Source organism: Chiloscyllium punctatum, chromosome 4 (assembly GCF_047496795.1).
Source record: "Chiloscyllium punctatum isolate Juve2018m chromosome 4, sChiPun1.3, whole genome shotgun sequence".
Classification (NCBI taxonomy): domain Eukaryota; kingdom Metazoa; phylum Chordata; class Chondrichthyes; order Orectolobiformes; family Hemiscylliidae; genus Chiloscyllium; species Chiloscyllium punctatum.
In genome coordinates, this window is record NC_092742.1 from 69,667,783 (window position 1) to 69,912,479 (window position 244,697).

The 244,697-nt window shown below is 40.1% G+C and overlaps 2 protein-coding genes across 8 annotated transcripts; one reads left to right on the forward strand and one right to left on the reverse strand.

Annotated features, from left to right (window-relative positions):
- Window positions 1-6,135: 6,135 nt before the first annotated feature.
- ap4s1 (adaptor related protein complex 4 subunit sigma 1) lies at window positions 6,136-30,411 on the reverse strand. 5 transcript variants are annotated; one of them, XM_072568996.1, is made up of 7 exons: window positions 30,357-30,411; window positions 24,496-24,546; window positions 22,306-22,454; window positions 21,016-21,102; window positions 15,577-15,645; window positions 12,349-12,360; window positions 6,136-10,238 (listed from the first exon to the last, which is right to left on the reverse strand). In XM_072568996.1, the coding sequence occupies exons 2-7, from the start codon at window positions 24,521-24,523 to the stop codon at window positions 10,110-10,112; spliced, it is 474 nt and encodes a 157-aa protein (XP_072425097.1). In that variant the 5' UTR covers window positions 24,524-24,546; window positions 30,357-30,411; the 3' UTR covers window positions 6,136-10,109. The 5 variants fall into 5 exon arrangements, with proteins under 5 accessions (XP_072425097.1, XP_072425101.1, XP_072425100.1 ...); XM_072569000.1 differs by having other exon boundaries at window positions 24,484-24,546; window positions 30,357-30,393; XM_072568999.1 differs by having other exon boundaries at window positions 22,306-22,451; window positions 30,357-30,381.
- Window positions 29,812-214,872, forward strand: strn3 (striatin, calmodulin binding protein 3). 3 transcript variants are annotated; one of them, XM_072568993.1, is made up of 18 exons: window positions 29,812-30,199; window positions 70,858-70,961; window positions 95,468-95,541; window positions 96,939-97,020; window positions 98,799-98,975; window positions 104,352-104,517; window positions 105,357-105,492; window positions 114,462-114,572; window positions 121,116-121,256; window positions 132,724-132,857; window positions 166,200-166,375; window positions 201,361-201,408; window positions 201,703-201,824; window positions 205,797-205,964; window positions 206,951-207,091; window positions 210,873-210,980; window positions 211,073-211,159; window positions 211,475-214,871. In XM_072568993.1, the coding sequence occupies exons 1-18, from the start codon at window positions 29,957-29,959 to the stop codon at window positions 211,642-211,644; spliced, it is 2,388 nt and encodes a 795-aa protein (XP_072425094.1). In that variant the 5' UTR covers window positions 29,812-29,956; the 3' UTR covers window positions 211,645-214,871. The 3 variants fall into 3 exon arrangements, with proteins under 3 accessions (XP_072425094.1, XP_072425095.1, XP_072425096.1); XM_072568994.1 differs by lacking the exon at window positions 114,462-114,572; XM_072568995.1 differs by lacking the exons at window positions 114,462-114,572; window positions 121,116-121,256 and having other exon boundaries at window positions 211,475-214,872.
- The last annotated feature ends 29,825 nt before the right edge of the window (window positions 214,873-244,697 follow it).

The following is a 244,697-nucleotide window of genomic DNA, read 5'->3' on the forward strand; positions in this document are numbered from 1 at the left end:
AAATAGCAAAACAAACTTTCAAGCTGTTTCTCACACTACCTTTTATAGATATTTTATTCCAGAGAAATACACTCTTAACTCTTCAAATTCATTCTTAACTGATTCTTCCCAGTTTATTTTCCTTGGACTAGTGAGACAGTTTTACAATTCCTTTTCAGTCTGCTGACCTTAACCTTTCACAATTCTGATGTCCTAAACCATTCTGATTCTAACATGAAGGCTTCTACAAAAGTTGTTCCAGCCTTAAAGCTCCACAATCTAAAAACACTTTGACTAGGGTGACTGACACTCTTAAACTGAACTGAATGTTTTACTCTCCTGCTAGGTGAAAACTCTTCTCCCTTTTGAACTTGAGTCAGAAGCTAAACTAATTGTGTTTGGTCTATTGGTAAAACTCAATAGTATAAATATTTCATCCATTATCATCACGTGTCCTGCCAGGTATTTATTTACGTTATTGGAAATTCTGTATTTAGGTCACTTGCAAATTACTTTTGATCTTTAGCAAAAACGCCTTCACAAAGCAAACTAAAATCCACCTCCTTCCATTTGGCTTTGGATTTTAAAATAATGATAGTATATATTATGCACTATAACACAAATTAAAGTAAAATTTGTTATAAGGTAACAAAGTTCGACACCAAAATTTCAAGCTAGAAGCTTATTGGCCTGATACTGAAATTAGTTCATTTATTTCAACTTTCTCACCGCTCTGGTCTTTATGTATTTCATTACCAAATGTGCAAATGCCCAAGAATAGGCCTTTCCACCAGCTTCTGCAGGTGACCTTCCAGTGTAGAGAAAGGAAACTTTGAGGTGGGAGGCCCCCATGTTCATTTGCAGTTTCACTTTGGTGGTTACCATCATCAGGCTTCTGTAAGTATAGGTCCAGGCCTGCCTTCCTGCCAATCTTAGAAATCACAGGGCTGAGTAAATACAAGAGTGGCCCAATATAGTAGAATCTTTTATTTATTTTTCTTTGTTCAGAAGCTTAGAACCAAGTATTTCCTGTGTATGAAGTTACTTTTGTTTAGGATCTGCTATCACTCAAATGTAATAAGCTTTTCCACTGAGAAATGTGTGAACATTAAACTTTGTTTCAACCTCCTCTCTAAATCAAGTTCTGGCTCAAACTGCTGGCGCTACCTAGACTTTAGCTTGAGACATTTCTGATCTCTAGATCCTTAGGCAAAGAGGTATCATTTTGCTCTGCAGCCTTTGGATAGCTTTTCTGACCTGTTCATGTCTCTTCAAGGATAGAAAGAGGAAAATTAACTATAGTAAAAACTTGTCTTGAACTATAGTTAAAAATACATCTGTTTATTTGTGTTAGCTTTGAAGCATATTTATTAATTTCAAACAGCCTTCATTGTTTTCATGGGTGCATTTAATCCTTGGATGAGAGGGGGAGAAAAAGGACCCTATTCACACCACACTATACCTGTTGAATTCTAGTTTTATCAGACTGTGATTTTATAGACTAAATAGTCCCACGTCTTTTTTTTTCCATACGGAACTAGTGGAAGAATGTTATGAAATTTGAAAGCGTTAGAAAAGATTTACAAGGATGTTGCTAGGGTCAAAGGGTTTGACCCTAGGTATAGGGAGAGGCTGAATAGGCTGGGCTGTTTTCCCTGGAACATTGGAGGCTAAGGGGTGACCTTGGAGGTTTATAAAATCGTGCGGGGCATGGATTAGGTAAATAAACAATGTTGTTTCACTGGGATGGGAGAGTCCAGAACTATGGGACATAGGTTAAGAGTGAGAGGGAAAGAATTTGAGAGACCTAAGGGGCAACTTTTTCATGCAGAGGATGGTGTGTGAATGGAATGAGCTGCCAGAGGAAATGGTGGAGGCTGATACAATTACAGCATTTAAAGGCCATCTGGATGGGTATATGAGTAGGAAAGATTTAAGAGGGATATAGGCCAAGTGCTGGCAAACAGAACGAGATTAGGTTAGGATATCAGGTCAGCATGGGTGAGTTGGACTGAAGGGGTTGTTTCTGTGCTGCACATCTCTACGGCTTTATGACTGAATCACTGTAGAGATAATCAGGTAATGCTTCTGGATACAAGCTCATTAAAAATGTTTAGTGTGTGAGGGTATTGCATTTATGAATTAGTTATACTAGTACGTAAAAAGTTTCCCCAGTGTTAAGTTGAAAAGCCTAATTCTTCCTTGGCCAGAATGTGTGGACAAAGAATAAAAATTTCAAGACTTTATCAATTTTATACTAGAGGTGATTGTTTACAACATTACTGCAAAGTACTTCAAAAGTATGCTCAAATTCTGTTCCTTTTGAATTTTTTTTAATGAAAGTACACTTGGTCAAATTGAATTTGTGTTATGAAAGAAGATCAATGTGTGCCTGGCAATTGACAGATAGCAATCCAGCCTAATCCTATTTATGTACTCATGGTCTATAACTTTGTAGATAAAAGCACACTAAGTATATCTCACAAGAATTTTTGAAAGTTATAGGGATTTCAGCCTCTGTCTTTTTTAGGCAATTAGTATCAGATCCCACCACCCTCTGCATGAAACTCAACTTATCAAAATGTTACAACTTTCAGCTTAAATTCTTCTAAAGCCCTCATAATTTTCTACACTTTATTTACATCTCTCGTCAGCCTCCTCTACCCAAAGAAACATGCCAGCCGAAACAACCTTTCCTTTTTAATGCAAATCATCCAATTCGAGTAACATCTGACCCTGTTCTCTTCTAGTGCAATCACATTTTGTCACCAAGAAAATCAAACATAACTGTTAAATGGAGAAGATTGTGTGCTGTAACTACATTAGGGACTCCTAGATCACAGTACATATGACCAGAGGCTGTGATTGACTTGATTATGGTCTTGATTATTGACTTGAAATGATAACTCAGTTGTCAGTGCTGGTTTTTTGTTTTGTTAGACGCACAGCCTGCTTTTTTCCCCACTTGGTAATGACTATCAGTGAGTTACTAGTGCATGGAATGGGGGTACATCCGACACCTTGTGGTGATGAAAGCAGTAAAAGGGTTGGTGATTAAGAGGTAGGTCATGCTCAGCACACCTCTTCAATAAGTGGAGGAGAGAGTTGCTGTCTCTGTTCTACCTCTGCCCAGTGCCCTCAGTTTAACCCCAAGGATCTCACCATGGGTTGTCTCAACCACCTGTCCCTGAGAAACATCTCTATCACCCTCTCACTACTCCACATTTCATGATAAAATTATTGTTCCCCTCTTTCCATCAGACATCCTATCTTCCTTCATCTGACAAACATGTCTGGCTCTCTGTTCATGCCTCTTTGGACTCCTTTCACCCAATCTCAAAGCAATGCATTTTGGAAGAATGTTCAGCAAAGTGGTATTACTCACTCCAAGTACACCAGCTGCTCTACTGCATACCTGTAATATGTAGTTGACAATTTGAAGGCACGTGTTGTCTCCTCAGAGAACTTAATTGAAAAGGGTAATGATTCTGGTGAGTTAATCTTTTAATGATAAAGTATAGTATGCAACTTCACATAAAAGGACTCTATGCCTTTAATGTTCAAAAACTTAATTCCAACTTTCATGCCAATGTTAAGCTCATTTTTAGACTTGTACACAATTAAGGCTCCCCTGCCCATCTTGCTTTTTGTTCCTGAGATCACAATTCTGGCCAAAGCTTCAGAAAAGTGGTTAGTGTTAGAATGTCACCACTAGGATGTGAGAGAACAACAAGTTAACTATCAGATTTCCAACATCTGCAGTATTCTGCTTTTGTATAGTCTGATATTCTGACCTTTGCAGCATGGAAAGAGGCCCTTTGGCCCATCATGTTCATGCCAATTCTCAATCACTCTGGTTCCATCATTCAGCACTTGGCTTGTAACCTTGGGTGCAATCGTGTTTTAAGTGATCATTTAAGTACTTTGTAAATGTTAATTTGGTTCCTGTCTCTATCCTTTTCAGATATTCTCTGGATGAAATAAATTATTTCTTGAATCTCTCTAAATTTCCTGTCCTTTTCTTTACATCTATGACCCTGGTTATTGACCCTTTTACTAATTCTTCCTATCTACGCCCCTAGTGATCTTTTTCATTCTCTCCATATCTTGCGACTTTTTACCCATGCCACAACAGGAGAAAATTCTGCACTTTGTTTCTGTGAAACCTTAGTTAATAAGATCACTTTTTGATAAAGTTATGCCCTGCTGTTAAGATGATATCATTACAATTCCATGTTTTAGGGAATTCTGCTGCTATGTTCCTTTTGAACATTCCTGACTGGAATTTGTCATTCAATGCTGAGTGTTAGCTATCAATTCGCTAGTTTACTGATAGCCTTGTTGGAAGAGACCAGGGAATAAGCAGTTTCTGTAGCTTTTAAAGGACAAAGTTCTTGCATGTCCATCAATGGATGATTGGAATTATGTCATTGTGAAGCTACATATTTCAATGTAAATAAGCGAGCTGGGCAGATTTCCAGGGAACTGTTAGAGTTCCAGCCAAGTATATTTATAGGAGTTCACTAAATGTAATATCTGAATAGATAGGATGTAGTCTCCTGTTTGCTTCTTATCAGTCTTTATCTCGGATTTCTAAGCTGAGGCAGATACCTTTAGGGTGTGATGAAAGATGTATAATATGTACTTTTATATCTCTATTTCAAGACAGGGGAATTGGTATGGTTCAGTTCTGTGAAAATTCTATTTGAAAGTTGGATAGTTAATGTGAACCAGTGACCCAAACACAGCAGCTCCAAAAAAGCACATGGCTGCAGTAGAATGCCTGGGAGAATCTAGTGTTAATGGTCAAAACGTATATATTGTTGGGTTTATGACAAGCAGAATAACCTCTTAGGTTTAGTTTTGGTCTCCAAACAGAAGGCTTAACTATTTAGTTCAGAAAAACCCATTGTTCAGAAGGTGGAACAGTTTGTCCTAATTGCAGAATCAGCTCTGTTTACAGGACTAGTCACCCCAGAAGAATTGATTTCTCGTCCATGGAGCTTCCAAGCTAGACAGCTTGGATAAAAATCTTCAAACAAAAAACTTCAGACAATCAGAATTGTGAAAGGTTGATGTCATCAGAGTCAAAACAAAAAGTGTAAAAAAATGGATTGAGTCCATGGGAAAGAAACTGCACAGTGACAATTAAATACAGATTTAAAAAAAAAGCTGAGACAGGAATGAGCTTTCTCCTGGAATAAGGTAAAAACAATGACTGCAGATGCTGAAAATCAAATACTGCATTAGTGGTGCTGGAAGAGCACAGCAGTTCAGGCAGCATCCAACGAGCAGCGAAATCAACGTTTCGGGCAAAAGCCCTTCATCAGGGCTTTTGCCCGAAACGTTGATTTCGCTGCTCGTTGGATGCTGCCTGAACTGCTGTGCTCTTCCAGCACCACTAATCCAGTATTTCTCCTGGAATAGTCTCTCATGGGTCGTCTTGGAAAACAGGTTGAAATTTTGTTTTTGTTTGTCGGACCTTTGGCTTCTCCCTATAGTTTTGCTTACTTCTGCAATCTGACTTGTCCAACAGTACTATCAGCTGTGACCATAACAAGATATAATAAACATAACTTTGAAAATTCCATGAATTGTTAACAGTGTAGGTGAAAGATATCTGGGTTAATTGTACAGTCGGCATTCAAAATATACAAAGAACTAATTAAGTAAAAAGAATGCTTAACAACTGATACAATAAAGTTTTAGTCAGAGGAAGTGGAGCACTTGTCTGCTTTTTGTCATATGAGCCGGAGGCAATGTGGAAGGGTACCAGTCCTGATCCCTAGAGCTAGAATAAAGTCATGATATTAAAATACTTCAGAAACTTGCAGAAAATAGGTTATGAGATTTCCTTACTGTCGTCTTAAAAAAACATAACTTCTCAGTAAAGCAACTAGGATACTGGACTAATTTATACTTGGAGATTAAAAACTGACATCAATTCTATGCCATATGCAATTGTATGAAGTCAAAAAGCCTAAAATCATTTAAGTGGCTAAATGGGTTTAACATTCTGATCTTGCAATATGTCCCCAGCTGATGGTGCTACTGGACAAATCAGATCACAGAATGAAATCTGGCTTGATAGAAATATGTTTTTTGTTAGTTAGTCAATGTGGTGCTTAGTCACTGAAATAAATTCACATAAGGCTGTTTTCTTTAATAACAGAAGTTTATTACATAACATAAAACAAGCTATACAAATACAGGAGACAGGGTTAGGGATCTTAAAACATGAAGCAAGGCAAAGTTGCGAACCTTTTTTCTGACACTATCATTAAAGGGACTCTTGATCTAAAGAAATTATGTACATATCTTTAAGTTTCCACCTAACTGATTCTGTACAGTACCAACTTGATGAGTCACTTCCAAATTTTGCTTACATGATCATTTCAAGAATTTGAGAGCCTAAACTTTTTCAGTTTTAATAACCCACAGATTTCCAACCAAACTCATTTGGTTTGGAAGAGTAACAAGCTAAGCCCTGAACCAATCTACGTGAGCAACAAAACTTGCTTCTGAATTCATCATCTTGTTTTCTGAACTGAATTTTAAAAATTGCTCAATCTTCAATTCTTCATTACTGAAATTAAAATGGACGATCTAAACTATTTCCCTTAGGTACCTGTTGTAATTCCTGCACCCTAAGCATATTTCATCAACACCACAGGGGGACAAATGTTGGATTTCGGTCAGTGTTCTGGAAGGACTCTCCACTCTTGTTTTCTTAAACATAAACTCGTCACAGAAGTAGGCATTATCCATTTCTTGATTTTGAAATCAAAATGCCATAAATGATATTAGACTACTTACAGTGTGGAAACGGGCCCTTCAGCCCAACAAGCCCACACCGACCCACAACCCATTCCCCTAACACTACGGGCAATTTAGCATAGCCAATTCACCTAACCTGCACATTTTTGGATTGTGGGAGAAAACCAGAGCATCTGGAGGAAACCCACGCAGACACAGGGAGAATGTACAAACTCCACACAGAGTCACCTGAGGCAGGAATTGAACCCAGGTCTCTGGCACTGTGAGGCAGCAGTGCTAACCACTGTTTCACCATGCTACCCACTTCTAAGCCTACTAGACCTGGTAGTCCCAGGCAGTCTCCCATCCAAGTACTAACCAGGCCTGAGTCTCCTTAGCTTCTGAGATCGGGCGTGTTCAGACTAGCTAATAAGGGCTTGTCTGTGATTTGAACCTTGGGTTTCTCACAAATCCACCAAAACCAAACACCCAAAGTGAGAATCATACCCATGGACCAACAAGCCACAGACATATACATATAAATTATACACTTTTCTCACAATTGATGAACTTGCAGTCGAAGAGATTGTTGAACAGTATTTGCTGAGCAGTAATCTATAAATTGGAGGCCAATTCTGGTTTTATTTTATGTCTAAACATCCGCCCTTCTCATATGAAGAGTGCAGTGGTAACATTAGTTACTTCCTCACATTCCTGACGCAGGTCAATTATACCAGTTGTCATGCCCTGTCTGGCAGCCAAGCTAAATTAAATCATGCAGTATGCTTCAGGAATCAAAACTGGACACTCTAGTCTGAAAGACTTAATTTATATAGTGTTTTCACAACATCAGGACGTCTGGTAGTACTTTGCAGACAATGAAATACTGTTGTAATTTCTGTTAGCAATGCAGCAAACACAGCAGCCAATTTATGCACAGCAAGGTCCAACAGCAGCAATTAGATAACTTAGCACATAATATATTTTAGTGATGCTGGTTAACATATGGACTGGTTATGCCACCAGTTGAATTGTCCTGCTCATCTCTGAGTAGTGCTGTGAGACCTTTTATGTTCCCTGGACAGGATCTTGTTTTAATATTTTATCCAAAAAATGGCACCTTTCTGCAATAGTGCATTGAAGTGTCACCCTACATTTCGTACTGAAATCTCAAGTGTACTGCAATGCACGATGTTCAGACACATGAATGTTACCACAAAGATAAGGTAGAAATTATTTTTGTTTATTTTTGGAAACTAAAAGCAAAAGATTGCAGATTTTGGAGGATTGAAATAAAGACAAACTATGTAGTAGGTCAGGCAGCTTATGCCAAGAGAACACAGTTAATGGTTAAAACTGGCGTGTGATTAGATTACTTACAGTGTGGAAACAGGCCCTTCGGCCCAACAAGTCCACACCGACCTGCCGAAGCGCAACCCACCCATACCCCTACATCTAACCCTTACCTAACACTACGGGCAATTTAGCATAGCCAATTCACCTAACCTGCACATCTTTGGAGTGTGAGAGGAAACCAGAGCACCCGAAGGAAACCCACACAGACACGGGGAGAATGTGCAAACTCCACACAGAGTCGCCTGAGGCGGGAATTGAACCCGGGTCTCTAGCGCTGTGAGGCAGTAGTGCTAACCACTGTGCCACCGTGCCGCCCATATCTGGTATCCCTCCTATCAGAAGGATGTTATAAAACTTGAAATGGTACAGAAAAGACTTACAAGGATGTTGCCAGGGTTGAAAAGTTTGAGCTAGAGAGAGGGGCTGAGGCTATTTCCCCTGGAGCGTTGGAGGCTGAGGGGTGACCTTATAGAGGTTTACAAAATTATGAGGGGCATGGATCGGATAAATAGGCAAAGTCTTTTCCCTGAGATGGAGGAGTCCAGAACTCAAGGGTGAGATGGGAAAGATTTAAAAGGGACCTAAGAGGCAACTTTTTCACGCAAAGGCTGGTGCATGTACGGAATGAGCTGCCAGAGGAAGTGATGGAGATTCTTACCCATCCAGATACCTTTGAACTGTTGTAATTGTATGTGAATAGGAAGAGTTTAGAAGGATATGGACCAAGTGCTGGCAAATGGGATTAGATTAATTTAAGACTAAGATTAAGATTAAGAATGCACTGTGGGCAACACGGTGGCTCAGTGGTTAGCACTGCTGCCTCACAGCATCAGGTTCCCAGGTATGATTCCAGCCTGGGTGACTGTCTGTCAGGAGTTTGCACATTCTCCCCATGTCTGCATGGGTTTCCTCCCACAGTCCAAAGATGTGCAGGTCAGGTGAATTGTCCATAGTGTTAGGTGCATCAGTTAGAGGAAAATGCTGTAGAGAATCTCATAATATCTGGTCGGCAAGGACGAATTGGACCTTTATGCTGTACATCTCTATACCTCTATTTGGTGCGACTTTGGATGAGTCAATTTTATCTGCAGCAGGGGATTGGAAGGTGGGTACAGGATAGAATTACTCCCATGTCTTCCAGAAGCATATTGAAGGTGGTCACAAAGGCAAGCAGTTTAGAAAGCTAGCCTTATTTGCATTTCCCAGCATTGTGTCCCCATTTGTTTGTATTTTAGACCCTCTATCTCTTACCTGTGACACCCACAGACTCCCACGCTGCCTCCATGTCAATCTGGGCCCCTCACCTACTTCCAATGGCAACTCATACCCTCTATGCCTTTCAGTTTCATGTGCATTCATCCAATATACACTTTGTACAGAATGAACTCCATCATAACAATGGCATGTGTGGAATTTATTTAAAAAGTTAATAATTTTCAAAATAAGTTGCTCCTGCTACACTCCATAAAAGTGTAAATCAACTAGATTTTTTAATGTATCAATACCAAGTTATAAGTATTTGACATTTCTTTATCTAACCCTGAGGCACCTGCAATCCTGATCTGCAACCTTATCCCCAACCCCACAACGATCTGGCATTCTACCCCTTACCCAGTTGACACACTACCATCCTATCCCTTACCCCCTTGTCACCCTTCCATCCTATCCCACCCACCTGCCACCCTCTCCTCACACAGGGCTGTTAAAGTGGCTGGCTGTGCTGCTGGACATGGATTGTGACTGCTGCAACAGGGAGCTTGATTTTGATAATGATTCCCTCTCCTGTTTGTATGATGATTCTTGAATAGGTCTTCCCTGGTTCTTATTCCTGTCCAGGAATTTCCGGAGTAGAAGTAATCTAAATGTACTTAGCTATTCCTTTGAGCTGGTCATGAAGCTGGTTTTCTATAGTAAGTCAAAAGAAAGACAAAACTCAGGACATACATAAAGCAGCATTTAAAGATTAGGAAAAAGCCTTGTGAATGGATGATGTAGCTTTTGAACAAGCTTCCTTTGTTTTAGCTTTCAGTCATTTTGTCAAGTGCAAGCAGAGGAGCAAGGATTCTGCTTTTGTTTGTCTCCACAATACGACCATTCAAAATCATTTCGTCCAAAATTATGTGAACTTTGTCTAAATTAAACATGATCTGGATAATTCGAATATTAAGGAAATGAAAACTTATCTGGAAAAAATGTCACAGATCAGAAGCATGTGATCTTGAAGCATTGTTGACTTGGTATGTCTTTCAAATAGTGAATCCACTGGCCACCATACAGTCAAGTGGCTGCACAGGAAACATTTACACTCTAGTTTCCCATTTAATATTAGTTATTTAACAAAAATAAAGTTAATTAAATTATATGTTCATATAAATAAAGGATAAAGTAAAAATTAATATCTATGCAAATAGTAAAGTGGTATGGGCAGTTGGACATGGAATAGGCAGGTTCCCATTTGGTCACCGTTGATTTGTTTTGCTGCTCTAAAGAAAAACCAATCAGAATGATTTGGAGGTGCCAGTGTTGATCTGGGGTGTACACAGTTAAAAGTCACACAACACCGGTTGTAATCCAACTGGTTTATTTGGAAGCACTAGCTTTCAGAGTGCTGCCCCTTCGTCAGGTGGTTATGGACTGATGGTTGACATTTCCTTCTGCTGTTCAGTTGGCAATGACAGTCTAATGTTCTGAAAGATAGCTGAGGAGATTGCAGAGGTACTAGTGATGGTCTTTCAGGAACCACTAAATCAAGGTGGGTCCCACAGAACTGGAAAATGACTAATGTGACACACCTGTATAAGAAAGAAGGGAGGCAAAGACAGGATTTTTATGGACTTGTTAGCCTGATCTTGACCTTGATCATTGATAAGATTTTAGAGTAAATTATTAAGGATGAGATTGCAGAGAACTTGAACGTGCATAGTAAAATGGGGCTAAGTCACCACAGCTTTGTCAAGGGAGGTCATGCCTGAAAAATCTGTTAGAATTCTCTGAAGAGGGAGCAAGAGAGTTAGACAAAGGAGAGCTAGTGGATGTGATCTATTTGGATTTCCAGAAGGCCTCTGAAATGGTGCTGCACAAGAGGCTGTGAAATAAGATAAAAGCCAATGTTATTAGGGGCAAGGTGCTGATATGGAAGAGGATTGGCTAACTGGCAGAAGGTACAGAGTGAATATAAAGAGGTCTTTTCAGGATTGCAGCTGGTAACTAATGGAGTTCCACAGGGGTCAGTGTTAGGATCACAACTTTTGACATTCTTTATTAACGATCTGGATGAAGATACTGAGGCTATTGTTGCTATGTTTGCAGATTACAACATGATAGGTGGAAGGACAAGTAGCGTTGAAGAGGCAGAGAGGCTACAGAATGACTTGGATATGAGAGTGGGCAAAGAAGTGGCAGATGAAATACAATTGGGGTAATTGTAAAGTTATGAACTTTGGTAGGAAAAATAAAGGCTTAGACTATTTTTCTAAAAGGGGAAAGGCGTTGGAAATCTGAATCACAAAGGGACTTGTTCAGGATTCTTATAAGATTAACATGAAAGTTCAGCTTGCAGCTAAGAAGGCAAATTCTATGTTAGCATTCATTTCACAGGGGCTAGAATAGAAGAGCAGTGATTCACTGCTGACGCTGGCAGGAGTGCATTTGTAATTTTGGGAGCAGTTTTGGGCTTCAAATCTAAGTAAGGATAGGCTGGCCAGAGGAGGTTTACAAGAATGATTGCAGGAATAAGGGCTTGTATATGAGAGCAACTGAGGACTCTGGGTTTGTACTTGAAGGAGTTTAGAAGGATGGGGCTATCAATGAAACTTACAGAATACAATGAAACTTACAGTTGGATAGAGTGAACATGGAGATGTTATCTCCACTAGTAGGAGCGACTAGGACAGAGGACACTGCCTCAGAGTGAAGGCATGACGCTTTACAATTGAGATGAGGAGGAATTTCTTCAGCCACTGTCTCACAGAACTAACTGTCACAGAAGGCTGTGAAGGCCAAGTCAGTGAGTGTATTGAAGAAAGAGATAGATAAATAAATTCTTAATTAGAAAGAGGATCAAGGGTTAATAAAGGAATGCATGAGAACGAGGTTGTAAAGCATCGAATAGTGGAGCAGACTCGATGGGATGTATGGTTTAATTCTGCTCCTACGTTTGATGGTTTTATCTCTGCTGGAACCACTATATGGCTATATCTATGAGTTTCATAATTCCCAGATACAGTCAACAAAAAATTACTTTTCACAAAAGGATACATCCAACTCACACTGAAAAAGAAAATGCAAAGGTATGGTTAGATAACAAAATCAAACTTTTCTTCTGTATTTCAATAAGATTACTGTGATTAGAATTAAGAATGTTGTGTAGTGCTTGGCCTTATAATATAAAACAAACCGATTACCTTAAAAAGTTTTAATTATGAACAGCATCTACTACTAATTACATTGTACCTTAATTGTAATAAAGGACCATGGCATGTTGTATTAGGTCAATGAAAAGTGTATCCGGAAAGATCACGTGAGGTTGCCAGTCAGAGAAAGGGAATTCCAAAGAGAAGGTATCCTGGCATTCATCGCAATATAAAGGAATTGGGTACACAGCAGTCAGAAGGAGAGGGTTTGGGAAAATCACATTTATTGGGGTGTTAGGTTGGAATGACACCATGGAGTGACTTCAGGGTGATGACAAGGATTTTAAACTTGAAACATTAGTGACAGTCAAAGTGAGAATGGAGGTCATGGAGGAAGCATGAAGCAGGGTATAACAGTAGATGTTTGGAACAATTTTGACAAGTTGATGTTCAAGCAGTTAATAAGTACACATGTAGCATTCTGTGGTTTCTAAACATTCCTTTAATAATAACTAAAATATTCTTCACTAACTCAAATGATAATCATGCTGGATGAACTGACAGATGGGTAACAATTTTGACTTGAGCACACCAGGCATGAACTGACAGAATGAGAGTTTCTTATAGGTTTTTATTCAACTGGGATGCCAATACCTTCTTTTCTTTGGGACCAACAAGAGCATTCTATACATATTGATGTCAAGACAGTGTTTACTTTAGAAACAAAATAAGACTTAACCTTTCTCAAATGTTTTAGTTCTAATTATGTACAGATAAAGCCATGATGAGGACTTTCACGAGATTCTAATCAACTTATTTATTACAATTAAAATTGCCACTAAAAACTCAAGCTCCTTACCAAAATAGCATGAATTTTGATACAGAACATGAAGCATATATAAGAGTAGAAAATTATGTTCATCTATTGATTTGGCAACAGAAGTTATAAGCAGAATATTTCTCTTTTTATAACAGAAGGATAGGAATAGCTTCCCTTTCTAAACTTATGCAGATTATTGTCTTGCTGGTAAGTTGATTCCAAACACCATATTGTACATTAAGTTGTTATATTTGATGTTTACATTCATCTCCGTTATTTTGAGCTTCCTTTCTTATTTTCTCCTTATTATTTGAACAATAGGAAACTTTTCTTTATAGGTTAGGGATATTTTTCATTATCTTGAATATCTTATTAAAATCCCTTTTTAGTCTCTTCTTCTGTAAACAAACAGATCTGTTCCTTCTGCTATCACATGCATTTGATACCAGATAGCAAAAGTGCAGTTTTGTGCTACATTTGTTCGTGTGTTTTGAAAGCATTAGTGTAACATGACAATCTAAAGTATGTACCTTAGGGTATCTGGCTCAATATTGCACCACAGATTTGGGTACAATGGTTGCAGAAATCCTATTTGCTACAATTAGCGCTGCTGCACGGTGATTTCAATGCTCCACTGATGTCCCAAAACCTTTTACTGTACTATACACTGACACTGAGTTTCAACCTCTCTTCAAAGTGATAGTTTCATCACATTGTGCTCATCAACATTCAAATTAATTTACCATTTTTTCACAACTTTCAAATTTAGTCAAATCCCTCTGCGGATCATCCTGCTCTTAAATCTTTGCAACATTTGTGTCCAGATAACACTTGCTATCACCTGTTATTGCTAACCCATTTATCTCAGTCCCAGTATGAAATTTTGGAAAACTGCAGTAGTCAGTTCCCACTACTACAATGCAGTTCCAAACATTATTACCCTCGCCTCCTTTGAAACAGTTATTTGTCAATCAATTTTAATAATTGTTCCTATTCTGTGCTTTTTGATAACCTGTTACTGGGTTACTATTATCAAAAATATTATTGAATTTTAGATTAACATTTTTCAGAGAATTCTTGCTATCTTTATGCACTGATTCCTCCTCAAAGAATTATAACAGAATCTAATGATCGCTGCTATGTTTCTGCTTATCTATGAATGCCATTTTATGCAGGTTGTCCACCTGTGTCTATTGCCATTTTCAACATTCCTAAAATGTCATTTCCAAGGAAACTAAACCTTAATTTCAAATAGAGTCATTGTATTTTTCCATCAATACAGATACAATACACTGGATGGAATCTTCTGCTCTTGTTGGTTCTTGGATTCCCACTATCATTGTAACACCACCACAATTACGTTTCTGGGTGGGAAGGCCCATGCTCAATCCCAGAGTACTCCTCTGCACAACCCCAAACCCACAACAGCACCCATCTATATTACGTACCTGTGGCCTGGGTCTCTCCACATACTGGGAGTCAGTGCTTATCCTTTTAGCAACAGCAATGGCTTCCACAGTGATGCTGCTAACATCAAGATCTGCAGGCTTTTGATTAGCTGGTAGCTGTTAGTAGGTGAGATTTATACCTCAGGGTCTTGAGGCACAAGGTAAGGCCCAACACTGGCCTTACCACTACCTAACTGGCTTGTGGTTCAGTAGGCCTTTCTGAAAGATGTCTCTTCTCAGTTCTTCAGCCAATATGTGAGACACCCAATACCTCAATAAGATTCCACCCAGTAGTTGGGATATCTGTCCTTTTTCAGCAGTGATTTCTATTCCCTGCAATTCTAACCCCATTGTCTCTTTCTACCTGTCAGACTAGGAACTTGTCAGTCTTCACCTGATCCCTGTACTCTTGTGTGTACAATACTGGTGTCAAGATCTATATTCAAGGAATAACCTCTTTTTTTGTCCTCATTTATTCAATTCCCAAAGGTTTACTCTCATGTTTGTTGAATTTCTTGTCCAGTGATTTGACATTCAATGTCACTTTTGTCAAAGCATTGTCCAAACAGATTTTCTCAAACAGCTTCATTAATGGCTTCATTCTCGTATAGTCTGTCTTCCTAAAACTGAGTTAGAATCGAACATGTTGCCAAAATGCTCTCAATATTTCCAATTATAAAACATATTTTTCTCACTATCTATCTTATGAGACTTTGAGTTAGATATTTGATCTAGTTTAGTGCTGTAGTCTGATCAATGCCATTTCCAAAATAATTTATGACCCAGTGATTTGTACCATTACAACATCGTGGAACAACTTTAACGATGTAAATCATAGGTAAATTAATATTCTTTGTTAACTCACCACTCTACTGAAATATTTGTCCAAAACCTCGACAAAATTATGTATAAGTTCATACACAGCCAGTTCATTCTGAAAATCAAAAATAAGATAGTTATTTGTCTGCAAAACTTCTATTTCTATGTTATCAATAATCTAGGTGAACTGCTAGCAGTGTGGGAATGGGCATAGTTGGAGCACTAAAGGAATAGGAGGAACGAAGGAATAGGAGGAACTAGGTTGGAACCTCATGGCTTTATGGATAAAGGACTGACTGTAAGGTAAAGGAAACAGCAGGATCAAATGGGCGATTCTTGTATTGATGATCTGGAGTTAGTGATAGCCACAGGGGATGATTTTTGTTTTTCGCTAAATTTTGATTTATTCTTATTATGCTCATCAAAAGCTCGCACTTATTACTCATCACTCATTTCCTTCAGAAAGTGTAGGCAAGCTTTTTTGAACACAGCAGTTTATTTGAAAAAGGTGCTCCCCATTTCAATTCTTATATTTTGTAACAGTTTTGATATACCGGAGTGCTTGTTTGACCACGTAAAAGAACAGTTAATGGTTAACTAAATTTTCGTGAGATTGGACTTACATATTAGCTAGCTCCAGTATGGACAGCAGGTTTCCCTCCCGAAAAATATTTATAAACCAGCTGGATTCTTACAACAATCTGGTGAATTCAGGGTCACTTTCATTGATATCAGTTTTTTTTTATTTTCAGAATTTTTAAAAATTCAATTTCAATTCTTAATCAGCTAAGGTAAGTTCTGAAGTTGTTCTCACTGGATGAATCATTTAGATTTGGGAACAGTAACACCATAATTTACTGATGACACAAATTTAAAGAAACATGATAAATCTGAAGGAAGTCTGCAATAGGACACAAGGCAGACTCATAGATTGGGCAAATTTTATGGCAAATTAATTTCAACATTGACAAATGTGAAGCAACAGCTTTTGCGTTAAAATGGAAATCCAACCTAAATGATATAATTGTCAATGGAATCTTTAAAACAAGAGAAATACAGGGTATACACTTAAACACTTACACAGGTCTTCAAAATCAGAACTCAAACTGGAAAGAAAAACATAAAAATGGCAAATATGATCTGGATTTTGGCATGGCGCACTGAACAGAAATTGAGGAGATAATGTAAAAAACAACAGTTACACTTCAGCTGCAGCATCTGTTAAGTTTGATCAACTTATCATATAAAGTATATTGTAGGCCTGGAAAAATTAATTTAATAGATTAATAGCAGGAATGAGCAGGTATTAATACAAAATACCTGGAAACACTAGAAATGAATTCATTAGAGCAGAGAAGTCTAACTGAAACATGAACATTGTTGACAGAATTTAGGATGGTAAATAGTAGTCAGTGAATCAATGACAAAGGGAAATAAATGAAGGATTAATAGTGGAAGAATAAAGGAAGATGGAAGTTCATTGCTACAAATATACATCACAATTGAGTCAATAACACCAAAAAAAATTAATAAGCACTTGAAAAGGAAAATTGTGAATAAAATAAACAACTCAAATTAGATTAGATTCCCTCCAGTGTGGAAACAGGCCCTTCAGCCCAACCAGTCCACACCGACCCTCCGAAGAGTAACCCACCCAGGCCCATTTCCCTCTGACTAATGCATCTAACAGTATGGGCAATTTACTATTGCCAATCTTTGGACTGTGGGAGGAAACTGGAGCACCCAGAGGAAACCCATGCAGATACAGGGAGAATGTGCAAACTCCACACAGACAGTCACCCAAGGCTGGAATCGAGCCTGGGACCCTGGTGCTGTGAAGCAGCAGTGCTAACCACTGAGCCACCGTGCCACCCTCGTCTGACCTGCACATCTTTGGACCGTGGGAGGAAACTGGAGCACGGTTGAGGAGCGAACACTGCGGAGACCTTACAGGCTGACTGTCCTCCTGTTCAGCTGAAGTTGTTATTATTCCATGAAACGACTGCTTTATACAATATAATTTTGACTCCTGATTTGATGTAAGACTACTCAATCACAGAAAAGAATTAATTACTCTTTAAATTGTATATTCTGCATTGTTGTTTATTTTTTGTTTTATAAATTACGACGAAGGTCTGAAAGGTATATTGAGTAACTAAAGTGAGTCTGAAACCTTTAGAGGATGCAACTGGAAAACTGATAATAGGGAACAGGGAAAAGGTAGATCATTTAAATCAATTTTTGCATTGGTTTTCACAGCAGAGAACACTATAAACATCCCACATAAGCAAGTGCTAATGAAAGAAAAATAATTGTTCCAGTTTTGACCATGAGGGACAAAATATTTGACAAACTAATGGGACAAAAGGCAGACAGGTCGTTAGGACAGACTGGCTTGCTACCAAAAATTTTAAAGAAACTGGTTGCAGAGATAGTGGAAGCATTGGTTGAAATATTCCAGAACTCATTGGATTCTGGTAAGGCTCCAGACGATTGGAAAACTACTAATGGGATTCTCCTGTTCAAAAACAATGGAGGCATAAAGCAGGAAACTATAGGCCAATTAGCCTAAAATCCGTCGATGAGAAAATGCTCAAGTCCATTATTAGGTTTAAAGTAACAAAATATTCCGAAAAACTAAACACAATCAAACAGACCCAACGTAGTTTTGTGAAAGGGAAATTGTTACAACACAGGGTAAACCCCTCTACCCCAACACACAGAGAAGCTCACCTTGTACCGTAATCTATTAAATTTCAAGAGGCAAGGAACTATCCAGAGGTGAGTATTTGAAGTGAAAATTAACAATTTTATTCTTTGAGTCCAATAGATAACATTAAAACAACAGCTATTTACAACTCCTATCTCGTAAACCTGTCTTTTACCTCTCACTCTACAATACTGGTTTGATAAAAAAAAGCGATTAAGATTTACAAAAAAAGAATCATGTTTGAAAACCAGTCAGCTTTGTTGATTTTCCTTTGTAGATTTTCCTCTGGGTTTTCCTGGGTCATCTCTTCTTCTACTGCACAACTTTTCTAACAGACAGGTACCTTTCAGAGAGCTCTTCAGCTAGCAGGTTATATTTGTTGGTGTCCTTGGCAGTTCTCCCTCTAACTGTTCAAAATGTTTTTATACCCCAAAACATTGGATCATTTAATTGGTTTTGATGTTGTCAAAATACTAAATTCAAATTTGATTGAATTTTGGTACCTTGTGGCATAATTTAAACTGATTGGCTGAATTTGAATTTGTTTATGTATCATGGCAGCTCATCTGCACTATTGGTTTCACAGTCAAGTGTTACATTTTAACTTCTTTCAGTATGCTCTAAGTCCATGCCAGCTTCCAGTCTGTCTTAAAGGTACAGTACATGTCTACACCTTCATAACAAAGTCATGTTTGACAAATGTGCTAGAGTTCTTTTGAGGACATAAGTAGAGTTGCTAAAGAGGAACTAGTAGGTATTGTGTATTTAAATTTCTAGAAGGAATTAAAGGTGTCACATAATTGGTTATTGAATAAGATAGCAACTCAGTATCTTATGATGTATTACCAATGATTGAGGACTGAATGTATACAGAAGACAGAGAGAGTTGGGATTAATATGACTTTTTCAGGTGAAAAAGATGTAATTAGTAGAGTGCCTCAAGGAACAATCCTATGACCCTCAATTATTTACAATCTATAATGATTTGACATGTAATGTTTCCAAATTTGCTGACAATACATAAATAGGAAGGGGGCATTTTCTGATGAGGACTTAAGAAATCTGCAAGGGAATACTGATAGATTGGGTGAATTGGCAAAAACATGGTCGATGTAGTTCAATGTAGGTATGTGTGAGGTCATGCACATTGGTAGGAAGCATCAACATAAAAGGTCAGCATGCAGATGCAGAAAATAATTAAGAATGCAAATGAAATTTCAGCCTTTATTGCTAAGGGGTTTTAGTTTAAAGATAACAAAATCTTGTTACACATGTACAGGGTGTTAGTGATGCCACACCTGGAATACTGTATATAGTTTTGGTCTTGTAATTAAGAAAGGATATACTAGCATTGAAGGAAATTCAAAAGAGGCTGATGCCTGGCATGACTGATCAAGAACAGCTAAACAAGATATGCTTTTATTCATTAGAGTTTAGAAGAACAAGGGGTGAACTCATTGAAACACAAGGTTCTGAGGGGGAAAAGCAAACACTGAGATGACATAAACTTGAGAGAAACACTGAAAATGTTGGAGAAACTAAGCAGGTCTGGCAGCATCGATGGAGACAGAAGCAGAGTTAATGTTTCACTTTTGGGAATTTTCAAATTTCAGAGAGTTAGACAATGTCAAGGCCCAGTGCAAAAGACAAAGCGGTTGTTAATGGTGAAGAAAAAAGGAGATGTAAAATGCATGTAAATTAAGGAGTGAATGGGAGCAAATGGGTTTTCCCTTCTAAGAGGAGTAAATAAGACACAAACAAGGTAATTGTGTGTGTGTGTGTGTGTGTGTGTGTGTGTGTGTGTGTGTGTGCGCCTGTGTGTCTACGAATGTATGTGTAGGGGAGGCAGAATGTGAGAAAAATAGAAGAAAGATATAATGTGGTCAGTTTCTGATGATATGGAACTCAATATTGAGACTTTGAGACTGTAAAGTGCATAAGCAGAAAATGGGGTGTAGTTCCTCAAACTTGCATTTCAAGTTTACATTGGAATGCAAGTTGGAATCTGTCTTAGCATTATTCTAAATGTCTCCAAATCCCAGATATCACAGACAGGAACTCTTATGTTGCTGGTGACACTTCAGAGTTTGTTTCCACCCAGTGAATATATGGTCAGTGCTCAGTTGCTTGGTAATGAGTTACTTTAATGCTCCAGTTATGCACATAACTGCTTGTTGCTCTAATTAAAGTAGCATTGTTCACAATAGCAGCAATTTAGATATCTAAAATCCATGACCATCAAAATTAATTGTAAAATATGAATGATGGATATATCTATCTGTAATATCAGCAGATCTGCAAGATTATAAAACTAGAACAAAAAGCAGCTGTCATTCCACTGAGGTGTACTCTAATATTGGTACAGTAATCAGATACTGTTATTTGTATAGAATTCATATTTGTGCCATAAAGATAATTTACACATCAGGAAGGTACAAGATAAATACAAGATTACATGTGACACTGTATTCAACAGTACACACTTATGTAAATTAAGCCCATTAACTGTTTCATGTATGGCCATATTCTATTTTAATTATAAGCATTCCATCTTGTTTTTTACTTAAGTAGTCAAAGGTCACTGATAAAATAAATAATACTTTAAATATAAGGATTAATGCTAGCTTTTTTACAAGGCATTACGTTCCAAATGTTGTCCAAGATGAAATACTGATGTGTATATTAACAATGTGTATTAAATGAAAGATACAGACCATGCCCCTGCCAGGGAGTTCAGCACTCATTAGTTTACTGAGAATGGTACACACTGCTTACCTCTGCATCATCAATCCCGATCACAACAAAGAGTGCAGCGTACTGACGGTACACTAGCTTAAAATCCTTGTATTCAACAAATGAACACTGGGGGTGAGACAAGAAGCATTGTCAGAGTTTCATAATATGTCAATGTTTTGTAAATTGGATTCTATTACATTTCCAAATTTAAAAAGTTTTAAAATTATTTTATTCCATCTTTAGATACCTCTGTGTCATATTTCATTTCCTAACCAAAATAGTTGTCTGGCAGTGTGTTACCAGGCCTCTGAAATACTGTGCCAAAATAGGCTATAACATACTAACAGGCTGATCAAGCCCAACAGTTTTCTTTTCTTCCTCTGGGAAACATCATGTGGCTCTTACTCTGTTGAAGGAGATCTGATGATGCAATTAGAGACATAGTGTCATAGAGACGTACAGCACAGAAACAGACCCTTTGGTCCAACTCGTCCACGTGGGATAGATATCCCAACCCAATCTAGTTCCATCTGCTAGCACCAGGCCCATATCCCTCCAAACCCTTACTATTCATATACCCATCCAATGTAGTGTTTGTTACAGTTCTTGCATGGCATTTTGATATATTGGACAAACAGGCAGAAAACTAGCTAGCAGGATTCGTGAACATCAACGAGCCACAAAACGACAAAATGACCCTCTCTCACTAGTGTCCTTATATACAGATAAGGAAGGACACCACTTCGACTGGGACAACACATCCATCCTAGGACAAGCCAAACAGTGACACACATGAGAATTCCTAGAAGCATGGCATTCCAACTGGAACTCTATCAACATACACATCGAGTTAGACCCCATTTACCACCCCTTAGAAAAAGAACAGGAAATGGCATCACCACAGGAAATGACATCACCAACCGAAAGAAATCCAAACATATAAATAGAAAGCAGGATGTATCAGCAGTGCTTCGCCTGGAGGCCCATTGATGATGTTACCGAGTAGAGTGACGAAACGTCCGGAAATGAACCTTCCAGCTCAGCGAGCAAACCTACATCCAGAACCTCAACCTGAGCTACAAATCTTCTTAAAACTTGCTATCATCTACACTGCCTACAATGCCCCATACTTAGTGTCATCAGTAAATTTGGATGTATGACTTTCTATGCTATTATCCAAGTTCACAGATTCTTTGTGTCCTCTTCACAACTTACTGTCCTATCTGTCTTGTACTGGAGGCAAAGTAAACAAAATACATTTTTTAAGAAGATTCACTCATGATTCCAAACCAGATTTGCTCATTTTTAATGAAGTGTTGTGACATTTACCTGGTCTTTTGTTCGTGGAAGGCAATTCTTAATAACATCAGTTTCTAACAATGTTCTTTTGTGGATTTCCAAAGGTTCATAATACTTGGACAGCCTTATTTGTCCTTGCTTGTTCACCAAGAGGAGGAACTTAATCATTTTCGTAACTTCTGAAGCAAGATAAATAGTATTATTTTTCATACTTCTTTCACATTATTTCTTAAGAAAAAAAAAGTATTACAGCTCATTAAATTTATCCTCAGAATTAGAAACATGCCTCAACATTAGAAATAAAGGGCCGGGTTTTATAGTTTCCAGTGGGGTAAGAGATGTGGACTAAGAAGTGCATGGTCTACTCAATCCTGCACCAGCCATTTCAACACTACACAATAGCCAAGGCAAGTGTCAGTTGGTCAGTTAGAGTCTCATTGAGGGGAGTGAAGGGCAATTAGCATTGTTAAGGTGGATTGTGTGCCTAATTCAACATCTAGGGCAGGATTCTGGATTAGTGGTGCTGGAAGAGCACAGCAGTTCAGGCAGCAGGATGTCCAAACACGCACAGTATATAGAGTCATAGAGATGTACAGCATAGAGACAGACCCTTCGGTCCAACCCGTCCATGCTGACCAGATATCCCAACCCAATCTAGTCCCGCCTGCCAGCACCCGGCCCATTTCCCTCCAAACCCTTCCTATTCATATACCCATCCAAATGCCTCTTAAATGTTGCAATTGTACCAGCCTCCACCACATCCTCTGAAAGCTCATTCCATACATGTACCACCCTCTGCATCAAAACGTTGCCCCTTGGGTCTCTTTTATATCTTTCCCCTCTCACCCTAAACCTATGCCCTCTAGTTCTGGATTCCCTGACCCCAGGGAAAAGACTTCATCTATTTATCCTATCCATGCCCTTCATGATTTTATAAACCTCTATAAGGTCGCCCCTCAGCCTCCAACGCTCCAGGGAAATCAGCCCTCACCTATTCAACCTCTCCTGATAGCTCAAATCCTCCAACCCTGGCAACATCCTTGTAAATCTTTTCTGAACCTTTCCAAGTTTCACAACATCCTTCTGATAGGAAGGAGACCAGAATTGCACACAATAATACACCAAAAGTTGCCTAATCAATGTCTCATACAGCCGAAACATGACCTCCCAACTCCTGTACTCAATACTCTGACCAATAATGGAAAGCATACCATACGCCTTCTTCACTATCCTATCTACCTGTGACTCTACTTTCAAGGAGCTATGAACCTGCACTCCAAGGTCTCTTTGTTTAGCAACACTCCCGAGGACCTTACCATTAAGTGTATAAGTCCTGCTAAGATTTGCTTTCCCAAAATGCAGCACCTCACATTTATCTGAATTAAACTCCATCTGCCACTTCTCAACCCATTGGCCCATCTGGTCCAAATCCTCTTGTAATCTGAGGTAACCCTCTTTGCTGTCCACTACACCTCCAATTTTGGTGTCATCTGCAAACTTACTAACTGTACCTCTTATGCTCACATCCAAATCATTTATGTAAATGACAAAAAGTAGAGGGCCCAGCACCGATCCTTGTGGCACTCCACTGGTCACAGGCCTCCAGTCTGAAAAACAACCCTCCACCACCTTCTGTCTTCTACCTTTGAGCCAGTTCTGTATCCAAATGGCTAGTTCTCCCTGTATTCCATGAGATCTAACCTTGATAATCAGTCAAGTGTAGATGTACAAGGGGACCCACATGTCCTTCTCAAAAAGTAAAGGAAGGTTAACTTACAGGTGTAGCAAGCTTTTCGTAAGGCTAATGAAATGCAAGCCTTTATTGCAAGAGGATATGAATGCAGGAGTAGGTAGTAAAGACAATGCTTCAATTCGTTAGGAGTTTGATTAGACCACACCTGTAGTATCGTGTGTACAACTTAAGTCTCTTATCTCAGGAAAGACATTATTACCATAGAGGGAATGCAATGACAGTTTACCAGACTGGTTTCTGGGACTGTCCTATGAAGAGAGATTAGGCAAATTGGACTTGTGCACTATAGGGTTTGGGAAAATGAGAGGTGATCTCATTGAAATCTACAAAATAATTCAAGGGATAGATAGGGCAAATACAGATAACATGTTTCCCCTGTATAGAACCAGGAGACACAATTTTAAAATAAGGGGATGCCACTTCAGTGTGAGATGAGAAGAAATTATTTTACTCACAAGGTTACGAACCTTCAGAATTATCTTTTGCAGAGGCCATGAAAGCTCAGTCTTTGAACATTTCTAAGGAAAGATTGAGACATTTCTGATTACTAACAGTGTATAGGGTACGGGGATAGGGTTGATAAAAAGCATCAAAGTTGTTAATTAGTCACAATCACATTGAATAGCAGGACAGGCTTGATGGGATGAATGCCTTATTCCTACCTATTTTTTTTTGAGACAGAAATTGAACAGCTGGAAAAACTCAGAAAATTTGTTAGAAGAAATTGAGTGCACGATCTTTGCAAAATCGAAACCTTACCTGACAAACAGCAGCTAATATTTTTCTATTATGTTTTACCATAATCTCTGGTACAAAACAAATTGTTTCTGATTACTTTATTGACAGTTAAATTCTACAAAACAATAACTTTCTACAATAGTTTCACCAGTATATCAAGTCAACATTATAGAGATTAACTGTACGCAGGTACTGTACTGTGTCAGTATCTCAGACAATCTTAACAGTTACTTTAAATAGACAAGATGTTAAAATCATGAGCATCAGCTAAATAATTATCTCAAATCAGATAGAAGTTCAAAAGTGACAATAGAACAGATATTGTCAAACCAGCCTTACGCCTTTCCTGACTATTATATGAAAGTAGGACTTCAGTCACCTTGATATCAAACATGTCAAGGACTAAAGAGATGAGGAACTGTCTGAACCAGACTGAAATGCAATACCAGTGTGACCTCAATGTACTTTGGTTAAGTTTGAATCTTCCTGGAACAAACTTTCACACTTGGAAGACATGAAGCAAATTAAATGTTATTAGAAGATGGAAAATAACTAAAATTACACAAATGGAAAATATTTTGAATTATAATATTTATTTTTAAAGCAATGATTGATATGTAGAAGGAAAATTAGACAGAAAATAGATGTTATTCATTAAATAGAATGTATCCTGAAGATAATTCTAGCTGGTTACAATATGGGATAACTATTTTTGGACTCTTCTATCCTCTGACTAACTGCACACCACAAACCAGCGACTGAAAGACTAATATTAAAGACACTAACAGCTGCTTCATGCAGGCATAAATGTGGCTCATGGTTACAGTTACTTCCACTCCAGTATTTCTGTAGCTAAATTCCAACTAACTTATGAAGCTACTATAAATACCTTATCTTCATTGGTTCACATGATGGGAAACCCCATTCATAATTCAAACTAAAAATCTCCATTGTTGACCAATCACTCAGAACTAATAGCAATTCAGTGTGATTGAAGAATTGTACTTAGGAACTGTCTATAGCATAATCAATAAAAATAGATACAGCTGTTCACTCCCCTCCCACCAAATCATTCAGATGGAAATTGTGCCATGTTCTACTAAGCTATACTTGAAAGTGCAAGGTCTGCTCACTGGTCCATGCTAAGTTCGGTCATGTCAGTCAAAGCAGTACTGGGGATTTGTAGTTGGCCTTTGCATCCATGGATTAACAGCCAAGGTTTTATCTTTTCATTATTTACTGACTACTGCTGGAGAATATCACACTATGTTAGCACAACACCAGAGCATTGCTATATAGGTCCATAAAACCAAAACACTTCATGCATTTTATTAATACCTAACAGATACTGAGGTTCTCTGAAGTGTTTCACAAAATAAAATTTTTAAAGTGTAGTTATGGTTCTTTATCAAACAAACAAGGCAACTGGTGCACAGCAAGATGTCACAAATGGAATTAAGACTGGAAATTAACCAGTTTTTGGTGATGTTAATTGAGGGGTTATAAATGTGCCAAGCACTCGTCCTTCCTCTTTAATCACCACATCATGGTGATTTGAACAAAGAAGCATCAGCTCAATACTGCTCTGATATACATACTCAAGCTTGAAATTATATCTTTCTGACTAAAATTTGACAATGTTACCACTGGGCCATTATGACTGCTTACTAACAACTACTATTCTGACTCAAATGTAAGCAATAAGCACTTGAATGAACTTCTGATAGTCACTGGTACAGGATTAGAGTTCCATTGGTGCAGAGACTATCTCCAGCACTTCAAGGAACAAAAAATTTGTGGTTATAGAATGCCTTTAAAGCAAACCAGGTTCAAGGGGCCAATTGGCCGATTCCCCTCCTAACTTGCATGTCAGTACAGTCGTAGAGTCAGAGACAGAGTTATACAGCATGAAAACAGATCCTTCGGTCCAACTCATTCATGCCAACCAAATATCCTAAACTGATCTAGTCCCATTTCCCAGCACTATATCCATCCTGTTCATTTTGTCCTCAAAGAGTTCTAATAAATTCGTCAAACTCAATTTCTCAGAGTGGATCACCAAAGAGGTGGTAGAATAAACCAAAGACTAGGGTTATCTTTATCGTCCAGGATTATCTAAGAGGAGTAGGTGACTTTAGCAGCAGAATGACGTGCTTACGCCAAATCTAAAGATGAATGGCTCAGTTTGATTGGGGCTTATTCTCCTAGTTGAGTTGGGATTCCATCCCTTCTCATGCTAATTGTTATTTGCAACATTTAAACACAAGCTGTTACATGCTAGCTCTATAATAAAAGTTAAATAGAATAAAAATAATAGATATATTCATATAACTGCTTTATTGACCAAATTAATGATTTTTTTATACAATGTCTCAATCTATGAAGCAAAGATGGCCTTCAGAATACCATTTCAGTCACGGTGTCTAATTAGTAAAATCTGATTAATCTTTGTTGCCATTATCTGTAAACAACTTTGTTTTTGTTTGTGAAAATTACTAATTATATTCTTAATCCAGGATTTATAATAATTTTGATTTACCCAGTTTTCTCCCAATCCCACCCATTCTGAGTAAATTAGATCTATATTCTCTGGAATTTAGAGAAATGAAAGATGGTTTTATTGAAACATGCAAGATGCTGAAGTGGTTTAGCAGATTAAACAATCCAAAAATGTGCAGATTAGGTGAATTGGCCATGCTAAATTGCCCGTAGTGTTAGGTGAAAGGATAAATATAGGGGAATGGATCTGGGTGGATTGCACTTCGGCGGGTTGGTGTGGACTTGTTGAGCCAAAGGGACTGTTTCCACAAAAGTAATCTAATCTAATCTAATCTAAACACAGAAGTTGTTTCTCCTGGATAGGGAATCTTGGACACTGGTGCATTGTTTCAGTTTAAGGATCATTTAGGGCTGATGTGAGGAGAAATTTCTTCATGCAGAGGTTTGTGAACCTTTGCAATTTTCTAGAGTATTGTAAACTCTCCAGACAAATAATAAATGCGAAGTGCTGCATTTTGGGAAAGCAAATCTTAGCAGGACTTCTACGCTTAAGAGTAAAGTCCTAGGGAGTGTTGCTGAACAAAGAGACCTTGGAGTGCAGGTTCATAGCTTCTTGAATGTGGAGTCGCATGTAGATAGGACAGTGAAGAAGGCATTTAGTATGCTTTCTTTTATTGGTCAGAGAACTGAGTATGGAGTTGGGAGGTCATTAGTTAGGCCACTGTTGGAATATTGCATGCAATTCTGGTCTCTTTCCTATCGCAAAGACGTTGTGAAACTTGAAAGGGTTAGAAAAGATTTACAAGGATGTTGCCAGGGTTGGAGGATTTGAGTTATAGGGAGAAGCTGAACATGCTGGGGCTGTTCTCTCTGGAACATCAGAGGCTGAGGGGTGACCTTGTAGAGATTTATAAAATCATGAAGGGCGTGGATAGGGTAAATAGACAAAGTCTCTTCCCTGGGGTGGGAGAGTCCAAAACTAGAGGGCATAGGTTCAGGGTGAGAAGGGAAAGATATAAAAGAGACCTAAGGGGCAACCTTTTCACTCAGAGGGTGGTACGTGTATGGAATGAGCTGCCAGGGAGTGGTGGAGGCTAGTACAATTGCAACATTTAAAAGGCATTTGGATGGGTATATGAATAGGAAGGGTTTGGAGGGATATGGGCCAGGTGCTGGCAGGTGGGACTAGATTGGGTTGCGATATCTTGTCAGCATGGGTGGGGTTGGACTGAAGGGTCTGTTTCCATGCTGTACATCTCTATGACTCTAAATATGATTTTTGATCTCATATAATCAAGATTAATGGGAGAAGGTAAGAAAGAATAGCTAATGCAAAAAATGTTTTGTAACCATATTTAGGGGCAGCACGGTAGCTCAGTCATTAACACTGCTGTCTCACAGCATCAGGGCTGAAATCCAGCATGTGCAGTTCTCACTTTCTCCTCACAGCATCAGGGACCAGGGTTCAATTCTACCCTTGGGTGACTGTGGAGTTTACACATTCTCCCACTGTGTGGGCTTATTCCAGTTTCCTCCCACAGTCTAAAGACAATATGTTTAGGTAGACTGGCCATGCTAAATGCCCATAATGTTCAGAAATGTGTAGGCTAGGAGGGTTAGCCATGGGAAGTTGCAGGGATGCTTTTTAGAGGGTCTGTGTGGACTTTTGATGGGTTGAATGACCTGCTTCTGCACTGTAGCGATTCTATATTTAGTACAGAAGTATAGTCAGCCTTCTGGTATCTTTGAGGAGAAAGTGAGGACTGCAGATGCTGGAGATCAGAGCTGAAAATGTGTTGCTGGAAAAGCGCAGCAGGTCAGGCAGCATCCAAGGAACAGGAGAATCGACGTTTCGGGCATCAGGAAGGGCTTTTCCAGCAAAACATTTTCAGCTTCTGGTATCTTTCACAAATGAATATTCATTCTGTGTAAACTGAGACAATGAGTACTAGATGGATAATTATCACGTAGCCCATAATAGTAAAGAGAACTGGACAGCAATCAACAACCACTGCACTGTGGCTGTTCCCCCTCTTCAGCACAGGAACCCAGTTAAAACCAACAAAAAAAAAAATCAGTCAACCAACTCCTTTTGGCCAGAATGGTGCAGTGCTGGAAATTTTAGCTTCAAGTTTAAAGATTATTGTAGAAAGTTACAGCATTAGTAGGTCCTGTTAAATAAGACTCAATCATCTGAGTAAACAGGGTCTTAAATAACATCTGCAAAACAGTGATGCAAACACTGATTTGAATTAAAGAAAAATTTCAAACATTTCAAATTAGACGGGAGTCCCAGCGCGTTTCTTAGGGGAAGTAATATCTGAACAGAAACTGGTCTTTGATCGTGAAAGGAGAATCTCATCTCTTTTGTTTTGCATGCTGCTTTCATCCTCTGCATCCTTGCATGTGGAAACTTCAGGTAAGGTCCTAGTGAGTAGCCTGCAGCCACTGAGCAGGTGTGTGGGCCGGTGAGGCGCGCCTGCGCACTTGCGCTGCTGCTGTATTTGGCTAAAGGGCCGCGGTTGCCCCTCCCCCACCCACAGCGCAGCGCGGCCGCCATATTCTGCAGACAGAAGGGCAATGGCGGCTCGCTTGCGTCGCTGAAACTCATCCGGTTACTTTCCTTCGCGGACCCTTCCCACTAATATATCCAAAACAACAATACAAATCGTAGTAATAACAATAATAAACATGGATGAACATCCGATAGGGATGTCCTCACATAACAATTCCGGAGGTCCTTTGCTGGGCCCGGGAAGCAACGGCAGCAACAACAACGGCGTCCGGCAGCAGCAACAGCAGCAGGGTCAGCTAGAGGAACTACAGCAGCGGCCCCAGTACACTATCCCCGGCATCTTACACTATATCCAGCACGAGTGGGCCCGCTTCGAGATGGAGCGAGCGCACTGGGAGGTGGAGAGGGCCGAGCTTCAGGTAGAGTGACAGGCAATGCTCGCACAGCGGGTCTGGGGAGTCCAGGGGAGGGCAGAGGCACAGCTGGGGACGTCGAACTGGGAATGAGCGACACGGTTGTGTGCTCAGCGGTCACCCGGGGCTCGGAGGGAGGATTGATACAGCGGATGGTATTTACCCAAGTGTGGGGGCTATCCTCGCCGCCGCCATTTTTGTTTCCAATATGGCGCCGGACAGCTGAGTGTAAATAACTGGGAGCATGTTTGTATGTCGGTGCCCAAGGACCTTAAATTCGTCTAATGGCCCCGATTATCAACTTAATTAGCTTCTCCCAATTTGCATCCAATTGATGCTGCTGTCAGACAGTGCGCGCATTTTGCATCTGTGATCAAAAGGGGAATCTGAGAGCTGGGTGTCTGGCTGTGCAGAATGGATTGTTTGAGCGTTGCTTGGGTAGCATTGCAGAAGCACTTGATGCATAAGATGACTCAGTTTCCATAATTTGTCTGAAACTGTTAATCTGGACAAACATGTTAGGTTTGAAACAATTCAGTCGCGAGCCGGCAAATTGGCGCTGACCACATCATTGGACATGGAGTAACATCTAGTTGACTGATGCGATATCATTTTAATAACAGCTTAGTTTAGCATATTGACTTAGAATTTCATTGTGATGGTATTATTTCAACAAATGCCTGTTCTCACATTATGGAAACTCAAATTTATAGTTGTAATGATGAGACAAAATGCAGAATCTGAATTCTTCGTTCTCCATAGTAGTATCTATTTTTGAAGTTAATTCTAGCAACAGCTTTGTTATGTTGCATAACTTGTACAAAGCATTCTCTGACTTGAAATACCCTTTATGTGGCTTTAAAATGTTACTTTACGGCAATCATTTGTACAAGTTGTGCAACACAAGGCAGTCTTGGCATTGTAGTGTTGAGGAAGTGCTGCATTTTTAGAGGTTCCACCTTTTGGATGAAATAGTAAACAGGCCATGTACATCTTTTGATTTCAAGAATAATTTTGGTATGATTTAAAATTTAGGAGTTCTCTCAAATCATTTATTTCTCAAACAACACTAAATAGATTAACTAGTCAGATTGGAGCTTTTATAGAAATTGGATACAGTTTGTTCATATTAAAGTAACTGCACTTCAAAACTCGCTTGTGAAGTGTTTTGAAGAAATGTGACAATGTAAAGTTTTTAAAGAAATTTTACAGTTACTTTCTAATTGGTGTTGTTGCCTACCTGACAATAATGTAATAAATAAATGTTTTATTTTCTGTTACACTTTAATACTGGCAACCTTTTTTAAAATATGAGGTAATGGCTTAATTTGCTCTCAGTACATAATTGTGAATATTTAATTAGACTATCTTTAATCTCACAGCCAGCCATTTAATTTAGCTTGATCTTTGAGTAATTGTGTGCTGTTTATTGCTAGATTTTCTTAAATTAAATTTTCTGATGTAGTTTATGTTTTATATTTTTAGGAGCAAAATATTCATTCCTCCTCAGTTGAAATGATATACTACATAGGAGTCTATGTAGAAACTAGGAGTAGGGCATTCAGGCCTTTGAAGTTTCAGTATGATCATGGCTGATTATATATCTACATTTTTCCATCTCCCTTGATATCTTTAAAATCTAAGAAGCAGTTCCTTTGTTGAATATATTCAGTGATTTGGCCAGCATACCTTCTGTGGTGGAGAATTCCACAGACTCAATACCATTTGAATGAAGAATTACAATACCCAGTGCAGAAGCAGACCATTAGGCTCATTGAGTCCACACCTACTCTCCAAAGAGCCTCCCATTCAGACCCACCCCCTACCTATCCTCGTAACCCTGCATTTCCCATGGCTAACCTCTCCTCACATCTCTGAACTGATGCACCTACCCAGATGAATGACACTGTGATGATCAGAACCAGAAAGTTCATGACAAATTGCTTGCTTTAATGCAAGCAATTGGTTATCGATATTCTCCATCCTGGCAAACTCCAGTTCATAAGACAGAAATTAGGAAAAAACTAGCAAAAATGTACAAAATAACATCTAACCTGCACATCTTTAGACTGTGGGCAGAAACCAGAGCACCTGGAAGAAACCCACACAGAAAAGGGGAGGATGTGCAGGCAAATGATTTACCCCTTATCTTGAGACCATTTCCTGATTCTAGACTCTCAGTCAGAAAAAAAATCCAGCATTGAGTCTGTCCAGCTGTGCTAGAATTTTATACATTTCAGTCAGATTCCCTTTCATCCTTCTATACACTCTGAAATACTCAATTCAAAATACTCTGTCCTCAAGACAGTCCTGCTATCTTCAGTAGCAGCCCATTGAACCTCTGTTTTGCACACTCAATAGAAGGTATATCCTTTCTTAGATAGGGGAACCAAATCTGTACGCAGTACTCCAGGTGTGGTCTGAACAAGACAGTGTTTGACAACACTAAGTCATCTGTACTTCTTTGCAATCCTTTTGCAATGAAGGCCAATATACTGTTTTCCTTCCTAATTGCTAGTGCACCTGCCTATCTGCTTCCATTGATTGGTTTGCAAAGGTATCCAGATCCCTTTGCATCTCCGCCCTTGCCAAAACATCAAACTTTCTATTAAACTACGTCTAAGGGACCAGGACCAGTTGACCAAACATTCCAGGTCATCAAGAGATATACATAACCATGGTAAATTCTGACTGAGTGAAGCTTCTCAAAATCAAAATCCTGCAAAACATCAACACACCATCTAAACTTAATGTAAAAACGCATAGTAAGTCAGTGCTTACTGGGGGTGTATTGCATATCGCTGTTATATTTTATTCATAGCATAAATACTCAGACATTACAGTAGATTGTGGTTTTTGATGTATATAATTTTGCTATTTTATCAAGAGTGCTGGTTGATAAGGTGCTGGTTAAAACAGTTTACTGTATATTACTGTTTGAATATGATTCTTCCTTTCTGTTTTCATATCACAGTGTATAAGTTTGCAATTAGCCATGTTGTACTGCATCTGCCATGTGTTTGCCCACTCAGAAATATGATTTTATTGCTGAGGGCTGTTCACATAATATTCATTATTCAAGTAGGAACAGTAGTAGATAACTCCTCCATCTTCTGCCATTCAGTGAGATCATGGCTGATGTTAACTAGCCATTTGCCTTGGTGTCATTTTTACTTACAGCATTCTTGAGCAAAAATCCATTGATTTCAGATTTGAAATTAACAATTGAACTAGCACCTGTTACTTTGTATCAGACTGTATGCTTGGACCTTGTATTAATAAAATTGTTTGATCGCATGGAGGCTTCAGCCAACATTTGGCAGGCATTGCTGCATCAGGAGTCAGAGACATGTCAATTTTTTGTTTGTCTGAACAGCCTATCCCTAACATTAGATAACCCTTGAGCGCAGATGACAATAATTAAACCTGAAGATGCCCTGATTTGTATGACCCTGAAACATGGGCTTACTGAGGCATCACTGGGAACGAAATAAATGGGTAGTACAGGTTTCACCTCTGAAATCTTATGCACTCTTGTTTCAATGTTTTATTAACAGTTATGGGAGTTTTTGATTGGTATGAAGGGTATTTATTCATGTATTATGAATGTCCTATTTTGTTTTTGTATCCAAAATGAGGAAAATATTAAGCAACTTCAGAAATGCTGGCATTTTAAAGTATTTGTTATTTCAGAGAGACCACTGAATTATGGATACCAATTGTGACTTAAACCTGAAGATCGTTTGCATGTGACTTTCTAGTAAGACTGTTTTTATTGTGAACACCAGCAGCAGGTGGAGCACTGAGTGCTCAGGAATAGAGCGCTGCAGTGTGACAGCACTATCCAGTGAAATGGGTGGCAGTGATATAATCACATTGATTATATAGATTGCTTCTGACTATACGTGCATCAGGGATTTTGGCGAATTGAGGTTTTCTCCCCCTTCCTGGATAAATTGGCATGAGAACCAACCATGGCAGCACGGGATTGCTTCTAAACATAAATTAATGTGAAGTAAAGATGGGGCAGTCTGCACATGTACTAGTGTTGACGGCATTGCACATGGTGACATCAGCAGTACATGCATAGGCAATTCCTGAAGCCTGACATGGACAGTTGATGTCACCGGCCCCATCTGCACGTTGCCGGTGGCCATTTTGGCACAAAATAATTACTCCGTTCTAAGAAATACAGTCTTTTTGTCTGTTTTGAAAAGAAAGCAAATGGTTTTTTTCTTAAAAATTGAATCTGATCCTTTCAGTATGGATTGCATATGACCAAGGATTGTCTACTCCTTATATTTATGGGAAAGTAAAAGTCATTACCGACATTTTACTGTTTGTTGTTAATTCAGTTATTCAATTTATTATTTATCTTTATTTTATAAAAAAGGACTTCTTTTTCTCAATGATTTGCAGGCATTGCCAAACCAGAGTAGATTGCTTCAAAATCTATTGTTACACAAGTTCCTTAAATATGTTAACTATTTTCAAAATTACATTAAATTAGTTAAATTTGGTAATTTCTATGCACAGTTATTGAAATATATCTGACTCAAAGCTAGACAGAATAAAACAATAATTAGCTTTTGATCAGTTATAAAATAAATGGTCAGGAGAACATTTTTGTGTTTTTTTTTCTGTTGAAGGTAGGATGAAGAGAAAGTGTCATGGAAATAGATGTTTCCCATGTGTTTATAACTGTCACTCTGAGATATGCTATTTTCAGTTTTTGTTCGAAGTGTTAAGAAATTTATGTGCATCTATTTGCTGCGCAAATTTTTGGTGGGGCTGACAGATGAAAATGGCACTGTCAGAAATAAAAGGAATGCCTTCAAGCTGACTAACTGTAGAGATGAGTAATAGTGAGCTAATGATGACTGGTATTTGTTTGAAGTATTCCAATTTAGTAATAGTAAAGAAGAAAGAATATCTTATGGTGTTGATTGCGTTTCTTGTGTTTGTTTTAAAATTATTAAATGCAAGAGTAATTTCACCATCTTCTCTGGAAATTGTTGCCAGTTAACTGTCTCAGATTTCTTTTAGACTTTCTCACTGCCTCCCCTTTTGATTTGCTTTTCCTTTTTGTCTTCCTTTTATCCTCTCCAGAAATTCCTTGGTGCCTCGGCATGTCAAGTTGGGAGGCTATGCTTGTCTTTACTTGTGTGTAAACAAAGAACTGCAGATGCTGGAAATCTGAAACAGAATCCGAAATTGCTGGAGAACTTCTACTCTCAGCACCTCAAAAATGTATTCTGTGGAAGGGTCACTAGACCTGAAAATGTTAACTCTGCTTTCTCTCTATAGATGCCACCAGTCCTGCTGAGATTCTCCAGCAATTTCTGTTTTTGTTTCATTTATGATTCATTCATCCTGAATCAGCTACTGAGCATTCATGATTGTACTTGTATCTGACTGAGGTAGCTCTTTTCTTGTACCTGGAGCTGAAGTGGAGAACCTTATTTCTGTCTGATCTTGCTGTTGAGAATTAACAAACTTTCTACCAGTGGTAGCTTGTACTCTTTTGAGTAACAAAGAGCCATGGGATTCAAGTCGAGAACCATCTGGCTTAAAGGTAGCCATCTGCTTGAACTGAACAATTGATTTGTTTTTGTTTTAATAAGAGAATTGATGTTTAATCTGAGAAATTATTTAATTCAGGATTTGAATTTTGGAAGTTTGTGGAGTAGTTGGTATACATTTCACTTGTAATTCAAATGCTTCAAATCATTTTTTTTCACTATTTTCCCATTTTGCTTTGTTTTCTTAATTCCTTAAGTCTGCTCCTATCCAATAATTGGCATTAAGAAAAGCAGTTGCGGTGTCTGTCATGAGTTGGTAGTATCTTTACCATATTTTAAGCTTGATTATGATAGACTGTGATCATTCTTTAGGTATTGGATTTGATGATAATTTGCACTTGAAATTTTATATCAGAAGGGTGAATATTTAAAACTTATAATTTAAGACTAATTTGCTGCTTTAATTTTTAATCAGAAATCATGTTATCAAATCTTGTTCATGCCACTCACCAATTTTACCATTATGTTTAGCTGAAGTAATCAATATCACATTTTATTGTATGGTGATTTGCTGTGGCAAATATTTGATGTGTACATCTTGAAAAATGTACTAAGTTTAACTTATTTCTGAGCCTTGTTGGAATACTTGATATGCACTTTATTGTGTGATGTAATTCAATTAAACTGCATTTTTAACATTCTTGGAGTCATAAAAAAGGTTACAGTACAGAAGAAGGTCATTTAGCTTGGGTATATATCAATGTTTTGTAAGAGCAGCTCTGTTATTCCTATTCATCCAACCTTATCCTGTTGCCCAACAATTTTTGTTCTGTTCATGTGCTTCTCTAATTCCCTTTTAAGGTCCATGTTAGAATCTTATTAATTTGCTGACAGTTGTGTATGTATTCATCAAATGAGTTTTTATCATTCCTGAATTCCTTTCTACCTTATGTTGAATTGTAGCCTTTAATTCAGTTTAGCTATTTGGCTCCAAATGTATGGTGGAAGGGATGGCACTGTACTTCAGTGGTTAGCACTGCTGCCTCGCAGCAACAGGCACTCTGGTTCGATTCCAGCCTCGAATGACTGTCTGTGTGGAATTTGCATGTTCTCCCAGTGTCTGCGTGGGTTTCCTCCGGGTACTCTGATTTCCTCCCACAATCCAAAGATGTGTAGATTAGGTAAATTGCCCATAGTGTTAGGTGCATTAGTCAGAGGTAAATGGGTCTAGGTGGGTTACTCTTCGGAGGGTCGGTGTGGACTTGTTGGGCCAAAGGGCCTGTTTCCACACTGTAGGAATCTAATCTAATCTAACAGATTAAATGGTTTAAAGTTGTTTATGCATGTGAAGCATTGTATCAATTTGGAAGATGATAGTGCTGATTTTAAGTATTCCTAGCAGGTAAACCATTGGTGCACAGTCTGTTCTATTGAAATTAATTCCAAGATGAGGGGGGGGTGGGGTTCTGTCATGAACCAATAGTTTGCTAAAAGTTGTAGAATTTATCCGTGATGGACCAGAATTTGCTATCAAAATATTTGCAGAGCCACTGAGGCTTTCTGTTCATTATATATAAATGGAACAGGTGAGAAGCAAATTTTCAGTTAATTGCTCACATGCATAAGCTTTGCAAGATGTACTGCTCTGCTGTTATCCCTGTGAAAACATCACTTCACTTTTTAGATCAGGATTGACATGAATACCATGAAATTGTGGTACTAGTGTGGTAGATGTGAAGTAAACTTACTTAGGCCTAGTAATTCATAAAGTGAACTTCTAACAATGTAATTGTTATTATTGCTCACAAATAATCCTAGCACTGGAAATTAACTCTTAAAAATATGAAACCTCTGTCAGGATTGCTATTTTGGGGGTAGATTCTAAAAATATAAAACTTGAAATTTACATATTTTATTCCTTCTTACCTGTTATCATTCTCAGTCTTTTTTTTAATCCTCGACATTTCCTTTAATATCTTTACTTCTCTTTCTGTGTCTGATTTGTATTGATTCTACTTTCTTTAAGACACCTTCCTTGGATTTTGCTGTGTTACTTTCCCAATTCTTAAAGTCTTTTCAGTTAACAAGATGCACTATTAGTCCTTAAGTAAGGTGTACGAGTAAACCGACAGCCTGTGAATCTCCTCCTGCCATTCATTGCAATCATTGTTATTCATGGACTTCAATTCAACTTTCTTAATATCTCAAGACCAAAAATCTGTCTGTCTCACCTTTTAAATTTATTGAACTTGCAGCATCTGCAGTCCTCTTGGACCGAGAGTTCCAAATTTTTGCAAACCTTTGTGTGAAGTAATTTCTCATCTCAGTCCTAAATGATAGGCCCTTAATCATGAGATTGCACCCCTATGTTTTAGATTTTCTGACATGTGTCTGCCTTATTAAAACCCTTGAGAACCTCAATAAGATTGTCTCATAAAACTGCAGTATTTGAGTTTAGTTTATGGTCAGTGATAATGCCCAGGATATTGATGGTGGGGTATGCAGAGATGGTAATGTCCATGTCAAGTGATAGTTAGATTCTTTTGTTGGAGGTGGTCGTTGCCTTGTACTTGTGTGGTGTGAATGTCGCTTGTTAGCCCAAGCCTGAGTATTATCCAGGTCTTACTGCATATCTCATGAACTGTTTCAACACCTGAGGAGCAATAAGTGATACTGAATATAGTGTAATGAGATGACTGACCTCCAACAACCCCCACAGATGTTTTTCTTTGTGCTAGGTATGAATCAAACCAGCAGAGACTTTTCCCTTGATTCCCATTGACACTAGCTTTGCTGCGACTAGTGAGACTCCTTGATGCCTTACTCTGTCAAATGTGACTTTGATGTCAAGGGCAGTTACTCTCACCTCTCCTCTAGAGTTCAACTTCTTTGCCAGTAATTGAGCTGTATAAGGAGGCAATGAACTGAATGCCCCTGGGGAAACCCAAACCCAGTGTCAGTGAATAGGTTTTATGAAGCATTTGCTGTTTGATATCATTGCAGATGACTACTTCCATCACAACTGATAATTAAGAGTAGAATTAAGGGGCAGTAATTCACTGGGCTGGATTTTGTGTAAAGGCATGCCGAGGCAATTTGCCACATTGCCCAGTAAATGCCACTGTTGAAGCTGTACGCTGCTCGTTGGATGCTGCCTGAACTGCTGTGCTCTTCCAGCACCACTAATCCAGTATTTGATTTTCAGCATCTGCAGTCATTGTTTTTACCCTGTACAGGAGCAGTTTGACCAAAGCATGGCCACTAGCCAAACTGAATTGAAATGGGTGCAATGCATGGGCATATTCTTATCTGCAAAGAACAGAGCCCTTTGTATTAATATATGTATCTTCCAGTGCATGCAAGTGACATTACACATCTGACGGATATAATCCTAAATTGGCTGTTAGTGTAATTTTTTTGTGCACTTGGGATTGTGCAGCCAATATTGTTCTAATTGTAGAATCACATCTAATGTTTGATGATGAGTTTAACAAGTGCAGATTGGTTGGGTATGGTTAGTCACTTGCTTGTTGTGAGCATCCAAATAGATAAGCAGTAAGAACTGATCATCAGTCCTTTATGCTGTATAGCCTGTATACCTGGCATCACACAGGCGCTAACATTCATATACTAATACTGATTTCCTTCAGTGCCTTCCTCTCACTAGACCCTATGTTCTCCAACATTTTTAGGATGTTGTTTGTGTCCTCCTTAATGAAGACAGAACCAAAAAGCATGTATTTAATTGGTCTGCTGTCTTTGTTCCCCATTCTAACTACTTCTATTACTGATTGTACTATTACTGACTGTTTTCACTAAACCTTTTCTCTTCATGTATCTATGCAAGCTTTCATAGTCAGTTTATATGCTCACTGTATGCTTGTATTGTGCTCTATCTTCCCCTTGTTAATCAATCTATTTACTGGCATTTACTGAAATCTGAACTCAATACCTGAAGAGTGTGTATGTGACACCCACAGCAAGGAATGTGGCAAGCAATAATTAAAATTCAGTTGGTCACTTCTGGATGTCAGAGAGGTATAACAGTACAATAGAGGAAACCAACACAAAATTAAAAGGAGAGCGCAGGAAAGAAAGAGGCATTTCAGCTGCCATTGCCCACAAAACAAATCCACTAATAATGGAAAATGTCTTGTCTTTATTGGAACCTGCATGGAGGGTCCTGACCAGGCCTTGCATTTGGTAAACCGGTACTGATTATTTAGCAGATACTACAGTATACAGAGGAACCTCAATTATCCAAATGCCAGTTATCTGAAAATCGGATTATCTGAAGGAGATCTCGAGGTCCTGATAGAAACAGTGCATCATAGATGTGTGTCCAACACTGATCGTGTCTTTTGTTTACAGTGATTAAAAGTGCTGCCGAGAACAGTCCTGGATCGATGGGAGCACAGGCCCCATCTCTAAATGACAGACATCCCACCCCTCCCCACACTTCCCCTGGAGTTATACACAAGGGTGTACCCTAAACCCCCCTTCCCCAGATAATCTCTCCAACATTGTCCTGTACAGGGCATAAATGGAACCTGTCAGAAGGTTGCAGTAAAAAGTTGTGTGTGTGCGCTATTTGGACACTTGCCCCCCTCACCCCCAAAAGGCAGTAGCAGCAGCAGTCTTGTTGTTGGTGTCCAGTCTGGCTGACCAGGAGAGTGAGTGGAAGGGGGTGGGGGGAGGCAGATGGGGGTGCGTGCAGGGAATGGGAGTGGGCGGAAGGGGTGGGTGGGGGGGTAGTGTTGGACCGGGATGGGGGGTGCGGGTTCTTGCATGCGCTGCGCTGCTGCCTTGTCTGAACGGGAGCAGACTTAATAGAAAACTCCGAGCCCCAGAGGAAAGGCACTGAATATCACCGAATAATCAGTTATCTGAATGAAATAGTGCCTGCCCATCTCATTCGGATAACCAAAGTTCCCCTTGGTTCAGGCCTTGATGTAAACAGTTTGATTGTTGTATGCATTCAGCAGCAGTGTTGTTCTTGGCAGACAAGGCATGGCAAAAGAAATTGGAACCTACAATTATTGGAATGAAAACATTCGACTCCTATTTCAGCTGAAGACGAAACCCCATTATTGACTGGGCAAAGTTTAATAAGGAAAACAAGGAGTTGGAGAAACCATTAGTTGTTTTGTAAGTGATTTGTACAACCTCATACATAATAGTCAGCATAGAACTTCGATACAGGCTCGTACAGAGCTGCATTGTGTTGGGGATTTAGGATGAAGCCCTATCACTATTTTGCAGCATAAAGAAGGCCTGTAGCACCTCAAGTAGAGCAGTTCAGCAGACAGACTGAACCTTACAAGTATGACAAATTCTTATTGGAGGGGTCAGTGATTTTCATTTGGGTTAATCCACTCTGGGTGTTTGGGAAGAATAAGGATGTGGAAGTGAAGGGTAAAGTTATTATTGTTAAAAGATCATCTTGAAGAGGGTAATGTACAGTAACTGGCAGTGGGACTGGCTGTTGACGGATTAAGGAGAAAGTGAGGACTGCAGATGCTGGAGATCAGAGCTGAAAATGTGTTGCTGGAAAAGCGCAGCAGGTCAGGCAGCATCCAAGGAGCAGGAGAATCGACATTTCTGGCATGAGCCCTTCTTCAGGAATGAGGAAAGTGTTGACAGATTAACTATACCTTTTCCTCTGTGTGGCTTTTGAGCATGTGTGTGAGAAGCTATGTCATTGTGAAGTCAGAACACATGGAATTGCAGCCTGAATCTGTAGGATCCTAGGCGATTTTCTGCTTTACTGTCCCTTGTACGTGGTTATATTCTGTTAATATTGATGTTAATTACAAGAATCAAGACCTGTATTTTTCACTGCAGGATCTAAAGAGAGTAAAGGATCAGAAATCAGATTCAAGTGGAAAGAGAATTCTGAAGTTGGGAGAAAATCTTTGGTGGGGAAAATTCTTGGTTAAAAATCAGGATGTGGAAATGAAGGCGACAGAAGAAATTCCAAGTGTTGTTCAGAGCTAAGCATTTTGAGGGACTTCATAGAATGTCCCCAGAAAGCCATTCTTTATGTGAGTTGAATGATTGGCAGAGTGTTTAAAAATATATGAATCTACATCATTTCAGATCCTGATACTGTCCTCAGATTAAAAAAAACACACTCCATATTCCAGCAGCAGTGATTGGGTATAGATTGTGATTGAAAGTTCTGCCTGTTTTTTTTCCACCTATTCTTTCTCCAGCTCAATTCAAGTTGAGGGACACATAGCGAATGGTACCAGCTACACTAGCACAAACTAGGCAATAATACTTGAGTGTGTTTTGGCTTTTAGAGGTCAGAAACACTCCACAATGCTTAGCAAATTGATCCACTGAATAACTGTACAGAAAAGAAGGACCATGCTAATTCCATTGATAGCTTTAGTATCTGCCTCAGAGGATTGGAGAGTCAGTCTGATATTATTTACCCACGAAACCATTGAGCTAGTTTCAAAGTGATGCTTCTCTCCCTCGCTTTACTATTTTCCATTCCATTGTATGACAACATGTAGTTTAGCTTTCTAACATTCAACAATATTCTTTTGAAACTTATTTTTCTTGTCATTTAAAAGACTCCTTTTTTAGGGCAAGTAAGCCATATCTTGGTGATGTCCATAGAGAACAAGACTGTCTGCCAGTTACTCATTTGTGACTTCCAGACCCTAATAGCAATCAGGCAATTTATCATGCAAAACAGATTTGGGTATATCATTACATCATGTAGTCACTTTCAGGTATGTCCTGAGTATCATGGTCTAGAGGTTACAATGCTGTATCAGTTACTCTAAGGTGATAGCTGAGAGATCAAGTACAGTAAATCTTTACTTGTCAGCTTGTAACAAAAAGATGACCATGAAAGCAGCCAATTGCATCAGAACTCTAGGAAGGAAGTTTGTCATTACAAACATACAAGTCTGATCTGACTTGTATGTTATTGCTGTCCCACACAATGTGTAGCAAAATGTCTGCAGAACACCCCATGTCCATTGACTTCTGAGGCAGAATATTGTAAAGTCGAACAACTTTGTGAAAGGAAAAGATATATTCTCGTGTCTTAAAAGGCTGACTCCTAAATGTAAAGCACTGTCTTCTAGTTCTGGACTGACCTACAAGAGCAAACATAGTTTCCACATCCACCACTCAATTCTGGAGTTCAGTGGAAATAAGCCCAGACATAATCTACTCATCCTGGTTTCACTTGTATTTATAAGGAAAGTTTATTTACTGTTTTGATGTATATAACAATTTGTTTCATTTGACAATGTATAACATAGGACAGATTTCTTTTTTTTATTGCTTTCAGTCAGAATGCAAATCTTTTTTGGGAAATATTTAGAAAATCAATCAATTAAATATGAATGTAGAATTGAGAATGTGTATAGAGTATAAGCAGGCAGAGGAACTGTTAAGTTCTGAGTTTTGTAGTTCAACTGAGCATGACTCAGATCAGATAGAACTTACAGTTAACAATGGGGTGCTGGAAGCAAGGGTAATGGGTTAACAAGGTGGAAAAGCATTCATTATGTAGAGCCATTTAACAAGATGAGGTAGAGTGCAGTATGTAATGTCAGTTAACAAGGTGATATGTATTTATTATGTGAAGTCAATTATTCATTGTGTAACAGCAGATGGCTTAAACTTTACTATTGATACTCGTTGATTGTAACGGTCACCCAATTAATATGTATATTGCCTTATCTGGATGCTTCTCCATGTAAAATGATGATATAGTTCATTGAGAAACTGCTGTTCCAGAGAAGACCGTGAACTCATGTCTCTGTGCACATGGGTGATCGTTCTCTCTCCCTCCAGGACCCGGAATAAAGATGAAGGAGGTAAAACTATGCTGTGTCTCTGCGTGTTTTGCTTCAACTGAGGGGGAAAACGGGATGACACAATATTGGCATAGTTGGCAGCATCAAAACGAATATTATGATTGGACGGTGTCAGCAGCTGTCCAGAACATCGCCGTCTCAACAGGACGGGCCCACAAGGTAAGGTTTTAAACCTTGGTCCCTCTCGATATTCCTGTGTGCCGGTGACACAGGTACCTCATCTCGCTCAATCACTGTCTATTTTACAGATTCTTCAAATGGTAATTAGTTCAGTTGAGAGACACAGTTTCGCAAGTGTGCTGGGAGGCAGAGGTTTGAGGCCTCTGTGCTGTATTTGGCAGGTGGGGAGCGGTGATTGAAGTTTGAGTCCTCTATGCGGTACTGGGGTTCAAGTCCCTTGGTGTGGGTTTGGGTTGAGGTTCGAGTCCCCTGAGGTGGGTTTGGGTTGAGGTTCAAGTCCCCTGGGCTGGGTTTGGTTGAGGTTCAAGTCCTCTGCGCGGTACTGGGGTTTGAGTCTACTGGGTGGGCTGATTTGAGATTCAAGTCCTCCACACTGTGCTGAGGTTTGAGTTTTCTGTGTTTAAATGAGCTTCGAGCTCTGTGTTTAAGCAAGATTCGAGTTTCCTGCATTTAAGTGGGATTTGGATTCTCTGCATTTAAATAGGGTTCAAACAAAGTGAGAAAGGGGTTCAAGTCCCCTAGTGGTGAAATTTGAGGCTCTGTGAGTCTTTGTTCTGGGGGAAGAGAGTGGCTTGGATTGCAGCACCATGTGGTCCGCTGCGAAGGCTTTCTCTTTTTATAAGTGTAATTCCAGTGAGAGGATGCGAAAAAAGAAATGAAGACGAGAAACTCTGAAATTAAGGTCGTACTAATACTGGATTGAAAAAGGAAAGTTGCAATTTAGATTGTGCCATGCTGAGAGAATTGTTTAAAAATTTTGGTTTGTTAAAATACTGGTTCAGAAAATCCTTTTGAAGTAACTGTTTTACCTTATTTGAATCAGGATGTCAGTGTGTTTTGTGGCCAATGTAATGGGGCAGATTTTGTTTTTACATTTGAAATTGAATATTGTGTCCTTTTTAAAATGATCAAACATGTAACCTTAAAGCAAATTGATTGAGTGTCTTGATCCCCTGATTAGTTGAAATTCTACAATGCTTGTTTAAAACAAAACAGTTGGGTCAGTCGTCATTTTTTAGCCAGATGAGAGTATTGTATTAAAATATCTTTACTGTGTTTTAATGCAGAATTAACACAAAAAGAAGAGTGCATTTTTAATTTGATGTTTTGTTAAGATTTTTTTAGAGAGTATTAGAACTTGAGGCTGAGCTGCTTAAATTCTGTTAATTATTAAGACCTCATTGACCTCCTTTATACTGCAAATTCAAAGAATATTGACTTTTTCCAAAATTGCCACTCTAATTCCGACTGTTTTATTTAGTAAGCTTCATATTGGAGAACACATTTAAAATATCCTGCATTTGTTTTCCATGAATATTTGAGATTTAAATCTGAACTGAAACTGCATCTTTCCTTTATTGGTCAGAGTATTGAGTACAGGAGTTGGGAGGTCATGTTTCGGCTGTATGAGACATTGATTAGGCAACTTTTGGTGTATTGTGTGCAATTCTGGTCTCCTTCCTATCAGAAGGATGTTATGAAACTTGGAAAGGTTCAGAAAAGGTTTACAAGGATGTTGCCAGGGTTGGAGGATTTGAGCTATCAGGAGAGGTTGAATAGGTGAGGGCTGATTTCCCTGGAGTGTTGGAGACTGAGGGGTGACCTTATAGAAGTTTATAAAATCATGAAGGGCATGGATAGGATAAATAGATAAAGTCTTTTCCCTGGGGTCAGGGAATCCAGAACTAGAGGGCATAGGTTTAGGGTGAGAGGGGAAAGATACAAAAGAGACCTAAGGGGCAACTTTTTCACGCAGAGGGTGGTGTGTGAATGGAATGAGCTGCCAGAGGAAGTGGTGGAGGCTCATACAATTGTAACATTTAAAAGGCATCTGGATGGTTTTGGAGGGCTATGGGTCGGGCAGGTGGGACGAGATTGGGTTGGGCTATCTGGTCGGCATGGACAAGTTGGACTGAAGGGTCTGTTTCCATATTCTGGATTAGTGGTGCTGGAAGAGCACAGCAGTTCAGGCAGCATCCAAGTAGCTTCGAAATCGACGTTTCGGGCAAAAGCCCTTCATCAGGAATAAAGGCAGTGAGCCTGAAGCGTGGAGAGATAAGCTAGAGGAGGGTGGGGGTGGGGAGAAAGTAGCATAGAGTACAATGGGTAAGTGGGGGAGGGGATGAAGGTGATAGGTCAGGGAGGAGAGGGTGGAGTGGATAGGTGGAAAAGGAGATAGGCAGGTAGGACAAGTCTGGACAAGTCATGGGGACAGTGCTGAGCTGGAAGTTTAGAACTAGGGTGAGGTGGGGGAAGGGGAAATGAGGAAACTGTTGAAGTCCACATTGATGCCCTGGGGTTGAAGTGTTCCGAGGCAGAAGATGAGGCGTTCTTCCTCCAGGTGTCTGGTGGTGAGGGAGCGGCGGTGAAGGAGGCCCAGGACCTCCATGTCCTCGGCAGAGTGGGAGGGGGAGTTGAAATGTTGGGCCACGGGGCGGTGAGGTTGATTGGTGCGGGTGTCCCGGAGATGTTCCCTAAAGCGCTCTGCTAGGAGGCGCCCAGTCTCCCCAATGTAAAGGAGACTGCATCGGGAGCAACGGATACAATAAATGATATTAGTGGATGTGCAGGTAAAACTTTGATGGATGTGGAAGGCTCCTTTAGGGCCTTGGATAGAGGTGAGGGAGGAGGTGTGGGCACAGGTTTTACAGTTCCTGCGGTGGCAGGGGAAAGTGCCAGGAATGGAGGGTGGGTTGTAGGGGGGCGTGGACCTGACCAGGTAGTCACAGAGGGAACGGTCTTTGCGGAAGGCGGAAAGGGGTGGGGAGGGAAATATATCCCTGGTGGTGGGGTCTGTTTGGAGGTGGTGGAAATGTCTGTTTCCATTCTGTATGTCTCTGTGACTGTAATTGCTAAAGCACAGGAAACATTTTGTTGTTTTCTTGCTGTTCTAGACTTTGAAAATTCTTTTCCTGACAGCTTTCACATTAGCTAAATATCAATTTGTTAAAGAAAAATAATTTTTGAATAACCTGACTGAGGTACCTGAGGATTTGATTTTTAGGACCATTGATTGTTGTTTATAATTGACTGAATTGTTTAAGCCGTACAATTTAGAAGTTTATGGACTGTATAAAACTTGATAATGTCATAAATAGTGAACAAAGTAACAGACTTCAAGATGACTGAGAATGTTGAAATGGGCATACACCGTTTAGTGACTGTGTGACTGTGTTCATACCAATATCCGCCTTGGTAAGGAGGGAATGAGAGAGGAAATGCAAAGATTTTTTCAGCTGCTAACATCTTCTCTAGAGTTTTTCTAGAGTTTCTCCATTCACAGGTAAAGCACACCTTTGGACCACCACCCACCCATCCACAGCCTGATCTAACAGATTCAATCAGTTATAAGCACGAAAAGTGAAGAAGTTAACAACAGTGAACAGTGAAGTGTCAGTGGCCTTCCTACAAACATTAAACCATGTGAGCTTTACCTTCTCTTTCGATCATTTAAGGAATATGAAGGTACGCTGATCAAGCTAACATCAAAACAGCCAGTTGGATTTGTTAGATTTAATGGCAGAACAGGAGCAGAAGTAGCAAAGAATGCTGCATTCACCTGGCCTGCTGCTGCACTGCACACTCTGATGCGCTGGTATCCTCCATTTGAAGCATTTCCGGAAGGATGGAAGTCTAGTCAGTTTTGTTAAGTATTTAACTGCCATTATCCAGAAATCAGATTTCTCCGTGAAGTGATGCAAAAGGACAGACTGAATTTTGTTTTGAGATTGGACTTTACTAAAGGAGACTTTGGAGAATTGGCTCATTTCCACTCTACTTGGAAGGGATGGAGTGGTCAGTAAGGACTGGGGATTTAAGAACTTTACTGTGAATTTTTTCCTACATGGGAGAATTCTTCAAATTCTATTTACTATAATAGACTAGTATTTTTTGTTGTTATAATCATTGTGTGCTGTGTGTCAATAACTTGCTTAAATAATGGCTATCAGTCTTTGAAAGCTGGTAGTGCCATTCGTTATCATGAAATGATAAAAGGAGGGATGAGAATGTGTATAGGGTATAAGTCGGCAGGGAAAGAGTTGAGTTCTGAGTTTTGTGGAACAAAAGGTTCAGCTGAGCATGACTGAGATCGGATAAGAACTTGCAGTTAGCAATTGGGTGCTGGAGGCAAGGGTAATGGGTTAACAAGGTAGAAAAGCATTCATTATGTAGAGCCATTTAACAAGATGAGGTAGCATTCAGTATGTAACATCAGTTAACAAGGTGATATATATTCATTATGTGAAGTCAGTTATTCATTGGGTAACAGCAGATGGCTTAATCTTTACTATTGATACTCATTAATTGTAACGATTACTTAATTAGTATACATGTTGCCTTATATGGGTGCTCTTCCCTGTAAAATGACTGTATCATTCACTGAGAAACTGCTGTTCCAGAGTTGGCGGTGTACTCATGTCTCTGTGGACATGGGTGATCGTTCTCTCTCCCTCCAGTGCCCGGAATAAAGATGGAGGTAAAACTACGCTGTGTCTCTGTGCGTTTTGCTTCGACTGAGGGGGGAATAGGATGACAGAGTCTACTAATTCCTTTAATATTAGTACATTATAAGAGCTCTGTTCATAAATTTCTAAATGTGAGAGTAAGAAACAAGCTTTATATTTATGTATTTGAAGTGAGTTGAGCATTGTAAAACACTGTTTAAAAGTCATGTTGTCCAGTATATAACTTAATTTGTTTGTGCTAATTATTTATACTTGTATACAATTTTGATGTACAGACTTAGAAGATAAGTATACAAATTTATAAGTTTAGAACAGGGGTTGACCACCTAGCCCTGCTCTCAAATTCAATATATTCATGGCTGATCTCAACTTCACATTCCCGATTACCCTCTATGAACTTTCACCTCATTTCTTATCAAGCACCTACCTACTGCTCTCTTAGAAATATTAAAAGCTTCTGCTTCCACTGCCTTTTGAGGAAGAGAATTTTGAAGACTCTCAACTCTCAGAAATAAATGTCTCTTCATCTCTGTCTTAAATGGACCAATGAGCGCCAATGAATGTTATCTATCTGGACTTCAAGAAAGCCTTTGACAAGGTGCTGCATAGGAGGCTGCTGAGTAAGATAATGGCTCATGGTGTTAGAGGCACAGTACTAGCATGGATAGAAGATTGGCTGTCTGGCAGAAAATAGAAAGTGGGGATAAAAGGGTCATTCTCAGAGTGACAGCTGATGACTAGTGGTGTTCCACAAGGGTCACTGAACTCGTTTGTACAGTGATGATCTAGATGAAGAACTGACGTCATTCTGGCTAAGTTTGCAGATGATACAAAGATAAGTAGAGGGGCAGTTTGTATTTAGGTGAGGAGGCTGTGGAAGGATTTAGATAGGTTAGGAGAGTGGGCAAAGAAATGGCAGCTGGAATGCAACGTGGGTAAGTGTTGTTAAGAAGAACAGAGACATGGATTATTTTCTAAATAGGGCGAACATTCAGAAATCTACAAGTGCAAAGGGACTTGAGAGTTCTAGTCCAGGATTCTTTTTCAGGTTGAGTCAGTAGTTACGAAGATAAATACAATGTTGGCATTTATTTTGAGAGGGCTAAAATATAAAAGCAGGGATATATTTCTGAGGCTTTATAAAGCTCTGACCAGACCACATTTAGAGTAGTGTGAACACTTTTGGGCCCCATATGTCAGGGAGGATGTGCTGGCCTTGGACTGGGTTCAGAGAAAGTTCACGAGAATGATCCCAGGAGTGAAAGACTTAACATAGGAAGAACATTTGAGGACTCTGGGTCTATACTCGATAGAGTTTAGATTAGTGAGTGAGGATCTAACAGAAACTTGAAGAATACTGAACAGCTTAGACAGAGTGGATGTTGGGAAGATGTCCCCATTGATAGGAGAGACTAGGACCCAAGGGCGAGCCTTAGAGTAAAGGGAAGGTCCTTTTAGAATAAAGATAAGGAGAAATTTCTTCAGCCAGAGTGGTGAATCTGTAGAATTCATTGCACAGAACACTGTGGAGGCCAGGTCATTGAGTATACTTAAGACAGAGGTAGATAGGTTTTTGATTGTCATGGGGATCAAGGGTTAAAGCAGGACAATAGGGTTCAGAAACTTATCGGCCGTGATTGAATGGCAGAGGAGAATTGATTGGCTGAGTGGCCTAATTTCTGCTCATACACTGGGCACATACCATAAGGTATATCTCCACAGTGCCCAGTATAATTGAAGCATAGCCTTCTATCCTTTTGTTTTTATTGCTGTCACATAAATAATGGCTATTTTAGTCATGACCACACTATGTAACAAAAACTCATAAAAAAGCCAATTTTTTTATTCATTCATGGGACATGAGCTTCACTGCTTGGGCCAGCACTTACTGCCTGTTCTTAATTACCTATTGAGTTGCCTACTTGAAACCTACAATCTTTTAATGTAGATTTACCCAAAATACAATTAAAGAAGGAGTTACAGATTTTGACACAGCAACACTGATAGAATAGCAATATATTTCCAAGTCATGATGGTGAGTGGCTTGGAGGGGAATTTGCAGATAGAGGTGTTCCTATGTACTCCTAGATAGTGATGATGGGTTTCTAAAGTTTGTCTAAGGAACCTTGGTAAATCTCTGTAGTGCATCTTGTAGATCAGATACACTACAGTTACTGTGTGTCAGCGGTGGAGGGAGTGAATGTTTGCCAGTCAGATTTTATCCTGAATGGTGTCAAGCTTGTTGCATGTTGTTGGAACTGCAGTCAACCAGGACAGTGTTTCCTACTACAAGATTTTAAAAGAATTGAAGAAATTGTTAATTATGATCTTCCAAAATTTTTTATTGATGGAAGAATAAAGGCTGCAGATGCCTGGGAGCACCCCCTCCTAGCCACACATCATCCTGATTTAGAATTATATGGCTATTCCTTCATGGTTACTGGCTGAAAATCCAGGAACCCTGTTCCTGAACTATTGGGTACACTTATGCCACAAGGACCGTAACTCACTTTTAAGAAGGCAACTCATTTCTTGAAGAAAATAGGAAATGGGTAATAAATGCTGGCCTAGTCAGAGATGCTCCCATCCCATGAACTAATTTTAAGAAATTGTTTTGTTCCTTTGAATTGAGAAGCAACCAGTGTCACTAGTATTTAAGAAAGGTTGGAGAGAGAAACTAGGAATTTATGATCCTATTAGCCTGAATGCAGCTGTGTCAAGTCAGTACAATATGTTACAGGAAGTCTTCGCTTCATGGTGTGTTTTTTTTAAAGTGCACTTGAAGTGAAACAACATTAAGTGAATTTCTCATTAAAATTATTATCAAAGCTATGATAAGTTCTCTGAAGCCTTTTCTTTCAGAAATGAAATCTTAAAACATTGTAACCTTTAAGTTGAAATACCTATCTTTGTTGACTTTCTGTATTGCTAAATGAAATAACTCAAATTATTTTAATCAACATATGAAAGGTGGTAATTTTCTATCGACTGCCATTCTCTGCTAATTCTGTATCGTGAACCTCTCATTTGCTGCACTGCACTTTTGCTGCCAACCCTCTGGTTTCTCATACTCTCTAAATACGCACTCATTGTCGGTCCTCCTGGGCTTATGGTCTCTGCCATCAGCTGGCTGATCCTCCAGGCTTGCAACCTTTTAGCTCACCCTCTGGTCTTGTGTCCTTTGCCACCCCGATGCCCTCCCTTTCACTGATCCTTGCACTCAAGATTTTGTTCTTAAACTTAAGTGCTCACCAGATGTCACTGCTGATCTCCTATTCCTTGCTCATAGTTGAGAGTTCAGGAGAGGAAAGCAGTAAACAAAAGAATCAGCGAGCAGGACATTGAGCAAAAGGAAGGATCACTGAGAGAAAGGGTTAGTGAAAGAGGCTGCACCAGACTGGTTCAGACTGTCTCTCACACCTAAGTGGTGCAGAATCCCTTGACAATGAAATCCATAATCCTAAGTGAGAATTCAAGCCCCAAATAGTTGACTGACTTTAAACTGGGTACTTACTGTGTTTGGAATAGACTGCCTGACCATCTGAGCCAATATGAATTGATCAGAGAGAAATCGTATGGATTTGTAAGAAGTATGCCATATCAAAATGTGTCAACCCTTTTCAAACGGTCACTAGCATGATAGATAAGGAAGGATCTGTGGATGTTATTCATATGGATTTCTAGAGATACTTGACACTTCCACACAAGGATAACAAAAATAAGAGTTCACGGAATTTGAATCAACTTAACTACTCGAGTAATGAATTGCTTAGGAAGTCAGAAGGTTTGAAGTGGGAATAATGGACTCAATTTAACAGGTTGTGACTAATGATGTTCACCAATGATTAACCTGTGTTTTGCGATCTTGGATTTTCAATTGTAAGAACGTTAACCCTATGTATGGGGTTTACTCATTTCGTCTTTCAAGTCTGCCTTCTTTTCTCATGAGCAGTCACTTAAGCCATGCTTTCCCATATACCCAGATTCTCTGAAACAAAAATGTTAATCTGATATGAGTATTCGAAATGAATGCACATCCACAATTCACTGGGATGGAAAATTTGAAATATTTATTTTCTTTTGAAGAAATTTTACAAGCCTTTGAAGAAATTTCTTTGCATTTCAGACCTTTATGTCCTGAGACTGTGATTCCTTGTTCTGGATTTTGTCAGCCAAGGAAAATATCCTCCTTATCTCTACCTTGTCAATCCTACTTAGACCAAGAATCAGTCAGGTGAACCTTTATGTCCTCCTAGTGCACTGTGTTTCTTTCATCGTGAGATATGGGCATCACTGACAGGGTATTGATTTAATATCCAATCCTATTGTCCTCAAAGGCAGTGCATCTTGAATAACTGTAGTTTCATCTGGTAAAGTTACTAGCCACCCTCAACAACTTGATACTCAGACCACTTTCCATGAGCTAAACAGCTTGCATGTGTTCTAATTTGCTGTTACAGTTTGCATCTTTTAAAGTGTGTGCTGGAGCATCTAAGTGCCTTGGTTTCTTCCTGATCGTAACTTCAGTTTTGCTTTTAAACTGTGACTCGAACTAGTGGAAAATCCCCTTATACCTACTCCATTGATTTTAATTTTATACTGGTAACTTTGTCTTGCACTTGATATCATGGGGCATTCAATCATACCTGTTGAATTCAGGTTTGATTATATTTGCGCCAAGGCTCCAATGCGGTCATGAGTCCAATAGTTTTGGTGAAATCCACACTAAGCTTTGGTGAGAATGTTATTGTCAAGTAGGTTATGTTTGCTAGAGCTTTTGATAACACTTTAATCACTTAACCGATGATTTGAGAAATAGGGCAGTTATTTGCTGGATTTAGCCTATTTGTTTTAGATAGGATACACCTGTGTAATTTTTTATTCGTCTGGCAGAGTTGTAGCTGTATTGGCTCAGAGAACTCCTCTATATTGATAATACTATGCTAACCACTCAAAAAGAAACTTATCCACGTATGGATTATCTTTTCCAAGCCTGTAATGTATTTTCTCTGTTCAAGAAATGTATGGTCATTGAACTGTTGTCACATCTCTGCTTTGATTTTATAAAATAATATCCTGTTGGCAAGAAAATTCTGTTACCATGGGTGATAGATAATTTATCTCTTGCTGCAAGATTTTATATGTATAAAAGAGAAGCAACTATTATGTTTGCTTGAAACATGAAATTTCCATGAAACACTTTCAAACTAACTCTTCAAACCAGTTTGTGGTTTAGGTGACGTGCATTCTAAGCACCTTGCATGAAACATGGGTGACTCGCAGTTATCAAGAAAGGAAGCTTTAAAAGCTTTCAGCTTCACTATTTCTGGAATGTTCTAGACATCTCATGGAAGGAGAAAATCTCAAATGCAGCCTCTGAAAGGTGAAGTTCCCAAGTGTGTCAGCACTCAATAAGCAGTGTTGACTTTGCTAGCTCAATTGTGGTGATATAATGGAGAACAGTTGCATGCCTAAGGATTTTATGTATGGCAAGATAACTGGAATCAGATGACTAATTGGATGCACAAGGCTCTACTTCAAGGATGCTGAAAATGTGTTGCTGGAAAAGCGCAGCAGGTCAGGCAGCATCCAAGGAGCAGGAGAATCGACGTTTCAGGCATGAGCCCTTCTTCAGGAGCCCTTCTCCTACTCCTTGGATGCTGCCTGACCTGCTGCGCTTTTCAGCAATACATTTTCAGTTCTGATCTCCAGCATCTGCAGTCCTCACTTTCTGTACTTCAAGGATGCTTGCAAATATGACATTAGGCCCTAAACATTTATTCTTTAACCAAGGAGACACCAGCTGATGACTGAAAAGTTTGGGCATTCTCTGTTACTATGTGCTACCATGATAACCAACAGCAACACCCAGTAACCACTCTAATTACAGCAGATGTGGCAAAACTTTCATTCTGGATTGGTTGCTTTTAGCTATCAACAAAAATGCATCATATATATGCTTTATATGTATAAAAGAAAATGCTGGATTGGGAGATGAAATAATGCTGACCACCTTGACTGGAACAGTTTAGCAAGGAGTATGGCTAGTTCTGGAATGTGAGACTTGAGTTCTGCATGTGGGATGTTGTTAGGGCGGTGGCTTTTACTGTATCAGTGTACCCAGCCATTTCTTGCTATCATGTAGAGTGAATTGAATTGCTGAAGAAAATTGCACCTGCTTCAGCCTCATATTGTGCACTTGTGTACTGGGCTGCACCATGGGGATATCTGTGGAACTGCCTCCTCTGTTAATTTTAATTATCTACCAGCATTCATGTTTGGATGTAGCAAGGCTGATTTATTCAGTGTTGCAAGTTGCTTCTATTCTTTAGTGTGCACATAATTTGGTATTGTAATCTCACGTCGTTTTTAAATATACCTGGTGCTGCTCCTGCCATACTGTCCTATACTAATTAAACTAAATCTTTTTGGCTCCATGGTATAGGTAGATATCCTATTATCTAAAATCCCAAATCCGAAAAGCTCCGAAATCCAAAGATTTTTTTTCTGAAGGTTTTTCCTCTTTTAACAAGGTTGTTTGGTGTGCAAGCAGTTAACCCACCTCCGCATCCACTTGATGCATGTCACTCAGATGCAACGTGAGTGGGCATGGCCCAGCACTGGCATGCCTCAATTCTGTCTCAGGGCCCGTATTATTCAAAGTGAGTCTGTTGTTCAGTAAGATTATTTAAAATTTCACCATCAAACCATCATTTATTCCGAAATTCAAACAGTTCCGAAAACCAGCTGGTCCCAAGCGTTTCGGATAAAGGATTGTGTACCTGTACAATAATGATAGTCAGGAAAGTACTTTACCATAAAATGGTAAAATACACTTCTGGTGCTGACGTTAGCTGACGATGCCTGATTTGGAGCTCCTATATTTTTCTAAAAATATCCTATTTAGCATACCCATTATATTTTTCTGGAAAATGAATTCAGGCTAACTGGCCTATAAGTTATTTCCTTTCTCCCTCTGACCTTTATCTATAAATGATTTGGATAAAGGTATACAAAGTCAAATATCCAAGTTTCAGGTTGCCTGTAATTTAGGTGATACAGAAAGCAGTACATATGGGAGCAGAAATTTGGAAAGGGATTTTGATGTAATGAGTGTACAGAACTGGGACAATTGGAGTTAAATGTGGGAAATAGGGTCATTTATTTAAGACCTTAAGGCAAATTGGAGTATTCACTAAATGGAAAGAAACTAGGAACTGTGGATGGAGAGACATTTATGGGTCATAATGCTAAAATTTACAAAAGCTGTAGGACAGGCACAAGAAATAATTTAAAAAGCAAATGGAGTGTTAGATTTATTTTCAAGGGTTGGAGCACAAGAGGGTGAAAGTTAGATTAAAGCTGTACAAAGCTCTCATGAGAACCCATTTCTCCTTGGTCAGTCCATTGAGACCGAGAATGACTGACTTCTAATGTGGACCTTTGGGTCCTATGGTGACTCAACAGTTCGGTCTTGGATTTGCACATCCTGCTGGAAATGGGTAAGGTAATGGTTAACGAAGCTGGTGGGTTGGATGCTCGCTGTTTGTGCTTGGCCACTAACAGGCCAGCGACATTCTACTTCAGTGGTGGAACAGGCTCTAGGGACTGAATCTCATACTCCAGTTTCTGTGCATGGATCATTGAGACTTTGGATGTGGCACTACTTATGCTTATTTTAAGTTTTATATTGTTTGTAACATGATTTGTTTGGAGACTGGCCATACAAAACTATCCTCACATGACATGTGCTGGCAATGAAAATATGTAATGAATCATTACTTCACATTTCATTCCGTAAGTTGATAGTGACATTTAAGGAAAGCATTAGAAAAACTTCAGTAATGCAGTACATGTTTACATGTTAGTTTTGTAGACATTTGTACCCTGACTAATGGAAATGTCTGTCTTTTGTCAATTTTTGCAAGGGCAGTAATCTTTAGAAAGTTTGATGTTTTGGTTTGATCATGTTTTGCTGTATTACATACTTGTAATTTAATTCAATCTTTACACCATCAATAAGTTATAAATAAGTAATACATATCAATATGTCTGGAAGAAAAATGATGAGTAAATAAGCTACGAACTGATAAAGTTTCCCGAATGCAAATTTTCCTGGGAATGTATGAGGCATTAGTACATCTCTATCTTTGCAACTTTACGATATATCATCATAAAAATAATTATAATTTGAATTAAAACACTAGCCTAAAGATGTGTTTAAAAAGTGTTGAAGCGAAGAAAGTCCTAGCTTTTCAAAGTACTTCCTTTATCAGCTCTTGTTTTAAAGTGTTCAAAGAGCCAAGTTTTGAAATCAGCCCTCCTGCATTGTTTATAAATGCAGAGTATGTTTTCATTTAGCTGATGGTGTAAATGTAGAGAATGATTTCAGGCTGTAGAACAGATGTAGAGTTTGGAACGCTGTTGCATTAAATCAGCTGTTGCATTAAATCAGCTGTTGCATTTCATCTTTCCCTACTGACAGTTTAGTTTTCCATTGGAATGACTTGTAAGTATTATCTTTCTTTGCCTGATAATTATAGGTCCAAGTAGTAAACGAGCAACAAATATAATTTCAGGGAAAAGAACAAGAGTTAGAATATACTAATGCTTCACAGCAAGGCAGAAATTCAGAGCTGGTATGCAATTAAAGTCAATAGATTAATTTCTTAATCTGTTAATATTTTAATTGTATGTTTAATGTAATTACTATATCAATTTCAAGTTGTTTTGATACTGGAGCTATTATCTCTCAATCATTGTTGATTCTTCAAGAGATTACTGTTTATTTATGAGAATTGTACAGCAAAACTCGTGCTGTATTGTTCATTATTAAAAAAAACATTAAAGCTTCAGTCAACCTGTGAGAGAGTGCACATTAGCATACAAAACAAGTGCATCACAGTCTACAAGTCTGAAAAAAACCCCAGTCCTGTGTTTACTGTTGCAATTTAGCTGGCTGGTTTTCAACTAGGTTTCTAGTACTGTACCTTTTTTAGGTGCTAACCTGCTTGCACATTTGTAATCTGATTCAACATGGGGAAACCAGTTTTGCACTTTTTGCTAGAATTGCTGAATAATTACGTACCTTTCTAAATGTAAGCTTTACTAAACTTTCATGGGCATTCCAGAGGACAGATTTCTGTATTGTTAACCAATCCAAAATAATGTTGATTTACATTTTTCCTTCATATTGATTTTATCAGTCAGATACTAGGAGCCCCAAATTACTAGCATCTGATTTATGAGCGTTTGTACTCACTGCATTTTCATAGAGGGGTGTAATTTTAAATATCTAACATGTAAACATTACCTCTACTTATAATGGCTGTCTTATACTATCCTGCATTGTGTTTCGACTTGCATTCAAATTGACTTGTGAATAGAACCTATGGACTGCCTGCACTGCAAAAGCCTTAGTCCAGTTTCTGTAGTTTTTATACTAGGTTATTGGCTTTGTGTAACACCTGGCAAAAGTAAGTTAAGAACTAACTTCCACGGCTTGGATTTTTGCAGGTACTTTGAAGGTTTAAATGTTGGTCCAAAATTTGTAACCTTGTGAAATTGGAGTTCTTGAATGTAGGAGTACTTAAACCTAAGAACATATGTTCAATCATCTGAGAATTTCATTTTTTTTTGTTGCAAGTAAAATGAGCAGGAAAGGTTCAACTTTTCCCTTCCAAATGTTGTCACATACCTATTGGACTTCCAGCTTTTGGAAGTTGTTCTGTTCAGTAGTTTGTGCTTGTGGAGAGCTAATGTGGTCATGATAGCAGATATATTTGAGATATTGCTAAACCATCTGTAATGTGGAACTCGAGCGTATTGTGCAAGAGGTGTTTGTATATCTTCTTTTGCAGCTTATTTGCTTCCTGCACTGTTAGCTGAGCAGTTTTTGAATTAACCCAACTTTTTTGACATCTGTAACTTTTAAATGGTGGTATGATTAGAATGCGTAGATTAACGGATGCAATGCTTGCATTCAAAAGAGAAAGAAAATGTGCTGCTATAGGTGTTGTGGCAGAAGAGTGTGTTGTGATATCGTTTTTTTAACTTTGCCTTAGCTGTCCCACTTTGAGCATCCAAGCCCTTGAACCAGCAGAGTGTGTCTCTTCACTGTTGTATTAAGTTAACAATCTCACAACACCAGATTATAGTCCAACAGGTTTATTTAAAAGCTTTCAGAGTGCTGCTCTCTCATCAGGTAACTAGTGCGGCATGAACATAAGACACGCAATTTATAGCAAAAGATTGCAATTAAAACAATATATTGAACAAAACCTAGATTGTTGTTAAGCCTTTCATCTTTTAGAATGGGTTCATCATTATGTAAATCTCAGAACTTTTTAAGTCACACTCTTGAGATAATTTAAAGTGACAACTCAGCACAGACAATGCATTAAAGGTGTGAGGTTAGAATCTGTCGTATCCCAATCTTGACTCGGGCTGGTTCTATTCCCAGTGTAGGAATGTATAAAATGTTACTTGGATTAACTGCCTGCAGGTTGTGTGCTTTTTGAGCAAAAATAGAATGTCTCTGGAAATATAATTCTGCAAATGCAAGTTCACCATAGACTAAAATGTGTGTGTATGTGAGAGAGAGAGTGAGAGTGTGCATGTGCTTGGTAAAGTATGTGCGTGAGTGTGACGAAGTATAAGCCTGAGAGGGTATGTGCATGGGTGAGTGTGTGGGGGGTGATGTATGTATACATGTATCTGAGAGAGCATGTGTGTGTGTGTGTGTGTGTGTGTGTGTGTGTGTGTGTGTGTGTGTCGTGTAGTGGGGTCACCTGCAGTGTGACATGAACCCAAGGTCCTGGTTGAGGCCGTCCTCATGGGTACCGAACATATCCAAGCAGATGCAGCGACAACAGATGAATGGACATTGCACAACATTCGCCAAACAGGGGTGTTCCCTCTCAGTCATGAACACTTCAGCCGTCAGGGACGTTCGGCCTCGGATCTTCGGGTGACCATCCTCCAAGGCAGACTTCTAGATATGCAAAAACGCAGAGTGGCTGAGCAGAGGCTGATAGCCAAGTTTGGTATCCATTAGGATGGCCTAATGGATCTTTTGGTTCATATCACTCTAGAGGTGTATGGGAAAAGGCAGATGATTGGCACTAGATGTTAGAGCTGGACTGGATAATATAGCCAGTGCAAGGACAAATGCCCACCTTCGGCATCATCATAATAAGATTGTGATTTTTTTTCCCTCACTACACTAAACAGTCTCGCGCTCACACTCGCACACAACCACACACTGAATTGACTAGGGCTGTTTTCCTTGGGGATGACCTTATAGAGGTTTATAAAATCATGAGGGGCAAGCATAGGATAAATAGACAGTCTTTTCCCTGGGGTAGGGCAGTCCTGAACTAGAGGGCATAGGTTTAGGGTGAGAGGGGAAAGATATAAAAGAGATCTAAGGGGCAACGTTTTCATGCAGAGGGTGGTATGTTTATGAAATAAGCTGCTCTAGGAAGTTTGGAGCTGGTACAATTGCAACATTTAAAAGGCATCTGGATGGGTATATGAATTGGAAGGGTTTGGAGGGATATGGGTCGGGTGCTGGCAAGTGGGACTAGATTGGGTTGGGATATCAGGTCAGCATGGACGAGTTGGACTGAGGGGTCTGTTTCCATGCCGTACATCTTTATAAATCTCACGCTTTTGTGACACTCTGATCTTGTGCTATAAATTCTCTGTCTTATGATCCTGTCCCACTAGTTACTTGATGAAGGAGCAGCGCTCTGAAAGCTAGTGCTTCCAAATAATGGTACATAACCTGGTGTTGTGTGATTTTTAACTTTGTCCACCCCAATCCATATCAGTGTTGTACTGTTCATGAAAAATTCTGTAACTTTCCCAGTTTCATCAATCAGGTGTACAGTAATTGCAAGATAGCTGGATCACAGTTTCTACAATCTGCAAAATGCTAGAAATAGTCAAAAAGTCTGATATTTAAGACCTCTAGACACACCAAATTGTCTTTGCACAGATGCTGTCAGCCTATGTGTTTACAACACTTTGTATTTTAGATTTATAGCATCTGCAATATTTAGTATTTATTTTCGAGATTGTTTGCCACCATAGCAATGCCTTTCAAGTATTGTGTTGCAAAAGTCTGTTTTGTGTTTTAGAATATAACATCAAGGAATCAAAATTTTACCTGGAGATAAATGAGAACACCTGGTTAAGAAACTGATAAAATCAATGTTGATGTAAATATAAATATAATTCAAGCAAGCCTGGATTTGTTACACAATCACAGAATCATATTATTATGATGCAGAAGAAGGCTAGTTGGCCCATTTATCTTGCACTGGCTGTATTACCCAGTCCAGCTCTAACATCTATTGCCAATCATCTGTCTTTTCTCATTGCACAATGTTATCATCCAAAAAACAATCTGAAGTTATCTTGAATTCCTCAATGAAAGCTATGACTACCACATTTTCAGGCAGTACATTCAAGATCCGAACAACTGAGTAAACCTTTTTCTCGGTTCACCTTTGTTTAGTTCCTATATTACTTTCATTCTAAGCCCTCTCGTTGTTTCCTTTACGAGCATAAAACAGTTTCATCCCCTCTATTCTGTACAGATTGCCCATGATTTTGGTTGGATCTTCTCCTCAACCTTCTCTCCAGGGAGAACAGCCCCATCTCCTTCAATCTATCCTCATAGCTGAAGTTTCTCAGGTCTGGAACCATTCAAATAAATCACTTCTGCACTCGCTCCAATGCATTTTAATTTTTCCTGTAATGTGGCACCCAGAACTGTCGACATTACTTCACCTGAGGGTTAACAAATGTCTGATTCAAAATCACTCCTTGTTCTGGTACTGTATACTCCTATCAATAAAACTGAGAACTGTATTATTTTAACTGTATTTACTGCTCTGTCCACTTTCCCTTCCATCAGCAATGATCTATGCACATGTACACTCAGGTCCCTCTGATCCTGCACTCCCTTTAGAATTGTATCCCTATTTTACATTATTTTTCAGTGTTCTTCCAACCAAAGTGCATCGCCTCACACTTTTCTCTGCATTGAACCTCGTTTGCCACTTACTTGCCCACTCCACCAACTTGTCAATGTGCTTTGCAAGTTCAACGCAATGCGTCTTGCAGGATTACAATTCTTTAGTATCATGTGCAAACTTGGAAATTGTATCTTGCATATCAAGGTCCAGATCATTACTATATATCAGGAAAAGCAAGGGTCCCAATATTCACCATTGAGGAAACTCCACTACAAACATCCTCAAGAATATCCATTGACCATTGCTCTCCTTTCTATAACTTAGCTAATTTTCTATCCATGTTGCAAATGCTCCTTTTTTTTGCCATTGCCTACAGTTTTCCCTGTTATGCGGCATTGTATCAAATGTCTTCTGGAAATTCATGTAGGCAACAAAAGTGTTACCTTTTCAAACAAAACTTTTAGCAATTTAGTTCAACATGATTTTGCCTTCAAAATCCATGCTGATACTTCCTGTTTCTACATGACTACCAGTTCTGTCCCAAATAATCGTTTCCACCTTTCAAAAGCTCTCCACTATGGATGTTAAAATAGCTGGTTGTAATTGCTGGGATTAGTCGCCTTTGAATAAAAGCTGTCATGTTAGTCATTCTCCATTTTTTTTTGGCACCTCCCCAGAGTCCAAGGAAGACTGAAATCTTATGGCCAGTACCACCTCAATTTCTATCCTCACTTTGCTCAAAGCTTAAAAGGCAATCTGCATTTGTCTGGTAAGATCAGAGTTGATGTAGAAAATACTTGAATGATGAATAATCTATCCCTAAGGTTATAATGGAATGTGGACTGAGGGCAATCATATACATTAGCAATACAAATTACTTAGGTTGCAGAATCGAAACGTTGCATTGAAAGTAAAATATTTTGTTTGCATATCTGTTTGAACCATTGCAAAGCATGCCAAATTGCAATAGAGGAAATGATTTGGGGTGGAACTTGAGAAATGTATTCTTCTAGTTTAATCTACATTTGTGTTTTCTGACAGAAGCAACTAATTCAGTTTGTGTTTGGTGAGGAAAAAGCAGCTGGATGTTTTTACTTTAACTCTTGGTTAATTGAAAAAATGTATTTTCATGGTGTTTTGGCAAGAAATTCTTAAAATGTAGGTGGTCTGGCAGTAACTATGGAGAGAAATAAAGTTAACATTTCAGGTTAATGACCCTTCAGGGGACAATTTTACAAAATGTGTTGACTCTGTTTCTGTCTCCACAGATGCTGCCTGACCTGAGTGATTTCATCATTTTCTGTTGTTTTTATGATGTTTAGCTAATGTATTTTGCAATTGTGTATCTCAGGTCCTGTGGCATCCATCTGGTATGCAAAACTGTGGTTCATGTTATATTCACGGTGTTTTTGTGCTTGGCAAAACAACTATTGAAGTACCCTTTTCAAATCTTCTGATGTGAGCAGTTTATTAACATATCAAGGCCTTAAATCCTTTTAGCTTATTAACAATTTCCATTTCTTTGTTCTGTTTTCAGTAAATATCAGTTTATCAGAAACTTAATTTCAATCCTATGCACTGATCCCTCAATGCACCAGCTCATTTACATTGGTTCCTGGTCCTTCTACATCTCAAATTTTACAATTTGTCTTCTTATTTAAATTCACAATCTGGCCTCACCCTTTTTGATTTGTAACCTCTTAATGATTACTGACCCTACTGAAAACTGTTTACTCCTCAGACCTTTCATTCCAACATTAGCACATGCAACCTCAGCTACCAAGGCTTTATTCTTTGGAATTGATCATGAATTTCTTCCTGTTTCTCCTCCTCCCTCTGTCCCTATTAAGTCTTCATACAAAACATCCCTTTGATTTTTTTTAAGAGGGTTTTCTCCACTTTATTGTACATTTGAATTTTTTTTGTTTTAATTCTTGCTAGTATCAACATCCTTTTTACCTTGTGCCATTTGATACAGAGTAAACTCATGGGAAATACAGAACAGACATTTGCCAAATCAATTCATGCCTGAGTGTTCTTGAGCATCCTCTTATCCTTGCCCATTTAAGCTTTGTATAAAGATTTGTAGCTTGTGTGCAATTGTTGTGGTTGTGGGTATGTTCACAGAACTCTTGAGTTGATTTGGAGATGCTTCGTCCCCTGAGTAGGTGACATCTTCAGTGCTTTGGAGCCTCCTGTGAAATGTTGCTGTACTGTGTCTTGTTGAATTTATTTGGTTTTGTTCCTTCTGCTTCCGGTTGCCAGTTCCGATTGATCATTGTAGTTGCCGGTATATTGGGTCTAGGTCAATGTGCTTGTTGATGGTCTCCGTACCATGCTTCTTGCAACTCTCTGGCTGTCGTCTGTTGAGCTTACCCTATTATCGTTGTGTTATCCCAGTCGAATTTGTGGTCCTTGTCATCTGTGTGTATGGTTACTAGGGCCAGCTGGTCGTCATAATGTTTCTGTTTCTGGGCTAGTTGGTGTTCATGGATGTGGATTGTTAGTTGTCTGCCTGTTTGCCCTATGTAGTGTTTCGTGCAGTCTTTGCATGGTATCCGGTATCTTACGTTAGTCTTGCACACGATGGGTACAGAGTCTTTTGTCCTGGTGAGTTGTTGTCTGAGCGTAGCTGTCTTTTTATGGGCTGTCATGAACCTGAGTGGACAGAGAAGTCTGGCTGTCAGTTCTGAGATGTTTTTTATGTAAGGGAATGTGGCTAAGTGAGTTAGGTCATGGCATGTCCTCATCGTATTGTCTGTCTGTTAGGCATCTGTAGATGTAGTTGCGGGGCTATCTGTTCTTGGCGAATAATCTGTAGATATGTTCTTCTCTTCACAGGTTGGGAGTGCTGCAGTGTGTTGAGGCTTTTTTGAGTAGGGTCCTAATGCAGTTTCTGTTGTAATTCAGGATCTGATCGGTGTGTGTGGCTTTCCTGTACACTTTTTTTTTGTGGTGCGTTCACCGTTCTGTGCTCTTTGTACCATCGCATCCAGGAATGGGAGTTGATTTTTGGCTTCCTTCTCTCTCGTAAATCTGCTCCCTGTGAGTATGGTGTTGGTAATCCGATGTGTGTTCTCTACTTCTGTTCTCTTAATGATAATAAAAGTGTTGTATACGTATCTGATCCAGATTTTGACTGGAATTTGTTGGAGGGCTGTTTGTTCCAATCTTTTCATCACTGCTTCTGCAATGAGTCCTGAGATGGGTGAGGCCATAGATATTCCATTGATCTGTTCATATATTTGGTTGTTGAATGTGAAGTGTGTTGTCAAGCACAGGTCCAGTAGTTCTAGCATGTAGTCTTTGTTGATAGGTTCCCTGTCGTGTTATCTGTTCTGCCTGATAGTAGGTTGACTATTTTCTCTCTGGCTAGAATTTCATCAATTGAAGTGAACAGTGCCATTACTTCAAATGAGAATATTGCTTCATCGCTGTCTATGTTTATGTTCTTGATGTTGTCTTGGAATTCTTGTGATGATTGTATGGAGTGTTTGTATCTGCTCATAAGATGTTTTAGTTTTTGTTGGAATCCTTTTGCCAGTTTATGCAACCTTCCCAAGAGTGCCAGAATGGCTCTGAGTGGTATGTCTGGTTTGTGTACTTTGGGTAATCTGTAAAATCTTAGAATGGTGTTGCTTTTTGATTTTACCCTTTGTAGGTTAATCCTGGTTATTAGTCCTTATTTTTGTAGGTTCGGTAGTATGTTTGTTTATTCTATTGGTTAGTGGTGGCATGGGGTCACACTCCCTCTGTAGGTGGGTGTCGGTATCTGCAAGTAGTTTCTCTGCATTCTGAATATATTCGGTCTTGTCCATGATAACTGTCATTCTGCCCTTGTCCACTGGTACTACGTTTATGTTCTTGTCATTTTTGAGTGTTTTTAGGGCTTCTCTCTCTTTAGTGTTGAGTTTATTCCTTTTGTCTTTTTTTTGTTAGTAAGGGTACAATAGTTTGCTGTGTCTCTTCAGTTAGTCCGTTAGTTCTGAGCATAAATTCTCGTGCAGCTAGGAAGTCTGTTGCTTTTGTGTCCCTGTGGTTGCAGTTGAGTCCCTTGGCTAGTACGGCCTTTTCTGTGCCTGTAAGCTGTCTATTGGAGAGGTTCCTAACCCAGATGTCTATCGCGTTGTCTTCTCTGCTATTGGTTAGCTTAGTCATTTTGTCTTGCAGTGCCGTTCTCTTTCTGTACATGGTTCTGTTCTGTCCTATGGTGATGGCCTGTTTGATTGTCGCAGTCCACTCCAGATTAGTTGTTTTTGAAATTAACAATTTTTGCTGCACAATTTCTTGTCTGTACCTGAGGTAATCATAACTTGGGTCATCCGGAGACGGTTTTGAGTGACTGTGTTTCCCTGGCTTGTGGGTTGTTGATTAGTGGTCTGTATCTGACACACAATGGTAGTATTTGATTCCTTTGGCATCCGTGTCGGAATCTGAGTTGTTCAGAGGTAGTGTTTAGGCAGTTGGCACAGAATTCCCATTTCCTTGCTTGTCTCTCGCCCGTAGGTGTCCAAGATTTTTGTAAAGATTTGTAGCTTGGCTGCTGGTTGTTGTAGTTTTGGGTGTGTTCAGCGACCTGAGAAGTTGATTTGGAGATGTTTCTTCCCTGTCTACGTGACATCTTCAGTGCTTTGGAGCATCCTGTGAAGCGTTCCTGTATTGTCTTATGGAATTTATTTGGTTCCATTTCTGTTGCTTCCGGTTGCTGGTTCCAGTTAATCATTGTAGTGGCTGGTATATTGATCAATGTACTTGTTGATGGAGTCTATGGCTGAGTGCCATACTTCTAGAAATTCTCTGGTTGTCCTCTGTTTAGCTTGTCCTATGATTGTTGTGTTGTCTTTTTCAAATTTGTGGTCCTTGTTATCTGTGGATATGGCTACTAGGACCAGCTGGTTGTGGCATTTAGTGGCTAATTGGTGTTCGTGGATGCAGATTGCTAGTTATCTACCTGTTGGCTCTATATGTTGTTTTGTGCAGTCTTTGCATGGAATCCTGTAAATTATGTGAGTCTTATACATGATGAGTATTAGGGTCTTTTGTTCTGTGAATTGTTGTCTGTACTGCCATGAGCCCGAGTGGTCAGAGAAGTCTGGCTGCCAGATGTTTTTTACATAATAGGTAGTGTGGCTAGTGAATTAGGTCGTGGCATGTCCTCATCACGTTGCTAGTCTGTTGGGCATCTGGGTGAAGTTGTGCGGATATCTGTTCTTGACAAATACTCTGTCGAGGGCTATGAGCCCAGAGATGGCTGAGCCCATTGGCGTTCCATAGGTATTTGCTCATTTAAATACTTTGGAATGGCCTACTTCTGTTCCTAGGTTCATAAATTCCATAGTGGGCTTTTTGATGACTATCTTGTCTTGATGCCATCCAGTTATGCTCTTGCCCACAAACAGTCTTAGTTCAGGATATTATATTCAGGATATCATATATTGGGATTGTTCATAAACATTAGTGGGAGAAGAAATCTTGCACTTTTGCAGGTCTGCTTTTAATAGTTCACCCCTGTAAAAGGATATAATGGACCACAATGTGATCAATGAAGCTCTGCCTACACAGGTTTTCCATTGAGACCTCATTGATGTGTCCAACTTGTTTACATCCTGCTTTCATTTCAGTAAAGCAGATCCCTTGTCAGCCTTTGATTAATGGCTCTTTCTATTCATCAAGCTTTGTCTTCTCATTTCTGGGAGTGGGTCTTTGGATTTGCTGCTCTCCAATAAATTCTTACAATCCACTCTGATTTAAACTATTATGCAGAATAGGGATTCCTCCAATTTGAGGCAAATTTCTTTGGTGGAAAATTCTGGAGTACATTGGTGAATGCATCCAAATGGCCCATTGAGGGAAAACATTTGTTTGTTTAGTAGCCCAGCAACTCCCTTTTTCTTAACTTTCACCATCTTGTGAAAGTAAGCGGTTTGGTAATTCCAGGCTGGAGGTTTGCACCTGATTCCTTAAGTGTGTAAGGAAAATCCCAGTAATGATAAGCTCCATTAGTGTGAAGTTGTCCAGCTTCACAAAACAATCAGCAGACAACCACAGATTTGCAATCTGATCTTGGGAGGAGAGACATCTGAATGGTTATGATACCAACATGTTGCACCTTATGCCATGACATTTCATGGAGTTCGAAGTCAATGTGGAATGCTCATAACTCGTTCTGCCAGTATACCAGAATGTAACCACCTCTGCCCCAGGACAGCATATGCCTAAGGATGATGATAGTCGTGTCTGGGATATCATTATACTCTCAAAATCTTACCTTACAGATGTTGATCCAATTTTGATACTAACCCCGAGTTGGTCATATTCTGCTTCTCTGAGAAGGTCCACTTGCAAGGAGTCCAATTCCTCTGTCCACTGCTCTCAGGATTTAAATATCTTGGCAGAACATTGAGACACCTTCCTGTGGGATCACAGCCTAGAAACAGTAATAATGTTCCTTTGTAGTTCTCGATTTTCTAAAAACAAAAATACGGAATAATAAGTAATCCTAGAATGTCTTTTCCCCCTTGGAATCCTTCTAAGTAAATGTGCAGTCAATAAAGTTTTATTGTTACTTGTGTCAGAACTGTCACCGTGACATAGACCACCTCAACCTGTACTCCCCCCCCCCCCCCCCCAATACTCCTACATACAGCCCTCCACTCCCTCTGCTCCAACCCACAACATCACCATCAAATCTAGCAGACAAGGGAGTGCTATGGTAGTTTGGCACACCGACCTCTACACCGCTGAAGCTAGGTGCCAACTAGCAAACACCACCTCCTTCAGCCCCCCTCAACCTTGACCTTACCTCCCATCACCAAACCATCATCTCCCAGACCATCCACAACCTCATCACTCTTTGGGATCTGCCACACACAGCTCCAACCTCATAGTCCAAGAACCTTGCACCACCCGATTCTGCCTCCTACCCAAGATTCACAAACCTGACTGCCACAGTCAACCCATTGTCTCAGCCTCCTCCAGGGCTTTCGTGTCCCCGGCCCCCAGTGCCTTATCTTCACCATGGGCATTGAGTCCCTGTGCACATCTTTCTGCCACGATGAAGGCCTCCAAGACCTCTTTCTTCCTCTCATGCCATCCCACCCAGTACCCTTCCAGACACACTCATTCGCCTGGCAGAACTGGTCCTCACCGTCAACCCTCCTTCCAATCCTCCCACTTCCTCCAAACCAGAGGGGTAGCCATGGGCACCCTGCCTGTCATTTTGAGTATATGGAACAGACTTATCTTCTACAGCTACACCAGCACCATTCCCCACCTTTTCATCCGCTACATCAAGGACTATATCAGCACTACCTTGTGCCCATGAGGAGGTTGAATAGTTCATCAAAATCACCAATACCTTCCACCTGACCGCAAATTCATTTGGACCATCTTTGACACCTCCCACCCCTTTCTGGACCTCTCCATCTCCAGTGACCAACTAACTACGGACATCTACTGCAAACCCACCAACTCCCACAGCCACCTGGACTACACCTGCTTCCCACCCTGTCTCCTGTAAAAAATGTCATCCCTTATTCCCAATTCCTATGCCGCATCTGCTCCCAGGAGTACCAATTCCACCATAGAACATCCCAGATGGTTTCTTTCTTCAAAGACACAATTTCCCCTCCTATGTGGTTGACGATGCCCTCCAGTGCATCTTCTCCACTTCCACTCTTGAATCCCATCCCTCCAGCCTCAACAAGGACAGGACTCTCCTGGTCCTCACCCTCCACCCTACCAACCTCCGGATGCATTGCATCATCCTCCGCCACTTCTGCCACCTACAAACAGACCCTATGGCTAGGGATATATTGCCCTCCCCACCCTATCTGCGTTTTGGGGAGACCATTCTCTCCGCAACCCCCTTGTCAGATCCATGTCCCCACCAGCCCACAGCCCACTTCCGGCACCTTACCCTGCCAATGCAAGAAGCACAAAACCTGTGCCCACACCTCTCATCTCCGTCCAAGGCCCCAAAGGGTCCTTCTACATCTGACAGAAATTTATTTGTACTTCCACGCAAGTCATCTTCTGTATCCATTGAATTCTATGTGGTCTCCTCTACATTGTGGAGACGGACGCCAACTTGAGGATTGCATCAGGGAACATCTCTGGGACATCAGCACCAACCAACCCCACCGCCACATGGCCGAACACTTTAACTCCCCCCTCCTCTCCACCAAGGGCAGGCAGGTCCTGGGCCGCCTCCACCGCCAAATCCTAACCATGCAACATCTGGAGGAAGAATGCCTCATCTTCCGCCTTGGCCCCCTGCAACCACACAAGATTAATGTGGATTTCACCAATTTCCTCATTTCCCCCACCTTATCTCCTTTATCAGCACCACCTCTTGACATTTTCTCAGGAATGGAACAGAGAATTTGGCCTTGAAGGCTTGAATTAGCATCTTTCAGATTTTGTCTGTTTTTATTTGCCATATTGTTATTTTATGTTGTACAGTTGAAGTGACTTCATCACATTTTTAATAAACTATTTCTATTGTCGTTCTTTGAAATGTCAAATTAGTTGTGTGGACTTGATGTCAGAAGATTGATTGAAAAATCTTTAAAAAGAGCAAAAAGGTTGGCCTGGATTTAGCTTGGGTCATCTATCAACAAAGTTTCACTGGACTCAGGTTTGCTCCTTTTGCATTTGTTTGTTGCTCAACCATCTTAGGATGCATGTGTTTGCGTTTCCTGTCATTTGTGTGTCAGCTGTGAGGGGATCAGTTTTTAAAAAGCTTCCAACACCAAAGAGAGAATTGCCCTTTGAATAATCAGAAATGACCACTTGTTAGTGATTTTGAGAGAAATGGTAAGAGAGGAAAGATTTAAAAGGGACCTGAGGGGAAACATTTTCACGCAGAGGGTGTTGCTGGAAAGAACAGCCACAGGAAGTGGTGGCGGTTGGTACAACTACAACATTTAAAAGGCATCTGGATGGGTATATTAATAGGAAAGGTTTAGAGAGATATAGGGCAAATGCTGGCAAATGGGACTGGATTAATTTAGGATATCTGGTTGGCATGGACAAGCCGGACCAAACAGTCTGTTTCTGTGCTGTATAACTCTGACTCTATAACATATTAAATTTGTGGTAATAATGCTGAAGCTGTCGGTGTTTGCCATTATTAGTACATTTAACTGTCAGAAACCTCTGGTATCTGCATGCACTGTTTTATTGTATAATTGCTGTTGTGTTCTTCACAGAATAATTAAAAATCAATGATTTTTTTTCGTGAACTTCAATTTACGTTTATTCCTGTTATGAAGATAATGGAAGTGCTCTTGCTCTACCAAGAGTTACTGAGTTTCAACAAAATGCTAAGCCATAAGTAGCTGAACAGCCTCTCTGACCATGGAAAACTAACTTTCCAAATGTGGATTCCTATTGGTTAAGCAGGACATGCAAAGTTTGCAGCTTTTTAGTTTAGACTGTTTCCTTTTGTACTGTGTTACCCATATCCTCATTTGGTTTGAAGTTCACTTTCTGTTCAATGAAATAAATTTGCTTACCGTAGCCTTTTTTCCCTCTAGCGCACATGATGTTTCATGAGTACCAGTGTTGTTTAATAATTTTTTCTTTATTTTTGAGGATTTGAAAAAAACTTTGCAGTAATATTGATATTCTGATTTATCTATTTAATTCTTTGTTAAACAGGCTCGGATAGCATTTTTACAAGGAGAAAGGAAAGGTCAGGAAAACTTAAAGAAGGACCTAGTAAGAAGAATAAAAATGTTAGAATATGCTTTAAAACAAGAACGGTGAGTGTTTTGCTTTCTTGTTTGTACTACAGATTTTCTGTTGTTGACTAGAATCCTATTTGATTTAATTTGCATTTAAATACCAACTTAAATTATTACATTCAACATTAATTAAGGCCTATTCATTTTCAGCAAAGTGGGATTAAAATTTATCTTGATTTTGAAGCTTGTATTAGCATAATTGTTCACATGTTAATTTGTGTTTTGTTTGTGTGAATATGATGTCTTTTTGTTTATTGAACTGATCAGATTATTTTATATCATCAATTTCCGTGCTTATTAGCTTATTGTTCACAGTTAATTTTGCTCAGGAAAGTCATGGATAATCAGCATGCAATAAGTAGTTATTGTAAATGCAAGTGAGATATAATTGGTATCTCAACTGATTTTCCTGCTTCAAATAAGTTCAGTAAAACCACAATGTTTTGCTTGACACAGCACTGAATTTCTCAGATCAGGGCAATTCTCACGTAGTCTTTGATTTGGACAGCGTAAGATTGCTCTTGTACTATCAAATTGGCCATTGGTGTATTAAGTTTGGCCTCTGCACTTTTTGCAGTTCTTTGTAGCTATCTGCTGACCCTTTTGTTGGAGTCTTTATTTATTTTTTCATATAATTATGAGGGTATAATTACTTCTAACTTGTCATATGTGGATAGATGAGCAATTGTCCTTTGTTGACTGGTTATATGACCTTTGGTCTTAATTTCCTTTCGTCATGTCCTGTTTTGAGATCAAGAGTCACCAGGTAACGTGGACTGGTATTTTGTTATTAAAAAAAGAATTGCTGCCTTTACATATCAAAGAAACTCTTTGAAGTCCTTCTCAAATATTCTTGAAAACAGTTACAGATTCAACTGACATATAAAGAAATTTCAGCTTTCTGTATGCTACAGATTTCAGATTAAAGTTGTTTGCATATAGGTCATTGTAATTGAGAGTGATGCTAATAAGACATTTTAGCATTGGTTTGTGGCTGTCATCCATCGTTGGTCCCTCGTCTTTGAATTGTTCAAGTGGAAGGCTGAAATAGCAGTCTTTACACCATTTAATCAGAGTCTTGATTTTCTGAAATTGACTTCCAGAGAATATTTTGTTCCATGTCTTGATGTTCAATGATGGGCAGGTGGTCAGCATACACAAGGAACTGTGACTTCATATTATGTATACCTTGAAGAGAGCTGACATGAACACTGACCTCTGTCAGAATCAGCTTGTGTGACTGATTTGATCGGAGTGCACATTGAATTGCTGGTTACTGAACATTGACAAAATCCTTCTCCTTGAATGCTGCCTGAGCTGCTGTGCTTTTCCAGTGTCTCACTTTTTGACATTACCAAAATGTACCAGAGCGACTAAGATTGTCACATATTGTTTAATGTTGTGAACTTTCTTTATTTAAAAAATGAATAGTTTGCCCCATCTCCCAACTTTAGAAGAGAACTCCATGTCGTCCCATTTTCCTATCCCCGTATTAGTTGAAGCAAAACTATCAGAGATACGGTGTAGCTTTACCTTCTTCCTCTTTATTCTGGGCCCTGGAGGGAGAGAGAACGATCACCCGTGTGCACAGAGACATGAGTTCTTGGTCTTCTCTCGAACAGCAGTTTCTTAAGGAACTATATAGTCACTTACAGGGAGGAACATCCAGATAAGGCGACATACATATTGATTGGGTGACCATAACAATCAGTGAGTATCAATAGTAGAGATTAAGCCATCTGCTGTTACACAATGAATGTTCTTAACCTTGTTAACTGGCTTCACATAATGAATACTTTTCACCTTGTTAACTGACTTTACATACTGAATGCCTCTCCATCTTGTTAAATGGCTCTACATAATGAATGCTTTTCCACCTTGTTAACCCACTAACCTTGCCTCCAGTACCTCATTATATACTGCAAGTTCTGATCTGATCTGAGTCATGCTTAGCTGAACCTTTGTTCCTCAAAACTCAAAACTTAACTCTATCCCTACCTGCTCATACCTACATTTTCTCATCCAGGACCCAAATTTTGCATTTTCCCAAAACTAAGCCATTCTTACTTGAGGCCTTATCCTGTTTATGTTCTAAGTTTTGTTGTGGAGGTGCCGGTATTGGACTGGAGTAGACGAGGTCAGAAGTTGAGATCAGTTTATAGTCCAAAAGGTTTATTTGAATTCTCAATTTCAGATAAACCTTTTGGACTATAACCTGGTATCGTGTGACTTCTGACCAAGTTTTGTTGAACTCGGTCCTTTTTTCAATATATGTTGCTTTCAAATAGAGTAACAGACAGGAATGAAAACATTTACCTCTGCCTTTCTTTAGCAGTAGAAGTAACAAGTAAAAATAAAATTACCAAGAAATTGAATCAAGATGGAGGCAGAGATCAATGTTTTGCTTACGGATGGGAACTGATCATCTTTCTGCCATGCATACCTATTCTGAGCACATCTTGTTTCTTAACTTGTCCTATTTCCACCCCTTTCAATGTGCGCAATGAACTCTTAATATTTTGTGTCACGTCTTCCAGTGTATCACAGATCTTTCATTTTGTTATTTATTCATCCCTTGTAACTTTTTAAATCTGCTTAAAACATTACATTTCTAACATGGTTCTGATAAAAGATCATCAGTGTGAAATGTTAACAAACATAAATGCTGTGAATGCTGCAAATGTGAAATAAAAAGAACAGAAAATGCTGAAAATGTGCAACAGGTTTGACAACATCTGTGGAGAGAAGCAGTTGAATTTTCAAGTCAAGGACTTTTCTTCAGAACTGTTCTGAAGAATTGTCCTTGCTTGAAATTTTAACTCTGTTTCTCTCTCCACAGATGTTACTAAATCTAACCTGAGATGTTAGCTTTGTTTCACTCTCCACTAACCTGTGATTTTCCAAGAGTTTGTATTATTAGTTCAGGTTTCTACCATCTGTAGTATGATTCTTGGGTAAATAGTTCCTTATGTTTTCCCACCAAATGCTGGATCTTACAAAGGTGAATTTCTATAATAACTGTAATAATTGCTTAATTAAGTGTCACAGTATTGATCTTTATTTAAAATAATTTGTGTTTATAGTTAACTTTTAATTGGGACATATTTCTTATAAAATATTTTCCTTTTCCAAATTATGATAAAACAATAGAGATTAAATAAAGCTTTTTTTGGTCCTGCACTGAAAAGGTGAAATCTAACCCACAGAGATGATCAAAATTCAATTTTGTTTCCTGGCCTGCACTCCCACCCCACCAAAACCAAGTATGAACATTTTTCCTTTTGTTTGGTAAAATGGTTAGCTAAATGTGCTCAGTGAAAGATCTGTTCAGCCACATTGTCTATATTAATATAGAGGAACCTTGATTATCCGGTATTCAATTAACCAAATTTCGTAAGATCCGAACAAGATCGCAATGTGTGGCCAACTATGTTATCCGGCATCGATTACCTGGCATTCGATTAACTGAACGAAATACTCCTGCCCGTATTCTTTGGATAATCGACCTTCCTTTGTATAAACCAAAGAACTGCGGATCTGGAGATCTGAAACAAAAGCAGAAATTATGGACAAAACTCAGATCTGGCAACATTAACATTAGCATTGATATGTCAGTGGAATCTGTAACTGTTTTTGAGAATATTTGAAAAGGACTTTGAAGAGTTTGATGAAGTGTAAAGGCACCAACTTTTTTTTAAATGTGTTGGCATTTTAAATACCAGTTAATGTTACCTGGTGAACAAGATAACTAATTTGACTCAACATTAATGCTGCTTTCTCCCAGAGACTTAACTGAGGGTCCAGAATTACCTCCATAAATGTTTGCTACTGCTTGCTTTTTGTTATTCCTGCTAATCTATCTGCCTAGTTCACTTTAGCTTACTCTATCCTCATTTCATCGTGGTTCCCTTTATTTCCAACCCAGGTTTATAATTCTCAAACAGAATATTAAATTCTATTGTCTTATAATCACTACTTCTGAGGGGATTTTTTACTCACAGGTCATTTATTAAACCTAGCTCATTAGCAATCACAAGATCCAAGGCAGTTTGCTTCCTGGTTGGCTCCGTATCATGTTGCTCAAGAAACTAACCCTAATGCACTCATTGTTGAAACTATGCTTTTCAATTTGATTTACCCAATCATAGAGTCGTAAAGTGCAGGAACAGGCCCTTCAGCCCAACTCATTCATACTGACCAAGTTTCCTAAACTGATCTCGCTCATTTCCCTGTGTTTGACCCATATCCCTCTAAACCGTTCCTATCCATTGTACTCACCGACATCACTGCCTCTGGCAATTTGTTCCATACATGCACTACCCTCTGTGGAAAAAAATTGACCCTCAGGACCCTTATAAATCTTTCCCCTATCCCCTCTGGTTTTGGATTCCTCTAGCTTGGGTAAAATACCTTGGCTAGGAGAAAGTGAGGATTGCAGATGCTGGAGCTTAAAAATGTGTTGCTGGAAAAGCGCAGCAGGTCAGGCAGCATCAAAGGAACAGGAGAATCGACGTTTCGGGCATATGCCCTCCTTCAGGAATGAGGAGGGTGTGCCAAGCAGGCTAAGATAAAACGTAGGGAGGAGGGACTTGGGGGAGGGGTGTTGGGAATACGATAGGTGGAAGGAGGTTAAGGTGAGGGTGATAGGCCGGAGAGGGGGTGGGTGGGAGAGGTCGGGAAGAAGATTGCAGGTCAAGAAGCCGGTGCTGAGTCTGAAGGTTGGGACTGAGAAAAGGTGAGGGGAGGGGAAATGAGAAAGCTGGAGAAATCTGCATTCATGCCTTGTGGTTGGAGGGTTTCTAGGCAGAAGATGAGGCGCTCTTCCTCTAGACATCGTGTTGCCATGATCTGGTGATGGAGGAGGCCAAGGACCTGCATGTCCTTGGCGGAGTGGGAGGGAGAGTTGAAGTGTTCAGTCACGGGGCAGTTGGGTTGGTTGGTGCGGGTGTTCACCTTATCTCTCCCCTTCATGACTTTATAAACCTCCTCAGCCTCCTACACTCCAGGTAAAAAACTGGTCTTGGTCTATCCAGCCTCTCCTTCTAATGCAGCCCTTCCAGTTTCAGTAAGATCCTTGTACACTTTCTTTTTTGTACACTTTCCAGTTTAATAACATCCTTCCTACAGTCGAGTGGTCAGAATTGTACACAGTACTTCAAATGTGACCTTACACGTATCTTGTACGGCAGTAACATGATGTCCCAACTCCTATACTCATTGCTCTGACTGATGAAGGCAAGCGTACCAAACACTGCCTTCACCATCATGCTTACCCGTGATGCCACTTCAAAGAACGGTGTACCTGCAGCTCTAGCCATGTTCTCTGTTTGACAACACTCTCCGGAGCCCTGCAATTAACTGTCAGTCCTGCCCTGGTTTGTCTCTATCAAAATGCATTTATGTGCATTATACTCTATCTGCCATTCCTTGGCCCACTGGCCCATTTGATCAAGATTCCATTGTACTCTTAGATAACCTCCTTCACTGTCCACTATGCCACCAATTTTGGTGTCATTTGCAAATCATGCCTCATATTCTTATCCAAATTGTTTATAGAAATTATAGCACTGGATCCAGTACTGGTCCTTGCTGCACATCACTGGTCACAAGCCTCTGGTCTGAAGAAAGCTCTTTACCACCACCATCTCTTGCCATCAAGTCTATTTTGTATCCATTGTCCAGCACTCTAGGATCTTTTGTAATCTAACTTTACTAACCAGGCTACTATGTGGAACCTTTTCAAAGGCTTTGCTAAAGGTGCATGTAGACGACATCTGCCTCTGTGCCTTCATCTCCGTTCTTGGGCACCTCTTCAAAAATTTCAAATTTGTGAGACATTGTGGTGAAGTTGCTGTTAGTGCTGAGGATTGTGAAAGGATACAACAAGATATAGATAAATTGGCAACTTGGGCACAGAAATGGCAGGGGGAGTTTAATCCAGACAAATGTGAGGTAATAATGCATTTTGGAGGATCAACTTTAGGTGTGAATTACACTGTAAATGGCAGAATCTTTAGGAACATTAACATACAGATAGGTCTGGGCATGTGGGTCCACAGTTTCCTAAAAGTCACAACACAGGTGGCCAAGGTAATAAAGAAGGCATATGGCATGCTTGCCTTCATTGGCTGGGGCATGGCATACAAGAGTTGGTAAACCATGTTGCAGCTTTATAAAACTCTTGTTAGGCCACATTTGGAGTATTGTGTGCAGTTTTGGTTGTCACACTACCAGAGGACGTGGAAGATTTGGAGAGTGCGCAGAGAAGGTTCACCAGGATATTGCCATGTCTCAAAGGCATTGGCTATGAGGCAATGTTAAAAAGATTAGGATTGTTTTTACTGAAAAAATGGCATCTGGGAGGAGGCCTGAAAGGTCTACAAAAATTATGAGAGGCGTAGATAGGGGGGATAGTAAGAGGCTTTTTCCCAGGTTGAAGTTTCAATATCAAGGGGGCACAGGTTCAGGGCGAGAGGGGGAAAGTTTGAGAGATGTCCGAGGGAAGTTTCCATGCAGAGTTGTAGGAACCTGGAACGCGCTGTTGGAAGAGGTGGTGGAAGCAGGCCAGTTGGCAATATTTAAGAGGCACCTGGATGGCAAGGGAAAAAGGATTCATTTTTAGTTTAGATGGGGCATGATGATCAGCATAGGCTTGAAGGGTCAAAGGGCCTGTTGCTGTGCTGTACTTCTCTTTTGTTCTTTATTTGTTCTTGTTATGCTGACTATCCCTAATCAGATTTTATCTTTCCAAATTCATCCTGTCTCTCAGAATCCCTTCCAATAATTTACGCACCACTGTTGTTAGGCTCACTGGTCTGTAGTTCCCTGCCTTTACCTTGCAGCCTCTCTTAAATAATGGCACAACATTCATCATGCTGCAATCTTCTGGCACCTGTGGTTGTCAGTAATACAACCATCGCCGCTAGGGGCACCACAATTTCTTCCCTACCTTCCCACAATGTGCTGGGATACACTTGATCAGGTCCCGGGGATTTATCTATCTTTATGCTCTTTAAGATCTCCAGCACCATCTCTTGTCTAATGTGACTCTTCAAGACATCGCTGTTTACTTCCTTGAATTCTGTAACTTCCATGTCTTTCTCTGCATTAAATACTGACAAGAAATATTCATTTAGGATTGACCCATCTCCAGTGACTCAACACAGACACCTTCTGATATGTAAGGGGACTTATTCTCTCACTGAATTACTCTTTTGCCCTTCATATACCTGAACAATTTATTTGAATTCTTCTTTACCGTACCTGCCAAAGTTATCCCATATCCTATTTTGGCCCTCCTGCCTTCCCTCTTAAGTATATTCCTACACACCCTATGCTCCTTACTTGATCCCAGCTGTCTATACCTGACTCATGCCTCCTTTTTCTTGACCAGAGCCTCAATATCTCAAGTCATCCAGTGCTCCCAACACATGCAAGTAGTGCCCTTCTCACTAACGGGAGCATGCTGGTCCTGAACTCTTGTTATCCTGCTTTTGAAAGCCTCCTACGTGCCAGATTTCCTTTTAGCTGCAACAGGGTGTTCCTCAATTAAAATTTGAAATTTACTACCATCAAAATTGGCCTTGCCCCAATTTAGAACTTTAACTTGTGGACCACACCTTTTCCATAACTGTTTTAAAACTAATAAAATTACGGTCACTAGTCCCAAAGTGCTCCCCGACTAACACCTCAGTCACTTCCCTGCCCTATCTCGAAAGAGGTGGTCGGGTTTTATCCTTCTTTCATAGGACCATTGACATATTGATTGGAAAGGTTTTCCTGAACACACTTAACAAATTCCTCCCCAACAAAGTCCTTAACGCTAGCCCTTGACTTTCTCCAGCAATATTTGACGTTGTTCATCTTTGTAAAGATAAGAATACAGACAACTATCTGGTGAATAGAAGGATAACTGAAACTGAAATACAACAAAATTAGTCAATTTAATCAGAAACTTCATGATAAATTTCAGAGAAGCTTAGCTTGCAACAAAGAAAATGGGTCAGGTAAGTTTATTTTTAAAAAACTTAACTGGGATTGTGAAGTAGGTCATAATTTCTCTTAAAGTATAAATGGAATGTGATTTTTTGTTTCTCCCCTACCACCCCTCCATGGGTTTTTGCAGAATTGCAGTTAACTAATGTAACAACACTGCAGCACCAATCTCATTTTGGTCATGTAGATAACATATTGTGTTTACTAAATATAGGTTTACTAAATATAAAAAAAATTCCAGCTGTTGTAATGATACTGAAAGAGCATCCAGAATGATGGCAGTATTGGATTTTGCTAAGTGATATGACTACTGTTTTCTGAAAAAGCTAAATAGACCATGATGAGATACTTCGTTTTGTCTAAGATTAAAACACAGGAATATGGCCTGCACTTGAAGGAAGGTAAATTCAAGGCTGTGGGAACATTGGCCCAGATATTCTTATGGCTATACAGTCCTTGTGGAGGAGTATATTACTAGAGTTGCATGTTGCACCAAACAGAATCCCTGGTGCAGCTGACTCCATGGAAATTGCCTGGAAAGGTAGATTTTCCCATTGGCAATTCCCCTTTTTAAAGTCAGGATTTGGAGGGTAATGACTGTGCAACTATACCTACCCTAATCTAGGCTGATTGGCAAACTATCCCTTTATCTACCAAACTATCACCCTGCCCCTTCACCTTACCCACACACCTTTCCTCAGTCGCTGTCAGAGAGACTTTTGCACCTTTTAAATCCGTAAATACAGCAGAAAGTATTACAATATGTGGTGTACCTTAGCCTCCAGTGCCATGTCTGCATTGGATGGATTCTCTCTAGTTATCTTCAGTGGACCACATTTTGGACCATTCAGATTTTAAATCTGAGCTGAAAAAGCTGTTGATAAGTATACTGTCAGTTGAATTTGTCTCAACAGTGATGGAATATCTGGGACATTGTTTCAATGAATAAATGGCCAATCTGTGCAATAGAATTCGTAGGGAAAGAGCATTGATGCATTCAAATGAAAAGTTAATGGATTTCTTCTGAAAACATTTCAAGGTTGCGGTCTAAGTAATTTGAGACCAGTATAGGTAAATGTATACTTAATTAGTACCTCCTAACGTTTTCCATCACTGAGGCTTTTCTCTGTAATGGGATATATTGAGAAGATAAGTAGTGAAAAAATGTAGTGAGTTTTGAGATTTGTAGCTCAGGTTGAGGTTCTTGATGTAAGTTTGCTTATTGAGCTGGAGGGTTCATTTTCAGATATTTCGTCACCATACTAGGTAACATCATCAGTGAGCCGCTGGTGAAGCACTGGTGTTAGTGATCCACTTTCTATTTATATGTTTAGGATTCCTTGTGAAAGAATCTTTCCACTGATTAGTGACAAAGGCCTTAGGTTTAGAATTATCACTTGAGGCAGATAATGTAACATAAAAGAGAATTAGTTGAATTTCTGGGCAAACAGAATTTAAACATTTTAAACCAGAATGAGTTGTGATTGAAGTATGGTAAAATTTTATTTTATCAGGCATGCACCAGAAATTAGTGGTGCCAGTAATTTTAAAAAGCTGGTTCTTTTCTTCTCCCCCCACCCCCCCCCCCCCATTCTCTTCCTCCTTTTCCTTTTTCCCCTCCTCCCTCCTTGTTCTCTTCCTCCTCATCCTCTCTCTTTTTGTTCTCCTCTTCCTCCCCACCTCCTCTTCTCTGCCCCACTTCCTCTCTTCCCCCCCCACCTTTTCCTCTTCTGCCACCCCACCACCACCACTCTCCTGGGGGCATAGATTTAAAGTTATATGCAAATAAACCAGGAGATGTGAGGGAGAAAAGTCTTTTTCGCACAGTAAGTAGTTATGGTACAGAAGGTGCTGCCTGGAAATGTGGTTGAGGCATGTTGAATGGAGGCATTCAAGAGGGACATTGGATGATTATTTGGATAATAATTATGTTGAGGGATATGGGGGAAAGGCAGGAGATAGCATTAGGTAATAGAACGAATGCAGGCACGAAGGGCCAAAAGCACATCTCCTGCATCATAACTATTCTGTGATTCAGGTGAGTTAGTATGGGGTACTGCACAGAATGTATTGTGCAACAGACATTGAAAATCCATGTGGGTTTTCTTTTTCTAAAAATTTAGGTGAATTTCAGCCTTCCATATTCAATGTCAGCTCTACTCAGAGCTTGTGATTGTTCATGCCACAGATGCCATTAACATTGCACCTTAAATTCATGAACAGGACCTGTGCTTAGCCAGTATGCAATATGTCTGTATATGGTTACTTTTATTGTGCAGTGTGACCAGCTTTTCTGATAGTTACAAGCTTGATTAAATTTTTCAGTCAAATTATGTGAATTCCATTAGTATGCTAGTGCATGCCAGTTTGTTTGTTTGAGTGCTATCTATAAAAGTCTTCATAATTATGATAAACCAGGTACAGTCTACGTAGGATTTCAGCAAAGTATAATGGTGTATGAAGTGTTCAAACAGTGTACTGTAATTATTTTATTCCATGATAATTTCAGTAACAAGTAATTATGCACAAATGAAAACTGTGTTGGGGCACATTGATTTTTGTGTAAAAAGGTAAGGAAATGTTTGTTACATTCTTATTTGGTTATACGAACAGAAAAATTAACTATTTGCTTTTGCAAACTCGATAACATTTCTCTATGCCATTTCAAATGTGACAAATACAGAGGTATGTCTACAGAATTTACTGTTCCATAATTTGTTTTTGAGACCTGGGAAAAGTATGCAAACGTCACTTTCATATTGCAGGAGACAAGGAGTGTGCAGTAGTCAGGATCATTGTGAAGCACACCAGCAAGAGTGTGCCGATGATTAGAATCTCTCTGAGGTGGACCCTGAGGAATGTGAAACAAATTAAGGTCATGGCAAAGACCAACAGAACTGTGTGAAGCAGGTTGAAATCAGGATTTGAGAGTGTACCGACAGAAAAATAACAGGAGTAATCATGACTGAATCTGATTGACAAAGGTAGCCTGAAAGATGAGTTCTTGGTGAAATGTCTTTTGAAGGTGAAATGTCTTTTGAACTGCATGTTCTAGAGCCAAACAGAAAGTTGGCAGTTGAAGTGTCATAGAGATGTACAGCATAGTAAAAGGCCCTTCAGCCATCACATCCATGCCAGTCAAAAACAACCAGGGTTTCTGCCTCCACCAACCTTACGGGTAGTGAGTTCCAGATTCCTACCACCTTCTGGATGAAAACATTTTTCCTCATATCTCCTCTAAATCCTCTGCTGGTCATTGGTACTTGGCAGTGATACTTCCATCAATGCATACACACCAAGGTCCCTCTGATCCTCAGTGCTTCCCAGCCTCCTATTCATCATGTATTCCATTGCATTGTTTGTCCTGCCAAGTGCATCACCATACATTTATACATATAATGCGCAATGTGATAGGATTAATTAATTACGTTATGATAAAGAAACCTCCCCGTAAAAGTGATCGTAACATAATTATGAAACATAATAAGTTTGAGAGAGAAAAGTAGATCTGTGATAAGCATTTAAACTTAAAGGCAATTGCAAGAGTGTAAAGATGACAAATCTGGCTAAAGGCACCAAGGAAATAAAGTTAAAGAATAGGACAGTAGAGATACAATGGCAGGCATTGAAGGAGATACTTCATAACGCTCGACAAAGACTGTAGGAGAAGGATACGTGAACTGTGGCTAACTAAGGAAGTTAAAGTATAATGTTTTAAAACCGGCAATATTTGGAGTGAAGCCATGCTGGATTTTGGGCTGGGTAGTTTGGACTAAACAGGGCCAGATGCAGCCACTTGGTGGGAATAGACCCATACAGTGAAGCACATAAGTAGTCTGATGCCACATGTCGTCAATGTAGTGCAGAGCTGAATTGTATCACAAGGTTTTCCTAATTTTAGTTCAGATGGATGTAGGAAACATGGTACAGATGTTCAGTTTTGAAAAATCTCCAGTTTTTGGACAGTGGGTTTAGAACACTGCCTGTAAAGTAAAATTTAATGAAAAGGTCTGCACTTCTGTGAAGATTAATGGAAAATTAGAAGATTGGACAATTGAAAAACAGCATTGGATGGCTTAAAAAAAGATAGAGCATGAGTAAAGGTGCGCTAGAAACCCTAAGACCAATTCTAAGAGTTTATACAAGTATTTTGAAAGGAAAAGAGTAACTAAATTGAGTTTTGGACCTCTAAAGAGAGAGTCTATGGAATGAATAATGGGAATATGAAAATGGAAGCTTTGAACAGAGATTTCATAGCAATCTTCACTAAAAAGGCACAAATAACATTCCAAAAATGTTTTGAAAATCATGAGGTGAAAGGGAGAGTGGGCAACTTAAAATATTTGCAATCAACAGGCAAAGATACCGAGGAAATGGTTTTAATTTTAGTTTTAGAAAGTTTTAATTTTCCAAATATCCATAGAATCTTCCAAAATTCTAATATTAGGAAAATAGCAAATGTAGCTTCTGTATTTAAGAACATAGAACATTACAGCACAGGCCTTTCGGCTATCGATTTTACGCCAGCCTGTGGAACCAATCTGAAGCTCATCTAACCTCCGATATTTTCCATTTTCATGCATATGTTTATCCAAAGACCATTTAAATGCCCTTAGATTGGCAAGTTACTACTGTTGCAGGCAGTGCATTCCACACCCCTGCTACTCTGAGTAAAGAAACTACCTCTGACATCTGTCCTATATCGATCAACCCTCAATTTAAAGCTATGACCCTTCGTGCTAGCCATCACCATCTGAGGAAAAAGGCTCTCACTGTCCACCCTATCTAACCCCCTGATTATCTTATATGTCTCGATTAAGTCACCTCTCAACCTTGTTCTCTCTAACGAAAACAGCCTCGAGTCCCTCAGCCTTTCCTCATCAGACCTTCCCTCCATACCAGGCAACATCCTAGTAAGTCTCCTCTGAACCCTTTCCAAAGCTTTCCCATCCTTCCTATTATGCGGTGACCAGAACTTTACGCAATACTCCAAGTGCAGCCCCACCAGAGGTTTGTACAGCGGCAGCATGACCTTGTAGCTCCTAAACTCAATCCATCCACCATTAAAAGCTAACACACTGTATGCCTTCTTAACAATCTTATCAACCTGAGTGGCAACTTTTAGGGATTTATGTATAAGGACACCAAGTTACCTCTGTTCATCTACACTACCAAAAATCATACCATTAGCCCAGTACTACTAATTCCTGTTGCTCCGTTCAAAGTGATCACTTCACACTTTTTTCCGCTTTATACTCCATTTACCACCTCTCAGCCCAGCTCTGCAGCTTATCTACGACCCTCTGTAACCTGCAACATCCTTCAGCACTATTCACAATTCCACCAACCTTTTGTGTCATCAGAAAATTTACTAACCCATCCTTCTACGCCTTCATCTAGGTCATTTATAAAAATGACAAACAGCAGTGGCCCCAGAACAGATCCTGGCAGTAACCACTAGTAACTGAACTCCAGGATGAACATTTCCCATCAACCACCACCCTCTGTCTTCTTTCAGCTAGCTCATTTCTGATCCAAACCGCGAAATCAATCTCAATCTCATGTCTCTGTACTTTGTGCAATAGCCTACCGTGGGGAACCTTATCAAACACTACTGGAATCCATATACATCATACCAACCACCTTACCCTCATCCAGCTGTTTGGTCACCTTCTCAAAGAACTCAATAAGGTTTGTGAGGTTTGACCTACCCTTCACAAAACCGTGTTGACTATCCCTAATTAATTTCATCCTTTCGAGATGATTATAAATCCTGTCTCTTATAACCTTTTCCAACACTTCACCCACAACTGAAGTAAGGCTCACTGCTCTATAATTACCAGGGTTGACTCTACTCCCTTCTTTGAACAAGGAGACAACATTTGCCATCCTCCAGTCTTCTGGCACTATTTCAGTAGACAATGATGACATAAAGATCAAAGCCAAAGGCTCTGAAATCTCTTCCCTGGCTTCCCAGAGAATCCTAGTGTCATCCCGTTTTCGTATCATTCGAAGCAAACACTCGGACGCAGTATGGCTCTACCTTCTTCACCTTTATTCCAAGTCCTGGAGAGAGCACGATTGCCCATGTACACAAGGACATGAGTTCTTGGTCTTCTTTCAAACAACAGATTCTTAAGGAATTAGATGGTCACTTACAGGGAGCAGCATCCAAATAAGGCAATATCTATATTAATTGGGTGACTGTTACAATCAACAAGCATCAACAGTAAAGATTAAGCCATCTGGCATTATGCACTAGATGTTCTTCGCCTCGTTAAACCACTGCCCTTGCCTCCAGCACCTCGTGGTTTACTGCAAGTTCTTATCTCGTCAAAGTCAAACTAGCTGAACTTAACCTTTTTCCTACCTGCTCATAGTTTATACACATTCTCACGAGGATAAATCCCATCCAACCCAGGGGATTTATCTATTTTCACACTTTGCAGAATTGCTAACACCTCCTCCTTGTGAACCTTAATCCTGTCTAATCTAGTAGTCTGTGTCTCAGTATTTTCCTTGACAACATTGTCTTTTTCTAGTGTTAGTGCTGACAAAAAATATTCATTTAGTGCTTCTCCTATCTCCTCAGACTCCACGCGCACCTTCCCACTACTGTCCTTGATTGGCCCTAATCTTTCTCTAGTCATTCTTTTATTCCTGGTATACCTATAGAAGGCTTTAGGGTTTTCCTTGATCCTATCTGCAAACAACTTCTTATGTCCCCTCTTGGCTCTTCTCAGCTCTCTTTCAGTCCTTCCTAATTAACTTGTAACTCCCAAGCGCCCTAACTGAGCCTTCCTGTCTCATCCTAACATAAGCCACCTTCTTCCTCTTGACAAGAGATTCAACTTTTAGTAAACCACGGCTCCCTTGCTTGACCACTTCCTCCCTGCCTGACCAGTATATTTTTATCAAGGACACACAGTAGCTGTTCCTTGAATAAACTCCACATTTCAATTGTGCCCATCCTGTGCATCCTAAGTCTTGCCTAATCGCATCACAATTGCCTTTTCCCTAGCTATAAACTCTTGCCTTGCAGTACATACCTGTCCCTTTCCATTACTAAAGTAAACATAACTGAATTATGCTGAAAATGTGTTGCTGGACAAGTGCAGCAGGTCAGGCAGCATCCAAAGAGCAGGAGAATCGACGTTTCGGGCATGAGCCCTTCTTCAGGAATGAGGAAAGTGTTTCCAGCAGGCTAAGATAAAAGGTAGGGTGGAGGGACTTGGGGGAGGGGCGTTGGAAATGTGATAGGTGGAAGGAGGTCAAGGGGAGGGTGATAGGCCGGAGTGGGGGTGGGGGTGGGGGCGGGGGCAGGGGCAGAGAGGTCAGGAAGAAGATTGCAGGTTAGGAAGGAATTACTGAGTTCGAGGGGTTTGACTAAGACAAGGTGGGGGAAGGGGAAATGAGGAAACTGGAGAAATCCAAGTTCATCCCTTGTGGTTGGAGGGTTCCTAGGCGGAAGATGAGGCGCTCTTCCTCCAACCGTCATGTTGCTATGGTCTGGCGATGGAGGAGTCCAAGGACCTGCATGTCCTTGGTGGAGTGGGAGGGGGAGTTGAAGTGTTGAGTCACAGGGTGGTTGGATTGGTTGGTCCAGGTGTCCCAGAGGTGTTCTCTGAAACGTTCCGCAAATAGGCGGCCTGTCTCCCCAATATAGAGGAGGCCACACCGGGTGCCGCGGATGCAGTAAATGATGTGTGTGGAGGTGCAGGTGAATTTGTGGCAGATATGGAAGGATCCCTTGGGGCCTTGGAGGGAAGTAAGCGGGGAGGTGTGGGCGCAAGTTTTGCATTTCTTGCGATTGCAGGGGAAGGTGCCGGGAGTGGAGGTTGGGTTGGTGGGGGGTGTGGACCTGACGAGGGAGTTATGGAGGGAGTGGTCTTTTCGGAACGCTGATAGGGGAGGGGAGGCAAATATATCCCTGGTGGTGGGGTCGTTTGGAGGTGGTGGAAATGACGACGGATGATACGATGTATATGGAGGTTGGTGGGGTGGTAGGTGAGGACCAGTGGGGTTCTGTCCTGGTGGTGATTGGAGGGGCGGGGCTCAAGGGCGAAGTGGAGGAGATGTGGTGGAGGGCATCGTCAATCATATTTGGGGGGAAATTGCGGTCCTTGAAGAAGGAGGCCATCTGGGTTGTACGGTATTGGAACTGGTCCTCCTGGGAGCAGATGCGGCGGAGACGAAGGAATTGGGAATATGGGATGGCGTTTTTATGGGGGGCAGGGTGGGAGGAGGTATAGTCGAGGTAGCTGTGGGAGTTGCTCGGTTTATAGTAAATGTCCGTGTTGATTCGGTCGCCCGAGATAGAAATGGAAAGGTCTAGGAAGGGGAGGGATGAGTCTGAGACGGTCCAGGTGAATTTGAGGTCGGGGTGGAAGGTGTTGGTAAAGTGGATGAACTGTTCAACCTCGTGAGAGCACGAGCCAGCGCCGATACAGTCATCTATGTAGCGGAGGAAATGGTGGGGGGTGGTGCCAGTGTAGCTGCGGAAGATGGACTGTTCCACGTATCCTGTGAAGAGGCAGGCATAGCTGGGGCCCATGTGGGTGCCCCTGGCTACACCTTTGGTTTGGAGGATTGGAAAGAGAAGTTGTTTAGGGTGAGGACCAGTTCAGTCAGTCGAAGGAGGGTGTCAGTGAAAGGGTACTGGTTGGTATGGCGGGAAAGGAAGAAGCAGAGGGCTTTGAGTCCTTCGTGATGGGGGATGGAGGTGTACAGGGACTGGATGTCCATGGTAAAGATAAGGCGTTGGGGACCGGGGAAGCGAAAATCATAGAGGAGGTGGCGGGTGTGGGTGGTGTCCCGAACGTAGGTGGGGAGTTCTTGGACTAAGGGGAATAGGATCGTGTCGAGGTATGCAGAGATGAGTTCAGGGGCAGGAGCAGGCTGAGACAATGGGTCAGCCGGGGCAGTCAGGTTTGTGGATTTTGGGCAGGAGGTAGAAACGGGCGGTGCGGGTTTGTGGAGGTGATGAGGTTATGGATGGTCTGTGAGATGATGGTTTGGTGGTGGGAGGTGGGGTCATGGTCAAGGGGGCAGTAGGAGGAGGTGTCCGCGAGCTGGTGTTTAGCCTCAGCGCTGTAAAGTTCAGTGCGCCAAACTACTACCGCATCTCCCTTGTCTGCCGGTTTGATAGTGAGGTTGGGGTTTGAACGGAGGGAGTGGAGGGCTACACGTTCCGAGGGTGAGAGGTTGTGAACTGAATTGTGGTCACTATCACCCAAAGTGCTCACCTACCTCCAAATCTAACACGTGGCAGGGTTCATTACTCAATACCAAATTTATTGTGGCTTTGCCCCTTGTTGGCCTGTCTACTTACTGTGTCAGAAACCATCCTGCACATATTGGACAAAAACTGACCCATCTAATGTACTTGAATTATAGTATTTCCAGTCAATATTCGCAAAGTTATAACTACTACCCTGTTACTCTCACCCCTATCCAGAATTATCTTTACTATCCCTTCCTCTACATCTCTCGAACTATTCGGAAGCCTGTAGAAAACTCCTAACCTCTCCTTTCCTATTTCTAACCTCAGCCCATACTACCTCAGTAGACGAGTCCTCAATTGTCCTTTCTGCCACTGTAATACTGTCCTTGACTAACAATGCCATACCTCTCCCTCTTTTACCATCCTCTCTATTCTTACTGAAACATGTAACTCCCAGAACCTGCAACAGCCATTTTTGTCCCTGCTGTATCCATGTTTCTGAAATGGCCATAACATCAGAGTCTCAGGTACCAACCCATGCTGCAAATTCACCCACTTTATTCCGGATGCTCCTGGCGTTGAAGTAGACACACTTCAAACAACCTTCCTGCTTGTCGGTGCACTCTTGTGACCTTGAAACCTTATTTCGGACCTCACTACTTTCAACCTTCTGGACACTGGAACTGCAGTTTAGGTTCCCATCCCCCCTGCTGAATTAGTTTAAACCCTCCTAAAGAGCATTAGCAAATTTTCCTCCCCCAGGATATTGGTGCCCCTCTGGTTCAGGTGTAGACCATCTTGTTTGTAGAGGTCCTACCTACCCCAGAATGATCCCCAATTATCTAGGTATCCAAAACTCTCCCTCCTGCACCATCCCTGTAACCATGTGTTCAACTCCTCTCTCAGCCTATTCCTCACCTCTTTCTAGCATGTGGCACAGGTTAAAAGAAAAAGAGATAATAACTCTGTTCTAGCTCTAAGCTTCCACCCTAGCTCCCTGAATTCTGCCTTAAATCCCCATCCCTTTTCCGATCTATGTCATTACTGCTTATGTGGACCATGACTTGGGGCTGTTACCCCTCCCCCTCAAGGATCCCAAAAACATGATCCGAGACATCGTGAACCCTGGAGACAACACACCCAACCGTGAGGCTCGCTTGTTCTCACAGAACCTCCTAACTGTCCTGCTAACTATGGAGTCCCCAGCGACTAATGCTCTGCTCCTCTCCCCCTTCCCTTCTGGGCAACAGGGACAGACTTTGCCAGAGATGTGTACCCCATGGCTTACCTCTGGTAAGTCGTCCCCCGCAACGGCATCCAAAACAGTATAGTTGTTATTGAGGGGAATGGCCACAAGGGATCCCTGCACTGTCTGCCAGTTCCCTTTCCGTTCCCTGCTCTAACCCATCTGCCTTTTTCTTGTACCTGAGGTGTGGTTCCTGTCTGTAACTCCTCTGTATAACCCACTCCTCCTCCTGAAAGATCTGAAGTTCATCCAGCTCCAGTTCCGAAACGTGGTTTTTGAGGTGTTGGAGTTTGGTGCACTTCCCGCAGATTAAGTTAGCAGGAACACTAGTGGTGACCCTCACCTCACACATTCTGTAGGAGGAACATTCAACTGCCCATTCCCACAATTCTAAATTCCCAAAGAGACTATTGAAAAATTTTTAAAAATCGAGGTACCTTTCCAATCTGGCGCACAATTTTTTTTTCTGGTTAGAGGAGGAGGATGGGTAGGAGACACTACCTATGTAGTATTTCGGGTAATGCAATCACCCAAATATTACTTCATTTAATCAGCAGACCCATGTCTGCTCCTACTCGGCGTGTGCTCTGCCTATCACAAGGTAATTTTTTTAAAGCACTTCCTGCTGCTAAACAAAAATGGAGGGCCCTGACGCTTGAGGTAATTTTTTAAACATAGTGAGGCAGAAAACTGTAGGTCAGAGTAATCTAATTTGTCACAGGGAACATGCTTAAATTTGTTGTTAAGGACATTATAGCAAGGCACTTTGACAATCTCACCACAAACAGGCAGAGTCAACGTGGTTTTTTTGAAAGGGAAACTATGGTTGACTAAAGAGTTATTTGAGGAAGTAATGAGCAATTTGGATAAAGGTAAACCTTTAGAGTTAGTATACTTGGATTTCCAAAATAAGAGTCCTGTTCGAGGTTACTGCACAAAATAAGAACTCATTATGTATGATGTAACATACAAGTATTGGATTACTGGTTCATTTTCAGGTTGACAAATTGTAACAAATGAAGTTTCACGGGAACGAATGTTGGAACCTCAAATATTCACCGTCTCTATTAAGGAGTTTGATGAATTGACTGAATATATGGTTGCTGAGGACATTGTTATGAAGAAATGTGATGAATGGTTATGAGAATCCGAATAAACATGTCCTTTGTTTAAAAGTTCAGGCACTTGCTAACGAAAAGGAACTGGATTCAACATCTATACTGCTGCATCTTCAAGGATCAGGGAGCTTAGATGGTGTTGTACAGTCTGGAGAACTTCCAAAGGGGTGTCACGTGCCCTGGTTTGTGAATGAGGTCATACTTTTGTATATTTAAAATCTGCAAAAGAAAATTTGAGTCTTGTCTGAAGATCAGCGGCCCTTGTTCCTACTATGTTTCTTTTCAACTTCTCTCAGCAAAGTGTGAGAGCTGAGAACCCACTGAATGTCATCTTTTCAGGAACTTTGCCTGAGTGATAAGAGGATTTTCTTGGAAATCACCATACTGTCTGAAGTAAATGGAAATCAGCCAGTTAGAACTGTCCCAGGAAGATGTACAGTGTCAACAGCTTGTGTGTGCAAAATAACTTCAGTTTTTTTCATGAGTTTAATGATTACTTGCTCCAAAGTATTTTAAATTTAACACTTTAAAAGAGTTTTTGTTTTATTCTTTCTCTTTAAATATGTATGTTAGGTTTTTAAAAGCTATGTATATTTGCAGAATACAAACTGTTTCTCAATGATATTGTGCCATTGTTTGAGTAAATTTTGGTAATAACCAAGTTATTTGTTAATGAAGGAAACTTGGCTGACCAAGTCCTAATCCTGAGCCTGACACAGTTTGAGAAATATAGAATTGGTCATATCACCAACTGGCTACATTTAAACTTTGTTGTGTTGTGTCCTTTGGGAGGAGTGAAGGACTTTGGATTTATAGAAGTGTTCAGTCAGTAAGTTGTCAAGAAGACCCAAGAAGTCTGCAAAGGAATTTTTGTTAGTGAGCGTGCAAAAATTTGGAAGGTGGGGTATACTATCCACTTTGGCAAGCAAAATAGAAAAGCTGTTCATTCTATTTAAAGTGGAGAGAGATTGCAGGACTCTGCAGTATTTTTGAGAGGACTTGACAGGTTGGATGTTGAGAATATTATCCCTTATGGGAAAGACTAGAACTAGGGAGATTAGCTTAAAAATAAGAAGCTTCATTCAAGAGAATGAGATTAACCTTATTTTCAAAGGGTTGCTGATCTGTACAACTGTGATCCCCAAAGAGCAGTGGAATTGGTAGCCTTAAGTATTTTTAAGATCAAGCTGGATATATTATTGATCATATAATTACTTTTTTGTCTCTTGAATAAATTAGCAGTTGTGGAGAGTGACTTAATTGATCGGCAATTGTAACATTTACTCTGCCAAATATTTGAGGTTGAAATCATTTGATTCTGTCTAGAAATAAGGTTGGGCCCCAACAGGAATGTTTTAATAGGTCTCTCAAATCAATTCCAGGGTCAGTGAGCCTCAGTTAGAGTGTTCGTTGGGAGTAGGGGGAAGAGGTTCTGTGCATTTGGCATTCCTAGAAGATCCTAGAGCCATTTGGTGATTTCCTTGTGTGATGCTAGGTAGTTGGCCTCAGGAAATTTTCGGTACAGCTCTGTTGTGTGGAACAGAAGTTGTCTGGTCGAGATTCAGCAGCGGGCATAGAAAAAAACCCTAAAGCGGTGGCTGCCTGCAAGTGAAGCTGATCTTCAGGGCAAGGCTGAGCCTGCAGTTAGTAACATGTTGCTTACACTACCTGGCACTGAGATACAGTCTGTAGTGAAGAGATGGAGCAACTAGGAGGTGAACAGTTGTTGAGGTGATCTGAGTCGGAGTGGTTTTTTTAAAGGGAAATCAGAGGCCAGTTTTCCAAAAGAAAAGGGCTGAAATCCCTTAAGAGGGAGATAGTTTTGAAATATTTTGTGACTTGCTGACATTTGGGTGAGTGTTGAGAAGTTTGGGATCTGTCTTGGTTGTAACCACCATTTAATGTGCCGTTTATGGTGTATTTGACTACAATTTACATGTTACTTTATGCTTGCTTCATGTTAATTCTGGATGTTGGAGGTCAAGACAAATATGCAGTTATTTGTTTGCTTTGCTGACCAGTGTCAGAACTGTTATAAAATCATGCAGTTTTTGCTGTTATTCCTCGTAAGTAGCTGAGGTATCAATTTTGTCATCTTTAAGCTATAGGTTATTAGTCTGTCATCAGAGCACAAGTAAATATAGAGGTATGGTCTAGCATCATAACAATTGACAAGGGGCTCAAAAGACTGTATGATTGATTGTTGCAGACAGAAGTTATATTTCATTTCACAACCTAATCAGGATGTTTTCTATGTAAGGGCTGTGTGTTTTCGTATCTCCTTGGAGTGTTTGTGTGTGTTGCAACCTTTCTTGAGTTTCAAAACAAAAGCTACTCTCACTCATTCACTTTGGAAATAGTGCATTGTCACCTCATGCTATCTCACATACATACACGACAGTTAGTTACAGGTAGTGTACTCCTAAAAATTATGTTTAATGCTTTTGGTCCATGTTACCTGCCTCCTATGAGGCAGCCCTGATTTCTTGAATGAAACTGTGCTTTAAAGTTGAAGTGAGCATTCTCAGCAAGCTTAAAGATTCACTGTGGTAAGATGTCTTAGATGTTGGTTCTCAAGTGAACTTGAAGGTAGAACAGGGTGGGAGAATCCTTCTCTGTGTTGGGATCTTCTACTTTGTGTGCTGCTTTTACAGTATGGGTTATTGATGACTGACTTTGCCGAACCTATTGTGGATTGATGGAACTTCGACACAGGGCTAACATAAAAGCAGTTGAAAAAATTCTATCGTGCTTAATCCACAGTATGGAACTTATTTGACTGTATGTGAAAGCATTTTTTTACATGAGTATAATGCCTTTCCTCATTCTAGAATGCCTCGAATCCAGCTTCTGTTGTAATATAGGAATATTTAAAAAATCAAGTTATGCAGCACAAGAGCCCGCAAACGGCAAAACAAATGACCAGATACATTGATGGTTTTGCTTGTGGAATCAACTTTGGTCAAGACACAAGGCAAACTTCCTATTCTTGACCATCCATTCATGAGGACAGATGGAGCCCTCCATATTACATCTTATTCAAAAGATGGCACTTTCTCATAGTCCTGTGCTGAGATAGTTTTTTTAAAAAATATGACTTTTCAGGCTTGCAACCATTTCTATTGTTGACATTCTTCCATTTGTTGAAAAACTTGGACTTGCAAATTGATCTTCTCAGTCTACCTTAATGTTTCACAGACTTGGGTAAATGATGATGTCTCTGTCTGTTGAGTGCAGCATTTTATGCAGTTTTGAGATTTCTCCATCTGACGCATTGCAATAATTTAAAAAAAAATTATAAATGCTATTAAAATGAAAATACGTAGTTCCCCCTGGTAGCCATGAGAGATATGTTCCGGGGCCTAGTGCGGAAGCCCGAAGCCACGGATAGGAGCGAACCCATTCATTTCAATGGGAAATATATCTTCCTGGCAGCCTCCTGGTCTCTGGTTCCCTAATTGAAACCGCGGAAAACGATTACGGCAGTCGACCTGTAGTGAAAATAAACATTATCTTACTGAATGCTGGTTATTGGACTAATTTGCTTTGATTCTCAAATGTTCTCCTCTTCTAAATATTGAATCCATTTAGAATGCAGTTGATGGCCAACAATTTTCAAATTGTCAGGTTATGCACTTTGGTGCCAAGAATAGAGGCGCAGACTATTTTCTAAATGGGAAAAATATGAAGAACAAAGGTACTTGGGGGTCCTGGTTTCAGATTCTCAAGGTTAACTGGAGGTTTATTTGGGAAGGCAAATGCAATGTTTACGTTCATTTAGAGAGGGCTAGAGTACAAGAGCAGGGGTGTGCTGCTGAGGCAGTTTAAGGCTCTAGTCAAACTGCATTTGGAACATTGTGAACAGTTTTGTGCCCCATATCTAAGGAAGAATATGCTATGTTGGAGGAGGGACAGAGGAGGTTTACAAAAGCAATCTTGGCAATTAGGGCTTGTCATCGAGGAGCGTTTGAGTCTGTGCTCAGTTCAGTTTAGAAGGATCTTATTTGAAAGTTATAGCATTCTATGTGATCTAGATAGTGAACATGGAGAAAATGCTCCCACGAGTAGGCGAGACCAGGACCCAAGGTCACAGCCTCATTGACGAGATTACCTTTTAGAACTGAGATGAGGAATTTCTTCAGTCTCTGTATGGTGAATCTATGGAACTCATTGTCATTGAAGGCTATGGAGGCCAAGTCACTGAATGTATTTAAGACAAAGCTAGATAAGTTCTTGATTACTAACGGGATCAAGAGTTATGGGGAGAAAGCAAGAGAATGGGGTTGAGAAACATGGTCAAATAGTGGAGCAGTCTCAATGAACTGAATGGTTTAATTCTGCTCCGTATATTACGATCTAACAATTAAGCTTGATAGTCCACTGAAAATCACACAACACCAGGTTATAGTCCAACAGCACTGCTCTTCATCAGGTGATTGGCCTGATGCGCTCCAAAGGCTAGTGCTTCCAAATAAACCTTTTGGACTATAACCTGATGTGTGATTTTTAACTTCATATACCCCAGTCCAATACCGGCATCTCCAAATCACCACTGGAGTTGACAGTGTAATCTCAGCTGAAGTCCATATGTCACACTTCAAGCACCCAGGAGTGGGAGCCTAAACCTCCCACCAACTTTTGCCAATTTAAACATTCCATCTGCTGCACTGATGTCTTCAAGGAAGGAAATCTGTCATTCATATCTAATCTAGTAAATGTGAGATATCAGACTGAAAGCCATGGAGTAAAATTTGAAGTATCCCCTGAAGTTGCCATTTAGTTGTATTCAAGCAACTACCACTGTCTTCTGGAGGTTTATTATGGATGGGCAATATCACATGAGTGTGAAGTAAAGATCAATCATTACATTAATATTACCTTAATCAATGAGATTGAGTTTTTAATAGCTACATGTTCGTTAATGTTTCTTATTTATTTTTAGGGCAAAATATCATAAATTAAAATATGGCACAGAGTTGAATCAAGGTGACTTAAAGATGCCAACATTTGAATCAGGTAATAAATGGAGACTCAATATTTTAATGAAGTGTATATATTAATTTTTCCAAGATATCTTATTTCTGACTGTCTTTGACAACATAATTTGAAGCTAGTTTGAATATTTTCATGTTGTATGCCATTTCCTATTTGCGAAGTGCCATATAAAGTTATTTTGGATCTCTTTATCCTGAGAAGGGTAACATAAGTTGGTTTCAAGTTCAAACCATTCGAGAGGCAATAGGAGCGACATAGAGCCAGATTTTGTTCTATGAACATTATAAGCATTATTAATGCATAAATAAGCCCATATTTTGTGGCAAGGAAGAGAAACCTCATTAATTTCGAATTGTCTGATTTCTGGTCGACTTGCACGACTGTTGTTAGGTTCACAAAAATGGTATCTTGCATTTTGATCTCTCCCTGTGTTTTCAAGTTTGCATCTGTACATAACTTGTCTATTAAATGCTCAAAAACTGTTGATAGGTAAACAGTATAATTTTAATCACATGACTTTTCATGACTATCTATCATCCAGTCTTGCCCCCCCAAAAAAGTTGAATCTCAGTATTTCATGTTCTGAATTGTTTTAGGAGATTTAAATATGTTAAATTGAACACCTTTTTAAAAAAAAACTTTTCTCCATGTTAATTCTGTCATTCTGCACCCCCCACCAGATTTGACATTGAGAAAAGAGTAGTTAAATGCTGAAATAATTCCACCGAGGCTGGTATCCCTTCACTTAATCACCCTTTATTTACATATGGAAAGACCTTGACGTTGATGCATTCACCTCTGAGTGTCAGGATGTCTGAAACTCTTGTATTTATCTGTCAGTCAGGGCTCCCTGATTGGGTCAGATTTAACAGTCCCAGTCAGGGAATTCATTCAGTGAGGTCCACCTGGCTGAGCTTGTTACAATCACTACTTCCCTTCCTGGCTGGACATAGGCTATTTCTTGTAGCTTCTCCTGGAATGTCACCTGATACTGAGAGGATCTTTGGGCACTTGATGCTTTCTACACGTTAGGAACAGAATACTTCCTCTATCAGGATTAGTTGGTATTTGTTCACTTTTCTGACTTTTACAATAATGAGCATCAGTTAGGTGGTTGCACTGTTTGGAATGTTGGAAGGAAATTTTTAGTTTGTGATTGCATTTACATTCTTGTGAATGACAGGGTTTGCGGTGTGGTTTGGTGGTGAAGTGATGCTCCTGGTTGAAACACTCACCAACTTAAAGGGCCAGCAGATATAGGGCCAAATCTTCATGAATTCTAAGGCTAACAGTGTAAGCTTAAGAAAAGCTGTGCAGAACCACAGATTTTACAGTTGTGTTTTTTTTTGGTTGCCTGCCATCTTCCTTGTTGGGATCTTGATATTCTAATCTTTTATTACTATATGTTTGTTTTCCAGAAGAAACCAAAGACACAGAGGTGCCACCTGTACCTCAGAACAGCCAGTTGACTTGGAAGCAAGGCAGGCAGTTGCTCAGGCAGTGAGTACTATGAATATTATTTGCTTCTGTTACAGCATCTGACTTAAATAAATTTGCAAAATGTATAAAATATACAAGGGAACCTTGATTATCTGAACGTGATGGGCGGGCACTATTTCGTTCGGATAATCGATTTAATTGATTAAATGCTTTTCCTCTGGTGCTTGGAGTTTTTAAAGTCTGCTCCCGTTCAGGAGTCTGCAGCAGTTTACAGCAGTCAACCCTGCCCACGCCCCCCAACACTGCCCCAAACCCCGTCCAACACCACACCCTCTCCAGGGCAGTTGGACTGCACATCACCAACAAGATTGTCCACCTGCACCCCCCCCCCCCCGTCCAAAACTGCCCTGCCACCAACCCCGCCGCCCAACCCCATTTAACACTGCTCCCAAACACCGTCCAACACCTCACCAATGCTCCTCAACACTGCTCTCCACTCCCAAACCCTGCCCAACACTGCCCACGCCCCCTCAAACCCGTCCAATACTGCCCCCAACCCCATTCAATACCACCCCTGTCCACCTGGCCCCCCCCAACCTTATCCAACTCTGCCCACCACCCGCCCCCCCCCCCCAACCCCATCCAATACCACCCCCCCCGCCCTGCCACCAAACCCATCCAATTCCACCCCCCCGCCCCCAAACCCTGTCCACTCCCGCCCCCTCTCCGGGCAGCTGGACTGCACATCAACAACACATCCACCTGCCCCTCCCCCACCAACCCTGTCCAAAACCGCCCCTGCCCCCAACTCGACCCCACCCTGTCCAACACGTTACCTGCTCCCAAATCCTATCCAACACCACACCACTGCTCCCCAACCCCACCCAACACTGGCCCCCGCTCCCAAACCCCATCCAACACCACCCCCCCGCCCTCCTCCCAAACCCCATCCAATTCCGCTCCCCCGCCCCCAAACCCCATCCACTCACGCCCCCTCTCCAGGGCAGCTGGACTACACATCGGCAACAAGACTGCAGCTGCCTTTATGGGGTAAGTCTCCAAATAGCGTGCACACGCAGCCCCACACACTTTTTACTGCAACTTTTTGAGAGCTTCCACGTTTGCCCTGTACAGGACAATGTTGGAGAGATTATCTGGGGAAGCAAGGTTTAGGGTACACTTTTGTATAGAACTCCAGGTAAAATGTGGGGAGAGAGAGGGCAGGAGGTCAGTCATTTAGTGACAGTGCCTATTTAATCACTGTAAACAAAAGACGTGATCACTGTTGGAAACGTTTCGGCCGAGACCTCGAGATCTCCTTCAGATAATCTGAATTTCGAATAGTTGGTATTTGGATAATTGAGGTTCCCCTGTGTTAAGTATTGCACTTCAATTTTCAAAGAAATTGCTTTATTTACCAACGGATTAACGAAGTGCTTTTTGGTTTATATATTATACTTTTATTATCAGTTACTGTTTTACCACAGTTTATTATTAATAACAATATTGATTTCCTGTGGGAAATATGAAATCTTCTCTTAAACCAGAATTATTGCAATTTCATAACAAGTTGTCACTTGGACTGGTTTTGCTAAATCTTGATAACATCAGCATCAAGACTTGTTAGACTCTGAATTCCAAATATCAGATAACACTCCATCCCTTGTCCAAGAATACTGCAAACATACCTTAGTTTTTTTGTAATATTCTTTGAAAAATGGCTAAATATTGCAGAAAATGGAAAATGCATTGACATGAAATCTAAAAATAGAATGTGGTTAACCAAGTGCATTAGTTAGAGTCAGAAACTCCGATATTTCTGTTTTCAAATTTCACAGGTATTTACAAGAAGTTGGTTACACAGACACCATTCTAGATGTACGATCACAGAGAGTACGATCATTACTGGGCCTTTCTGGGCCTGAGCAGAATGGATCGGTGGAAACAAAAAATTTGGAACAGATTCTTAATGGGGGAGACTCACCAACTAAACAAAAGGGGCAAGAAGTTAAAAGGTGAGGCACTAAATTATGATTTGCTTATCCCTCGAATTTGTGTGCCACTTGAATGAATAACCCTGATGTTTCCCTCGGTGGATTTTGGGATGGAAGCAAAATGCTTCCCTTGGCAGAGGGAGAATATATTTGTATCAAATTTGGAGTGTTTGAATTTAATCTCACGTTTTGCAATTTAGCCTATGTACGGTTGGCGATTTTTGAGTCAGTGTACTGTATGTATTTCCCCTTGACTGCACATTAATATGTGTAACTAAATCTCTGGAAAGTGAGAATTATTAAGAATTTACTTATTAAGAATTAAAGTGAAAATAGTGCTATATTTGTGGAATTAATTTACCAAATAATCAGTTTATCATTAAAGCAAATTTCCAAATATACCCCGCTTTCTAGTGGTACCAGGTTTTAGAATGTCAACATCATGACATTGTGTGAAGACTATTGGAGGAGGTACAGCTTAGGGTTGGGCAGTAGTCATACCCATATTTTGTAAGTTAATTATAAATGAAAAATATTTCAGTGCTGTTAATTTCTAATCTGAGGAATGTCGAGTAATTGTTCCACTATCTTCCCCTGCTCTATAATGGGGAAAAGTGGGTTATACATAAACTATTTCTAGCACCTGGTAGCCTGCCATGTATCTCTGTAGTAAAGACCGAAGATCAACTGGACGAGACAAAACCAGTTTGCATTTATATGGCAACTTTAATGTCGAAGAACACCACACAACAGGTCATAATAACATTAATGCATAAAAAATGGAAGTTATGGGGAAAAGTGAGATATTGGATGGGTTGACAGATCTTTGCTGACAGACATGAGTTTTATGATGCTCTTAAAATGAGGTGAGACTGAAGGGTTTCGGGATGGAATTCAGAGTGCAAAGACTCAGTGTCTGAAGGGTTGGCTACCAATGGTTGGCTGAGGGTGAATTGTTGGGGTTGGTGTAGGTAAGGAAGATAGAGAGAGATATAAAAGAGAAATGGCTAATGAATTTAATCTGGTTTTGATCTGATAGCCAGGTAGAAGTCCTTTGCACTTTTAGGCGACAAAAATGGGAGAGAAGTATTTAAAGAGTTTATAGGCATGTTGGAAAAATGGTTGATGTACACTTGTTTGCTCCTAGCGATAATTATTAGATTCCCTACAGTGTGGAAACAGGCCCTTCGGCCCAACCAGTCCACACCGACCCTCTGAAGAGTAACCCACCCAGACCCATTTCCCTCTGACTAATGCACCTAACGCTATGGGCAATTTAGCATGGTCAATTCACCTGACTTGCACATCTTTGGACTGTGGGAGGAAACCGGAGCATCTGGAGGAAACCCATGCAGATGCAGGGTGAATGTGCAAACTTGCCAGAGACAGTCTAACAAGGCTGGAATCGAACCTGCGACCCTGGTGCTGTGAGGCAGCAGTACTAACCACTGGAGTATTGTGCAGTTCTGGCAGAAAGGAGTAACACCTCATGCCACTTCACAAGCTCCAAACAGTTAAGATGATATCTGAGCTAAAAACACTTATCAAAGCGAGGAGGGTGAATTTACAAAGTGCAAATTATTAATATACAAAATAGGAGCAGAAGTGGGCTGCTCAGCACTTGATTCTGCTCCATCAATCAGTTAATTATCTGATTGTGTTTTGAATTCAAATTTGCTTTTATCCCGATAATCTTGGATTCCTTTGCTCAACAAGAATCTGTCAACATCTGCCTTGAAAATATTAAATGACTCATCTTCATCACCTTCTGAGGCAGAGTTCCACAAACTTCTGAAAGAAAAACAATTCTTATCTCTGTCCGAAGGATGGCCCCTAATTCTAAGTGTCCCTAGTTCTATACTTCAGACAAGAGGAAACGTTCTTTCATTCTCCACCTTGTCAAGACCATTCAGAATCCTGTGTGCCTCAATCAAGTCAGCATCACTCTTGTAAACTCCAGTGGAAATGAAGGAGAAAGTGAAGACTGCAGATGCTGGAGATCAGAGCTGAAAAATGTGTTGCTGGAAAACCGCAGCAGGTCAGGCAGCATCCAAGGAGCAGGAGAATCGACGTTTCAACTTTGCTGAAGAAGGGCTTATGCCCGAAACGTCGATTCTCCTGCTGCGCTTTTCCAGCAACACATTTTTCAGCTTTAGTGGAAATGAGCCCAGCTTTTCCAACCTTTCCTCGTCAGACAACCCACTCCTTCCAGGTATCTCTTTAGTCAATCTTGTGTCCTTCCTTAAATAAGGAGACCAAAACTGTGCAAAGTATTTGAGATGTCACCTTGTCAATGCCCTGTTTAACTAAGCTTAACCTCCTTCCTTTTATAATAAAAGAAAGAACTGTGGTCACTGAAAATCTGAAACAAAAACAGAAATTGTTAGAGGAACTGAGCGGATCTGAACATCTTTGGAGAGAAAGAGTTAATGTTTTAAGTCCAGTTGCCTTTTTATGTTCATTTTCTCTTCTAATAGAGGCTATCAATTCATTCTTAAATGATTGCTGAACCTGCATACGGGTCATTCTGCTTTAACATGACAATTGTGCTCCCCTGCAACCTCACGCTGTAGAAAATTGCACTATGGAGTACAGGTTTAGAAAATTGCACTTTACCTGATCAGTAGAAAGCTTATGTTATCCAAACAAAGTCGACAATTTGCCAATTATGTTATAGCCAATTTGTGCTGATGAAACACACGGTTATAGCAGAACGATGTGTACTAACTTTCTGAGTCGTGGTCTTATCCTCTTCACTTTGGAATTCCATAGTCGTTCTCCATTTAAGTGATATACTCTTGTTCATTTTGGAAGGGAGAATAACACTTGCGCATTTTTTTGCATTATACTCCAAATGTTTGTCCATTCGCTGGACTTATCTCTATTTAATCTTTATAAGTGATTTGAGGAATTTCTTTTTCAGGGGCTTACACTGAATGGAATTAGTTTGGAAAGGCATAGGGAGAGGGATGATGAGGGATGAAAATAATTCGTTGGAAACGAGTTTGTCTGTTTGATAAACTGTGGGAATAAAGAGTATGAATGTATTGGCTTTGGAGGGAGTGCACAGTAAATAAAAAAAAAACTGACCCCTAAGTATTAAATTCCAAAGAGAGATTAAACTAAATAGGGCTGTATTTGTTGGAATTTACAAAATTAATGGATGATCTGATTTGTGTTTTCAGTAGGTGTAGCTAGAAACTCTTTCCAGTAGTTAGGGAGGATTGAACGTGGGGGCATAGTCGTAATGTTGGTCAGATCATTCAGGAGTCAAATTAGGAAGTGCTTCTACCAAAGAATAGTAAATATTTTCTAATTCTCTTCTCAAATAAGGCAATAAGGAAAAGCATAGAATATACAAGAAACATAAATCTTTAAAACTATTGACCAGTGTTTTTGAGGGACTTTGTGCAACCTCTTAAAAGTATAGACTGATTATGGGAGATGACAAGCAACAGTAAAACTTTCTGTTGTAGCGATATTTTATTTATCATTAAATATTTTAGACGGCAGTATAAATAATTAAGTTTCAGCATTGCCTGAGGATCTGCACAATAGAAAGTTTTCGTAGCAAGTTCAAGTCAAAAAGATATTATGCAAAAAAAAACTGTAGATGCTTGAAATCAGAAACTAAAACAAATAACAGTTAAATTAGTGATTAATTATTTTAGATAATTCTAAATAATTATTTTAAAATCTGAAATTTGTAGATTTTTGGAAACTAAAATGTTAAAGGATATGTGCAAAAAATGATAAGTAGGCTCCAGATCAATGATGGTCTAATTAAATGGTGGAACAGATTTGAGGAGCTTAATGGTAAACTGCTATTCTGTATTCAAACAATGTGGCAAGATTGAAAGAATGATTTGATTGTGAGTATTGGCAGGTGAATTTCAATGGGACAGAAGATAATTGAATTCAAAGAAATACTGCATTCACCAACAATGAGGAATCACTACAGTCATAGAAATGTACAGCATGGAAACAGACCCTTCGGTCCAACCAGTCTATGCCGACCAGATATCCCAACCCAATCTAGTCCCACCTGCCAGCACCTGTCCCATATCCCTCCAAACCCTTCCTATTTATGTACCCATCCAGATGCCTTTTAAATGTTGCAATTGTATCAGCCTCCACCACTTCCTCTGGCAGCTTATTCCATACACGTACCACCCTCTGCGTGAAAAAGTTGCCCCTTAGGTCTCTTATATCTTTCCCCTCTCACCCTGAACCTATGCGCTCTAGTTCTGGACTCCCCCACTCGAGGAAAAAGCCTTTGTCTATTTGTCCTTTCCATGCCCCTCATAATTTTGTAAAGCTCTAAAAGATCACCCCTTGGCCTCCGATGCTTCAGGGAAAACAGCCCCAGCCTGTTCAGCCTCTCCCTATAGCTCAAATCCTCCAACCCTGGCAACATCCTTGTAAATCTTTTCTGAACCCTTTCAAGTTGCACAACATATTTCAGATAGGAAGGAGACTAGAATTGCACACAATATTCCAACAGTGAGGCTGAGTAGAAAGGAAGGGAGAATGTTTTGTGTGTAGATTTTGGGATAGAGATTTGAGGGTTTTAAAGTAGTGAGGACTTGAGGGTAGTGCTGCAAGTTTAAAGTTCCTGTCCTGGATTCCTCCATGGCCTCACCCCTCCCTATCTTTGTAGACTCCTCCAGTCCTGCAAGCTTTTGATATCTCTGCTTTCCTCTAATTCTGGTATTTTGTGCATTACTAGTTTTAATCAATTCTCTTGGGCTTACTTAAGCTTGGAGCTCTGGAATTCTCTCTTTGAATATCCTTCATGGATCTCTACCTTGTTTTCTTCAAAAATAACCACCTCAACCAAACTTAGGTCACCTCTTCTAACATTTCCTCTCTGTGACTGTTTGATAATTCCCTTTTGAAGCCCTTTGGGACATTTTATGGTGCTTCGGGCTCTTTACAAAGACGCACAGTTCCTTGTAGATCAACAGCTAATATCATTGGAATGTAGGTTTCAACTTAACTGCAAAATGGATTCAAGGTACTTGGCGTGTTCTCAATCAAAAGGCTTTGTCAGATTCAGATTGTTGTTTTGACTTGTGTTCAAATTTAATTTTTCTTAAGGAAATTTCTGCTATTAAATCCAGAGATCTACAAGTAATATATAATTGTGGAGATGCCTGGCTCCTGCCTTTTGAATGTGAGAGATTTGGAAGAGGAGATTAAAAAGTTGATAAGAGGGTTAAACTACTTCAGAAAAAAACTAGATATCTATCAGCATTTTAGTCAGCAATTTTCACATCAGTCAGTTCCAGGACTGTAATGCAAACTTTCAGGTTGGTGCAAAGAGATTTAAAAATATATAGATGCTGTAACTGGATATTACTAATAAGTTTTTCTCCTACTCTCTTCTGAACATAGGAATGCAGGCGATAAGCCAAGGGGAGGCCTAGCTGAAGCTGTTCTTGAAACATTTAACTTCCTAGAAAATACAGATGATGATAGTGATGATGATGAAGAGGAAGGTGAAATGGTGGAGGACATCACAGACAGCAAAGAAAAGCTTAGAATAAACAAGAAACACAAAGTAAATCTTTAAATCTATTTACCAATGTTTTTGAGAGACTTTGTGCGACCTCTTAAAAATATAGGCACTTTATGGGAGACAGCAAGCAATAGTAAAACTTTCTGTTGTAGCGTTATTTTATTTATCATTAAAGATTTTAGACATAAGTATAAATAATTAAATTTCAACATTTCCGGAGGATCTGCACAATAGAAAGCATTAATAGCAAATTCAAGTCAAAAAGATATTATGCAAAAAAAGAACTGTGGATGCTTGAAATCAGAAACAAAAACAGAAATTGCTGCAAAATCTCAGCTGGTCTGGCAGCATCAGCGAAAGCAGAGTTAATGTTTCAGGTCCAGTGACCCTTCTGAAGTGTTCTGAAGAATCACTGGACCCAAAATGTTAACTCTGCTCTCTCTCCATAGAGGCTGACAGACCTGTTGAATTTTTACAAGAAGGAATTCTGATGTTGTGATTAGTAATCATTTCTCACAGCAGTAGTCTAGTCAGAGACCAATCAAAATAGACAAAAAATGAGCAGTAATCTGATCAATAATATCCCTGTTGTTACTCCAACTTTTTGAGCACTGTCCAAATCATCATTCTACCTGAGTTTTAGTTCTCAAATCTATTTATCTACAGCATGCTTAATTGAATTTATGCAAGGTTTGTTTTCTTGATTGAAATCTTAAAAGATGTTAGAAACCATCTTTCAGATTCACAATGAAACGCACAATACGTGTCAATGATGCCAGTTTAAGTACTTAAACTGTATCAGCTTGCAGTATTTAAAAAACTCAGGTTTTCTGAATTGGCTGCTTTGGTGTTCCTAAAAAATCAATATCTTTTGATTTTAGATCGGTAATGAGGGACTAGCTACTGACTTGCCTGATGATACTGAAGAAGCTTTGAAAGAATTTGATTTTTTAGTGACAGCTGAAGATGGCGAAGGAGCTGGGGAAGCTAGGAGCTCTGGGGACGGAACAGAATGGGGTAAGAAAATAAATAAAGCTGTTGATGAATCATATTTTATACAATTCAATTTTTCACTCATGGTACAGAATTTATTGCTATTTGTCTGAATTCTAATGCTTCCGCTGACAACTGTACAGTACAGGAAAAAAATTATCTTCAGAATTATTTTATTGTAATACCTTGTATATTTGATGTGATCAAGGATTTTGGTTGTGTCAGCTTGAAATGCACAGTTCCAGCTTTACAATTCTTTGTATTTCTTCAAGTAATTTTTTTTTAATCTGTAAGGTGAGATTGTTGACTGAGGGCTCAACATTTATAATATTTATAAACCTTCTATCATAGTCCCAAATATTTTCAGTTTGATTAATGATCTCTCTAGATCAAAAGTCAGCTTTTTCACTGATATCACATTTAGCTCCATTTTCAGTTCCCCATGAAGCACTCTGCTCACATGCAGGAAAATATGGATAACGTTGCAGGTTTGTTTTGCAAGGAAAATTTGTATCACAAGAATACCAATTGGTGAATCTGTAAAACAAGGGAGTCTAAGCACTCACTACTCCAATAATTAGTACACAGGCCTTCACAATCAAAAATCCTGGTTTGAAAATATGGGGTAGTCCCCACTGATCAGAAACCAAAAATCTAAAAAAACTCCAGCACCTGTTTAGCACTATTAAGGAATGTGTTGGAATTCTCTCCATTGACCCAAATACTTGCAGCTAAAACAGTACTCAAGAAGATTGACACCACCAAGGTGGGCAAAACAATCTGCTGGACTGGCAATTCGTTTACTAGTCCAGGCATTCACCTGCTCTATCATTGGCCCACATGACTGCAGTGTGCAGTATCTTCAGGTTGTACTGTAACTATTTGCAAAGGCTTCATTGTCACCTTCCAAGCCTGCAACCTCTACTGAAAGGGCTTGGAAGTAGTGTCAACTCCCAAGTTTCCAAATCACGTGCCTCTGTTGCTGGCCAGGTATAACGGTAGTTGAACTAATCTTCTATGATTTTCAATACTGGTTTGAGATCACCTTTGCCACATAAACCTCGTCTGAAGAATAACTAAAAGTGGGCATTTTGCGGCCAAGCCCATCTCCTAAAAAGTATTTCTCAAAATAATTTCACCTGATTGGATTGGTGTGTAATTGTCTTGGTAGAAAAGAAATAGTGAACACTTGGCAGTTTGTTCTGCAAGTTAATATAAAGCAGCATGTGTTAATGTCAAGCCTTGACCTATGAATGTCATTTTGCATGTCTTCCCTGTGCATTTCTAGCATGGCATTAAAACCCTGTAATGCTTTTTACATTTCCCTACTTAAAATTTGCCTCCAGCACTAAATCTGATGATATAAAAATAATCAGCATAGTTCTAATATATAAGTTATTGAAGCTGCTTTGTCAAAATGTAGATTGGAATATTAACAAACTAAATTATGTTAGGGCAGAATTATATAGCAATGTTATAAAATAGAAGGTAAGCCTAGACTTGTGGTTTTATTCTTTAAAAAAAATTGATCTTCCTTTACAATGAATTGTCTATCTAAAAACGTGTCGTGGTGGTGAATGATCAAGTTAGGGAGGGGAGATGGCCTAGTGGTGGTATTGCTAGACTATTAATCCAGAAACCCAGCGAATGTTCTGGGGGCCCAGGTTCAAATCTCACCAGGGCAAATGGTGGAATTTGAATTCTGTTGAAATCTGGAATTAAGAGTTTAATGATGACCATGAAAACATTGTCAATGTCTACAAAACCCAACTGGTTCACTCATTCGATTCAGGGAAGGAAACTGCCATCCTTCTCTGGTTTGGCCGACATGTGACTCCAGGTCCACAGTCTTGTGAATTGACTTAACTGCCTTCTGGGCAATTAAAGTTAGGCAATAAATGCTGGTGTGGCCAGAAACACGAACATCGTGAATACATTTTTAAAAATTGAAGTGTAATATAATTTTAAAACTAATTTTTAAACCAAGTGATGATTTAGAATATTTTAAATATTTAAAATACTTAGAATATTTAAATATTCAGTTTTATTTTGATTATTTTAACTCACTCAAATATTCAAATGACTGCTGATACAATGAATTGTTGCTATGTGTTCTTATCTTATTAGCTTTTCTACTTATCTGGACCTGCAGTATTGAGAAGGCTGTGATTAGCTTTGTACTTGCAAAACCCTTAATTGCCCATATCCACCAGTATTGTTGGACTGGAAATACGAGGATTATTACCTTTTTTTTATTGTAATAGATATTGAAATTTTAAGTCCCCCATGGGTAGATCTCCGTATTAAAACAAATTTCTTTATAATAAATTACCTTAATTTTTGACATTTATTTCCTGTCTTACACTTATAATTTGGTAGGTTTATTTCCTCCTTTCACACTCCATTGTTAATTTTAGTCTTCCCTTACTACTGCCGAATCAGCTAAGAACATAATTGTTGAAGCACAAAGCAGTTTCAATTAGGGGACTTAACTGAATTGGCAGCTCACCAAGGCAACTTGATATAAGAAATATGAGCAGGAGTATGCCATTCAGACGTTCATGGCTGAACATGTACATCAAATCCGCTTTTCTACCCTATCCATGTATCTCTTGATTCAACATCCAAAAATCCTTCAAGATTCATTCATAAGATCCTAAGATTCCATAATCCCTGATGTGGGAAAAAAAATTGTTACCTCAGTCCAAACTGTTCAATTTCTTGAAACTTTTGACCTCAGGTTTGGAACTATTTAGCAAGGGAAAGCAATTGCAGAGCATCTATTTCACTCCTCCTGTAAGAGTTTTAAATGTAGACTAAACCAAATTAATACTCCATCCTTCTTGGTGTGGTCTGCTGAAGTTGCAAGTAATTTACACTCAAATCTTCATGCTGTTTTGCAGCTCTTGTGCAATAATTGCTGCCTTAATTGTTTGCTGTAACTGCATGCTAACTTTGTGATTGATATACATGGACACTGAAAACCCTCCAGAGAGCAACATATGTTACCTGTTCTTTTTCAAAAAAAATTGCTACCAAACTGGGGAAAAAAAATCACCATTTCCCACATTCTATTCCATCTGCTACCTTGCCAATCCACCTATCTCCCTTTGTAACTTACTTGTATTCTCCTTGCCAATTATTTTCCCACCTAGCTTTGTATTGTCCGAATACTTGGACTATTTCATTTGATCTCAGTCTAATTTATTGATATTAATTATAAATAGGTGAAGCTCAAGCTCTGATCCTTGAATCAGTTGAATCCCTCCATGCCAAAAATGATTGATTTATTCTTGTTCTCTTGCCATTAACCAATCCTCAATACTGAGAGCCCTTTATTTTGTGTAAAAGTCTATTCTATGACACCTTATCAGATCTCTTTAGAAAACCAAAATGTAATCAGTCCATTGGTTCTTCCTTATCTAAATTGCGAGTTACATCCTCAAGAAAACTTGTAATACTATTTTCCTTTCATAGATATTGGAGTCAGTGATGAGAAAGCTGAATGTTTTGCCTTAGGAAGACTAAAGGACAGGAAGAATTAAATCCTTTTGGAAGTGCCCAAAGGTGTTCTTTCATATATCCTCCATCTCTTTCCATTTCTCTAGATCTCTAATGTTCTCTTGTTATCTAACTTAGGATTCACAAAGAAACAATTTAAGGTAGGTTTATCTGAGGTTATGGGGGCTATAAGACATCAAAAAGAAAATACTGAATAGAAGGGAATTTCAGGCCTTACACTAGGAAGCCTGCCAAAAGGAATGATATCTTAGTGGCAGTACAGTCCACCAATCCATTTTATGGTTTCATTTAGTTTGCCCATATTCTCGAACCATTGAATAGCATTGGAGAATTCTTACAGTACAGATAGAGGCCATTTGGTCCATCAGTCTGCACTGTCTCACTCAAGACCATCCCACTCTATCCTGTAATCCTGCATTTACCATGGCCAACCCATCAAATCTGCACAACCCTGAACACTGGGGCTACTTAGTGTGGCTCATCCACCTAATCTGCACATCTTTGAATTGTTGAAGGAAACCAGAGAAAACTCACGCAGGCACGGGGAAACATGCAAATTCCACACAGATAGTTGACCAAGGCTGGAATCAAGTCTGGGTCCCTGGTGTTAGGAGGCAATAGTGCTCACCACTGAACCACCTTGCCACCCTAAGGTGATTCTATGATTAATTCTAATTCTATAAGATCTTATTATAGGAACAAAGGAATTGGGAGCAGGAGAAGGTCATTTAACCTATAGAGCTTGTTCCACCATTCAGACAAATCACAGCTGATCATTTAGCTTCACTCTGTTTTTGTCCACTGTCTCCATATATCTTGATATCGTTAGTGTTCAGAAATCTGTTGATTCTCAGTGATGTACATCCACAGCACTCTGGGTAAAGAATTCTAAAGATTCACCAGCCTCTAAGTGAAAATATTGCTCCTCATCTCAATTTTAAATGGCCTGCCCCCGATTCTGAGGTTTTATCTGCTCATTTTAGATTCACCAACCAGGGGAAATGTTTTAAATGTATCTACCTAGGCATGCCCTATAAGAATTTTGGAGTTTCAGTGCAATCACTTTTCTATTTTGACATTGTGGAGAATATTGGCCGAGTCTCTTTGATCTTTTCCTTACGAGATACCCCTGTCATTCCGGTGATTAGACTGATAAACCTACATTACACTCCTTGTATGGTAAGTCCATTCTTCCTTAGATAAGGAGACTAAAATTGTCCACAATACTCCAGGTGTGGTCACATCAAATCTCTGTACAAATGTAGTAGAACATCTTCACTCCTGTTCTCAAAATTTCCTTGCATTGAAGGTCAGTATACCATTTACCTTCTGTAATGCTGGCTGCATCTGCATGTTCGTTTCTTGTGACTTATGAGCTCAGACCCCCCTTGCCATTTTGGACATCAACAGTTTCCAGCCCCTTTATTTTAAGAAATACTCTACCTTCCTATTTTTACCAAAATGGGTTACCTCATAGTTATACACATTATATTCCATCTGCCATGTTCTTGTCCATTTGTTTAGATATCTAAGTACACTTAAGCCTTTTTATACCCCCTTCATAGCTCACGATCCCACCTAGTTTTGTTTCATCATCAAATTTTGAGGTTATGTTTAGTCCCTAGGTTCAAATCATTTATATTGATTATGAACAACTGTGATCTAAGCACAGATGCATGGATACTCTATTATTGGCCACCTGCCATCTCAAGAATGAACTGTTTATTCCAACTCTGTTTTCTGTCTTAACCAACTCTCAATCTATACCAGTATTTTACCACCAACACCCTACCCGCCCACCATCCCGTGTATTTTAATTTTGCTTTGTGACCTGGGTGTGAGCTTCTCCACCATTTCCCTTTTCTCCAATATACATTCTTCTGTATCTGCTGTAATGAACCCATATTTGTCCTGGCTAATCTTTTTCTTTTCACATATCGATGTGAACTTTTAATTTTTCCTTTGTCAGTCATGAGCTTGAATTCATATTCTCTCTTCCCTTTATCAGACTTGATTATTCTAAATTGCTCAACATCCTCAGGCTTACCACTTCTCTGGCAACCTTATAAGGCACAGCCTTGATCCAATGCAATACTTAACTTTTCTTCTCCACTGTTGACTCACTTGTTTCGTTTTTGTTTGAGTGGAATGCATAATTGTTGCAGACCATATAATTACTTTAAATACTAACCATTGTCTGTCTAACAATAAATATTTTAATATATTTTCCTAAACTACCATAGCCAATTTTCCTGTCATACTTTCATTGTTATCTTTGTTCAGATTTGGACACTAGTATCAGAAGCTTGTATCATATTATGGTCACAACTTCCTAATAGCTCCTTCATAGCAAAATTATTAATTTGTCATTTCTACAGAATGCTGAATCTAAAATAGCTCATTTTTTATTTGGTTCCTCAATACACTGGTCCGGAAACCCATCTTGTACAAACTCCAGAAACACTTCCTTCACAGTATTATGGCTAATTAAGTTTACCAATATTAACTTGAAGTCTCCATTATTACTGTACTACACATACTACAAACAGTTCTAATATCCCAATGTATACCTCTAATATCCTGATTTATTCCATGGTCTAACATGACCACTACAGTTTGGTGGCCTACCCTTGTCTCCCACTAGCCTTTGCTGCCCTTTGCTCTATCCAAAATGATTCTATATCCTTAAATCTAAGATTCTCTAATACTAATGTACTGATTGCACTCCATTGAAGATGCTACTCCACTTTTCTTTCCCCTCGACCTATCCTTCCGATGTGACGGATTCTCTGAATATTCAGTTCTGAGTCCTGGCCACCCTATAGCCACATCTCAATAATGACAATTAAATCTAATCCATTTGCTCCTCTAATCTATACCTTTTAAATTGACTATTTGCTGTAATGAATTGCATTCACAAAAAGTTGATAGCTTTGCCTTTTTTAACATTATACAGAAAGCTTTTTATCATCTGACACCTATGGCATCAGGATTGTGCCAGTTGATCAAATATTCTGGTTAATCAAGAGGTCCATATAATCAGTGTAAAAGCACAGACTTAGTAATAGAAACAAAAGGTAGCGGGTATATGCATCACCTTTATTCTCTGTAACAGCTTAAATCACTTGAATAATAATGCAACTTTGCCTTCAAAAATACTTAACTGTAGAGAGCCTTTTCATCCTCACCCTCAACTGACTACTTAGACATAGAGTCATGGAGATGTACAGCATGGAAACAGACCCTTCAGTCCAACCCATCCATGCTGACCAGATATCCCAACCCAATCTAGTCCCACCTGCCAGCACCTGGGCCCATATCCCTCCAAACCCTTCCAAGTCATATACCCATCCAGATGCCTTTTAAATGTTGCAATTGTACTAGCCTCCACCACCTTCTCTGGCAGCTCATTCCATAGATGTACCACCCTCTGCGTGAAAAAGTTGCCCCTTAGGTCTTTTTTATATCTTTCCCCTCTCACCCTGAACCTATGCCCTCGAGTTCTGGACACCCCGACCCCAGAGAAAAGACTTTGTCTATTTATCCTATCCATGCCCCTCATAATTTTGTAAACCTCTGTAAGATCATCCCTCAGCCTCCGAAGCTCCAGAGAAAACAGTCCCAGCCTGTTCAGCCTCCCCCATAGCTCAAATCCTCCAACACTAGCAACATCCTTGTAAATCTTTTCTGAACCCTTTCAAGTTTCACAACATCTTTCCAATAGGAAGGAGACCAGAATTGCATGCAACAGCGGCCGAACCAATGTCCTGTACAGCCACAACATGACCTCCCAACTCCTGTACTCAATACTCTGACTAATAAAAGAAAGCATACCATACGCCGCCTTCACTATCCTATCTACCTATGACTCCACTTTCAAGCAGCGACGAACCTGCAGTCCAAGGTCTCTTTGTTGAGCAACACTCCCTAGGACCTTACCATGAAGTGTATAAGTTCTGCTAAGGTTTGTTTTACCAAAATGCAGCACCTCGTGTTTATCTGAATTAAACTCCATCTGCCATTTCTCAGCCCATTGGCCCATCTGAACCAGATCCTGTTGTAATCTGAGGTAACCCTCTTCGCTGTCCACTACACTTCCAAGTTTGGTGTAATCTGCAAACTTATAATTGTACCTCTTCTGCTCGCATCCAAATCATTTATGTAAATGACCAAAAGTAAAGGACCCAGCACCGATCCTTGTGGCACTCTACTGGTCACAGGCTTCCAGTCTGAAAAACAACCCTCCAACACCACCCTCTGTCTTCTATCTTTGAGCCAGTTCTGTATCTAGAAGGCTAGTTCTCCCTGTATTCCGTGAAATCTAACCTTGCTAGCCAGTCTCCCATGGGGAACCTTGTCGAACACCTTACTGAAGTCCATATAGATCACATCTACTGCATGACGAAGATTATGACAAAACAGTAAACTTTCAGTACTTCAGACATGTCATTTTTGCATTTTATTAAGTGTGCCAGCTCATAAGGTGCTAGTTAAAACAAAGTTTGCTGTTCCACTTTTGATTTCTAGTTTATGCTGGTCTTCTCATCTCCTGTCTAATTTTGCTCACTGCTTTGCTTTTCTACTTTCTGTTGCCAAGTTTTGCTTCCCTCCAATTGAGCTTCCTTTCAGGCTCTCATTCCACTGCCGATTTACTTCAAACCCTCCCTATCCACACGAGCAAAAATGTAAAATATGAGTCCCTGTCCTACTAAGGTGTAGCCTGTCCACGTTTTGCAGGTTTCACCTGCTCCAAAGCTAGTCTGTGTCTCAAATTCGATTATTTGTCCCTCATACACCAGCCGCAAGTTCAGTTGCCTAATCCTCCTATTTCTCACTCGCACCTAACGCTAGGAGTAATCCTGAAATTGCTGCCTATTGTTATACATTTTGCATAGATTTTTTAGATCATCCTACAGTGAATAGTTCTATAGGAAAATTATAATTAAATACAGTACAGTATTGGAACTGCTACGTATTCTGTTAAGTTATGCAAACATTCCAATAATTAGGTAATTGGACTATTTTCTACTATTGGAACCAATCATTTCTGTGTTTTGTCCCTTTTTTTAAATAAAGGGGCTATTAAGTATGTCTGAAGAGGTTCACATTTTTTCTTTTAAGCTGATTTTGTTCAGGTGAAGGCCAAGCCTTCAATGTAAGTTTTTTGTGTCCAATTTATTGCTTGTAAGGAAAGAGACTCCCAAAAACTGGCTGTCAAGTGCTTTATTGTTTTGGATGCAATGGCATGAAATTGTTGTACTTTTAATCTTGCACTGCCCATTAAACGCAAGTTTAATAACATAACATAACTTGGTTCAAAATGGTTTGTATAACAAATGTCTTAAAATCTTACATCATAATTATTCAGTAATTCTTTAAAGGCTATGATTCAACCACTAACCTTCATGAAATAGCAACAGTGATTGCTTGCATTCCGATTTGCTGATTTTTCAATGATGTGCTGCATGTAGACAAGGATGACTTCTCCCCATCTTCGGAGGTTTGGGCTGTAGACAAGGGACTAATAAGTAAACTGAAGGAACAATACAAGAAGGAGCGGAAGGGCAAGAAAGGGGTGAAGAGTAAGTGCAGATAATTATGAATCATGTAGAGTGACTTTCACATTTTCTTTACCACAATTTTATTTTATTTTCTAAATATCTGTCTTTCATCAGCTTTGTTTCTGTTTATTGAATACTTTTTTCATGTGTGTCTAAATAAAAAAATTAGATTAGGGGTGCAACCAACATTTCTTTCTTTATTGGGGTTAGAGGCTTTGCTGTGTGCTGAATGTATATTGGCAACATGCTTGAAAGTATTAAGATATCTGTAGTTGGGTCATCGAGGGAATGCCACTTCTCAGAATTTTTATACTCCGGTGAGAGACTCAAATCTTTAGTGACAGTGATATATCTTTAAACTAAGCAGAACGAGTTGAAGAGTTATAAACAAAATGTTGAAAATGTCAGCAGGTCTGGCAGTATCTGTGGAGAGAGAAATAGTTAGCATTTCAAGTTGAATACAGCTCCTCTTCAGGTGAGATGGTTGTGTTTTAAAAAAAATTAAAATTGTGTTTTTAAAAAAAAATTTAAAAGATTAATAATCTATCGGCTGAAAACAAAAATTGATTGAAAGATTAGCATTGAAAGTAGATAGTGAAAATTTTGCATATCGAATTATGTAATGATTTGGGTATCAGATTTGGAATCTAATCCACTACTTTTAGAACAAAATTGAAATGCAGCACATAAAAACTAATGTTGCATGGTAATAACTCAAACTGCATGTGTTTCATACTAACCAAGTAGCAAGGTGTGCACAACAATTTGTGTTTTTACTGATATATTTCTCGAGGTGACATGTATATATGACAATTATTGTTTCATTAAAGGATTAAAATGATCAGTTCCATAGAATTTCATCAGAAGGATGAAAGTGGTCAGTTGCTTAGAATTTCACCATTGATTTTAAAATAATTGAACAAGGTCAATCCTTGAGGGGTTGAACCTCAGGTTTATTTTTTTTTAAATGTACTGATTCAGATATTGGAAGCTTTTCATTTGTTGTAAAATCAACAAGATAAGAGTTTTAAATACTGGTTACGTAAAAATATTTGAAATGACTCCCCCTCAACCCACACGTGCACATGTACACACGCCCCCACCCATAACAAAGCAACATTAGCCCAAGAAAACTGATTCAATTAATGCAAGCTTGTCAACCTGAAGTCCTTTTTATAATATAGTTTAGTGTATTAGTGATTAAACGTGATGCCGTTCCATTTAGAAACTTTAGCAGATTAAAACCTTCCTTAAGTAAAAAAAAATTTACTTCCTTATTCTTTTCTGTGACTATTTCCAAAAGAGGTGGACAAATTTTAAAATTCCAGGCAATTTCGATTTTTTTAAATTTTATGATTTCTATCAAATATTTAAATTGAAATTTGGTTTTAAAAATGAGTTTGCTGAGGATATCCAAATCTAATAGAGAGTTTGTGAGAGGGACTTTCATGGTTCTTACGTTGAGGACAGACAGTTTTTACAACCATCCCCCTTGGTAATCATCACAAATATTATGCATGCTAAATCCATGATTCTGCAAACTCTATAGTTTCACTATCAACAATGTGAAAATTTGTCATATATTTCTCTCATACTGGATAATAGAAGAAAATGTACATTATAATTGTAGCATTAGAACTGAGAAGTATCTAATGGACAAGAAGCTGAGCAAAATTTTACACATTACTTACAAAAATCTGAAAATTAAACTAATCTTAATTTCACAATTAGTATGAAGTATGGAAGTAAATGTGTTTCAGTGCTTGTATGAAACATACCAGAGAAGACCTGAGCCAATGCAGTGTGTGGGGTTGTAAAGAGCTAGGTTTACTTTGTATCCATTTACTGTTTGAGATTTGAAAAAGCATACACATTCTTGTTTTTGAAAAAAGATTTACATAAATCTTTTTATTGTGTTTGTATCCTCGAAAGACAGAGTTCAGATTGCACAAATTAGTTTTTACTTGGGGAGATTTTCTGGGGAGATTACTTTCATGTGACCAACACAATATGTTTGCAACAAAAAAAGTCAAAACAGGGATCTACTAAGTTAAAGGAAAGTACTGTTGATGCTGAAAATCCACAATAAAAATAGAAATATTAAGGGTGGCACTGAGGCTCAGTGGTTCGCACTGCAACCTCTCAGCACCAGGGACCTGGGTTCAATTCTAGCCTCTGGCAACTGTCTGTGTGGAATTTGCACATTCTCCCCATGTCTGCGTGGGTTTTCTCCGGGTGCTCCGGTTTCGTCCCACAGTCCAAAGATGTGCAGATCAGGTGAACTGGCAATGCTAAATTGTCCATCGTGTTAGGCGCTTTAGTCAGAGAGAAATGGGTCTGGGAGGGTTACTCTTTGGAGAATCGGTGTGGATTTTTTGGGCCAAATGGCCTGTTTCCGCACTGTAGGGAATCTAATCTAATTTTTAAGAAGCGCTGTTCAGTTCACTAATTCCTATTTTGTAAATATAAGGGAGCTAATTGACAGTCTGAAAGTTCTCAAATGTTAAACTGTTAAACAGCCTTTCTCTTGATCTTTTTAAGCATTTTCCATTTTAAATCCTTAAATCTGGTAGCTGTATATGTCTTTGTGAGGAAGCTACTTTAAAGAATGAGTACAAACAGTTTTGAAAGTTTATCTTCATTATTTCTAGCATAAAGTTGTTTGCCCTTTTTTAATGAAATCCTTAATACACTTATTTTGCCTAAAGTAATTGCTAAAACTGAGCGGTTTTGAATAAATAATCTCCAAAGAAGAGAAAAAATGCATTATGGAAGAGCGACATTGTTAAGAACAGTTCAAAGATTAATTTGATTTAATAATTCAGTGTCAGTATTTATGTATTCCTAATAAATTCAAAATGAATTGTTTTAACTTAACTCCAGTCTCATTTGTCAATATTATTTTGTAAATATTACCTCACAGTACCATGACTAAACTGGGCACTACTAGATGTAAATCATTGAAATTGTAGTTATTTTTAATCTAGCTGAGAATCAGTGAAATGAACCTTATTTGTATCACTGCCAAATAAATGCTTAATGTCCTGGACTGTGTTGAAAAATGTGCACAGTAAGGTGAAAATTTCAAGTTTGTCCCTTGTAACATTTGTGATTTTTAACTAATTAATAGACTTGTTTATGGGCATGTGAGTACATGTATTAGTACACAACTTTTATTTTCCATAATTTGGAGGTTGAAGATTAATGTCTCTCACATGCAGTATCTTAGAAATTACAGCTTTGGCTTTTCATTTTGATGAAACAGTTCCTCCCCTTAAATATGCAGGTTTATTTTGTGCAACATAGAGGAATCTGGTTGAGCTTTTGTACGCTGCTTCTGTAATAGTGCTTCAGTGATGGTTAGTTGTGTATCATCATTAATTATGGTTTTTTCACAGCATTTTTTTTTGTTTGACTTGTTCTGTTGATGTACCACATGACTTTTGAGCAGTATGTATTGACTGGGTTATTGATCTTTTACATAGAAAATAATTAAGTAAAGAATCAGCTAACAGGGCATCACATATTTTAGTTTAATAAAATAAATGTTTCAAGAACAACTGTATTTGACCAACTAGTTAATGATATTTATGTCATCCCTTTAATGTTCTTTTGAAACGAGCTACATGAGATCATGTCCGACAGTGCACGTTGAGATCACAATTGAAGATGTACACATTGGCATCAGTAGCTCTCGTCAAAGCTTATTTGTTTTCAAAGATGATCTGTAATGATTGACCAGTGCTCACTTATAAAAATGTAATGCACCCATACGTCACAAATCAGTGAAACTCTTAACAAAAGTACATCTTGAATTTCGATAAATACTTACCATTCAACAGAATGTGTATTTGTAATTTTTATGCTTTGTGAACATTTATTTACAGTAACTGCTGAATTAAGAAAACTGAAGAACAATATCCACCAGAAAGTAGCTAAGGCTGTTTAACTTCTATGTTTTAGTTTCAGATTCTGTGTAGGCATACAGTATTGAAGCTCTATGATTGATTGAAATTACTGGTGGTTGATTGAATATAAATGTGTCTCCAAGGGTTTTTAAAGTACTGTGATTTAACTGTAACTTGCTGAGTACAGTAAATAATGTTGCAGCAATTTCATTTGTATGGACAAAATATTGTCACAAATGTTAAGCTACTGCCATTCTCAGTCTTGAGTTCAAGACTCCGTGTTGAATCAGACTCCAAAACATTAAATCTGATTAAGGCATAACACATTATTCATTTGAATCAATGCCCTCTTCATGACTGGCATTTTTCAGTGACAGTTAAGTTTCTCTGCCTCTCTTCCAATTTCCTCCTCCTCTGCTGAAGATGTTTATTCTTGGTCCAGTTGTTTCACTGGCATCCAAAGCCATCTGATATTAGCTCAAGGAATTATTTTTCTTGTGTGGCCTGGATTGTTAGCTTCAACAGGGTACTTTGAGTGGGAGGAATGTGTCACGGTTGGCCTTGAATTTGTCCCTGCCTGACATATACCTTTGTATGTTCTTTGAGGAGCCACAGGATAATTATCAAGAGATAAAAACACATCTTTCGACTCACTCATGCCTTGGTAGCCCAGTGACACTGCCATCAATTGTAATATCCTAAATGGATCCAGCTGAGATTTTTTGACTTGTGGAAAACCGTTGAGCAACTCTAGTAATTTCTTAATCTTTCTGGTTCTGTACTGCCTTAGATGCTGCACTTACTGAGCTATTAAGGGTGGTCTGGCGACAGTTAGTTTTATTTTTCTATTGGACTTCCCTTGTGAAATGTTTTATATGCGTTTTTGCCCACTCTTGTGCATTGTTTTCAATGGCAGGTCAAAATAATGCTCGTCAATGGGTGATTGAAAGGTATTTAAAGTACTTTAAAGTGCTGCACACTTAAGAGTGAGAATTTTCTTTCTGCAATACACAGATTGTCAATTTGCCGGTTGCAAATGACACTGGTATGCAACTACTTAAGTACTTTATATGTGATAACAGAGAACCTTACTGTTATGTGCAAGTACAATTTTATACGCATAAGAGTACTTGTCCTGTTCTCTAAGTAAGGATGAGTTGCAGAAAACTCAGAAAAGTGTTTAGTTTATGAATCTTTGTTAGGTACCACATGCTTTTGAGAGGCTGTGTCTGTGAAATGTAAATGATACAGACTCTGTATGCCTTTCATATCTTAACTGAACAGCCGTGAGGTTCCACAAGATGTGTCTGATGCGCGATATAAACTGGACCATTAAACTCAATTCTTCTTTTATTTTTGCCTTGCCTGGAATATTTTTTTCTCTTTAAGTGTTTCATGATCCTTTGGGCAATGCCTAGCTCTTTGTCAATTGCCAGCTTGTTTCACTCCAGAGGTGAGACTAGATGCATAACTTGTACTGAACATTTAAGTACTGTTACTTACCAGGCTCATTTATGCATTTACTCTTTTATCATTGAACTTTACACTGGCCATTTCTGAATAAGAAAATTCTTGGCTCTTAAATCCATTCCTCTGTTTTGATGAATGAACTCCTTCAGTCTATGTTTGGGTCTCGCTCCTCAGTTTCATATTCCTTAACAGACTGTGCTTTCTTGGAGTGTGAGGACTCCATTTGGAAACGCCAGATGGCCCAGGAGCGATGTTAATCAAGAGAATTTCTACGTCCATTATCTACAAGGCCCTTTGCTGCACACATTCTTCTAGCCTGTGAAGATACCTGTGGTGGAAACTAATTCTATGAATGGACAGTAAGGCTTACGCCCAAACTCTGTATCATTAGGTGGTGTGATACATACCAGACAACATGGAAGACCCTCCATGGAGGATTGTAATTATTGTGGTGAGTAATTGCTGTCTGAGAAATTTAAATTAGCATTAGTAATTCCTCATTTTATTAAAAAGTAACTGATACTTTTGTTTTATACAGTGAAATACCTTAATGGGTCCATGAGATATGGTCAGTAAAGAGAAAAATAATAAACATGACTTGTCTCATGTTTTGCCCCCAGTATTTGTACCCCAGTGTGTTTTCATTTTAACTGAAATGGCAAACAATTGTAAGTGAGAACACAAGTGTGGATAATCAAGAAAATAAATTTTTGTCAAATTTTTGACAAAATTATTTAAATTGTTAGTTTGTTGCACCCCTAGTGTACACATTAAAACCTTTTATCTTTGTTTTGTGTTCTATTCATGTTGCTCAAAAGACAGTTCTTTAATTTTTTTCTCCATTGCTAATCTATGAAATGATCTACTGTATAACTGAATCAGAAAGACATTGCCTTTTAATTTTTGATTTCAGTAACTATTTAAATTTAAATGTAGCAGGTGTTCTTAATTTGGCCTGCTTATAATTCCTTAATTGGGAAAAAGTTTTAATGTTAGCATAGAGCATGAATACATCAGAATATGGGTTTGTATATAAAATATCATTCTGGATGTTTTGATTCCATAAAAATTTATGGTAAATATTTCATTTAACGGCCAATGCAAATAAATAATTATTCAACCTATTTCACACCATCAAGAATTCTGGCTACGTGATTGAACAGTTACTGATGACTTTCATTTACAGGGGTAAACAGGTCAAAGCTTCAGGATATGATTGCAGATCTCAGAGATGATGAGCTGCCTCACATGCCATCTGGAACCATGATTCAGTCCAGGCCAACCTCTTCCAGACTGGCTGATCATGACAGCTCAAGAACAGAAGAAGGTATAACTAAAATTATTACTGCATCTTCATGTTGGGTAGTCAGTATTTCAATAAAAACAAAAAGTGCTGAAATTGCTCAGCAGGTGTTCAGCATCTGTGGAGGAAGAAACCAAGTTAATGTTTCAGGTGGATGACTGTTCATTCGAACTGGGAAAAGTGAACTGTGTGACATGATTTAAACAAACATTGTTTGACAGTGAAAAGGGGAAATTTTGTAAAGTACATAAAAATGGGAAGGTCTGCGATATGTGGAGCATCGAAAATAATAACTAGAATGGGGAATGCTAAAGAAATCTGTTCTTATCTGCCAGATTTGTTTAACAGACATTTAAATCGAAACGTTATAATCAGCTGCTGCCTGAAACAATGGAGACAGTGGTTCTGATCAAAAATTGTTGATTACAATTGCTAAGTAGAAAGATGAGGTGCAGTTTCTTAAGCTTGTGTTAAACTTCAGTTGAACTCTGGAGGAGGCAAAGGATTTAAGAGTTTAGAGATTAAGTGAAATGGGGAATAAACAGGCACCTGGAAGCTCAAAAGCATGCTTAACATGCTAAATGATGTGTTTCATAAACACTGATCACCTAATCTGAGTTTGAATCCTCAATGCATTAACTAAACAGGGAAAAAAAATGACAAGTCAGTCTCTTGGACTCATTTGGGAGAAGCTTATTTCTGAAATATTATTCCAGTTCTGTTCAGGTTCCCTCTCCCACTATTTATTTCAGGTACATTGATGACTCTATTGATGGGGATCCCTGCTCTCACCCTGAACAGAAATTTCATCAACTCTGCTTTCAACCTTTCTTTGTCTTCATATCATCTATTTCCCATCTGTTTCCTTCCATGTCTCATCTCTGGTGATACATTTTCAACCAATGTCAACATTCAAGTGTTCCAGAATCAACATTGAGTTCAACAACTGTAGTTCATGGCTACTCCTCCCTTTTTTTTAAGGCGGAAGCTGCTGGCTGTAGTTTTGCTATTAAAATTTACAGCTCCAGACCCATATTTTGTTGCTATTACCTGTCTTGTGGTCTGTTTATCATTCAATCACTTCTATCACATGCCTTATCAATGACTTTTCTTCTTGTTTTCTCTTGCCCCTCAACCAAAAGCTATTATATCACCAACTTCTTTCTGGTTCTGATCAAAGGTCATCCACTTCAAACTTAACTTTATTTCTCTTTCTCCAAAAATGCTGCCTAATCTGTTGGGTATATGCAGCATTTTATGTTTCTGTTTCAGATTTTCAGCACTTGTAGTATTTTGCCTTTGTCAGTCTGACATGTTGATATCTTCCCACCCTAACACATCTCTTAGCAACCATAGCTACTCATGAGAATATGCAAAATGGAAAGGTTGTCACTACTTATGTTTGAACAACCAAAACAATGGCTGTATGGTGACTAAGCAATACATGTTTGAAAAAAAATGATGTTTCTAACTAAATGATCAAAATTACAATGAACACTTGAATTCTTCAAGATGTTGTCATGTAGTGCTAGAAATCCTATCTATCTCTTTCTCATGTAAAGTAGAATCCATGCTTCTCAGTATAATACCGGAGGTCAGAAGCAAGACCCTGAAATAGATTTTTGTGGTTATTTTGGAAAGGAATTTTAGTTATTTAAGTTAAATAATGTTGTATAAATTCTTTAGTGTTTTTAGAAATGTTTATTATGATTTTACATTGCCCACCTTTGTTTTAATAACATGCATTCTGCACCTCTTTTGTTCAGTACAAAATTCCATCGTTTCCAGTAATTCCGACTGGAATGTATTCATGTGAGATTGTTAGGAGATCATGGTGCTATCCCTTGAAATGGATACTTCAACAGTGTGACGGAAGGGCACCCACGCCCTTCCCAATTCTGTCTCGGCACTCTTCTCATGTAAAGTAGAAAATATGAGATTGGTTACATGATGGAATATGCATTTCCAGTTAATAGATCTTCATTATTATTTTCTTCCAGCATCCCTCTTTCATATTCAATCCCTTTTATCCGTTGATGATGTCCTACTGCAAATTTTCCTGCATTCATTACTCTTATTACATTGCCACATGAATTTCTACTGTTAGACCTGTGAGCATGTGAGAAGAAGCTCAGTAGTTTATTATTAAGTGGCTCAGTATTTCAAAATATCAAAACTGATTTAATTATTTTTTATTCTCAGTGTGGGGGTTTGGAAGTCCTAAGTATTGTATTTTGGTAAAATTATGTTAGTATTTATTTTGAAGCAAGCATATTGAGACTTTTGCTATCAAATCTATACAATGTTTCTGCACTTTTTATATGAATCTGTGGATAAGCTAAGCACATAATAAAATGATAGATTTTCAGAATATCTTATTTGCTATCCTCAAAGCTACCTGGTAAAGATATGTCGACCCTTGGAATTTAATTGGTCTTATCACTCATCATTGCTTTGTTCTATATTTGATGATTTTTTTCTATATTTGAATGTCTTCTCCAGGGCTTAAGTCTGGCTAAACTTTATGGAAAACCTAGCTGACTTAAAGATAGAATATGTCTCCAACAGTTTGATATGCTGCATAATGTGAAGAGAGTGAGCATGTGTCCTGCTTCTTGTGTGCTTGTTTGCTTCTCATTTTTGATCTGTACTACTGGCTATCAGTGCAAAAAATAGAAGCATGTGCAAGTCTCTTGTCAGTACACCTTCTCATGGTGACACATGGAAACTGGATCCCTCTCACCCCAAGCTAAAAACCCTGAGGAATTTTGGTTCCCCAGACATCTGGTGTGCAGGCCAAGGGGTGTGTAGACAAGAGCCTTGCTGCACATAAACCATACTCCTAACTATGGATTATAGCCTTGTAAAAACTTTGGGAGATTTGAAGGCTAAAGGAGTAATCCCTGATAAAAATCGTGGACTAATCTCTAACTATATTGTCTTTACAACAGTTCTTGCGACCAAGCTGGGGTCAGATATCGTGCTTTGAATTTCTTTGTCCCAACCAGGTAGGCAGTCCATACACTTTGCTACTGTTTTTGCTCTGGAGAGGTCACTCCAGTTTTGTTGCAGGACATTAACAACAATGGAGACAGCTGATATGAGTGATAATCCCAGAATAGAAGGTGGATGTTCAGGGCTCTCTTTCACTGGCAGTTCACTTTCTTTGCCACAGGTGCACAGTGGTACCAGTGTGTAGCATCTACAAGATGTAATTAATCAATTCACCACAGCTTCTAAGACAGCACTTTCCTAATCCATCTCCTCGATCACCGGGAAGGACAAGTGAGCACTGCCACTTGTGAGATCTCCTCCAAGCCATGCCATCCTGACTTGAAACTGTCATATTAACTTCCTTCACTGTCACTGAGTCAAAATCCTGGAATTTCCTTCCTAACAGCACTGTTTGTATATCATGTCATAATGATCTGCAGTGGTTCAAGGAGGTGTCTTATACTTTCTCCAGGATAATTTGTGATGAGCAATAAATGCTCGTCTAGCCAGTGATGCTGACATCCCCCTGATTAAGTTTTTAAAAATATATTTCAGAGGCTACTTGTAGCAACTCAGCAGTTAATGGTTGGGATCAGTATAGATTAGATCATGAAATCATAAAATCTTGGACTTCTGCCAGCACAAGGATAGCCTTTCATTCAGTCACGTCTATACTGGCTGTATATAAAGCGGTTTACCTGTTGCTACTCCCCTATCTTTTTGCTGCAGGCTTGCAGTTTTTGTTCCTTTTTCAGATAATCCAATTTCATGAATGCTGTGATTGAATCTGTCTTACAGATCCTAACCATTTGATGCATTGAAGAAAAATGTTGCCATTGCATCTTTTGTCAATTATGTTAAACCTGTTCCTCCTGGTTCTTAATCATTCTACTTAAGGAACAGTTGTTTCTGTCTACACTGTTCACAACCCCTCAGGATTTTGAAAATCTCTAGCCGATATCCTCTCAAATGTTCTCTCCTCCGTGGAGAACAGTTGCAGCTTCTATAAATATGTAATTTAAGTACCAGATCCTTGGAATCATTCTTGTAAACCGTTACCCTGTGTTACCTCCAATCCATTCTAAAGTGTGATGCCCAGACCTGGACATAATATTCCAGTTGAGATTGAATCAGTACATTATGCAGGTTGGCCTCAACTTTGCTTTGTCAGCCATAAACTCTATTTTTAATGTCTAGGAGTCAGTATGGGTTTTTAACCACATTCTTGATCAGCTCTGCCACCTCCAGTAATTTGTGCAAATAATTTGTACCCTTTTGCTCCCGACTTCCTGTTTTGAATTTATCCTTCTCTTGTTTCTGTTTTCTTACCAATTGAATAAATTCACATTCCTCTGCATTAAATTGCATCTGCCACTTGTCTACCCATTCCACTAACCTGTCTTTGTTCTTTTAAGGTCTTAGCAGTTCGCAGTGCTTTGAAATTTCGTCTTGTTGTTGAACTTCAAAATTGAGCAATTTACACCACTGTCTAGGTCATTCAGTACATAAGAAGTACAGAGATCCTAGCACTGACCCTTTGAAATTCTATTATAAATCTACCTCTAGATCACTAGGCTCTGTTCGCCACTACTTGGTGAACTTTGGTTGTCACTCAACCAAATTCATCTGTGCTATTTATTCCATGAACTATAACGTGTCCTTGTGTCACACTTATTCAAATGCTTTTGTACGTCCATAAACACTAAACGAACAGTATTAGTTTTATTAACCTATGTTACTCATAAAAAAAAAACTTGCAATGTAGTTAAATACAATTTTCGTGTGATTCCATGCCAGCTTTTCTTAACTAACCTGCATTGTCCAAGTGATTGTTAATTTTATTCCAAGACAATTTTTTTTAAAACAAGTGTTTAGCACTTGCAATTTTCCAGTCCTTCAGCACCACCTATGTATTGAAGGAGGATTGGAAAATTACACCAGTGCTTCTGCAATTTTTACCTTACTTCCCTCAGCATCCTTGAATACATCTCATCAGTTTGTAGGGGCTTACCTTTAGGTATAGCTAGCTATCTGGTGCCAAATGCTTAATCAACTTCTAAGTTATTAAGTGTCTGAGGTATCTAGTGTTTCACCGTGACTTGGGCAACACCTTCTTGGATAAAGACAGATGCAGTATGCCTCTGCCTTGTGTCCCTCTGCACAAGTCTCCTTTTGGGTCCCTGATTGCTACAAAGCTCCATTTACCAAATCTTCTTTATTATTTTTATATGTCTCAAAGATTTTTGAATGCTCTCTCTTTTTTCATATTCTATCTTTCTAAGGAGAGCCTGTGTTTTGGTTGCTGTTTTGTTTGTCAATTTTTGCTTCTGGTTTATCTGGGTCAAATCAAGTCTCACTCCATTGAAGTTGGCTTTCTCGTTATTTTTTCTACTCTGGTTTGCTCATTGTCCTTTTCCATTTCCAAACCTTATGACCCAATGATCACAGTTCCCTAAATGACCCCTGCACTTAGCCCACCTCATTCCCTGAAACCAGGTCCAGCAGTTTTCTCCTTTCTGATTAGACTGGGAACTTACTGATACAGAAAGTTCTATTTAACAGACTCCAGAAGATTTGACCCCCTCTGCTTTTTATTCTACTTACCTTAATCTGTATTCAGAAAATTGAACTCCCCCCATTATATAATGGTATCATTATGCTTGTTATTTCTCCCTGATATTGTTAACTTCATGCCTTTGTCTTTTCCACTTCTTGGTGGCCCATGGGATACAACAAGTAATGTAATTATAGCCTTTTTGTACCTTAGCTGTGAGCAACTAGATTCTGTCCTTGACACCTCTAAGGTATCATCTTTCTCTGACACAACAGTGATTTCCTTCAGCAAGAGTGCCACACTTCCTCCTTTCCTTCCTTTCTGGAATACCTCTTCCCACACCACTGTCACATTCACGCACATACACTCTCTTTTCCCCGCACACACACTCCCTCACATGCACACCTGCACACAAATCTATGGGGTGAATTCGCATTTGCAGAATTGTAATTGCAGATACATTCTATTTGGTCAGAAAGCACACCTTCTGCAGGCAATCAATGCAAGCAGTCAATCCATGTAACATTATATTCCTACTTTGGAAATAGGGCCAGTCTGGCTCAAGATTGGGCTACAGACAGACTCTAATCTCATACCTTTAATGCATTGTATGAATGGAGATCTCGCTTTTTTTATAAAACCCTAAGTTACCTTGCGACTGTGACTGGAAAGGAGTTCTGTGATTTACATATTAACGAACTGAAACCCATTCTAAAAGATGAAAGGCTTAATAGCAATCTAGATTTGTTCAATATATTGTTTTAATTGCATGACACTGTGATCTTTTGCTATAAATTCTGTGTTATGAACCTGCTGAATGATGAAGGAGCAGCACTCCGAAAGCTAGTACTTCCAAATATATCTGTTGCACTCAACCTGGTGTTGTCTACTTGTATTTAGTAAAGGAAGCTTATCTGTATTTAAAATGGACAAAGAATCTTTTTAAAAGTCGCATGACTGCACTTGACGATTCATCTCGTGTTGTGACCATACTGGAATTATCTCAGGAAGTAAGAACATGATGTTTTGAAATACTATGAAATTTCCAAGAAATTTTTAAGTGGTTTCCCTGAAATTGTGAATAGAATTGTGAATTACCAGATCTGACAGAAAGAGCCTTCGAAGCTCATCACTGAGACAGATAGAATGTTAATTATCTACACTAAAAGATAATGGACAGTCCTCTGGGTCTGTGTCCCAGGCCTAACTTAGTACATAAAGTCTGGCTGCAATCAGCTTCTCTGAACAGAGACTGATAAAGACATCTTGATGCAGTCACTGCTTCTCAGCAGCGAGACAGGAAGAAGGACGTAAGTCTATTTGTACTGAACCAGGTACCAAGAGCAACAAGATACAATTTCATAAAATATAAAACAGAGGAACCTTTATTTGCCACATGTACCTGTTTTGTTCACTTGTGGGAGCAACTTCCAACTGCAGAAATTACAATACCTGTTGAATTCTGACTTCATGTCTTTGGAAATGGAGTCTTGAAGCCAGTCACCGGCCTGCAACAATAAGAGGCTAATCTAAATTCCAATTTTTATAAGTACCTTACCTTAATGTATGGATTTTTGACTAGTGACATGGTCACTTTTACTTGAATAATAACAGCCAAAGTTTTGTAATAAACTAGTCTTTAGCTTGTTTAAACATAAAACCATTTTGCTGGTTATTTTTAAATTAAAACTTTCAAACCAAAATGGGGCTACCAGTGAGCTACACAAAATTGGTAACTCATAGACCACTCTCGGGGCATGTGATCAAAACATTAATTAGTCTTTATTACTTTTCCGTCTTATTCTGACCCCACACCAACTGTTTTCTATTTTAGAACAACCTGTCTCTTTCAGTTCTTAGTGTATTTTAGGCAGGGAATATTGGGACCTGTTCCATTTTGATCTGTTGAACTGACAAAATCAAATACCACTGAACCAATTCTGCATATATTTGAAAATATATATTCTGCATATATATTCTGTGTTAAACTCTCTTTTATGCCTTTTGCCTGGGAGATAACAATAACCAATTTAATATCAGCATGGACCTGCTTCCAAGACTTTGGCTTTAGCTTGCTGTTGCAATTCCATTAGCGCACAAACATTTTTGAAGTGGCTATCACTAAATCGAAATCTGGATTAAAATAAATAATTTTGGATATGTGTTATTCAGAGCTGCCTTCTAACCCATGCTCAGAATTTAGTAAGTAAATTTAACCCAATTGACCTTGTAATTACCACTGTTATTGTAGAGTGTGCAAACCAAAATACAACCTAGATTGCTCATCATCCAAATGTTTCTGTACAATTGATGGAAAAATGTCTAATCAAAATGAAACTTTTGTGTATGTGTTTAAATTCTTTGCAATCTTCAGCCATTTTTTGTTCCATGTTATCTGTTCAGTAAAGCAACATTTCTAACCAAGTATTTTCATTTAGCTATAGCACCAAATGTTGCTGAGTGTATCATTGAGATTTTTTTACTCAGTCGCATCAAAGGAATTTGTAAATAATACAGTTAGGTAATCTGAAGTAGGTTTTGAAGTATTATATATTGCTTAGGAAAGTTATGTAGATTTAACGCCTGCTGATGACAACTGGTTCGTTTCTACTGCAAATTACAATTGCAGGTCAAGTAACAGAACTGGGTGACTGCTTTGTGTCCGGATTTTAATATTTCTTCATGCAGCAACTTATTTTAGTTCACATGAATATGTCTAATACTTTAAAACTTAAGGTGGTAACATTGTCTAAAAGCACTTGGTGTAGAAGCACTTTGTAAAATGTGAAAGACCTGGTTCTGCTGGGTGGAACAGGCAAAGTTAATTAATCAGTTTATCAGTGGGAAACTTGATTCTGGAGAAGTGTAATTATTTTGAACCTTTTAATACTATTCTGTTCGGTGATGCTTTCATGTTGAAAAATACTTCCGTATATTGTGTAGATAGAACACCAAGATACGTTTTCACAATCCGATCACAATCCTGAATTGATGGTTCATAACCCCATGCACATCCATGCTCTTTCTTAAACAAAAATCAGTTCTTCTGTTCCCAATTGCAGGAATAATTGCCATGATTTTGTTACTTTACAAAATCAAAGAGACAACTTTTCAAACAGATTTGCAGGATTGAAATAGAAATTAGGCATTGATCTTGTTATAATCCTCCACTAAAATCCTTAAAGTTCAGCTGTATTAGAATAAATTAATTTGCCTTTCTACTTTAACAGTTTGGTATTTAAGTGTGAATTTCTCCAGTTTTATATAGCTAGGCAAATGTATAAAAAAATGTCTAAGAAATAATTTGTTGTAAAGCAGTGAAATGTTTTGCCAGCAACGTTTGGTTGAATGTTAAGTAACTTCATAAATTGCATGAAACTTAACCTGTTAGAGTTTGTATGTCTTGCTTCAAGCATGTGTTCTGTCTCATGCCCTCAAATAATGATCCTTTAAACTTCTGTTCTTCCCTAATTAAGAAGATGACAAGACTGATAACCTGCACCATAAATGTTAGATGGAATGTGCATGAGAATTATCTTGGTTGATGTGACTTATTCTACTTCATTTCCTTCTCTTAGATGGATCATGCAGCTTCTGCTAAGAATCTCCCTCCCTCTATCGCTTTTCCACTTCCACCTATAGTCGAACATTGGTCTACACTGCTGTGTCGCTGGTATTTAATTTAGCAGATTATAGCATAACAGTGAACAAGCTAACAACATCTTGAAAATATAAGAGGAATCCCAATTACTTGACATTTTATTCCTGTTTTGAAAGTGGACTGCTACAGTTCACTTGATTGACTTGTTCCATTGTTTGACTTGTTCCATTGTTTGCAATAATAATAGCAGTTGAATGGATTTTGAAATTGTACGTGGTTTCTACATGTAAGTCTGCTGGAGCAGTACTGTTGCAGTGAAACTTTCTGGCACTCAACTTTTTTCTTAAACTGTTTTTGTTTTGAATCGTTCCTCTGTTTACTTTTTCAATTATCTAGTTCTTTTCTATTTGGCTTTCTTTCTTTAGCTTCTGTTTCACATGGTTATTTCTCCCATATTTTCATTTGTTTTCATTGGCTTGTGATGGAAAGAAATGGAGGTTCAAATTCGAAATTGGTAAAGAATGAGCAAGAAGGAAGAATAATCAACTTGAAGCAGAAGGCACAATATTTCTCATGTCACGGACAAAGGGAAATGGATGAGTTTAAATTGATTACTTTTCTCCTCTTGAGTCCAAGATGAGAAGTTTTGGTTTGGTTTACTCCTTTTTGTTTTCTTATTCCCATCACTTTTTGAGGTAGGTTAAAGGGTGTTCAGATTCCATTATTTTGAAATAGACACATAACAAAATTCTTTAATATAAAATCAAGGGTAGAATTTATTAATAAAGCATTCAGAACATTGGGAATTGCTTTATTTGCCCAAGTATCCAAGGTAGATACTTTAAAACATTAAAAATGTTAATATTTATTTGACTTAAAGTCCAGTGAGTGGATATCCAATTAGGAGTCTGTCTGTTGGCTGATCTTGTAGCATTTCTGGGATGGAAATGGGTCACAGTCAAAGGTGCAGCAGTATTTCTTGTACTTGGATAATTTAATTTAATTTGGTCAGCAAAGTCTAAGGTTCTTTGTGGCGATGACACTTTTGAGAGGGAACAAGAGAGGGCGAACAGGTCTCCTAGTTGCCTGGAACCACTGACATCAAATGACTTAGAATTCCAGAACTGTACATTTAAGCAATTCAAACAGGTTGGATTTCAGTCATGCGATAATTACAAGCGTTTCACTTATTGCGGGCCCATCTTGGTGGGCTAATTGGAAGGCCATTAAGCTAGCGGTATAATTTGTATCTGTCTTTTGAAGTTTCTATAATGTGATAAGGTAAGTAAAGGCATTGGCATAATTGTAGCAAAATGGGTCTTGATGTTTTCCTTTGTCTAAAGCTGGCTGGAAGCTGACAGCTCTCTGGTGCCTCATTTCCAAGTATGTCATGTCAGCTTTAGCTGGGATGTTAATGCGATTCAAGAGATTCTGAAAATGCAATCATGTAATTTTGGCTTTGGTCATTTTTTGAGTTCAGCAATTGTCCACTTGTGGAAGAAACTGAATTTAAATACATAATCATAGAAAATAATGCTTTTTTTGGAGTAGGTTCTCTTCATGCCCTCTAACCATGACACTGGAAAAGCCTTACATTTTTATATGTTGTAATAAAAGTTGTATCAGGAGAGAACCCTTAAATGATGAACAGTAAAATGGACATCAAGAAAAAATGTGTTAACGTGGATTATTTTACAGAATTGTTGAAACCTCTTCGATTTTTTAAAAATCTTGGATAATGTTTCACTACAACTTTGTATTACACTTGTTACACAGATTTGGTTGAACAATACAGCACAAAAGGAGGTCAAATGATTCTTTGTGTCTAGAAGAGTGAGTCAGCTCATCCTGTTCCCCTGTTTTCACCAATGAACACTAAAATTGTTTCATATTATCAATTTCCTTTTTGAAATCTACAGTTGAATCTTCCAGGTTGCTTATGAAAAAATGTCGTTGTTTTTGGATTTGTTACTGATACTTTATTTGTTTAGCGTTTTTCTTGTTTGTACTTTTCACGTGTTCTGGGTTCAATTTAAAAATAAGTAGCTCACCTCCAAGACTTAGAAAGTATTGCTCTAAAATTGGGTTTGATGTTAATTGAAACTTTTGTTTCTGATGAAACACTGAGGCTATCTTTTGGAGTGAAAGCATTAATATTAGTTTGCTAGTATACAGGAAAATAAGTTTTCCTGACATTTGAGAAATTGAAGCATTGGGAAAAAAAAATCAGTGTTTTAATAATGACATATTATTAGGGATACATTAATAAAAACAGGTTCTGCGATTTTATTTCCATTTGATTTATGCACTTAATGTTAAATAATTGTTTTTTTTTCAAATAGCTGAGCCGCTGGCTTTTCCCTCTGGAACTGGCAAATCATTTATTATGGGTCCCGATGATGTGCTAGAAAGTGTCTTGGGCCTTGGTGACCTTGCAGACTTGACAGTAGCAAATGATGCAGACTTCAGTTATGATGTAAGTATCTGAACTAATATTACCTCAGTATATTCTAATTTTGCATTTTTTGTATTTGAACAGCTATAAATGTTTTGCATCATACTTCTCTGATAAAATTATGATATGAGGTAGCTTATTTCCAAGACTGTTAGAAATAACACTAATCAGAATAATCTCTTTTATCTTTACTTTCTATTAGCATATTTATGTGTCACAATATAGAGAAGAATAGGAAGAACTTGCATTATTTAGCCTCTTTTATGACTTTGTGACATGTCATACTTAATTGTTATAATGCGGAAAACTGTGCCAGCTAAGTTTCACACAACAAAGTTCCAGAAACAGCAGTGAAGTATTTTATTTTTTTTGGAGAATTTGGATGTGGGATAAATGTTGACCAGTGCATCTGGAGAACTCATGAAAAAGCAAAATACTGCAGATGCTAGAAATCTGAAACAAACAAAGAATGCTGGAGGTGAGTCATATCAGATTTGAAACATTAACTCTCTTTCACTCTCTCAGACCTGCTGAGTTTCTCCAACATTCTCTGTTTGTTTCACCTAGAAAATTCATTTGTTGTTCTTCAGATAGTGCAATGTGACATTTTGCTGGCAAACAGCTTATCAGTTTTGATGTCTTGTCAAACAGTGCACCAATGTTTCATTATTTGACTGTAATGTCAACCTAGATTATCCTCAGCCCACGGAGAGCTGCTGCCCCATCAGGCCAGCAGCTCATGACCTCAGCAGTCTCAGAACACGACAGGCAATGTCCACTGTGATTTCACAGGATGGGGGTCCAACGAAGAAGGGTATCTAGGAATCAGCAGCATGGGAAGGCTCCAGTATCCCCTCTCCCTTCCGATGACACACCCATCCCCAGAAGATGACAAGCTGGCCACTTAGTTTTGCCTGTTGTGCTTGCTGCATGATGGTAGCCACAGACACAGCTAGATTAACACCTGTAGCAGAAAGATGAAGCCCTGAAGTGGTCATTAATTGAAATCATTCTCATGAATCTCTCCTGCACTCTGTTCACTATGTTTGCATCCTTACTAAAGTACAGCCCCCAGAACAAGACACAGTATTTCAGCTGAGGCTGGACTAATATCTTCTACAAATTAAGCATAACATCCTTGCGTTTGTATGCTATGTCCTTAATAATAAAGTTTAGGATGTTAAACACTATTTTCTATCGATCCTAACTCAATGAAAAGTGCAGGAGGGCATGCCAGAAGCAGCACCAAGTATATCTAAAAATGAAGTGTCAACCTTGTGAAGCTACAAAACCACCTGTGTGTAAACAGCAGCATGTGATATACAGAGCTAAGTGATTTCACAACCATCAGATCAGATCTAATTTCTGCAGTCCTGCCACATCCCCTTCATCAGTGATGGGAGTGGCCAGCACATCCGGCCAAAAGGTAAGGCTGAAGCATCCACAGCAATCTTCCACCAGAAGTGCTGCGATGTGTGATCTGTATCGACCTTGTCAGGAGATCCATAGCATCACAGATGCCAGTCTGAAGCCAATTTGATTCACCTTCATGTGGTAATAAGAAATGGCTAGAGGCACTAGACATTCCAAAGACTATGGAGCCTGCCATCATTTGTTTTAATAGTACAGAAAGCTTGTTCCAGAACTTGCTGCAACCATAGTCCAGCTGTTCCAGTACATCTACAACACTGGCATCTACCAAATGCATTGAAAATTGCCCTGATGCATCCTGTACCCAAAAAGAAAATCCCACCCAGCCAGTTAAAACTCCATCAGTTTAATCTTAATCACCAGTAAAGCAGTGGAACTGTCATGAACAATGCAAATGGGAGATGGTGATCTAGTGACGTTGTCACTGATCTATTATTCAGAGATGTAGGTAATGATTTGGGGGCACTGGTTCTAATCCTGTCATGGCAGGTGATGGAATTTGAATGCAATATAAGTCTGGAAATAAGAATCTAACGATGACTATGAAACCATTGAATGTCTAAAAAAACCCATCTGGTTCACTAATGTCCTTTAGGGGGAAAGAAATCTGTCCTTACCCAGTCTAACCTACATGTATCTGCAGATCCACAACAAATGTGATGGACTCTTATCTGAGCATCAGGAATTGGCAATAAATGCTTGCTCAGCCAGTGACACCCACATCCAATGAATGAATTTTTAAAAAAGTTTCCGTTGCCTCTTAATTTCGTGTGTTACTGCCATGGCTAACAGCTCTTAAAACCAACTTGTCTTCAGAGCAGCCTTGAAATGTTCTTATAAACACGCATTTTATCATAATTTAATCTTTTTTCTGCTGTTTTAATGAATAAGTGAAAATTGTGTTTGTGGTGGTTTTTGTGCCAGCTACTATTAATCAGCCTCAGTCACATGTGAAGAGTACAAAAATTGAGCTACGTTTGGTTTTCACACCCACAGGATTTTTAAATTGTTCCATTAGGCATTGATCTCATGCTCTATTTACGTGCACACATGTATTGTAGCATTGTGTGTTTTTTCTGTTGGTCACATAGTCAGTTCACAGTATCACCAGATTGCCTTTGGCCAATGTCAGATTAAGAATAGGTCCTTCACCATCAGTGTAAAGTCATCTTATTCCAATTGGAAATCTCTCCTAACAGAAATGGGGCATGGATTGCGTGTCTTGTTACCTGTGACATTGAACCAAGTGGGCTTTTAAAAATGAGAAAAAGTTAAAATGAAAACAGTTGCATCACCATAGTAATTATGTGTGTAAATGGTTTTGTTCTAATTGAAAATTGTTTTGCAATGTCACATGGATTTTCATCACATTGTTTCTAAAGATTGGCTTTTAGTGCCATTAACTTCAGATTCTTGGGCCATTGGGACCACTTCTGGGTCTGGGAAAGTTGAGTTGCATTTCATCAAGACTGAGAACAATGTCTTCTTGGGAAACTTCACTAGTCTGATTGGGAGAATTTAAATAAATTAGAAGGCATTGGGTGCCAGTACGTAGAAGTAGGGAAGAAAAATGAAAGAGTTAGTCCATACCAGAGAAGGAACAAAGACCATATTAGTTAGCAGTGAACTAAAGATAGTGAGAAATTCAGAAACTAGGTAGTGATGCATGTATGTAAACGTGCAAAGTATAGTGAATAATAGTTGGTAAGCTAAAATCACCACCAATACAAGAGAATGTAAGAGGAGGCATGACTTAAAAATCTTGAGGACTGAGCATTCAAGGATATAAAGATTTTGGAAAACATAGAAAAGAAGGTAAAATACTATATGATGTGCAAAATAGATGATATTCTTGAAGGAGCAAGAACTGATCAATTTAATTAGTGTTACGACAAAACAATAGGATTACACTAGTGGAGATATTCTGTAGCCTCCAACTGACAAGAGGAGAAGCAAGTATGCATAAAAATCTCAGGAGAACTGTCAAGTGATGATATATGGTACTTTAATTATCGATTTGGAACGTTAGAGGGAGAAGACATTCTGAAATGTGTTTACAAGAATCTCCTTGGCCATTATTTTCTCAGTATAATTAGAAACACTATTTTTGCACCTGATGCTGGAGAAGAAGATGGGCTGATTCAACCTAGTGCCACTGAAGCAATTAGGAAAGATTGATCACCGTATCATAAGCTAACTAGCAGTGCAGAGGAAGAAATAACAGTTCTTCTCAATGGTATCAGGAATGGGCTATTTCAGTTACAAGATGAAATTGGGAAAGTTAGAGTTATTCTCCCTGGACAAAGGAAACTCAGGGGAGATTTGATAAACTGTACAAGATTATGATAAGTTTGGAATAAGATAGACCAGGAAAAACTCATCATATTACCTTGATACAAAGACTGGATGCTTATAAATTTAAAATTATGAGCAGGTGATGCAAATAAGAACCTTTTTACACAGCAAATGCGATGACCTGGAACTCCCCTACACAATTAGTAGAATTAGAGATAATCAATGAATCCAAAATGAAATTAGGTAGTTGCTTGAAGGAAATAAAATTCATAGAGCTATAGCAATAGAGCTTGGGGAATGTATTGCTGTACAAGGAGGTGGCATAGAGTTGATTGATTGAATGGCCGCCTTGTATGCTGCAAATGATTCCATTATAAGCTAAAGAACAAAAACATATTTGTAAAAGGAAACTATACATCTAATAAATATCCAGTATGTGCTTTAAAACACATAGGAATAACAGTTTATTGTACTCTAGCAAAGGGAAAGAATGGCAGAATTTTGTTTCCATCAAAAAATTCACTTATTTCATCTGCACTTTTAAAGAAGAGTCATTATGAGCAAAGCACATTTATAATCCTCATAATCAATTTTTTAATGTTAATTGATGTTTTCCTCTTCTGCCTTACTGCAATTATGCAAAACTATTCCTCACTGATTTCTTTTACATGATAAATTTCACAATGAATTAAATTATTAGTGGGGTACAATCTACTATTTATGATTATGATTTTTGATTTTTTTTTATTAAGTACATTGTCTTCTTACCACAATAGCTCAGTGAATATTCAGCAGATTCAATACACTTTGCTACTACTATCCCCATCATGAAATTAGATGCATCTTTGCAAAGTTTTAGATTTTGCTGCCTTCAGCAAAACTCTTTGTGGCAATCAGCTGCAAGTTCTCCTTACTTCCTTTAATATATCTTATGAATTTTCAGGGTTGTGTGCTTCACTGGCTGGGCCATGATTTATTGGCCACCCCTAGTTGCCTTTGAGATGATGATGGTGAACTATCTTTTTAAACCACTGCTGTCTGTTCAGTGTAAGAGCACCTTCAGTGCTATTGGGAGGCGATTTCCATGATTTTGACCAAGCAACAGTCAGGAAACAGCAAGATATTTCCAAGTTTGTACGGTGTATGGCTTGGAGAGGAATTTTCAGGTGGTGGTGTTCCTGTGTATCTGTTGCCCTTATCATTATAAATGATATTGTATGTAGGTTTGGAAGAAGCTGTCTGAGAGGCCTTTATGAATTTCTGCATCAGTAGAGGAGGAAGGTGAATGTTTGCACATGGTGCAAATTGAGCAGGTACCTTTTTAAATTGTCAGTGGCACTTCTGAATGTTTGCAGACTTACCGTTGATTTGTGCCTGCGTTTTTAATTACTAGTAATGGCATCCTCCAACTCCTATGTTGCTACTAGTTTTCAATCAGGTGAGATTCAGCAAAATCCTTTGGTTAAAAAGATTGATAATTTCTCTTTCTGCAAAGTCCAGCCGTTGGCATTGATGTGTCATTGCTCAAAGTCATGTTCTTGGATGAACGCTTTTGAAACATATCTGTTGCTAACTTTTACTGCTGTTAATTTTGGTTCTCAATGCCAACACCAGTGGATTTTCCACATATCTTAGCTTTTATTTCTTTTATTTGGAAGGGGCCAGGAACTAAAGCTGCAAACCTTGACATTAAAACACTTTGGCATGCAGTAAACTAAAAATAAACTTGGGTTGAGATCCAAAGACAGGTATTAGGGAACTGGTTCTTGCAGAACTATTACAATACTAAGAAATCATTGTTGACTCCTTTCACACGAAGGGCACACAATTTTTCAACATGAGATCTATCCGTTCAGCTTTCATGCAAAATGCCCCTTTAAATATTAGTGACTTTTATAATATACCAGACTCACAAAAGGCCTGTTTTCTGTTGGATTTTGCCATTTGAATGTTGGATACTGAGACAATGTTGTTAGACGAACTACCCTTTAGATCAGAAATTAAAACATCTCAACATTCCAGTCTCAGGAGGGACAGGCACTTTTTGATGTACACCAAGAAACACAAGATCATGATTATCACTCAACCAGCCTACTGTTCATAACTAATCCAACAAGACAATCATATTATTTCTACAGGAAATTACTTTAAAGCTCTTTTAAATGCTGGCTTTGCCTTAACTGGAATGTTGCGTCCAGTTCTGGGCACTGCAGTTTAGGAATGATTTGAAAGCATTTAGAGAGGGTGCAGATAACTCTTCTCAGAATGATTGTAAGTATGACAATCTTCATAAATTGGAAACATTGCAGTTGTTCTCCTTGGGGAAGGGAAGGTGGAAAGGATTTGATGGACATATTCAGAGTCTTAGTGGAACTGGACAAATTGTATAGGAACAAGCTGTTCCCATCAAGACTGAGAGCATAGTTCAAAGGAAATTGACACAAGAAGCAGTAGTGATATGAGGAAAAAAATATTTTCCTGCAAGAGTGCTTATGAACTGGAATGTACTGCCTGAGAGTATGTTGAAGGCAGTGTTGATTCAGGATATCAAAAGGGAATTGGATCGCTAGCTAAAGGAAAGTTTTGCAGGGTTACAAGAGGTATGGTGTCTCTGGAGGAACAGCACCTCACTGATTTTTTTTCTTTTTTTTCCTAATGACTCCTGTGATTGAATCTTCCTGGGTCCTCTTAAGAACTTCGGAGTTGAATTTACCAGCCACACCTGTGTATTTTGAGTATTGAGTAGAAACTGTTGCCCTTGCCAGAAGGATCATGAACCAGGGGATATTGATTCAAGGCGATTGGCAAATGACTCAAAGGGCAACAAACAAAACCATTTTTTAAATGTGATAGGCTCAAGAAGCCATTGTTTTAAGAGTGTGGTGGAGTCTGATTCAGTTAGGGCATTCACATTAGAATTGGATAATATCTGAAGGCAGATAATTTACAAGCCTATGGGAAATAAGCGGGGAAGTGAGACAGGCTGAGAAACTCTTATGGAAAGCTGGTACACAAATGATAGGTCGAATGGCTTCCTGTGCTGCAAAAACTCTGATTCTGTTCACTGGGTAATTATAAATCATAATTTATTGATTACAAGCTGCTTTTGGATATCTCGAGAGCATGAAAGATGGCATTTTTGTGCAATACTTATTAATTTGGTTTGATTTATTAGTTTCACATGTACCGAGATACAGTGAAAAGTATTGTTTTGCTTGTTATCCATAAAATCATACTTACGTACATCAAGGTATAGAACAGTGTGCAGAATATCGTGTTACAGTTGCAGAGAAGGTGCAGAGAAAGATCAATTCTAATATGAGACTTCATTCACTCCATTCATAAGTCTGATAACAGCAGGGAAGAAGCTGATCTTGAATGTTTTGGTATGTGTTTTCAAACTTCTGTATCTTCTGCCTGATAGAGTGGAAGAGAGTATAACTGGGGTGGGAGGAGCCTTTGCTGTTTGCTAAATTGGCTGTTTTCTCAAGTGGCAAGTATACAATCATAGAGATGTACAGCATGGAAAAGACCCTTTGGTCCAACTCATCCATGCCGACCAGATATCCTAAATTGATCTATTCCCATTTGCCAGTACTTGGCCCATATCCCTCTAAACCCTCCCTATTCATGTCCCATCTAGATGCCTTTTAAATGCTGTTAAGACAGAGTCAATGGAAGAAAGGCTGGTTTTCATGATGGACTGGGCTCCGTTTACAACTCTCTGTGATTTCTTGTGCTCTTTGGCAACGCAGTTGCCAGACCAAGCTGTGATGTGTCCATATAGGATGCTTTCTGTGGTGCATCTTTAAAAGTTGGGAGATTCATTGTGAACATGCCAAATTTCTTTCGCCTTCTGAGGTGTTGGTGTTGTACAATGTCCACTTAGAATGAGGAATACTTCTGAACCTATTCATCTCAGTGATAGAGAATATGCATTAATGTTTGCTTCAGCCATTAATGTTGCCTAATTTACAAAGTTAGGCTTGCAAATATGATTGCCAAAATTGTCCCGCAATAGATTTGCACAATGATTTTGTGTAACCATTCTGTTGAGTACGTATGGATTTTGCAATATAGATGAACCCTATCAATGTAAATCCTTGTAGAGGATTAGATTTCAGTATTAAAAACTTATTCTTAACTTCTAGCAATGCTTAATAGAAGATTTCGCTTCCATGATTTTGTTTTTGATTTCAATTTTCTGTAGATCAAAGATTGCTTTCCACCTGTTTTATAATTGTGCATGCTGGGAAATTGATTGCAAAATGAAACATTTTTCTAATTGTTAGTAAGCATGAGTTTGTTAAATGAGGTAGAAATGCATTTATTTGCATGGAGTCATATTGAATTCATTTTGATGTATTGACCGTTTATTCTATCCTTTTTAATGATTCCTAACAGGATACTTTAGAAAGTTTGAAGAGAAACATGAACACTCAGCAATCAAATGACATGGCATTCAGCCACCAGTTTTAAATAAAAACAAGCTATTATATATAAAAATTAAAGCACACTATTAACTCAATACTACAGCTTATAATTACTTATGCTATGAGCTCCATTCTACCTAATTATTACTGCTGAAAATGACATTTTGTTGAAAATTTTTGACTTGCACTCAACTCATCAGAACAATTTACGGGAAATGCCAATACAAGGGGAAAACAATATTAATTCTATATGCAAAAAGAGTGTTGGTTGGTTCACAAGCTTACTGTGGTAGGGACATAGCTTGGAGAATGAAGAAAATAATGATAGCTGATAATTAACTACCAAACTTTGTTTAAATTTTAACTCAGGCCTCTATCAAGTGGAATCTATGTAACAGCCAATCAGCACTCCCGTTTCATTTATAGAATTATTGTTCTCCTTTCCTTTTGATATTTCTTGTGAATTATTGTGATGAGTGCAAAACAAAATGTTTCTCTTCAGAAAATTTAAGTTCCGGACTACTAAATGACTATCTTTACTTGCCTCCTTTATGCATCATAACAATCCTTAAAATTCATTCAATTAGAGTCAGAGATACACAGCAAGTAAAAAGACATTTCGGTCCAACTGGTCCATGGTGACCAGATATCCTAAGTAAATCTAGTCCCATTTGCCAGCATTTGGCCCATATCCCTCGAAACCTTTCCTATTCATATCCCCATCCAAATGCCTTTTAAATGTTGTAATTGTCACTACTTTTGTCTGTCTTCCTCCTTTTTAAAGTTGTCAATGTGATTTTTTCCCCCCACCAAAGTTCCAGAACAGTGCAATAGCTTATAAGACAGTAATTACAGCTCCTAGAATTTTGAGGAAATCAGCTCCAACATGAAAAAAAAAGCATCTTTTACAGTCACAATTTTTTCCCATCCTCCATCTTGGATTACCCAGAATCATTTAGATATGAATTCACAATGAACACACCAGTCCAACAGAATTCACATTAATTTTGCTTGGCTTTCCATACATTACTGAGATCCCTCCATTATCATTTTGGTGGTGACTCTTCAACATGTATTTACTACTGCTCAACTGTGGAAGCCTCAGCTCCTTGTTAAGATTGCTTACAACCTTGATACAAGGCTCTTTAAGGAGCACTAAATTTCTTGTTCTAGCTCCAAGCTATTATAAATCCTCCAGCCACTTTTTCCCTCCTTAAACCTAAACTGAACTCAAGTCCCTTATGGTTTCTGCATGGTGAGTGATAAAGTTATCTTTCTCTTTATTTGAAGCAAAGGCCTGACTAACAATTGTCTCATGTTGGCTCTTTCAATCCAGTGAGCTGCAGTCTACCTCAATCCTTAAATGGAAACCTCTTATTCTGTAATCCGTATGAATAATTTATATTTCTGATAAATATAAATTTCCCCTCTCCAGACTGCCTGTTTCCACTAAAAGCTCGAAAGATGGGTCACGTAATTTTTATTTCTTATCAACATTGAGCTTCTATGATAAACGCAGGTTAATTAAACCGAGGCTTGCTTGAATTTGAATTCACTTTGGTGTTATTTATCAGTTTCTTAACCAGGTTTTTCCATTTACTTATATTTATCCCTGAAATGACTAAATGTTTACATTATAAAAAGTATGAATTCTGAACTAGATATTTGCAACACTCTGAAAAGAGGGTTGAGACTTCAGTGTTCATATAGTTCATTATGAACTATGATCAGTGGTGACACGATGATTTACATTCTCGTACAGTTGCAGTAAATATGAAAGCTGTACATTTTTTTAGTATTGATGACTAGATCATTAAAAAGAAGAGCATCAAATATTGTTCAGAAATTCATCTAAACATTTAATCTGGATTTCTTATTTATGCTATTATTTGTTCCCATAAATCAGAGTACCTATTTGGCAATATATTTTTTGCCATTGGGTTGCGTGATAATTTACATGCTTTCTTAAATCATAGAATATAGAACAGTAGAGTCCATGCTGCTTTGTCAACTGCCCTCTGTACCATATCCAAGTACTTCCATTCAGGTCCTTTGCAATTCTTGTATCTACACAGGGTTAATGCAGCCTTTGTACACACAATGCAGAGTTTTGGGGCAGGAAAATGTCTTATCTAATTGGCCATGCGACCAATTAGAATGTGACCTGGTACTTGAGTGAAATGGTGGGTTGAGGGATGTGTTCAGTCAGTGATGGGACTGTTGGAGTGTTGTCATAGAGATGATTAGACACAGAAACAGACCCTTTGGTCCAATTTGTCTATGTTGACCAGATGCTCTAAATAAATCTTGTCCCATTTGCCAGCATTTGGCACATATTCCTCTAAACCCTTCCCATTCATGTACCCATCCAGATGCCTTTTAAATGTTATAAATATACAAGCCTCCACCACCACATCCGGCAGCTCATTCCATACACGCATCACCCTCTGTGTGGAAAAAGATCCCCCTTGAGTTTCTTTTTAAATCTTAAAACTCTCACCTTAAACCTATGCCCTCTAGTTTTGAATTCCCTCACCTGGGGAGGGGAATCTATTAACTCTCTCCATGCCCACATGATTTTATCAACCTTCAAGGTCACCCCTCTGCTTCCAGTGCTCCAGGATAAATTGCCCCAGCCTATTCAGACTTGCGCAATTTCTCAAACCTTCCAACCCTGGCAACATTCTTGTAAATCTTTTTTGAACCCTTTCATGTTTCACAAGATCCTTCTTATATCAGGGAAACCAGAATTGCATGCAACATTCCAAGAGTGTCCTAACCAATGCATGGAATCCTTGTGGTTTTCACCTGCAGGCACAATATACCCCGTATTTGCAGGTATCCAGAAAGTTATCTCCAAATGAAGGATGCACTGTTTTTTGCCAGAATTAAACTGGGTGGGCTCTGGTTGCTCCTTTAATACAAGTGTTAATGACACTTGAGTGAGGTATGATCATTGTAAGGAGGTGTCAGGATCAGAATGTATGTTGTCTTAGTGTTGAGATTGCTGAAGTGTTTGTGTAGAGAGAATTGTGTATTGGAGAATTTGGAACTGGTGTTAGCACAACCTAAGTAAAGGTCGTGATGTGGGGGTGCCGGTGATGGATTGGGGTGGACAAGGTTAAAAATCACAGCTACCTGATGGAGCAGCACTCCGAAAGCTAGTACTTCCAAATAAACCTGTTGGACTATAACCTGGTGTTGTGTAAGGTCTTTGGATGAAGTTTCAGTCTCCCCCTGCATTCACATTAAATTGAACAGTTCAGATCTAATTTGCATTATAGAAGCATTCTCAAATAGGGCACTTGGAGAATTTCAGCTGATTATCTCTTGTACAAGGGAAGGCAAAGGTTAATTAAAGCAAAGTAATTTTAGTAAGGTCATTTGATTATTTATATCTTCATCTGGAATGATCAGCACAAAACAAAAAACATTGTGGCTTTTATGATTGTATGCTACTGTTTTTTAATTTGAATTTATAATATTAAAACCAAAGGAAATTGTTCTTTTCAGAACTAGTTTCCATCACTAACTTCAAAGAAGTAGCTGCTATAATCATTCAGAATAAAGAATAAATACATCAAGAAATGAAGTTTTGTTCATATGTTTGCAACATACTGTGTTAAATAAAGAACTATTGAAGTAAAAAGCAAAAGAACTGCAGATGCTGTAAATCCAAAACAAAAATAGAAATCACCGGAAAAGCTCAGCAGGTCTGGCAGCATCTATGGAGAGAAATCAGAGTTCCTGTTCTGGGTCAAGTGACCCTTTCTCAAAACTGTTGGTAACTAGGAAAATGTTAGTTTATATGCAGAAGATAGAGTAGGGGTGGGGAGAGGGTAAGGAGTGAATGATAGATGGGGCTTAGAGCTCTGAGAGATAGAGACAGACAAAGGAGTGATAATCTTCCAACTAGGACAGTGAATAGCTATTAATAGAGACTGTTAGTGGTTAACAGTGGAACTAACAGTCTCCATAATAGCTATTCACCCTCCAAGCCAAATCATTATCTATTCCTTCTGTCCAACTGTTTTGCTCTCTCTTTGAGCTCTGTCCCCACCTATCATTTACTCACACTCTCCCCTCCCCTATCTTGTGCAAACAAAATGACATTTTCCTCGCTACCATCAATTCTGAGAAAGGGTCTCTTGACCCAAAACGTTAACTATGATTTCTCTCAACTGTTGAAGTATATTAACTAAATAAATACTTCCTGCAAAATTATTTTTAAAAGATTTGTGTAATTCTGATCTTCTCAAAAGCTTCCCTTTAGATGCATTTCATCACTAAAGGGGGAATATATGAAAGCCAAGCTTTGTAAGTGGAAAGTTATCCTGTCAGAATCTTTTAAAAATTTCCATGCATTCTTAATAGTTTTACATTAGTTTTCTACCAGAATTATGGAGACAAAGAATGGTTCCAACAAGTTTTTTTTCCCCCAGTTCTCTAAGAACTGCTCAGTTAGTTCCAGTGTCCGGCCTTATCCAGTTCCCTTTTGAAGCCATGATTTGAATCTGCCTTGATCACATTGTCAATAACAAATTCCAGATCCTATCTACTAGCTGCATAGAAAGGTTTTCTCACAGGCGAACACTGATTCTATTGGCAATCACCACAAATTGGTGTCTTTACTTCCACCAATTGAATCTTGCTCTCTGTCAACTCTCTGAAGACTCCTTATGATTATCAAATCTCCATTCATGTTTCTCTAGCTGAGCAGCTCTGTAAGAGAGCTGATATATCTCAGTGGTCAGAGTAATGTCCTACAGGTAGTTCTTCTATAATACGGTAGTTGCGTTCCTGTGCGACACTGTCTTATAGAAAATCGTGCAATTTAAATAATAGGGTCTCCAGGAAAAATAGTTAGGAATAAAGCACCAAATATATCAGTAAAAGTCAAAACAAAAATAGTAGTTAGCCTTACACAAACGATAGCACAGTCCAAGTAAATCTTTAAATCATATATTTTAATGAAATAATACAGTAAATTTAACACTAAAATCACTGACTAAAGCACTGTACCTTTCATGAAGCTATTCATCAGAAAGCATCTGAGCCGAACGACCACATGATGGCAACGCAGAAGTCCAGTCCTCCTCAAGATTTTACCCCAGTTTGAAATGAAGTTCCTTCTAAACGTAGACTACAATTTCCAGTTAAGTTTCAAGGCTTGCAGAATGAATTGCGATCCTCTTTTAGCTGAACAGTCTAAATTTGCATTTTGCAGACAGAGGATACTGAGGCTGGATTTTGCTGTTCAGCTAGTGCTTGAGATGGAATTTCATAACAGCGAACGGGAGTTGGCTTATATTTAAAAACAGTCCACAATTCATAAACCATGTTACAACCAAATTGTTTTAATAAACCCATGTTACAGGAGAACTGACTATACTGTGGTTTCCCGTTCTGCCAACTTGTCTATGTCCTTTTGAAGTTCTACTCTAATCTCACCCCTCAATTTTTATAAAGTTTTCAAGTTTCATATCATTTGCGAATGTCAATGTTGTGCACTAAAATCTGACTACAGTCCATCAATTTTATATTCATTTTGCTGCCATGAGCTATGACTTTGCTCACAATTGTTGTGTACGGCATTGTCTCACCAACCTATTAGAACTCTATGGAAATCACATGCACAGCATTGCCATAATCAATCCTCTTCTTTATTTCTTTAAAAAAGTCATTCGTCCATCTGACTTAATATTATTTTAATTGTTTCTATAAGCTTCCACTACTGTAGTTAAACCGACTATCTGTTGAGTTTAGCCTTGCATCCTTTCGTGAACAAGGCTATAATGCTTGTAATTCTGTAGTTATCTGGTACTGTCCTGAGTCTAAAGAAGACTTAAAATGAAATATGGCTATGGTTTCTGCAATTTCTATTCTCATTTCCCTTGGTCTCCTTAGGTACATTTTGTTTGATGTTTATTTTAAGCAGAAACTATCTAATACAACCTCCATGTCAATTGTAAAACTTTCTAGTGTCTGAACTGCCACCTATTTCGCCTTGGCCTGGGTAGCATCACCTTTCTTGTTAAAGACAGATGCAAAGTATTAAATTAATACCTCTGCTGTGCACCATCTCCATACTCAAGCCCTTGTTTGATCTGTTATGGGCCCTGCGCTTGCCTTTTACCATTTTGTTTATCTGCCGATAGAATTCCCTTTTATGTTAACTGTCAGTCTAGCTTCTTTCTTGTGTGCTTGTCTTATTTGGTTTTTTTTTAACTTGACCTCCTCAGCGTTGTACATTCACCCTGGTTCTTGATTCTGTTTGCTACTTGACATCTACCAAAATCTCTCGTTTTCTTCTCTCCCTTTATTTTTATCTCTTTTGTCATCCAGGTAGCTGTGAATTTGTTTGCCTGGCCTGTTGCTATCAACAGAAGTACCTTGTCTGTGCCCAAAGTATCTTCCCTTAGCCCATTGTTCATACATCTTTCATGCTGCTAACTTTTGAATCCACTTTATCCAACCCAGATGCATTCTTATCCCATTGATGTTAGCTTTCCTCCAGTTAGATTTCCGTACTCTGGATTGTTCTTTCGAGTTTTATTTATAGTCAGCGTAAACCTTATGATGCAATGGACACTGTCCCTTGTATATTCTCCTATGCAACTTGATCTATGTGGTCTACCTCCTTCCCAAGAACTAGGTATAGCTGTGCTTCTGTTCTCATTGGTTCCGGGAAAGTACTCCTGGAGAAAATGCTCCAGCGAGGAACCTGTGTGGGAGAGCTCACAGCACAGGAACCAGTAAGTGCATAGGTTTCAAGTGTAAGCTTGCTGTAACTCCACAGTAGTGACTAGAATGGGTTCTTTCTTGGTTATATGTTTCATTGAGAACTGGGTCTTGATTATATTTTAAAAATACAAACCGCAAGTGTGAATTTAGCCTGGAGCACTGCTGGTTAGAGCAAAAAGACAATGCTATTTTCTGGGTCTGTAGATTGTGAAGGAACACAGATGGCCTTTAGTACAGTGATATGCTCTTCCCATCGGATGTGGCAGTTTAGGGAGAGTTTCCATGTTACTGATGATTATGTTCGCAGGAAGTGTCTTTGGTTGCAAATCCAATCAGATCACATGGATTTGTTGAAGCAGCAGTTAGAAGCAATGAGGGATTTAGACGATCGAGGAGGTGTGATGGATGGCAGTTACAGGAAGGGAGAAAAGCCGCAGATACAGTCAGGTAGATAGGTTAACTCGTAGCAGGGGTAGGCAGGTTGTGCAGGAGTGTTATGTGGCTATCCCCATTTCAAACAAGTATGCTGTTTTGGAAATTGTATGGGGTGATGGACTCTGGGGAATGTAGCACAAACAGCAAAGTTTCTGGTGTCGAGACTGGCTCTAAAGTAGTAAAGGATACATCTGGTTCTAAGTAATCGATTGTGATGGGGGACTGTCTAGTCAGAGGCATGGACAGATGTTTCTACGGCCAGCAGTGAAAAATCAGAATGGTGTATGCCAGGATCAAGGATGTCTCCGAGAGGGTGCAGAATGTTCTCAGGAGAGAGGGACCTGCAGGAGGTAATTGTACACATTGGAACTAACGATATAGGAAAGGAAAAGGATGAGATTCTGATGGGAGAATATAGAAAATTAGGCAAGATTTTAAAAATGAGGTCCTCAAAGGTAGTAGTATCTAGATTAACTCACAGTGCTACAAACTTGTGAGAGTAGGAATAAGAGGTTAGAGCAGATGAATGCGTGGCTGAGGAGTTGGTGCAGGGAAGAAGGGTTCACATTTTTGGATCATTGGAATCACTTCTGGGGTAGAAGTGACCTTTACAAGAAGGACAGATTTCACCTGAATTGTAATATACTGGCAGGGACATTAGAGCTGTTTGGGAGGATTTAAACTAAGAAGGTGGTGGGACCCAGGGAAATAGTGAGGAAAGAGATCAATCTGAGACTGGTACAGTTTGGAAAAGGAGCGAGTCAAACAATCAGGGCATGCAGGAACAAAGCAAGGAACAAGGTAGGCCTGATAAATTAAACTGCATTTACTTCAATGCAAGAGGCTGAACAGGGAAAGCAAATGAACTCAGGACATAGTTTGGAACATTGGACTGGGATATCATAACAATTACAGAAATGTGGCTCAGGGACAGACAGGACTGGCAGCTTAATGTTCCAGGATACAAACAGTATAGGAAGGATAAAAGGTGCGGGGGAGTGGGGGTGCAAGAGAGATGGAGGAATGGCATTTTTGATAAGGGATAGCATTACAGCTGTACTGAGGGAGGATATTCCTGGAATACATCCAGGGACCCTAGTTGGGTGGAACTAAGAAATAAGAAAGGGATGATCACCTTATTGGGATTATAATGTAGACCCCCTTATAGTCAGCAGGAAACTGAGAAGCAAATTTGTAAGGAGATCTCAGTTATCTGTAAGAATAATAGAGTGGTTATAGTGAGTGATTTTAACTTTTCAAACAAAGACTGGGACTGCCATAGTGTTAAGGGTTTAGATGGAGAGGAATTTAAGTGTGTACAGAACATTTTCTAATTCTGTATGTAGATGCACCTACTAGAGAAGATGCAAGACTTTACCTACTCTTGGGAAATAAAGCAGGGCAGGTGACTGAAGTGTCAGTGGGGGAGCACTTTGGGGCCAGCGTCCATAATTTTATTAGTTTTAAAATAATGAAGGAAAAGGATAAAAGTTGAAGCTCTAAACGGGAGAAAGGCTCATTTTGACTATTAGACAAGAACTTTTTCAAAAGTTGATTGGGGGCCAACAATCACAGGTAAAGGGAAGGCTGAAAAATGGGAAGCTTTGAAAATGAGATAAGAGTCCAGTGCCAGTATATTCCTGGTAGGGTGAAAGGAAAGGGTGGTATATGTAGGGAATGCTGGATGACAAATACAAATACATTAAGGACAAAGAGATAACAAGGGAGAAAATATGACCCCTCAAAGATCAGCAAAAAGCAGCCTCTTTATGGAGATGGGGAAGATACTAAGTAAGTATTTCGCATGAGTGTTTACTGTGGAGAAGGACTTGGAAGATATAGAATATGGGGAAATTTATGGTGACAGCTTGAAAAATGTCCATATTACAGAGGTGGTGGTGCTGGATGTCTTGATTTGCATAAAAGTGGATAAACCCCCAGAGCCTGATCAGGTGTATCCTAGAACTCTGGGAAGCTAGGGAAGTGATTGCTGGGCCCCTTGCTGAGATATTTGTATCATTGATAATCACTGGTGAGCTACCGGAAGATTGGAAGTTGGCTAACGTGGTATCACTATTTAAGAAAGGTGGTCAGGGTAACCCAGGGAACGATAGACCAGTGAGCCTAACATTGATGGTGGTCAAGTTGTTGGAGGGAATCCTGAGGATCAGGATTTAGGTGTATCTGGAAAGGCAAGGACTGATTAGGGATAGTCAGCATGGCTTTGTGTGTGGGAAATCATGTCTTACGAACTTGATTTTTTGAAGAAGTAACAAAGAGGATTGATGAGGGCAGAGCAGTAGACGTGATCTATATTGCATTCAGTAAGGCGTTTGACAACGTTCCTCATGGGAGACTGATTAGCAAAGTTAGATTTCATGGAATACAGAGAGAACTAGCTATTTGGATACAGAACTGGCTCAAAGGCAGAAGACGGAGGTTGGTGGTGGAAGTTTGTTTTCAAACTGGAGGATTGTGACCAGTGGAGGGCCACATGGATCGGTGCTGGGTCCATTGCTTTTCATAAGTTATATAAATGATATGGATGTGAACATCAGAGTATAGTTCATAGGTTTGCAGATGACACCAAAATTGGAGGTGTAGTGGACAGCGAAGAGGTCTCAAGATCAGAACCTATTAGCTTGGACTAAGGATTACAAATGTTACAGTTAGATTATACAATTAGGCCACCAACTAATGAGAAGGATGAGGGAAACAGTTGTGCAAGTAAGTTGCAGAAAAATACAGAAATTATACAGTAGTTATTATGGGAGCAACTAATTATCCAGGTTGTTCTGCTATAACCCGCGTTTTGTTAATGCAAGTTAGCTATAGCGTGATTGACAAATTGGGGACACTGTTTCTAAAGTGTGAACTTTTAAAGTGTGTACTGGTTCTAACGGGACTCCAGCCCCATTACTTTAAATGGTGCTGCTATCAAGTGAGAACGGAACTACCCCGTTAGAGCAGAACTGACTCTGTGAACTGCACTAATGGTAGAGTGAAGGGTAGAAAAGGTCAAGAGTTCTTGGTGTGTATAGAGTCACAGAGATGTACAGCACGGAAACAGACCTTTTGATTTGGACCAACTCGTCCATGCTGACCAGATATCCTAACCTAAATTAGTTCAATTTGCCAGCACCCGGCCCATATCCCTCTAAACCTCAGAGTACAACAGGATCTTGATCAGATGGACCAATGGGCTGAGGAGTGGCGGGTGAAGTTTTAGATAAATGCGAGGTTTTGGAAAGCAAATCTTAACAGGCTTTGTATACTTAATGGTAAGGTCCTGAGGTGTGTTGCTGAACAAAAAGAGCTTGGCGTACAGGTTCATAGCTCCTTGAAAGTAGAGTTGCAGGTAGATAGGATAGTGAAGAATGCATTTGGTATGTTTTCCTTCATTGGTCAGAGTATTGAGTACAGGAATTGGGAAGTCATGTTGTGGCTTTACATGACATTGGTTAGGCCATTTTTGGAATATTGTGTGTAATTCTGGTCTCCTTCCTATTGGAAGGATGTTGTGAACCTTGAAAGGGTTCAGAAAAGATTTGCAAGGATGTTGCCAGAGTTGGAGAGGTTGAATAGGCTGGCGCTGTTTTCCCTGGACTGTCTGAGGTTGAGGGGTGCCTTTATAGAGGTTTATGAAATCGTGAGGGGCATGGATCGGATAAATAGACTAAGTCTTTTCCCTGGGGTGCATGTATGGAATGAGCTGCCAGAGGAAGTGGTGGAGGCTGGTACAATTACAGCATTTAAAAGGCATCTGGATGGGTATATGAATAGGAAGGGTTTAGAGGGATATGGGCCGGGTGCTGGCAAATGGAACTAATTTAGGTTAGGATATCTGGTCAGCATGGACGAGTTGGTCCAAATCAAAAGGTCTGTTTCCGTGCTGTACATCTCTGTGACTCTATACACACCAAGAACTCTTGACCTTTTCTACCCTTCACTCTACCATTAGTGCAGTTCACAGAGTCAGTTCTGCTCTAATGGGGTAGTTCCGTTCTCACTTGATAGCAGCACCATTTAAAGTAATGGGGCTGGAGTCCCGTTAGAACCAGTACACACTTTAAAAGTTCACACTTTAGAAACAGTGTCCCCAATTTGTCAATCACGCTATAGCTAACTTGCATTAACAAAACGCGGGTTATAGCAGAACAACCTGGATAATTAGTTGCTCCCATAATAACTACTGTATAATTTCTGTATTTTTCTGCAACTTACTTGCACAACTGTTTCCCTCATCCTTCTCATTAGTTGGTGGCCTAATTGTATAATCTAACTGTAACATTTGTAATCCTTAGTCCAAGCTAATAGATTCTGATCTTGAGACCTCTGGTCTATCCTCTGATGCACAGCAGTACCCTCTTTACTCATTGTCCTCCACCTTTCCTCTTTTCCTTCCATTCCTATTTTCCAAATATTTTAAATATCCAGGAATATTTAACATCCAGTCTGCCCTTCTTTGAGAATCTCTATAAAAATTACAATGTCATAGTTTCACAAAATAATCTGTGTGTAACTCACCAAACTTTCTGACCACACAGTGGCATGTCCCCACGTATTAACTTAGATAATTCCAGAATACGAAATACTGTCTCACCCTATGTTTTGTGCTTGTTGGTATTCTTTTCTGGTGTTATTTCTTGCTCCTTCCACCCCTGCCAGGTTAACTAAAACTGTCTCCAAGAGCAAAACAAAACACTCTTCAAGAAACTCAATCTGTCCAGCCTGGACAGGTCCCATCTCCCTAAAGCCTATCCTCATGCCCCAGGTATCTAAAGCCCTCCATCTTTAGAGTATTCATCTTTATTTCTCCTTTTGTCTGTTCCGTTTCCCTTCTCCCTTCCCACCCTTTCTCTCCTCAGCCTGCCCTCTTCCCTTAGCCTTCCAACTTCCTCTCCAACACCCCATTCTTTATTCATTGCAGAAAAAAAAAAAATCTTTTCCCCTTCATTGTACATTCCTATTTACATACCACTTAGTCACCAATGGCATCATGAAATTGACTGGCTATACTGCCGAGATACACTATCGCTTTCATTGGTATTCAGAACTGAATATTATTTGGAGAGCTAGATGCTTTCAGAGATTCTCTCTTGGTATTTGACTGCCTTTTAGTCACCCATTCAGTCTTTTCCTATGTACTCTTAAGCTGTGGGATGACCACATCGGTAAATGTTTGTAATATCCACTTGGCGCTCAATCTCATGGATGTGCAGCTGTTGCTCAAGCTCCAGATTTGGTGCTTAAGCAGATCTGGTGAGTTCCATTGGCTGTATAAATGTTATCCAAGACACAGGAAGCAACCTTGAATTTCCTTATTACTCAGAGCATACAGTGGAAAGATTGAAGCAATCTCTATAAACCTTACTGCTGCCAATAAATCTGACTAACAATTATTAACATTACAAGTGTGAATAAGCAGCCTATAAAGATTTGAGGTAAGATTCGCCAGCTACTCTGTTATTACTTGTTATCAGTAGTTTATATTTTCCACGTTTAATCAAGTCCGGTTGTTCAGATTCATTCCCTAAGCAGCAATGCTCACTAGCTGATCAACTTATGACTTTCCTGTGACACTGTTCTCACTTTTTCCCCAAACTTAAGGTAGTCCTGACTCTGTCTTGGTGAAGCTAGAAACCATAATCCTTGGGCTGTCTTCATCAGCACTCCAGTCTGTGTCTCACCTGCAGATCTGGAAGTATTATTTGCCTGGAAGTATTATTTTTGCATTAAATAATAAAACAGCGAACATTTCAGGAAGCAAGGTGTTTGGAGTATGGCAGAGGTTCTGGGAGGTACAACTTGGTGCTGCACTGATGGGAAGGTGGAATTATGATAAAACACAGGCAGTTTCCAGTTTAAATATGTACATAGGAGTTATCGTTAAAAACAAGTTGCTGCAATATGTCACAGAGTTGCTGCTGGCAATATTGAAGTTTCAAGTATTATCTTCAAACATTCAAGCTTTTTCTCCTCTGGCTTGTTTATGATGAATCCTCTTCTCATCTTGTCTTTGTTCCTCAGAGAACCCTCCTCTAATCTCCGCAGACTGTATTAATCTCTGTTCGTTCAAATTAGATTCCTCACCCCATCCCCGTATTCTTATCTCTTTCATGAATCTTTGGTTTAATAAAAAGCTTGATAATGTTCGCGATATTTATTGATGTAACCCTGTTGTCTTCAGATTTTCCTCTGTAATTATCTTGTTACTGACCCTACTCCCTTCGGGGTCGTCCTTCCTCTCAAGCCCAATACAGCATGTTGGACTGGAGAAAATACCTTAAGTAAGGCAGAGATACATTGCAGATGTAAAGGTTTGGAATGAGCTAAACCAAGAGTTAATACAGGTCACTGAGATAAGACATCAAGAGCAGGAGTTGGGTGCTTCTGAAGGAAAGTTTTGAGGATCAATGTAGGGAAAGTAGTGGGATCTACAATACTACAGCACAGGCAGAGAATAAAAGCTGATAGTGATGGATAGGATGACCAAAATACAGGAACAAAAAAAAAAGGAAAAGAATTAAAATATCAGGCAAAAGCAGTATGCACTTGAGGCTAGGAATGAAATTTAAATTGGACTTGAACAGGTTCAAGGGAACACAGGTTCAGGGTTTGGGGGTGTGAGACAAGTTCTTCCACAAAAGGTGGTGAATACCTGGAAAGCATTGACAGAGATGGTGGAAGCAGACACAATAGCAGCATTCAATACGCACCTGGACGCACATGAATAGGAATGGAATAATACGGATCCTCTAAGTGAATACAGCTTTAGTATGAAAGGGTAAAATATATTGCCGCAGGCTAGAAGGGCCTGTTTCTGTACTGTATTTTTTTTTTGTTCTTTGAAGTGAGATAAACCATGTATTACCTGGAATGTCAATAAGCAAGGCACTTAAAATAAAAATTAAATATGCAAAAACAATTTAACCTAGGTTAGGTAAATTTAAATTATCATGTAAAAAGTAAAGTTTCCTCATTCAGCAGATTGAGTAGTACAAAGGATGTGCATAGCACCATTGATACGACAGCCAGGTATCCTAGAAAACTGAGTTCCATTTGAGCGCCATCTACCAGTAATACAGGGAATTGCCATTATTTCCACAGTTTCAATGTAATATGCAAGCTGTTATACTAATCTTACCATTCTATTGATGACATCTGGTGTCACTTGAAGGAAGCCAGTGCATGTACTTTATTTTAATTCTTGCGGCTCCTCTCTAGCTGCCAGTTATATCTGCTGCACTTTCAGTTTTGATTCTTTCTCATTTATTCATGTGTGTCAAAGGGCAAGCCAACATTTACTGCCATCTTTAATTGCCCTGAAGATCATTAAGTGGTGAGCAACAAGCCTTGAACTGCTGCAGTCCATGTGGTACAGTGCTGTTGGAGTGGGAATTCCAGAATAGTTCAGGAATGAAAATATAGTTCTAAGTAAGGATGATCTGTGGCTTGGAGGGAATGGACAGATGGTGGTGCTCCTCATATGTCTGTGCCCTTGTCCTTCTAGGAGTAGAGGTCACAGATTTGGAAGGTGCTATTGAAGGATATTTGATTTTCTGCTATGTATCTTTAGATAGTACACAGAACTGATATGGTGTTCAGTGGTGGAGAGATGGAATATTCAGGGTGTGGGTGGGATGCCAATCAAGTGGGCTATTTTACTTTGAATTTTGTTGAGTTTTTTTTAAGTGCTTTTGTTGGAATTGCGAGGATCCATGCATGTGAGGAGTATGCCATAATATTCCTGAATTTGTTCTCTGCAGATAGTGAACAGACTTTATGGAGTCAGGAGGTGCAGAATTCACAGTTTCTGATCTCTTCTTGTAACCTCAGCTACACTCAATACACACAAAGGTGGTGAGAAAATCTATTCCAGAGAAGGCCACAAGACACTAAGGGGGAGCAACTTTTAGCCTTTCAGCAACTGACACCTCAGCGAACTCTGAATCAGGAAACCTTAACATCACTGAGGGAAAGAATACCTCAAATTATTGTACAATCTCCACATTAAGACTGCAGAGGTTCAGGCATTACTAAATTGAGTAAATGTAGAGGCTGCTATTGTAATTGACACTAGGTTAACAGTTTTATTTAATAAAAGTTTGCATGTATGTTATTACACCTTTAAGAGCTATTACATATATGAATTACTTGAGAGGCTGTGTGAGCCAAATATAAGATTATTTAGCTGTGACCTCACCAGGCCCCAGAAAGTACAAGGTGTTGTAGAGAAGTGTGTTAGTTTGTTTAATCGTTTGTTGTTAACTTGTACTTCTTGTGCCAGTTCAAATATTGTGATATGAAGAATTTCTTTTTCTTATTCAAGTTGTGCTGCAGAAACCAGCACTTGCTGGGCATTGTAGCATTCGGGCAGACACTTCAAAAGACTTGCTGCATTTGGCAGTTTCAATATATTAGATACAGGTAGTTCTTCCACAATGTGATGGTTGCCTTTTTGTGCAACCCTGCATTATGGAAAAATCACACTTTAGAAACAGCGCTTAGTGTTGCTGCTGTAATCGCGTTACAGCCAACACGTTTTAAAATTTCAAGCTTTACAAACTGTGTTTCCCATTGGTCAGTCGTGTTACAATGCGTTCATGTTAATGAAACACTTGTATAGCAAAACAACCTGTACATTCACTACTGCCTAGGAACAAGGTTGGGTATTGTTGAATGGTGTTCAGTAGGTAACAACTGAAAACAGTTCAGAAGTCAGTTTCCACAGAATAGTTAATTAAAGTTAAAGACAGACAGATGGAAACACATTAGTTGAAAAGAACAATATATTGTGACAGCTGAAAAGGCAACTAGACTACCCTAACTGTGTAATTGAGGACTTTTTGAAAGTCCAGAATGATTGGATGATTTTGTGCTCAAAAGTTTTTCTAACTGTTTCTCAGTGTCTGAGTCAGGACTTCTGTAAGATCTTGGGAGCTGTGGATCCTCAGAAGACATGTACCACTCATAAATCTGTGTAATGTAAGCAATATTTGCTTTGTACGATTGAACCACGTTAGAACTGAGAAATAAATCCAGAGCATTACCAGCTTAATGAAGCTTATTGTTTGTTTAAAAAAAGACTAGGTTGTGCCTGTGTACAAGTACTAGAGTGAAGTTTTCCAGGAAAAGATGAACTACTAGAGCATGAACAAATGTTTGAGGCAATCTGTGATAGTGACTTTTGGGGCAGTTTCAAGGCGCAGATTGTTGAAAGTGACCAATTGTGATTTCTTGGGAAATTTTAATAAGATTTGGTCACATTGTCACTGAGGTCTGAGAGGATTGTTGAGAAATGCTAGTCATCTGTCTTGATCAAAGTGATGCAAATTCAAAATTGAGTTTGAAGAAAGATTTGGCAATGAGCGATTGAGACCGACAATGTAAACCTTGTTTGAGTTTGAAATGGGAGAAAGTGAGGACTGCAGATGCTGGAGATCAGAGCTGAAAAATGTTTTGCTGGAAAAGCGCAGCATCAAAGGAGCAGGAGAATCGACATTTCGGGCATAAGCCCTTCTTCAGGAATCTGTTTGAAATGGGCGCGAGCAAAAGTGCCACTTCGGCAGATTAGGCAAAAGTGCCACTTAGGCTGTCTGTTGAAGAGTCAAAGTTGTCAATTGCAAATGCCTCTATTCTGGATAACATCAAGAGATGTCATCTTTCAAATGAGATGTTAAACAGAGATTCCCATCTGCCATCATAAGTGCATTCAAAAACATCCCACCCCATTATGTGAAGAAGAGCTTGAAAATTTTTCTGATGTCTTAACAATCTTCATCTCGACCATGCAGTGAAACGACAACCCAAATTTACTGTGCAGTAAATTGAGCTTGTCCCTTTGAGATCCCTCATGAACAGCTGTGCAAAAATATCTAAAAGCATTACACATTACACTATAAAATGATTAATGTGTTTGGACTGTGATCGGTGGAATGCATTGTCTATCCGAAGTCTCACCACTAGTGGCAACTTAAATCTAATTGATTTATCCAATTCCTCATGTGTCAAATGATGTATTTTATGGATATAAATATGAGAATATTATTATAAATGTAGACTAAAAAAACAGCAACTAGATTTTTTTAATAAACAACTAACCTAAACCATGTGACTTCCAAGAAGTCTCATTTTGAAAAAAAGGTCCTTTTTGACGTGAGTACTTTTAAAAGCTTAATTAATGAAGTGTACTTCTAACAGAGGGTTAGATGGTTTTGACTGCACTCCCTGGACAAATATCACTGGAAGAAATTATTTGGCTTAATATTTTATTGTTAATTGTGGGGCCTAGCTGTGCACAATTTAACTGCTGTGTTTGTCTACATCTACATCACAACAGTGAAAAATAATTGATGTACTTATTTGCCTGTAAAAAGGGCTTTGGGATGTTTTGAGTTTGAGAGAAATGCTATATATATGCAAGTTCTTTGATTTTGAGACAAGCAGTAATGTCAGCAATGAGGATGTTGACTATTTTGACATCATTTTCAGCTGCTCTTTATATATCAAATGATACATATTTATTAAAGTATTCCTCTTGCACTGTTGCTTTCTCGTGCTTGCACTCTCTCGCACCTTTCTCCTAACATCCAGTGTGCTCTGCATCCTTAAAAATCTGCTTTTTGAAAATTGTCATTTTTCTGGAATAATGTTGTTCTAAATTCTACCGGTTTGTAAACATTGCTTCACTTTCTTAGTACTATTTGTTTTAGCATCACCTTATTTTACATAATCCCAAATCTATTATTCTCTACCCTGTTGTAGGTTCTGAAATCATTTGAATCATGCAACAAATGCATGATGGAAATATTGGGCTCGATTATACACTGTCATGACATTCTCAAGCAAAGGACCTCGCAAAATTCAATGCCCACTTGGGAGCTTCCCACTTCTTTTCAATGCTTCTCCTATTTTATTTGGGCAATGGCGGCATCATGTGGTCCACCAAGCCTTGGGCCTGTTGAAACCCTTAAGCACTAATCCTGCCCCTACCAACGTTACCTGCAACAAGGCCTGGTAGCTTTTACTGAGCAAGCTGGTATACCTCGGAGGTGGCTGCCCCCCACCCCCCCATTTCGTAGTCTCTGAAACATAACAATTCTCTCTCTTTTCCTTCTCCAGCCTAACTCCCATACTTAAATACCCTTGTTTGGATATGTTGATACCCCAAACTCCTTCAGTTTAGCATTCATTTGCTTCTCTTTGGAAGTGGTTTCAGTCACAGTAGTAGTTACTACTCAAACCTGGCACCTTCAGGACTACAGAGTTGGTTGTCAATTGATTTGGTGGAATGCTCTTTAATGTGGGACTTCCTCCCCAGAATAGGTAGAAATCTCTCCCTTAGTCAATTAACATCCAGACAAACATACTGTGGCTGGGGAAGGAATTGGCACTATAAAATCCAGTCAGTCCATACTTTCACTTGTTATTCTCATTTAATTTTTTTCTCCAATTTATTCCAGAGAAATAGATAAACAATTATTTTAAAATGAAATGTCCACTTTAACCTGTATTCTTAACATGTTGGCTAACAAAAGGCATTCCTATTATTGGTTTAAATCAGGAATTAAGAGTCTCATGATGTCAATTGTTGGAAAAACTCAGCTGGTTCATTAATGTCCATTAAGTTAGGAAACTGCTGTCCTTGCCTGGTCTGGCCTCCATGTGACTCCAGACCCATGGCCATGTGGTTGGCTCTTGACTGCTTTATTGGTAATAAATGCCAGTGATGGTTGCATCCTGTGAATGAATTTTAAATTAGTTTGTTCTGGTAAACTTCTCTCCACTACCATTTAGAAGCATCACTTGGAAGAAAAGACGCAAGTACTCTGGGTGGGTGACCTCTGTATCTGAGCATTACGTTATTCAGTAATTAATAAACAAAAGGTGTTAACTTTGTGCTGCTGCTTCAGAAAATTCCAGCTCCTGCAAAGGGTATTAAACATTCTTAAAAAAACAACATTTCCACTGAATGGATAACTAATACCCCTTCAGGAAATTGCAACAAACTGGGCCTGTGTCACATGGTCCAGGAATTACTTTGACGGTGTAACTGATCTGAGCTCATCTTCTCAATCCTCTCTGTCCATATTAGCATTTGTAGTAAAACCATGTAGGTACTGTGCAAACAGTATCAACATTGAGGACTTGCTCCATTGTGTAATACGAGATAGTCTAAGCACTGATCCTGTATTGAGCATACTTGAAACATGCTAGGTCAACAACATCAACTTTATATCACCATAACCTGTAATGTCATAACTCAGTATATTTTTCATTTCCTCATGCCCATCAATTTAGATTTCTTGGGGTGCACAGCAAAAGCAGCTGACGTGATCTTGAAACCAGTTCCAAGAACCTGGTGAAACCATGACATAATATATATTGAATGTCAAAAGCAGCCTGCTACAGACCAAGCTTGGCATTCCTACAATCAAGAACCAGGACAAAATTCTGCAGCACAACTCCATCCTTTATGAAATTGAGTTGGCTAATTTGTTTAATTCATTCATTCATGGCACTTACATTTTATTATCATTTATTATATATCCATACTTGCCATGAAAAGGTGATGGTGAGTCATTTTCTTAATCATCACAAGGACTGCAACAGAAGCTCCACCTGTAGTGCTATCAGGTCGTGTGTTCCAGAATTATGACAAAGATCATGAAGGAACAATGATACCTTTCAAAGTCACAATTTTTGATGACTTTGAGAAGATCTTGTAGATGGTGGCATCCCCACGAGCATGTTATCCTTGCACTACAAGGTGATAGGTGAAGGTTTGAGAGAGGTTGTCAAATAAATCATTGTGAAAGTGCACCTTATAGATAGTATGTGCTGAAACCATAATGTCTGGTCGCTGATTGCGGGCTTCTTTGTCCTCTTGACAACCTTACTGTGCGTCTTGTAGATGGGGGTGGGGGAGAGCGCAAGTTTCAGAGTCTAGAAGTGAATCTCACACCGCTGCATGTCCACGTCCAGCTCTTATAACTACTGTTTCATGTGACAGGGCTAGTTAAACTTCTTTAGAATGATGGCTGAAAGGATGTTGATGATTGGGAATTCAGCAATGGTATTGCCATTGAATATCAGGGGTAGATGATAAAATTCTCTGGATGGAGATCATCATTGTCACTTACGTAGCATAATTGACACTTGTCACTTATCAGCGCAAGCCAGGATATTTGGGCAGGTCTTGCTGCATATAATCACAAACTGCTTCATTATCCGAAGAGTTGTGTTCAGAACTGAACAAAGGTGTGTCCATCATCAAGCTTATTACAATGGTGGGAAGGTCAGTGATGAAGCAGCTGAAGGTGGTTGTGCTTTGAACACCATACTGAAAAATCCAGCAGCAATATCCTTGGCTTGAGATGATTGGTCTCCAACAACTGCAACTAACTTCTTTTGTATGAGGTATAACTTTAGCCAGTGGAGTTTTACACTGAATCCCTGTTGACCTGTTTTGTTGAGGCTCTTTGCTGTTGCTGTTCTTGATGTTATGGGTGCTTAGTTTCACTTCACTAATTGAAATGATATCAGGAATGCTCCCATTCTCAATCATGATTGAGTCCAGTACATGAGTGTCACAGACCAGGCTGAAGCCATTGACGTAAGAAAGCAGAGTGTGATGAAGTCTAATGAGTTGACTCCTCAAAAGTCAAATCAGCATTTGGCTGAGTTTTATATTAATGCACCCCTGAGTGTAAGTGATTTAGCAAGATTGAGAGACTCCAGTGATGAATCATACATGGCACATAAAATGGTTTTGTTTGTTTAGATGCCAGTCATTGCAGCTGTAATTGGGTGTAATAAAAATAATTTTTATTTTAGTACATTTATACTAAAAACATCCCAAGGTACTTCACTGGAGTATTATGAAACAAAATGTTACCAAGCTATGTGGAAAATTTAGTCACATGATTAAGAGTTTGCTTTTCAGAATTGACTTAAAGAAATAAAGATCAATAGGTTGTGGAGAGGCATCAGGAAGTATTTTGGATCCAGCCAACTAGAGGAACAGCCACCAGTGTTGTAGTGATTAAAAGCAAAGATACTCAAAGGGCAAGAATTAGGTGGATACTGATGTTTGAGTGTTGTGAGGGTAAAGATGATTAGAGATAGTAAGGAGTGAGACTTCAGAGGGATTTGAAAACCAGGGATGAGAGTTTTAAAATCAAGAGTTTTCTTAGATCAAATAGGTCAGTGACCATAAGGGGTTAATGTGTGAAATGAATTTAGCGTAAATTAAGACATGTGCAGCATAGTTTTGGGTGGCCTTGAGTTCATGAAATATACAAAGTGGGAGACCAACCATATGATAATAATCATGCCTGGAGATAACTAAGTCATGAATGAAGATTTTAGCCCCAGCTGAAATGGGTGAAGTTATGGAGATGCTCGGAAGCTCATTTCAAGTCAAATAGTAGAAAACGGACTGGTTTTGTGTTGGACTATCACTAGAGAGAGAGGTAGCCAGGGAATGGAGTTTGGAGTTGGGACCAAAAATATTTTCTTTCACCACCATTTAATTAGAGGAAATTTTATGTTGTCAGTTGTATCATCCCACTTGTGAATCGATGCTAATTCCCCTAGTCCTCCTGTATCCACAATTGCTGCAAACATTAATGGTTTAATCAAAATATGTTAAGTCCCCAGTTTGCCTGTTTGATGGAATCAGGTTAATAGAAAATACTGACCAGGTTCCATATTTAACAAGAACTATTGTTTATTACAAATAAGTAAGTCCTAGCCATGGGGGAACAAAATTTTGAACTATTAACATAACTTTACTCATTAAAACTCACTGCCTCGCTCCCTTTTCAACCCTTACAAACACACTCACAGATACAGACTGATGAAAAATCATTGGTTTTGTGGGTGGAAGAAAAAAATAATAGAAGCACAGTTTAGTTGTACCAGTCCACAGGCTTCGAAATGGTGTTCCTTTTGCTTCCCAAGACCTTTGCTTCAATTTTTTTGCAAGAGGCAAAAAGGCAGTTAGTACTCTAATTACAATGTATTTTTGTTTCTGGTGAAAGGCAACCACTTAAAGCAATTTGTGGGAGAAAAATGACTATTTCTTCAGACATCAGGCGTTTTATTACAGAGCAACAGAGACACAGAACTTGGTTTTTAAGCAATGTAGGCATTTCTGCCTGTCTGTTTTATGTACCCAAGCTATTCACCTACCTGGGAGTCAATCAGAAAGTTGCATCAGGCAGAATACCTCTGATGTCCATAACATAATCCTTAATTACATAACGTCAAAAATCAGATGACAGCATGTGATAGTCCAGTGGGGTTGTTTGACAACATTAACTTTTAGAACACTGCTCCTTCATCAGGTGTTAGACCTTGTCCAACAACATAATTACACAGACCAACCTGCGGTCTGTTGCTGACTGAATTATGCACACGCACCCATCTCACCTGCTACCTGCCCTATTGCTTGAAAGCAACAGCGTAAACACAAGCTTCTAAGCTTCAGTAACTTGTTTCAAATGTGTAGTAGTTCCTTCCCAGTCATTCGTTTTTAAAAATGTCTTTTTCACATGTTTGGTCTAAACAAAAACACAGAAAATAATAAGTTGTGTACACCTTTGGAAACTAATCATGTTGCAAAGGGACCGAATGAAGAGAACTAGACTATTGATAGAGCCTTGGGGTTACCAGAAGTAGCAATGCAGGAGCAGAAAGAAAAACAATTTCAAGATTTAAACAGAGTTCTGGGGAAAATGAGCACAGACTTGTGAAACAACAACAATTCAGAAGAAGATAGATATACTGGAAGTTGGGACAGTAATTTCCTAGGACATTTGGGTTTTCTGAAGGTGAGGATTGACAGAAGTAAACGAAAGGCAGCACCTGTAGAGAGAGAGAACCATAAAAGATATAATCTGTTGTAACAATGGGACCAGGAGGGCTAGTTTGTGCAATAGATTAGAGAGTGCAGGAGCTGGATTCCATGAACAAGGTGACCTGGAGGAAGGGAGGGAGAGAAAGACCAAAAACAATCCAGGCTGGGAAGAGAGGATACTTGAAAGGAACTCGGCCAGATAGATTAGCAAAAGAAGGAGACTTGGCAAAAGTACTTGATTGTATAGTCTTGACCTCTGGTGAAGAAGTCCATGAGCTCCTCGCAATTCATATTTAGGGCGAGGGTGCTGAACTTATCCAAACATGGAATTTGGAACTGGAGTAGCCATTCAGTCCCTCGATCCTATTTTGCAGGTATAGATGATAGAGAACAGTTTAAGATTATGTTTGTAGTAAAGCCCCTATTAGTTTTACATTTCAAATATGTGACTGACAGTTTGATTACAGCCTATCAATTTGAATGTGAACTAGCTGCGACCCTATTCTAATGCAATTAATACACAGACAGCTGTCTTGCAATGTGGTAAATTTTCTCAGTATCTCCTCCACAAATGAAAAGACAAATTCAACCTCATTAGTCCATGTTTAATTGTCATCAAAATGATGGAAAGTATAACAATATCCTGTTCACTGGCAGTAACCTTTAGTTCTACCAAGCCCAATCAGCTCTTGAACTTTTTGCAGCCTTGGTCCACACAGGGACAAAAGTCCTGAATTTAAGAGAGAAAGTAAAGGTGGTTATCCTTGATATCATGGCAGCATTTGGATGAGTGTGACCATCAAGAAGTCCTATCCAAGTTGAAGACAGTGGCAATCAGGGGAAAACTTTCTAGGAGACAGACCTAGCACAAAGGTGGATGTATATGGTTGGGTGACGATCAATGTTCTTAGTTCCCAGACATGGCTACAGGCATTCTTTATGTATGGTCAGAGACAGGGATATTTAATGATTACACAGCGTTTGGCATTACTCATGGCATCTCAGATACTGAAGCTATTCAAATACAGTGAACCCTGGAAACATCCAGGCATTGTGCAGTGAATGGTAAGTAACATTCACACCACACAAGTACGAGGCAGTCATTCTCTTGAACAAGAGAGAATTTACCTATTGCCTCTTGACATCTAATGTTATTAGCATCGCTGAATTCCCTATTATTAACTCCATCAGGTTTACTGTTGACTAGGAACAGGAATGAACTGGGTAAAAACAATAACTGCAGATGCTGAAAACCAAATACTGGATTAGTGGTGCTGGAAGAGCACAGCAGTTCAGGCAGCATCCAACGAGCAGCGAAATCGACGTTTCAGGCAAAAGCCCTTCATCAGGAAGATGAAGGGCTTTTGCCCGAAACGTCGATTTCGCTGCTCGTTGGATGCTGCCTGAACTGCTGTGCTCTTCCAGCACCACTAATCCAGTACCGGAATGAACTGAGGTAGTCATTAAAATACTGTGGCTCCAAGAGCAGGTGAAAGGCTAGGAATTCAGAGGCAAATAACTCACCTACTGACTCTCCCAGCCTATCTACTATTTATAAGGCATAAGTCAAAAGTGTGATGAAATATTGTCCACTTGTTAAATAATTGCAACTTCAACAACACATGAGACTAGACCCCATCCAAGATAAAAGTGTCTTTTTGATTTTCACTCCATTTGACACTTTCAATATTCGTTCCTTTTGACTATTTATGCATTGGCAGCAGTGTATACCACCTATAATTTGCACTGCAACTACATAGACGGTCCCTTCACGGTCACGGGAGGGACATAATTCTTATCAGCACTGTGGGTATACGTTCACCATATGGACTGCAGCAGTACAAGAAAGCAGCTCACCGCCACATGCTGTAGGGCAATTCGAGCCAGGCAATAAATGTTGGCCTAAACAGTAATGCCCGCATTTCTTGAATGAACAAAACCCACATTAGAGATCATATTGTGGTCTTCCCTACTCTTTTTAAATATAGTATACAGCATCATTCTACAGTTCTCATCACTAGTGGAAAATATCATAGTCAGTGTGCTTTGTGTGGAAGCAGGGATAATTTGTGAAGATTGTTTCCTTTTTCCAATATTACGTGTTGATTCTGGGTATGGTACAGCTACGTAATATATTTTTAACCATATGTTCATTTTCAGTTACCTGCTAATAAGGATGCATATAGGAAGACATGGAATCCCAAGTACACACTACGGAGTCACTTTGATGGAGTCCGTGCATTAGTTTTTCATCCCGTAGAGCCTGTGCTGGTTACAGCCTCTGAAGACCACACCCTTAAGCTTTGGAATCTCCAGAAAACTGTCCCTGCCAAAAAGTATGTTTTTTTTTAAAGTTGCTTTTATACCGTTGCATTTATGACAGGGTCGAAATTAATTAGTGCACAAGTTCCAGGTCCAATTATATGCCACAAAGAAAAGCAGCATGATTTTCTGTACTGGACTTACATTCTGTAATTGCACAACACCATATTGGTATTTGGTGCTTGATATCCATCCCAGATGGTTGCCTGAAACAAGACACAGGCATCAGTTAACTGTGCTAATAAGGGTACAGTGTGGCACCAGGACCCTTTAATGAAATTAATGCCTTGGCATGCTTAAAACATGCGTTTATTAACTTGCCCATCAATTTTAAGAGGAAGCAACTTGCACTGGAACAATTTTTTTTTTACATTTTCACCTCTAGTTAAGTGACTGGGTGGCCTGTTCTTTTAGCTTTGCTGTGCTCTTTTAGACCAGGTTTCTGAGAAGCAGTTGTCTGTGAGAGACTTAGTGTGAATATATGGAGAGCAAGAACTTATTCAGAGGATTTGTTTAACTGATGAATGTGAAAATGCTACGGGGCTTTCCACTTAAGGCTGCTAAATCAGGGGAAGGAGCAGAGCAGTAGTAAAAGATCTACACTAACTGCAGGAAGATGGCAAAGGAAACTTTAAGAATCAAATATCATAACTGAACCTGAGGAGTAATGTGCAAAGTTATTAGGAGACAAGTTCTTGCCTGTGCTACCAAAGTGGGAATTGGAGCTTAATGAAGGTCCATATGATTCTAAACTTGTATTATTGTGAGTCCTTTTAAACTGCTTCACATGACATTACCCATTTGCTGTACACTCTGTCCTGCAGGTGAGCGATGTGCTGTTTGTGATTTTCAGCAGCCCATTACCATCTTAATGACAAGCAGAAGTAAGGCATTAGGATTTGCTTGCACTCCTAACTTCCATAGGTGTTGAATATCCTGTATATTCTGTGCTTTCCATCATGTGTCAGCAATGTTTCAACATGGACTTGGCATTTGCTAAAAGTTCAATTTGTGTCAACAGGCAGTGCCTCTTGTAAATCTGACATTTTTATGATGTAGTCATGATGATTTTAAGAATCTCAATCCTCAATAATGCCTCTGTTCCATCCATTTGGCAAGCTATCTTCTGGCGATGGGAGTATTCTCGTCATCAGTGCTGTTAACTACTTTGTAAGAATTCAGGCCAGACTCTAAGCATCAATATAATGCAGGAACAAGGATTTTGATTTGAGTGAACCATTATCATTCTAATACAATGGATCCACTGTTTGTCAGCTCGGGTGGGATCCTTCAGTATATTCCCAGCGCTTCTCCTTGTTGCACACTTCTCAATAATGGTTTTCAAATGTCGGACTCAAAAGTCTTATTTGGGGTCAGGGGCTCCCTGTCCTCTCAGCAGCAATGGTGTCTGTGGAAAGGAGACAGCCCTGTTCAGAGGTACTGACGGGACCCACTGTATCAGTTGCATTAAACAGTAGAACAAAGATCTCTTCAATGTCAGAAAATGTTTTTAACTGTAATTTAACTGACTGGGCCAAAAATGAATGTGGTCCGAGTTGGGTCCTGACTGTGTCCAAGGTGTGGAACAAAAAGCTAACTTGTGGTTGAGGCAGGATGATGATAGGTGGCTCCAGACTTCTCTACATGCCATCTCTTGTCTACATGTTCCACAAGCCACTTATCCTGTGCTTGAGAGGCACCGTCAACTAGACCAGAAGAACAAGGGCTGGTGAGTGTGTGGGAATGGAGACTGGTTGAAAAAAAAAGGCTGGTATGTCTGAGGGGGTTTGGGAAGATGAGCTGATTGTATGGAAGAGTGCAGAGCAACTGGGAAAATATGTCTATGGTGATAGGGAATGGATTGAATACTCTGTATGTGGGGATGGGGTTCACTGAGTTAACTGTCATCAGAGAATATGGAGAGCTTAGCAGAAAATTGCATGAATACATAAAGTAACATTTTCACAAAATACTTCAAAAATATAGATTTTCTTTGCATGAAGTATAATTATCTTGATTGTATATACAAACTTTAGGATTCATGTGCTAAATTTTGCTGTCCTGCTTTATTGCAGTTTTGCTTTTTCTGGCATCTGCATTTTAATTAATTACGAAGTGTTAAAATGGGGTCACACTGAAAAATAGTTCCGAGAGCACTATTCCACAATGCCAGCGGTGTTGGGGCTGCCAGTCCAGACTAGTAAGAAAATTCAGAAGAAATTCTCCTGAATTATCTTTCCACTGCCCTTGATTTTCTTACTATTCAAGGGCTTGGTCAAATGCATTATTTTATGTATGTGTGAAATGTAACACCACTGAAACAGATGTGTTAGAGAAAATGGTGAACAGGCTAAAGTATTTACAAAAGTAAATGCATTAAGAAATAACTATAGGACTCTAGGTTTGTCATGATCATCAATAAAATATTCTCAGCTTGTGCCAGTGAAATCAGGGCAGGGAAGGAAAGTCAGATGGGCTAAGTGAAGGTGGGAGAATGATGGAAACTGGAAACAAAGTCAATTAAATTTTTCAGTTCTTGGCAAGAGTAGGTGATGCAATCCTCAAGGTACCAGAAAAAGAGATGAGGGACAGAGCCTGAGTCAGACTGGAGTAATGGATGTTTCACGTATCCCATAAAAAGAGTCCAATTTTTTTGTTCTTATCTCAGATTTTCTGCAGTATTTTACTTTTGTCTTAGAATAATTTCACATTATCTTATTGTGTAGCTAAACTTAAAAAGATGAATAGCTAAAGTAAAACAAAACTGAAAATAAAAGCTGCACTGATCCAAAAGGCACTGCATAACTTGACAAGTGATGACATAGCTAATGCCGATTTATAAATTGGTTTTAATTCAGCTCCTCGCTGTATTTAGTTACCTGTTTGTGTTTCTACTCGCTGGTTTTTGAGTAGCAACAGCTGAACCAGGCCCCCTGAAAATATTTTAAGAAGTTAGCCTAGACCCTAAGTACTTATTTTAAAAGTAGATGTGAAGTGCCATCTTTCAGATACCATGTGACTGATCAAACTATTCGATGTTAAGCAAAACGCAATTTATTTAAACACTATAGTTAAAATGTAAACAAAAGAAAGAGCAATTTAGAATAACTTAACTATTGGAAAACTTAACTGAATAATATATACAGTGCCTATTACTAATTAATCAATATGTAACATCCCATAAACGTACCCCTTGGCAAAAAGGCAAACCCAGACACAGATTCTCACATGCAGTTCTCCAATCCAAGAGGAAAAAACATCAAAAGAAAATTCGAATAAAGTAGCAGCTAGGGGAGTTTCACTGAAGCTTCCAACTCTTTTGAGACCCCAAAGGCTTCTAAATCTAAAATGTAAACTAAATCTAAAAACCTAAACAAAAATTAGAAAGCCTGGCCTGGGAGAGCTGGCCACACCCATGCTGCTTCCACTGTTCCAACTTTACTTCAAAAATCCCCAAGGTACCTCAAATTGTTTATTTTCTTAGATATGTCTTGTCACTCTGCCTTACAACCTCTCTTCAACAAAAAAAACCTGGACAAAGTAACCTCTTGAAAGACACAGCATGACAATATTGACTGATGGCACTTAAGACAGCACTTTAACGACAGCAACCTCTGAGTAGTTGTTGCGTGCATGCGCGTCCATGTGCTGACCCCTAGCTAACAGCACTGTGGGTGTACCGAGGAGGAGGTTGGCTCACCATCTTGAGGATACTTTGTGATTGGCAACAAATGCTGGTCTTGTCAGAGGCACATTCATCCTGTGAACAAATTCAGAATGAAACCTTCTGAGCAATGCACAGTGGAAGTCTATGAGCTGGTGTCAAGAAAGGAACAAAGGTACTCTTTAATGACATGGATTAGCAGAAGCATCTGGATAGCTTCAGAAAGCAGCAGCATAGTATCAAGCATAATGTGAAAATGAGAGATGTAAGTGCAACGGGAAGATGGTTTAAAATCCTGCAAGACCTGTCCTCCAGCTCAGTAGATTCAACATTCCTGATGCATCTCTGTTCGCAACGCATCTCACTAGTCATTCATGTAGACTCAGTGCATGGACGAACGTTGGCTTTGTAAAGCAGATGGTTTGCTTGTTCTTGTTGTGTATGAACATTGCCTGTAAGTAGATTGGATTTGTCAGTCGGGTGAGGTTTGAGGGAATGTTTGTTAAGGTAGAGCGATGTTTCTGGTGCGTCAGCTGTGGTAAAGGTATGAGGAGATAAAGAGTGAGGACAGTATCACTAGGAGTAGAGAGTGATGAAGAGTGCTGCAGTAATTGGGGGAATAAGAAGATCACAGGGACAACGTATAATGGAAATCCAGGTAGAGTGTAATGAAAGATATTAGGAACCATATATCCTCTATTCATCATCTTCCAGCAATGCAATTAAGGTCTAAAAATGACACTGACCTACATCTGCATTTGATATATTGCAGCCTGCTCAGAATTACTGTTTTATTACTTCTGGCAATCTCCTTCACCAATCTCTCCATCACACTGTTAGAAAAATGAGGATAATTTGCAAATTCATCATTGATCATAATTTTATCATAGTTTTCTGAAGCTAAACTGTGCCCCTCCTTTAAGTCATGCAGGCTACTTTTAAATGGCACTAGCTATATTGATGCCTCTTCTCCAGTGAAGTGATCTGACAATTGACAGTACAAGTAGTGCTGGAAAGCTATTTATATTGTTTATAGTCATCAGCAAGAAAACTGCACCCACATGCACCTAGCGTTGAACTCCTGCCACACCTGAAAATAAATATCTTGCAATGTCAACATATTATTTCCGTAGCTCTACATTTGTACATGAACCAAGATTCAAACGTTAAGTTGTGTTGTGAGTGCAGGATAAAAAAAAATACATATTTTGATTACCATGCTTGAGGGAACATTGGCAGAGTCAGTTTATTTACTTGTTTCCTCTGCGCTGCTTATCAGAGTTGGTTAACCACAGTCAAATAATGCAGCATTGGCCCAATGTATTGTCCATTGTAATCCTTCTGATTAACTAACTGAATTAATTTTATTTTACCAAAAACACAAGCTTGCCAATTTTTACAAATGGTTTGGTTGCTATTCTGCATTCTGATTGCACTCCTTAAGCATTTAAGAAAATCCTGTTACTTTTGATTACTCATGCAGAGTTTGAGAAAGTAAGAAATTCTCAACAATATTAAAACTAAAATTATGCAGCTAAGTTTATTAAAATGTAATGACAACAGCTTATGTGTCAGTATTACTTTGTGTAATTCTCATGCTAGATTTTACACTGTGCTATGGGAAGATTACAAAATTCAACTGACTGTCAGAAGAATTAGCTACTGTGAGCCAATTCCTGAGTTGTTTCTTTTCCTTTTGCTGTAACGATGTTGTTTTGTAGTTCACAAAATGTTTGGAAGACCTTATAATCAAGACTGTATGATCTAGGAAGTAAAATTTCATTTCTGTAGTTGCATTATGCTGAGTTAATTTCAAAGAATGCTCTTTGAATAGGAATCTGTCATTGGCTTATTGATCATATTTGTGAAGCGGAGTGTAGTCTTTAAAGTTCTAGACTGCCAAAGAAATACAATTGCAGTTACGTTAAACAAAGTTATACGGTGTTATGGACAGTAACCTGTGAAAGTCTTGACTGATTTCAGTTTGCATTCTGCCAAGACCACTTAGATGGTGTTCCACTGATTGGAATCAAACCTAGTGCATAAGGTGGTTGTGATTGCCATTTTGATTACATTTGTTTGAACTTGTACCAGCTATGCTTCTACCCAATCTATTCCAGTACAACATGGGCAATTTGGAAAATTGCAATTGTACAGGGAGTTGGTGAAACAACATCTAGAGTATCATGTACAGTTTTGGTCTCCTTACCTGAGGAAGAATGTTCTGACTATGGAGCGAGTGCAATAGTGGTTTACCAGACTGATGGCAGGGTGAATCAGTTAGGACTATATTCACTGGAATTTAGAACAATACAGGGGGAGAACCAAAACAAAATCCTAAAAGGACTAGACAAGATAAATGCAGGAAAGATGTTCCCAGTGCCTGGGAAGTACAGAACCAGATGTCACCGTTTATAGATATAGGGTGGGCTATTTGTGACTGATATGAAGAGAAATTTCTTCATGTAGAGAGTGGTGAGCCTGTGGATTTCTCTTTCTCTGCCATAGAAACAGTTGAGGCCAAGAGATTGAATGTTTTTAAGGAGGAGTCAGATCTGGTTCATGGGTCTAAAGGAGTCGAAGTATATCTGGCAGAAATTGGAACAAGAGTCGTGAGTTAGGTGATCAGCCGTGAATCATATTGATTTGACAGAACAGGCCTACTCCTGTTTTGTATGTTTCCAAGTCTGGGTAAGTGTCTTCCCGTTTCTCTCTTCTCTTCCCCCCCCCCCCCCCCCCCCTTCAAAAAATACAAATCTTTCCTACCCAGTTACTGCTGGATCAGTCTATTCTCAATAATGATCAAAGTGATGGATCACTTCCGGGCTTGGCTGCCCTAGCAAGTAACATTAATGCCATACAATAATGCCAAGCAATAACCATCTAACTGTTGTCCCTTAATGGCATTAACATCACTGAATGCTCCCATCAGCAATATCCTGGGGACTACCACTGATCAGAAACTGAGCTGGGCTAGCCTTCTGTGACTATAAGAACTGGGCAGAAGCTACAACTTCAGCACATAGCTTGCCTCCTGTCACCCAAAGTCTTTCCATAAGATAAGGCACAAGTTAGGAGTGTGATAGACCACTCTGCAAATGCGTGGGTGGGTAAAGTTCCAACAGATCTTGACAAGATCAACATTGTCTAGGACGAAGTTGATCCACCAACTTCAACATTCGCACCCTTCCTACTGACACACAGTGGCAGCCTGTGTATTATCTAAAAGATGTGCTGCAGTAACTCAACAAACCTCTTTTGACAGCACCTCCAAACCCAAGACAATACCACCCAGAAGGTCAAAAGCAGTAGATGCATGGAGCTGTTATAACCTCTAAATTCCGTCTAAGCCATGCACCATCTTGACTTGGAAATATTTCACTGTTCCTTCATTGTTGTTTAGTCAAAATCCTGGAACGTCCTTCCTAACAGCACTGTGGTGATTCCTACACTTCGAGAACTCTAGCAGTTCAAGAAGAAAGCTTGTCTCCACTTTCTCTTGGGCGAACTAGAGGTGGGCAATAAATGTTGGCTTAGTCAGCAATGTCCTCATCCTATGGATGCATAAAAAATCCTGCCATCTCAAAAGACAGTAGTATAAGCATCAATGCAGTTCAGTTATTTTGCCACATTTCAACATTTTGAGGGAGTGATTCTTGAGTGAAACCTAAATACACTTTGCTGCTTACTCTTTTGAGTCTATTTGCAGCCATATGCAGTCCATTTTGGCCAGTTGTTAGCAGTGTTAAGCTCTTGCAGAGGTTTTAAAACCTGAACCTTCACAAACCAAACAGCCTAGATGTACCTGCAAGTTATCCATATATTAAAATAAAGTTCCTTTGAAATATTACCGCAGTCCATTTGGTAAAGATGACCAATCTACTGGAGGGAGTTTCAGAATAGTTTGAAGCTTGATGGTTTAGCTAGCTGAGTTACTTTGAGGAATGAACTTTGTCTTCCATTTTTTTCCATACTTAGAATACGGTGTCTGAAAAGACTTTATTTCTTATGCTGTTGTACACCTTGCTGCCATACAACAGTATGGTCAGTGGAGCATTTGGTGGATGCAGGTCTTGGTGTTCAGTGTTAAAGTTTTATTGTTACACATGGGCTTAGTAAATTCATTAGTTGTGATTAGTTCCTGCCTTACACAGTTATTTGACTCCTCATCTAGAAATATCTGAGAGTTTATTCTGCTTAGGATGAACTCAATAGTGTGAGGTATTGAAATTCTGGTGGAGTTAATACACAGAACTGCAGAAGAAGAATATAGTCATCCAGTCCTTAAGTCATTTGTGCTCTTTGCTCATCCGTACCTCAACTTTATGTCTCCAACTTTGTGCTTTATCCTTTGATGCCCCTACCTAACAAAGTTACATTAACTTCAGTCCTGAAAGTTTTGAATTTACTTAAAATTTGCAGGTGAGTATTCTAGATTTTTCACAACCATTAGAGGAAAGAATTAAACACCCTTCCTAATTTCACTCCTAAATTGTTTTACTCGAATGATAAGATTATGTCTTATCCATTAAGTTTCCTCCACCACTCTATTGAGTTACTTAATCATTGTAAAAATCTGAATTAGATCACCCCAAAATCAACTAAGTTCATCGGAATAGGACTTTTTTTTGTAATCTGCCATCATACTGCAACCCCCTGTTATCAATCTGGTAAACTTTCATTGTATCCCTTCCAAGCAAACTTAATTATTTTAAGGCTTTGTATTCAATACTGCAAATATTTTATTAGCAAGGCTATGAACAACTGAAATAAACTTCAATTTGGAATTCTAACTAGCCTTAAGGTTAAAACCGCGCCATTTTCCTTTATCACTTTTTCTATCTGTGTGTTGGTTTTAAATAATTCACAGGCATAGACACTTAAACTATTTGACTCCATCACTGATCCTCAACTTCCCTTGAAGGGAATATATTCTGATTTGTCTTTCTAGGATCCATAATGACAATCTTGCATATCAAGCTGAATTTAGTCCATCATAATTTTGCCCCCAAGTTAAGTCAATTTGCGTAACTTTGTCACCCACAAACCTGGATATGTAAAACACTCCTGTTTATTGACCTAGTAGTATGTTTAAAAGCTGAGAGCCCAGTACAAATTTCTGGGTAGCAGCACTTAACAATCATGCCAATCAGGACAAGTATTTTGTCTCCTACCACCCAACAAAACTGTCAGACCATTCTTAGGTTACTTTCAATTCAGTCCACACTCAGATTTATTAATCTTTTGTATGGAACCTTATCAAATGCTTTCTTTTCAAAAATATATTTTGATTGAAAAATAATTTTTTTAATATTAAAACAAATACAAAGCAATACAAAGAAAGAACACCAAAAAAGTAAAAAAAACGAAGTATAAATATGCATAGAAAAGTGTATATATATATATATATATATATATATATATATATAAAGCTCCAAATAACTACTTAACTAAATAAATAATAACCAACAACAAACTAATAAATAATAATAACGCAGCTCAGCCAAACAAAACACTCACTCTCTAATATCATGAACATTAGTTTTCACATATGCATACGTTCGCAGTTCCCCCTTTCTGGATGTTGGACTCGTAAAGCACAATTGTTACGGCTATATAAAAGCTCTTAGTAGTGTGGCAGACAAATCTGTGTCCAGGTATTCCAGAAAGTGTCGTCATGTCTTATAGAAATCTCAGTCTTATGGTGTACCATGCTTGTGAAAAGATCCAAGGCGATATGCTCCATAACAATCTGCTGCCAATGCAACAAGCCCGGGGGATTTTCGGACACCCAACCTAACAATATTTTTTTCTTGCGCGGAAAGTGAGAATGTTGAAAAGTTTTTTTCTTATGCGCATCTACAGGGAATACACTGGGCAGGCCAAGAAGGAGAGAGATCGGGTCCTTCTCCACCCTTACACCCAAAATCCCCTCCATTGCATCTGCCACAGCGCTCCAGTATGTTTGAAGCCCACCACAGGACTAGAGACAATGGGTAAGAGTGCCCGTACCAGCCTTGTGTTTGGGACATGTTGAAGATATCCCTGGTTTAAATTTTGACAAACAATCTGGAGTCAAGTGGTCCCTGTGGAGAAACTTCAGCTGTAAAGCATGGGTCCTATTGTAAATTGATATCTTTCTTGCATTTTCCCAAATATCTTCCCATGCCTCTGAGGAGACCTCAACATGTAGCTCTTTCTCCCACACCCTGCAGACTTGATCGAACTCACCTGAGGGGGTGCTCCCCAATTGATGATACAACGTGCTGACAGAAAGTGTACTCTTAGCACTGAGCACCCTCCTCTCTGTGTCAGATTGGAGGGATCAGTCAAAAGCATTGTCTGTTTTTTTTTTGAATAAAATCCCTAACTTGAAAAAAACAAATGAGGTCCCTGTTAGATGGTTCATATTTCCGTGCTAACTGATCAAAGGACATCATTGTGTCTCCCTCAAATAAATTGCCCATGCAAGACACACCTCTAGCTGCCCAATGTTTGAATCCTGAATCTATCATTCCCAGTTGAAAACCTGGCATAGCAACAATAGGTGTACGAGAAGATGTTTTGCCAATATTGCCTTCCCTCTGCTGAATTGCCCTCCATGCTTTAACAGTATTCATAACTATTGGGTTATGGCAATATTCCCTAACTGTCCTCATTTTGTCCAAAAACAGCAAGTTAGTAAGGGGGCACCCTGCCTGAGAGGTTTTGATATCTAACCGTATTGAAAAAGATTCCCAACAAGCCCAGTCACTCACATAAGATAAAAGTGAGCTTAGTTAACACAGTCTCCAGCCTTAACACAGGAGAGGATTTTGAAGTCCACATTTAAGAGTGACATGGGTCTGTACAAAGCACAGTCCTCTGGGACCTTTCCTTTTTTAAGAATAAACGAAAAGTTGGCCTCTCTTAGAGGTGGTAGGGGATGATCATGACTGTATGAGTCATTGAACATGTTGAGCATCAGGCCTGACAATATTTTTTAAAATTCCTTAATGAATTGGCTGGGAAGTCCATCAAGGAGAAAGTAAGTTCTGCAGATGCTGGAGATATCTCTCCACCCCTGAAGCTCCCAGCCTCATTCCTGATGAAGGACTCCGGCCCGAAAAGTCGATTCTACTGCTCCTTGGATGCCGCCTGACTGCTGTGCTTTTCCAGCAATACAGTCTCGACTGGGAAGTCCATCAGGACTGGGCACCTTTCTACTCTGAAGCTTCTTCACAGCCTCCTGCACCTCTTTCTCTGAAAAGGAGGCATTGAGAAAAGACTCTTGTTTGTGAGTCATGCCCAAGAGTTCCTGGTCCTTGAAAAAGGACTCCATCTTGGCCCGCCCCTCCTCACAACCCTCAGATTGGTATAACTTAAAGTAAGATCTCTGGAATGCCACATTAATCTTTTTGGAATCACGTGTTAGTTTCCCAGACCCTTCTCTAATCAATGTAATGTTTTGAGGGACACTCGTTTTCCTGGTGAGATATGCTAGGTACTTGCCTAGCTTGTCACCATGTTTGTATAACCTCTGTGAAAGTAAGCTCCATCTTTGTTGTCTGCAAGAGCACAGAATTCAATGCAGACCACAGCGCCATAATCCTCTATAGCTTGACCAACAAGGGCCTGTCAAAGTAAGCCTTTTCCACTTCCTTCAACTGTGCTTCGACAAGACATTGCTATTCGTCCTTCTGCCGCTTCCTACTAGCAGAGGAGGAAATAACTAACCCCCGGCATAGGATTTGGCAGTTTCCCAAAAGGACGGACTGGCTGCTAACCGAGTCTGAGTTAATGCCTAGGAACGTCCTAAATTTCCATGAGAAATACTCCACAAATGTATTAGCGTTGATGATAAAGAGATCCATTCGCCAGTGCCTCAGGCCCTCTAACATCCTTCGTCTTAACCAACAGGTACATTGGAGCGTGATCAGAAATGATAATATTACTGATTGTACAAGATGCCACCAACTCCAGGGTTGCCACGGGGGTCAGAAAAAAATCAATTCTGGTGTGACATCTGTGTAGATTGGAAAAAAACATAAAATCCCTGCCTGTAGGGCGGAGACTCCTCCAGACATCCACCAACACTAACTCCACACACAGGTCCACTAATTTTTCAGTTTGTTACAAAGGATATCGGGGGTGGAGGTGGGGCACTTTGGGCAACTAGTCTACTGTGGGATCCATGAGACAATTAAAATTTCCCCCTGTAATGATATGCCAGAACTTGAGACTCATCACTTTAGAGAAAGCATCTACCAGAAATTTGAGGGGATGGGCCAGAGGGCAATAAACATTTAAAACACCATATGCCCTTTTTATCAGGACTTTGAGAATTACAAACCTCCTGTGTCTGACTTTACCACACTCTAGTAACTTAAATGGGAGATTCCTCCTAACCAATATAGTCACTCCCCTACTTCTGTTATTAAAAGATGAAAAGTAAACACAATCAAAGCCATTCTGCTGTAGTTTCAAATGCTCACTATCATCCAAGTGTGTCTCCTGTAACAAAGCAATATCCACATTTTCCTTTCTAAGACTCGAAAGTACCTTCTTCCTCTTAATCGGTGAGTGATTCTCCTTGATGTTCCAGGTACACCATTTAATCAAGTCATTAGCCATAACCTTCTGCAGTAACATTTAGATTCCAGAGGAGGAACTCGAACCACAAATTGCCGAGCCTTAGTGTAGCAAGATCCATCGAACAAAAACTGCATAAACTAAAACCACTACAGTTAACAAACCTACAAAGCTATCAAAGATTATATACAACAAAAACCAAAAAACAAACCAACATATAAAGCGCCAATGGCGCTGAATAGGGGAACTCTCCCCCTGTCCAAAGGGGGCAACTACACATCCCAAAACCCAACTTCCCATCCCGCTGCCAATTCTGCAGCCTGGGCATTTAAATACCTGAACTGAGCGTAAACTGCCCGTAAGTAGGCATCTAGTCATCCCATCTATTTTCTCCCCTCCTAACTATAGCCGCACTGCAAACACAAGCAGAAAACAAAGAAAATACACCATGGAATAACAATGTGAATAAAGAAATTTTTAAAAAGAGGGTAAGTACCCCACCCACTCTTTGGTGTAACTTAGAAATTGAAAGTACACATCTCAACCGCTGCCAAACAGTTTGAACCAGATTATTACCAATAAAAAAGATAGGAAAAGAAACCCCTGACTGGACTTAAAAGAAAAAACAGAGACATACCCAAACAACGCTACTATTTGTACATACTAAATTGTTCAGATTAAGTTAATTTGTCCACAAAGTCTTTTGCCTTCTCCAACATGTCAAAGAGATGTACAGATCCATCTAAGGTGAATCGAAGCACCACCAGATACCTCAGAGAGTACTGAATCCCAAGCTCCCTCGGTCTTTCCTTGACGCCGTCATGGGATTTTCTTTGCTGGATCACTGCTGCTGAGAAGTTCTGGATGAACATGATCTTAGACCCCTTGTAAACTAGGGCCTTCGGATCCTTCCCCAGATTCTGGAAGCTTCCACAATTCCTTCTTATCTCTATAATGATGAAACCACACCAAGATAGGACCAAGACATTGATCCAGACCTGACCTCCGTGTTGTGACCTGGTGGCCCCCTCAATCTTCAAGCCTCTCATTCCAGCCTCCAAGTTAAGGAATTTCGGCAACCGGTCCTCAACAAATTCTGCCGGCCACTCACCTTCCTTACCGTCTGGTAGACCGACTATATGAATATATTTTCTTCTGTCCCTGTTCTCAAGATCATCAACTTGGTCAAGCAAATTACAGGCTTGGATCCTATCCTTGGAGGGACTGGTCTCAGCTTCCACCTTTGAGACTCTATGTTGTACCTCATCCATCCTTTTCTCCAGGTGTCCCAGCACTGTTCATGCTTCTGCAGCATGATGGAGATCGGGACCAGTTTCTCCTCTATCTGTTTACCCAACATCTTGCGAGATTTCACAAGCTCCTTCACCAGGACCTGGTGAGAACTCTAGCCCAAGGATCCTGTAGGCTGGGTTGGGGCCCAGCCTCTGATGCTCCTCCTCCCTTCTTCGGCATCCCTGAATGGCAAAAACCAAGATAAGCTTACTGTTAACAGTTTCCTGGGACTTCACGATGTTTCCAGATTCTTAGGCTATCACAGTGGCCTGGGTGTGGCGGCTTAAAAGTTCGTCCTGCTCCTGCGGAGCTCTGCAATGTGATCTTCTTAGATCGCCGCCATCTTGGAACCCCCATCAAATGCTTTCTTCGATAATACTAAATACCTTGGAGTTCTTCTCAAATAAATCTCACCTAAGTTTATCTGACGTGCCGTAGTCTTCACAAATCCAGACTGTTGGTACTACTTTTGTTTTAATCGACACAATGATAGTCTGAGGTAACGTTGCTATAGTTGATATAAACTTGTTAGTTTTACACTCAGCTGTTTCCTTACCCTCTACTTAGATTAGTATGGAACATGTAACAAGTTCTTTGTTTTGGGGTTTACTAAGGACAGGGAAGCTGACAAAGTATCAGTAGAAGTAATGGGTGGAATGAATTTGAAAGGCAGGGTGTATTGGAAAGACTCATTGGTTTGAATTGCTTTCATCTCAATTTGTGAAGGAAAATGAGACTGCATATAGGGAAAATGCTTGCCATAATCTTTCAATCTTTTCCAGAGGTCCCAAAGGATTAGAAAGTGTTAAATGTGGTACCAGGCCAGTCACTAATATCAGTGATGGATAAAGTTTTAGAAATAAGAAAGAAGATATTCACAGGTACTTGGAGAGCTTTGCTTTATCATTATATAACTCAAGTCCTTACGGATGTCATGGAAAAGTTTGTCTATGATGTTTTGCCAGAAAGTCCTAACTATTCCTCACTCCCAGGTTGACTTGTTTCCCCCTCAATGATGCTGTTACTAATGCTGGCGCCCTCACTTTCTCAACTTGACTGCACGACTCATTTTTCTTACCACTTCCCTGCCTGATTTTATCTCTGTTTCTGCCTCTCTTGCCCACTGCCGTATTTTTCCTTTTCTTCTCCCATCTCTCCTCATATCTCATTTCTTGCACTTGCTTTCTTCCTTCACTCTCCTCTCCCATCATGCTTCCTCTCTCCATCTTCTCCCTTCTGTACCCCTAAGTTAGACTCTAGCTACATGTAAGCCATTACAATCCATTGACATATACAATGCTACTAAATAAAACTGATCCCTTATAAATATACACACACACACACACACAAACACACACATATATATAAGATAGACAGACAGGATAAAATAGATATGGACAATGAGGATAAAACTGGAAAGACAGTTCATGTCTTTGTTTCAGGTTCTGTTGTTGAGATGATCCTTATGACTTTTTGCTGACTGGTGTGTTGCTTCAATCGTCTTTCTCCAATGCTTTCACTTTTTAGTAACAGGCACAAGTTGGCTGATAGGCTTATTAAAAAGTGTGTGACTTGGCAGTTGAAAGTCAGTGATCAACAGCTGTTGCAGGAATGATGAATTGGTTTTCTTTCGGTTTACAATAAGTTGTGACTGCAGAGAATGGTCTGCTCCTCAGCTGGGGAAGAACTGAACACTTCTTTACCTCTATGACTTGTTTCTTGCTCCAAGTTATTCTTTTACCTGAGAATTAATCACACAGTTGCAGTTAGCAAAAATCCTCTGTTATTTGTCTAACAAATGCTGCATCAGTATACCCCCTTGGCTCCAGATGTCAGAAACTGAAATTCCACTTTCTATTTTTTCGAACAGTTTGCATGATGCTTGGCATGGGTGTCAGGTTACTTGCCCAATGCAGCATTCTATTAAAACACTTTTAAAACAGTTCTTTCTTATTTCAGCCCACAGTTTTTAAAACTCAAAAACTCATACCCTGCTTGAGAAAAATGAGGACCACTGTTTTTCTGTCTGTATGAACTACAGCAAACCTTTTATTATACAGCATCTATGCGACCAGGAGTGTGCCAGGTGATCAGATATTCCAAATAATCAAGGGACCTGCATAACCAATGTAAAAACACACACTAAGTAATAGAAACGTAATGCAAGGGGTAAACATGTTGCATTGTACTTTATTTAAAGCATAAGTCACTGAAATAGTAACAAATAAAACTTATTGGCAGAGAGCTTTCTCATTCACGCCTTTAACTGAAACTTGAAAGGGTTCAGAAAAGATTTACAGGGACGTTGCCAGGGTTGGAGGATTTGAGCTATCGGGAGAAGCTGAACAGTCTGGGGCTGTTTTCCCTGAAACGTCGGAGGCTGAGGGAGACCTTGTAGAGGTTTACAAAATTATGAGGGGCATGGATAAGATAAATAGACAAAGTCTTTTCCCTGGGGGCGGAGAGTCCAGAACTAGAGGGAATAGGTTTAGGGTGAGAGGGCAAAGATATAAAAGAGACCTAAGGGGCACGTGGTACGTGTATGGAATGAGCTGCCAGAGGAAGTGGTGGAGGCTGGAACAATTGCAACATTTAAGAGGCATTTGGATGGGTATATGAATAGGAAGGGTTTGGAGGGATTATGGGCCGGGTGCTGGCAGATGGGACTAGATTGTGTTGGGATATCTGGTCATTGTGGACAGGTTGGACCGAAGGGTCTGTTTCCATGCTGTACATCTCTATGACTCTATAACTGACTACTTGGACATGGTGGAAATCACAATAATACAGTATCTTGGGTATATAATTATTATATTAAGAGTGCCAGTTCTTAAGGTACTGGTTAAAACAAAATTTGCTGTACTTGAATGTTTGAATGCAGGGTAAAATTTCAATAATGTACTGATGATGCCAAACTTGTAGAAGGCAAACAATGAAGATGATTGACTGCAATAAGACACAATCTGAACAATAGGTAGATAAGTGGAAAATTGAATTTAATGCAGAGAAGTGGAGATGATGCATTTTTGGTGGCAAGGCTCGAAAGCAATTGAATACATTTACTAGCAAAGAGTGTATTGAGGCAGAAGGGACCTGAGTGCATAGGTCTTTTAAAATGACAGAACATATTGGGCAGGTAGTTAGCAAAGTGTTTGGGTCTTCGGTAAAATGAACAAAAATATCAAGCATAAAATTAGAAAAGTTGGGCTTTTTTAAAAAAATCTCTGGTTAGACTCCCACTTCAGTATTGCATCAACTTCTAGTCATCACACTTCAGGGATGTTGAGAAGGTCCTTGAGTAGGTGCAAATATGATTTACTAGAAAGTTTCCAAGGCTCAGGGATTTTAACTACAAGAAAAGTAGCAGAGCTGCAGCTGGTGGAAATCACAGAATCACAAACAGAAATTGCTAGAAAAACTCAACTCAACTGGCTCAATTTGAGGAGAGAAAGCAGAGTTGACATTTCGGGTCCAGTGACCTTTTTCCAGAACTCTAAACAAAGTGCATTTTATCTACAAGGTTAGGTTAGAGAGTTTGGGGCTGTTCTCCTTAGAAGAAAGGAGGTTAAAGTAACCCCTAATAAAGCTGCACAAGTTTGTGACAAGTTATTCTTGGTAGACAAGTCAATTCTGTTCCACATAAATGATAGTACAAAGGCTAGAGTACAGATTTAATGTTTTGTGGAAGAGTGCAGGGGCTGCTGTAAAGAACTGTTTTCAAACCTGGAGCTTGTAGCCTCAAAAGAGGCAAAAATGAAGATAGTCAGTGATTTTGAAGGGAAATTGAATAGGCATTTGAAGGAAATAAACTTGTAGGAACAGAGCAGGGTATGTGACTGATTGATTGATTGAAATGTTCTGCATAAAATTGGCATGGATTTGAGGGCTGATTGGCCTCCTTCTGTGGTATTATCACTTTATGGTCATCTTAAATAGCAGTGATATTTTCAGTTTTTCAATCCAAGGCATATTTCCTGAATTCAGAGTGCATTGGATTTGTTTCTTTTTGTTTCAGCCCAGGGATCTTAAAAGAATGTGTCCAATTATTTTTTAGATTAGATTAGATTAGATCCACTACAGTGTGGAAACAGGCCCTTCAGCCCAACAACTCCACACCGACCCTCCGAAGAGCAACCCACCCAGACCCATTCCCCTACATTCACTCCTGACTAATGCACCTAACATTACGGGCAATTTAGCATGGCCAATTCACCTAACCTGCACATCTTTGGAAACTGGAACACCCGGAGGAAACCCACGCAGACACAGGGAGAATGTGCAAACTTCACACAGATAGTTGCCTGAGGTGGGAATTGAACCCTGGTCCCTGGTGCTGTGAGGCAGCAGTGCTAACCACTGAGCCACCATGCTGCCCCATTCTCCATTGCCTTCATTTTGCTTGAATTACCTGTACATGTACCAAGTTCTATTTCTTAACGTATAGGTATTCCTGTAGAGCTGGTATTTTATTGTCTTCCTTCATAGTGAAATGAAGGCAAAATATCTAATTCACACATCCACCATTTTTAATTATCTGATATGTTTTCCTTTTTTTGTGGATTCCCATTCCTCCACACCATTTTATTTTGTTTTAATGTATAAACATGATGCCCCTCAGGCTACATCACCAATTGTCCATCTCTGTTGGACAATGGCTCATTATCAATCACTATAAAATCATAGCTTGGATATCCATTGTAATTTTTTATTTGTTCCATCTTTGCACCATATATTTGCTCAGTATCACTTTGTTGCTTTTCTATTTCAAGTATTTTCATTGAGTACCACTTCTTGCCTCATTTGCTGACCCTTGTTTCAGCTGTGCAAGTGTTATCTTTGCCTTTTAAGGATATTGTATCATATCAGATATTTTCTTGAGTAACTTCCATTGTTTCTGTGTAGGTTTATTCACTAACAGCTGAGCTTAGTTCATTGTAAGCATTTACTTTGCAATTCTTCAAAAGTTACAATACTTTAATTTAAAACCTCAGTTTGTGACTATCATTTCTCACTCTCTGATCCAAAGTCAGATTCAACCAGTGTCATTTTTGTACCTGTCACATGGTTAATTAGTTCTGTTTCATTCAATCAAATATGGCCTGATTCTTGTCAGTTCAATAACCATGTAAATCTTCAGCATATTCTTTGGTAAATCTTTGGACACTCTGGAGGCAGGAAACATGTTTCTGCTGATGGGTGAGTGCCGAACCAGAGGACACCGCTTAAAAATACAGGGTAGACCATTTAGGACAGAGATGAGGAGAAACTACTTCACCCAGAGAGTAGTGGCTGTGTGGAATGCTCTGCCCCAGAGGGCAATGGAGGCCCAGTCTCTGAATTCATTTAAGAAAGAATTGGATAGAGCTCTCAAGGATTATGGAATCGAGGGTTATGGAGATAAGGCAGGAACAGGATACTGATTAAGGATGATCAGCCATGATCAAATTGAATAGTGGTGCAGGCTCAAAGGGCAGAATGGCCTACTCCTGCACCTATTGTCTATTGTCATTCTAATATTTTCAAAATTAATTACAATCTATTATAGCTGCTTCCTTAGCCATGCAAGATTTATGCACAGAACATCAACCAGATACTTTTAAGCTTTGTTTCATTTTCTAAGTATTGTATTTTAAATAGTGCTCTAATAATCTATCCACATTATCCAGATTTAGTTTATCTTCCATTGCAGAATATATAAATTTAAGAGCTTTGATTTTTTTTCTCCCCAGTGGACAACCAATATTACAACTAATAAATTGCTTATGCTGCATTTACAAAACTTTTCAAACATCCATTGAAAGCATCATTTGTATTTTTACCATTTTATGTAGAACCTCTAATACATTGTTTTGTAAAATTATAAAAGCTGTTGAAATGTATTTGTTTCTCTGAGAAGTTGCAGTCTCGCAGATTTGTATTTGCATAAGCCTGCATGCTTATGCATGCTCATAAAAACTCAGTAAATTCTGGAGTGTCTGAATTCAGTTTTTTATTGTAAAGTTTATATCCTGTGTTGCTAAGAATTGTGATTGGTATATGGTATGTTTGCTGAAACAAGAATAGCCATTTGAAACCTTACAAACTTGTTAATTTGTTGTGAACTGCTCTGGTTTAGCTACATTTTTGTCTTTTTCCCCTTAATGAAAATCAGTCCATAATGTTGCAGTCTAGATTTATATTTCTATCTCCCATCATGCTGTTCAAACTTTATTCAAACTTTACTCGTTGATTAAGATTAATTTAATAGCCTGTTGTATATATAGTATGAGATCAAACCTATGAATTTATAAAATGTCACAAAGCATTTTAAAATTAATCCAGCACAGGACGCAATATAACTTTCAGCAATACATGTCAGTAGGAAAAAATGTCCTCCAGAATTCTTCAATTAATATTTTCTTCCAGTGTAAAGAGGAACAATATTCTGAAATATTCCCTTGAAGCCTTCCTTCCCTATTAACTCTTGAATAATTATCTGTTCTTTCCATTTAATTTTCATTGCTAGCCAATTTTTATGTTGCCTTAAAATGTACTGTTCATTGCTCCTCCAAGTCACATTCTACTTATCCACCTCCATATTACTCTCTGTTTCCTAATACCTGTTCTTCAGTTTTACCAACTATGTGTGCTTCTATTTTGACAAAATCTCTCTCTCTCTTCTCTCTCTGCTGATCACAGGGTTACAGTCCAAAAAACAACCCTCCACCATACCCTGACTCCTACCTTCAAACCAATTTTGTATCCAATCGGCAAGCTTTCTCTGAATCCCATATGATCTAATTTACTAATCAATCTACTATGCAGAACCTTGTAGAAGGCTTTACTAAAGTCCATATTGACAACACCTGCCACCCTGCCCTCATCAGTCTTTTTGGTTGTATGCTCAAAAAACTAACCAAGTTTGTGAGACAGTATTTCCCACGCACAAAGCTATGTCAACTATCACTAACCAGTTCTTGCTTCTCCAAGTGCATGTCAATCCTATCTCTCAGAATACCCGCCATCATTTTACCCACTACCGATGTCGCACTCACATGTCTTTGTTCCCAGGCTTCTCCTTACAGCCTTTCATACATAAAGGCACAACGTGAGCTACCCTCCAGTCCTCTGATACCTCACCCATGGCTGTAGATGATTCACATATCTGCTAGGGGACCCGCAATTTCTTCGCTAACTTCCCACAACATCCTGGGATACAGTTGGTCAGGCCCCGGAGATTTATCCACCTTTATGCTTTTTAAGACCTCCAGCAATTCTTCTGTAATGTTGGCTGTTTTCAAGACATCAGTGTTTATTTCCCTGAGTTCCCTAGCTTCAGTTTCTTTCTCCATGGTAAAAACTGATGCAAAATATTTGTTTAGTATCTCTTCCATCTCCTGTGGTTCCTTGTTGATCTTTAAGGGGTCCTGTTCTTTCCTTAGTTGCTCTTTTGTTCTTAATGTACTTGTAGAATCTCTTTGGATTATCCTTAACCTTATGTGCCAAGGATTTCACGTATCCCATTTTTGCTGTCCTGATCTCCTCCCCAAGAATGCCCTACACCTCTTATATTCTTAAAGAGATTCACTTGATCCAGTTCTCTGCATCTAATATGTGACTTCATCTTATTCTTGGCTAGAACCTCAATATCTTTATTCATCCAATGTTACCTATTCTTACCAGCCTTGCCTTTCACACTAATCGGAGCATAGAGCCTTTGAATTCTTGTTTTCTCACTTTTCAGAGCCTCCCACTTGTCCCTTTACTGACAAACCATCCACTCCAATTAACTCTTCGAAGTTCTGTCTCATAACATCAAAATTTGCCTTAGTCCAATGACAAACTTTAAAGATTATACAAGGCTTATCCTTTAAAACTAACAGAATTATGATCACTAGTCCCAAAGTGTGCCTTCCCGCTAATACTTAAGGCACTTGCACTTCCTTATTTCGCCAAGAGAGAAAGAAAATTTTCTTGAACACATTTAATAAATTCCTCACCAACCAAGCCCTAAACATTGTGACTGTCTCTGTCTATGTTTGGAAAGTTAAAATCCCCTACGATTTTAACCGTTATTCATATATATATCTGAGATCTCTCTACATATTTGTTCCTCCATTTTCCATTGACCATTGGGGGGCGTATTGCACAATCCCATCAAGATGATCATGCCCTTATTATTTTTGAGTTATACCAATGTAGCTTCACTGGACAATCCTTCAGAAATATCCTTTCTAAGTACAGCAATCATGTTTTCCTTGATTAAAAATGCCACTCCCCCTTTTGTCTCCCTTTCTATCCTTCCTATTGCAGCTAAATCCCGGAACATTAAGCTGACAGTCCTGTCCCTCCCTTGGTCATGTTTCTATAATAGCTATGATGTCCCAGTCCCATGTTCACATACATGCCTTGAGTTCATCTGCCTTACCTGTAAGACCCCTTGCATTGAAATAAGTGCAGTTAATTCATCAGAGTTGCCTTGTTCGCTGACTTGAGCTTGCCTGCCTTTTCTAATTAACTTGCTGTATTTTAATTCAGAACCATCCTCATCTGGATTTCTATTTTCGCCACTACTTTGGATCCCTTCACATTCCCTCCCTACTGGTTTAAAGGTACCCAAATAGCACTAGGAAATCTGCCTGCCAGAATATTGGTGCCCTTCCAGTTCAGGTGAAAACTGTTCGTTTTAAACTGGTCTTTTGTGCTCCAGAGGAGAACCCAATTGTAGAAACATCTGAATCCTTGTTCAGTGCACCATCTCTTCAGCCATTGACTTAAGTGCTTTATCCTCTTATTCCTACTTTTACTAGCACATGACACTGGGGGTAATCCAGAGGTTGCTACCTTTTGAGGTTCTGCTTTTTAACTATCTACCTTCCTATCTTCACTCTGCAAAACCGCAACCCTTCCCCTAATTATGTTGTACGTAAGCTTCTCACTCTCCCATTTGACAATATCCTGCAACTATTTTGAGACATTCTTGACCCTGGCATCAGGGAGGGCACATACCATCCTGAATTCACGCTCATGGCTGCAGAATCTCCTTGCCACTGACTGCACTTCAAAAGTATTTCATTGGCTGTAAAACGTTTTGCGACGTCATGAAATTGTGAAAGGTGCTGTGTTAAAGCACACCTCTTTTTTTTAAAGCCACTTACCGGTTGGTAAGAAGAAGCCACGATGTTCTGGGCAAAGAATTCCAAAGGTTCATAAACCTATGAATGAAGAGATTTATCCTTATTTTAATCCTACATGATCGACCCCTTATTCTGAGACAGTGCATGTGTTCTAGATTCACAGCCAAGTTAGACTTCCTTCAGGATCTTCTATATTTTAATTGATCACCTCTCACTCTTCTAATCTCAAGAAGATGTAGGCCTAATTTAGTCTTCATATCATTGTAGGACAACCTTCTTTAATCCAGGAATGAATCTTGCAAATCTTCTCTATCCTACCTCCAAAGCAACATACCCTTTTTTAGATATACACACCAGAGCAATGCATAATACTTCCGGTGTGGTCTCATCCAAGCTCTATACAGTTACCGCAAGACTTACTTTTGTACTCCAGTCCCAAAGGGAAAAATCTAATACGCTGTGTGCCTTGTGAATTGTTAGTGTATCTGCCTGCTTATTTTCTTATGAATCTTAAGGCTATTGCAAAGAGTCATACTCTTGTTTGAGCTCACTCTCCAATCCTTTCATCCTTCTTTTTTTTTCAACCTCTTCTGTCTTTGTGTATGTTTTACTTCAGTTGCTCCCAGTTCCCAAAATATCTCATGCCTTTGGCTCTGATGTAATATTTTTATAACTACAAAATGATCTAGCCTATTTCCTATGGAATGTGCAAGGAGAATGATATATTAGAATGCTTTACTTCCAGCTGTTGAGATAAAGGTGAGCAGTGAGAAATCAATTGTATAGTGAGAGAAGAGGGCTTTGCTGTCAAAATTAGGCAAAGGGCCCAATCCCCTCTTGACAATGCTAGTGTTATGACACAAGGTAAATCCCCACCCCCCCACTAATTTAAACAACACAGAAATGATTTAACCTGTGCTATAATCTGTTAAACCTCAAGAGGCCAAGAACTATCCGGAAGGTCACTATTTAAAATAAAAATTAACAAGTTTTTTTTTGAAAGTCGATCAGAGAATTAACTAACAAATATTTACAACTCCTTTCTCTAACCTATCTTTTACTTCCCATTCTCTGATAAAACCCCCAATTAAGATTTACCAAAAAATTCACATTTCAAAACCAGCCGCTGTCGAATCTTCAGTTTGTATCTTCCTCTGTCGTCTTAGGATTTCTGTTTCACAGGTCGTTGATAGATTAAGGTACCTTTTAAGAAAGGTATTCTGCAGATGTTGATGGCTTGACAGTACTCTTCCAACTGTTCAATTTGTTTAATATTTATACCAATAAAGCATCAGATCGTTTCATTGGTTTTAATATTATCAAAATACCAAATTCAAATTGATTGGAATGTAGTATCTTGGGGCAAAATTTAAACTGGCCGAATTTGAATTTGTTTTTGTCTCATAGCAACCCAAGTACTACTAGCTGCTGGACCAAATATTACATTGTGAATTCTCCAGCACTCTCTGTTCTTGCTAAGTCCTTCAACTCTCTTAAAGGTACAGTGCCCCTTACACCTTCATAACACTAGCACTATTGCATAAATTACAGCAGTAATATTTCATTGCATTCAAGTCCCAGTTTATGTTGCTATGCAGGGTTTTGCTGTAATTTTTGCATTAATCTACCATTCGAGAGTTTTTTCCTCCCACTTCCAGTTTCATTCCTTCGAGTGGCTGGCAGTGCAAATCTCAATCATTTAGAAACAGAAGGAAACAAAGAACATGCCCATGGATGCTGACCAAGAGAGTGTTGGAATATTTGAATCTGGAAATGACAAAGACATATAAATGAGTTTCATTGACACACTGGCTGAGGTAAGAGCACAGCAGACAATGTTCAGGAGATGGAAGTAATCAGTCCTTGAAATGGAGAGGATATGGGGTGAGAAGTTCAACTCCGGTTAAATGGTATAGTGAGATTGCAAATATTCTGCTTTAACCTACAGCTGTCCTTGAGATGAGAATGGAGCTGATGATATGGGTAAAGTAAAGTAGATAGTTTGAATACAATGGCTGTGCTCTTCACAATGTTTAACTGGAGGGATTTTTAGCTCATCAAAGACTACTATCAGAAAAATTAAAGCATTGATGGGGTTATAGAAGATGACGAAGAAATTGAGTTGGATGTCATTGTATGCACAGACGTTCATGTTATCATCAAAGCAGCATGTTGATGAGGTGATTGCGGTCAAAGGTAGATCCTTGTAAGATTCTGGAGGTAACAGGTCAAAGTTGAGAAGCCATCACTGGTGGGACTGTACCTGTAATGGTTAGGTAAGTGACAAAAACAAGGTCAGTCTCCTTGGACTGGACAACAAAAGCGATGTTGATTGAGAGTGATGTAGATGACAGGCATCAAAAGCTCCAGAGTGTTGGTGACAACAAGGAAGGGTTGCTCGCTCAGGTCTCAAACACATTAAATGCCATTTATGAATTTAGTTAAACTTGTTTTAACATTGTGACATAGGTGAAAATCTAATAAAATGTTCAAATGAAATTGTTAGAAAGCTGAGAACAGATCTAGGAGAAAACAAGGATTCAGGGATTGTGAAGAGGAAATAGGGGTTGAAAATGGGATTGATAGTTGTGGAAGGGGCAAAGCAGATCTTGCATGGAGTCATTGGTGACAGTAGTTTGGAAAGGGAGGAGTATGCACCTGACGCGAGGAAATCATTTGCAATAAACTTGCATGAGCAAGAGAAGATATTGTCAGTCAGCTGTTTAATTGCTGCTCCGTTGATGGAAATGCCTTCAACTACATAGCCTTTAGCTGTGAAATTCCTTTCCCAAATCACACTGCCTCATTACCTTCTGTTCCTCTTTTGAGGCACTATTAAAACATACTGTTTGGCATAGGAGGCCATTATATTCATTAAGCCTGCTTTCCCATTCGATAATGTTATAGAGTCATAGAGATGTACAGCATGGAAACGGACCCTTCGGTCCAACCCGTCCATGCCGACCAGATATCCCAACTCAATCTAGTCCCACCTGCCAGCACCCAGCCCATATCCCTCCAAACCCTTCCTATTCATATACCCATTCAAATGCCTCTTAAATGTTGCAATTGTACCAGTCTCCACCACATCCTCTGGCAGCTCATTCCATACGCGTACCACCCTCTGCGTGAAAAAGTTGCCCCTGAGGTCTCTTTATATCTTTCCCCTCTCACCCTAAACCTATGCCCTCTAGTTCTGGACTCCCCGACTCCAGGGAAAATACTTTGTCTATTTATTCTATCCATGCCCCTCATAATTTTGTAAACCTCTAGAAGGTTGCCCCTCAGCCTCCGCGCTTCAGGGAAAACAGCCCCAGCCTGTTCAGCTTCTCCCTGCAGCTCAGATCCACCAATCCTGGCAACATCCTTGTAAATCTTTTCTGAGCCCTTTCAAGTTTCACAACATCTTTCCGATAGGAAGGAGACCAGAATTGCACGCAATATTCCAACAGTGGCCTAACCAATGTCCTGTACAGCCGCAACATGACCTCCCAACTCCTGTACTCAATACTCTGACCAATAAAGGAAAGCATACCAAACGCCGCCTTCACTATCCTATCTACCGGCGACTCCACTTTCAAGGAGCTGTGAACCTGCACTCCAAGGTCTCTTTGTTCAGCAACACTCCCGAGGACCTTACCATTAAGTGTATAAGTCCTGCTAAGATTTGCTTTCCCAAAATGCAGCACCTCACATTTATTGGAATTAAACTCCATCTGCCACTTCTCAGCCCATTGACCCATCTGGTCAAGATCTGGTTGTAATCTGAGGTAACCCTCTTCGCTGTCCACTACACCTCCAATTTTGGTGTCATCTGCAAACTTACTAAATGCACCTCTTATGTTCGCATCCAAATCATTTATGTAAATGACAAAAAGGAGAGGGGCCAGCACCAATCCTTGTGGCACTCCACTAGTCACAGGCCTCCAGTCTGAAAAACAACCTTCCACCACCACCCTCTGTCTTCTACCTTTGAGCCAGTTCTGTAGCCTTAACTCCTTGTTACTGCCTGCCCCAATAATCCTTGATTCCCAGGTTTATCAAAGTTTCTGTTAACTTTGAAAAATGTTCTCATTCATCAATTCTTTCGTGGAATGAGTGTTGTTGACTAGACCAGCTTATTTATTGCTCAAACTTAACTACCCTTGAGGTAGTATTGAGCCACGTTATCACCCATAGTGGTGATAGAGTTCCAGGATTTTGATCCAGCAACTGTGAAGGAATAGATAAAACTTCAAGTCAGGATGTTGTATGGCTTAGAGACAAAAGTACAGTTTGTGCTGTGCCCCTATATTTGTTGCCTTTGCCTTTCCAGATAGTATAGGTAGCAAGTTTGGAAGATACTCTCAAAGGAGCTTTGATGGCTTGCAACTTTGCATCTTGTAGATGGTGTCCATTGCTGCCAGTCTGTTACTGGTAAAGAAGTGAATGTTTAAAGCAGTAGATGGAGCACAATCAAGGATGCTGCTTTTTTCTGAATGGTGTTGAGCTACTTTGGTTTTGTTATAGCTACATTCATCCAGACAAGTGGAGAGTATTTCAATCATGCTCCTTGCTTGTGCCTTGCAGATGGTGGGCAGACTTCGGGAAGTCAGGTGATGCGTTATTTTCTACAGAGTTCCTAAGCTCTGACCTGCTCTTGTAGCCGCAGTATATATCTAATCCAATTCAGTTGCATGATCAATAGTAATCGTGCACCCTGCTCCATATCAATAATTGAATTCCGAGATAGTAATGCCATTGAAAGTCAAGAGGAGACCATTAGAATCTCTCATTGGAAGTGGTAATTGCCTGCCATTTGGTGTGTATCAAAAACAAATTGCTGGCAAAACTCAGCAAGTCTTGCACATTCTGTGGGAATAAAGCAAAGTGAATGTTTTAAGTCTGATGACTCTTCATCAGTCACTGGGCTCAAAACTTTAACTCTGCTCTCTTCCCACAGGTGCTGCCAGATCTACTGAGTTTCGCTGGCAATTTCTGTTTTAGTTTCAGATCTCCAATATCTACAGTTCTTTATTTTAATTTGAGTGGTATAAATATTGCTTGCTAGTTGTCAGCCTGATTGTTATATATGGGCATAATTACTTCAGTATATTGGGATTCTCAAATGGTATGGAACATTGTGCAATAATCAGTGGATATCTTCGCTTTTGAATTCTAATTGAAGGAAGGTTTTTGAAGCAAAACATCAACACTACCCTAGAGAACTACTGCATGAGTGACCTGGGACTGAATGATTGAACCTCTAATAACTATACTCATTTTCTAGGTATGACCCCAGCTAGTTGAATCCCCTAATTCCCATTGACTTCTCTTTTACTGGAACTCCTGGATATCATGTGTCAAATGTTCCTTTTTTTCTCAAGGGTAGTCACTCTCTCCTCCTGGAGTTCATCTCTTTTATCCATATTTGGACCATGCTGTAATGAGGTCTGGAGCTACATGGCCCTGATCAAACCCAACTGAGCATCAGTGAGCAGGTTATTGTTGTACAAAGGCTACTTGATAGCCAATTTCACCTTCGATCGCCTTGATATTGAGAGTAGCCTTTTTTGCTGGTACTTAATTGGGTTGAATTTGTTTTGCTTTTTGTGGGCAGTATATACTTGGGCATATTTATCTGTGGCCAGATGTCGGTGTTATAATTATCCTGGAACACTTCGACCAGAGTTGGGTTAGTTCTAAAGTATGTCTTCAGTACCATTGCTAGAATGTTGTCAGGACCCATAAGCTTTGTAATATCTGTTGCTTTCAGCTGTTTATTAATATCTCGTGAAGTGAATCAAATTGACTGAAGATTAGCACCAATGAAGCTGGGGGTCAAGACAGAACATCCACTCGACACTTCTGGCTGAAGGTGATTGCAAGTACATGAGCCATTTATGCTGATGTGCTGAGGATTGAGATTCTTGTGGACCTTTCTGTGGTTAGTTGTTTCATTGTCCATTGCCATTCACAACTGATAGGGCACCAGAGCTTAGATCTCTGTCTATTGTATGCTTTTTTTCCGATTGGTATTGTAGCTTTACCCCTCATTTTTAGGTATGCCTGGTGCTTCACCATGCATGCCCACCTGCAGTCTCCTTTGAACCAGAGTTGAACCCTATGTTGAAGATAGAGTGGGGTGTGGCTGTGAGGTCAGAGTTTATGGTTGAATACAATTCTACTGATAGTCCACAGTGCCTTATGGATACCCATAGATCTGTTTGAAACTGCTAGACCTGTTTGACATTTGTCCCATTTAGCAACATGAACGTACCGCATGAAATGATAGATGATAACCTGGATGCAAAGACAAGTTTTTGTCTCTGCAAGGGCCATAGTATCACTACTACCAGTTTTGTCATGGACAGCTATATCTGCAAGAGGTTCAGTAGTGGGAATGAAGTCTGTTGGGGTTTTGTTTTACCCTCTTGATTCTTTCAGCACCTGCCACGGGCCCAGTCGAACTGTCATGTTACTCAACAGTAGGCTAGTTCTGATCGTGGTGCTACAGAACCACATTTCATGATGAACGTTGAAGTTCCCTGCCCAGAGTATATTTTGTGCCCTTGCCGTCCTTTGTCCTTCTTCCAGTTGGTGCTCAACATAGAGGAGTGATGCAGTGTGGGATATTTCATTTGCCTATGTTTGACCTGATGCCAGGAGAATTCGTGGGGATTGAAGTTAATGTTGAGGACTTACAGAGCAATTCCCCACCTACTGTATGCAGTCAGTGTCTGCCAATAGGTCATCACGTACCCAAGGATTTTGATGTTGAGGATATTATCTATCAATTCCAAGAGTATGACTTGTCAGGCTGTTACTTGAATGTGAGACAACACTCCTAATTTTGGCACAATCACCAGATGTTGGTAAGGAGGAATTTGAAGAGCCTACAGGGTTTGCAGTGGCATTTTTGTTGGAAGGTTGATGACAGGTGGTAAATTCTGTTTCGTTTCTTTTTGCCTTTGTATTCAATGATTCAGACACCACTGATGGGTTAGCCATAGATGAATTGTCTGTGGCTAACCAAGGAGTGTAAAGATAGTATCAAATACAAAGAAATAGCAGAATATAAAAGAAACAAAGAGTAGAAGATTAATAAGGAGGACGAAGTTGGAGTTTCAGTAAAAGTTGGCTATAAAAATAAAAACACAGTATGAGTTTTAAAAAAGAAATGAATGCTGGTCCTCTCGAGTAAGAGTCTGGGAAATTGGTAATGGAAAGTAAGGAATTAGCAGGTGATGTTATTAGATATTTTGCACTCACCTCCTGTGTGGATGATGCAAATAACATCCTAGAAATTACTATAAAAGGAAAGGAGGTGCTTAAAACCATCTCATTGATAGGGAAGGTGTGCAGAGAAAATTATTAGAAATAATAGTTGATATACCCCTTGGTCATGATGGGCTTCTTCATTAAGTGATTACTATTGATTTTCCAAAACTCCTGGATTCTGGAGTATAACTCATTTTAATCAAAAAAGGAAGGAGACAGAGTAGAAAACTACAGACATGCACACATATGTTCTTGTGAAAATACAGGAATCTATTTCTCAGGAATTGAGGGCATTCTGGCTAGGTTTGCAGATGATACAAAGATAGGTAGTGTTGAGGTAGGGAGTTTGCAGAAGGATTTGGACAGGTTAGGAGAGTGGGCAAAGATTTGGCAGATGGAGTACAACATGGGAAAGTGTGATATCATGCACTTTGATAAGAATAGAAGCAGGGACTATTTTCTAAATGGGGAGAAAATTCACAAGTCTGAAGTGCAGATAGATTATGAGTTCTCGTTCAGGATTCTCTCAAAGTAAACTTGCAGGTTGAGTCAGTAGTTAGGAAATTGAATGCAAAATTGGCATTTATTTTTAGAGGACTTGAATATAAAAGTAGAGATGTATTTCTGATGCTCTGTAAGGCTGCGGTCAGACCACATTTAGAGTATTGTGTGCAGTTTTGGGCCCCATATATGGGGAAGGATGTAATGGCCCTGGAGCGTGTTCAGAGGAGGTTCACGAGAATGGTTCCAGGAATGGAAAGTTTAATATATGAGGAACATTTGAAGACTGGGTCGGTCTATACTTGGAGTTTAGAAGGATGAAGGGGGATCTAATTGAAACTTAGAGAATATTGAATGGCCTGGACAGAGTAGATGTCGGGAAGATGTTTCCTTTGGTAGGAGAAACTAGGACTCGAGGACACAGCCTTCGAGTAGAGCGAAGTAAGGAAAACTTCTTCAGCCAGAGAATAGTGAATCTATGGAATTCACTGTCACAGAAGGCTGTGGAGGCCAGGTCATTGAGTATATTTAAGATGGTGATGGATTCTTGATTGTCAACGAGATTAAGGGTTACAGTGCGAAAGTGAGAGAATGGGATTGAGAAACATATCAGCCGTAATTGAATGGTGGAGCACGCTCGATGGGTTGAATAGCCAAATTTCTGCTCCTATGTCTTATGGTCTTTTGGCCTTTTATTAAGGAGGATTATAGTGGGACACTTAGAAAATCTCCATGCTAACTCTGCCTGGTGCCATTGTTTTCTGAAAGGGAATTGATGTTTGATTAACTCTTTGAACTCTTTTGCAGAAGTAATACGTAATGTAGATAACGGAAACCCTTTGGAATTGTATACTTAGTTTCCAGAATGTCTTTGACTTTGTCACTTCAAAGTTTACTGTGCGGAATAAGAGCTCTCAGGATTGCATTATAGAGTCTGTCGAGGGTTGGTTGCATAACAGAAATGGTGAACGTAAATTGGTTATTTTTGAGTTAGCAGGCTGTAACAAGCAGGGTGCTGTAGGGATAGACTAGCTGAAAGAACCAAATGCATAGTTAATGCTAAACTAAATGCTAAATTTGCTGATGGCACAGTTAGGTAAGGAAGAAATTGTGAAGGGGTTGTGAGGATCCTGCAAAAGGATGTAGATAGGTTAAGTGAGGTAAGGAAAAAGAAATGGCAAATGGAGTATAATGCAAGAAAATGTAATGTCGTCCACTTTGGCAGAAAGAATAGAAAAACTGCACCTTATTTAATGGAGAGAGATTGAAAAACTCCGCAGTACAGACGGATCTGTGGCTAAGTACACAAAAAGCAGGCATGCAGGTACAGCAAGTCATTAGGAGGGCAAATACCATTTATTGCAAGTAGAATGGAATATAGAAATAGATGATTTGCTACAGTTATACAGGGTCTTGACTGAGCCACAGCTGGAATACAATATGTAGATCTGGTCTCCTTGTTCAAGAAAGGATGTAAATGCATTAGAAGTAGCTCAGAGAGGAATATGAGATGGGAGAGGAGAGCAGGAGGTTTGGGAGCTGGTGGTGTTTCTCTAGCATGGAAATTGTGGACAGGCTGAGTCTCTTTAGTGTTAGAAGAGAATGTTTGCCCTTGTGAGAGAGACTGGAAGTAGAGGAGACAGTTAAAAGTAATGGGTCATCCTTGATAATTGAGAGGCTTTGGAACTCTTCCCCAGAGAGCAATGGAGGCAGCATCAATGAATATTTTTAAGGTATTGATTGGTTCTTTACTAACAAGGGACTCTAAAGCTTATCAGGGGATACACAAAAATGTGGAGTTGAGGCCATACTGAAATCAGCATGATCTTTTTGAATTGTTGAGCAGGCTTGAGGGACTGATTAGCCTATTCCTGTTCCTAATTTGTGTGTTCATGTGGTCTCCAGGAAATAGAGTTCCAAAGTGTTACGAACTCTTTGAGAAAGAGCATTCCTTTGTCTGAAATAGGCGATTGCTTATTTTGGGACTATGTCCCCATTCTTAGATTTCTCCACTAAAAATCCTTCCATCATCTACCTTATCAAGGCCCATCAGAATGTTACGATTCAATAAAGTCACCTATCATTCTTCTCATCTCAAATGAGTACAGACTCGAGCTGCGTAATCTTTGCTCACAGGACTGAGCCTAGTGAACCTTCTCTGAAGTGCTGCTAATGTCAGTATAATACCACTTTAAATAACGGATAGAAATCAGTACACCGTATTCTAAGTGAGGTCTTACCGATAACCTGGACTGTAGCAGCATGACTTCCCTGCTTTCTCCACTAGCCCTCTTGCAATACATGCTAATACTCTATTTGTCTTCCTAATTAATAGCTGCATCTGCATGCTAACTTTTGTTTGATGTATAAAGAGACCCAAATCCCTCTATCCTGTTGAATTCTACCCTGCCGGAGTGGGTTATTTTATTCCTCAAGCCTCCATTATCATTTGATAAGAGTAGAGCTGATTTGATTGTGACCTAAATTCTATTTTCCAGTCTATACACGATCCTTTATTAATCAAAATTCTATCTAACTCAAACTTAAAATTATTCAATTAACCTCTATTCACTGTTCTCTGGGGTAGAGTGTTAACAAACTTCTGAGCAAGAGTTTCTCTTCATCTCTTTCTTAAATGGGCAACCTCTTAATTTTAAATGATGTTAACCAATTCTAGTTTCTCTAATAAGAGAAAGTATCCTCTCATCATTCACTATACCACTAGTCTTATGTTTCAATAAAATACCTCTGCTGTTAATTTATATTCCATTCACCTTACAATATTCTGCGGTCTCACTGCATTTAAATAAAAGCTTTCATGTTTATTCCTACCAAGGTGTACAAGTTTCTACTTTGTAGTTCATGTGCCATTTTATTGCTGACTCAATTGACCAACTGTATATCTTTCCAAAATGCAAAGGTGAAAAAATAATGTTGAGCCGTGTATATCATTCGTATCATGTATTGTTCTTGCTACATTGAAATAAGGCTTGCTCAGTGTGTCATTTTGGCAAAATTGAAAACTTTCCTTATTAATGAGTTAAGTTTTTGTTCATTGTGCATAACGAAATCTTTATGGTGTTATGCTTAGATTTATTGAATATTTTGCCTTTTTCTGTTTTGTCATAACAGTAAGATATTTGAAATTTCAGAGATTCTATAATATGTTCTGTTACGTTTTTTTGCAATTCATATAATTTTATAGCAATGTTGAAGATTGTTTCTCCTGTGATCTCAGTTGCCTTGGGAATTATATACAGCAATTCTCCATAGCTCGATATCCATATTAAGCAGCTCGAAGACAAGTGTGGAAAACAGCTACATACTTAATATAAAATAAAAACTTCTGATGCTGGAAATCTGAAACGAAGACAGAAAATGTTGGAGGAACTCAACAGGTCTAGCTGAATCTTAGAAAGAGAAACAAGTTAATCTTTTGAGTTCAGTGACCCCTTGTCAGAACTGATAACAGCTAGGAAAGGATGGAATTGATGGTGATGACAATTCGGGTGTGAATAGAGGTAGATGGATACTGGCCCAGAGAGAGAAAAAAAGGGTTTGACACATAATGAGATAAGTGGTTATAAGCCAAGAGGTAGAGATCTAGGGACGGTTCTATCAAGATGTGTAAGTGGTTGAAAATGGGTTGATATGCTTGCAACCCATACAAAACAGTAGATGTTTTGGGGAAGGGTAATGAACATAGAAGAAGGTGTTCACATTCTTAAATTGCTAAACTCAATCGAGTCCTTAAGGTTGCAAGATACTAGGTGTGAGGGAGGTCTTGTTCCTCCAGCTTGTGTCGAGATCGATAGAGCACTGCAGCAGGCTTGAAACACAAATGTTGGAGCACGGTTCATTGAAGTGGCAGGCAACTGGAAATTCAGGGTTACTTTTACGGACAAGGCGTAGTTGCTTAATCTCTAAAAAGTACCTTCTTTTGTCCACACTGCCAATCTAGTCGACTATATTCACTGCTCACAATGTGGTCTACTCTATATTGGGGAGATGAAACACAGGCTAGATGACAGCTTTGCCGAACATCTATGTTCTGTCCGTAAAAGCATGACCCTGCGCTTCCAATTGCCTACCATTTCAACACACCTCCGTGCTCCCATTGCTAAAATTCTTGTCTTGCGCCTCCTGCAGGGCTCAATGTAATCTGAAGGAACACATCACCTGTACTCAACATGAAGATTAACAATTTCAGAACATGAACACCTTTGTTTGTTCACTCTTCCTCTCCTCTTGTCTTTTATGGGTTGCACCCAGCACAGCCAACCCATTTTCTAACACTTCCTCTTCTTCTTAGCACCCTACCTAGTACTGATCATGATCTCAGCCTATCACAAGTAATCTTTGCTTACCCTTTTTTTCTGTCTCCATATCCTTGATTCAGTCCCCCACTCCATTAATAACAAAAATGCCAAACTTTCCCGGCTATTTTCAGTTCTGACATTTACTCAGATTTTCTCTCCACAGATTCAGCCAAACCTACTGAGTTTCTCCAGCACTTTCTGTTTTTGTTTCACCTTGTTTTAATTGTAGCAACAAAACAGAATAATATTTGGCTATTACAAATCTGTTCTTTCAGGAGTACCTCATTAGATGTGGAACCAATTTATACATTCAGAGCCCATATGTAAGTAACATCAGTTTTCTAATAGATTATTTTACTATGCAAATATCCACCAACACACAATGAAATCCATTTAAAACTATGCAGAAAAATAGAAAAAAAAGTCATTGCTTTGTAATTTAACAAAAAATTTTGCAGATGTAAATATTTCTTTATAATTTAACCATTCTAATGAGACAGATTATCTATATCATGTATAATTTGAGTAGTTCAATAATAATTGTCGAGTCAGCAGTTGCTTCTAGTAATGTTCACTTCATAAATTTGATTTGTTTCACTGTTTTCTTTTGTTTCTAGTGGACCTGTACTGTCTTTGACAATTAGTTCTAATGGTGAGCAGTGTTTCAGTGGTGGAATTGATGCTACAATACGATGCTGGAACATGCCAAGTCCCAATGTTGATCCATATGATACATATGGTATGTACTAAATGAAAATACTGCTTATTCTTCACTTATTCAGTAGCCTGTCTTTAAACAGTTTTTGTTTCAAATTCTACAAATGATTCTTTTGAAGATTTAAAATCTTTAATTTCAGTACTTTGATTTTAAACATTGTAAGTGCTTTCACTATACTATATAATAATTTGAATCTAGCATTTATTTATGCACTGTCATGGGATACTCCTTGATACACTCCAGTGTATGTTAATTATTCATTAATTTCCTTCCTCATTCTGTGGGTAAAGTCAACATTCAATAGAAGAATATTAAGGGTCATTAAGCTTTTATTCCAAACTATACCCAAACAGTAAGACCTTACTGGAAATTGGGTCTTCATTTTATAAATGAATTCCTTCATAGGATAAGATGTAAGCAATGCTGACAAAGTCAGTTTTTAACTGAGTATTCCTAATTTCAATTAAGATGATAGTGGTTGTGAGTTATGTTGCTAAAAATTGAATACCTTTATAGGCAATTTCAGGGAACAGTTGAAGAGTCAGCTGCATTACTAGGAGTCTGAAGTCACATCCAGACTAGAATAAATGAGTATGGGAGATTCTTTTCCCTTCAGATATTAATTAGCCAGATGAGTTTTTACAGCATGATCACGATTACTGATGCTAACGGTATATTCCAAATTTATTTAAATAACTGAATTCAAATTCCCCATTTTGAATGTGTACTTATGGCTTTAGATCATAAGTCAGGGCCCTCAAAAATTACTCATTCAGTAAAGTAACAATTGATCCATGTTTGTCCTTATACCTTTCATACCTAATTTTGTGAATTTGTCCTGGTGTATAGTGTTCCTCCATCATAAGCTAAGACCCATGTCTACTCAAGCTGTCCATGAGACATAGGAGCAGAAGTAGGCTGTTCAGCCCATCGAGCATAATCTTCTGTTAAGTGAGGTCATGGCTGATCTGAAAATCTTCAACTCCACTTTCTTGCCTTTTCCCCTTAAACTTTGAGTCCCTTACCGATTTAAAATCTCTCCGCCTTAGGTATAGTTATTGAGTCAGCCCTCCATGGTAAAGAATTTCACAAATCTACAACCCTTTAAGAAAAGAAATTCCTCTTCATCTCTGTCCTCCTCCTGAGTGCTTGCCCTTTGATCTTAGACTCTCCCACTAGAGGAAACAACTTTTCCACATTTACCTTGTCAAATCCTCTAAGAATCTTGGAGGAAGTGAGGACTGCAGATGCTGGAGATCAGAGTCGAGAGTGTAGTGCTGGAAAAGCACAGCAGGCCAGACAGCATCCCAGGAGTAGGAGAATCAAAGTCTCAGGCATAAGCCCTACATAGGCATGAAACGTTTCTGAATGAGACATTCCTGATGAAGGGTGTATGCCTAAAACATCAATTCTTGGATGCTGCCTGACCTGCTGTGCTTGTCCAGCATTACACTGTCACCTCTAAGAATCTTTTATGTATCAGTAAGGTTGCCTCTCATTTTTCTATATTCAAATGAATACAGCCCCAATCTATTAAACTTCTCATAAGACAGTTCTTCCAAACCTGGTATCATCCTTGGGAACTTTCTCTAGACTAGCTCCAGTGCCAGTATATATCACCTTAGGTAAGGGGCCCAGAACAGTTTACAGTATTCCAGTTATGGTCTTATATTGCTTTAGCAAAATCCACCTCGCTTTTATACTGCATTACTTTTGAACTAAAGGCCAATGTTTCATTGCCTTCTGTTACAACACAACTTAAGCCCTCCTGCTTAATTTAAACCAGCAACACAGAAAAGATTTATCCCGTGCAAATTCAAGAGACCGAGAACTATTTAAAGTAAAAGTTAACAACTTCATTTCTTAAAGTATGACAGAGAATAATTAACTAATAGCTATTTACAACCTCTTCCTCTAACCTATCTTTTACCTTTCCCTTCTATAATACTAGTCCAATAAACCCCCACCACCACCCTGATTAAGATTTGCCAAAAATTCAAATTTTCAAAACCAGCCAGACATCAAATCTTCTCTTCCCCTGTCGTCTTTTCTTCTTAGGGATTTCTGTTTCACACGTCACTGATCGAGCAAGGTACCTTTTAAGAGAGCTATTTTTCGGACAGAGTCTACATGCTGGTACCTTGGCAGTTCTCCTCCTAACTGTTCAATTTTCCCCGGTCCTATCCCTCCAAATTATCAGGTTGTGTTGTTGGCTTTTAAGATTGTCAATATACTAAATTCAAACTTGATTGTAATTTGGTATTTTTTGGGGTATAATTTAAACTGACTGGCTTAATTCGAATTTGTTTTTGTCTCCCAGCAACCTGCTACCCTAGCTACCCCAGTACATGTTACATTGTATCTTGTTGAAAAAACTAGTTTTGCTAGCTTTTAACTCTCTTAAAGGCACAGTACACCCACATCCTCATAACACTTCTCAGTTATCTTTTGAAATTTGGTGCTAGCTTTTTTTGTGATTCCTGGCTGAGAACTTTAAAATCCCTCTGATGTATAGCTTTATATAGTCTTTCTCCATTTAAATTATATTTAGCTCCTCTATTCTTCCTACCAAAGAGCTTAACTTCACATTTCACACTTTGTATTCCATTTGCCAACTTTTAGCTCACTAGCTTAGCCTATAATGTCTTCTGCAGACCTGTGCCATCCGCAGACTTGGTTACAGTGCATTCACTTTCCTCATCCAAATCATTAATATATCATTAATGTAAGTAATTGTAACCCCAGCACTGATCCCTGAGATACACCGCTACAGTTGCCAACCTGAAAATGTAAAATTTAAAAACAGTTACTTTTTGTTTCCATTAATTATGTCATCTAGTTGAAAATTATTTTGTTAATTAATTTATTTTGGTAGCCTTTAATAAATCCTGCCCATTTAGAGACACATTCACCACAGTGAAAAGCTGATCAAATGATTTCAGTGTGTTGAACACTTAGGAGACCATAGTAGCTAGTGCCATAGTAAAGGTATTACATGTTTGAAGAAGCTAGATTGGAAATGCAGAGCTGTGTCAAGGTGTAGAAAGATGGGAGCAGAATGACAATCACTGTCAAATTGCCACTCTGCTCCTACCTTTCTCCATCCTGACACAGCTCTGCATTTCCAATCCTAACTCCTTCGTACATATAATGCCTTTCCTTTCTATGGCACTAGCTACTGTGGTCTCCGACGTGTTCAACAGACAAATCATTTAAACAATCTTTTATCATGGTTAATGTGTTTGAAGGTGGGTTTGAGATGCAAAGTCTTGTGAGGTTAGTGGTGATAGAGGGGGATGTCAGGTGGTGGAACCTAGAAAGATTGGGTAGGGAGTATCTATAGGTACCCTGATTTGAATCAGGAGTTTCTGCCTGCTACTTTCTAGATAGTTCAGATAAGTAATTCAAAAATGTCTGAAATCTCCAAAAGTCAAAGACCTTTTTTTAGTGTCCTGATGAGCAGGAGAATTGTTCATTGAAAGCTCAAACTTAACTGAAAATTCCCAGAGTCATTGCAGTGAGATTTCTGTGATGTCCCAGCACTTACCTTGGGCCTTATGACCTATCTTTGTTGATCCAGAGTCCAGAAGATCGGGCATAAGGCCCAAGATGTGCACCCATATCAATTACCTTTTTTAAAAGAATTCCAATATTGCCCTTATAATGTACTAAGTTAGCACTGAAAATCAAATCAGCTGATTGAATCACAAGGACATATGCTGCAGCATGATCAAAAGAGAGAATATGCATTAAGTCATTGTAGACCATACTATACTATGTCAAGTGCTTTTTGAATTAGTTATCCGCCACTACTGAAATGGTAAATAGTATAATGTATTTTTGTCAGAAACTGACTTAACGTCTACTTTGCGATTTTCCCTTGTAATTCATCTGGAGACTGTATTGCAAATAGTAGAATTCATGATGTATGAGGAAATGTTAAAGAACCTGGAGCACCTCAAAATTGACTATTTGTTTCATATTTACCTACAGATCCAAGTGTCCTATCAAATACATTGGTGGCACACACAAATGCAGTATGGGGTCTTTCATTTAGTGGAATAAAGAACCGGTTGCTGTCTTGTTCAGCAGATGGCACTATTCGGTTATGGAACCCAACTGAGAAGTCACCTTGCCTTAGTACTTACAATGTAGAAGGGGGTAAGTATAGCGATGTTATTGAATTTAACAGATTTTTTTTTAGTAATGCCTCTTTCTGTCTTTCGAAATAGCAAAATACAGGGTTTTATTTCAACATTTTGCTGAGGTTGGTTCAGTTGTGAAAAGAATAGTAGGCTTGGATTCTGGATTATGGGAAGAACAATGTGAGGATTAAACTCAAAGTTAAATTCATTCTGTAAATCCTGTGCAAAGCGTAAGTGAGGATTAAAGATGCAACCATATTGCTCCTTAGTAAATGAGAATGAACCATAAGCCACTCGTAACTGGTTCCTATTTAAAGTAGCACATTGTAAACACAATCAGTGTTCCTGCCCTGTGCAGAAGCTATTTTTTTCCGAAAGAACTTTAAAAATGATAGTTGAAATTATAGAATAATTACTAAGGATTTGTCTGGAAAGGATATCTTGTTATCATTGCAGATTTGTCACAAGCTACTGTAGTAGCAATGGAATATTTATTTGTTATAATCTATACTTGGAACAAGAAAGGACCATGGCATTTGTGCATTTGGCCCCCTTTCTATTGTGCTTCATAGTGATATATCAGCATCCCTCCTCCCATTTCTTAGAATTAACAAGTGGTATATTTGTGACATAAGATTCAGCAATGTATTGTGTAATGTGTAAATAATGATAGAAAACCTGATGTTCTGTAGGCAAATTTGAATGTATTCCGGTTAGATTTGCTTCATCTGAAGTTTGTGCTTATAAGAGGCATGTTTCAAGCACTTTCTTGTCAGGTAGAGAAAGATTAGATGTGGAATAAAACCTCATTTATTCAAATATGCCTGAGTAGCCTTAATGTCATTAATACATTATACTATTTGCTCCACTGTAAACTCGCTGCTTTAACAATCTAAATTGTCTATTTACTGCTAAGCCAATGGCAGTTTTATGCAGTTTGTACAGTTAATATTTCTAAAGATTATCAAATATGTGATTACTGTGCTTTAACTAACATTTCAGAAAATGGAATCCCTACATCAGTTGACTTTGTAGGTGCTGATCCTGCTCACATTTTGGGTTCCTTTAATAGTGGCAACACAGTCATTTATGATATTGAAACTTCTCAGCCTTTAGTGATGTTGGCATCGCAGGTAGACGCCGGTGAGTTGTATGAAAATATTATTTAAAAATTTCTGTGTTAAATCTATTCATTACAAAATAAAATAGTGAAGTTATCAATGTTTCAGCTTGCTACTTGATAATCCATGAAGAGAATCTTCTTGAATTCCATCTTTTTTATCCCACCCATCCATTACCTGCCTAAAATGTTCTTAGTGACAAATTGCTATGAAACTGTACACTCATACATGAAGATTTGTTCATTCATCATATCAGTTCTTCTCCTGACTGGTTCATTGTCTTATTTATTCATGTGAACTCTGCCTTCTTGCTCTGTTTTTTTACTGTGGTTTGCCTGTGTTTTATAAATTGGTATTGAAATAAATTCAGAGCTTGGGATGACTTCACATTTCAACATGCGAGGCAGTACTGTGGCTCAGTGGTTAGCACTGCTGCCTCACAGCACCAGAGACCAGGGTTCGATTCCTACCTCTGGCAACTGTCTGTGTGGAGTTTGCACATTCCCCCTATGTCTGCGTAGGTTTCCTTCGGGTGCTCTAGTTTCCTCCCACAATCCAAAGCTGTGCAGGTCAGGTGAATTGGCCATGCTAAATTGCCCATAGTATTATGTGGCTTCGTCAGGGGTAAATGTCTGGGTCTGGGTGGGTTACTCTTTGGAGGGTTGGTGTGGACTTGTTGGGCTGAAGGGCCTGTTTTCCTACTGTAGGGAATCTAATCAAGATGCTCATTTGTGCATAAGGGAGGTGGAAATGTGACTGCCTTTGTGCTGCTGAAAAAGGGACTGCAGCAAGTTGAGTTTTTAAAAAAAAATCAGAGAAAGGGAGTTCATAAATCAAAAAGGTTTTAGAGTAAAAGGAGTGGAAATGGTTGTAGGGAAGAAGACAAAGCATTGGTCCAAACCAAATGTTAATAGCAGAATAAAGGTCAGCTCTGACTGAACACACAAAAAAAAGTAGACACTGGGGAAAAGATGGACCAACATGAAAAACAGAGTTCATTGTCTGAATTTGTTGAATTCAGTGGTGAGTCCAGAAGGCGAGAAAGTGCCTAATTTGAAAATTAGGTGCTGTTCGCTGGATTTCACTGGAACGCTGCTATTTTCATTTCCTTTGTGTTGTGTGTTATTTCACAAAGTTGGCCACCTGATTGTTATATCTCTAATGTCAGTCGATCAAAATTTTATTTGGTTATGCAAAAAAAAAGTGTGTTCAAGTTGTGAAACAAATTGATGTACTTTGTTCTTTGCAAATTCAAAAGCTAGATTTGCATCTATCCATAGGAGTTAAAGACAAACAAGCATATTTTAAATGAACAGATAATTATCAATATTGTTCCTCCTTCAGTCCTTTTCCTAGCGTGTAAATTTAGATTCAGCATCATATACTGATCCCTGAACAAAAAACAAGGTAGATGGCCTGAATCTAAGCCAGTACTGCTTCTGGGAGGAGTGGAGAGAGGCAGGAAGACCTTGCAATCTTCTGGGCAAGATAGTTTACTGCTTCCTTGTATCAGTGTGTTTCATTCACTATCCATTGCCTTTACCCTATTGCTACTCCCAATTTAGAATGCAGAGATTATCACTGACAGACTTGAAAAGACAGACTTGACAGGCCGCCTACTTGCAGAACGTTTCAGAGAACACCTCTGGGATACCCGGAACAACCAACCCAACCATCCCGTAGCTCAACACTTCAACTCCCCCTCCCACTCCACCAAGGATATGCAGGTCCTTAAACTCCTCCATCGCCAGACCATAGCAACACGACGGTTGGAGGAAAAGCGCCTCATCTTCCGCCTAGAAACCCTCCAACCACAAGGGATGAACTCAGATTTCTCCAGTTTCCTCATTCCTCCCCCCCCCCCCCCCCCCCCCCCCACCTTGTCTCAGTCAAATTCCTCGAACTCAGCACCGCTTTCCTAACCTGCAATCTTCTTCCTGACCTCTCCGCCCCCACCCCACTCCGGCCTATCACCCTCACCTTGACCTCCTTCCACCTATTGCATTTCCAACGCCCCTCCCACAAGTCCCTCCTCCCTACCTTTTATCTTAGCCTGCTGGACACACTTTCCTCATTCCTGAAGGAGGGCTTATGCCCGAAACGTCGATTCTCCTGTTCCTTGGATGCTGCCTGACCTGCGCTTTTCCAGCAACACATTTTCAGACTTGAAAAGATAGTAATGATAGTGAGAGTAGCAATTCATAAGACCATAAGATGCAGAAGTAGACCGTTCAACGCAACAATTCTGCTCTGCCATTCAATGAGATCGTAGTTGATGTGATAATCCTCAACCCCACCTTCCTGCTTTTTCCCATAACTTTACTGAATAAATATATTCCAGGCTGAGAGACAAGAGATTTTTAATCACCCAGCCTTTCCAGCCCGTGCAGAAATTCTTTCTCACTGCTGTCTTAAATTGACAACTCTTTATTCTGCCTTTTGGTCCTGGATTCTCCCATTAAAGAAAGCAATCTCTGAGCATCTATCCTGTAGAGCTCCCAATGTGTTTCAACCAAGTCATTCTTCTGAACTTGAGTGAATACTGGACCAAGCTACTCAACCTACCTCCTCATAAAACAATCCCTCCATTCTCAGGTTCAACCTAATGAATATTCTCTGGATTGTCTCCAATGTCAGTGTATTTTTCCTGAGACAAGAGGACCAAAACTGGCCCGTCTTTCAGCTGTGGTCTGACTAGTGCCTTGTATTTTTTTAGCAACACTACCCTATTTATATGCTCCATTCTTTACAAAATAGAGGGCAACATTCCATTTACCTTCAACATTGCTTTCTGAACTTGTGTGCTGGATTTTTCTACATCAGGCAAAATTACTTCCAAATCTCTATTTACTGCAGTTTTCCATATTCTTCCTTAATTTAAATAGTACTCAGTTCCTCAAGGTGGGTGGGGGGGGCAGAATTTGTTAACCTCTAGGCTGCTACTGAAACTTAGCTTTATTTTAGATTACCTACAGTATGGAAACAGGCTCATCGGCCCAACAAGTTCACACAGACCCTCCGAAGAATAACCCATCCAGACCCATTCCCCTGTCATATATTTAACCCTGACTATAGGCAATTTAACATGGCTAGTTCCAATGTAAAAAGATAGTTATGATTCATAGATTCAGTTGAACTTGTATTTTGTTTAGTTTGTCAAAATTTTTTCACATCTATAGTAATAATTGTTTTGATATCTATACACTTTAAAAGTTTGTTCATTACTCATACATTTTTTTCAATAATTCAGCTTGTGCATCCGTTTTATCATTACCTCAGTATTGTTCACTGTACATGTCTCACATAACAGACAACCTAATTGTCAATACCTATAAAAAATACATATGGTGACATACAATATATCACGTCAGTCACCTTGTCTCCTATAGATGGAGAAATGTTAGTCCCTGTGGATATGAGCAGCAGGAAGCTCATTTAATTTAACATTTCAAAGCCCTTCTCAGAATCGTCATCAACCAAAATGTGATATGGAATCACGTAGGAGATCTTAATACAAATTATCAAAATACAAAAGGTTTGAAAGAGCCTCTTAATGGATTAGAAGGAAAGAGAGAAGCAGTTCAGGTTTCGAAAGGAAATTTCAGTACTTAGCGCCTGAGCATCGGCACTTAATTTTCAGAGCTACGATCATTTAATTATTGTTAAATTGTGCCATTTCCATTCCATCAAAATTTTAATCAGCAAATTCCAGAAATAGCTTAATAATTGTTGCACAATTTTAGTGTGAATGTTTGCTGACTAATATGATTTTCATCAGCTTTTGCCATACTTTGTATACACAGCTTCTCCTTTAGCCAATCAGATTAATAGAGTTGTCAGCCATCCCACATTGCCTGTGACCATCACGGCTCATGAAGATAGACATATTAAGTTTTTTGATAATAAAACGGGTAAGTAATACCAAGTTATTGAAAACTGTGAACAATATTATTGTAAAGTTACAGGATCATCTGGCTTAACTATAAATAATTTTGTAATTTAGGTAAATTGATCCATGCTATGGTCGCTCACCTGGATGCTGTTACTAGTCTGGCAGTAGATCCTAATGGAATCTACTTGATGTCTGGAAGTATGTAACTACTTTCTTTAATTAAATGTTTGTAATAAATTGATCTTCAGCTGGTTTTATTTTTGTTTGCTTTATCTAGACAACTTTTAAGACAGAATGAATAACTTAGCAAAAGATTCAACAAATCCACAGTTTCAAAAACTATTTAATTTACAATTAATGTTCAATTAAGTAATAATGAGTTACTGGAATGTTTGACTTGGGGAGAAATTTTAAAGTAGATGACTAGAAAATTAGATTAATATTGTCAGTAATTGACATTAATGTTGCTTTATAATTGAAATATTAACCTGACCCTTTTTTAAATTGTATCAGGTCATGATTGCTCTATACGTCTGTGGAACCTGGATAGCAAGACATGTGTTCAAGAAATTACTGCTCATCGGAAAAAATGTGATGAATCTATTTATGACGTAGCTTTCCATCCATCAAAAGCATACATTGCTAGTGCAGGAGCTGATGCCCTAGCCAAAGTATTTGTGTAACAATTGCTAAAATATTTTTGCCCCATCATAGCAGGTGAGCTGGAAATGAACACGAATTGCTTCACTGCCATTAGTTACCTGGTTATTATGTAACACTAAGTACTACTCTGTTCTACCTGGGCAATGCTCTTCCTGATAGACGATCATAGGCAGGTGTCTTGTGGCCAAGTATCACCAAATCCTTGAATAACGTCAGGCAAAACCATTTAACTGTAATTACTGTATCTAAAATAAAACACCAGTATTTGTAGCCTTGACTGGATTTGAACTGATCTACTTTATTGTAATGTAGATGTTTTCAACGTTATGTGGAAGTTACTCTTACAACAGTAAATACTTTGGACTCTTGTGTCCTGCCTTATGGTTGGGATTGTGGTGCAATGGTGGGCAGTGAACTTACAACTAAACCATTGAATGTCATCTTCAATTCCTTTTATTGATTTTCCAACATCAACATACTTTTAGTCGACTTTAAGCATTAAAAAAATTAAATATATTTTAACCTTCGTTTTACAGAATTTTGACAGGATGTCTAGTTTTTATAAGTCTTTTGTATAATTTTCCTGTCAGAATAATGTTCCAAATAGGGTTAATACTGAAATGTTTGATTTGGTTACAACCCAATCAAACCATCCTCACTGACCCACTATTATGTAACTACATTCTTCCCTTGCCCAGCTTAAAATCCTCAGTAAATCCTTCCATATGGATGCTATTTTAACATCACTATAAAAGCTGTTAAGTGTAATCATTGAAAACTGTAAATGTGTTGCGATGAAACACAGGGGGTTTAATACCCACAATTAACTCTTTTAAAAAAAAATTGCAGCATCCTATCACTATGTGATATTTTGTACATCTTACTGTATTTACAAGTTTATTTATCAAGGGTTAACCATCTTAATGCTATTGGCCTACTGTTATTTATTTCATTTTTCTGTTGGTCTTTATATCCCTCATGTTTTGTGTGTGTTATTGAGTCCTGTATATCTTTGTCTAGCATGGGACTTTTACAAAAGACTAGAGCGCTCTCAATATAGGTTTAAAATGGAACACTGTTTATATTACAGCCCAGGATTTCCTGTCAGATTACTTGCTTTAGGGGCTTCACCCTAATCCTGTGTAACTGAAAAATTTGTGTGAATTCTGGAGTGAAAAGGTTTTATTTTGGATTAAATATAGAATATTGAAATAGCCAAATCAAGATTCAGAAATCTGCTGTGTTTGGTCTAGCTATCCCAGCTTTACAAAGTGCTTCAGTTAATGGTGTAACTAAACAATTTGTTTGTGTAATGCATGATTAATACAATAAAGTATTTTTTCTAGTCTTCCACAGATTTCTGATGAGTTTGCAAGTTCTGATGAGTTTTGTAAGGTTTTGTTTTACAATACATGATTAAGTAAATTTTTAATATTGTACCACATAGCTAATTACAGCTGTTTAAAAGTAATGTATATAAAATGCATATAATAAATATTAAATGGTGTACCTGTAAGCTAGCGTTTGTTATATTACTTGAGTTGTATAGCTTCAAAAATGTTTTGTTTTGTGGAATCCAAAATATCCTTAATAGTTCAAAATATGTAAAATAAGGTTTACATTGAAGTTATGTCCATCGTTTTATCATTTATCTATTTAGAAAAGGGATTTGTATTTTTTAAAGCCTTTGGGGTATAACTGCATTGTCCTTTAGTAAAATGGCATTTTCTACATAATTGTTGGAAGTATAAAGTATAACATTCATTTAATCTAAATTTAAAATATACATTTGAGCCATAGCATTTTGAATTTGTCATCTAAAGTCCTTGCACAAATTTCCAAAACCCTTCTGGTTTTTGTTTCGAAGAATGTAAGCACGCAATATGTATTTTTCAAATATGAATGAACGATCTAATCTTTGGTAAGGAGTCATTATTAAAATATCAGGTGTGTAACTTACTGTGAAAATAACTTCCTTACAGATTATGATTTGGAGATGCTGGTGTTGGACGGGGGTGTACAAAGTTAAAAATCACACAATACCAGGTTTAATTGGAAGCACAACAGCTTTTGGAGTGTCGCTCCTTCAGGTGATTCATAATGAGCGGTGCTCCGAAAGCTAGTGTGCTTCCAATTAAACCTGTTGGACGGTTGTGAGATTTTTAGCTCCTTACAGGTTAGTAGATTTAGCAGTGAACATCAGATAAAATTTAATCCACAGAAATAGAGATAAAAATTTTTAGAGGAAGAATAAGTCGAAAAAATGATGTAAACACTTAATGATTCAAATTTAAGAGGAATTTAAATTTAAAAGCAAAGAAATGTGAAAGTTCATAGGGGGACACATTGATAAAGCTACTAAAGATGCTGTGTATGGAATTCTCTGTTTTATTAAAGTGCCAAAGTAAAAAAGTAATGCCAAGCCTTTGTAAATAATTATTTAACTTCTTGATACTGCGTTGATTTCAATTTTACTTTTACTCAGTGAAGACTGCAAGTCTCTGGATAAGGTGCAGAAGAGATTCTCACAGATTTTGCCAGGGTGAAGATAGTACCTTTTGTTAGAAGTAGTGTGATTAGAGATGCTGAAAATCATACAGTTTCGTGGTAAGATAAATAGGGCAAACTATTTCATTGGTTAGTGAGTCAGTGAATAGAGAATATAATTGAATGTTGAATGAGCTAACAGAAATAACTGCAGAAACAGAATTTTAGAATATTTTCTTTTTAGAATTACTATGCCTTTCTAAAGACTAAGGAATAACAGTTCCTTTGCTGAAATGGCGATCCTAGGAGGAGGCAGTGACAGTAATGTAAGCCAGAACAAGGTACCAGCTGCTTCACTGGTGGGCCCAGTTCTGGCAGCTTCAGCGGCGGCTACATTGCTGAGTTTGTCCCAGTACGGACACATGGCAACAACATCAATGATGGCAAGGTGGCACTGACAAATGGCAACACTTTCGGTAGCAGTGGGACTCAAGGACATGTCTGGGCCCAGGTACTTGGTGATGGTGGCATTCCGGCTGTGGCAGCATGCGGGGACTCTAGGCATCTGAGTGCTCTCAGACTGTGGGATGGACTATGTCGTTCTGTTTTCTGGCGAAGAGGATTCATGGTGGAGACATTGGAATGATCTGGATTTTATTTTTAACTGTTTAGTTTATTATTGCCTTTGTTTTAATCGTGTCTTTTGAGACTAAGATGGCGCTGCAAAATGGCGACTTTGTACACTATTCACTGTACTCTTGTATTCCTGTACTCAAGTACACGTGACAATAAAATTTAAAGATCTAAGATCTAAACAAGGCCCATCAATTAACCAACAGAAGCAAGCCACACGATTTCACATTCTTCAACAAGAAATGGCAGATGGAGTTTAATTTAGATAAATGAGGTGTTGCATTTTGGTCAGGCAAACTAGGGCGGGACTTATACAGATAATGGTATAAACTAGAGGCATATGTGTAAGGTGAGAGGGGAAAGATTTAAAAAAGACTTGAGGGGCAACTTTTTCACGTGTTTTGCATGTATGGAACGAGCCGCCAGAGGAAATGGTGGAGGCTGGTACAATTACAGCATTTAAAAGGCATCTGGATGGGTATATGAATAGAAAGGGTTTAGAGGGATATGGACTAAATGCTGGCAAATAGGACTAGGTCAGATTGGGACATCTGGCCAGCATGGACAAGTTGGACTAAAGAGTCTGTTTCCATGCTGTATGACTATGAAAGTATATTTCATTTTTTCAAGATATATAGTAAACAGTTTATCATCATCAAAATTATTGATAGTTTGAATCCAGTTTTAGTTCTCTTCCACTAGCACCCCTAGCTCCACCCCTGAAAGATCCCTTATTTTACAAAATCTTGGAGATTCACTCACCTTTACAGGGACTAACCCAGAAGGTTTGACACAGCCTGCTGAAATTTGTTTCTCCTTAATACTCCAGCTATTAGTTTGATTACAAGCTTTGTGAGGGCCTTTTCTTCTTTGGTTATGGCATCTTTCAAGCTTTTACAAGCTACTTGGATGTCTCAACTCTTTCATCAGTTTGCAGTCAGAAATCCAACTACTTCCCCATAGCTCTGCAGCTAAATCTGTTTACTTCTTTCTATCATATAGTTCTGAAAACCATTATGGATTTTCTCCACAAGCTGCAAATTCAGGCAAATCTTTTAGCTGCTTTTCTCTCAAAATCCGAACAGAGTCCCACCTGTGTTCATGCAGTGAACAGAGTTTAGTATTTTCTGTTTCCTGTAAAGACTCCATTTCGTTCTCCCAGTTCTTCCGACTTGTCACATATGTTCTGATGAGGCCAAGTTCGACAAGGGAGCCTCCGAAATGTTCACCTTTTCCTTGATCGAGCCTTCCTGAAGAAGGGCTCATGCCTGGGATGTCGATTCTCCTGCTCCTTGGATGCTGCCTGACCTGCTGCACTTTTCCAGCAACACATTTTCAGCTCGATCGAGGATTCACCAGCACGGTTCTTGACAAGGCTGTCCACCAGGTCGAACCCATTTCCCACACAGCCACCCTCACCCTTTCTGTTCCCTCCTGCAACAGTGATAGGGTTCCCCTTGTCCTTAGGCAAATGTGTGGACTGCAGATGCTGGAAAGCAGAGGTGAGATCAGAGTGGTGCTGGAAAAGCACAGCAGGTCAGACAGCATCCGAGGAGCAGGAAAATCGACACTTCGGGGAAAAGTCCTTCTTCAGGAATAGAGGCAGGGGGCCTCCAGAGTGGAGAGATAAATGGGGGGTGCTGGGGAGAAAGTAGCAAAGAGTACAATAGGTGAATGGGGGTGATAGGTCAGGGGGAGGGTGGAGTGGATAGGTGGGAAGGGAGATTGGCAGGTAGGACAGGTCATGAGGACAGTGCTGTGCTGGCAGATTGGAACTAGGGTAAGGTGGGAGGAAAGGAAATGAGGAAACTGGTGAAATCCGCATTAATGCCCTGGGATTGAAGTGTTCTGAAAATGAGGCGTTCTTCCTCCGGGCGTCGGGTGGCGAGAGAGTGGCAGTGAAGGAGGCAGGCCCAGGAACTGCATGTCCTCAGAGTGGGAGGGGGAGTTAAAATGTTTGGCCACGGGCGGTGGAGTTGATTGGTATGGGTGTCCCGGAGATGATCCCTAAAGCGCTCTGCAAGGAGGCGTCCAGTCTCCACAATGTAAAGGAAACCACATCAGGAGCAACGGATTCCCCTTGTCCTCACCTACCATCCCACCAGCATCCACATCTAGAAGATCGTCAGCTGCCATTTTGGCCATCTCCAGTGAGATGTTAACACATTCCCCGCCCCTCCTTTGCCCATCTTGCCCAGGGATCATTTCCTCCAGAACATCCTGATCCATTCTTCCTTCACTCCCAACACAGCCCACTGCTCCCTCCCCCACAGCCCCGTGGCACCTGCCTCTGCAACCGCTGAAGGTGTAACACCTGCGCATTTACCTCCTCAGTATCCAAGGGCCCAAACATACCTTCCAGGTGAAGCAGCATATTACCTGCACTTCGCGCATTTGTTGCTCACAATGTAGTCTCTTCATTCGGGAAACAAAGATTTGGTGACTCCTTCGCAGGACATCTACATTCTGCCTGCAAAAAAAGACCCTGAGCTTCCAGCTGCCTGCCACTTTAGCACACTACCCTGTTCCCTCACCAGCATATCTGTCTCAGGCTTTCTATGGTATTCTAGTGAAGCTCAGTGCAAGATGGAATAACAACTCTTCATTTTCCACTTAGGAACTCTGCAGTCCTACGGACTCAATAACAAGTTCAGTAATTTTAGGGTATGAACTCTCCCTTGTCCGAACTCCCAACCCCATACCAGGTATTGTTATCACATAGTCTGCTGTTACACATGACCTATTGTTAGCCACTAACAGTCTCCATTAACAGCCATTCGCTCTCATAGCCTGTTTCCCATCCACCTTTTTTGTCAAATTGGTCTTCTGTTTCTTTGGGGTCCATTCCCATCTACTGTTTACTCCTTACCCCCTCCCTCGATCTTATCATCATATTAATATTTTCTGAGGCACCAGATGCTGCCAGATCTGCTGGGCTTTTCCAGCAACTTTTGTTCTTATTTCTGATTTACAGCATCCACAGTTCTTGCAGTTTTTATTTATTAATTTCTATGCCTTTAATGCTGTTGTTATGGACTTTTGCCACCTATTGACTGTCAATTCAGAGAGTGTCTTCATCAAAGCAAAGCTGCAACTTTATCTGTCTATTCCCAATCTAAACTGACTGCTTATATAAATGAACACATGCTGGTGAATCAAATCTAACCAAGACATCACTCTGAATCACTGTCAGTGGCAGCATCAATGTTTTGGAATATTTCAGTCAAAAATGCAAACCAATTACTTTGCCTTCAGTATAACTCATTGATTTCACTATCCATGTCAGCACTTTATATGGAGAAAGTGAGGGCTCGAGATCAAGGGCTTATCCTCCTTAAATGCAGCCTGACTTGTGCTTTTCCAGCACCACTTTGTAAATCAATTTATATCTCTCAAAAAGTATCAGGGGTTTACTACCCTCTTTCCCAGAGTTTCTGGATATTGGCTTCATAAAATAAGCTAAAAATAAGTACCCAATCTGTATTTAGCAGTCCAGACCATATGTTGCCAGTGTTTATGTTTTAAATGCTGACCTTGGAGATAACTGTATGTTAGCTTTTAACTGTAATTAACTTCAGATTGATAAATTATATTACATCAGGGTTCCTTTTATGTTTCTCCAGCAGATACTGTCATTAATCTGCAGTTAATTCTTTAATCCCTAAAATTGGTAATTATGTTCTTAAAACATAAATCATGAACTAGATATTTTCAATGCTAGTTTATAAGGTGTTCTCATTTTTATTTAAAATATATTTTTATTAAAAATGGAATTTTTTCATTTAAATATTACAGTAAATACAAAACCAAATAATTCAAACTAATGTTAAAAAAACAACCCATTAATTACATAAATAAGTAATTAAGCTTAAAAAAAAAGGAAAATCTTAACAATAATAAGAATAACAACCATAACCCAGCTCAGTAAAACAAAGCAATAGCTCTCCAAGATCGAGTGCATAAATTTATACCTATTCATATGTTCATAATTTCTCCTGGCTGGATACGAGATTCATTACACAGAACTGCCATGGCTATATAAAGGCTCTTATTAGTATAGGGACAAATCTGTACCCAGATAGTCCAAAAAGGGCCGCCATGTCTTATAGAAATTCTTAGTTTTATAGTGCACCATTATCTTAAGAAAGTCCAAGGGGATGTGCTGCTTGACCAGCTTACTCCAGCCCTGGGGCATTTTCCAACACCCACTCTAGTAGAATAGAGTCATAGAAATGTACAGCATGGAAACAGATCCTTCAGTCCAACCTGTCCATGACGACCAGATATCCCAACTCAATCTAGTCCCACCTGCCAGCACCCAGCCCATATCCCTCCAAACCCTTCCTGTTCATATACCCATCCAAATGCCTCTTAAATGTTGCAATTGTACCAGCCCCCACCAGTCCAAAGATGTGCAGGTCAGGTGAATTGGCCATGCTAAATTGCCCATAGTGTTAGGTAAGGGGTAAATGTAGGGGTATGGGTGGGTTGCGCTTCGGCGGGTCGGTGTGGACTTGTTGGGCCGAAGGGCCTGTTTCCACACTGTAATGTAATGTAATCTAATCTAATCTGCTGGCAGTTCATTCCATACACGTACCACCCTCGGCATGAAAAGGTTGCACGTTAGGTCTCTTTTTTATATCTTTCCCCTCTCACCCTAAACCTATGTCCTCTAGTTCTGGACTCCCCGACCCCAGGGAAAAGACTTTGCCTATTTATCCTATCCATGCCCCTCATAATTTTGTAAACCGAGGTCACCCCTCAGTCTCCAACACTCCGGGGAAAATAGCCCCAGCCTGTTCAGCCTCTCCCTGTAGCTCAGATCCTCCAATCCTGGCAACATCCTTGTAAATCTTTTCTGAACCCTTTCAAGTTTCACAACATCTTTCCGATAGGAAGGAGACTAGAATTAGATTACATTACATTACAGTGTGGAAACAGGCCCTTCGGCCCAACAAGCTTAATTGCTTATTTATGTAATTAATGGGTTGTTTTTTTTAACATTAGTTTGAATTATTTGGTTTTGTATTTACTGTAATATTTAAATGAAAAAATTCCGTTTTTAATAAAAATATATTTTAAATAAAAATGAGAACAACTTATAAACTAGCATTGAAAATATCTAGTTCATGATTTATGTTTTAAGAACATAATTACCAATTTTAGGGATTAAAGAATTAACTGCAGATTAATGACAGTAATTGTATGCAATATTCCTACAGTGTCCTGTACAGCCGCAACATGACCTCCTAACTTCTGTACTCAATACTCTGACCAATAAAGGAAAGCGTACCAAACGCTGCCTTCACTATCCTATCCACCTGCGACTCCACTTTCAAGGAGCTATGAACCTGCACTCCGAGGTATCTTTGTTCAGCAAGACTCCCGAGGACCTTACCATTAAGTGTATAAGTCATACTAAGATTTGCTTTCCCAAAATGCAGCACCTCGTATTTATCTAAATGAAACTCCATCTGCTACCTCTCAGCCCATTGACCCATCTGGTCCAGATCCTGTTGTAATCTGAGTTAACCCCCTTCGCTGTCCACTACACCTCCAATTTTGGTGTCATCTGCAAACTTACTAACTGTACCTCTTATGCTCGCATCCAAATCATTTATGTAAATGACCAAAAGTAGAGGGCCAAGCAATGATCCTTGTGGCATTCCACTGGTCACAGGCCTCCAGTCTGAAAAACAACTTGCCGCCACCACCACCCTCTGTCTTTTACCTTTGAGCCAGTTCTGTATCCAAATGGCTAGTTCTCCCTGTATTCCATGAGATCTAACCTTGCTAATCAGTCTCCCTTGGGGAACCTTGTCAAATGCCTTACTGAAGTCCATATAGATCAAATCTACTGTTCTGCCCTCATCAATCTTCCTTGTTACTTCAAAAAACTCAATCAAGTTTGTGTGACATAATTTCCCACGCACAAAGCCATGTTGACTTATCCCTAATCGGTCCTTGCCTTTCCAAATACATGTACATCCTGTCCCTCAGGCTTCCCTCCAATAACTTGCCCACCACCGAGGTCAGGCTCACTGGCCAATAGTTTCCTGGCTTGTCTTTATCGCCCTTCTTAAACAGTGGCACCATGTTTGCTAACCTCCGGTCTTCCGGCACCTCACCTGTGACTATCGAAGATACAAATATCTCAGCAAGAGGTCCAGCAATCACTTCTCTAGCTTCCCACAGAGTTCTCGGGTACACTTGATCAGGTCCTGGGGATTTATCCACCTTTAACCGTTTCAAGACATCCAGCACTTCCTCCTCTGTAACCTGGACATTTTACAAGATGTCACCATCTATTTCCCTACAGTCTATATCTTCCATATCCTTTTCCACAGTAAATACTGATGCAAAATATTCATTTAGTATCTCCCCCATTTTCTGTGGCTCCACACACAGACCGCCTTGCTGATCTTTGAGGGGCCCTATTCTCTCCCTAGTTACCCTTTCGTCCTTAATGTATTTGTAAAAACCCTTTGGATTCTCCTTAATTCTATTTGCCAAAGCTATCTCATGTCCCCGTTTTGCCCTCCTGATTTCCCTCTTATGTATACTCCTACTTTCTTTATATTCTTCTAAGGATTCACTCGATCTCTCCTGTCTATACCTGACATATGCTTCCTTCTTTTTCTTAAGCAAACCCTCAATTTCTTTAGTCATCCAGCATTCCCTATACCTACTAGCGTTCCCTTTCACCCTGACAGGAATATACTTTCTCTGGATTCTTGTTCTCTCATTTCTGAAGGCTTCCCATTTTCCAGCCGTCCCTTTACCTGCGAACATCTGCCTCCAATCAGCTTTTGAAAGTTCTTGCCTAATGCCGTCAAAATTGGCCTCTCTCCAATTTAGAACTTCAACTTTTAGATCTGGTCTATCCTTTTCCATCACTATTTTAAAACGAATAGAATTATGGTCGCTGGCCCCAAAGTGCTTCCCCCACTGACACCTCAGTCACCTGCCCTGCCTTATTTCCCAAGAGTAGGTCAAATTTTACACCTTCTCTAGTAGGTACATCCACATACTGAATCAGAAAATTGTCTTGTACACACAAGAAATTCCTCTCCATCTAAACCTTTAACACTATGGCAGTCCCAGTCGATGTTTAGAAAGTTAAAATCCCCTACCATAACTACTCTATTATTCTTACAGACAGCTGATATCTCCTTACAAGTTTGTTTCTCAATTTCCCTCTGACTATTAGGGGGTCTATAATACAATCCCAATAACGTGATCAAACCTTTCTTATTTCTCAGTTCCACCCAAATAACTTCCCTGGATGTATTTCCGGGAATATCCTCCCTCAGCACAGCTGTAATGCTATCCCTTATCAAAAATGCCACTCCCCCTCCTCTCTTGCCTCCCTTTCTATCCTTGCTGTAGCATTTGTATCCTGGAACATTAAGCTGCTAGTCCTGCCCATCCCGGAGCCATGTTTCTGTAATTGCTATGATATCCCAGTCCCGTGTTCCTAACCATGCCCTGAGTTCATCTGCCTTCCCTGTTAGGCCCCTTGTTCTTTCTTGCACAAAAATAGGATACTGAAAAGCCTTTGTTTTGTATGCATCGAATGAAAGTGAGTTAACAAATCCAAGAAGAAGAGATACAGGGTCAATCTCCACCTCCCTCCCCAAGGCCTTTTCTATTTCACCTACCACAGCACTCCAGTACAGTCTGTGGCAGGACCAAAGACAATGAGTAAGTGTGACCCTGCTCACTATACATTTAGGACACTTTGGAGATGCCCCCGCTTTAAATTTAGTGAGGCGGTGTGGGGCCAAAGGGACCCTGTGGAAAATCTTCAATTACATAGTGTAGGTCCTGTTACAAATCAAGATCCTTCTTGCAATTTCCCAGATATCCTCCCATATTTCAGAAGAGATCTCAATGTCCAGCTCCCTCTCTCCTACCTTACAGAGCCATTCGGTCTTGTCCGAGGGACCCTCTCCCAATAGATGATAAGCGTTGCTAACAGATAATGTACACTCAGCACCCTCTTCTCCATTTCGGACCTATAAGAATCAGTTAGAAGTGTGGTTTCTTTTTGTATGAAATTACTGATTTGAAAGAAATGAAAGAGGTCCCTACTGGGTAATTCATATTTCTGAGCCAACTGGTCAAAGGACATCAATACGTCCCCTTCAAATTAATCACCCAGGCAAGACGCACCCCTTGCTGCACATAGTTTAAACCCCAAGTCAATCATCCCTGGCTGAAAGCCCAGCATACTAACTATGGGTGTCAAAAATGATCTTTTGGCAATATTGCCCTCACCCTGATGGATTGACCTCACGCCTTGACAGTATTGATAACTATTGCGCTATGGTAAGATTCCTCAACTGTTCTCATTTTGTCTAAGAATAGCAGGCTCATTAGGGTGCATCTTGCCTGAGATTCTTCGATATCCAACCAAAGTAAATGAAGGTCCCCACCCCCCGGCCCAATCATTCACATAAGTTATCAATGAGCTTAGAGTCATAGAGATGTATAGCATGGAAACAGACCCTTCGGTTCAACTCGTCCATGCCAACCAGATGTCCCACCTGCCAGCACCCAGTCCATATCCTTCCAAACTCTTCCTATTCATATATCCATTCAGATGCCTTTGAAATGCTGTAATTGTACCAGCCTCCATCACTTCCTCTGGCAGTTCATTCCATACGCGCACCACCCTGTGTGTGAGAAAGGTGCTCCTTAGGTCTCTTTTATATCTTTCCCCTTTATCCCTAAACTTATGCCCTCTAGTTCTGGACTCCCTGACCCCACGGTAAAGACTTTGTCTATTTATCTTATCTACGTCCTTCATGATTTTATAAGGTGCTGCCTCAGCCTCTGACGCTCCAGGGAAAACAGCCCCAGCCTATTTAACTTCTCCCTTTAGCTCACATTCTGCAACCTTGGCAACAGCCTTGTAAATCTTTTCATAACCCTTTCAAGTTTCACAACATTCTTCCAATAGGAAGGAGACCAGAATTGCAATCCAAGACGGAGGATGGAAAACATTTCTAACAGGCTGCTCCTTTTGAGGTATTTTAGGTTTTGAAGGTGATTACCTCAAATTCCAGGAGCAGCAATTACTGTTTTATATACTGTTGTATTGTTTTGGAAAATTGGAGAAAGAAAAAGTGCAAACAAGGCCCTTAAAATAAGGGAGAAGGACAGTCAATAGGCAACACATGTTAGAGCAAGAGAGAGAAAGAAACCCACACTGCTAACTGACACAGCAGTGAACCTGCGCAGTTACCACCTCTGCTGTTTGAATTCATGTATCTGAGCTCAATTGATAGTTTTTGATATCTGGGAGGCCCACTCAGTAAGGTAACTGCAATTTAGTCAATTTAATTAGGGGTCGCTTGTGATACCAGATAAAAGAACTGAACCAGCTGTTCAGTCTGCTAAACACTTGTATCATACAAAGTGGAGGAAGCATTCACAGAGGATGTAACAGGTAGGATAAAATGTTCATTTTAATGAGGGCTGTCCGACCTAACAAGAGATCGGAAGCACCTCCCATCTACGAATGTCCTACTTGATTCTGTCAAATAAATGGGCTAATTGTCTTGAAAATAGTCAATCAAAAACAGGAGTAGTAAATATACCTAAGTAGAGAAAACCCTCCTGCGACCATCTAAAGGGGAACCGAGGTCTGCTCTCAGGGTCAGGCACTCTCGAGAGACCACCCATGGGCATGGCCTCTGATTTCTCAAAATTGATCTTATAACCTGAGAAGCCACAAATAAATTGATGCATTTTATCAGGTGTGGCACTGAGACTGTTGGGTTTGATAAGAAGACAAGAACGCCATCCGCATGCAGTGCAATCTTATGTGACTACATCTCCACTTCTGGAGTGGTTATATTGGAATCCCTACATATTGCCTCCACCAGCAATACGATCACGAATGTGAAAAGCACTGGTGACAAGGGACAGCCCTGTCGACTGCCCCTACAAATATTAAAATTGCTTGACCGTACACCATTGGTGAGGACTGTGGCAAGAGGATCACTATTCAAAACCTGCACCCACCTGGTGAAGGTCTTGCCCAGGCCAAACTGTTTTAAAGTATGAAAAATGATGTGGCCACTTGACCCTGTCAAATTCTTTTTCCGCAGCAAAGGAGATCACCAATCCATGTACTGATCACTGTTGACATACTTGGAACATGTTAAGTAATCTTCTGACATTATCCATCGATCTGCGACCTTTAATGAACCCTGTCTGGTCCTCCTTAATGATGGAGGGCAGTACTAGCCTTAATGCCAGAGTCTTTAATAGGATTTTGAAGTTGACATTCAGGAGAGAAATGGGCCTATAGGAAGCACAGTCCTCTGGGACCTTCTCTTTTTTTAGGAATGAGAGAGATGTTCACTTAGAGATGGTGAGAGGAGGCCACACCTATGAGAGTCAGTAAACTTACTAAGCATCGGCCCTGACAACATACTTATAAATTCCTTATAGAACTCATTGGGGAGCCGGTCAGGACCCGGCACCGTTCCATTCTGGAGCTGCCTGACAGCTTCCTGTACCTCTTGCTCTGACAACAGGGCATTGAGGAGAGACTCTTGTTCAGTGGTCACTCCCGGAAGATCCAAATTCTTAAAAAAGACTCCATCTTACCCTGCCCACTCTCACAGCTTTCAGATTGGTAAAGTTCCGAGTAAAATTTCGAAAATGCTACATTAATCCTTTTAGAATCATAGGTAACATTTCCAGTGTCCTCTCTGATTGAGGTAATGATTGGAGGGCACTCCTTTTACTAGCACAGTGTGCTAACTACTTGCCCGGCTTATCCCCATGCTCAAACAGCCTTTGACTTGCAAATGTAAGCTTCCTTTTGGCTGTCCGTGTGAGCATAAAATTCAGTGTAGACTGAAGCGTTGTGATCCTCTGCAGTTTAACCAGCAAGGGCCTTTCAAAGTATGCCTTTTCAGTTTTTTTCATTGCATCTCGAGAAAGTGTTGCTGCTCACCCATCTGCCACGTCTTACTGGCTGAATAGGAAATAACCAACTCCCTGGCATAGGATTTAGCTGCTTCCCAAAGAATGGATGGGCTACTGATCAAGCCGGAATTAATATCTAAAAAAGCCCTGAACGCAGTAGAAAAGAATTCAAAAAACTTGCTATCCTTGAGGATGAAGGGGTCCAGTCACCAGTGCCTCAAGCCTACCGCAGTATCCTTACTCTTACCCATTAAATACACTGGGGCATGATTGGAAATATTGATATTGCCAATTGTACATGACGTCACTGAGCCCAGATGTGCTGCGGGAGTCAGAAAAAGATCAGTCTTGGTGTGGCATTTATGTCGGTTTGCAAAGAATGTGAAGTTCCTGCCAGTAAGGTGAATGTGCCTTCAACATCTACCTACCCCAATTCAGCACATAAATCCCTTAATTGCTTAGTTCGCAAAGCAGATATCGGTGGGACTTTGGGCAATCTGTCCACCATAGGGTCTATGAGATAAGTGAAATCCCCTCCTACAATAATATGTTGAGATGCAAAGTTAACCAGTCAAAAAGTGCATCTATCAAGAATTTAAGGGGGTGGGCTGAGGGACTGTAAACATTTAAGATCCCATATTTTTTCCCCATCAATTGCACATCTTTAAGGATTGCAAATCTCCTGTGTGTGTGTCTTTAGTGCACTGTAATACCTTAAATGGGCAATTCTTTCTAACGAAAATGGCCACCCCTCTACTCCTCGTATTGAAAGATGAAAAATAAGCCTGATCATGCCCATTCTGTTGCAGATTCAAATGCTTTGCATCATCCAATATGTTCCTTTGAGGATCTGAAATCTGAATACAGTCTGAAGTAACTTGTTGTAGTCAGAAACAACCATTTAATACATGCTCTTACTAACATAGGCAGCAATAAAGTGGCTTCTTAATGCAAATAACATAACAAAGTGACTTCTAGGCTACAAATTGATAATTCTGCTTAAAGCTGCTAAAAGCTGCATTCCTGAACTAACCATAATGTGCCTCAACAAAGATTAGTAGACAATGCCTCCCTTCTCGCATAGAAATAACTAGACTCGATAAGACATTACTAGCCATCCTAACTGACCTTGCAAGTGCAGGTGCAAGGAATAGTTTTGCGAGATAGGGGTGCTTGAATGTGGAAAGTAAGGTTGGTTCCCAGGAAATATCATGGGGCTAAGTTGCTGTCAGTGAAGTCATTTTATAAAAATTGATTAGTAATTGTCTCGAATGTGCTCTGGAATGATGTCCTGTACTTCTCAAAAAAGTGTATAAAAATGTCTATGTCTTAAGCCATGTGTGCAGTTCCTTCTAGGGACACAGAAGTGTTTAACCTTTGTGTTGCTGGACAACCTGTGCCCAGCTGTAATTAAAGTGTGAAATCTTACAAAGCCAGACTGAATTGCTAGTGTTTATTGACCGATTGTGGAACAGAGAGACACCTCCCTCCCCCCACGGGGTCCAGATCTTCACTTGTAATAAGGTAACATGCACCCTCTCCCTTTTAAGGTTGGGAAGTACCTTCCTCTTGACAAGCGAATGACTCCCCTTAATATTTCAGGTGCACCACTTAAACACATCCTTAGCCATACCCTTCTATAGCACCATTTAGACTCCAGAGAGGAAGAACCCAAACTACAGATCACTGAGCTTTAATGCAAAAGAATCCACAAAACCCAAAAACTACACAGACTAAAATAACTACAGCCAACAAAGCTGCAAAATTTACAAGAACTATATATAGTAGAAATAGAAAACAAAATATCACCAAAGGCACTGATTGGAGGGATTTACCCCCCCATTCAAAGAGGGTACCTACACGTCCGACAACCCGACTAACCATCCCTACTGCCCTCTCAACTCCTACCAGCTAGGATCACGCCACATACATCGACCATCCCGTAGAGAAAAAACAAACACCAAGAGCAAGGTTAGTACTATAGACAAGTAAACTAAAAATAAATATGTCACCCATCCCTTAACATAACCTAGAGATTAAAGATAAATTCTCTAACCATCCCGGACATCATTTCATGCAACTTATGACCAGAAAATCCCACGAAGTCCCTGTTAAACAAGAACAAACCCAAACAGCTCTGTCCTCTAAGCCTATTCAGCTGTTCGACTTCAGTCAATGTGTCCACAAAATTCTTCACTTTCCCTGGCGTTTCAAACAAATGTATAGATCCATTATGATTAATCAGAAGCACTGCTGGATATCTTCGTAAATACTAGATCCTAAGCTCTTCAATCTAGTCTTGACGCCATTGTAGGACCTCTTTTTCCAGACCACTGCCACTGAGAAGTCTTGAGAAAAATGACCCTGGAGCCGCCATATACCAATGCCCTCAGGTCCCTCCCCTGGGCTGTAGAGGCTTCCATGACCCTCTGTTTGTCTTTATAATGATGGAACCTTACCAGGACAGGGTGTGGGTGCTGATCCGCACCTGGCATTCATGCCACAATCCGGTGGGCTCTCACAATTGTTATCCTTCCTTTCTCAACTTCCAAACCAAGGAATTCCAGGAGCCACTTCTCAAAGAAGTCCATCGGTCGCTCACCTTCCATCCCTCTGGTATGCCAGGTTCTTTCTTCTGCTCCTGTTTTCAAGATTGTCTACCAGATCCAACAGACCACGGACCTGTGTTTCCAGGTCTTCAGTCCGGTTCTTGGAAGAGTCAATCTGTGCCTCTACCCCTGCAGCCCGGACTTGAGTTCACCGGTCCTTTTTTCCAGGTCCTGCAGCATAGTGGATACAGGAGTCAGCTTCTCTTCTATTGTTTTCCCCGATCTGCTTCCCCAGGACTTTGTGAGATTCAGTCAACTCCTCAACCAGGGTCTGGTGAGTAAGCGAGCCTTCAGCTTCAGTGGGCTGGGCGGTGGCCTCATCCGTGGGCAAGCTTCCTCCTTTTGTTTTGGCATTCTCCAGCTGCAAGGACAAAAGTAAGATGATTTTTTTGGGTTTCTAGTTCCTTTACCATGTTTTTACTCACAGTAAAGTGTATAGGACTGATTCTAGCTCTGTTGGGTCGGTATTGTAGCACAGAGCCCAGCAAATATGATCCTAACAGGACGCCGCCATCTTGGATTCCCCCACTCTCTTATTTTTACCACAATGCACAAATCCCTTGTTAGAAGAAGGTAACTGCACATGAAATAAATGTTGTGAAAAATAATTAATTGGTTAAATTCTGGAAATCTAAAAGAACTGACATTCCGTAAGTATTTCAATAACAGAGAGATTGTTTCAGCTCTGACTCTTCATTAGAAACACTGAATTACATTCAGGCCTATTGCGTTGAAATATCTTTCTTGCATATTGATTATTGTATACCTATGCAGAATTTACTTAAAGAACAATCAAAGGGTAGAAGCAATCTAGTTTGTTTTTTCTTGATATAGTCTGGTTATTCCAGTTTTTGGACAATGAATTTGGGTTCACATGATACTTGTTGAATGTTTGTGGGCAAATGTTCTTTGTATGTAATTTACTTTAGAAGTAAAATTTTTGCTTTCATCGTTATGATTTACCACATTATTTCAAAATTCTCCTAATTTCGGTCTTCAGTTAGCAACGTCTAGTTCTCGATTCACACACAAGAGAAAACATCATTTTTCCTTTTACCCTGTCAAGACTGCTCAAGATCTCCTTTTTCAATTAAGTAATCTCTTGCCCTTCTAAACTCCAACAGATACAAACATAACCTGGCTAGCCTTTCCTCATAAGACCTGCCCATTTCCTTGTTTTCTAGGCTAAAACTTCTCTGAACTGTTTCCTTTCTTCCTTAAATAAGGGGACCAATTCTTGTACACAATGCTCGAGATATGGTCTCATCAATGCTCTGTACAACAGAGATATAACCACCCCCATTTTTGTATTCAATTGGCCATACAATAAAGAATAATATTCTATTAGCTTTCCTAATTATTGGTGTACCTTCATTCTGACCTTTTGCGACTGTTGCACTAGAACCCCCAGTTTTCTCTGTATTTTGGAGATCTGCACTGTATCAACATTTACATAATTTTTTTATTATTCCTCCCAAAATGAACAATTATGCCACATTTGACAGATTTTTGACTACTCACTTAATCTATCTGTATGCCTTTGTAGCCTCTTTACGACCTCTTCTAACTTAGTTTGCTACATATCTTTGTCTCATCATCGAATTTAACTGGATTCTCAGTAACTTCATTCAAGTCATTTATATAAATTGATTTATTATTTGATTTATTTCATGTTTGTCACTTGAACCTAGGTACAGTGAAATGTGTGATGTTGCTAAACTTGCCCTCTTGGATTATTGAATAAATTAATGTTACTGAAAGAGATTCATCAGTTCAACTTTTCCTCTCCGCAGTCGTCACCCTCTCTGATCCTCCATTTGCTGCCATCCCACATGGTCCCTAGGACCCTGGCAATGTGCACTTCTGCTGCTCCTGTGTCCACTGCCTCCACGCTGATACGGTCACACTGCATGTGTCCCTCACCACCTCGGATGCAACTCTGAATTGATTGTTGGTCCACTGCTGCCACCACCCAAGATGAATCCACAGACGAAGCTGCATTAGAACATTATTTCAATGAGCCACCACGCACTGCAGCACAGAGGAGCTATAAAGAGCAGAGGAAAATCACCTATACAGTGTATTCAAAAAGAACGGGTACCCAATGAATACAGTCTACTGATTTCTCAGCAACAAACCCAAACAAGCAGACAAAACACGTCCAGAAATCCTAACCACTGTCCCCTACATCAAAGATATACCAGAAATCACTGCCAGGCTACTCAGACCCCTTGGCATCATGGTAGCCCACAAACCCACCAATACATTAAAACAGCAGCTAATGAACTTGAAAGACCCTATACAGACAACAAGCAAAACTAATCTAATTTACAAAATACCTTGCAAGAACTGTAACAAACACTACATTGGACAAACAGACAGAAAACTAGCCACCAGGATACATGAACATCAACTAGCCACAAAAAGATATGACCCACTCTCACTAGTATCTTTATATACAGATGAGGAAGGACACCATTTCCACTGGGACAACACATTCATCCTAGGACAAGCCAAACAGAGAGACGCATGAGAATTCCTAGAAACATAGTATTCCAACTGGAACTCTTATCAAGAAACATATTGACTTGGATCCCATTTAGCACCTCCTGAGAAAAAGAACAGGAAATGCCATCACCAAGGAAACCAAAACACAAATAAAAAACAGGCCATACCACCAGTGCTTCATCTGGAGGCTCACTAATGATATTACCTTGTATGGTGAAGAAACGTCTGAAAATGAACCTCCTAACTCAGTGAGAAAACCTACATCAGAAAAATATAAAAGTTTCAAGGGAGAAATCTCAATGCCCATTAATCAACAAAACTAACCTGCAAGCTTTCGTATACTTCAACAAAGGCACATTATATATTCTTAAGAAAAATTGAACAAACTAAGCATTGTCAACTTGACACTTTAAAACTATATATGGTTTGAACTCTGTTTTACTTCTCTTTCACCAGCACCTTTGACTCCATCTCTAAGAAGTCCCTTATTTTCCGGAATTTTGGACATTCACTCACTTTTGCTGGAACTAACCTAGAATATTTGCCAGTTCACTGACACTTACATCTCCTGCAGTGTTTTGCTTTCTGTTTCTGTTGCTTTTTCAATATATGAATTACACTGAGTTTTTTCTTCTGTAATGAAAATGCCCCAAATCTAGAGATGTTGGAAAATTGAAATCAAAACAAAAAGACTCACTATCCACTTCTTCTTAAGACTGTAGGATGAAATCCATTAGCACCCAAAGACATAATAGTTTAGCATCAATTTGTTGAGTACTACTTCCCTGCCAATTGTAATTTTCTTAAATTCCATTTCCTGGTTTACAGCTTTATTTGGATGATTATTCGTATCCACTAAAGTGAAGACGATTACAAAATACTTGTTCAATTTGTCATCCCTGTCTTTATTTTCTACTATTAGTTCCACACACTAAATTTCTATAGGAGCAATACTCATTTTGTTAATATTTCTTCATTAAATATCTATATAAACTCTTAACATCTGCTTCTGTACTTCTGCATTTTTATTTTTGGCTAGCGTTTTCCTAGTTAAGATGGTTACTTTAATTCCTGATTAACTTCAGTGCTCAATATACAGAGATTGTATTTCCTTGCTTAAGTCAGGGTGAAATTTTAAAATTTAAGCAGTAGATTATAGGCAATTGTGAAATAGAAAAAAATTAGATCTTTAGAAAAAAGTTAAGCTTCGTGCTGAACTCCCAGCATTGCACAAAGTCACCCTCAGCTTTTAAAGCTGTTTCTCTGTAGGCAATAACCAAATGTTTATGCAGAAGTCTAGGAAGAAGTACAAATTGTCAGATAGATGCTGCTATATGTGTTTGGGTATCTGAAGTATTGAGTTTGTTCATTGAGAGGAAATTGTTTGGGAAGGATAATTAATTCCAGAAGTTGGGCTTTTAATGCATGTATATAAACATCTCAACATTGCTAAAGTCAGCCCATCTTTTGTGGTTGGAGAACGTAATCCCTAACGTTCGTTGCAGTGGCAAGTATGTTAAAAATTTGCCTCGCCCAATTAAGTTCACCTACCCACCTTTCTACTTACCTCGTCTGGGACTGGAAAATCCCATCCTCGATCTCTCTTTCTGTATAGATGTGACCAAACCTGCTGAATATTTCCAGCACTTATTGCTTTTATTTTAGAATTTCAGCATCTATTTTACTTTAGAAACAGAACTTTTGAGCAGGAGTAGACCATTCATGCATTCAAGCCTGCTCTGCCATTCAATATGATCATGGCTGATCATCCAACTCATACCCTGTTTCTGCTTTCTCCCCATGCCTTGTTACTGCTTTAACCCTAAGAACTATGTCAACCTCTTGAAAACATTTAATATTTTGGCCTCAACTGCAAAGAATTCCACAGGCTCACTACTCTCCTCATTTCAGTCCTAAATGGCCTAATCCAAGTCTGCTACTGGATTCTCCTGTCATTGGGAACATCCTTCCTGCACTTACCCTATCTAGCTCTTAGAATTTTATAAATTGCAATGAGACTGCCACCCTTATTCTTCTTAATTCCAGTGAATACAGTCCTAACCAATCCAGTTTCTCTTCATATATTGTCCCTGCCATCCAGGAATCTGTCTGTAAACCTTTAGTGCTGCCTCCATAGCTAGAACATTGTTTCTCAGACAATTGTTCCTCAGACAAGGAAACCAAAACTGCACACACTACTCCAGATGTGGCCTCATCAAGGTATTGTATAATTACAGCAAGACAATGCTGCTCCTGTGTTTGAATCCTTCCACTATGAAGGCCAACATACCATTTGTGTTTTTCAACAATGCATGCTTACTTTCAGTGACTGGCGTTGAAGGATGACCAGATCTTGATGTAACTCCCATTTTCAAATCCATCGCTATTCATAATACTCTGTCATCCTGTTTTTGCTGCCAAAGTGGATAACTTCTCATTTATCCATATTATAATTCATCTGCCATGCATTTGTGTGTCCACTCACCCCCATGTCCAAATCATTTTAAGTAGAATACATAAGTTATTTTTTAATATGTACATTTGAATAATTTGTTATCAATATAAATACTATATAAATATATATTTGTTATGTAAATAACAAATACATTTTTAATATCACCTGATTCTTTCCTGATACTCATATCGATATTGTAGTCATTGACATTTAGTACCAGTCACAAGCCAGTTTTTTACTGCCATTGAGAACACTTTTCAGTTAGCTTCAGTTTTTTTTGGTTTCCATTTACTCTGCTGTTGTTTGAACATCTATTATAATAGCGAAGTAAAGATGTTTGTTGAAAAATATGCTCTTGTCAAACATTACTGTTGTAATTGGAATGAGGTCAGCGAGGTGGACCTTATAAAATTTGAGTTTCCTGATTGAGGCTGTTAACCTGGTCCAATCAGGGAGCATTGGCTGACAGAGATAAGCGGGGTGTCACACCCTGGAGTCGTTCAGGGAGAGGTGGGCGCGGCAGGGAGTGGAGTGCATCATTTCTCCCTCCAACTCTATTTTGATTTAGTCCCTACCCTTCCCTTCACTGTTTTGCTCACACAGCATTGCCCTGTGGTTTGAAGGGCAGTACTTGTCACTGGCCACTTGGGTGTTTTTCATATCTTCCTGGTGGTGGAAATTGAAAAAAAAAACAAAAAAAAAAGGAAGAAAAAGAAGAAGAAAAAAAAAACAAAAATAAGCGGGGTGTCACACCCTGGAGTCGTTCAGGGAGAGGTGGGCGCGGCAGGGAGTGGAGTGCATCATTTCTCCCTCCAACTCTATTTTGATTTAGTCCCTACCCTTCCCTTCACTGTTTTGCTCACACAGCATTGCCCTGTGGTTTGAAGGGCAGTGCTTGTCACTGGCCACTCGGGTGTCTTTCCTGTCTTCCTGGTGGTGGAAATTGAATAAAGATTCGTGCACTTTGTGTCTTTTCACTGTGTCTCACACCTACACACACACACACTATGGGTGCTGGGGAATAAAAATAAGCACTACCGCACTTAGGCGGTAGTGTGGGGGTTAAAAAAAAAAGATTTATGCACTTTGTGTCTTTTCACTGTGTCTCACACCTGCACACACACACCATGGGTGCAGGGGATAAAAATAAGCACTACCGCACTTAGGTGGTAGTGTGGGGGTTAAGGGAAAAAAAAATATATAAACAGAGAAAGAAAAAAAAAAATAAAAAAATAAACAGGAGTGTTTTGAAGGGCAGTGCTTGTCACTGGCCACTCGGGTGTCTTTCCTATCTTCCTGGTGGTGGAAATTGAATAAAGATTCGTGCACTTTGTGTCTTTTCACTGTGTCTCACACCTGCACGCACACACACTATGGGTGCTGGGGAATAAAAATAAGCACTACCGCACTTAGGCGGTAGTGTGGGGGTTAAATAAAAAAAAAAGAAAAAAAAAGGAAAAAAAAAGAAAGAAAAAAAAATAAACAGGAGTGTCCCCTCCAATTCTATTTTGATTTAGTCCCTACCCTCCCCTTCACTGTTTTGATCACACAGCATTGCCCTGTGGTTTGAAGGGCAGTGCTTGACACTGGCCACTTGGGTGTTTTCCCTATCTTCCTGGTGGTGGAAATTGAATAAAGATTCGTACACTTTGTGTCTTTCACTGTGTCCCACACCTGCACACACACACCATGGGTGCTGGGGAAAAAATAAGCACTACCGCAGTTAGGCGGTAGTGTGGGGGTTAAATTAAAAAAAAAACAAAAAAAATAAGCGGGGTGTCACACCCTGGAGTCGTTCAGGGAGAGGTGGGCGCGGCAGGGAGTGGAGTGCATCATTTCTCCCTCCAACTCTATTTTGATTTAGTCCCTACCCTTCCCTTCACTGTTTTGCTCACACAGCATTGCCCTGTGGTTTGAAGGGCAGTGCTTGTCACTGGCCACTCGGGTGTTTTTCCTATCTTCCTGGTGGTGGAAATTGAATAAAGATCTGTGCACTTTGTGTCTTTCACTGTGTCTCACACCTGCACACACACACACCATGGGTGCTGGGGATTAAGAATAAGCACTACCGCACTAAAAAAAATATAAACAGCAGATAGAGCCCGGGTGTCCTTGGAGAAGGAGCACGTGGTGTCCACCAACACCCTGGAGTCGTTCAGGGAGAGGTGGGCGCCGCAGGGAGTGGAGTGTATTATTTCCCCGTCCAACTCTATTTTGATTTAGTCCCTACCCTCCCCTTCACTGTTTTGCTCACACAGCATTGCCCTTTGATGTGAAGGGCAGTGCCTATCACTGGCCACTCGGGTGTTTTTCATATCTTCCTGGTGGTGGAAATTGAAAAAAATAAGCGGGGTGTCACACCCTGGAGTCGTTCAGGGAGAGGTGGGCGCGGCAGGGAGTGGAGTGCATCATTTCTCCCTCCAACTCTATTTTGATTTGATCCCTACCCTCCCCTTCACTGTTTTGATCACACAGCATTGCCCTGTGGTTTGAAGGGCAGTGCTTGTCACTGGCCACTCGGGTGTCTTTCCTATCTTCCTGGTGGTGGAAATTGAATAAAGATTCGTGCACTTTGTGTCTTTCACTGTGTCTCACATCTATACACACACACACACACCATGGGTGCTGGGGATAAAAATAAGCACTACCGCACTTAGGCGGTAGTGTGGGGGTTAAAAACAAAGAAAAAGATAACAAAAAAAAAAAAAAAATAAGCGGGGTGTCACACCCTGGAGTCGTTCAGGGAGAGGTGGGCGGCGCAGGGAGTGGAGTGCATCATTTCTCCCTCCAACTCTATTTTGATTTAGTCCCTACCCTCCCCTTCACTGTTTTGATCACACAGCATTGCCCTGTGGTTTGAAGGGCAGTGCTCGTCACTGGCCACCCGGGTGTTTTTCCTATCTTCCTGGTGGTGGAAATTGAATAAAGATTTGTGCACTTTGTGTCTTTCACTGTGTCACACATCTACACACACGCACACACACCATGGGTGCTGGGGAAAAAAATAAGCACTACCGCACTTAGGCGGTAGTGTGGGGGTTAAATTTTAAAAAAAGATATAAACACTAGTGTCACACAGCATTGCCCTTTGATGAGAAGGGAAAAAAAGAAAGAAAAAAAAAAAAGCGGGGTGTCACACCCTGGAGTCGTTCAGGGAGAGGTGGGCGCCGCAGGGAGTGGAGTGCATCATTTCTCCCTCCAACTCTATTTTGATTTAGTCCCTACCCTCCCCTTCACTGTTTTGATCACACAGCATTGCTCTGTGGTTTGAAGGGCAGTGCTTGTCACTGGCCACTCGGGTGTTTTGCCTTTTGAGATTTGGACCATTTTGTGACTGACTGTGACTGTGCGAGGACTGTTCCTGTTGCTGCTTGGGGCCTGCCTCCCTGCTGCTGCCTGGGGCTTGGGAGAGGCCTGCCTCCACTGCTGCTGCAGCCCGAGGCCTGTCTCTACCATCACTGCCTGGGACTCGCCCTGGGGCCCCTCCCCAGGACTTCCACCACCACTGCTGCTGCTGTGGCCTGCGAAGAGGCCTGCCTCTGCTGCTGCTGCCTGAGGCCTGCCTCCACCAGCGTTGCCTGGGACTCGCCTTGGGGCCCCTCCCCAAGACCTCCATCTCCACTGCTGCTGCTGTTGTCTGAGGCCTGCCTTCCACCACCGCTGCCAGGGACTCGATTTTGGGGGCTGCCTGGGACTTGCCTTGGGGGCCTTCCCCAACAGGTCTGCCTCCACCACAGCTGCAACCGAGGAACTGCCCAGGACTTGCCGGAGGCCTACTTTCCACCACTGCTGTTGCCTGAGGCCTGCCTCCACATCCGCTGCCTGGGACTAGATTTTGAGGGCTGCCTGGGACTTGCCTTGGGGATCCTCCCCAACAGGTCTGCCCCCCACCGCTGCGACCGAGGGCCTACCTGGGACTCGCCTGAGGCCTGCCTCCACTGCTGTTGTCACCTGAGGCAGGTCTTCACCGTCGCTGGTTGGGACTCTCCCAGCAACTTCCACCACTGCTGCTGCCGGAGGCCCGACACCACCACCAGCAGCTGAGGATGGCGAGCCCGAAGGTCGCGGGGCCCAGCCGCACCTACGCCGGGGTAGCCGCTGCCTTAGGCTCGGCTGGCCCAGCCCCGGCTGCAAACCACACCCCCTTCAGGCACCTCACAAAACGCCTGGGGGTCAAGGCCTATCCCCACCCCAATATGAGCATCGAGGCCTGCAGCAAGGCCATGGCTAGTGTGGTCGGCCCACTGGCCATAGTCGCTGCGGCCCGGATGTACGGGAAGGCCGTATTTTTCCTAAAGACCCGAGCAGGCGGTCCACCTGGCCGTGGAGAGGGGGCTCGCTGTGGGCGGGACACATTTGCCCGTCGACCCTCTGGAGGTCACGGCCCAGAGGGTCGTGATCTCCAACGTCCCGCCCTTTATTGCCAGCGAGCTCCTTCTCCCCCACCTCACCACCTTGGGGGAGATCCGGTCAGGGATCCAGCCGCTCCTGCTCGGTCTGAAGGACCCCGCCCTCCGTCACGTCTACTCCTTCCGTCGCCAGGTGTTTATTTGCCTGGCCCGGGAGGAGGTCACGGAGGGCTCCTTTACCCTCCTCCACGAGGGCGCGGCCTACTGCGCCTTCTGGACGGCGGACGGCGTGCGGTGCCACCTGTGCCGCGAGGTGGGGCACATTAGAAGAAACTGCCCCACCCAGAAGGCCGCCCAGCCCTCGCCAACGGCTGACGGTGGTGCCGCCGCGCCCACTCCCCCTCCCCCAAAGTCAACACCACAGGCCCCGGCACCGGAGCCTGAGCCGGAGGCTTCCGATCCTCCAGCCTCCGGCAGGGAGGGGGGTGAGCGTCCAGCCGGCCGGAAGGCGCTCAGGAAGGCGCGACGCGTCAGGCCCGCCCACGGGGAGACCACCCTATCCCCATCCCCGACACCCAGCCCACGACCTGCCCCGCCCCGGCACGACGATGCCCCTGCGGCCGTGCCATCGTCGCCCCGGCGCGGGAACCCTTACCCCCAAACCCCCGAACCCGTGCCCGACCCTGACCCCACGGACCCCACATCTACCCCCCACCCCGATGGAGAAACCCCTGGGGCTGCGACGCCCGCCCCAGGCCCTGCAACACCTGGCCCCGGGGACCCCGAGCCCGAGCCCCGCCCCACCCAGCCACACCCTGGCACTAACCTGGGGGGGACCACCGCTGCCCAACCTCCCGCAGCCACCGTGTCTCCGGGCCCCGGAGAGGGAACTGGGCCCCTGCCCCGCCCGCTATCACCTGATAAACCAGGGGCGGGGCAGGCAGTGACACGGCTGACCCTCCCCACCCTGGCCACGCCCCCTGCCTTCCCCCAGCCAATCGTATTCCGGGAAAGGCTGGGGGGCGGGGCCTCAGGCCCCATGACCACCAAGGCGGGCGGGGAGGGAAAGGCCCATAAATCCCCCCCTGTCTCTCTGGGGAAGAGGGGGCTGGCCCTTGGAGGGGAGAGACAGTCCTGCAGCGCGCCGGCGGCGCTGCCCCTCTCCGGGGGACGGACCCACCAACGATCCCGCACCGCGGCCTGACCTGCCCAACAACGACGACGAGGGCCGTGGTGCGGGCGTCGACAAAGGACCCTTTACTGGGTCGCCGAGCGGCGGAGGGGAGGTAGGTGTTATCCCCGCTCCTCCCTCCCAGACTGTTTTTCCGGGAGCCTTGGCCCTGGGGGACGATCTTTTCCTGGGGGATGACCTTTTCCCCGAGGAGCCAGGCGTCCCGGTGTCGGGAGGAGAGCGGGGCCCCGAGCCTCCGCCGCCCGACGACCCGAACTCGGGGCGTTCCGGGACGGGGTGCGCCGAGGAAGGTACCGCCGGTGACCCTGGGGGTGGGGTCACCGGGGGTTCGAGGCCTGTTGGCGGCGCCGGACCAGCCCCCATCCTCTCGGTGGCGGAGGAGGGTTCGGGATCGGTGGCGGACACCGGGGACGACGCGGACTCCGTCTGCAGTGACGTTTTTGAGTCCCAGGTGCCCCCCGCCGATCTCCCCCTCATCCCCCTCGAGGAACTCCGGGAATTTGTCGAGGAAACTCGAGGTCGCCGGGATAGAGCCCAACTGGCGCTCGACCGCTGGAGCTCTTATGAAAAAGTTTATTGGTCGGCCCACGCTGCTCGCCAGGCGCCTGGGCTCGACGTCAACGAGCGAAAGCGAGTCAGGAACTTCCTGGGGGCACTCCTGGTGAGGGCGAGGGACTCCTGTGCCCCTCCCTCGTCCTCCCAGTAATTGTATTTGTTTTTAACTGTACTGGTGGTGGTAGCACAATGCTTCCGACATGGAGACTACTATAGCCAGCCTCAACATCAACGGCAGCAGGGAGTCACAGCGCAGATTCCAGACCCTCTCGGTCCTTCGGGACGGGAGGTATGCGGTGTGCTTCCTGCAAGAAACCCACACTACCCCGGGAGACGAAGCCACCTGGCTCCTGGAGTGGCGAGGGGGGGTCTACATGAGTCACCTCACCCGCAGATCTGGCGGGGTGGCTATCCTGTTGGCCCCGCATTTTCAGCCCGAGATCTTGGGGGTCAGGGAGCCGGTGCCAGGCCGTTTGCTTCACCTGACGGTTCGGCTGGGGGGCGCGGTGCTTCACTTAGTGAACGTATACGCTCCCCTGGCCGGGCCGAGGCAAGCGAGCTTCTTCGAAGAACTGTCCGCTCATCTGGCTTCCATCGACGAGAACCAGTGCGTCGTCCTCGGGGGAGATTTTAACTGCGTCCTCGAGGGCAGGGACCACGGCGGTACCCGCACTGGCTGCGCGTCGGGGAAGAGGTTGGGGGACTTGGTCAAGTCCTTCGACCTGGTGGACGTCTGGCGGACTCTCCATCCCGACTCCATCGCCTTCACCTTCGTGAGGCCTGGGGTCGGAGCGTCCAGAATCGACCGCCTGTACGTTTCGCGGGCGTACGCCTCCTGTTTTCCGAAGGCCTCCACGCGGCAGGTGTCGTGCACGGACCATCACCTGGTTAGGGCGGAACTCCTTCCGTTCGGCGCCAGGCTCGGCTCCGCGTACTGGCACTTTAACAACCTGCTGCTGGAGGACGAGCGGTTCCGGGACTCGTTTCGTCGTTTCTGGGTCGGCTGGAGAAGGAAGCGGGGAAGCTTCCCCTCCCTGAGGCTATGGTGGGACGTGGGCAAGGCTCACGTCCGCGTCTTCTGTCAGGAGTACGCGAGGGGGTCGACCAAGAGGCGGAAATCCAGGATCGCGGAGTTGGAGAGGGGATGCTCGACCTGGAGTCACGCCTCGGTCAGCCCGACGCGGACCCGGCCCTGCGCGGGGTGTACGAAGAGAAGAAGGCCGCGCTCCGGGACCTGCAGCTCGTCGGGGCTCGGGGCGCGTACGTGAGGTCGCGGATCCAGCTCCTGCAGGACCTGGACCGCGGCTCCCCCTTCTTCTACTCGCTGGAAAAAAGGCGCGGCACCCGTCAGCAGCTCCTTGTGCTGCTGGCCGACGACGGGTCCCTCGTCTCGGATCCGGAGGGCGTCAGGGCCCACGTCCGAAACTATTACACGGCTCTGTTCTCTCCGGATCCGTCCAGCGAGGACGCTCGCAGAGTTCTGTGGGAGGACCTGCCGCAGCTCAGCCCGGAGGACGCCGGAAGGCTCGACGCTCCCGTCACCTTAGAGGAGCTGACCGGCGCCCTCGACCGGCTCTCGAGGGGCAAAACCCCGGGGCTGGACGGGCTGACTGGAGTTCTTCAGGGCGTTCTGGGACGTCCTGGGGAACGACTACGCACAGGTCCTGGGGGAGTGTCTAAATGCCGGACAGCTGCCCCTTTCTTGGCGCAGGGCGGTCATCGTCCTGCTGCCGAAGAAGGGGGACCTTCGTTCTTTGAAGAACTGGCGTCCGGTCTCCCTCCTCAGCACGGACTACAAAATCTTCGCCAGGGTGTTGTCTTCTCGCCTGGCTTCCGTGCTGGCCCACATGATTCACCCGGACCAGTCCTACACGGTCCTGGGCCGGAGGATACACGACAACGTCCACCTGGTCCAGGACCTGATCCATTTCTGTCGACGGGCTGGTCTGCCGAGCGCCTTCCTGTCTCTCGACCAGGAGAAGGCGTTCGACAGGGTCGATCACGAGTACCTGCTCGGGACTCTGCGGGCGTTCGGGTTCGGGACGCGGTTCGTCGCCCGGATCCGACTTTTGTACGCCGCCACAGAGTGTCTGGTTAAAGTTAACGGGTCCCTGACGGCGCCCCTTCGCTTCGGGAGAGGAGTGCGTCAAGGCTGCCCCCTGTCCGGCCAGCTGTATTCCCTGTGCGTGGAGCCTTTCCTGCGCCTCTTGCGGAGGAGGTTGTCGGGGCTGGTTCTGCGCGGCGCGGGCACGGGGGTGGTCCTCTCGGCCTACGCCGACGACGTGCTCCTCACTTTCACCGACCCGGCTGACCTGGGGAGGATGCGCGAGTGCCAGGCCGTGTACTCTGCGGCGTCTTCCGCCAGGATCAACTGGGCCAAGTGTTCTGGACTACTGGTCGGCCCGTGGCGGGTGGACTCTCTGCCGGAGGAGTTACGGGGGTTCAGCTGGAGTACCACCCATCTCCTCTACCTGGGGATCTACCTCAGCCCGGCTGAGGAATCCTGGCCGGCCAACTGGCAGGAGCTGGAGGCCAAAGTCTCGGCTCGCCTAGGCCGCTGGACAGGACTGCTCCGAGTGCTATCTTACAGGAGTCGAGTGCTGGTCATAAACCAGCTGGTGGCCGCCATGCTGTGGTACCGGCTGGTCACTTTGGTCCCTCCTCCTGGCTTTGTCGCTGACATCCAGAGAACGTTGGTCGACTTCTTCTGGGACAAAAAGATGCACTGGGTCGCCGCGCAGTTTCTGAGTCTCCCTATCGAGGAGGGCGGTCAGTCGCTGGTGTGCGTCCGCACCCAGGTCGCGACGTTCCGCCTTCAGACCTTGCGGCGATACCTTTACGTCGAGCCTCCTCCTAGGTGGTGCGCCCTGGCGACGTATTTTTTCCGCCAGGTGCGTAACCTCAACTACGACACGCAGCTCCTGTTCGTCGACCGTGACGGTTTGGAGGTCTCCCTCAAGGTGCTGCCTGTCTTTTACCAGGACCTGATCACTGTCTGGAACATGGTCGAATCGCGTCGCGCCTACCCTCCGGCTGGAGTAGCGGCTGTCGTCAGGGAGCCGTTGCTCAGGAATCCGCACCTCCGTACTCGCGGGTTCGAGTGGCTGTCGGAGGGGAGGGCCGTGGCGGCGAGGGCGACCAGGGTCGGGGACGTGCTGGGTGCCGGGGGCCTGGGCTGGACGCTGCCGCAGGACATAGCTAGCAGGGCAGCGGTAGACGTCCGGTACGTGGCCACCGCCATCCGACGCCTTAAAACGGCGGTGCTCGGACCCGACGTAGTGCACCAGTTGGGGGACGCTCAGGTGTGCGGTGGGATCCCGTCCGCGCTCACCCCGGCCCGGACGGAATTTCACATTGGCCCCAAGGTCCCGTACTTCCCGCGGGAGCCTGTGCCCCACAACCTGAGCCGCCTCCGGAATTTTAATTTTGTCCCTTTCAGGGATATAAAAAGGAAGGCCCTGTATCGACTGCTGCTGCACACCGTCCACCTCTTCTCCCTCATCCACCGTCCGGACACGCCTTGGCGTGCCCATTTGCCACCGGGCGGTGGGGATCCCCAGTGGAGGGCTCTCTACGCGGGAGTCCTCCCCCTTTCTCTCGGGGATCTGGGGTGGAGGGTGCTGCACGCAGCAGTCCCCTGCAACCACAGATTGCGGTGGTTCACGGACTCCCAGCCCAACTGCTTGTTCTGTGGCGCTGTGGAGTCCGTGGACCATGTATATATTGGGTGTGGGCGTTTGCACTCCCTTTTTGATTTTCTTAAGAACCTTCTCCTCTGTTTCTGGCTGCACTTCAGTCCCACGCTCCTGATCTTCGGGCACCCGGTATGGAGGAGGGAGGGCAGGTCCGAGGACCTCCTCGTGGGTCTGCTCCTGGGCCTGGCCAAACTGGCCATCAACAGGTCCAGGCAGCGGGCCGTGGAGGGGGTCGTTAGGGCCGACTGCCTGCCCCTCTTCCGGGGTTACGTTAGAGCCTGGGTGTCCTTGGAGAAGGAGCACGCGGTGTCCACCGACACCCTGGAGTCGTTCAGGGAGAGGTGGGCGCCGCAGGGAGTGGAGTGCATCATTTCTCCCTCCAACTCTATTTTGATTTGATCCCTACCCTCCCCTTCACTGTTTTGATCACACAGCATTGCCCTGTGGTTTGAAGGGCAGTGCTTGTCACTGGCCACTCGGGTGTTTTTCCTATCTTCCTGGTGGTGGAAATTGAATAAAGATCTGTGCACTTTGTGTCTTTCACTGTGTCTCACACCTGCACACACACACACCATGGGTGCTGGGGATTAAGAATAAGCACTACCGCACTAAAAAAAAATATAAACAGCAGATAGAGCCCGGGTGTCCTTGGAGAAGGAGCACGTGGTGTCCACCAACACCCTGGAGTCGTTCAGGGAGAGGTGGGCGCCGCAGGGAGTGGAGTGTATTATTTCCCCGTCCAACTCTATTTTGATTTAGTCCCTACCCTCCCCTTCACTGTTTTGCTCACACAGCATTGCCCTTTGATGTGAAGGGCAGTGCCTATCACTGGCCACTCGGGTGTTTTTCATATCTTCCTGGTGGTGGAAATTGAAAAAAATAAGCGGGGTGTCACACCCTGGAGTCGTTCAGGGAGAGGTGGGCGCGGCAGGGAGTGGAGTGCATCATTTCTCCCTCCAACTCTATTTTGATTTAGTCCCTACCCTCCCCTTCACTGTTTTGATCACATAGCATTGCCCTGTGGTTTGAAGGGCAGTGCTTGTCACTGGCCACTTGGGTGTTTTTCCTATCTTCCTGGTGGTGGAAATTGAATAAAGATTCGTGCACTTTGTGTCTTTCACTGTGTTTTACACCTGCACACACACACACACATCATGGGTGCTGGGGAATAAAAATAAGCACTACCGCACTTAGGCGGTAGTGTGGGGGAAAAAAAGAAAAAAAGAAGAAAAAAACAGGTGATTCCAAGAAAAAAAAGAAAAAAAAAGAAAGAAAAAAAAATAAGCGGGGTGTCACACCCTGGAGTCGTTCAGGGAGAGGTGGGCGCCGCAGGGAGTGGAGTGCATCATTTCTCCCTCCAACTCTATTTTGATTTAGTCCCTACCCTCCCCTTCACTGTTTTGATCACACAGCATTGCCCTGTGGTTTGAAGGGCAGTGCTTGTCACTGGCCACTCGGGTGTTTTTCCTATCTTCCTGGTGGTGGAAATTGAATAAAGATTCGTACACTTTGTGTCTTTTCACTGTGTCTCACACCTGCACACACCCACCATGGGTAAAAAAAAAGAAAAAAAAATAAAAAAAAATAAGCGGGGTGTCAGGGTTCTGCTCACTCTCGGAGCTGGCTTTGAGTTGGGTTGGTGT

Excerpts from the sequence above, each read along its gene's own strand:
- strn3 (XM_072568993.1), top strand. The coding sequence starts at position 29,957 with ATGGATGAACATCCGATAGGGATGTCCTCACATAACAATTCCGGAGGT. Across the intron at positions 95,542-96,938 it reads GATGCCAACATTTGAATCAG|AAGAAACCAAAGACACAGAG; the intron begins GTAATAAATGGA and ends TTTGTTTTCCAG. Across the intron at positions 104,518-105,356 it reads GAATAAACAAGAAACACAAA|ATCGGTAATGAGGGACTAGC; the intron begins GTAAATCTTTAA and ends TTTTGATTTTAG.
- ap4s1 (XM_072568996.1), bottom strand. The coding sequence starts at position 24,523 with ATGGCCTCTGCAAAAGATAATTCTGAAG. Across the intron at positions 21,103-22,305 it reads TTCCACGAACAAAAGACCAG|TGTTCATTTGTTGAATACAA; the intron begins GTAAATGTCACA and ends TCTCACCCCCAG. Across the intron at positions 15,646-21,015 it reads TCGGGATTGATGATGCAGAG|AATGAACTGGCTGTGTATGA; the intron begins GTAAGCAGTGTG and ends TTTGATTTTCAG.